This window comes from Cupressus sempervirens, chromosome 4 (genome assembly GCF_028749045.1).
Source record: "Cupressus sempervirens isolate cs-2001-9-10 chromosome 4, ASM2874904v1, whole genome shotgun sequence".
NCBI lineage: Eukaryota > Viridiplantae > Streptophyta > Pinopsida > Cupressales > Cupressaceae > Cupressus > Cupressus sempervirens.
In genome coordinates, this window is record NC_143121.1 from 124,502,793 (window position 1) to 124,791,150 (window position 288,358).

General features: G+C 35.2%; 1 protein-coding gene, 3 long non-coding RNA genes and 1 other non-coding gene across 7 annotated transcripts; 3 read left to right on the forward strand and 2 right to left on the reverse strand.

Annotated features, from left to right (window-relative positions):
- The first annotated feature begins 15,141 nt into the window (after nucleotides 1–15,141).
- On the forward strand, nucleotides 15,142–15,215 carry TRNAV-CAC (transfer RNA valine (anticodon CAC)). Its single transcript has one exon. It is a non-coding gene; the product is annotated as a tRNA-Val (tRNA).
- Nucleotides 15,216–35,868: 20,653 nt separating this feature from the next.
- On the forward strand, nucleotides 35,869–58,575 carry LOC149560247 (uncharacterized). Of its 3 annotated transcripts, none has more exons than XR_016363667.1 (5): nucleotides 35,869–36,051; nucleotides 37,531–37,614; nucleotides 42,068–42,144; nucleotides 42,267–42,342; nucleotides 58,016–58,575. It is a non-coding gene; the product is annotated as an uncharacterized LOC149560247 (long non-coding RNA). The 3 variants fall into 3 exon arrangements; XR_016363666.1 differs by lacking the exon at nucleotides 58,016–58,575 and adding an exon at nucleotides 49,111–49,376; XR_016363665.1 differs by lacking the exon at nucleotides 58,016–58,575 and having other exon boundaries at nucleotides 42,068–42,534.
- Nucleotides 51,246–214,808, reverse strand: LOC149560248 (uncharacterized). The gene is made up of 3 exons (XR_016363664.1): nucleotides 214,643–214,808; nucleotides 212,205–212,266; nucleotides 51,246–51,584 (listed from the first exon to the last, which is right to left on the reverse strand). It is a non-coding gene; the product is annotated as an uncharacterized LOC149560248 (long non-coding RNA).
- On the reverse strand, nucleotides 97,448–100,967 carry LOC149560249 (uncharacterized). Its single transcript, XR_016363339.1, has 3 exons — nucleotides 100,811–100,967; nucleotides 99,848–100,017; nucleotides 97,448–97,467 (listed from the first exon to the last, which is right to left on the reverse strand). It is a non-coding gene; the product is annotated as an uncharacterized LOC149560249 (long non-coding RNA).
- Nucleotides 191,939–197,784, forward strand: LOC149560250 (uncharacterized). Its single transcript, XM_089823583.1, has 4 exons — nucleotides 191,939–191,990; nucleotides 192,093–192,250; nucleotides 194,487–194,617; nucleotides 197,494–197,784. The coding sequence occupies exons 1-4, from the start codon at nucleotides 191,939–191,941 to the stop codon at nucleotides 197,627–197,629; spliced, it is 477 nt and encodes a 158-aa protein (XP_089679709.1). The 3' UTR covers nucleotides 197,630–197,784.
- Nucleotides 214,809–288,358: the final 73,550 nt, after the last annotated feature.

Genomic DNA, 288,358 nt, shown 5'->3' on the forward strand with positions numbered 1-288,358 from the left:
ATAAATCTAAGTGAGTATTCAGTGCATTCACTTATTATATATCATTTTATCTTCATACCTGGAATATGATGTTGGCCCATGGATGTGTGAATGTGTAGTTCGAGCTGAGATATCAAGATAGCTGAGGGTTTCTAAGTAATTTACAATGAGATTAGGTCTAAAACTGATTGACATTATCTTTATTTTCTGTAACCTAAGAAACATTTCGTTGATCCTAAGTGTCATGCCCTTTTATAATGAAGCGGGAATATGTTGAGTAATTATAACTTTCCCTCAGGTAAATTTATTTTCTTTACATGCAGATTCGTTCTCGATTTTCAACAAATACATTTCCAAGCTGGAATTGAGCTCAGCCTTTGCATATCTTAGGGCATAATGGGGAGATAAATACCCTGCATGGAAATGTTAACTAGAGAGGTTTTAATACAAACATTTGCATTGTAATGGCTTTTGCCCTATTTCCTGTGTAAAAATTGATGTACACAACCTCTCCTTTTGTAGTTATTGACCTGTTTTTTTTCCATGTGCCATTCACCTACGAATAGCTCGCAGTAAAAAGATTGGGCAGAAAAAAATCTTGAATTAGCTTCAAAATTCGCGTTGCTAATTGGTTTAGCGGTGGAAAAGAACAACAGTACAGAGAAGTTGTAAAATGCAGCCACCAATCCGTTGTAGTCTCTCACCCGAGAGACCCGGGTTCAAGTCCCGGCAACGGAATTCATTTGCTGTTCCCTCTAGGAGGATACGATTTTCCTTGACAAAATCATGGAGCTATTTACGACATCAACCGCCGGGAGTCGAACCCGGGTCTATTGCTTGTGCAGGAAGACTATAATCAGGCCCGTATTTCCTTTGGCTCAACCCAAAGTACATCCTCGGCCTCTACTCCTTCTAGACATCCTTTGTCTCGAAGTCAGTCCTCTTTAAGTTCGTCTCCTGTGACTAACATAGTTAGACAACCTTCTATGCCACCAATGAGAATTCCACCTACAATACCTGTCAACCCAACTGTTCCAGTTCCTAAGCATTCTCCAACAGCCGTTTCTAATCCTCTTGCTGCTCCATGTGAACATCCTCAGTTCATGGAGTTGGATAATGGAGAAATGCAATGTACCAATTGCTGGTTCATCCGTCCCTGCTATGTCCGAATGATACTCTCTGGTCAACACATTACCTTCGACCAGCCTCGACTGCAATCCCCTGAAGTCCCTACTTTCCATGACTTCATCCTGCAATCTGCCGACGACAAGTATAGCATCCCTTGCTGGCCCCAGCATGTCATCGCCTCTGGCCAACCAGACGCTCCAACACAAATTAAAATGCTCAACTATGCTAATTTGTGTATTCAGAAAGCTTTGCTCGTTCAACAAAATGCCTTTCAAAAGCTTGTTCAAATGGAACTTGCAGCCCAGCAAGCCTCTGCCAGTACCAATGCTAACTTTCACATTGTAATTGCTTCCTTGCAATCCCTTGAGTCGCGCCTCTCTAAGCAGTTTGCTGACACAATGTAGTCTGACATCAATAGTCTCAGGTCTAACTATCAGAGTTTTAGCACCAATCGTCTGTCTTCTTTGTCTGCAACGTCACATAGTATAGCCACTACATCACAAAGCATCACCACAACGACACAGACTATTGCTAAGAAGTTATCAGTCATAGAACAGACTACCACACAGGTATGCTCGCAACAACTTGCAGATGCACAAGGCATCCATGGTAGCATACAGTCTGTTAAGGATATTGTTACTGATAAGTTGAATGCTTTACCACAACCTCCACCTGCCAAGCCACCAAGTAGCTTTCCTAGCTCTCAGGCAGATCATCAAAGGTTAAAAGCCTTACACTCTGGTAAAGCCCTAGTGATCCATGTCCCTCAACCTAAGCCACAGGAATTTGATCCTAAGACTGGGACTTGGAAACAAGTTAACATGGTCTCTCAAGACCCCTATGATCAGCTGTATGCCTTCAATGAGAATGTACCTCCGTACATCAATCTTGACAGCTATGACCCTGTAAAAAACAAAGCAACATTGGATGCACTGCGCACCTGGATGGATAATGCCATCTACGCCGCCAACATGACACCAGATCAGGCGATCAGAAAAGGCCTGAATGCCCTTACAGGCATTGCAAGAAGTGCTTGGGACAGTCTCCCAACGGATTACAAAGATGATCTAATTAATGCCGGTGTCACCACTGTCAGCAGTGCCCTCTACAGAATGTTTGTGGGTCAACATGATAATGAGCAGCGTGCAGCGCTGAAGAAATTCACAGAGAATAGGATCTGTGACATGAGTAAGTTGGATCAGTACTGTAGCGATCAGTACACCAACTTCTATAGATCTGGCCAAACTAATAATAATGTTTGGATGTATAATACGTTCCTCAATGGTTTTCCCTTACAATTGCAATCTTTCTATAGGGAAAAGATTTTGTATAGTATAATGAATACTCCAGATATGAGTATAAATGATGTAACCTTTCCGCAGCTTTGCCAATTCATAAAAGAGATCAACAACGATCTTTGTAGCGAAAAACAGAATCGCAGAAAGAAGAAAGAGGTACTTCCCTACCTCAAAGCTGGACTCTGTCACTGTCAGTCTACCTCTTATGGCTGTGAAAAGCACAGATCAAAGTCCAAATCTTTCAAGAAATATAAAGCTCATAGGTCTTATGAAGATAAGCCTAAATTCAGGAAGAAAAGGAAAGTGTTCTTGAGAAGAAAAGGCAAGATAAAAAGAAAAGATTTCAAGCCTACCTGTTACATCTGCAAAGGTGAACACTTTGCAAATAAATGTCCAGACCGAGACAAGAAAGGTAAGCGCGTTCGCGCTTTACAATCTGCTAATCTATTTAATGAACCTGTCTCAATTGTTTCAGATGCCAGTGATTCTGAAGACTTCTGCATAGAAGAAAGCTCGTCAGACAGTGACGAAGATAATATGCAAGTCCGACACCTGCATATTGCATCAGAATCTACTGAAGAAGAAAGTGATCATTTCTTCTCACCAGAAGAAGACAATCAGTCGGAAATATCTTTCTACTGTAATATGTATCACCGAGCTGATCGTCTCACAGATCGACATCGATCCCTTAGTCAAATTAACCCTCAATGGTTGAAATTGACTCCTCAGCAAGAGCTTGACAGAATACAAGCTCGCAGCAATCAGTTGCTGAAAAGAAGAGAGGAGTTCATGACTCCCTACCAGTTTGAACAGATAAAGAAAGAGCTAGCCGCTTTAGAAGAGCAACGGAATAGACTCTTATTACGAGAGCAAGAAGAGATCTTACCTATATATGATCCTGATGCTCCAGGCCAAAGCTCCAGATCCAGTTCTCATGGTTACGTGTATAATGAACAAGGACAGCAAGCTTTTGCCAAAGCTTCACGAAAGGAATGGCTGTCTCAAAGATTGGCTTTTCTGTATCAAGCAAAAGCCGATATCTTCCGTGAGATCCATCAAATTCAAACTGAGCTAAAAGAATATGAAGCTAGCAGTAGTTCCTTGACTGCTTTTGACAAATTGCTTCTGGAAAGTGAACTAATTCAGGAACCAGTCCCTGAAGAAGCAATGAGTGAACCTGCAGATTCCAGCATTCATCTGCAGTCTACAGAGGAAGAACCGAAGCAAGTATTCGGTTACCAAAAAGGTATGAGAAATCCTTGCCCAGCATTTCTGTTAACTGTTAAACTATCAGGGTTAAAACCATACCAGCTATGTGCTTTATTAGACTCAGGCGCAGACTGTAATCTCGCCCAAAAGGAAGCCTTTCCCCTAGATTGTTGGGTTCCCACTTCTACCAGTATTCATTCTGTCACCCACTCAAACAATCCAATACGCTTCCAAGCACATATCCCTATCCAGTTTGCTTCGCAAACTTGTGTTGTTACTTTTCTCCAGTTTACTGTCGACCAATATGACTGCATCATTGGCAGCCACACTCTACAACAATGGTCGCCCTATACTGTCGGACACCAAGGTACCTTCATCGACTTTCAGTTTGGTCGAGTGTCCCAGATTAATGAGTTTCGCGCATATTCACCAAAATTGTCATTTCCTTCCATACCGAAACCCATTCCGCCACAATCGCGTGTCTGGTTAGCCACGCAATCTCTTGCCACCCAGGGGGAATTAGCCAACATACAGTCAGATTTTAGTGCCACTATCCTCACCAAAGATCTTAATAAGTATCAACGCAACATGACTTGTACACTCCCTCTCAAGATGGATGGAAATAATCAGCCAATGCTTCCTACCAGTAAAGCTAACTACTTTATCCTATCTCCAAAGGAACAGGCATTGTGTGATAAAGATATCACAGAGCTTCTAGCCAAATCCATCATAAGGCCAAGCAATAGCCCATTCTCCTGCCATGTAATGTATGTACCCAAGCAGGATGAAAATGGTAATGTAATCCCAGAAAAAAGATTGGTTGTAAACTACAAGCCACTCAATGTATGTCTCCAGAACAACCAGCATCCACTTCCTAGTAAGGATTACATTTGGCAGAGACTTCAAGGCTGCAATATCTTTAGTAAGTTCGATCTGACCAAAGGATTCTGGCAAGTCCAGATAAAAGAAGAAGATCGATACAAAACAGCCTTTTCCGTGCCTCAAGGTTTATACGAATGGAATGTGCTACCATTCGGTATCAAGACAGCACCATCAATATTTCAAAGTCACATTGACAGAATCTTTAGTCCATATGCCAAGTTCATCCAACCTTACATTGATGATATTCTGATCTTTAGCCAGGATTACCAGAGTCACATGACTCATCTGAATCAGTTCCTGAGCATATGCCAAAGTAATGGTTTATGTTTGAATCCAACTAAGCTACAGTGGTGTACTGAGAGTCTCATCTTTATTGGGACTAGAATCGAACCTAATGGTCGACTATATCCGCAGAACCATCTCCTGACGGCCATCTCCAAAGTAGAGGTAAAAGACAAGAAAACCCTACAACGGTTTCTTGAAATGGTTAACTATATAGCCGGATACTACCACAGGATAGCAGAAGCTAGAAGAGAGCTGAATAAGCTCTTACGCAAGAATGCGCCAGCCTGGACTCAACAACATGACCAGATCATCCAGAATATCAAGGATCAATGTCAGCAGCTTCCTCCTCTCAGAATTCCAGGAAATGGTAAGAAAATTGTTCAGACAGATGCTTCTAATGAAGCATGGGGAGCTGTCCTTCTCGAAGAAGTCCCACACGAAGGTAAGATTCGAGAAGAAGTAGTCAGGTATGAATCTGGCTCATTCAAAGGTGCAGAACTCAACTATCATAGCACACACAAGGAGTTACTTGCTGTTATTCATGCCTTCACTAAGTTTCAGTTATTTATTGGTGATAAGCCATTTGTTTTAAGAAGTGATTTACAACACTTAGCAAGTTTCTTCAAAAGGGAATCAAAGCACAAGGTAGCTCGTGGTCGCCTGTTGCGATGGGCACAATTCTTTGATACATTTGATTTCGAGACTGAGTATGTAGAAGGCGTCAAAAATGTTTTAGCAGACTTTCTCAGCAGAGAAGGTTACCATGTAAACGCCTTAAATGAAGAACAAGAGTACCAGGAGTATATCCGTCCTCGAGCGAATCCTATCGCTCAGACCTTGCCGGATATTGTATGTAATCTGTATAATAGTTCATACTTTGCCCCTGATTTGACTAATCAACAGATATATGATGATCAAGTTCGAATGAACCATGAAGAAGAACGAGGAAGGCTTGCAGAAGATCACAGGGATCAGACAATCCAACGACTGCAACAACTAGATAGGTATATTGCAATACCTTTAGTTCCTCCTGTTGCTCCACAACCAGAACCTGCACAACAAACAATTCATCAGCGATACGTTCGCATGATTTTGGAAAGAAAGTCCACCTACCCGATGGTATGTAACACAAGGTGGATGCCCGATACCAGGATGCTGACTAAGCAAATATATGATGAGCTCCGAGCTTATCATTTTGCAGCTAGCCGACAGCTTCTTACTGATGCCCTCATCATCAAATATCCATGTCAAGAAGCCGATCCAGAAATTGCCGTTGCCATAGGACCAATTCCTACTTATGCATCCAGTTATGAATGGCCAATTGCGTTTTCCACAAATACGCACATTCCAAATCAACATCAAAGCCAATACCAGTATCTTTTCCGGCTTGATGATTTCTTCTTTGGCCTGTACCCACACAGTCATCTGCAAAATCCCCTAACCATTAACTATGGGTATTTATTCCGCTTGCAGTTTCTTTCAGCAACGCCGACACCAATTTCCCTTGGTGCCTTTTCAAAGTTCGGACCTTTACCAGCACAAGAAGACACAATTGAATTGCGGACTCTCTCTTCCTTTGTCAATCAGAGAAAGCCACTTTGGTTGTTCAAGCAATATGAAACAGTACCTGAAGATCGAACTCCTGATATTTCAAATTCTACGGCTTTCATCCGCGTAACTCAACGGATATTCTGGAAGGAAGAATCAATAGAAGAACGCCTCATGCAACTAGATGATGAACACAGACCCATGTCTGAAGACGATGAAGAAATGAACTGGGAAGTCAGTTCACCACGTTCACATCAGTACTAGCACTCATCAAGTGGGGATGTCACTTGACGCAGGCATCTTAACCTGTGTTAGCAAAACTAAGACAAGGTCGTCAGCCTTGGTAAAATTGACGTCAGCCGAGTTACCGTTCTCGTCAAAAAGATGCTGTTGTAATAAAGTTGTCGGTGTGATCCTGTTCCACCGCCTTCAGTTAGTGGTGTCCCTGTAGCAGATTCCTTCTGTCTCCAAAAGACCTTTACGCGTGTCCGTTTCTTATGGTCGGATGTGAAGAAATTGTAAAATGAAGAATACTACTTCCATCTATAAAAGGAAGGTCGATCTTCATTCTTGGGCAGAGTCAGTTGAGTCGAAGAAGGAGTCTAAGAGTCTCTTAGGAGTTTAGAAGAAAGCTTTAAGCTTTCAAGTTCTTTAAGTTGTAAATCTCAGATCCATAAGTTTCTTATGCTCATATTCTGATATAGAGAGTATGCTCTTATCTCTTTCGAGATAATCAAAAATCAGACTATCAGTGCGTGATGTATATGTAAACATTTGTTCCGCTGCAGATCAATGAAATATCTATTGTCAGTTTACATTCACAGCTGTTTGGAAAAGTTGGTATCAGAGCCTTGTTTAGATCTTATTATTATGTTGTACCAAGATCTAATAATACATAATAATAAGATCTAAACAAGGCTCTGATACCAACTTTTCCAAACAGCTGTGAATGTAAACTGACAATAGATATTTCATTGATCTGCAGCGGAACAAATGTTTACATATACATCACGCGCTGATAGTCTGATTTCTGATTATCTCGAAAGAGATAAGAGCATACTCTCTATATCAGAATATGAGCATAAGAAACTTATGGATCTGAGATTTACAACTTAAAAAATTTGAAAGCTTAAAGCTTTCTTCTAAACTCCTAAGAGACTCTTAGACTCCTTCGACTCAACTGACTCTGCCCAAGAATGAAGATCGACCTTCCTTTTATAGATGGAAGTAGTATTCTTCATTTTACAATTTCTTCACATCCGACCATAAGAAACGGACACGCTTAAAGGTCTTTTGGAGACAGAAGGAATCTGCTACAGGGACACCACTAACTGAAGGCGGTGGAACAGGATCACACCGACAACTTTATTACAACAGCATCTTTTTGACGAGAAGGGTAACTCGGCTGACATCAATTTTACCAAGGCTGACGACCTTGTCTTAGTTTTGCTAACACAGGTTAAGATGCCTGCGTCAAGTGACATCCCCACTTGATGAGTGCTAGTATTGATGTGAACGTGGTGAACTGACTTCCCAGTTCATTTCTTCATCGTCTTCAGACATGGGTCTGTGTTCATCATCTAGTTGCATGAGGCGTTCTTCTATTGATTCTTCCTTCCAGAATATCCGTTGAGTTACGCGGATGAAAGCCGTAGAATTTGAAATATCAGGAGTTCGGTCTTCAGGTACTGTTTCATATTGCTTGAACAACCAAAGTGGCTTTCTCTGATTGACAAAGAAAGAGAGAGTCCACAATTCAATTGTGTCTTCTTGTGCTGGTAAAGGTCCGAACTTTGAAAAGGCACCAAGGGAAATTGGTGTCGGCGTTGCTGAAAGAAACTACAAGCGGAATAAATACCCATAGTTAATGGTTAGGGGATTTTGCAGATGACTGTGTGGGTACAGGCCAAAGAAGAAATCATCAAGCCGAGAAAGATACTGGTATTGGCTTTGATGTTGATTTGGAATGTGCGTATTTGTGGAAAACGCAATTGGCCATTCATAACTGGATGCATAAGTAGGAATTGGTCCTATGGCAGCGGCAATTTCTGGATCGGCTTCTTGACATGGATATTTGATGATGAGGGCATCAGTAAGAAGCTGTCGGCTAGCTGCAAAATGATAAGCTCGGAGCTCATCATATATTTGCTTAGTCAGCATCCTGGTATCGGGCATCCACCTTGTGTTACATACCATCGGGTAGGTGGACTTTCTTTCCAAAATCATGCGAACGTATCGCTGATGAATTGTTTGTTGTGCAGGTTCTGGTTGTGGAGCAACAGGAGGAACTAAAGGTATTGCAATATACCTATCTGGTTGTTGCAGTCGTTGGATTGTCTGATCCCTGTGATCTTCTGCAAGCCTTCCTCGTTCTTCTTCATGGTTCATTCGAACTTGATCATCATATATCTGTTGATTAGTCAAATCAGGGGCAAAGTATGAACTATTATACAGATTACATACAATATCCGGCAAGGTCTGAGCGATAGGATTCGCTCGAGGACGGATATACTCCTGGTACTCTTGTTCTTCATTTAAGGCGTTTACATGGTAACCTTCTCTGCTGAGAAAGTCTGCTAAAACATTTTTGACGCCTTCTACATACTCAGTCTCGAAATCAAATGTATCAAGGAATTGTGCCCATCGCAACAGGCAACCACGAGCTACCTTGTGCTTTGATTCCTTTTTGAAGAAACTTGCTAAGTGTTTTAAATCACTTCTTAAAACAAATGGCTTATCACCAATAAATAACTGAAACTTAGTGAAGGCATGAATAACAGCAAGTAACTCCTTGTGTGTGCTATGATAGTTGAGTTCTGCACCTTTGAATGAGCCAGATTCATACCTGACTACTTCTTCTCGAATCTTACCTTCGTGTGGGACTTCTTCGAGAAGGACAGCTCCCCATGCTTCATTAGAAGCATCTGTCTGAACAATTTTCTTACCATTTCCTGGAATTCTGAGAGGAGGAAGCTGCTGACATTGATCCTTGATATTCTGGATGATCTGGTCATGTTGTTGAGTCCAAGCTGGCGCATTCTTGCGTAAGAGCTTATTCAGCTCTCTTCTAGCTTCTGCTATCCTGTGGTAGTATCCGGCTATATAGTTAACCATTCCAAGAAACCGTTGTAGGGTTTTCTTGTCTTTTACCTCTACTTTGGAGATGGCCGTCAGGAGATGGTTCTGCGGATATAGTCGACCATTAGGTTCGATTCTAGTCCCAATAAAGATGAGACTCTCAGTACACCACTGTAGCTTAGTTGGATTCAAACATAAACCATTACTTTGGCATATGCTCAGGAACTGCTTCAGATGAGTCATGTGACTCTGGTAATCCTGGCTAAAGATCAGAATATCATCAATGTAAGGTTGGATGAACTTGGCATATGGACTAAAGATTCTGTCCATGTGACTTTGAAATATTGATGGTGCTGTCTTGATACCGAATGGTAGCACATTCCATTCGTATAAACCTTGAGGCACGGAAAAGGCTGTTTTGTATCGATCTTCTTCTTTTATCTGGACTTGCCAGAATCCTTTGGTCAGATCGAACTTACTAAAGATATTGCAGCCTTGAAGTCTCTGCCAAATGTAATCCTTACTAGGAAGTGGATGCTGGTTGTTCTGGAGACATACATTGAGTGGCTTGTAGTTTACAACCAATCTTTTTTCTGGGATTACATTACCATTTTCATCCTGCTTGGGTACATACATTACATGGCAGGAGAATGGGCTATTGCTTGGCCTTATGATGGATTTGGCTAGAAGCTCTGTGATATCTTTATCACACAATGCCTGTTCCTCTGGAGATAGGATAAAGTAGTTAGCTTTACTGGTAGGAAGCATTGGCTGATTATTTCCATCCATCTTGAGAGGGAGTGTACAAGTCATGTTGCGTTGATACTTATTAAGATCTTTGGTGAGGATAGTGGCGCTAAAATCTGACTGTATGTTGGCTAATTCCCCCCGGGCGGCAAGAGATTGCGTGGCTAACCAGACACGCGATTGTGGCGGAATGGGTTTCGGTATGGAAGGAAATGACAATTTTGGTGAATATGCGCGAAACTCATTAATCTGGGACACTCGACCAAACTGAAAGTCGATGAAGGTACCTTGGTGTCCGACAGTATAGGGCGACCATTGTTGTAGAGTGTGGCTGCCAATGATACAGTCATATTGGTCGACAGTAAACTGGAGAAAAGTAACAACACAAGTTTGCGAAGCAAACTGGATAGGGATATGTGCTTGGAAGCGTATTGGATTGTTTGAGTGGGTGACAGAATGAATACTGGTAGAAGTGGGAACCCAACAATCTAGGGGAAAGGCTTCCTTTCGGGCGAGATTACAGTCTGCGCCTGAGTCTAATAAAGCACATAGCTGGTATGGTTTTAACCCAGATAGTTTAACAGTTAACAGAAATGCTGGGCAAGGATTTCTCATACCTTTTTGGTAACCGAATACTTGCTTCGGTTCTTCCTCTGTAGATTGCAGATGAATGCTGGAATCTGCAGGTTCACTCATTGCTTCTTCAGGGACTGGTTCCTGAATTAGTTCACTTTCCAGAAGCAATTTCTCAAAAGCAGTCAAGGAACTGCTGCTAGCTTCATATTCTTTTAGCTCAGTTTGAATTTGATGGATCTCACGGAAGATATCGGCTTTTGCTTGATACAGAAAAGCCAATCTTTGAGACAGCCATTCCTTTCGTGAAGCTTTGGCAAAAGCTTGCTGTCCTTGTTCATTATGCACGTAACCATGAGAACTGGATCTGGAGCTTTGGCCTGGAGCATCAGGATCATATATAGGTAAGATCTCTTCTTGCTCTCGTAATAAGAGTCTATTCCGTTGCTCTTCTAAAGCGGCTAGCTCTTTCTTTATCTGTTCAAACTGGTAGGGAGTCATGAACTCCTCTCTTCTTTTCAGCAACTGATTGCTGCGAGCTTGTATTCTGTCAAACTCTTGCTGAGGAGTCAATTTCAACCATTGAGGGTTAATTTGACTGAGGGATCGATGTCGATCTATGAGACGATCAGCTCGGTGATACATATTACAGTAGAAAGATATTTCCGACTGATTGTCTTCTTCTGGTGAGAAGAAATGATCACTTTCTTCTTCAGTAGATTCTGATGCAATATGCAGGTGTCGGACTTGCATATTATCTTCGTCACTGTCTGACGAGCTTTCTTCTATGCAGAAGTCTTCAGAATCACTGGCATCTGAAACAATTGAGACAGGTTCATTAAATAGATTAGCAGATTGTAAAGCGCGAACGCGCTTACCTTTCTTGTCTCGGTCTGGACATTTATTTGCAAAGTGTTCGCCTTTGCAGATGTAACAGGTAGGCTTGAAATCTTTTCTTTTTATCTTGCCTTTTCTTCTCAAGAACACTTTCCTTTTCTTCCTGAATTTAGGCTTATCTTCATAAGACCTATGAGCTTTATATTTCTTGAAAGATTTGGACTTTGATCTGTGCTTTTCACAGCCATAAGAGGTAGACTGACAGTGACAGAGTCCAGCTTTGAGGTAGGGAAGTACCTCTTTCTTCTTTCTGCGATTTTGTTTTTCGCTACAAAGATCGCTGTTGATCTCTTTTATGAATTGGCAAAGCTACGGAAAGGTTACATCATTTATACTCATATCTGGAGTATTCATTATACTATACAAAATCTTTTCCCTATAGAAAGATTGCAATTGTAAGGAAAAACCATTGAGGAACGTATTATACATCCAAACATTATTATTAGTTTGGCCAGATCTATAGAAGTTGGTGTACTGATCGCTACAGTACTGATCCAACTTACTCATGTCACAGATCCTATTCTCTGTGAATTTCTTTAGCGCTGCACGCTGCTCATTATCATGTTGACCCACAAACATTCTGTAGAGGGCACTGTTGACAGTGGTGACACCGGCATTAATTAGATCATCTTTGTAATCTGTTGGGAGACTGTCCCAAGCACTTCTTGCAATGCCTGTAAGGGCATTCAGGCCTTTTCTGATCGCCTGATCTGGTGTCATGTTGGCGGCGTAGATGGCATTATCCATCCAGGTGCGCAGTGCATCCAATGTTGCTTTGTTTTTTACAGGGTCATAGCTGTCAAGATTGATGTACGGAGGTACATTCTCATTGAAGGCATACAGCTGATCATAGGGGTCTTGAGAGACCATGTTAACTTGTTTCCAAGTCCCAGTCTTAGGATCAAATTCCTGTGGCTTAGGTTGAGGGACATGGATCACTAGGGCTTTACCAGAGTGTAAGGCTTTTAACCTTTGATGATCTGCCTGAGAGCTAGGAAAGCTACTTGGTGGCTTGGCAGGTGGAGGTTGTGGTAAAGCATTCAACTTATCAGTAACAATATCCTTAACAGACTGTATGCTACCATGGATGCCTTGTGCATCTGCAAGTTGTTGCGAGCATACCTGTGTGGTAGTCTGTTCTATGACTGATAACTTCTTAGCAATAGTCTGTGTCGTTGTGGTGATGCTTTGTGTTGTAGTGGCTATACTATGTGACGTTGCAGACAAAGAAGACAGACGATTGGTGCTATTGGCCCACCACGCTTCGCTAGAGGCGCGAAAACTCTGATAGTTAGACCTGAGACTATTGATGTCAGACTGCATTGTGTCAGCAAACTGCTTAGAGAGGCGCGACTCAAGGGATTGCAAGGAAGCAATTACAGTGTGAAAGTTAGCATTGGTACTGGCAGAGGCTTGCTGGGCTGCAAGTTCCATTTGAACAAGCTTTTGAAAGGCATTTTGTTGAACGAGCAAAGCTTTCTGAATACACAAATTAGCATAGTTGAGCATTTTAATTTGTGTTGGAGCGTCTGGTTGGCCAGAGGCGATGACATGCTGGGGCCAGCAAGGGATGCTATACTTGTCGTCGACAGATTGCAGGATGAAGTCATGGAAAGTAGGGACTTCAGGGGATTGCAGTCGAGGCTGGTCGAAGGTAGTGTGTTGACCAGAGAGTATCATTCGGACATAGCGGGGACGGATGAACGAGCAATTGGTACATTGCATTTCTCCATTATCCAACTCCATGAACTGAGGATGTTCACATGGAGCAGCAAGGGGATTAGAAACGGTTGTTGGAGAATGCTTAGGAATTGGAACAGTTGGGTTGACAGGTATTGTAGGTGGAATTCTCATTGGTGGCATAGAAGGTTGTCTAACTATGTTAGTCACAGGAGACGAACTTAAAGAGGACTGACTTCGAGACAAAGGATGTCTAGAAGGAGTAGAGGCCGAGGATGTACTTTGGGTTGAGCCAAAGGAAATACGGGCCTGATTATAGTCTTCCTGCACATTGGTAATGGTAGTCATATTGCTAGTACCTTCTAATTGGCGTAAAGCTTTCATATCAATAATCCACTCTTTAGGAACTTGTATGTCTGTCAACTGCAGCATGCGAGGTGCAGTGATCTGCGCACCCTTCGCATCTGTCTGCCAGAGCAAAGAATATCTATTCTGGCTTTTATCTATTCTAGATAGAAGATTAATAAAGCTATGCGGTTGATCATTCTTAACTACAACTTGCAACTCTATCAATTTACATATGGTTTTAGACTTATAAGCTAATAAACCCAAATCACTGTAAATCTCATTCCATTTTTTGACTGGTAATTTAAATCTATCGGTAGGCATAGAGTATGCCTCAGACGTTGATGCTTCTTCATCCACATTGATATCTTGAATAGAATCAAAAACTGAACTTAGACTTACTAGTTCTGTTGTCTGATCTGCCATTTCTAATCCTCTTGCTGCTCCATGTGAACATCCTCAGTTCATGGAGTTGGATAATGGAGAAATGCAATGTACCAATTGCTCGTTCATCCGTCCCCGCTATATCCGAATGATACTCTCTGGTCAACACACTACCTTCGACCAGCCTCGACTGCAATCCCCTGAAGTCCCTACTTTCCATGACTTCATCCTGCAATCTGCCGACGACAAGTATAGCATCCCTTGCAGGCCCCAGCATGTCATCGCCTCTGGCCAACCAGACGCTCCAACACAAATTAAAATGCTCAACTATGCTAATTTGTGTATTCAGAAAGCTTTGCTCGTTCAACAAAATGCCTTTCAAAAGCTTGTTCAAATGGAACTTGCAGCCCAGCAAGCCTCTGCCAGTACCAATGCTAACTTTCACACTGTAATTGCTTCCTTGCAATCCCTTGAGTCGCGCCTCTCTAAGTAGTTTGCTGACACAATGCAGTCTGACATCAATAGTCTCAGGTCTAACTATCAGAGTTTTCGCGCCTCTAGCGAAGCGTGGTGGGCCGATAGCACCAATCGTCTGTCTTCTTTGTCTGCAACGTCACATAGGATGAACAGTAGTGTTAAACAAACGGTCATAGAGGGCAAACCATAAGGCATGTGTTCGTGAGCCCTTTTTCATATTCAAGTATTGTGTTCCAAACTGGAACATTAGCACTTTGTCTAGGTGGTCATCTAGCAGACTAACTGCAAAGTTAGGGATGACGTCGAAAGCAGTGGCTCCTGCGGCCATGGGTGCAGAGATGCCTCCCATGAGCATATCGCAATACCTATTGTGTCTCACATCAAGCAAAGTCATCATGACTGTTGTTGGTATTCCTTTGCGATATAAGGGTTCTATACCGGCCACAATACTACCTATGTTGGAAATCCAAATTATTTAGGTCTGAGTGGATCCGATGTGCAAGACAAGTGCGCTGAGATGTGCCCACTGTTTCGCGTGTAATTGGAGTATTGCATTCGCATTGACTCTCTATTTCTCTGTTGCGGAGAACGCAATTGGTAGTGGTGACTCAGAATGAAAAGCGAATAAGAGGTCTGGGTGGTGTAGTTGGTTATCACGTTAGTCTCACACACTAAAGGTCCCCAGTTCGAACCTGGGCTCAGACAATCCTTACTACTTGTCTTTTCTTTCTTTGCTCAATACTAAATAAACAGATTGCGCTCTCTTTGCTTAGGTGGCCAATTAGCACATTTCTGCACATCAGAGTGGCGCAGCGGAAGCGTGGTGGGCCCATAACCCACAGGTCCCAGGATCGAAACCTGGCTCTGATATACTCAGGTTGAAATCAGCAGAGGCTTCCGTTCATCCTCCCTATTTTTTTCTTGGGTGAGGCTCTGATACGTGGATTCACCTCAGGCTTCCGTTCGTTTGTTCTTGTACCTCTAGCACCTACAAGTATAGTGAAATCAGTAAAATTGTGAAGTTGGGGTGGTGGCGCAGTTGGCTAGCGCGTAGGTCTCAAAGCTGAGGTTAGAATAATCCTGAGGTCGAGATTTCGAGCCTCTCTCACACCAACACATTGACTTTTTCCTTGTTTTTTATTACTACCTCCCTCGTGGAATCTCTCCTCCATTTAAAATGCCTCCAATGGGTAAAGCCATATTTACATTGTATTCAACCGCGTTCATAAAGCTCTGTCTATTGGATTCCAAGTACAATTTACGGAAAGCTCTTCACGCTTGTAATATGATTTTAGTTGCCCATGTTTTCCAACCCCTCAAATGCTTGTAATATGGTTTTATCCTTACAATGTGCTTCAAATGCTTGTAATATGGTTTTATCCTTACAATGTGCTCCAAGTAGCCACAGCAAGTCTATACTTCCTTTCGTCATTTGCAAAAGAGGAACAGTTGCAAGATTTGCCACTCCCTTTGCAAACATTTAATACAAAAGACACTGACTTTCCACAACTTAGAAATGAGAATGACAAAGTTTGTGAAGACTTCAAGACAATACAACCTGAACATTGTTATAATATTCTGGTCCTAAATCTCCCTTGGCAAGCAGTTTTAATTCCTTACTGGTCCTACACAAGCAACAAAATGGTGACCCTGGAAATGTAGATCTAGCCTCACTTGAAAGTTGGGCTTATACGAAGGAGGAGATGAATCATGGACTGCAAGCATATGGTATTTCAAGTGAGTGCATATCTCAGTCCTAAGTCACAAGGTTCAAATTTAAATTCTAGTTCATCAAACATAAAATTTGGATAAAATTTGGCTAAAATTTGGCAAGGGTAAAAATTTGGAAAAAAATCAAGTAACTTATACAAGTTTACAAATTTTTAAATATCAGTAATATATCTACAAAATTGGAAAAAAATCAAGTAACTTATACAAGTTTACAAATTTTTAAATATCAGTAATATATCTACAAAATTGTCAAAATAGTTTGATATGTTAAATAATTAAACTAAATAACTCAATATTATTTTAAAATAAAATAATATTATTATATTTAACAATATTATATTAAATATCATAAAATTTCGATGTTGGCAGAAATTTGAACTACATGGATGAGATTCAGTGAATCCTAGTCTCAGTCCATTGTTGACCCTTTGAAATTACTATTTATGAAATAAAATACAAAATATCCTCCTTTTTTTGTGTAAACTAAAACAAGAAAGATACAAAGGCGAGATGAAAAATACTTTCTTGTATTGCAGCTATGTACAAACGAGTTCTTTATTTGTTCTTCCTATTTCATCATTGTAAATTGTATGGACCTTCAAACATATGGGATGGCCTTTGTAAGAAAGAGTGGTATACTTGGTGTTGAGTAGCATATATTAGTGTCAAATATTACACAAGCTGGAATATAATATAGATATGACTAGAACACTTGACAATTTAGAGTTCAAATCCCTCAATTCTCTTAGGCCTTTTCCTACACAACCTGTTGCTTTTTGTCATTCTATCCATTCATCTATAAGTAAAACTTTTCCCAGGACTGCCCAAAGTCTGTCCTTCTACTACCCCTGTTTCCCAACCTCCTACTGGTTTCTATCTACCTAATGCACCATCAAGCTCTCCATTGCCTTCAATTTTTCCTTATTCTTCTCCATCTCCCTTTCCACTCTACTCTGCACCTCCCTCTCCTACTATATAAAATTCTCCCCACCCTTTATGTCGTATCCTCCGAGTCCTCTTAACCCAGCAGCACCCAGTATTCCTCCCTCCACTACCCCAGTTATAACACCACCATCTCCACCATCTAATCCAATTACTCTATTCCCTCCAAATCTCCCATCAACATTTCTTGCATATACTCTCTGGTGTGGAGCAAAACTCACTGTCCCAAATTCAGTACTTCAGAAAGCAATGGACTATGCTTGTGGAGCTGGTGCTGATTGGCAATCTATCCAATCCAATGGACTATGCTACATGCCCAACACAGTGGTTCCCATGCTTCTTATTCTTACAATAACTACAGGCAGAAAAACAAAAGCATTGGCAGAACGTATGATTTTGGAGGAACCGCTAACCTCACCACTATAAATCTAAGTGAGTGTTCAGTGCATTCACTTATTATATATCATTTTATCTTCATACCTGGAATATGATGTTGGCCCATGGATGTGTGATTGTGTAGTTCGAGCTGAGATGTCATGATAGCTGAGGGTTTCTAAGTAATTTACAATGAGATTAAGTCTAAAACTGATTGACATTATCTTTATTTTCTGTAACCTAAGAAACATTTCGTCGATCTAAGTGTCATGCCCTTTTATAATGAAGCGGGAATATGTTGAATAATTATAACTTTCCCTCAGGTAAATTTATTTTCTTTACATGCAGATTCATTCTCGATTTTCAACAAATACATTTCCAAGCTGGGATTGAGCTCAGCCTATGCATATCTTAGGGCATAATGGGGAGATAAATACCCTGCATGGAAATGTTAACTCGCGAGGTTTTTCTCTTTATGATGGGCCTATTGGTATCCAAAATTGTGTTCATGATTCTTGGCAAGAGGATTAATTACATATTGCAATCAGAAGTTTTTAATCAATAAGGAAAACCCCTAGATTTACTAACCAATCTTGCAGCTTGACTTTTTAATTCAATTTTCAATTCCAACAGTAGTTTCTGAAGTCTTGTGCAGGATGGGAGCACGCGAAGGGTTGTCAAACGTCGGAACCTTGGTCTTTCTAATGATGAGATGGAGAAGCTTCTTCCTATTGTGGATGCAAGCTCTTTTGATTCATGACTTTTAATGCTTTAAAAGTTTCGATTACTTATAACCCTTTCAAAACTAAGATCTTCATTGTAGCATCATTCTGAATAGTATTGCACACTTTAAATTTGCATTTAGGCATCACTATTTTGTTGAATTGGTTTTTCTGTCATTGAATTTGTTTTTCTGTCATTTTCAAATGATGACTGGCATGTGCTAAATTAAAATATTGAAACTTCCTACTGATCTATATTGAAATTGGTTGGTTTTATTTTGTTTCTTTATAAAAACAAGTTAAACAAACCAAAAACAAAATTTGAATGGTTCTTCTATCTGTGACAGGAACTTAGCTGCCCTGCAGCTCTTGTTTCTTATCATAAGAATAACCTGTAAGAAGAATTACCTGATTCATCTTCTACGTCTTTTCTTCTATCTCTTTATTTTGCACTGCCTCTTCCACTGGTTGCTTCTTCCCTACTTCTTCCTCTGCCACCACATATAAATTTAGTTGTGCTTCAACCTTGCTGTCATTGTCATTGTTTCTCAATAGCTCAATGACCAAGTCTTTAATGGTAACAATTCAGATGATGCTAATTGTACTCAAAAATCATTTGTGAAAGTGATATTTGCATTGATTTTATCTAAGATACTTTTTAAAAAGCATTTTAATTCAGCTCATTAACTCTTACAAAACTCTTCCCATATGCATTACGTTTTCAGCTTAAATTCAAATTCGATCAATGATTATATCTATTTATACTTGATGCCCATATGTAGTTGATAGCTATTGGTTGGGCAAAACAACTTACGATCATAGCTAAAGTAACGAACATCACCAAAGGGGTGCAAGATCACCATTTGCATAGCATGGAAGCAATTTCCCCACTGTCTCATTTTCTATTTTAGTTTCAAAAATGTGAAATTGGGTCATGCTGTAGTCCAATAAATAGAACTCCAGTACGGAGTAATGACTTAATCTATCTTAGAGGAAGAGCTCATAGGAACAAAATTATCTTCATAGCCACTCATGTATATTGCTCTACTAGTTGGCTCCCCTCTTAATCCTACGACGAAGAGCTTACCAATTATATTAGCAGTTATAACTGGGATGACAATAAAGTTTTACCTTCCTCCTTGTGATACCACTTTATTCAACCGAAAAACAAAATTGAATTGAGCCTAATGGAGACTAGACACAGGGAATATATCTGATTTCTATAATGCTAAGTGGCAATCCTTATCATAAAAGAGTACAATAGGAATTCAAGCAGTCATTAGCATTATATCTATTCACTCTTCAATGAAGAGACTGAGATCAACTTCAATACTTCAATCTCTGGATTAAATATAGAGTAGAGATCTTAGAACTGGTTTCCCGTACTCTCCCAACCAAATTGGCCACACATTTCTTGCAACTTCTTCAAATACTAGGGATGATCATGGAGAAAGACTAAATCAACTCCCAAGCCTTTTCCCAAGCCTTCAATTAAGCATGTCTCCATTCAGAATGGAAATGCAGGATCACCAGCTCAAAGTGTTTAAAAAAACTACATACGGTTGCCATCACAAATGATTGGGCAGAAATTTCTTCAACACAAATTGCCAATGGGAAAGGAGATAATTGAGTTGAATTGGGGATTCAGTAGGCTAAAAACTGAATTATACCTGTGACTCGGTTACAGAAGACAATTGAGACACTTAGGAATTCAAAATGCTACAAAAGAAGATAATGTCAGTGGCTCAGTTACAGAAGATAGTTTAGTTGAGACACTTAGGAATCCAAAATGCTACAAAAGAAGATAATGTCAGTGGCTCAGTTACAGAAGATAGTTTAGTCGAATTGGGGACTCAAAACAGTAGAATACCAACTTGAACATTCGTCTTGGTAGGATTTCATTAATTGTAATGTATAATATCCCAAACTTCCATAACATTTTCAATCAAGTAGAAAAGGGAAATTTTTGATAGTGAAATTGAAATTGGAAAATCGATTTTAAATGCTAGAGAAATGATTTATTTTGGTAAAAAAATAAAATTGCATTGCAAAATTGAAAGTGGATTAAATTGCAAATTTTCATTAAATTGATTGAAGTATTGCTCAGGAGATTTTTTTAATGTTGAAAGAAATTGGTAAATTAAAATTGAAAATTGACTTTAGCTTACTAAATCTGATTTTAATGATATTTTAATTGCTAAAACATTTTTGCATAAAAAATTTGGCATCTCCTAAGCTTTCCTAATTTTATTTTGCAATTTTTGGTCACGACTAGCAATTAAATGGGCTAATTTCACTTTGAGCTAAGTAATTAAAGCATAGCATTTAAATCTGGGCCATTAATAAAGAGCTAATTTAATTTTACTTTCTTCTAGGGCAAGTCGGCCAGTTTGGATGGACAAGGAAATTTTGGTATAAGAGGGGCTCCCCCCTCTCTCATCTCCTCATTCCATCTTTCTCCTCATGTGTTGAGAGATTTTTCTCTAGAAGGGCAGCTTGCAGACTTGGGCAATTTTCTTAGGTAGATTTTCCCTTGTTTGGTGACAATTTTCTTCTTCCATTTTGGGCAAATTTCTGCCCTAGGCAATTTTGGAGCAATTCTGAATTTTTCTTGCTTGGACAATTTTTTGAGGTCTGATTTCAATTTCTAGATTTGGGCGATTTTGTTGGTGAGGAAGCCATGTGATCCAAGGATTTGATTTTGGCAAATGTGAGCAATTTCAAGAAAGTCAAATTTCTAATTTTTGCTAGGGCATCATTATTTGCAACGAGGCTTGAAATTTTTGAGATCTGATCCGAATTTGAAGAAGGCCCGATTATTGGTAAAGGCAGATTTAAGGTAAATTCTATTCATTTTTTAGAGGTGAAGATTAGTTTAAAGGCGAATTCTATTCCTTGTTCTTGCTTGGTTCATTTCCCTTATGTTCTTCTTGCATTCATCATCCACCACTTCATCATCTCACTAATAGGTTGAAGTTTGGAGAGATACATGTAGATTTCATGATAGGACACTTGGTGAGGTAGAAATAAGTTAGACCACCCTAGGTTGAAATTGGAAGATATAAGTGTAGTCCATCTTAAGGTGATGAGGAGGCAGAAATAAGTGGTAGTCTCACCCCTAAGTTGAAGGTTGGAGATTGATAAGTATAGAGATAGGACTTGGTGAGGCAGAAATAAGGTAATTTTCATCGATAGAAAGAAGGTTGGAGATTGATAAGGGTAGTCCATATGACTTAGAACAAAGGGGCAAAAATAAGTGTTTAGGATGGTAGATGTTAGTCTAAGCAAGAACCCAAAAGAAACGAACACCAAAAAAGACAAGGAAGACATGATGCCTAAGACCATCTTCTTCTCGAAAGTGAGATGAGTAAGTAACACCAATATCAGCACAGTGAACATTATCTAGTTAAAGGATAGATTGAAAGGACAATCCCCCATGAGAAAGAAAATCTACAAAAGCAAAATTGTACACACGACAACCTTCTCTCCTACCTTACCTTGTCTAGAATTGGTCATGGAATGTGCATCCCAATTTGATTTGGTTAGTAAGTCCATTTTTTATGAAGGGAAGAGAGTGTTGGCCAACATTGGCAGGCAAGTGGTCAAAGAAACATTTAATACCCCCCAGTACAAAAGCATAACAGTGGTAATGATGGATCAGGTGGCTAACTTATTTCAGGATAATTAGGAGGCTTACTTCATTCATCTAAAGTAGAATTGGTTACACAAAGGCAAAAAGGGAGTTACTAGATCATCAAGGCTCACCATGTCAGATTTCAAATCAAAGTATGGTGATCTCATTGTGTTTCTCAGCCAGATCATGGGCTTAGCTCAAGGTATGCAATTCAAGAATTGGATGTATTATTTTATTGATGGAATTGAAAATGGAAAAAGAAGATTTGATTGGGCTAGGATTATGAGCGAGAATTTAGAGTTGCAACTTAGGATATGCAAAATCAAAAGCAATTCTATATGGGGTCCTACCTCTTTTATTTGATTTAGAGGTGGTGAAAATTGAAAAGTGAATCTCAAGGAAGAGTGAATTTCAAGAAAGAGCAAATTTAGAGGAAGTGATTTGAAAATATTTGAGGCTAAAGACCAAAGGGATAATTCAAGTGGACAAGAGAAGAATGTCAATGAGATAGAATTTGGATCAAGATTGGATGAGTCGGAGAAGGTTGTCATCAAGAAGAAACATTTGAGCACCCTTGCCTTTCTCAATGCCTTTATTGAATATGCAAAAGAATATAATAAGGATCATGAGAAAACACTGCAAACAACGAGTAACATGATGAATTTAGCTGAGCTCAAGATGAAACATACACTTTGCTCTCCCATGAAGGAAGTCAATGATAAGCTAGCCAAATTAATCATTTTAGGTAAAAAGATGAAAGAAAAGGGTAGAACTATAATAGAAGATCATTTGATGTAATCCCAAGTAGCAAATTCTCCTTTTTCTTGGGTAGGATAGGTGTCTGATTCTAATTGGCTATCTGTTGATGTCAATTTTGTACCACTACATAACATATAGAAATTGAACACTTGCTATGGGATATCAACCACTCAATTCCTCTCTTGAAAAGCTAATACTCATGAAGGCATGAAAATAACTTCAATGTTCCTTACACCTATGGATACTAACTCAGTTATATTGATGTGATTTGTTGGTAGTCACGTAGGCGGCCTTATGTTGTTCATTCAAGGATAACTTGGACTTCTAGTGTGATGGTGATGATTTTGTATGAGTGCCAAATGATGTTGATGGCAATGGTGATGGTGGAGGGTGTAGCGCCAGATCATGTTGATTGTGCGAGGAGGTAATAATGCTTCTAATGACTTTTACCTTCCTAACTTTCTTAGAATGAAATCTAACTACTCAACTACTTGCTACTCTACTCTTACTCCTATGAATGGAAACATTAGCAAATGGATAGGGATCGAATTTGATGAAAGTTAACCAACGGCTCTACCTCCATAGATGCAATGATTTAAGGGAATAGACTAGTTTACCACACAAGGCTTCCCAACAAGCCACTAGGATGCTAGTGGCCTAGTTATAGATCCCTATCAAACATCCACTAATATCACCATGCAACTATCCATCTACTCTTACTTAAAACTTTTTAAAATAAAATCTACTTTAGCAACTTCCAAGGAAATCTAATTCTAACTATTGGAAGCAGAAACCATACAATAACACCAAATATTCTTAATCACCATGCAAGTTACAACAATGATAAAAAGAGGCAATTTTGGTATTATCTTAGCAACAATTTTCTTCAACCCTTTACAAATGAGAGAAAATGGCCTTATATAGAGGCTCAAAATTATAACTAATGATAGAGATAAAGAGGCAAAACCAACAATCCAAATTGGATGTAGAAACCCTAATTAGGGTTGCCACCCTATTGGCAAATGAGAAGATGCCACCTCATCAATGGACCAATGAGAAAAAGGAAAAGTGTCAACTAGTGAGAAGGCACCAAAATGGTAGCCAATCAAAATCAAACACCTATCTATTGATGTTAATTTTTGTACCAATACATAACATATTAGCAATTAAATATCTGATATGGAGTATCAAACACATAATTCCTCTCTTGAAAAGTTAATACTTATGAAGACATAAGCAAGAACTCTAATGTTCCTTACACTTGTGGATACTAACTCAGTATATCGATGTGATTTGCTGGTAATCACATAGGCAACCTTAAATTGTTTGTTTGAGGACGATTTGGACTTTGGTGGAATGATGGTGATGGTGATTCAGTGTGAATGCCAGATGGTGTTGATGAAGAAGGTGATGGTGATGGAGGATGAATGTTATTGTGACTTATGTCTTCTTAACTTTCCTCTTCAAAACTCCAACTCCTAACTACTTGCTATTCTGCTCCTACTCCTATGAATGGAAGATTAGCAAATGGATGGGGATCGAATCTAATGAAAGTTAACGAATGGCTCCATCTCCATAGATGCAATGGTTCAAAGAAAAATGAACTAATTTACCACACAAAGCTTTCCAACAAGCCGCTAGGATGCTAGTGGCCTAGTTAGATTCCTATCAAACATCTACTAATGTTACCATGCAACTATCCCTCTACTTTACTCTTACTTAACAACTTGAAATGAAACTTACTTTAACAACTTCAAAATGAAAATCTTATTCTAATTAGTAGAAGTAGAAACCATGCAACAACACCAAAAGCTCTTAATTACCATGCAAGTCACAATATTGAGAAAGAAAAGTGATTTTTGGGCATTATCTTTGCAACAATTTTCATTGACTATTACAAATGAGAGAAAATGACCTTATATAGAGGCCAAAATGTACAACCAATGGTAGAGAAAAAAAAGGCAAAATCAATGATCTAGATTGAATCCAAAAAAACCTAATTAGGGTTGCCACCCGATTGGCCAATGAGAAGACACCACCACGTCAATGGACCAATGAAAAAAGTGGAAAAGGAGCAACCAATGAGAAGGTGCCAAAATGGTGGCCAATCAAAATTAGACACTTGTCCTACCCTAGAAGAAAGAGAAATTGCTACTTGGGCTTACATCAAATGATCTTCTAATATAAATCTCCCTTTTTCCTTCATTTTTTTAGCTAAGGAAATGAACTTAGCTAGCCTTTCATTGACTTCTTCTGTGGGAGGGAAAGGTGTATGCTTTATCTTGAGCTCAGCCAATTTCATCATGCTAATTGTTGCCTGCAGTGTCCTATAAAGGCATTAAGGGAGGAAAGGGTGCCTAAATGCTTCTTCTTGATAGCAACCTTTCCTAACTTGTCCAATCTTGATCCAAGCCTTGTCTCATTGATGTCTTCTTCTCTGATGTCTTCGAAATCAAGTGTCGCCCCAACATCACTCATCATGGTTGAAATGAAAGTATTGATGCTTGGGCTATGTATGCAACTGCATTTTGTATCTCCTCGAGTGTTCTCAATCTAGTAGTCAAGACAACAAAACAAGACTCAATTGTACTCAATGCTCCTTCATCAATCAACTTGGCCCTTTCCAAATATTTCTCTAGTAGCCCAATGAACGCCTGTAGCATGGGAATAGCTAAATCATTGATGGATGAAAATCCTTCCACTCCTCTTCAATAATTCTGAATTTGTTTCTAATAGTCACTAATGACTGGAATGTTGAGATAAAGGAAAGCAAGAAATTTTTCCCATCTTGGATTGTATCATGGATCCCATCCTTGACTTTATGTAGCTTCCTTAATCTTTCACTGTACCATGACTCAGTATACAAATCTACTGTCCTTGTGACTGCTTCCAAGGAAGGATCCTGATGATCATCCCAATCTACTAGATTCAACTGTATTCTCTCTATTGTATCATAATCTTCTCTCAGTACATCTCCATCATCTTCTAGTTGATTGGAAATATCAAGGCCTCTCCATTTGATAGCTCTCATCATGTTCATTGACAATCTTAAGAAAGCTAGCTTTCTCACATGAAAGTCATCCTTGGCATTGGCCCAAAAGTCTTCTATAGTGGGAACATGTTTAAATGCATTTTTATGAGTCATCTTGATAAGACTATTAGGATCAAATCCTTGCCTTGCTCTATACCATCCTAGATGACACCATTCCAATTCCTTCTCTGTAGCTGCAAAGGAGACACGATTGGGGCAACTATCATTGTCAATTCTTAATGAGAAGGTAATCCCTGTCTTACCTTCGAGTCTCATTATTCTATCATAATACACAAGTTGCCTAGCCAATTCCATCAAAACTACCTTGTCGGGTGGGTATCTTGGAAGCCTCTTGGGACAAACTGTGCTTCTTGCTACTCTAATGTAGGTGAATTGCAAAAATTGGATGAACCAACTCCCATACTTCTTTATCTTTGCTTCTTCTTCTAATGAGAGTCTCCTAGCAGGTGTCCTGTGTAATACCCTTACTGTCTTCATGGCAAAGGTGTCACAAAACATTTTATAATCTTTGTTGTTGTGTAAATGAAGCTGTGGATAGCATTCATGCACCAAATATTACTGTGGCCCACTGCCAATTTCTCCTAAGGCCTTAAGTCCTAGACTTTTATACAATCTAGCAATTAGGTAAAATAGATAGGATCCCATGTAGAATTGCTTTTGGTTTTGTACAGTTCTAAGTTGCAACTCTAGATTCTCACTTATGATCCTAGCCCAATAAAATCTTCTTTTTCCTTTTCCAATTTCATCAACAAAGAAGTACATCCAATTTTCAAATTGCATACCTTGAGCTAGGCCCATGATCCGGCTAAGGAGCACAATGAGACCATCATATCCTAATTTGAAATATGCCACTATGAGCCTCGATGATCTGGTTACTCCTTTCTTTTCCTCATGTAGCCAATCTTGTTTTAGATGCATGAAATAAGCTTTCTGGTTATCCTAAAATGACTTGGCTGCCCGATCCATCATCACCACTATCATGCTCTTATACTGAGGAATGTTAAATGCTTCTTCAATTGCCTGTCTACCAATTTTGGTCAACACCCTCTTCCCTTCATCAAAAATATGGATTTACTAATCAAATCAAACCTAGATGTGCACTCCATAACCAATTCTAGACCAGGCAAGGTAGGAGAAAAAGCTGTTGCTTGTATAATTCCAATTTTGTATATCTTCTTTGCCATGGGGGATTGTACTTCCTTTAGTCTATCCTTTACCTATTTCATATTTACCATACCGACATTGGTATCGGTTATTCACCTCATTTTCGAGAAGAAATTTATTTTGGGCATCATATCCTCTTTGTCTTTCTTAGTGTTTGTTCCCTTAGGATTCTTTCTTAGTGTTTGTTCCCTTAAGACCCTAAACACATATTTTTGCCCCTTCATTCTAAGTGATATGGACTACCCTTATCAATCTCCAACCTTCTTTCTATCGATAGATTCTAACTTATTTCTACCTCACCAAGTCCTATCACTACACTTATTTTTGCCTCTTCATGCTTTAAGATGGACTATACTTATATCTCCCAACTTCAACCTAGGGTAGTCTAGCTTATTTCTTCCTTTTCAAATGTCCTATCATGGATTCTACCTTTATCAATCTCCAATCTTCAACCTATAGATGGGATGACGAAGTGGTGGATGATGAATGCAAGAAGAATCAAGAAAAATGAAACTAGACAAGAACAAAAGAAAGAAATCTACTTAAGGACCACTTTCAACTCTAAATGAATTGAATTTACCTTTACCAATGGCAGGGTCTTCTTTTGAATTTCAGATCAAACCTAAGAATTTCAAGCCCCTTGCAAATATTGATGCCCTAGCTGAATAAATCAGAATTTTATCCACTTGAAATTGCCCATGTGTGTGTCAAAAAATTAGATTTAATCACTTGTTTTCTTCACCATGCAAAATTGGGCAACCACTAGGAGAAAAATCGCAGCTCTCTAGCAAAAATTAGACCTAGTAAAAAATTGCCAAGCAATGAAAAGTTTTAGATCTGCCCCCCTCAAGTCATCTAGGGCACAAATCACAGCCCTAATGGAAGGAGAAAAATTTCTCAACGATGCAAAAAATTTGCCTCCACAAAAAATTACCAAGGTCTGAAAATGTCCACAATTGCAAGTAAAATCACCAAGCAATGAAATTCTACCCCTCAAGAGAAGTTGCCAAAGCACATAGAGCTGATCCAAAAAATTGCTAAGTCTGAAAATGTTATCCCTTCACCAAGAAAAATAACCAAGAATGGAAGAAGCTACTCCAAGAGCCAAAGACAAGAGAAAACTGCCCTTTGCCAAAATCGGAAAGGATAGAAGAGGAGGATGAAGTGAATGAGGAGATAAGTGGAAAGAGATCCCTCTTATACCAAATCCACATGCCTTCTCTAGCTGGCCGACCTGCACCTAGGAGAGAAAACAATATTAATTAGTGCACAATTTGGTCCCAATTAAATGATAAGTCAAAAATTAATTTTGCCACAATGAAATTTGCATTTTTAAATTGCCATTTAAACCAAAATTGCAAAAATAAAATTAATAAAGCCTTGGAGATGCTAAACATTTTCATTCAATGACGATTTAGTAATTAATATATAATTAAAAATTAGATTTGGCAAGCCAAGGTTGATTTTTTCAATTTTAAATTACTAATTTCTTTAAATATTTTAAAATCTTCAAGGCAAATCTAACCCATTTAATGTGACTTTGCAACTCAAATCCAAAATCGATTTTGCCAAAAAAAATTTGTAACAAAAATTAATCATTTCTCTAGAATCTAAAATCAATTTATCCAATTTGATTTCACCATTGCAAAATTAAATTTTTCACTAGGAAAAAAAATTCAAGATTTTCCAAAAAAAACCAGATTTAACAAAATTTCATATTTTAAAAATTACTCAAGTTTATACAATTATATCCAAATTTTCAAAAAAAATCATCTAAGTACAAAATTCACGATTTTATCTTGCCAAGGGTTGTTCTTTGAAATTTGTTTGGCCTAAGGATAAAATTAGTTAGTCCAGAAAATCAAGCTTAAAACTAGGTGAAAAATAAACCTAACCCTTTCTCCCTTCAGACTTGAAGGCATCCAAGAAGTAAAATTTTCTAAGATCAAAATATTTTGGACAACTTCAAAAATTATTGCCAAGGCGACCGAAAAAGGGGGTCCCCAAAATTTTGGGGCGATGGTGTGAGAACCTCACAACATCTAGCAACTCCACTAGTGAAATGTTCTCGAACCTTTCAAGAAATAAGTTACTTAGAACAAAAATCTCACAATGGCCTATCCACAAATCTACTTAAGAACAAGCATTCAACGAGGGAAAAGACTCTCAAATTGATCCTAAGTATCCTGACCATAAGTTACTCATGTGTGTGCAAATGATTTATTCCCTGCTCGACAAGAACTTGATAATCTCTCAGATTCATTAAACTTAGCTATTGTAAATATCCTTACTTCAAAAGCAACTTGGATAGAGCCCCGCTGCCAGTCAGGCGTCTATAGACTTGACGGAGTTATCGCTGTGGCACCACAATCATGGCTCTACCTTTAGTGATTATTTTTATAGCACCAGTAGAGATGATGGCACACCCTTGAATCAAATTTCATCTTTATTTTCACTTTGATATTGCCTTTTCTCTTTTCTCATGATATATTTATATATTTTCTCTTTTCCAATCTTTTGTTTGGCTTGCAGACAATAAAGCTTGCGAAGGGTTTGGAGAACTACAATGGCATTGAAGTAGGTGTATGATTTTTACTAAGTCTAATTTCACTTCAAAAGACTAAGAATTCAGAGTAATTAAGTGTGAGTAGAATGATGTAACCATGTTGAAGATAACTTAAGAACCTCTATCGAGTTTGACCCAAATTTAGTACAAGTTCTACCATATACCAACAATTAAGCACATCCTTTAATCTCTGAACCTTGTTAAATGTATTCAAGAAATGAACAAGACAGACTTTATTTTGTCACAAAAAATGTAAAATCTACACACTTTGCCCACGAGTGATAACATGGACCCCCTTTGCACTTGCAAAGGCCCAAAACCAAAACTACTCTCCAACTGAGGGAAGGTAAAAGATCCCAAGTCAAATGACTTGATGCGAATCAAACTCAAGCTCCCTCACAACACCTAAACTAAATAACTAAAAGAAAACTACTCTAACCAACTGAAAGGGAAACAACTCTAACCCTCAGACCAAATGGTCTAAAACAAACTCTATTCTAAAGAACCAAAAATAAACTAGCTACTAACCGAAAGAAAACCTATTCTATCTATGTACAAAAAGGGCTCCAGATGGAGTCCTAAGCTTGGAAATAATGCTTGAGGAATTTCCCATTGACAGGATGGGACATCCTCACCAGTGAGTGTCTTAAGTCTAAATGCATTATCCTTGATGATCTTTGAAATTTGGAGAGGACCCTTCCATAGTTTGTCAAATTTATCATGTTGTCCTTTCTTTTCATGGGCTTTGTCCCAATATAAGACCAAGTCAAAGATCCTGAAGGTCTTATTCTGTGCATTTCTGTCAAACCAATGCTTAGCTACCCCTTGATGTTTTACAAATTTTTCTAGGGTTTCATCTCTTTTTTCATCTAACTGCATCAGTTGAGCCAACCTAACTTGGACTCTATCTTTGTTCTCGTCATAATATTCCTGTACAAACCTCAAAGTTGGGATTTTTAATTGAATCGGGAATGCCAGGTCTTGTCCATAAAGCAAATGATAAGGAGTGATCCCTATGGACTCTTTAACTCTTGTTCTATTGGCCCACAAAGCATATCTCAGCTGTGTGTGCCAATCTCTTGGCTTCTTGTCTAAAAGATTTCCTATCATAGTCAAAAGATTCTTATTTGTAGATTCTACTAGGCCATTTCCTTGGGGATAGTATCCTAATGAAAACTTTAAATTAATCCCATGGTTGAACACCCATGTTTGAAATTTCAAAGAAGTGAAAGCAGAACCATTATCACATACAAAAGCAGGACACCCAAACCTGGTAGTGATCTTTTCCTCTAAGAATTTGAGGACAATCTCAGTTGTGCAATTCTTGAAAGCTTGAGCTTCTAACCACCATGTATAGTAGTCAATTGCAGTTAGAATATACCTGTGTTACACTGAGGAAGATGGATTGATAGGACCAATGAAGTTAAGTCCCCGCATCTTGAAAGGTCTCACTTCAATAATTGGCTGCAAAGGCATTGCTAGATTCCTTTCTCTCTTTGCCAATGTTTGACAAATATGACAAGTCTTTACATGCTCGTGAGTGTCTTTGAATAAAGTTGGCCAGTAGTATCTGGCTCTTAGTATCCAATGTGTTGTAGCCAAATCTAATCCATGTCATGTTCCCCATTTATCATGAAAATGTTTCAAAATATTTTTGGCTTCTTTCTTTCCAACACATCTCAAATATATCCCCTCATGCTTTTGCTTGTATAACACTGCTCCTTATAGCATTTATCTCCTACTCTTGAATCTCAACACTCACTTTTGTATTGGATTCAAATGTGAAAGGCATCGGTGATTTAACAAATAGTTGATTATGTCCTAATACCATTCGTTGGGATGTACATCCTCCAATTCATAAACTTGTTGCACAAGTCTAGGCCCCTCTGATGCCATGGTCTGCGCCAATTGTTGTCTTGTAACCAACTTCATTTGTCAAATTTCTATGTCATATTCTTGGATAGTGGTGACCCACTTGCCCCTTTCTTTCTCCAAGTTCATTTTGCATCAAAAGAGTCTTTACTACTATGTCAGGCACGATTGCATGTACCTTGCTTCTCAAGATTTAATGCCTGAACTTCTTCACCACCTTCACCAAGGCATAAGCTTGTTTTTCCACATTTGGGTAGTTTAATTCAGCTTCTTTGAAAGGTCAACTCATGAATGCAATTGGATGCTCTTCATCTACCTTATTCTTTTGTGTTAAAATGGCTGCACACACATGATCAAAGGCAAAAGAATATATATTGAATGGCCTCTCATAATTTGGGCTTACTATAACTGGTGCTTTGATGATAGCATGTTTGATTTCTTCAAATGTCCTCTTCACTGTTGGAGGCCAATCCATTTTTGCATCCTTCTTTAACATGTCATTCATTGGCTTTACAATCTTAGTGAATGCAGATATGAACTTTCTCACGAAGTTGATCTTTCCAAAGAATGATTTGAGCTCTTTCTTGTTAGCTAGTATGCCAAGTTTGGAAATTGCTTCCATTCTCTCTAGACCTATCATGATACCCTTTCCTGAAATCACATGTCCCAAAAGTTTTCCTTTAGTAACCCCAAACATGCATTTCTTCAGATTCAAAGAAACTTTGAACCTTCTACATGTCATGAAAACTTTCCTCAAATCTATAATGTGATCTTCTCTGTTCTTTGAAAATATTGTTATGCCATCCATGTAAATGATAATGCACTTGTCTTTTAAGTCCTTGAAAGTATAATCCATGGCCCTTTGAAATGTTGCACCTGCATTGATCAGACCAAAAGGTATCCTCTTGTATGCAAATGTTCCCCACTTTGTGGTGAAGGCCGTTTTCAATCTGTCTTCTTCTTCAACAATCACCTAATTGTATGATGCAGGAGCATCCAGAGGTATAAGGGCAATCCTGTGTCACCCAAAAAAAATGTACTTTGACTTAGTTTCTGTTTCATGTGTTTTCATTTTTGGATGCCCATTTGGGTCAAATAAAGGTTCCAACTCTCACAGTTCCACTATCAGTGTTCTGGGTTAGAGTTTTTGATCACCTTGGGATATGTGTAAATGCTAAAAAAATAGGAGTATGTAATTAAGCCATCATTTTGGTGAGCTAGAAGGTGTAAATTGGTCAGATGATTGTCATTGTAATTTAGAGCATTCCAGAAAAAGAATCAAGTCAAAAGGCCCTACGGTTTGAAAGTTATCACAGTTTTTCGATTTCTGGAGACATCTTAAGAATGCTTAAAAGTTAGGTTAGGGGCATTAAATGACCTCGAACAGGGCCAAAAAATGGGAGATGAGTGAAGCTGTCCATAGGGCTATAGAATGCTTTGAGAGCTTTTAGAAAATGTAAACGGTTCGTCAATCGGACCTACGGTTCAAAAGTTATGCCTCCCGAAAGTTCGGTTACCATTTTTGGATTCTTCTAATTTTGCGCCGACTTCTAATGCGACTTCTAGATCCTTCTATTTGGTCGGTGGATGCCTATTAGCACTTTCTAGAATGTATTCCTAATCCTTAACCCTCCGGGGTCTATTTAAGAACATTTCTGGCATTATAAAAGGCAGTTAGGAGTGGAGTTTGAGACAAGGTACTGGGAGAAGAATTTATCTCCAGATTTATGCTATTGTAAGCCCATAGGGCATGTTTTGAAGTCTATTTTCTCTATACTGAATGTATTAGCTTATTTAAAAAGTTAATAAAATTTTCCTTTCTTGTTGTGTCCATTCTGTGCTTGGGTTGTGTCTCCATCATTGTACCTCAAGTATCCATCCATAAAAGAAATCATTTGTGCTCCATTTACAATTTGCAAGACCTCATCTAGTGATGGTAATGGATAATTATCCTTTACAAATGCTTTGTTCAAATTCCTAAAATCGACACATAGCCTTATTTCTCTATTTTTCTTCCTGACGAAGACAAGGCTGGCGACCCACGTTGAATGCCTTATTGAGAAGATGATCCACACATCTAGCAACTTCTTTACTTCTTGAAATATCAATGGTTCTAACAAACGATTGACCAGCCTTTGTCACTGTCTGAATGGCTTACTCCCTTTCTTCAGTGGAATTGTGTGTGTAATGATGGCAGGATCATATGTTTTCAAATCTTCATATCCTCAAGCAATTATATCCAATAATTCCTTCATTAAACTTATTATATCTACCTTCTTCGATGTGCAACCTTTCCCAATGCAAACTATTTTAGGACAATCCTTTGTTCCCAAATTAACCTTTTCGCATTCATCACTACCTGTGGGTTGATATTGTACTTTGTTGAATTGGTCCATGTAGAATATTCTTTCCAACTCAATCATTCCCTTTGGAATAGCATTTGTCTTTAAGCTCATAACTCCTTCTATGTCGATCTCTGCTTCTTCATCCACTTCGCCATCGATGATTTGTGCTATGAATACATTTGAATTGGTCAAGAATTTGAGGATATGTCTATCATCTTCAAACACTTAGAAATTCTTGACATTATCTGGTATTGATGGGACTGATGCCAACTCAACTCTAAATTTCTTCAAGCCATCCAACTTAATTGGTGCTAGTGAGCTTGCAGTTTATGCGAGGGCATTAGCCACTTGATTGTTTGCTCTATAGCTAAACTTGATATTGAAGGCATCAAAGTCCTCTATCAAATCCCAAACTCTATTTCTATATCTCTTCAATCTCTTGTCATGGCAGGCAAACTTCTACTTCATCTTCTCAATTAATAAATATGAATCTCCAAGTACATGAAGTATCTTGGCACCTTTCTTGATAGCACACAACAAGCCTAAAATCAAAGCTTCATATTCTTCCATATTGTTGGTGCATGGGAATTGCAATTTATGTGCCTCCAAATATGTTGCCCCTGTTGGGCTGACTAACTCAAATCCAGCTCCAGCTCCTTGCTTAGTGTTGGATCCATCGAACCTTAGAGTCCATACTCCATTTCTTTCTTGATACTCCTATTATCTACCAAAATTGCACCTTGTTAAGTTTGCAGAAAACTTTACCTTTTGGAGAAACATGAAAACATTCCAAGATTGTGGGTAAACTATGGTTGGAATGAATCTCCTGATTCTAGGTCGACTTCCTATCTAGTAAATCACTCTATACTACCTAAAAATGATTCTTTTTGATGGAGGAAAAGGGGAAAAAGATAATAGAAAATAAAAATCTAAATCCTAAGGGTGATGCACCAAAAAAAGTATCTTTAAGATCTAACAGATAACCAGAATATAATAAAAACAGTAACAAGGAAGTTCCTTTGCACAACTCAATAATCAGAATCCTTGCATCAATAACTGATAAGAAGGCTAAAATAGCAGTATTTAAAAGGAGGATAAATTACTCACAATCCAAAACTGCTTAATAACACAACTTTCAACCTGCAAAAGACTGAAACAATCCTATAGAAGGCATCGACATGACACACAAACACAGGAAAAAGAGAAGGCACAAGTTGAAATTTCTGTCCAAAAGTGCTGCAAATTTGTATATCTCTCTAAATAATGGGTTACAAAAAGGTCTCTGCTTCTGTCAATAAGTCTAAAAAACTTACAAAAACAAGGCAAAGAAAAGAACCTCTCCAAAATGAGCCTTCAACTCATATACTTATGCACTCTCCATCCAATTGCATTTTGAAAGCCATAAATGCTGGGTCGGATTCAACCCTTAAAGCCAAATTTGAGCTTTTAAAAAAACTTCAAAAGGTGTACAAATTGGTCCAAAAGGCATGGCTTGATAATATCATCATAACTGCTCCTCATAAATGTAGTCCTAACCCTCAAAATATCTCAAAAAATTCTCAAAATCAATGCTCCAACGAGTATGCCTTCTTATCTCTGTCATAATGGCCACCCACTCTGAAAATATTTGCATAATATGAATGCCAATCCACCTTCTGCATTTTGTCCCATCTTGTTATTAAAAAATATCTACCAATTAAATATAAAGTAATAATAGATATATATTTTCCATATATTTTTATATCTATTTGAAAAAAAAAAAACTTAATAACAATAAATACTAATTACACAAATGTTATTTAAATGATTATGAAATCACTTAATAACATTAACATTTAGTTTTTATTGTTCTTAAATTTATTAATAATAAATATGAACTATATTAATATTATTCAATTGATTATAAAATCAATTTAATAATATTAAGATAGTAATATATTTATTATTAATATTAATGATTTATCAAATAGAAATTAAAATATATTTAAAATAAGAAATATTTTTATTTTATATTAACTAATAAATATTTTTTAACTTACATCAATCATTAATAAAAATGATTTATGAATATCATTTTATATTAATGTTGAATAAGATAAAGTGGAAACATTTACAAATTAAAAGCCAAAACATAAGCCTCTCCACTATATACGTTAGGTATATGGAATTGGCAAATTTATAAAATTAAAAAGCAAAGTCTTTTCTCATTCACGTGAATGAGAGAAGAAAGGAAAGAAATACTAGGGATTTCATTTCTTTCATTTCATTTGCTCTTGCAAGAGCTCTAGCCGGCTAGAAAAAATGAGGGTTTAGAGACTTTCAAATCTGCTGATCATTTTTTATAGCTGGGCATTTTTTCCTCTTCTCCTTGGCTCAAACGTAGGTGGTTATTCTCTGATCTACGGCTACCATTTGCATCATTTGCTGGGCATTTTTGCTGAGATAAAATGGTAGTTTTCTGAAGCTAAAAAAGGAGGAAATCTAGGCATATTCTTTGGGTATTAAAAAATAGATTTTCTCTGTGTTTTGGCTGGATATTTTGGGCATGAAAAATACAAAGATTTCTGAGAGTTTTTTTTATAGCTTTGTTACCTCTGCTACTCTGGTTTTCTGGGCATTTTGCTGAGATAAAATGACAGATTTCTCTTCTTTCCATAAGATTTGAAGCCTTCGAACTTTGTTGGCTGCCATGAGAGGTCATGCAAGGGTTATTTGTATTCAATGCTGCTACTGTTACATTTACTCTTTAAAAAAAAGACATATTTATCTCATGGACCTTGCTGCAACAACGGCTTTCTTGCATTTTAGATGGAAGTTTTTAAATTTATTTTTTATAAAGGTTCAGCATTAGAGGGCATTGAATCATATCCCATAACTTGGCATTCATTTCAGTATTCTTCCTGCAAGCCAATCAACTAAAACTTGAGTCTTGCCATGACAATTGTACGTCCACACCTCTGCTTATCCAACAAACATAGTAACAGCAACAGAATATTCACTTGTGATGGTTCTTGTACATAAGGGCCAAAAGCATTATCTATTGGATTCCTTTATTATGTTGATTTCTGAATTGATTGATCACTAGTTAACCCAAAGATGATTTTTGGTGTTTGAAATACTCCATTATATTTCTGTGCAAGGTTTATAAGCACACCACTTACTATGCTTGCTGTTGTGAGGCAGCCATGAAACATCATACCTATTATGTCACCATGAATTTTCTCTACTAAATTCTGAATATTTACCACCTTATTGTGGGAATGATTGATTCCAATAAACTCTCCTTTATCTTCCATAAGCATTGCAATTGTAGTTGTTTTTTTTTTTTTAAACATTTTTACTTCTGTTATTTTAGTAGGAATCATTCTGAAGTACATGGTTATAATGGTGAAAAACTTCATTTAAAAAAAAATGTATTGCAGTGCCACTGTTTCAATATTTCCACTGATTTGGACATTGCTTTTATATATGCAAATTTGACGCTTACTCTTTGTTTGATTTTCATGTTACTGCTGCATGCTAAAATAACAACTTCCTGACTGTTGTTACTCTGACTTTTCCATGATGTTTGAAATCATATTTCATGAGGTTCAAGCACGGGCTCATGATAGTCATGAACTATCCTTCTTGCACCTACTGCTTGTGAAATCAAAATGCTTATTATTGACTATAATGAAAGGTTTCATATCAGAATTAATATGTCCCTTTAACATTACAGTTTTCTGCTTTTTTGCATTAAACATTACTATTTTTTATATGTATTCGGAATAGGAAAGATATTGCATGTGTGGGTACATAGTTGTAGATAATCAATCATTGCTTAGATCTTAAGATCTAACCCTACCTTTTCTCATGCAGGAGAACAAAGACCACGAACTTCCTGGTCGAGAGCTAGACCAAGAACAACACCAAAGATCATATAACCAGTCAAACAGTGAAAAGGCAATGACTGGTTACCTCTAACTCTACCTTCCTGTGTTATGTTTTTCTTATTCTCAATATGTATAAAAGGTAGTAGTTAGACTCACAACTTGTGTGATATTTTTCATTTCTAGCACTTTCTATCCATTTCACTCTTTTGTAAAATATCAATTGTATATTCGAGGAATGATTAATACAAGGACTTTTTTATTCTCTTGGCACACAATGAATAACACTTATGCATTTTTGTCTTCATACTAAAATTATATAGGTGTACAAAATTTTAGTAACAACTCCTTTTGGGAATTCTTGGATTTTTCTGTTTCATCATTTTTCTTCATTTCTGTGTTGAGTGGTGTAATTTGGTTCTTTGTTTCACCCATCATGCTACTTTCTATTTCATCAACTTGTAAAGTTTCAACCTTTTGTTTTCCATGTTGATCATCTTGTTTTAGAGCCCCTAGGATTCTCTTTTCTACTTGTTCCAAGGCAACTCTGCATAAGGAGCAAGATAACTTCAAATGGAAAGCATTGTGAATTCTACACTAGTTGGGTATTAATAAGTCTCTTACTAATGTTTGGTTACCCAACTCTATTCCTTGTTGCATAATTCTAGTTACAAAGTTCTTAAAGTTCTCGAACATGCCTTCACCCTCCTCTGATGAAGCATCTGAATCCGACTCAATCAGGATCTCAATGGAATCCCTTCCTTCACTTATGATGTTCATTATTAATACTTATGTTCTCTTAGGTCTGTAGGTGTTCATAGTCGTTTCCAAAAATAGTATTTTGTTTTGTTCCCCATATTCTGTAATTGCCAATCTCAACCTTGGGGTGCTATCAATTTTGATTTGGTTGGCAAGTCCTTTCCATGCGAGCCACATGTGAGAGAAGTTAGTTACCATGTATCCATTTAACCTACTAGCCCAATCTCTACCTAGGATCAATCCATAGGTATCAGCCACATCTACCACTGAAATCTCTACCATGTTTTCCATTCTCGGATCAGATGCCAACTACATGTGTATGTTGTGTAGCTCACCTACCACTGACACTTCTGTCTTATCCAATTGAGTAACCTTTCTATTTGATCCCAAAGGCGTGATTCCTAAACTTCTGCAAATGTTCAAAGGCATGATGTTACTTGACGCTCCTGAATCTATCAAGCAATTATGGAGGAGCTTACCAAATATCCTTACTGATAGCAAGAATGGGGTTGGCTCATCTTTCCCTTGATAATACACCACGAATGTCTTATTTACTTGCTTTGGCTTCACTCCAAAATTTGTTGGTTGAACTACTTCTTTCTTCACAGTTTCCTTATTGTTTATCGGGTCTTGACTCCTTTAAGTTTGTTGTTTCTTTGGAATTGATCCTTGAGCCACATAAACTAGTTGAGGCCCTGGCTGTTTGTTGAATTCACTAATATCACCATATGCAATCTCTTGTGTAGAGCTCTCCATCTCTCTGTATGAAATGTCTTGTGGTGAGTTCGTCATGTTCCCTCCTAGACTGTCTTGGATCACATGCACTAAGTTAAGAGGAGGCCTCCCTTGAGTATGTGTTGTTAACCTTTGAATGTGAGATCCTTGTGATTTATTATCTTTCAAACTATCAAGGAACATATCTCTAATCTCTACTACCTTTGATCATCTCTTCTGTCACACTTTGTCCTAATCTTTTCAACTCACATTGTTCACGAAATTATTTCCAGTTCTTCCTCTATCTACTTCTTGCATTGATTAGAAACTCTAAGATTGTCGAGTATCTTGATTGTTCTATTGTTTGCTTTGTTGAAAACTTTATTGTCCACTTCCAATGTTATGATTCCCATGTTTGTATTCAAGTGCATCCCTTGAAGAATTTGGTATGTTTCTTACATTGGGGTGTGGAGGCATATTGAAATTGTTCTGAGGTATGGAGGACATGAAGGGTCCATCATTCCTCTTATTGTTCCTCTGATAAAACCTTGCATTGCTAGCTGGTTGTTGAAATGTTTGGTTCCCACCTGTCCCTTGAACTAGAACATTGTTGCTCAAGGGTGGGAAAGAATTCGACCCATTGTTATACCCATTTTGATCCATTACCTCATTAACTAGCCCATTAGCTGACTCAGGAGGAAATCTCCCTTGGTGTTCTTCATATGCTTCAAACTCTGGTGGAAATGAAATCTCCTCAAAAGTCAAACACTGATCATATCCCGAGGATGGGGCAATCTCATACCCCATGACCTTAACATCTTCCTGATTGATTGATTCATCCACTATGTTTTGAAATAGGTTAGATGCTCTCTTGAACTCCGCACATCCTAACCCCAAATGTTGGTCTATCTCATGGAATCTGCAATATTTAGACAGGGCGGATTCAGCTAAGAATATTCTATCAACTAGCCTATTATCCATTGAAGCTTGATTATCAAGTGGCAACACCACATTTCTATTGTTTGGGCCTGTGTTCCAAGTCCTCTTCTAGTTAGACTGATTGTTGTATCCTTCATCTTGTGGCTAGTTGTTACCTTGATAGTTATTGTTTTGATAGTTCCTCTGATAACGACCACCTTAGTTATTTCTTTGGTAGTCTCTGTTGTGATAGCTTCTTTGGTATCTACCTTGATAACTCCCACCTTGATTCTAATAATTATTTCCTTGATTATTTCTATGGGAACTTTGGAGTTGATTGTTTTGATTTTTTAGATAAGTAACTTCTGTTGACAGCTTCTTGACTTGCTCGATCAATTCATTCATTTCATCCTTTTCTTCTTGCATTCTTGTGGATGAAGTTGCAATTTGCAGATAAACTTGCATTGATGGTGGTGCCTGAGACAATGGAGGCCCCAGGTGCACCACTAACTGATTTACAGGCATTTGGTATGTAAGTTGTGGAATTGGGTTGTTCAGATACCTAGTACTTGGGGGTTCCATTCCTTGTTGGCCCAATTGCTTCCCTATTTCAATTGCTTTAGTATAAGCCTTAGTCAACATTGTGGGAGCAGGATTTTCCATCTTTGTAAACATAGCTATCTGACTATCTAGGGCACTGTAATATGCCTCCAATGCACTTGCCTCCATCATTGTGTAAGGGGCTTGCAATCTACTGAAGGCCTTATGGAGACGATTGTTGAAGGAACTTATTGATTCTTTATCATGTCTCCTAATGTCCACAAACATTCTATGTAACTCCAATGGTAAAAGTCAAACACTGATCATATCCCAAGGATGGGACAATCTCATACCCCACAACCTTAACATCTTCCTACTATGTTTTGGAAGAGGTTAGATGCCCTCTTGAACTCTGCACATCCTAACTCCAAATGTTGATCAATCTCATGGAATCTACAATATTTAGACATGGCGGATTCAGTTAAGAATATTCTATCCACTGACCTACTACAAATGTTGTGAGGTTCTCACACCATCACCCCAAAATTTTGGGGACCCCCTTTTTTAGTCGCCTTGGCAATAATTTTTGAAGTTCACTAGTGCATTTGACCCTATTTTTAGACCAAAATTTTTCGACATATTTTGAAAAATATCTTTTATTAAAAATCCATGTCTGTGTTGGTCAAAATTTTGACCAACACAGGCTTCATCATGTCAAAATGAAAAAGTCAATTTTGCCCTATTTCATTGTGCAATTTTACCGTGCATGGGAGCTGCATGCTAGTTGAATACACGAATCGAGAATTGTGGGTTACTACAGGAGTTGATGGGTTGAATGCAAATGAATGGAAATAAATCGGTAGTGTTCCTGATGGTCGTTCCTGGTAGTGTTCCAGGATGAGATTTTTTGTTCTGTTTCTAGGCCATGGTGGTCCTAGTGAATTCTCTAGGGTTTGTTGCTTTAAATTGGTTGTTTTTAGGCAACCAAAGATAAAGTTGAGCTTGCGGAGGAGTTAGTTAGGAGGAGAGCTGTTATTCAAAGGTTGCACAATCATGTTCACAATCTGCAACAATAGATATTTGATATTCAAGAACGACACGTTAAGATCACCTAGGTTTTAATTTTTAATTTTTTCACATCTTTTCCTTAAGCATTGTTAATCAGATGCAAAATAACTTTTTAATTTGATGAATCATTGTTTTCATGGTACTAAGATTTAGATGTTCACAAACTCTCATTCATGATAGCATTTTGGACTAAGTAGCTCCTGCATGGTGATTTTGTTATTTCCTAAATTATTGTATAGTGTTAATTTGAATTACTTATCCATTATTTTGAATGATATTCATATCTTTCGGATCGCAACTCTATCTATAAAAAGCATTCTGCATGGTGATAATATTAATAATTTTAACCATTGTATCTCTTATTTGGCAAATGCTTGAGTTTTTGTAACATTGTTTCTCTTATTTATCTATTAGTTTAGAAATAGTTGAAGTGTTACTAGGTTTGTTAGCATCTGAATGTTAATACCCTTGCAACTGTTCTTATTCTACTCTCTATGTTGTATTGACTGTGTAGTTAATTATTGTAGGCAGAATAAACTGAAAGAGAAAGGAGATTCAAATATGTCCAAGAAGATGCAGATGAAGCAAATTTAAAGACTGGAAGGTTGATTTTACTTGATCTTCATTAATCTATTGGTTATATGATAGAAATAGAAAGGACATAATAAAATCGCAAAGTCTTGTTTTATCTAGTTTGGCCTTAAAGAATTGACTCTAGCTTTTTAGGCTACACAATGAGGAACATTTGTTAGATGGAAGAGTAGCATCAGCCATGGAAAATGTCAAGACTATTGCTTCACAGGTAGACATGGCCCTATCTTTCAATATTACATTTTAATGATTCATGGTGTCTAAATCTACGAGAATAAAGAAGGTTACCTAAAAGAGTGTATACATTATACTAGAGGGTCTAATATTATGATTTATTGAATGGGCCATGTGCTCAAGTGATCAATTTTAACTTAGTATAGAGATCTGAAACATTTTGGAGAAAGGAGGCATTGTATATTTTCAACAATTTGTCACTGGTCAAAACTTAAGGCATGGATGCTTGCTGATATGTGGTTTTTAAGTGAATTGGTTTTGAGAGTTGGCATTCCCATTGTCAATAAAGTAAATATAGGTCAAATTTCCCTTCTTAGATAGTCTGCTGAAACCCAAAACTGATACCTAGAACTACATTGATAGAATGCAAAGGATCAGTTCTAACATTTAAGTGTGAGCTTGAGATGCACGAGTTTTGTTTTAGATACCCTTGCAAATATTATATTTTTTCATTGGCCAGTTCCTTAAATCTTTAACCATGACTCATATGAATATCCTAAATAACTAAGGCCAATGTTATGGGATATTACCAAGTTAAAAAGAAACGTTTTGAAGGATTACAATGTTCACCATTTTGTTGTTTGTTAACAATTGAGTGAAAATTTATTTTCTTTTCATATTGAGCTTGGTCATTGAAAAGTGTGGTCCATGTCTTATTGAACATATGGTTTTGTATTTTCCTTTTCTTCTTTTAACTTACAAATATTGTTCAAATTATTTGTCCATAGTTACTGTCTTCATGACCCTAGCCAAGGAAGAAACCATGCCTTGACATTTCATCTCCATCAGGTTTCTTTGTTGGAAAGGAGTTAGGACAAATATTGCTAGTCCTTTTCTTATGCATTAGATTTAAATAAATTTTTTTTTTGGACCTTCTACTCTAAAGGTGTTTTTATGGACCCAAGATATCATCAACCTTAGATGCCTGAAGAAACATTTTGTAAACTATTGTGGAATGACATTGCAAGAACAACTAATGTGTTTTGTGTTTTTCTTGCATTGATCTTTCCAATGATCATTGTTATTTATTATGCATTGTATTTTTTTTTCATTCATTGTAATTCACACTTCCTTCTTATGTCCATTTTTTGCATCTAGCCAATGATGTCCCAAATTGATATAGCATGCCATTTGTATTTGCTCTTACTCGCATTATATGGGCATGCGTGGTAGGTTTTCCTCTTATCCATTTGCTAAAAATCAATTAGAAAATTTCATCTGTACTGTTAGGAAATGGTTTTTTTTTTGACTTTTATGATTGGGTCTAATCCAAATATAACTAAGATGGTACATTGTGAGTACAACATTTCTCTTTGTGTTTTACTGGTGAATATTTTTTCTTACTAAAATCTTTGTGTTAGCTTCATGTCTAGCATTCTTTCCTGACAAGGTGTCACTTGGAATAAAAGATAATGGTTCCTTGTTGCCTCCTATCAAGGTAGTGAAAATGCTAATGCATGTAGATCACTTTTGCTTGCCTATAAAATTTGGAGCTGCAGGATAGACCAGATGCCAGAGAATGCCATGTGGGGTGCCTTCAAATAAGCATGACATGGAAGCAAGAATCTTGGTTTTCTTTTTAGAGATTTCGTTATTTCTTTGATGAGAATATATTAGATTGAATTAATCAGCCTAAAGTGAAGATTCTTTAAAAGATTTTTTCATGTAGTGTTTTAATAAGGTTCAAATTTTTAAAATTGACATTTCTTGCAAAGTATTGATTATATATCAAATGTAGAGGTTTGTCTTTTTAAGATTTTGTCTTTTATCTCTCTTCCTATTGGAGAAGCAATTTGAAAGGATAGAGTTTATTTGAAAATTAGATGAGAGAATGTTGCTACAGGATTATTGTTAAAGCAGTTTATCTGAAAGATTTTTAAGCTTGATCAATGTTTTTACGAACTTGACTTTTCAATGGGGTTTCCTATGCAGCACATGGAAATTGACTGCATAATAGGCTATATTTCTTTTCTTTCTAATAATAATATGCTTTGTCATATGCTTCTTTAACTTTAGAAGTAGTTTCTTTCAAAGGATTTATCATATATTTTTGTACATCCAAGAGCTCTGCACATTCACGCCCAAGTTCATTTAGCTTTTCTAATGTATTTTTCAATAGGCTGATTGAACATATGCTTACAAACTTAAGTTAGACCATTCTGAAACTTTCTTCACTCTTTTTTAGAATTGTGCCCATCACTCATCTGCTCATTTCATTTTTGATGATAGTTTGAGATCATGATTTCTTGGCAAATCAGGAGAGGATTTTTGTGAATAGCTTAAACAGATTTGGTTGTAGAGTTAATGTTGGCGATGGCAATTTAAGGAGACATAGATTTAAATTTGTTTTCAATTTTCACTTTGGTGATGGTTGTATATGCCATAGTAGGTTGCACTAAGTTCTTCAAGTACTCAGAGATTTGTGATTAAACAGTGTACGCTTCTTCCATTCCTTGTTGTACAATAGGAAGTGTGGGGCATATTTTATCCTCCTCATTTTTGGTTGTGGTGCTCATGGGTGAGTTTCATGGGGACCTTGGTTGAGTTGCAAGTTGAAGAGAATCAAAGCAAGCATTTGGATATCAAAAAACATATTAAAACTCTAAGAAGACAACAAAGTAGCAAGGTATCAGATGATCTTTATTTTCTGTGGATTTTAAAGTGAAGATGCTTTCAAGCCTCTTCAGAAATATTTATTTTCCTAGAAATAAGGTGACAACTTTTGGGGGTGATAGAGTTCTCTCTCTCTCTTGCGATCAATTGAGAATCGCCATCGTCAATTCACGAAATCTCCAATTAGACCAATTGGAACACATGTGGTATGAAAAACTTTGAAACAGTCATATTTTAATTGTTCATCCTATTTCATGTTTGTGATATGGGTGTAGAATGTTCAATCTATAATAATCAATTGCTCTAGGTAATGCAAAGTTCTTAGTCTGAGCAATATTGTTTCCTAACCATTCAAATGTGGAAGAATGACTATGTAGAGTTTTTATTTGAGTGCTATTGTCCATTTATATCTATGGTTGCAAATATGGCACAGTTGTTTATGTTAATCCGCTAAGCATATTTTTCCTACTAAAGACCATTATTGATGTTCATTTTTTGTGTACCAAAATGACCATACATTGTGTGAGTATGTGTAAAGCAATAAAAAAGCTATGAATGCAACTTCCATGTCTACAAGGAGTGCAAACTAGTGTGTGTGTGTGTGTGTGTGTGTGTGTGTGTGTGTGTGAGAGAGAGAGAGAGAGAGAGAGAGAGAGAGAGAGAGAGAGAGAGAGAGAGAGAGAGAGAGAGAGAGAGAGAGAATAATAGCGAGATAGAGATTCCAAGTATAGGATAAATGAAATCAAGAAATTGTAATAATAAAGGAAATTCAACTAATGAAAAGGCAAGAGCACAATAAAAAAAAACATATCTCTAGAAAGATGTTGAAGAAGCTATTAGCACCATAATTTGGACCCTAAAACTAAGCACCTAAATACTGAGAAATTCTGGTGAACATGGGAACAATCACAAGTTTGTGGGTAAACTATGTAGGTGACTAAACCTTCAGATTCTAGGCCGGTTCCTATTTGATGCTATGTGATACTCCACCTATACTATGCACTTTTGAGGAAAGGGGTTAGGAAGTACGAAAAAGAGGATTATTCAAACCGAAAAGGTGATGCACCAAAACAATGATGAAGGATTTGGTGTTTTAATAACACAATGATATGACATACAATCAACTATGAGATACAATTTTGATGAAAATCTCTGCATAAAAGTGTTTCAGAAGAAGGCTTTAAATGAATAATATCAAAAGATATAAACCATAACCAATATTATTTCATTAAACTACACAACTTATGACCTATGCATAACGATTTTACTAAGACAGATAGGTGCGAAAATGAGACATAAATTTAAAGGTTCTTGAGAAAACACAGAAAATAAACATTAATCACCAGCCTTGCACACAGAAAATGAGTCCCAAAGTAGATCCAGCTAATTGTATTATGCCTTCAAAGGTCAAAAAATATCAACTTCAGAGATACAACTCAAAAAAATGAGCATAGAAAGGACAATAGAATGTCACAATAGTCTTCTCTCTTTTCAAAACTAATCCATCCATCCCTCAGTATGACAGTTTCAAAATACTAAATACAAATCTCTTGGGGGTCGAAATTAGGAAACAAGGCTACAAAAAGGGAGTCAAATCTTATCAAAAAAGATGACTCACTACCTCATAAGCCTACTAAGTCAAAATAGAACCTATGACTCACTCTTAACTGTCCTCAAAAGACTCAAAATGTCAATAAATGGACTCAAACTGCCAAGACAAGGTCAAAATTCGACCCACAGTCTTGAAATGACTCAAAAGTCTTAAATATGACCTTAAATGATAGTACTAAGTCTTTGAAATTAATAACCTCTAAGACTTAGTATTTCAAACACATGTTAAATATATCAGTGCATAACTCTAACACCTCCACTTGGCATAAGATAACCAAATATTAAATGGTTTATAAATTACCATTAATATTTGTTTTTTTACAAAAGGACTTATTCAAAAAATAAAACTTGAAAATTATTAACATGGTTTAAAGACAATACCATGAATGTTTACTTCAAAAACCCAATGGCTCATTTTAAATTGGACTTGGCAAATTAAAATCAACCCATTTTTAAAATACCAGACTTCAAAACTTATGAAATGAAGGAAAGGGAAATATATTGCATTCGCAACCCTAAAGTTGCTCATTTGCATTTTCATTATGGTATTGGAGAGAATGGAAGACGAAGTTGGCTAGGGTTTTTTGAAGCCATTATTCTGCTCCATCTACAGTCGCCATGATTATTTTTGCATTTTTCCCTTGTTGTGCCATGACTAGAAACACATTTTACTGCTACTTTCATCATGTTGTAGCTGGAAGCCGCCATTCTTGAGATGCTGCTATGGATAAAAGGTAACATTTTGTTTGAATTTGCAAGGCACATTTTCCTTGAATGAAGAAAACAACTTGTCTTCTGTAGTCGCCATGTGAGCTTGCTGATCTGTTCTTTTTATTTCTTATACATGGTTGTGCATGGCTTTTCCTTACTTCTCTTGGTGCAAGCTTCGTCTAGGTTATCATAAACCCAATTTGGAGGTTACTGCTATTGTGAATGTGCATTATTGGTATGTTGTAGAAGCAAAAGAATTTCTAGGCATTTATTTTCTTTCTTTTGCTGCTTGGGTTGCCATTTTGTGCTAAGCTGGAAGCATGATTTTTTATAGGCAAGTTTTCATTTTTTAAATGCCACCAATTCATAAAATAAATTTGGTGTTTGTTGTTCTGGGTTTCTCTTTACAATCTTATAGCTTCTCATTGCGTTGTTTGCTGCTTGGAAGGGTTTTCAAAAATGTTCATTACCACTTTTAAAAAAAAAGGTTTGCTGATTGAATTATGTGTTCTTAGGAAAGTATACTATGATAACTCTCACCTTTCAAAATATTCAAATTTTAAGATCGGCTCTGATCCTCTTATGTGTAACATTGGAAAATGAGATTATCTAACTTTTTCATCTTTGGATATCTCATCAAAATGATAAGCAGCAGCTACATCATTCTGATTTAGCTGAAGCTTGTCTAGTAGGAGGTGTTATCAAGAACTCATAGTGAATTCTCCCAAAAGAAAAAATGAATGTAGCTTCTCTGATTATAACGGGCAACATTTGTCTTTTGTTCAGAAGGCTGCACCATGGAAAGAATTTCATATTTTCAGCTCTTGCTTGGATGGTAAAGAGTTGTAAGTCACTGAATGTCCCTGTCCAACATCCTAAAAGTCTTCATCATAACTCCAGTAGCCTAAGCTTTTTTTTCTTTACTGTTGTTGTAGTACAGTGACTTCTGCTTCTACTATCAAAGTGTTATGTATCAAATACTCTTTTGCTAATTTATATGAGCTCAGAAAATTTTGATAAAGGATGAATAGTTGGAACTTGTGGACACATTTCTTTATAGTGTGTTTCAACTCTGTATGTTAAACACTCGTACTTTGATACATGCATTTCTTGCTTTGTTTTAAGATAATGACTTTGCATCTACTTTTAGTGCCTATTTTCTGTCTATAAAACAACTATCCTTGCATTATAACATTGTTTTTGTCTTTTGATTCATGCTGCTGTTTTGTCCACATTCTTTATCTTTTACTGTTGAGTCATTGTTTGACAGTCAATGGTTTTTTACCATTCGTTTCCATTACTTTGATCTTTGCAGCAATAATAATTGATATTAGAGGATCTCGAATAATATCTTCAAGCAAATTCTGAGCTTGTTCAACATGTAATTACTTAAAACAAGATTTCATTGCCATTGCTACTCTCTTTGTATACTATTGCAACAACTGAAAACAAGAACTGTCATTCTAGATTCTTTTATAATCTACTTATCTAACTTTAGATGCTGAAGTTCATCTGAATAATTCACTGTCTTTGCATGCTAAAATAACTATTTCCTAACTGTTGGTACTCTATTTTTTTTATTTTTTAAAAATTCATTCCCTTCTTGAAATGGCATTTCACGAGGTTCAAGCACGGGCTCGTGACACTCATAAACTACCTTTCTGTGATTTGCATTGGAGGGCTTGATTATTGTTACTATTTTTTGTATGTATTCAGAATAAGAGAAATGTGACATGTGTGAGTATGTAGCTATAGATAACTAGTCATTGCTTAGATCATAAAGATCCAACTCCACTTGTTTCTTAAGCAGGAAAACGAGAACCAGGAGCTACCAAATTAAGGACCAGACCAGGAGCAGAAACAAAGGAGACTTAACCAGTCAAAAGCTCAAAAGGCAATGACTGGTTATCCTTGACTCTTCTCTCATATGTCATACATTTCTTTTATTGTCAATATGTATAAAAACAATAGTTAAACTCACAGCTTGTGTGAGATATTTTACTTTTAGCATTTCATTCTTTTGTAAAATATCAATTGTATATTCGAGAATTGAATAATACAAGGACATTTATATTCTTTCAAATATCAAATGAAAAGTACTTTCAGCAAATAAAATTTTTAGGACTGTATTTTAACATGTGTTAAAATTAAGTAACAGAAGCCAAGGGAGATAAGGCTGGTCCAAAATGCTAAAACCTTCAGGGAGATTGCTAAAATAATACTGGTGTGTTCACATGAGAGTAACGATATCCAAGAATGCTTTAGACTTTCTGGAAATTGTTGCTAGAGAGGTTGAGAGAACAAACTCTTGATAATTTGAATGAGAATGAGAGAGATATGTTCAAAATGAGATAATGGGAGGGAAATTGAGCCAGTCCAGGGGTTGGAGAGTTGTCTAGGTTCGTACCAGAGTGGTTGCCATGAACCTAAGCTAGCAGCAGGTGGTGAAATGCTTGAAAATAGCTGCTGAATGATAAACTATTGTAGGATGTTAGCAGAAAGACTAATAAGAATAGTGTATCCATACATTATTCATAATTAAGAAATAATAAATAGGACCATCATTTAGAAGCAAGAAATCATTAATAGGACCACTCTTATCTGTCTTGACATGGAAGAGACTAAAACTTCCTTGCAAGAGGTTCAAAATAGTATACTTGGGACTCACTCTAGTGGACTAACACTAGCTAAGAAGTTAATGAGAGTTAGGAGCTATTGGCCTACTATGGACCGTTATGCTATCCCTCTAAAGAAATGCCAACAATGTCAGATACATGTAGACCCAATACATGCCCCTACATAGGAATCCCAACCAGTTACTACTCCATGGCCCTTTTTCTCAATATGGATAGATTTAAGTGACATAGAGAGACTTTCCGTACACAATAGGATTCAACACAATTTTCTTCCCCTAATTATGAAATGATCACAATGAAGAATAATCACCCATGAAAATCTATGTAAATTAGTAATCAAACAATCTCATTCACTCTCCTAGATAGACTAGTATTCACTATTCCTTTTTATTAAAAATCCATTAAACAATATAGTTCACATTATAATGAATCTAGTGCATAATCTATAACATCTACTAATTTCGTTATGATATTGCACTTAGCACATACACTTGCATAATATATGATTCGATCATTTACATCATAAGATTTGATAATATGGGCCCCAATAACATTCCACGTGAACTCCAAGTTAACACCATAATATCCAAGAACCAAATGGAGTGATGGTCTCAAGGCCGTCCAAAGCCCCGTCCATACATTTCCATAGAATCCATTTCTCTTGTTTGTTCAAGGGGATCAGCCTCTAAGGGAAAGAATGGAGAGATCACACAATAGTTTAGAAGGGAATGAATTCGACTAGAAAAACAACAATTCTCTTTGCAATCTTTAAGTTCTCATGTCTTTTATCTATGCAAGAATTGCTATACTTGTCTTTGTGAAATCTTTATGTTCCTTATCACTATAATTTCTTGGCAAAAGTCACCTCTTAATCATGACTGAAACTCTTGATTCTTATTGTTACTGTGTTCTACACTATTTTTTCATCTCTCTTTTCTAATTACCATACTAATTCATACATCCTTGCATTTATCCCCTGTTAAGTTGCACTGGAAACCTTTAGGCAAGGATGACTTTACTCCTTCCAATGGCTTCCAAAGTGCAATTCTTCACATGACTGAGCTGTTGTTCCCTTTTTTATAGTATTTAGCCCTTTCTAAGCTTCTAGGATTATCATTGTCCAATGTCATGATATGTCATGGCTTTTGACCATCAGAATGACACTATTCTTTGGGCAAGTCTTGTTTGGTATTGTGGATTGTAATATATCAATGGACAGAATATGCAAGCAATCCATTATCATTCAAAACATCATCACACCATTGTCTCTTCATCATTATTCTAACGTGCCTATGAAAGAAATGCGGCCTTATATTGCATCTCATTCTTTGATCTTGGTACTCTTTTGTCCTTACCATTTACCCTTACGAAGTGCCTTTATGACTGCCATTTTAATGACTGACCCTGCATTTTATATGCTTTGCCATTCCTATTTCTCACTATCCTTACTGACCTCTGCTATCCTCCTCACATGCAATCCTTTATAGTCTTCATTACTTGAGACAACATGTTTTCAGGCTTAGTCCATCCAAAAAGTTCCTTCCATCCGCCAGATAAACTTTTCCACTACCACACATTTTGCTCTTGTGCTTCCCCCTCTAAAGCTATCAAGATATGCTTCTTCCCATTTGCGATCCTGGCATAGGTGCTATATGTCATAGGAAAGGCCATGTTAATACAATATGAAAGCAATTTATAGTTAGATTTGAACAGTTCGACAAAATATCATAAACCAATGCCACACTCATCAGAATTCACACAATCAAATATGGCATTTGTTAGAAAGGTTAATCTTCCCTTGGATGTATTTAATTGGGATATTCCAAGGATCCCTAAATGTAGTTTGTCCTATTGTACACATGTGGAGGACATGTCATTGTTTGTCCTTTATTCCACATGTAAGGACAACTCATTTTTATTCCTTTATTAAGGAATTTAGTTTATCCTCCTTAAGAGGATTGTGACACTTTGCACACACCTATTATGAATGTGGCATTCATAGAAATGGAAGTTACACATGCAACTACTTTCTCATCTCTTTATAAGAGATGCTCCTCCTTCTTTCTTCTTCACTCTTATCACTTTGATGTTATTGTATTGAGCTATTTTGCTCCAACTCTCTCTCTCTCTCTCTTCTCTAGGCATTTGCCTTCATTCATAATACTCACAAGGGGTTTTCTTTGCTTTCCCCTTATAAATCCTTGTCTCCATTATTGAACCATCTTGGTGTATGCTCTTGGATTTTGCTTATCTCATGGTAACATTGTTTCACACTTAACTTACTTGAATTGTTTCTCGTTCTTTGCTCTATCTTATCGTTTCTTACATGGTATCAGAGCTTGGCTATCTAATCCTTGTTTTAAGTTTTGTGTTGAAGGTTGCCATTCATTGGAGCACACCTTATTTGGAGACGTCATTGAGAGAAGAAGTTTGTGTTGCGATTTTCTACTCGTTCTAACATCCTTTGTGTGCAAATTTTATTGCATCATTTTTATCATTGTTTACTAACCCTCTTTGGAAGGCTTGCCGCCAAAGGGTTTTCCTATAAAAGTTTCAAATTTTTTTGTTTTGGAAGGCGTGCCGCCAAAACAAAAAATAAATAAATATTACTTCATATCATTTATTTATTATTATTGAAGGATATCATTATTTAAAGTGTGCTTTTAAAAAATTTAGGTCACTTCAATAGATTAGTTTTTAAAAAAAAATTTGAAATTTAAATCCTTCCTTATATTTCTATTTTAAATTTCATATCTCATTTGAGATATTTTAATTCTTTCATATTCATATTTGAAAAGAGAAAAAATATCTATGAGATTTTAAAAATATATATATTCTTTCCCTTCCTTCATTCAGTTTTTTTAGTATCTTTCCTGGTTTTTTCGAAACTTTCTCTTTTTTATAGCTAAAACTGTGTTATTCCCTGGGCATTCATACCCTCTACGCAAATTCTTAGAAGATAGAATAGGTTCATTGATAAGTTGAAGAAAATCAGCCTGGTGGTGTTGTATAAGCCTCATTAGCTAGGGATTTTGTTTGCTAAGTTCTTAAAGCTTTGGCTGTAAATTCAGGGATTCGCTTGGACCATTGAGCGCAGTTTTTTTGTTTCTTCGTTTTTTGAATCCGCCAATTTTTTTTTCTTCTTCTTCTTTTACTTTCAGCCCTTTGCACTGTGCTAGTTTTAGTGCATTCTCAAGTTAATTCTTATTGTTTCTTTCATTCTAACTCCTCCCCCTACTTTCAAGAAAGACAAAATACGCGGTTGTAAAGCAGCGATCTGCATTGCTGCTGGGATTTTTTTGGTAGGTCGATCCATTCTGAGCATCGTCGTTTGCCCTTTGGGCTTTGCATCACTTTGCTGCTGTTGCAGCGTTCTCGGCCCTTTGTGCCATCGACTTCGCATGCGTTTGCACGTCGCGGCACCTCGTACCCCCTTTTGGATCCCCACCTCGCACCGCTTCATCTTCGGCCTGTGGCAATTTTCTGTGGCTATAGGCGGCATGTGGGGGATCGTTTTCCTCGTATATGCGAAGCCCGGAGCCGCAGTGGCTTTGAACCCATGACCGGCTGAAACCAAGGCTGCTATGCAAAAGAAAGGCGCTGCGAACCATAAAGCCCGTGTACCCCGGCTTAACACTGCCCTCTCCATCGCCATATTCCCAGCCAGAGTATTAACTGATAAACATTTTTTTTATGAACCTTTGTTAAACGTATTGATGCACGCATTTTTTTTGTGTAACGTATGAACAGATCAGGCTCACCACCCAGGCATAAGCGGGAAAAGGCACAGCTAGTGTTGCCAATGCTATATAGATCTGAGTTCTAACTTTTGAAAGACCTTTGCAGAACTTTATGTGAAACGCCCATGCAGATTTGAAACGCCCTTTGAAAAAGATTCTTTGTGTTCAATCATTGCTTTTTTGTTTGCATGAAGTAACACGTTTACGTTTTTTACTCATACGTTTTCTTTCTTCAATCATTCTGTATCTTAATTATAGCAAATTAGATTCCTCTATCCTTTTTCAATACAAAACACTTAAATCCTATATTACATTTTTTTTCATTAGGAATCATTAATATCGTCATCCTAAATATAGAAAATTGGATTCATTTTTTTTAGGCTATAATCATTCTAATAACGCTTCTGCAGGATTCTTTTTCATTTTTATCCTTGTACTAACAGAATTATATCATTTTTTTGTTCAAAAACTTATTCATAGTTCCATCATCACGTTTTGTTTTCATTCAAGTTAATGTATAAGTCATATTTCTATTAGGGGGGACATTTTTTTATTCATAAAAATGTCAACCTTAATTCCAGAAATAAAACTTAGTTATTCTAATTATCATTCCTGGAAAACTCATATCTCATTCATTTTTCGTTTTAAACCTCTTCGAGATAGCCACTGATCCTTCTCTTGAACCTGGTTCAGCGGCTACCCAAGATGAAAAAGATACTTGGAAATCTAAAAATGAAGAAGCTTTAGGTTTAATCGGTATTTCCATTATTCTAGATTTATATGTGTTAATTGCTCACTGTTCTAAAGCTCATGATGCCTGGTCAATCTTGCAAACCAAGTATGACAATGGAGATGAATACCGCAAAATACAGTTGCAGGATCAAGTTGAAGATCTCAAGTATACAGATTTTAAGAGTATGGATGAATTTCTGTTAAAATTTGATTCTCTTAAAAGCCAAATTATTGCTTTAGGTGTTCAATTAGAGGACATTCGTTTAATTCACCTTATTCTTAAAAAGTGTCTTCCTAGACAGTTTCAATAGTTTATAACTAATATTCATGCACAACTTGCTATTCCTACTTTAACTACTCAGTTAACTTATGTTATTTTTCAAACCTTATTAAGACAGGAAGAAGCTAAGGTAATTCAGTTTGGTACCCTTAAATCAACTGAACATGCATTTATGTCTTGAAATTCAAATAATAATTTTCGTTCAAATAATAATAATAATAATAACAACAAACAATATAATACTAATTCTAATAATTCCAACAATAAATTTCATGTGAAATATAACAATAATAACAATCACCATAACAATCATCATAATAACAATCGTAATACTAATAATCAAAGGAATCATTCCAATTCCAAACCTCATTGTTCTTATTGTGGCAAAGATGGTCATGTTGTCAATAATTGTTTTAAAAAGCAAAATGATAAAAAACCTATGAATATCAATAACCATAATCAAAAATCAAATCATAAAAAAGGTAACTCTACTAGTTCTAATTCTCGTCATGCTTTTACTTGTAGCTTTAATCTTTGCAGACCTTTAGAATGGATTGTTGACAGTGGTGCATCACAACATGTAACTTCTCATAAAGAAATTTTTGATTCTCTGCAACTTGATATTGCTAACATTCCTATTCAGTTAGCTAATAATCAAACTTGTAAAGTTGAAGGTTTAGGTGATGTAACTATTCCTAATGGTAAATTGCATGATGTATTGTATGTACCTGATTTGAAAACTAATTTGCTTTCTGTTTCATAGTTATGTCAGGACTATAAAGTTGAATTCTATAAAGATACATGTTATGTCATAGATCCTCAAACTAAACAAGTGATTGCTCATGCTAAAATGGATAATGACAACTTATTTAAATTCCATGAATTTGCTAGTTCACGATATTTGTTACATACTTCTATTGATTTCAATATATGGCATGAAAGACTTGGCCATTTAAATTCGGATTATATTACTTTCATGCAAAAACACAATATGGTTGATGGCTTGCTTCACATTATTCCTTCTAAGATTGCCTGTATAGGTTGTATGAGTGGTAAGATGCATAGGGAGCCCTTTCCAAGTGGAAAATTATGGCGAGCAACTCATAGGTTGCATCTTGTCCATAGTGACCTATTGGGCCCCATGGAGAATAACTCCATCCAAGGTTCTCAGTATGCACTTACCTTTGTTGATGATTTTTTTAGACGAACTTGGATCTATTTTTTGCATAGCAAGGATCAAGTTCTTGATATATTCATTGAATTTCAGTTATATGTTGAAAGGCAATCTGGATTTAAACTTAAAATTCTCAGAACTGATAATGGAAAGGAATATGTGAATAATGCTTTTCACTCTTATTTGAAATCATGTGGAATTAAACACGAGCTTACTATTCCTTATACACCACAACAAAATGGTGTGGCAGAAAGAAAGCATCGGACCATTGTTGAAATGGCTAGAAGCATGTTGCATGCTAAGAATCTGCATTATAAATTTTGGGTTGAAGCCATGTTTTGTGCAACTTATATTATTACTAGGACTCCTACCAAAGCTCTCAAGGATATTACTCCAGAAGAGGCTTGGTCTGGTAGGAAACCTAATTTACATCATTTGCGGATTTTTGGATCTGTTGCTTATGTTCATACTCCTAAACAGAAAAGGCATAAATTAGATGCTAAGTCATCTCCTTATATGTTTGTTGGTTATGATGAAAACACTAGAGATGTTTGTATTGTAGAAAATGGAGTCCATGACTGTTCTACTACACATGATGCAGAATTCAGTGGCACTAAAATTGTGCTGGTGGAGGACCAACCTCCTTCTCTTAACCCTACTCCTCCTCTTAACCCTTCAACTCAAGTACCACCTATTATTTCTGCTCTTACAAGTAATGATATTCAAGTATCTACTGGTGATAATGATGCTTTTAGTGCTAATAATTCTTCCTCTAGTGATAATTCCATTGCAACTAAACGTAAACCTAAATGGGCTCAAAACTTAATCAATGAAGGTGATGAATACATTTCTAGATTTGGTGGAATTAAACATAGAAGGATTAATTATTGTAATTATGCTTTGATGACTACTATTATGAATTCTAACGATCCTAAGTCTTTTGATCAAGCTAACTCTCAACCTCAATGGCAAAAAGCCATGCAAGAAGAATATGACTCTTTAATTGCTAATCAAACTTGGGACTTAGTCAAATTACCTCATGGCAAGAATATAGTTTCATGTAAATGGTTATACAAAACAAAATTGAATACTAATAATGAAATTAGTAAATTTAAGGCTAGACTAGTTGCTAGAGGTTTTTCACAAATTGAAGGATTAGACTATAATGAAACTTTTTCTCCTGTTGCTAAAATGCCTACTATCAAATTAGTTCTTGCTTTAGCATCTAAAATGAATTCGCCAATTCATCAAATGGATGTTAAAAGTGCCTTCTTAAATGGTGATTTACATGAAGAAATCTGTATGGCTCAACCTCCCGGATTTGTTAAGAAAGGTAATGAAAATCTGGTTTGCAAATTGAAAAAATCTATTTATAGTCTTAAACAATCACCTAGAGAATGGTATTCTAAAATTAATTCTTTCTTTATTTCTCAAGGTTTTTCTAGAAGTAAGAATGATACTAATTTGTATATTAAACATACTAACGATGATATTATCATTGTTATTGTTTATGTAGATGATCTAATTCTCACTTCTAGTTCAGATGCTTTGATTTCTGATATCAAGTTCCAACTTAAACAGAAATTTCAGATGACTGATTTAGGTATCTTACATTATTTCTTAGGTATGCAAATTTGCCAAACTCCTAACGGTATCTTTCTTTCTCAAAGCAAGTATGCTCATGATCTTTTAAAAAAATTTAAGATGAATGATTCTAACCATGTTTCAATTCCATGTGAATTAGGAACTAAATTAATGGCTGATATGAATACTCCTTTTGTTGATGAAACTTTGTATAGACAATTGGTAGGAAGTTTAAATTATTTAACTCTTTAGACTTGATATTGCTTATAGTGTTGGTTTAGTTTCTCGATTTATGTCTAAACCTCAACAAACTCATTTTAAAGTGGCTAAACGAATCTTAAGGTACATTAAAGGAACTATTAATATGGGATTATTCTATGATGCAAATTTTGAATTTATTTTACATGGCTATACTGATTCCGATCTAGGTGGAGATCCCAATGATGGGAAATCCACTTGTGGCTATTGTTTCTTTGTTGGTTCAGGTGCAATTTTTTGGAAAAGTAAAAAAGAACACTCTATTTCCCTTTGCTCAACTGAAGCTGAATACAAAGGTTGTACCAATGCAGCTAAGGAAGCTTTATGGATTAGAAGACTTCTTGACGATTTGGGTCTACCTCCACAATCACCTACCCCTCTACATTGTGACAATCAAAGTGCTATTGCCTTGGCAAAGAATCCAGTTTTTCATGCAAGAACCAAACATATTTCACTTCAACATCACTTCATTCGAGAACAAGTTGAAGACAAGCAAATTACTCTTCTTTATTGTAAAGGTGAAGATCAAGTGGCTGATATTTTAACCAAACCACTTTCTAAAGAGAGATTTCAATTCCATTGTAAAAAATTGGGTTTACAACCCGTTGATGTAAACTCCCCAAGTAAAGATTAAGGGGGGGTGTTAGAAAGGTTAATCTTCCCTTGGATGTGTTTAATTGGGATATTCCAAGGATCCCTAAATGTAGTTTGTCCTATTGTACACATGTGGAGGACATGTCATTGTTTGTCCTTTATTCCACATGTGAGGACAACTCATTTTTATTCCTTTATTAAGGAATTTAGTTTATCCTCCTTAAGAGGATTGTGGCACTTTGCACACACCTATTATGAATGTGGCATTCATAGAAATGAGAGTTACACATGCAAGTCCTTTCTCATCTTTTTATAAGAGATGCTTCTCCTTCTTTCTTCTTCACTCTTATCACTTTGATGTTATTGTATTGAGCTATTTTGCTCCAACACACTCTCTCTCTCTTCTCTAGGCATTTGCCTTCATTCATAATACTCACAAGGGGTTTTCTTTGCTTTCCACTTATAAATCCTTGTCTCCATTGTTGAACCATCTTGGTGTATGCTCTTGGATTTTGCTTATCTCATGGTAACATTGTTTCACACTTAACTTACTTGGATTGTTTCTCGTTCCTTGCTCTATCTTATCGTTTCTTACAGCATTGATACAATTATCAAAGGAGAAAATGACTATTTAGATAATTCGAGTTCATCAAATCACATCTCCATTCAACATACACTACATTGAGAAAAAACCCTCTGCAAGAAAATTCAATTATTGGTTTTACTAATTTATTCAATTTAGATGGATAAAATGACAAATATCATTACAATGATCAAAATATCATTTGGATATAGATAGGCCTTATCCTTGTATTGATAATATAAAAAAACTTAAATGATATCCAAATGTTTAACAAATGATTTCTAACACTTAAAACTGCTGCTGACAGCAAAATAAATAGAGTTTTTGATTCCAATAATTGTAGATCTTGACAAAACTAAATCTCGATTGGGGTGATCAAAGGTAACTATAACTGACTACCTGTTCCAATCAACTTTTTTTCACAAATTAGATGATTTTCGTATTTTTCCGAATTCTAGAAACAAAATGAAACGAAAAACAACAAACTGAAATTAAATTGAATGTTGATCTCAATTTCAAGTAGCCAGATCAAACTCTCATGCTGATACGAACCCACCAATAAATTATAACAGTAGATCTAACATTTAGGTCAATTCCAACCGAAATTTTAACTGACTTGTGCACAAAAAGCAATTATGAAACCCTAGAACAAATTTAGGTATAAAGTGTGATACCTAATTTGTGCATGAACCATGGTATCAAACCATAGTACAACAATAGATCTCAAGTATGGTCAGTGATTTGTAAACTAACAATAGTAGAATACCTCAGAATTGCAATAAGTCTCAGATGAAATTGCTTATTTTTTAATGATCAGCAACATAAACCATTAGAATAGAAATAGAACATGAATTTAAATGCTGATCTACCTAAGAACAACAATATCAAACTCACATCAGATCTTTAAAAAATTCGCAAAACCTTCCAACAAACATGGTGCAATGGCAGTTATGGGTATCGGCAATGTTCAATGGTAGCAATGTTGGGACATATGGTGGAGGTGTATAGAAACAATATATGCCAATAGAAAACCTTGAATGAAGTCTAATTTTCATAGTAACAGAAACAAATAACAATTATCCTTACTTTGGCACTCCAAACAACAAATACTGATGATGAACAGCAAGAACATATGTTGATGTATATTCAAAATCAGCAATCACAATGATTTTGTTTCAAGTATAATCCAATAAAATCCTCTACAAGATGCAATCTTCAATTATTAATTACAGTGACGGTGTGCAAGCTGAACATGTCTTCATTTTTGTGAGCACACATGTGAATGTAGTTATAACAAGAAGTCACCATTAGAAAAGTGGGCAATGCTAGAATTTGGATATAAGAAGAAGGCGGAGAGGGTTTTTTGGTTAAAATCTTTAGAGCTGGGCATTTAGTTATTGTTTTAGATAATCATCATATTTCATTTCCTTGTGTGTAACCAAAACTACCAAAGAAAATACAAAACTAAGATAAGCATGCAAGTGATTCAAAGAGTCCAGCATAACAAGAAAGAGGGTACTGAAATGGCTGACTTGTCCATAATAATGCTGAAATGAGAATTTTATGAAAATCAATGTAGTTCCAAAATCATGGAAGACTTTGAATGACAATGAGATTTTATTATCTGAAAATGCATGGGATGAGAATAGGATGATGCTTCTTGTCCTTGGAGCAAGATGAGCATGTCTTCAAAACAGTGAAGTAGTTGTATTCAAATTCTGAAATATGTAGTAGAATTCAAGAATATGACATAAACTAGTTGTGGTAACGTTTGTTTTGTGTGCATAAACTACTGCACTTAGAAATGTTGGTCTAGGGAAGTTGTCAATGATTGAATTGTGCTAACATTTGTTTTGTGTGCATAAACATCTATTCTTAGAAATATTGGTCTAGGTAAATTTCTGAAGTATGATGCTTTTTTATTGGTCTAAATCTCCTGAATTTTAGTGACTCCTTAAATCTCTTTAGGTTTTTTGGTCCATGTATTTTTTTTAAAAGGTGGGGGGAGTGCTGAGTTTTACATAGGTCCTTGTGTTTTGTTGATCAACTTATATGGATGGTTGATTTAACATATGTGTTCACCTTGCTTCTTTGTTGATCAGTATTAGTTAGTGCTTTTGGTCTACATGTCCTGAATTAAATTTGGTTCTTAGCAATTTTCTTATTGCTTTTGGTCCATATATCTTTTTTTGAAAGGTTAGATTGAGCTTCTAAAATAATTGAAGTTTTTTTCCTTTTTATTTGCAATCAAGTAGAGAATAATGTGGAAGAGTTCATAATGTCTAATTTAATTTTTTCAATTGTACTTTTGGCCTAATTCAATTGTAGTTTTATAACCCAAAGCACATGCCCCCAGAGGAGTTCTTGAAACCTATCTCGTTTGTTTCATCGTAATCAGAAACTAGAAATTTTTTATTTATCTTTCATAATTTTATATTTTTTCATAAGTTAGCGATATGTTGTACCTCCTTTTGTTTGCAAAGCCTGTGAAATAAAACTTCATTGCTTCTTATAACTTGGTAGCGCAAGATGAAGGAGATGCTGGTCATGAGATTCTAGACATTTTTTTAAGAAAGGTAAATTAGTTCTTTTATCTTCCAGAGTTCCATAACTTGGTACGCTTGTTTTTTAACATTTTTTGGATTTACAAAGTGACACTTTTAATTGCAATCTGTTTTCTAGGCACCCGAGCTAAATATGAATGTAGATGCAAGTGTTGTTTAACGAATACTTCACAAATAAGTGATTTCATGACATGCGAAGATTGTATATATATGTGCACAAACTGAATTTGTTACATGGTAAAATCCCAAGGAAATGGAAGTGACAAATTTGGAACAAGTTTTGAAAAACCATAAAGGGCATGAAAAACCATCAAGCTCCACACCCAGCTGGTAATGATTTTGTGCGCTGGCTATAGCTGTACAATTTCCCTAGAGACTTTGGAGAAGTGATTTACCTTCATAAACCTTACTGCTCAGATGATCTGATGTATTATTTGTACCTTGGGTGTATGGCTGGTGAAGACACTAAAAACGCTCACAATCTCTCCAGTATGATGGCTGAAAATCAGTAGTTCACTAAATTTGCTGCCAAAAATCTTCAGATCTGCATTACTATTACATTTTGTTTTTAATGATCTGTAATTTTTCTTTCCAGTCTATAAATGGGAATTTAAGGATTTTCTGCAATGTTTGTTCTTGAACCTGACGTACTTTATAATTTCTCAAATTTTCATTACCTAATTTTCTCATAGACATGAGTTTAAGGGGTTTTCATTTTTAATGATGCTACAGGAATTTGGGTTTGGGGTACACCAACAGACATGGATATTGGCGGAGTGCGGGCATCTGTTCTATTTCTTGATACTGAGGGTTTTGAAAGTGTTGGAAAATCCAATGTCTATGATGACAGGCAAGTTTTAAAGAAATAATTTTAAGTAAGAAATGCATTTAGCCATCCGTTAAATAAGTTACATTATAACTATTTATGGGCTTTAATCTACAATGTGAGATGCTTATTTTGTTGGCAGGTAATTTAAATAGGAAGCGTTTTCTACTGTTAATGTCTGAGAGTTTGTCTTATAAATGATATCTAAGTTTATTTGTATTCATCGCAATCTCTAAACAAATTTTCTCTACTTTGTTGTCAAGACAATTTGTTAATACTGCTTTGGTAAAATATGAGAAACTTGCTATCAAAATAAAGGTCAAATTTTAAGTGCTTGATCTACTCTAATCAATCAGCCATACCCGGTTGCAATAAGAAAATTCACGAGAAATGCAACAAAATAGATTTGGGTTTTAAGCAAATTCTTGTTTGTGGCACTGAATTATGTTTTCTCATTTTGCTTGCAGTTTGTTGCCGACGAAGTGTTTTTTGCTGAGCTAAACGAGGTTCTCACATGTGAGCTTGCAAAGGATGGATATTCAGGTGGAGGTCTGCGTGACTCCTATGCGTACAGAGATCATCATTCGGGCTACTCGTACTTAGAATGTGCTTGGTAAGAGGTTTACTGAAAAATTTGAGGCAAGTCAAGTTTTATCTAATTGAATGGAAAAAAATTGGCATATTGATAATTGAGCATTCTGTTGAAGAATCAACAACCTATAATTTTTTCTCTATTTCTGGTAGCCTTCTCTAGTATCTAGCCAACTAACACAGAAGAAAATAGATCTGAATGATTGTTAGGCTACAGTTTGTATAACAAAAATGAGCAAAACAAAATCACAACACTACAAAAACCTCAAACTTTCACCAAACCCCAAGTTGAGAAGACATCAGAATCGTATGGCAAAAAAATAGAATGTAGGATAACACCTTCTCTGATATCAATCAATAATTATACTTTTAAGAAATCCATATTGATGCATAGTTGTCTGCATTTGCTTTTCTAAAGATAGTTTATGTCAGTGCAAGTGTCTGTGACTGTTGTAATAGGCATCCCATGTTTTTAGGCATCTCCTCATGCCAAGAAACATAATTCTTCCACTGGGAAACACCCATTTCTATTCCCCACAACATGCATTGGTGGAGATTTGCTGCATCCACCCTCATTTGTACCCACCTTCTCATCAAATAGTCTATACATCTCCATTCTTAAAAACAATATGTTACTGAGTCATGTTAGCTATTGATATAGTTACCAACAAAAGATGAAGGATCCATCTAAAGAGCAAAGTGATTCAAAAACAAAAAACTTACAAATTCTAGATGCCTTAGTGTAAACTATAGATGAGTTGTACTACTGTAAGAGGCTTTTAATGATGTCTCCCAGAATTTCAACCCAGAATACCAAGATGGGGATTCTGAGTAAATTAGTTTGATCTTTTTGGCCTGTTCAAAGTTTGTTGCAAATTGTAACAATCTTCTTTGTGCTGTTGTACCATTTTTGTTGTCGGATCTGAACCTGCACTCACAAAAAAGTGGAAAAATAGTTGTGTTGTATGGGGGCTTGCCTAAGTCAAATCCAATGTTGGCATTCCCACCTCCACAACAACTATTATGATGAAAATGTGTGTCCTAGGGAGGATGGCAACAAAGCAATAATGAAATATTGAAATGAAATGATTATACCATAGATATGAAACCCTCCCATGAAGTTTTGCCTAAAGTTGTGGATGTAATGCCCTTTATGGAAGTCCTACAAGTGTTAATGCAATAGCATGTCAAGCATGAGTTTTTACTTAAAATGGAGAATGCTTGTAGCTTGCTGCTCAATATGCTGATAACTCAGAATTTGAATGTTGTATTAGATTAATAAACTCCTTAGAGTTGCTTAGACATCATGAATAATAGAAGTTGTGCCTTTATATAGGGATGACAAGGTATTTTCAAATGTAGGTTGACAACCAACAATCTAATGCAAAGAGCAAGACAAGATACGAATGGTTTTTCCCAATTTGGGAATTTATATTTAACATTAGCTTTCCTAAATTTAGGTGTTGTCTGCTCTACTCTTTGACATTTATGAAATTGTTACATTTCCATCACCCAAGACATCCAAACCAGCAAACTGCTCAGTTTCTTCAGTAAACTTGCCATTATCATCTACAGGAGACAGTACTGGAAGCTTATATTTCATGCTAGTCAAAAAATCTTCTTGGCTATGGCCTAGAGTAGTATGAACCAGCCTTGTTCCGGATTCTATCATAGACAGTTTGTTGATTAGTTATTGTCGGTGTTTGATTAGTTATTGTAGGTGTTTTTAAGGCATTCTATAAAACGGTTCACATGCCTTGTGTATGATTTGACATTTTGCATGCATCCTGCACTCTCTCATCCGGCTGATGATGGATTATAGAGAGTGATCTAAAACGATGATACTAAAAATACACAATCAAATCCAAAATGAACTTGCATTACAAATGGATTGTGGAAATCTGATATTGTTAATTTATATGTTTAAGTTGTGATTGTCCTGGTAGACATGCATGCAAAATTAACAATATCAGATTTCCACAATCCACTTGTAATGCAAGTTTGTTTTGGATTTGATTGTGTTTTTTTTTTTAGCATCATCATTTCATATCACTCTCTGTAATCCATCATTAGCCAGATGAGAGTGTGCAGGATGCATGCAAAATGTCAAATCATACGCAAGGCATGTGAACTATTTTATAAAATTCCTGAAAAAAAAATTACACCCAAGTGTTGGTTGAAATTTTGACCAATGCACCATCATTGGTCGAAATTTACTTGCAGCATGGTCTGGAAGGTTTTTGACCAACCAGTATGTTGGTCAAAATTTCAACGCAAAAATTTTCAACCAATTGGTTGGTCCAAATTTCGACCAACCTAGGTCCAAATGTCAACCAATAATGGTCGAAAAATGGGCTCAAATGTACTAGTGGTTGTCCAAAAAATTTCAGTCTTAGAAAATTTTACTTCTTGGATGCCTTTAGGCCCGGAGGGAGAAAGGGTTAGGTTTATTTTTCACTTGGTTTTAAGCTTGATTTTCTAGAACGACTAATTTTATCCTTAGGCCGAACAAATCTCAAAGAATAACACTTGGCAAGATAAATTTGTGAATTTTGAACTTAGATGATTTTTTTGAAAATTTGGATATAATTGTATAAACTTGAGTAATTTTCAAAAAATGAAATTTTGTTAGATCTAGTTTTTCTAGCAAATCTTGAAAAAAAAATTCGGTGAAAAATTTAATTTTGTGATGGTGAAATCAAATTGGAAAAATCAATTTTAGATTCTAAACAAGTGATTTATTTTTGTCAAAAATTTTTTTGGCAAAATCGATTTTGGATTTGAATTGAAAATTTGGCATTAAATGGGTTAAATTTGCCTTGAAGATTTTAAAATATTTAAAGAAATTAGTAATTTAAAATTGAAAAAATTGACCTTGGCTTGCCAAATCTGATTTTTAATGATATATTAATTACTAAATCATCATTAAATGAAAATGTTTAGCATCTGAAAGGCTTTATTAATTTTATTTTTGCAATTTTGGTCTAACCGACAATTTAAAAATGCAAATTTCATTGTGGCAAAATTAATTTTTGGCTTATCATTTAATTAGGACCAGATTGTGCAATAATTAATTTTATTTTTTTCTCTCTTAGGTGCAGGTCAGCCAGCTAGAGAATGCATGTGGATTGGAAATAAGAGGGATCTCCTTCCCCTTATCTCCTCATTTACTCCATCCTCCTCTCCCATCCTTGGCGATTTTGGCAAAGGGCAATTTTCTCTTCTCTTTAGCGGATTATCTCTTGGAGCAACTTCTTCCATTCTTGGCAATTTTTCTTGGTGAAGGGAGAACATTTTCAGACTTAGCAACTTTTTGGAGCAGCTCTATGTGCTTTAGCAAATTCTCTTGAGGGGCAAATTTTCATTGCTTGGTGATTTTACTTGCAATTGTGGACATTTTCAGACCTTGGCGATTTTTTATGGAGGCAGATTTTTTGCATTGTTGGGAAATTTTTCTCCTTCCATTAGGGTTGTGATTTGTGCTCTAGGTGACTCGAGGGGGGCAGATCTGAAACTTTTCATTGTTTGGTGATTTTTTGCTAGGTCTGATTTTTGCTAGAGAGATGTGATTTTTCTCCTAGTGGTTGGCTGATTTTGGTTGGTGAAGAAAACAAGTGATTAAATCTGATTTTTTGACACATGCATGGGCAATTTCAAGTGGACAGAATTCTGATTTGTTTAGCTAGGGCATCAATATTTGCAAAGGGCTTGAAATTCTTAGATCTGATCCAAAATTCAAAAGGAGATCCGGCCATTGGTAAAAGTAAATTCAATTTATTTAGAGTTGAAAGTGGTCCTTGAGTGGATTTTGGTCTTTTGTTCTCGTCTAGTTTTGTTTCTCTTGGTTCTTCTTGCATTCATCATCCACCACTTCATCATCCTATCTGTAGCTTGAAGATTGGAGATTGATAAGGGTAGAATTCATGATAAGACATTTGAAGAGGCAAAAATAAGCTAGACCACCTTAGGTTGAAGTTGGGAGATATAAGTGTAGTCCATCCTAAGGCTCGAAGAGGTAGAAATAAGTGGTAGTCCCACCCCTAGGTTAAAGATTGGAGATTGATAAGTGTAGTGATAGGACTTGGCGAGGCAGAAATAAGTTAGAATCTATCGATAGAAAGAAGGTTGGAGATCGATAAGAGTAGTCCATCACTTAGAATGAAAGGGCAGAAATAAGTGCTTAGGATGGTAGATGTTAGTACAAGCAAGAACCCTAAGGGAACAAACACTAAGAAAGACAAAGAGGATATGATGCCCAAAACAACTTTCTTGTCTAAAATGAGGTGAATAACCAATACCAATGTTGGTACAGTAAATATGAAATAGGTAAAGGATAGACTAAAGGAAGGACAATCCCCCATGGCAAAGAAAATATACAGAAGTGGAATTGTACATGTAGTAGCTTTTCCTCCTATCTTGCCTTGTTCAGAATTAGTTATGAAGTGTGCATCTAAGTTTGATCTGATTAGTAAATCCATCATTTTTGATAAAGGGAATAGGGTGTTGGCCAACATTGGCAGACAGGCGATCAAAGAAGCATTTAACATTCCCTAGTACAAGAGCATGACAGTGGTGATGATGGATCAAGTAGCCAAGTCATTTCAGGATAACCAGGAAGCTTATTTCATCCATCTAAAACAAGATTGGCTACACGAGGGAAAGAAAGGAAAAACCAGATCATCAAGGTTCACACTGGCAGATTTTAAATCAGAATATGGCAATCTCATTGTGCTCCTATGCTAGATCATGGGCCTAACTCAAGGTATGCAATTTGAAAACTGGATGAATTTCTTTGTTGATGAAATTGAAAAAGAAAAAAGAAGATTTGATTAGGCTAGGATCATAAGTGAGAATCTAGAATTGCAACTTAGAACCGCACAAAACCAAATGCAATTCTACATGGGATCTTATCTGTTTTACCTAATTGCTAGATTATATAAAAGTCCCTGACTTAAGGCCTTAGGAGAAATTGGCAGTGGGTCGGGGCAACATTTAGTGCATGAATGCTATCCACAGCTTCATTTACACAACAACAAAGATTACAAAATGTTTTGTGATGCCTTTGCCATGAAGAAAATAAGGATGTTACATGGGACACTTGCTAGGAGACTCTCATCGGAAGTAGAAGCAAAGATAAAGAAGTATGGGAGTTGGTTCATCCAATTTCTACAATTCACCTATATTACAGTAGTAGGAAGTATAGTTTGTCCCAAGAGGCTTCCAAGATACCCACTCGACAAGGTAGTTTTGATGGAATTGGCTAGGCAACTTGAGCATTATGAAAGAATAATGAGACTCGAAGGTAAGATAGGAATTACCTTCTCATTCAGAATTGGCAATGATATTGGCTTTGCAGCTACGGAGAAGGAATTGGAATGTTATCATCTAGGATGGTACAAAAAAAGGCAAGGATTTGATCCTAATGGTCTTATCAAGGTATCTCACAGAAATGCATTTAAACATGTTCCCACTATAGAAGATTTTTGGGCCAATGCCAAGGATGACTTTCATGTGAGAAAGCTAGCCTTCTCAAGATTGTTGGTGAACATGATGAGAAATATCAAATGGAGAGGCCTTGATATTTTTGATCAACTAGAAGATGATGGAGATGTGCTAAGAAAAGATTATGATACAGTAGAGGGAACAAAGTTAAATCCAGTAGATTGGGATGATCATCAGGATCCTTCCTTGGAAGTAGTCACAAGGACAATAGATTTGCATACTGATTCGTGGTACAATGAAAGATTAAGGAAGCTACATGAATTCAAAGATTGGATCCATGATACAATCCAAGATGGGCAAAATTTCTTGCCTTCCTGTATCTCAACATTTTGGTCATTAGTGACTGTTAGAAACAAATTTAGAATATTTGAAGAGGAGTGGAAGGATTTCCTTTCAATCAAGGATTTAGCTATTCCTAAGCTATAGGCATTCATTGGGCTACTAGAGAAATATTTGGAAAGGGCCAAGTTGATTGATGGAGGATTGAGTATGGTTGAGTCTTGGTTTGTTGTCTTGACTACCAAATTGAGAACACTTGAGGAGATACAAAATGTAGTTGCACAACATAGCCCAATTGTCGACACTTCCATTTCAACCATGGTAGGCAACATTGGGGCGGCACTTGATTTTGAAGACATCAGAGAAGAGGACATTATTGTGATAGGGCTTGGATCGAGATTGGACGAGTTAGGAAAGGCTGCTATCAAGAAGAAACATTTGGGCACCATTTCCTCCCTCAATGCCTTTATCGGTTATCCAAAAGAGTATGAGAAAGACCATGAGAAGACACTACAGGTAGAAAGTAGCATGATGAAACCGGTTGAGCTCAAGATAAAGCATACACCTTGCCCTCCATGGAAGAAGTCAACAAAAGGCTAGCTAAGTTCATTGCATTAGCTAAAAGAATGAAGGAAAAAAAGAGATTTATATTAGAAGATCATTTGATGTAAGCCCAAGTGGCAATTTCTCTTTCTTCTAGGGTAGGACAAGTATCTAAATTTGATTGGCCACCATTTTGGTGCCTTCTCATTGGTTGCTACTTGTTGGTAAATAGATTTTTTCTTCTTTGATTATGACTCTTGAAAGCCCAAATTAGGAACAATATCTGATTACAACAGTTGAAAAGCCACTTATGAGTAAACTGGCTTCTCTCTGAATTGATAAGTACAGCTCCCTATGATAGATTTGCAATGAATTGTGTTTTGCTTCTTGTCCTAAGAACAAAAGAGTTGAACCAAGCCAGACCTAAACAAAATCTATCTCAAGTAAAAAGGAGTTTTGAAGAATTGATTAAGTTGATGAACTTGCAATTGATTAAGTTGATGAACTCGCACATCTTATGAACTCATAAAGCTTAATAGTGTGATTAACAATATTGAACTTAGTTAATTTTAATCTAAACTATAGTTAGCTTAATATGAAAAATGCTTTAAAGATCTCTCTTTGAACATGCAGTGATACTACCTATCACATCTATTCACTGTCTTGAAACAGAGAAGCAAAACTTCATTCTTCCTTTGCTTCAATTAGACAAAACAGAAAGCATAAAACTATAATTAATAGAAATGGAATAGAAAATAATTGATACAAAAATACCATTAATTGTCTCTGCAATATCAAGTATTTCACACCAAAAATTTGTTGACCTCCTATTGATCTTTTAATTTCATACATATATGATTTTGAGATGACTGTTACAATGGAAGTTCAATTGGTTCATCTTCTCAAAAATGACAAATGGCAAGACACCAATTTTTTGTATTAATATAATTACATAAGAAAGTAAATAAGTGGATGCAGAATATGAATCACTTTGACTTCTTCCCTTTTTCTGCTTTCACTCTATAGGCCTTGGTAGCAACTATGATTGGGATGAGTTCTTCATGCTTAGGCACATGTATGTTGGTGTATCTCAATAGCCATTTGGAATTTTCTTTGGCCAACTCCTTCACAACATTCAATTAACTTGGTAGCTCCTCTATTGTCACGTGTATGCATCCACTTAGCGTCTAGATTTTTGCAACTCTATTTTTACTACTAGAAGGTACACTAGACAAATTATCCAAGAATTTGGAGAAGTTCTCCTTCATGACATTTATCCTAATGAGTGCTTTTCCTTGGCCACTAGTCTGTGAATCTATATGTAGCCCCTTCATGAGTTTGAATCCTTTGTCTTGGGTCTTCTTTACTTTATCCTTTGTTTCTTTGAGTCCCTTTTCTGCTGACAGGATCATTTCTGTCTTGAATTGCATGCTCTGAAGCCACTTGAACAAATGTTCGTCTCCCTTTGGCAAGATTTTTGCTTCAACAACTTCTTTTGCCTTCATCTAAATGATCATCTTTAGAAGGGAGACGCAATCATCACACTTTGTCCTTTCTCTAGCAAGAGTATTGCTATTTGATAAGATGTTATCCTTCTTCGCTCCAATCTTAGGATAGCATTACCAATTTGTTCTATAATAGCAGCTCCCTCTGATTTGAGCTTCTCAATCCATTCTTTACCAATTTGACCAAAGTGCCTATCTTCTTGAAGTTGAGAGATGAGGGCCTGAACCTCAACAATAGTGGGATTTTTGGTTACTGATACTCCAGAGATAGTTGCTTATGGAGTAACCAACTATCTGATGAACCTATTTAATTCTTTTATCTCAGCCTTCATTCTGGTCTTTGACAACTTCAAACTTTCTAATTGTCCCTCAATCACCTCATTGGTTGACTTCCACAAGCCAACTTTGGTGTCATGCCTTGCCTCTCCAAGGTCCACTGAGTGCAGACTAAAATCATTAGCAGTCATATCTTCAATCCTTCCTCCTTTGTTGGGCTTGGCTATCTCCATTGTCAAGTGCCTTGTTTTTGGATCTTGCCCAAGTATAGACAAAGTTTTATGCTTCTTTATCTTGGTTAATGCAGATCCAAAATGAACTGCGAGGGATACAATGTCTTTGGTAGGGACACTTTCATCTTTCCTTTTCCTCTTTCTTTCTAGAGTATCTTCCAACCAAGAGTCAGTGCCTATCACTTTGGAGGCCATCCCAAGTGATTCTATAGTAAACATCTTCTTTCGAATTGGAGTGATTGTCACCACAGTTGAAGAGAAGGGATTCTTTAGATCTTGAGAAATGAGCTTTGAAGAGCTCTACCCTTTATCTACCTCTAGAGTCTTCTTTTTTGCCTCACTAGACTTAGTGGACTCACTACTATTGCTCTTTCCATCTCCTAAATCTACTATCTGTATTGGGGAGCCACTTGGTTGTAGAAGTGTAGCACTTACTAGCAGAACAGGGCTATGATGAGGAGAGAAAACTGCAGTAACATGGGGAGAAGGAACTGGAGAAACATGAGGGGATGGAACAGGTGTGACATGGGGGAATGGGACTGGAGTGGTAGTACTATCCTTTGGCTCCTTCGTCTTCTTTTCCTCAGCACTAGTTTGGGTTCTGATGACTGGGAGGGAGCCACCATGACAAGTCTTAGCTATGGGAATGCTCTTGTCTTGAGGTTGATCACCTCCTCCTAAAGGTTGAGCTAGTCCTTGAGTGGTAGCTATTGTTACACCTAGTGTAGCACTCTGGAAGGAAGAAGGCATTGCAACTACTGGAGAGGCTTGAGTGGCTATACCTTTACTTCGGCTCCTCTTGGTCATCCATTCAACCCACTTCCCTATTCTCTTGATGATTTTGGCCATCATAACATCTAAATCCTCCTCAGCGTCCTCATAAGGCTCTGAATTGATACGAATGCTCCTTATCTTAGTTAAATATGTATTGCTAAACATATTTTGTCCATCGTCCTCCAATCCTTCAACATTGAAATTGATACCATATGTCTTAATTTGCTCCACTATGAGCCGAATGAAAGCACAATCTTGGCTTTCAAGTTCATCTTTACAGTCCGCCCAATAGTCTTCAACAATGGTAATGTGTTTGATCACACTTCCAATCTGTAACACATCCCTTGCATATCCATTCCGATCAAACATAGGTCTCATGACCTCATATGCCTCCAATTTGTATTTCATCTCTGACACTTTGAGCATATTCTTTGTATCAGAGTGGCACTCACAACTGTAAGCTCCAACCTTCATAGGGAATTCATACCCTTTCTTCTTCAAGCACATTCACCTACACCACCTGCCTCATAATCTTTATCAGCACGATCATGTCATTTGGGTACCTGGGTAGCTTCAAGGGGAATCCATCGAAGGCTGCAAGACACAAATATGAGAAAGATGATAATTGGATAAAATAGCTCCTAAATTGACTAATAGCCATCATTGCCTCTGGGCTGAACCTCCTCTCTGGGCATCCTTGAAGTTCCCTATAAATTCTCATTGTAAACACGTCATTGACTTTGACATATTTTGCATAACTATTTTGCAATTGCAAACATTGATAGAACTCATAATATTTCACATCATCAGGAAAATTTTCCATTCTTGGAAGGCACAGCCACAACTATAGAGATGCTAGCATATAAATCAGAAAAGAAGACATATAAAAGGTGTTGTAAAACTTTGCAGCACTGAGAGCTTTGGACAGATTCTCACTTACCTCATAGGCCCAATCAATATATAGTGTATCTGAACAAATAATTTGTACCAAAAAGAAATACTATTCAAAAAAATTTAAAGCGTCTAGCTCACCTTTCAATCTGTGTAGGAAAACTAGAATATCTACAATCTCAGGCTTGAGATTAGTACCAAATAGGGTTTTGGGGACCTTACTCTTGGTGCCCTGTGGCTTTTGAAACCAGGATTGCATGATTTTTTTTTCTCCACACCATCTTTTTCAAGGAGAACTCAAAGACTGCTCCTCCTACTATCAATTCCAAAAACTCCTCTCATTTTGGGACTCGAAGGCAATTCACCACAGTTTGCCTATCAATGGAGATTAGTATTGTATGATCAGGTAGCAAAATTTGTCTGGTATCTAGATTATAGTGATTTATGCATTCATAAATCAATTCTGGAGCTTGGACTGCCACTAGGAAACTAGTTGCCTCTACTAGTCCACTTCCTTGGAGCTTCTCGATTATAGGATGAATCAATTTCCAACCTCAACCTCCTTTGGGAATCTTGTATATCATAAAAGTGGAGTGAAGTATCTGTTAAATTCTACAATGTGGACTTAATCCCATTTAGCCCATCAAACCTTGCAAATCTGGTTGCCATTCTATTTGAAAAAGAAGTAAATTGAAACTTTGAATTTAGATGAGCCATAGAGAATTGAATTCGCAAGCATAGAAGATTTAAAAGTGTTGTACAATTTAACAAAATTCAATAATTTGAAAAATTATTATGTTTCCCTCTATATAGAAATCCTAATTCATTTGTTAAACTTCAAGATCCATGCCACATGAATGAATTAAAGGATAAATCTGTTGAATCAGTAAATGTAGGAGCTTCTAATGGACATTTTGGTGTCTTTTCACTATTTTTGTTGGCCCAACAGTAACTTTCCTTTCTTTCATACTTAGCTTTCCATTTTCCATTCAGTTTCAAAGAATTAAGAATAAGGAAATATCTGCCTAGCTAGATTCTACTCAGTATACCTTTCCAACAGTGGTTAGATTATTTCCATTAACATCTTAAGATGCCTTGTGTGTAATTCATGACCCTAATTTGCTTATAGAGTTGATTTCTTTATGAATGTGGAAAATCACCCTCATGGGTTGAAAACCTGCCGAGGAGAAGGTGATTTTTGTTTTTCTACCTAGGTTTTATTTGCACTTTATCTTTTGGGTTAACATTTCCTCTAGGTTCAAAAAATCTAGAAAGGACTATGAAAGTCGAAGTTGGACTTCCTTGCCTCTTTCCTTCACAATTGCCTTTGGTGGAAAACAGACTTCATGGGTCGAAAGCCCACCGAGGAGAAGTCATTTTTGAGTTTTTTGCTAAGGATGATTCTGAGCATCATGATGAATCCCAAAAATGTGAATTTTCCATAAAGCAACTCATTATCTTCTTACCTCAATGCATAAGCCTCATTTGTTAATCTTTGTGGGGAATCACCTTCATGGGTTGGAAACCCACTGAGGAGAAGGTGATTCTTAATTTTCCGCAAACTTCATTCTTTCATAGGAAAAACATGATAAACCATGAACAAGTTCAGCTTTGTGAATAACTTTATGAATTGCAAGAATCTCCATCGAATTAGGTACTAAGCTACCCATGGACTCACGACATCAAGGAAAATCCACCCGACCATAAAATGTGGGAGAAGGGAAAGATGGAAAATTCGATGGAAATTCTTTTCACCTAAGGGGAAAATCTAGACCTAGATATACTTAGACCAAATTGAAACACAAAAAATCTCCACTTTTGCAAAAATGGATATAGGGTGAAAAGTGGGGCAACACTACTTTTCCACTTTTTTCATTGGTCCATTGATGTGGTGGCATCTTCTCATTGGCTGATGGGATGGCTAAGATTCAATCTAGATCATTGGTTTTGCCTCTTTATCTCTACCATTGGTTGTACATTTTGGTCTCTATATAAGACCATTTGCTCTCATTTGTAATGGTTGAAGAAAATTGTTGCAATGATAATGCCAAAAAATCACTTTTCTTTCTCATTTTTGTGACTTGCATGATGATTAAGAGCTTTTGGTGTTGTGGCATGGTTTCTACTTCCACTAATTTGAATAAGATTTTCATTTTGAAATTTTAAAAGTAAGTTTCATTTCAAGTTGTTAAGTAAGAGTAAAGTAGAGGGATAGTTGCATGGTAACATTAGTAGATGTTTGATAGGGATCTATAACTTGGCCACTAGCATCCTAGTAGCTTGTTGGGAAGCCTTGTGTGGTAAACTAGTTCATTTTTCTTTGAATCATTGCATCTATGGAGGTGGAGCTGTTGGCTAACTTTCATTAGATTTGATCCCTATCTATTTGCTAATCTTCCATTCATAGAAGCAGAAGCAGAATAGCAAGTAGTTAGGAGTTGGAGTTTTAAAGAGGAAAGTTAGGAAGTTGTAAGTCACAAGAACATTCATCACTGAATCACCATCACTAGCATTCCATCAAAGTCCAAATTGTCCTCAAACAAATAGCATAAGGCCACGTACATGATTACCAGCAAATCACATCAATATACTAAGTTAGTATCCATAGGTGTAAGGAACATTGGAGTTCTTGCTTATGTCTTCATATCTGTATCAGATATTCATTTGCTAATGTGTTATGTAGTGGTACAAAAACTAACATCAACACTATCCTACCCAAGAAGAAGAAGAATTTTCCACTTGGGCTTACATCAAATAATCTTCTAATATAGTTCTACCCCTTTCTTTCATCCTTTTAGCCAAAAGCAATGAACTTGGCTAGCTTGTCATTGACTTCCTTCATCGGAGGGCAAGGTGTATGTTTCATCTTGAGCTTAGTTGAGTTCATCATGTTGCTTGCTACTTGCAATGTCTTCTCATGATCTTTCTCATATTCTTTTACATATCCGATAAAAGCATTGAGGGATGCAAGGATGCCCAAATGTTTCTTCTTGATGGCAACCTTCCCCAACTCATCTAATCTTGATCTGAATTCCATCTCATTGACATTCTCCTCTTGTCCACTTGAATTATCCCTTTGGTCTTTAGCCTCAATTATGCTCTCTATTGACAGTGCCACATTTTGTATCTTTGTTGGAGGTTCCTGATGTTCTTTACTTTTCTCAACCTCCAAAAATTTCTTCTTGCTCTTAACTGTTCTTCGACTGGCTACTACCTTCACCTTTCAGTCCGATTGACTCTTCTGGACCTTCCTTTGGTTTCATCATCTCATAAATAAGGTGTACCCTTTGACTTTGTAATTTCCTTAGCTTCACATTGTACCATGAATTGGTGTGCAGATCAACTATCCTTGTAACTACTTCCAAGGATCTTGGTGATCATCCCAATCCACTAGATTCAAATCAAAGTCCCATCCACTGTATCATAATCTTCTCTTAGCACATTTTCATCATCTTCTAGTTGATCAGGAATATCAAAGCCTCTCCATCTGATTGCCCTCATCATGTTCACTGACAATCTTGAGAAAGCTAGCTTTCTCACGTGAAATCCATCCCATGCATTGGCCCAAAAATCCTCTATAGTAGGAGCATGTTTGAATGTATTCCCATGAGATGTCTTGATAAGACCATTAGGATTGAATCCTTGCTTTTCTCTATACCATCCTAGATGATAACATTCTAATTCTTTCTCCACAGTTGCAAAGGCAACAATATTGGGGCAACTATCATTGCCAATTCCAAATGATTAGGTAATCCTTGTCTCACCTTTAAGTTTCATCATTTTGTCATAATGCTCAAGTTGCCTAGCCAACTCCATCAAAACTACCTTGTTGGGTGGGTACCTTGGAAGTCTCTTGGGACAAACTATAATTCCTACTACTCTAATATAAGTATCATACTTTTAGATGAACCAACTCCCATACTTCTTGACTTTACTTCTATTTCCATTAAGAGTCTCTTAGCAGGTGTCTCTTGCAATATCCTTACTATTTTCATGGCAAAGGCATCACAAAACATCTTATAATTTTTGGTGTTGTGCAGATGAAGCTGTGGATAGCACTCATGCACCAAACATTATCCCAACCCATTTCCAATTACTCCTAAGGCATTAAGTCCAAGATTTTCATATAATCTTGCAATCAAATAAAAAAGATAGGACACCATGTAGAATTGCCTTTGATTTTGTATAGTCTTAAATTGCAATTCTAAATTTTTGCTTATAATCCTAGCCCAATCAAATCTTCTTTTTTCATTTTCAATTTTCATCAATAAAATAATACATCCAGTTCTCAAATTGCAAACCTTGAGCTAAACCCATGATCCGACTGAGAAGCACAATGAGATTGTCATACCCTGATTTGAAATCTGACATAGTGAGCCTTGATGATCTAGTAACTCCCTTCTTGACTTCATGCAACCAATTTTTCTTTAGGTGAATGAAGAAAGCCTCCTAATTATCTTGAAATGACTTGGCCACCTAATCCATCATTACCATGGTCATGCCTTTGTACTAAGGGATATTAAATGTTTCTTCAACCACTTATCTGCTGATGTTGGCCAACACTCTCTTCCCTTTATCAAAAATGATGGACTTAGTAACAATATCAAATTGGGATGCACACTCCATCACTAATTCTAGACAAGGCAAGGTAGGAGGGAAGGCTGTTGCATGTACAATTTTGCTTTTGCAGATTTTCTTTGCCATGGGGGATTGCCCTTTCTTCAATTTGTCTTTTAATTAGATCATGTTCACTGTACCAATATTGGTGTCACTTATTCACCTCACTTCTGAGAAGAAGGTGGTCTTAGGCATCAAAAATGATGGACTTGGTAATAATATCAAATTGAGATGCACACTCTATCACTAATTCTAGACAAGGCAAAGTAGGAGGGAAGGCTGCTGCATGTACAATTTTTTTTTTGTAGATTTTCTTTGCCATGGGAGATTTCCCTTCCTTCAATCTGTCTTTTAATTAGATCATGTTCACTGTACCAATATTGGTGTCACTTATTCACCTCACTTCCAAGAAGAAGGTAGTCTTAGGCATCATGTCTTTCTTGTCTTTTTTGGTATTCGTTCCTTTTGGATTCTTGCTTGCACTAACATCTACCATCCTAAACACTTATTTCCGCCCCTTCGTTCTAAGTGTTATGGACTACCCTTATCAATCTCCAACATTCTTTCTATCAATGGAATATAGCTTATTTCTACCTCGCTGAGTCTTATCTCTACATTTATCAATCTCCAACTTTCAATCTAGGGTGGGACTACCACTTATTTCTGCCTTTTCATTACCTTAGGATGGACTACATTTATATCTCCCAACTTCAACCTAGGGTGGTCTAGCTTATTTCTACTTCGCCAAGTGTCCTATTATGAAATCTACACTTATCTCTTCAAACTTCAACCTATCAATGACATGATGAAGTGGTGGATGATAAATGCAAGAAGAATATAAGGAAAATAAAACCAAGCAAGAACAAGAAGTTGAATTTACCTTTAACAATCTTCACCTCTAAAATGAGTAGAATTTTACTTTAATTTTGTCATTACCAATAATTGGGCCCTTTGAAATTCAGATCAGATTTCAAAAATGTCAAGCCTCCTTGCAAATAATGATGCGCTATCAAAAATCAGAATTTTGACCTTCTTGGAATCACCCAAATTTGCCAGAATCAAACTCTGGATCATGTATCTCCTTTACCACATAAAATCGCCCAAATCTAGGGCAAAAATTCACAGCCTCTAGTAAGAAAATTAGACTTTAAGAAATCACCCAAGGAAGAGAAAAATTCTAGATTTGCTCCCAAATCGCTTAGGGTAGAATTTCACCCAAGAGGAAGAAAGAAAATGCCACCAAGCAAGGAAAAAATCTGCCCAAGAATGGCTTAAATCTGCAAGTTACCCTTCTAGAGAAAAATCGCTCAACATATGAGGAGGAGGAAGATGGAATGAGGTGATGAGAGAGGGGGGGAGCCCCTCTTATACTTAAATTTTCACGTCCTTCCAAGCTAGTCGACTTGCCGTGGAGGAAAGAAAAAATTAAATTAGCTCTTTATTAATGGCCCAAATTTAAATGCCACATTAAAATTACTTAGCTTAAAGTGAAATTAGCCCATTTAATTGTTGGTCGTGATCAAAAGTTATAAAATAAAATAAAGAAAGCCTAGGAGATGTCAAAATTTTTATTTAAAAATGTTTTAGCAATTAAAATATCATTAAAATCAAATTTAGCAAGCTAGAATCGATTTTCAACTTTAATTTACCAATTTTTTTCAATATTTAAAAATCTTCAAGGCAATATTTAATGAAATTTTGTAATTTTAATCCACTTTCAATTTTGCAATGCAATTCTAATTTTTAACCAAAATAATTCATTTCTCTAGCATCCAAAATTGATTTTCCAATTTTAATTTCACTATCAAAACTTTCTCTCTTCATCAAGAAAAAATCAAGATTTTCCAAAACAATTAAATTTTTAAAAAAAAAAATTTGAAAATGCTCATGCTTATACAATTATATCAAATTTTCAAAATCTGTTTAAGTCCAAAAATTTGTAATTTTAGCTTGTCAAATATTGTTCTAACCATCAAAAAATGTTGTTCTTGAAATTTGTTTGGCCTAAGGATAAAATTACATGTTTCGGAAAATCAAGCTAAGACCAAATGAAAAAAAATCCAACTACATCCCTCTTGACCCAAAGGCTTCCAAAGTGTAAAATTTTCAAATCGAAAACTTTTGGACAACTCCAAAAAACTTGCCAAGGCAACCGAAAAAAGGGGGTCTCCAAAATTTTGGGGCAATGGTGTGAAAACCTCACAACACCCAAATTTGGTGCCTTCTCATTGCTTGCCACTTTTCCTATATTTCTTTTGTCCATTGATGAGGTGGCATCTTCTCATTGGTCGATGGGGTGGCAACCCTAATTAGGGTTTTTAAGATCCAATTTGGATCATCGGTTTTGCCTCTTAATCTCTACCATTGGTTGTAGTTTTGGCCTCTATATAAGCCCATTTCCTCTTATTTGTAAAGAGTCAGAGAAAATTGTTGCTAAGATAATACCAAAATCACTTCTCTTTATCATTGTTGCAACTTCCATGGTGATTAAGAACATTTGGTGTTATTGCATGGTTTCTACTTCTAATAGTTAGAATTAGATTTCCTTTCAAGTTGTTAAAGTAGATTTTATTTTGAGAAGGTTGCTAAGTATGAGTAAGAAGTAGATGGATAATTGTTTGGTGATATTAGTGGATGCTTGATAGGGATCTATAAGCTAGGCCACTAGCATCCTAGCGGCTAGTTAGGAAGCCTTGTGTGGTAATCTAGTCACTTTTCCTTGAATCATTGCATCTATGGAGGTAGAGCCACTAGTTAGCTTTCATTAGATTCAGTCCCCATCCATTTGTTAATTTTTCCATTCATAGGAGCAGGAGTAAAGTAGTGAGTAGCTTAGTATTTGGAGTTTTGAGGAAAGAAATTAGGAGAAGCATCGTCGGTAACCACCACCATCATCACCACCATCTACATTATCTAACATTCATATATTTTACAAACCCATTATCATCACCATCATCCCAAAACCCAAATTATCCTTGAATGAACAACGTAAGGCTGCCTATGTGATTACCAACAAATCACATCGATAACTGAGTTAGTATCCATAGGTGTAAGGAACATTGGAATTTTTCTCATGTCTTCATGAGCATTAACTTTTCAAGAGAGGAATTGAGTGTTTGATATCTCATATCAAGTGTTCAATTGCTATATGTTATGTAGTGGTACAAAACTGACATCAACATTATCTGGCACTAGAAGGAGCGCTAAATGACTTTCATTCTTGAATCAACTCAGAAATTCATAGTAGAGATTAATGAGGAATGAGCTTTCAAAGTTAGATTTTAGATGAAAGATCTCTTTTAAAGTGAAAATTTAAAAAAATTGAAAAATTGAGAAAAAGAAAGAAAGAAAGAAAGGTTTCTTAATGGGTAGCAAGTGGATGCTCTTCCCATTTGGTTTGATTTGAACAAAAGGTTACCTCCATGGGATTTGTCTCAACTTGCAAATATGGTACTACAAATCATGAGGAGCTAGATTGTTTGGTGTTTCTCTTGAGAGTGAACTTGACATTAAGAGGAAATTTTCCTTTTTCACAAATACATGAGCCTGTGGTCCTTGTCAATTTGGAGGAAGATTTTCTTGTTTTCAAAGAAGATATCAATAGGGAACCAAAAGAAAATATGGAAGAGGTTCTTGGTGCAGTGTACACAGTCTCTCACATTCAAAATCTACTTGCCCATCTTGTCAAGACACCATTGACTTGGTCAAGTTTCAATTGGGTTGGTATGAGGAAATATTAATGGGGGGTGGTAAGGATTTCTTTTAGCTTTTAAGTTGGACACCAAAGAATGAAGAGGGTAAGATTTATCAAGATGATATGGTTGAATCTAATGTTCAAGATAACCAAGTAGATGAACCTTCACACATTATATCACGAGGTGGAGAGGTTGACAAGAAAATAAATGAAACAATTGAATTTATCCAAGAGAGAGAAAGGATGGTAGGAAAAGGTCAACATGTGAGGGCACATGAAGAACTACAAATGGAACATCGAAAGGTGGAAAAAAAAGAAATTTTTGGTGATCCTTCATGCATAATTTAAGGGGTGACTCTTGAGGATGGTTTGCAAGAAATTTCAAATATCCTTAAAGAGGAAGATAATCAAGTGGGTGAGTTGAACAAGGAATTATAAGATATCACAAGAGAGTTCAAATATGAGGAAAATTTGGATAAACTGGAATACAAGGTGCTATCTTGACTACATTCTTTGGGGGGGATGCTTAAAGATCCTATAGAAGAAGTAGAGAAGGAGTCATTGCCCAAAACCTTTCAAGGTGATCAAGTTTTTGCAAATGACATGATTTGCCATCAACTTCGACCTCTAGAAAATTTTCCACTTGAAATGGAAGTTGATGGGCAACTCACAAAGATGTATGATGGTTTTCCTGTTAGTCTTGAAGGTGCTATGTTTGGTGAGAGTCCATATAAAGAATTGTAAGATGTTCCTAAAGATATTTCAAATGGGAATTACATGCTAGATGATGAAGCTCCTATTGGTGAGGATATGCAAGGATTTTTAAGTGGTGATCAAGTTGCTCCCATAGAAAGGGAAAACAAAGAACAATTTGGGTTGATGCTATAGTTGGATATTGTGTTCAAGCAATTTGGAGAGGTGTTTGATGGGGAGAATATCAAGGAATCCTTGATTTTTTAGGATACACTTAAGGAGATTCAAAGGGATGCATGATTCATGTTTCACAAGCACAAGCCCCCTAGAAGGATGTTTCAAGGCCTTGAATTCACGACTAACCCTACCTTGATCACTCACAAGTTTGGTGTTGATACTATTGGGATGGTCCACCACCAACTTTGACCTCCTAAGACTGTGGAGAGCTTGTAGGTTCCATTTGAATTTGAATCATGCCAAGTTGTTTCTTTCCTAGCTCTTAATGTTCAAAGTTGTAAAAGTTGTTATTTTGAATATGGAAATTTTGGAGAGAAAACTTGTTTGTGGTTGGATCATGGTCCTAATGAATTTCCTCAATTGTTGATCTTGCATGATAATTTTCTTTAGGTTGAGTTTGAGGAGACCAAATTTTTTTCAAAGTATAAGGATGAATTTATGAGATTGAGAACTATCACCCAAACCTTGTTACTTTTGAACATCTTAAGAAACCATGTTAGATCTAGTATATATATTAGATCGGTTAGTGTTGTTCCTTTAGGGTCTTGCACATAGTTAGGTAGGTTTGTCTTGGACCATTTGGTTTAGGAGAGTAGTCTAGTTTTCTTTCATGTGTGGTTTAGATTAAGTTTCTTTTTAGTTGGGTAAAATTAAAGTTTCCCTTTTAGTTGGTTAGAGTAGATTTCTTTTAGTTGTTTAGTTTAGGTGTTGTGAGGGAGCTCAATTTGATTTGCATCAAGTCATTTGACTTGGGATCTTTTAGCTTCCCTCAGTCAAAAGGCAGTTTTGGTTTTGGGCCTTTGCAAATGCAAAGGGGGTCCATGTTATCACTCGTGGGTGAGGTGTGCAGATTTTACATTTTTGGTGACAAAACGAAGTTCGTCTTGTTCATTTATTGAATGCATTTGATGAGGTTCAGAGATTAAAGGGTGTGCTTAGTCATTAGTCTATGGCAGGACTTCTACTAAATTTGGGGCAAACTCGATAGAGGTTCTTAAGCTATCTTTGACATGGTTACAACATTCTAATCACATTTAATTGCTCTAAGTTCTTGGTGTTTTGAAGTGAAGTTGGACTTCGTAAAAATCATACACCTACTTTAGTGCCACTGTGGTCTTCCAAACCCTCTGCAAGCCAAACAAAAGATTGAAAAAAAAAAAATCATGAGAAAAGAAACAAAATAATTTATGTAAAAGAAAAGGCGGTATCAAAGTGAACATAAAGAAGAAATTTAGTTCAAGGGTGTGCAATCATCTCTACCAGTGCTATAAGAATAATCACTAAAGGTAGAACAATGATTGTGGTGCCAAAGCGATAACTTTGTTAGGGCTATAGATGCTTGAGTGGTAGCGGGGCTCTATCCAGGTTGCTTTTGAAGTAAGGATATTATAGTAGCTAAGTTTAATGGATCTAAGAGATTATCAAGCTCTTGTCGAGCGAGGAATAAATCATTTGCATACATGTGAGTAACTCATGTTCAGGGTGCTTAGGTTTAACTTGAGAGTTCTTTCCCTTATTGAGTGCTTGTCCATAAGTAGATTTTTGAATAGGTCATCCTGAGATTCTTTGTTCTAAGTTACTTATTTCTTGAAATGTTTAGGAACATTTCTTTGGGTTGATGCTAGATGTTGTGAGGTTTTCACATCATTGCCCAAAAATTTTGGGGACCCCCTTTTTCGGGCAAGCCTTGGTAATTTTTACAGATTTTTTCAATTGCCTTTGCAAGTTTTTCAGGGTTGTCCAAAAATTTTTGATTTGAAAATTTTACACCTTGGATGCCTTTGGACCAAGAGGGATGTGGTTGGATTTATTTTTTCACCTAGTGTTAACTTGATTTTTTAGAAAATGTGCTTTTTATCTTTAGGCCAAACAAATTTCAAAAACAATATTTTTTCGATGGTTAGAACAATACTTGGCAGGATAAATTTGCAAATTTTTGGACTTAGACAGATTTTGGAAATTTGATATAATTGTGTAAGCTTGAGCATTTTCAAAATGAAATTTTTCAGATTTAATTGTTTTAGAATATCTTAAAATTTTTTAGTGAAAAAGAAAACTTTGGATAGCAAAATTGAAATTGAAATATCGATTTTGAATGCCAGAGAAATTATTTATTTTGGTAAAAAATTAAAATTTCTTTGCAAAATTGAAAGTGGATTAAATTGCAAAATTTCATTAAATTGGTTGAAATATTGCTTAGGAGATTTTTTAAATGTTGAAAGAAATTGGTAAATTAAAATTGAAAATCTATTTTAGCTTGTTAAATCTGATTTTAATGATATTTTAATTGCTAAAACATTTTTAAATGAAAAATTTGGCATCTCCTAGGCTTTCCTAATTTTATTTTGAAATTTTTGGTCACAACTAGCAATGGGCTAATTTCACTTTGAGCTAAGTAATTAAAGCATGACATTTTAATTTGAGCCATTAATAAAAAGCTAATTTAATTTTGCTTTCCTCTAGGGAAAGTTAGCCAACTTGGATGGACAAGGAAATTTTTCTACAAGAGGGGCTCCCCCCTCTCTCATCTCATTATTCCATCTTCCTCCTTCTCATGTGTTGAGTGATTTTTCTCTAGAAGGGCAGTTTGTAGACTTGGACGATTTTCTTAGGTAGATTTTTCTTTGCTTGGTGGCATTTTTCTTCTTCTATCTTGGGCAAATTTCTGCCCTAGGCGATTTTGGAGCATATTTGAATTTTTCTTGCTTGGATGATTAATTGAGGTCTAATTTCTTGCCAAAGGCTGCAATTTCAATTTCCAAATTTGGTCAATTTTGTTGGTGAGGAAGCCATGTGATCCAAGGATTTAATTTTGACAAATGTGGGTAATTTCAAAGGAGTCAAAATTTTGATTTTTGCTAGGGCATCATTATTTGTAAGGAGGCTTGAAATTTTTAAGATCTTATCTGAATTTGAAGAAGGCACCATTATTGGTAAATGCAGATTTAAGGTAAATTCTATTCATTTTTTAGAGGTGAAGATTGGTTTAAAGGTAGATTCTATTCCTTATTCTTACTTGGTTTGTTTCCCTTATGTTCTTCTTGCATTTATCATCCACCACTTCATCATTCCATTGATAGGTTGAAGTTTGGAGAGATAAGTGTAGATTTCATCATAGGACACTTGGCGAAGCAGAAATAAGCTAGACCACTCTAGGTTGAAGTTGGGAGATATAAGTGTAGTTCATCCTAAGGTAACAAAGAGGCAGAAATAAATGGTAGTCCCACCTTTAGGTTGAAGGTTGGAGATTGATAAGTGTAGAGATAGGACTTGGTGAAGTAGAAATAAGCTAGGTTCCATCAATAGAAAGAAGGTTGGAGATTGATAAGGGTAGTCCATATCACTTAGAATGAAGAGGCAAAAATAAGTGTTTAGGATGGTAGATGTTAGTGCAAGCAAGAACTCAAAGGGAATGAACACCAAAAAAGACAAAGAAGACATGATACTTAAGACCACCTTCTTCTCGAAAGTGAGGCGAATAAGTAACACCAATATCGGCACAGTGAACATAATCCAGTTAAAGGACAGATTGAAGGAAGGAAAATCTCCCATGGCAAAGAAAATCTACAAAAGTCAAATTGTACATGCAGTGGCCTTCCCTCCTACCTTGTCTTGTCCAGAATTGGTCATGGAGTGTGCATCCCAGTTTGATTTGGTTACTAAGTTCATCATTTTTGATGAAGGGAAGAGAGTATTCACCAACATCGATAGACAAGTGGTCGAAGAAACATTTAATATCCCATAGTACAAAAGCATGTCAGTGGTAATGATGGATTAGGTGACTAAGTTATTTTAGGATAATCAGGAGGCTTACTTCATTCATCTAAAGCAGAATCGATTACACAAAGGCAAGAAGGGAGTTATCAGATCATCAAGGCTCATTGTGTTAAATTTCAAATCAAAGTATGATGATCTCATTGTGCTTCTCAACTAGATCATGGGATTTGCTCAAGCTATGCAATTTGAGAACTGGATGTATTTTTTTATTGATGGAATTGAAATGGAAAAAGAAGTTTTGATTGGTCTAGGATTATAAGTGAGAATTTATAGTTGCAGCTTAGGACATGTAAAATCAAAAGCAATTCTATATGGGGTCCTACCTCTTTTATTTGATTTAGAGGCAGTGGAAATTGAAAAGTAAATCTCAAGGAAGAGTGAATTTTAAGGAAGAGCAAATTTGGAGGAAGTGGTTTGAAAATATATGAGGCTAGAGGCCATAGGGATAATTCAAGTGGACAAGAGGAAAACGTTAATGAGACAAAATTTGGATAAAGATTGGATGACTTGGAGAAGGTTGCCATCAAGAAGAAACATTTGGGCACCCTTGCCTCCCTCAATGCCTTTATCGGATACGCCAAAGAATATGAGAAGGATCATGAGAAAACACTGCAAGCAATGAGCAACACGATGAATTCAACTGAGCTCAAGATGAAACATACACTTTGCCCTCCCATGAAGTCAATGACAAGCTAGCCAAGTTCATCACTTTGGCTAAAATGATGAAAGAAAATGGTAGAACTATAATAGAAGATCATTTGATGTAAGCCCAAGTGGAAAATTCTCTTTTCTCTTGGGTAGGATAGGTGTCTGATTCTGATTGGCTACCATTTTGGTACCTTCTCATTGGTTGCCACTTTTCCTTTTTTTATCAATCTATTGATGAGGTGGTGTCTTCTCATTGGTCGATAGGGTGGCAACCCTAATTAGGATTTCTAGGATCCAATTTAGATCGTTAGTTTTGCCTCTTAATATCTACCATTGGTTGTAATTTTGGCCTCTATATAAGGCCATTTGCTCTCATTTGTAAAGAGTCAGAGAAAATTATTGCTAAGATAATACCAAAATTGCTTCTCTTTATTATTGTTGTGACTTGTTTGGTGATTAAGAACATTTGGTGTTATTGCATGGTTTCTACTTCCAATATTTAGAACTAGATTTCTTTTGAAGTTGTTAAAGTAGATTTTATTTTGAGAAGGTTGCTAAGTATGAGTAAGAAGTAGATGGATAATTGCATAGTGATATTAGTGGATGTTTGATAAGGATCTATAAACTAGGCCACTAGCATCTTAGCGGCTGGTTTGGAAGCCCTGTGTGGTAATCTAGTCACTTTTTCTTGAATCATTGCATCTATGGAGGTAGAGTCGCTGGTTAGCTTTCATTAGATTTGATCCCCATCCATTTGCTAATCTTTCCATTCATAGGAGTAGGAGTAGAGTAGTGAGTAGCTTAGTATTTGGAGTTTTGAGGAAAGAAGTTAGGAGAAGCATCATTGTTAAACACACCCCCATCATTACCACCATCTACATTATCTAACATTCATTTATTTTACAAACCTATTATCATCACCATCATCCCAAAACCCAAATTATCCTTGAATGAACAACGTAAGGCCGCCTACGTGATTACCAGCAAATCACATCAATAACTGAGTTAGCATCGACAAGTTTAAGGAGCACTGAAATTTTTCTCATGTCTTCATGAGTATTAACTTTTTAAGAGAGAAGCTAAGTGTTTGATATCCCATATCAAGTGTTCAATTGCTATATATTATGTAGTGGTACAAAAATGACATCAATAGGTAGTGGTCTACAACTCCATACGATTATAGCACATCAAATTTGTGTGGCAATGTTGGCTTGCCCTGTTTCATGAAGTTGTATGTCATGTCCTTTTTTTATTGTGATTTTTCGTGAATCTTTGGTCTTGTGTGCCTTTAACCCATTTTTTTCCATGTGCTCTTGCTAGTAAATTGTGTGTGGTTTTGCATTTTTTTTGCTAGTTTGAGTTGGTTGTTTGGCTTTGATGTTGGCTTGTGTATGTGACAAGGGCCGATGGAGGGTAATGATGTAGCTGCGGCAAGTGAACCGCCGAGTGAACTGGTGTGTGATAATGATGAAACTTTGAGGGAAGGAAAAATTTCAAACAATGATAAACTAGAGATCTCTGGTAATGCTGGAAAGGATGGTTTTAGTGAAGGTATCATTGGAAATGGTGGCTCAAAGAATAAGAGCAAAAGCCTTCGTATAAGGTAGTCCTTATAGATATTTCAGTGTCAGTTTGCCTTGAGATGGCTTGTTTCGAGATCAAGTTTGAAAGGATTACAGTTTTTGAGTGTTCAAATGGAATTGGGAGGACTATAACCCATATAGATAAACGAGATGCCAGAGATGGTGGAGGAGCTGTTCATGAACATGAAGATGGTAGGAGCCCTTCTAATGGTTTGAAAACCCTAACCTTGTCTCCCAATGACGATATGGTTAAAGTTGTTAAAGAGCAAAGTAGAGTAGGTTAATAAATGTTGTCATATTCTTTGTTTGTTTAGATGCTAATGCTTTGCCTTCATGTAAATTTCTTGATGATTGGTTAAATGCTTGTGGGGAAAAACTTTATATGTTAACTTTTGTAGAATGATTCAAAAAGGCCTCTTCATTATTTTTTAAAATCCTATAATATGCAGGAAAGAATATTAAAAAAGGGTTTTTGAAATGTTGATCATTTTTTATTTAGAGCATAGCCATGGTCATCTAATGGTAATGGTGATGGAGTTATAAAAAAATCCATGCCAAATTGGGTGGAAATTAAGAGTCTCCAAGTTGAATTTCGGCCATTTGTTTCTCATATTTTGAAACCCCTTGGATCGGTTTTCCAAATTGAATAGTCTAGGGTTACTCTTCTACATTTAAATGTGCGTGTTCTTGTGGCCCTGGACCCAGATGTGATTCTTCTTGATATTATCTCCTTAAATTTAGAAGAAGATAAACTCTCTTGGGAAGTTTCTCTATTAGGAAATTTGCACGCATGTTTTCATTGTAAACTTAATGGTCATATTAAGAAAAATTGTTCGACCTGTAATATGCATTTTGAGAAAGCTAAGGTGAATGTTGATAATACCAAAGAAATAATCCTAGAGAGGGTTAATGTTGTTGAAGTATTGAACAAGGATGGTTTACCATCTACTCCAAAGCAAAAATTGGATAGTGGTATGTCTAATTAGTCAATGCCATCAAAAGGCTCTTCTAAAGCTAACTCTTTGGAATGTGGTGGCTTTTTCACTTCAAATAATCCTTTATATGATAAAAAATTTGAGGTGATTCCGGCTATACAAGCCAGTCATATTCCTAGTGAAGTTCATCCCATGGCCCGTGTTATTTTAACCCCAGAGGTGGCTAAGGCTAGTCTTGGTGAGATCCCTACTAGATTGAATGCTCAGTAGCTTGCTATTAGATCCATTAAAGAGAAGGCAAAGGTTATTAATAGTAAGGTTGGTATCCCTAAAGAGATCAGTTCTCCCTCACTTGTGATTCAAAAAAATCTAGATGCAGAGTCAAGGGGGCCAATTCACTAACTTTGTTAAAAGGAAGAGGAAAACATATGAGAAAAGGTCAATTTCAAGTAGCTCTGGTGGTAAGAATGCCATCCCAAATTATTTCAATAGGCTCTATAAGGCTCCAATGACTCCCTCTATTCAACCCCCTTCATGATGTTAAATATTCATAGCTGGAATGTTAGAGGTCTGGAAAAGACTAATGGAAATATATTGTTAGAAAGTGGTGTAATAAGTTAAAAAATAAGGATATTATATGTTTGCAAGAAATTAAAGTTGTCAGTCTTCAAGCATCTTGTATTAATAAATTTTTATGGGATAAAGTTGTAGAGTTTCATTCTAAGCATGAGAAAGGAAAGGGTGGAGTGGCCATGTTAATTGGGCCCAATTGGGCTGAATCCATAATGCAGCATGTATGCTCAATATGTTAAAGGGCACTTTGTGTGACATTTAAATATGAGGAGGATATAATTGGGTTATGTAACATTTATGCCCCAAATGCTTATAGGGATAGAGTTGTGTTATGGGATTGGTGTTCATCTAACTTGCCTAAAGCATCTTGGATATTTATAGGAGATTTTAACATGGTGGAAGCTAGATGTGATAAACAAGGAGGTCTAAAACATCAATGGAAAGGAAATGAGCAATTTTTTTGGTGTAAATTTAGAAGATGTTTTAATTTGATTTATTCATTGGAGAATAATAGGGAGAACTTTAATAACATTTGGTTCACTTGGTGCAATAATCAAGGGGAGCATAACAGAGTATACTATAGATTGGATATGATTTACTATGATTCTTCCTTTTTCTCCTTCCAGACTGTAGAGGGTCATTCTCCTATTACTATGTCTCTCACTGTAATGTTAATAGAATGCTGATAAATAAGGTTGATAATGTTAATAGAATGAGTAACAAAGGAAAAAGTTTTAATTTAAATACCTCTTTGCTAAAAGACCTTGATAATAAAGAGGCTATTAGAATGGTGACTTTTTTATCCAAATTATGTAATCAGTTTGTAAGACCAGTTAAATAGTGGTGCCATCTAGTGGAATCTTGGAAAAAAACTTATCAGATTATTGGGAAAAAAGTAGCCAAAGATAAAAATGAATGACACTGAATTTGCTCTTCAAAATTGTCCAAATGACCTAGTGCTACTAAAGAATTTGGTTTTCATCAAGTATCAACTAGGATTTCTTCATAGATATAAGATCCAAGGGCAAAGGATTTGGGCAAGAATGAATTAACTTAGAGATGGTGATATAGGGTCCAAATATTTTTTTACATTATTAGGGAAAAACATAAGGCATAAAAGATTGAGAATATCCAGATCGAGGGTGGTAAAACTAATGGTCCAAAGGTTATTAAGGAAGCATTTTACAGTTTTTATTCTAAATTGTTCTCTCTGGAATTTGATCAAGATCAATAGAAGCAATCGGGAGAATGTTTGAAGATGATTCCTAAGAAGGTCTCTGATAGTGAAAGTGATGAGTTGAAAAATCTCTCTAGAAGAGATTCAAGAGGCTATCAAAGCTATGGCTAACGATAAATCTCTAGGAATTGATGGACTACCTATTGAATTCTATAAGGATAATCTAGATTGGATTGGGGAAGAGCTTCTATTATTCTATAATGATGCCTTTGATAATGGTTCTCTAGGCAGTAATGTGAATAGAGGAATCATTAAATTGCTTCCTAAAGCTGGGGATAGATCCTTAGTCGAGAATTGGAGACCCATCACCCTGCTTAATTTCTCTTATAAAATCATTGCTAAGTTGTTGGCAAGGAGGATTGCAGAAATTACTAAGAACATTGTTTCAGTCACTCAAACTAGTTTTATAAAAGGAAGATATATATTGGAGAATCTTATCACCAGTTGGGAAGCTATGAATTGGGCTAAGGCTAGTAGGCAGGATGTGGCTATGATCCTCCTTGATTTAAGAAGGCTTATGATAGGGTTGAGTGGCCTTTTGTTATTGGAATGTTGAAAGCTTTTGGCTTTCCCTATCATTTTTGCAAATAGATTGAAATTTTGTTTAAAGATTCATCCATAGTTATAGAGATAAATGGAGAATTTTCAAAACCTATTGTACCCTCCTTATTTGTAATAGCTATTGATGCTTTGTTTCACATTTTAAGAGTTTCTTATTTAGGGCATCTTGTTAAGGGCATCATCCTCCCTAATGCAGAAGATTTGATCAATGCTCAATTTGCCAATGACACTACTCTTTTTTTGGAACTATCTAAAGTTAACTTTTATATTGCTCTTAACAAACTTAATTTTTTTTGCTCTATTTCTAGAGCAAAGTGGCCCCCCATAAGTCATATGTTATGGATTGGAAGGATGTACCTCATAATTGGTTGTCAAAGATGGGTTGGAATTGGACTAGACCTAAAACTATTACTAGGTATTTGGTATTCCTTTCTCCCTGGATCATTCATTTGTTGACATGTGGGAGTGGATGTCCAACAAGATTAATAGAAAGCATATTAGATGGCAGACTCACTCCCTTTCATTGACTGGGAGAGTTCAAGTTGAACAGAAGGTCCTTTCTTCTCATCATATCTTTTTTGCTTCATCTTGGTTATTTACTAAAGCTCAGTTTGGTATGCTTGAAAAAATTCTCAAAGACTTTCTATGGTTAGATGGTTTGGGTTCAAAGAAGAGACATTGTGTTAAGTGGGAATGATGATGCCTGCCCAAAAAGTTGGGGAGATTGGAGATTAAATGTAGGATTTGAGCAAAAGCGCAAAACAAATCCACGAAGCCCAAGAAAACCTGCATGCAGAAAACTTGTCACGGAGAAGAAAAAGACAAGAAGAGGCAAGGGTTTGATCTAAAAAACTCAGACGAAGAAAATATTATTCAACGAATCTTCATAATGAAAAATACAAAGAGATCAATCCTTATAAAAGGATATCAAAACCCAAAAAGGGTAACCTAAAGCCTAAAAAAGCTAGGTTGCACAATATAATTAATAAAATATTAATTATATGCAGCTACAAAATAGCTTAAGCAAACTAGAGTAATAGAAAACTTATTTAATTAAATCAAAGTGATTTAATTAATAAGTGAAAACAACTAATTACTCTAACACCTCCCCTTAAGCAAAGCTTAGGAGGTAAGCTAACCTAGCACAGTTATGAAAGTAGAAAAGTGGGTCCCAGCAATAAGGCTTGATTAGATACCCAATACAACGAAATCTCTATAAAAAGGAGAAATAGAGAAAACCACATGGGAAAAACCCTACTCCAAAAAGAGATAGCAAAGAATGTTCCAGAAGAAGGAACAAAAAGATCAGAAGAGAATCACTGAAGCATGAAGAACTACAAAACTCTGTCAAAATGCTGATCTGTAGAACCTCCATGAAAATAGAAGGCACAAACCGAGCATGTCTATATGGTAGATGATCCATCTCATCAAAATGCATAGGTAGCCAGCCACTGCAATTGCCTAATATGTAGGATCAAGTACTAAATACATAGCTCACACCAATGAACCATTAATCAAAAAAGCATAGAACAACAATATAACCCCCCCTTAATGCAGGTGAGGTGACAGGAAGCTGAAAAGGTGGGCCAAAGAATCTCCTACAACATAGGAACCAGACACATCGAGAGTGAGGTACAGACACCAATAAAGGCACGTGTCATTGACACTGCATAAGGCAAACAAGAAAGAGGCCCTATAAGCGGCAAACAACTATCCCCTCCATGGCACTTTATAAAATAGTGCGAGTACAATGAATCACAATGATGAAAAGGATCCCGAAACGCAGGAGTGGCACTTTATCTCAGTGTGTTTGCATAAAGATGCTTATAATGAATATCAACAATGATAAAAAAAACCATAAGGCTGATACAACAGAAGGAAGAGCCCAAAACGAAGTATCTAAAGCAACAAAATCGATCCTCGGACCTTAAACAAACACGATATCCACCAGAATGCTAAAACACAAAATATTGAATAGGATGTGCCTGAAATAGAATTTGGAACAACAACCAACATCACTGGAAATAGCACAGAAAGAGCTTTCCAGTGATATAAAGAAGTCCAAAAATAGAGATCAGATGCTCAAGATACGCCTCTTGGAGTGCAAAATAGAACATCTAGCTTTGACTGCCAAAACAAGCAACCAAACTACATCAAAAACCAAAAAAATCTGTACCAGCATCTTCGTCTTGGAACCATTTTTGGCTCATTTTTCGGATTGAAAAAATACATCCGTATGCTCAAGTTACGGCAAAAAAACCTCCAGGGCCTCCAGAATGAAAGATTTTTTTTTTTTTTTAATTAAAAATAATAATAATAAAAAAAAAAAAACAAAACCACCCAACCACCCCCCCAGCCACTGGCAGAGCGGCGGCCGAGCAAGGCTGCGGCGATGCCATGGCAGAGCCGCTAGGCGGGCCGCCAGCGGTTACCACGTGGCGTCGCTAGCGGTTAGTTAACCGTTGTGGCCAAAAAATGCTACAAACTTATTTATTTTTTGTGATTTTTTTGAAATTTCTGCCTCAATCTGCATGCCAGGGGCTGTACGGCCCTGTCGGGAAAATTTTTTTGCCTCCTCAATCAACATTCTCCAAATCGGACAAATTTTATATCAAAACAAGGGTTTTGACACCTTCTAAATCCATCCGTGATGTCCGTTTGGCCTCAAACTGCTCCAAAAATTAGTGACCCCCTGTTTTCTCAGAAAAAACCCGATAAAACACCAGATTTGATCTGCCAAACCCTTGTTCTCCTTTTTTCTTGAAACACCAAACAAGCTACAGCAAATCTGGCTCTGATACCATGTAGGATTTGAGCAAAAGTGCACAATAAATCCACGAAGCCCAAGAAAACCTACATGCAGAAAACCTGTCATGGAGAAGAAAAAGACAAGAAGAGGCAAGGGTTTGCTCTGAAAAACTCAGACGAAGAAAATATTATTCAATGGATCTTCATAATGAAAAATACAAAGAGATCAATCCTTATAAAAGGAGATCAAAACTCGAAAAGGGTAACCTAAAGGCTAAAAAAGCTAGGTTGCACAATATAATTAATAAAATATTAATTATATGCACCTACAAGATAGCTTAAGCAAACTAGAGTAATAGGCAACTTATTTAATTAAACCAAAGTGATTTAATTAATAAGTGAAAACAACTAATTACTCTAACATTAAAGATACTAGAATTCAAGGTATTGCTCTTGCAACCAAGTGGATCTTCAAAGCATTTTGGGAGAATGAACCTTGGAAGGTTCTTGTGAGAAACGATGTTGAAAGGTCTATTATTAAAAAAGGTAAACATTGGGCCAACATTCCATTTTGGGATCTTACAATGGGAAACTTTAAGATGAAGGTGTTTGGATCTAAAGTATTCACCTCCTTGTGGTCTGCATGGTCACAAGTGAGGGAACTTATCTCTTGTAGGAATGCCAGTGGGGGTCCTTCTAATTACATTGTTATTGACAAATCAATCTAGTGGAGACTATATTTGAATGATAGCCTCTTGCTCTTACTCAAAGTTGTTCAACTAAAAAATGGAATGAGAAAGGTATTTATTTGATCAGTGACTTAATGGTTAAGAACAAGATTGGGTCATGGGATGAGATCTCTAGGAAGTTTGACATCCCCAATTCTCAAAGGAAGACATATACTCTTTTGACCAAAGTTTTATGCAAGGAGAAAGGTGGAAAGTTCATGGATAGCAATACCTTTATTAGAAATGTAAAATGGAATGATGGCACTGGTATTTGCAACACCTCTATTAAACATAATTATGATATGTTTAAAGCTAATCAATCTGTGTTACAATATATAGTTAATTGTTGGGGTCTTGATTTGTCCTTTCTCAAACTGACATTTTTTCTTTGATTATTTCTAGAAGGGTCTATTTGAGTCTAAGGTTATTCATTTTAGATGGTTGTTGTTGATCAAGAAGCTTGTTGTTGGGTCAATATTGTCATCTATTAATGTTGAGTCTGTGACCTGCAATCTATGTAATAGACCCGAGAGCTTTGAACATATTTTCTTTGAGTGTATTTATGCATCTAAAATTTGGGCCATTTTCTTTGGTTATCCTATTGATTGGAAAAATAATAATTGTTTTTCTTGGTGTGAAATTTTGGCTGGTTATGTGAGATATTTTGACTTATCTCTTAATAGATTTTGGTTTGCTCTTACTGGTGAAGTACTATGGTTTCTTTGGAAGGAAAGGAATAAGGAGATATTTCAAAATGTGAGAAGGTCCTCTACTGAGTTTAACCTTAAACTCACACATTTTTACATCATGTCATAGGTTTCTTTTTGCTTGGAGATTACAAAGTCCAGATTCATGAAGCTGATGCATGATGGAATGCCGCTGATTTACAAAGATGAAGTTAAAGTTGCACAGTACATTGAGAGATACCAAAGTTTCCTTACACAAGCAGAAATTGAGGAACTTAGCATTCTCCTAAAGAAATGTCATTTGGATGCTGATATGGAGACAAGTACATGTGTTGGATCCACTTGAGCACATATTGATGATACTGAATAGCCAAAACATGAATATCAGAAATTATAGTTCTCTAGTGCATGTATTGTCTATTGAGTAATTTTGTTATATTATATACAGTTCTGGATGTTCATATTAGAAACATTATATACAGTCTTATATTTGGTTTAACTCCTCTCTCCAATTTTGTATAGTATTGAGGGTTGGTTGTTTTTCAAATTGACAAGTTTTCTGTGTAATAGACCCGAGAGCTTTGAACATATTTTCTTTGAGTGTATTTATGCATCTAAAATTTGGGCCATTTTCTTTGGTTATCCTATTGATTGGAAAAATAATAATTGTTTTTCTTGGTGTGAAATTTTGGCTGGTTATGTGAGATATTTTGACTTATCTCTTAATAGATTTTGGTTTGCTCTTACTGGTGAAGTACTATGGTTTCTTTGGAAGGAAAGGAATAAGGAGATATTTCAAAATGTGAGAAGGTCCTCTACTGAGTTTAACCTTAAACTCACACATTTTTACATCATGTCATAGGTTTCTTTTTGCTTGGAGATTACAAAGTCCAGATTCATGAAGCTGATGCATGATGGAATGCCGCTGATTTACAAAGATGAAGTTAAAGTTGCACAGTACATTGAGAGATACCAAAGTTTCCTTACACAAGCAGAAATTGAGGAACTTAGCATTCTCCTAAAGAAATGTCATTTGGATGCTGATATGGAGACAAGTACATGTGTTGGATCCACTTGAGCACATATTGATGATACTGAATAGCCAAAACATGAATATCAGAAATTATAGTTCTCTAGTGCATGTATTGTCTATTGAGTAATTTTGTTATATTATATACAGTTCTGGATGTTCATATTAGAAACATTATATACAGTCTTATATTTGGTTTAACTCCTCTCTCCAATTTTGTATAGTATTGAGGGTTGGTTGTTTTTCAAATTGACAAGTTTTCTTAGATGTTTTTAAAACTTTTTCAATATAAAAATAATAATTTACAATAATATGAAAGAACATACATCCAAATCAAAAAAATACTTGCCTTCAACAATTCATTTTCACAATCTAAATCTATGAAAAAGATAATTTTAGAGTGTATGGCGCCAACCGGAAGCATATATAGCCAGGTAAAGGAGGATTCAATCTATCAAAATCTTTCAGGTGTCCAATCTTGGTGGAGAACTTTTTGTTATTATATATTATCATCTCCATCATCTTATTCGACTAATAGAATTAAACCCTTTAACTAAAACACATAAAATTTCATAGAAAAAAGATGTCCAATATATAGCGAACATAAATGTTTGAACTTGCATATGATGACCAGCAGGAGAACAATTTTTCAGGTTATAAAAACAAGAATTGCAAAATAGACAAGTTTCTGATAAATATGAAATTCATTTGAGCGTGATCCCGTCAATCAAATCCTAAGAATATAGACTAAAGGCTTACTTTACTTGGTTTTAAGAAAAGAAAGAGTCCTCACCTGAGCAATTTTGCATAGGATATAATGCCCATATTTTACCCAAGAGAGTGCAGGAGGAAGACCTGAAGCCATAGAAATCATTATACAACACAGTAGATGAGACTTAAATGTGCCCATCATGCAGATAAATGGTGATCCTTAGTAGTTTACTTCTAAAGCCTTCAGCAGCAAAATTAAGTTATTATCCTTTTATCAAATGTCAACACATGTCAAATTAGAAAACACACTCATCTTATTGAATATAGATATAAAAATTTATCAAAAGCTTTTTGATTCACTGATTGGAAACTGAAAATCACTCATTTGAAATTGAATTTACACAGAAATCTGTAAAGCAAAATCAACAATAGTCCTTAAGAATCTGACATAGTGGGTAGAATGCTTTGATACAGTACATGTTCAGATCAATCCCAAAGACCATGGAAAATTTCTCCTTCCAACGCCCCAAATTACTGCTTCAATGAAAGAATGGTTTTAATGTAATATATTTTCTTTAAGTTCTTTAAAAAAGTCATCATCACAAGGCAGACAGCCTATTGAAAATATGCATTTCATGCACAAATGGGTTTTGTTCATATCTTTATCATTGAGGTCATATTTAATCCTAACACAACTTCAATGAGTTCCAGTCAAGATCGGCCATTCCACATAAATCTCTAGCTTGGTATTATCATATTGCAAGGTGTTAAATGAAGGTAAATTTCTTCAAACAGCTTGTGTTTTTGTGTCTCTTGAATAGAACATAGAGGCAACAGTACTAAAATTGATTAAATTGACAGACGTGTCCTCCCTTTTTTAATGTCTACATCTTCATCACCAATACTGTCCTTTTATCATTCATGAAGTACTAATACTGTTTCAGATATAAAACTTTCCTTCAAACATATAATATTTTTGTTGAAGAATAATATTGGTATTTGATTATATCAGTGCTCCATAGATGCACATTGCAAGTGGCAAATGACATTGCAGATTTACAAGGCTGAAACTCCAGATCAAAACATTCATTGCTTCTTTTTTAAGTTATTTTAATAACAATTTCTTCATTGACCTCTAAAATTAAGTTTGATATTTTCTTTTATTTTAGCAGTTAGACAAATGACTAGTACTATTGATATAAGGTATTGCACTTCATTGGTGCTTTCTCTAACATCTTACTTGTATTAGGTGAGCTCTATGACTATTTCAGCTTTCTCAATTTTTTCTAATATGTAAGTATTTTTCTTTAAAAGATAGTATATGCAAGGTTGAATGGTCTTGATATAAAACTTGAATCCCTGAACATCTGTGAACTAGAACCGAAGGATCAGCTAGAATTGGTTTATTTTATGACAATAAGGCTCCTTGTAGTCCATGTTTTTACTCAACACTATCCTTACAAACTTACCCATCTCCGAGTCGTCACAAACAACAACAAAATGTCACGAGTGCATTCTAGATAGGTATAGTGAAAAATTCTCAATTTTATAGAAAAGAAAAAGATTTTAGTTTCTTCTGTCTATCATCATTATCTTCTCTCTTCTGCCCTCCTCTGACTATCATGGTGGCTGATTATGCACATAATCTTTTCTGCCCTCCTCTAACGATCATGGTGATTATGCACATAATTTTAGAGTCAATTTTGGCTCAAGGTTGCCTATCCACCACTAACACCATGATAAATTAACTCATGATTGCTCTAAAATAACAGGGGATGGCAGTACAAGTAACAGAACTATTTCAAAGGATCTTCGTGATGGAATTTAGTAATGTCACCAAAATTCATTTCCACCAGTGACACAGTTAAAAAAAAGAAATGTTTTGTTTAAAAATAGGGGAAAGTAACAACAGAAACACAACTATTTCTGGGGACCTCCCAGATGGAATTAGTGGAATAAAATATGGAAATAATTACCAAGAGTTTGAGCAAGTGAGAGTTTTTTTATAGCCAACAAAATTCCTCCCACGTGATACAGATGAAGGAAGAAGCAGCTGCTCTGGAAAGTAATCTTCCAAAGTTTGTAAATGCCACCCAAAATTCACCCCCACCATTGATACAGTTAAAAGAACAGTCAACTAGTAATAGAGGCCAGCAGATGATAGTATTTGGTTAATTAGTAATACTGATAAGAGAAAGCAGAGATAATTTGGTTAATTAATAATACTGATAGTATTTGGTTCTATTTATGCCCTTTAGCATTCATGAAGTGGGCTTTTCAAAGCATGCAATCACAAAGCCCTTAGAAAAGGCGAGATGCTAACAAGGGATAAATATTTAAATCCTATCTAAAACAAGTCAGCTAATTGCATGCAATTTGGAATTGATTAAAGAGGCTATGCAGTGTTGAAATTTGGCACTTAGAATGGTAATTATGTTTTTCTTAAACGAATTAGCAGACATCTAAAATTTCTATAAAAATGGAGAATAATCAGAAATAGAAGAAAGGGAAAGGAAAAACTGACATGGAATTTTGGTTCCTTGCATGCGATACATCTCAGCATATTTGAAAATTTTCAACCCCTGTTTCTCTTAATTCCTCCCTGGTGGTTTTGGCATTCAATCCAAAGTGGCGTTGATTACTGAGGAAGAAATAGAGTTTGCAATACAACTCCTCCATCCTCCTTCACTTCGTCTGCACAAGACAAAGACAGTGGCAATTAAAGGACAATCATGCTTCATGCCAAATTTCCTACATAAATCCATTCTCTCAGTTTACCATATTCTAAAAAGACGCTAGAGTTGAAGGAGAGCTCACATCTAATTTTAGTTCATTTATGTTCAAAGCGGCAATGCAATAAACAAGGGAATGTAGCCATAAAATCATGCTTAGCAAAGAAATCTAAACCATCGAATGCATATCCAAACCAGATCTCTTGCCAAACCCACCAAGCACACTTACTTCAATGATTTTAGACCACGGAAAATCCTGATAACTAAATTTCTTTAGTTATAGTCACATAATTTCTTAAAACTTGACCAAATTCTTTTAATTGTTAGTTAAACATATCACAACATGATAACCTAAAAATTCCCATTATTTCTTGTCATAAGAATAACCTATAAGAGGAAGTGCCTGCATAATTTTTCCCTTTTTCTTCCTCTTCTTTGTCTCTTCATCTTTCTCTACCTTTTCCTCTTTATTAAAACAATTAAACATCATATGCATACCCATATCATATCTCCATTTAAACATCAAATGCATGCTCATATCATATCTCCAATTTTTAATTTCTTGACAAACCCATTTCAATAATTTCAGGACACAGACAATCCTGGTAAGTACAAATTCCTCTAGTTATTAGCCACAACATTTTTAACCTTAAAAAATTCTTTCAATTGTTAGTTGAGAATATAAAATGATAATCTGAATATTATGTTGCTACCAACTATTTCTTCGCATAAGTATAACCTGGAAGAAGTATTACCTGAATTTTTCTACCCTCTTTATTCTTCTCCCCTACTTCTTCCTCTGCACGCTGTGGAAGCAGACAAAAAAATCCATACAAACACCATAAAGACTGAAAAAGCTGCCTAGGGAAAGACGGAAGAAAACTAGCGGTGCAAGAAAAAAACTTTAGATAAAGATTTCGAAGTGAAAGACATTCAACTGTCCATATATATCTTTACCTTATATGCTTTACCCCGCTCCGTGCAACGGCTATTTTGGTTTCTAAGTGTTAGATTTTAAATTTCTTTTTACCGTTGCATTTTAGTTTTTAGATAATTTGAAAATACTTCCTCCGAGCTATTCATTCTTTTATAAGTTTGGAATATGAATCAATATCAAATTTAAATGATTAATGCTTTTGATTAACATTTTTTTTTTTTTTTTTTGGTGACATGAGGTTTAGAATGTTTTATTATTTATATTATGAATTAATTACTATTTTTTAAATATTTAATCATAAGTATTATTAAAAATATATAAAAATTCTTTTGACAAGAAATGTTGTTTATAAGAAATTTTTATTATTCAATGAAGTATATAATATTATTGTTTTTTCTTATGAATAGATCTTTTTCATTAATTAAAATTTAAAAATACATATTCACAAAAAAAGGGGTCGGGAGATACAAGATCATTCTACGAGTTCAAACGGCACAAGGTCGAAAAAACAACTATTCTTCAAAAACTATATTGAGCAATAAATAGAAAGTGCTCAAGCTACAAGTGCAGTGCCAACCAAATGAGGGTCTTTATCATCAGAACCCTAGAAGAGCCCAACCGTCATCAGTAGCAGCATTAGTATCTTTATCTCCCTCTAACCTGGGTAGAGATATGGCTTAGTCCAGCCCAGGGAAATCCCACTTGGGGTCACAAGGAGCAGACGACCAACTCACGTTAGGGGCAGTAGGAGGAGCCACTGGGGACCAGCCTAAACCCAACCTCTGTAGAGGTGAGGTTGAGTGACGACGGCCACCAAAACCACCACTAGGAGAGTGATGATGAGGCTACAACCAGGGAATGTGTGAATGATGTGCAAACTAGCTCCAACCTTGCCTGTGACCACAAGGAGGTGTGCAGTCATCAAACAAAGCATCTAGACGCATGCGAGCAACTATACAAGGGGCATTTCCCCAATGAGCTAATAAGTCTTACAGGTGAGCCACCTCTAGCGCAACCTTGTTAGTTTGTACTTGAATCTACATCATGACATTATTACAAATATGTGCTTTAGAGTACATAGCAACATGTATATCAAGAAAGCTATGAAAGAATAAAATAGCAATTTGGTCCTTCCATATAGAAAACAAAATCTCCATTTTGAAAGCATGCCAAATCTAGGCATATCTAAAAGGAACTCTGGGCAGATCTCCCATAACAACCATATGCCAAGTAAAAGCCTCTGGATGGAAAGGTTTGAAAAAATCATGGATCCAAAGCCAATAATTCTAGGCTCGCCTACAGAACCAAAAAATATGTACGAAGCTTTTGGATTGACCACAGAAAGGGCATCTAGGATCCAGGACTCCCAGATGTCAAAGTTGAGGCCCAATGGCAAACCCTAGAAAAGGAGACACCAAAAAAAGTGAGCAATCTTGGGCTCCATAATGGTATGCTAGATAATACCAAACCTAAGACTCCAATCTTATGAGAGGAATGCAAATGCCAACGTTGATTGAGAGCATCAACCATCGAAAAATGGGGCACCAGCCACCAATACCCCAGCTTGGGTTTGTAACTGGTCATAGGAGTGGTAGGATACCACTTCTAATCTTTCCACCATTGGCAAGATGAATAAATACTAGGCTTCTGTAACAAATGGGGAGGCATCGCAGAAACTAGAAGATCAACACTCTGTTGATCTAGATGGATAAGCTTGAACTACACCTGTAGCTCCTCCCATGAGCTAAGGCTCATAGTAACCCTAGAGAACAAATCCTTGGGAGTCTTGATGCCTTTTTGAAATAAGCACAGAACATTGGCTCCTTGGATCTTAGCTAAAGGAACACCTTCAATAGAAAACAAGGGAGACCACCAAAGGTTTTGCTGGTTCATTGAGAGCTAGTCTTTGAATCCATTACCAGCCCAATGAAGCCATGGTTTGATGGCTTTTGAAGCTTTCCAAATGCTCTTTGCAACAAAAGTGGCTTGAATCTGAATAGGTTTAGGAGTCACTAGAAGGGTTTGAAAGCCAATCCCTTTATAGGTAGGCCAATTAACCAGAAAGCCTAAAGAAATGCAATGCTTTAATAAAATTTTCCAGGCCTCATCATCAATGAGAGCCTAAATGACCCATTTTGCATAGAGGGAAATCCTCTTCTTGCAAGTGGAAAGCAACCCAAGCCCACCAAAGTCTTTGGGAAAACAACAAAATTCTAGGCAACTCTATGAAAGCCATGATTCATAACATCAGAGGCCTAGAGAAATACTTGGAGGAGACACTCGAGCTTGAGGTATGAGGATTTGGAAGGGGCCCAATAGGAAGAGTAGTAGACATGCGTAGCAACAAGCACTTTAGAATAGATTTAAAATTTTCTTGCAAGGGAGAGGGGCTTGGTGATCCAATATTCTAGCTTCTTCTCAATCTGTGCGAGAACAACATTGCACAACTCCATGGGGCATGCTTGAAAAGAAAAAGGAATGCCCAAGAATTAAAAAAAATTCTCCATGTTGGACCCATTTCCACCCACACTACTACAACCATTAAGGGGCTGGCAAGAAGTAGTGTCTGTAACAAAGGGTTTTGTGCCATTGAATGGTAGACCCAGAGGCAAGGCAAAAAGTATCCAAGCATTGCTAGGCATTTGCAATGTTGTCCTCATTTTCCAACAAAGTAAGGAAGGAATCATCTACAAAATGACCATTAACAAGCTGTGTGGTGGAATCTGGAAGAGAAATGCCATGCACCAGACCCCAAGAGATGGCATTGGCAAGAAGATAGCCAAAACCTTTAGCCACTAGCACATAGAGAGAATGCAAGGCACAAGAGGGTAGCCTTGATGAATTATAGATCTGTAGAGCCCAAAAGCTTCAAACTAGCACCCATTAATGGTGATGCAAGTAGAGGCATCACCAAAAAGCATTTGCACAGACTGCAGAAAGACTGGACCAAAACCCAGAGCTTGAAGCATGGCCAAAAATGAAGGGCCATTCAATCCAGTCATAAGCTTTGGTAAAATCAATCTTGAGAATTAAGGCCTGCTATTTGGATTGTTGGGCCCATTCCATACCTTCCCAAACAACAATAATGTTGTCTAAGATATATCTAGACTTGATGAAACCAATTTGTTTAAGATGAACAATCTGAGGGAGAAAATGCCAAATTTTAAGGGAGAGGGATTTGACAATGATCTTCTAGGAGACATTCAACATAGTGATGGACCTCCAGTTGCAAATTTCCTTGGGATCACCAACTTTAGGTATGAATTTAGTGTTACCCTTATTAATGATGTTGCTTAGGGATTAGAATTGTAAGCTTCACGATACACTTGATGCAAATCAGGGCCAATATCATCCCATAAGATCTTGTAAAATTCACATGGCCTAGGAAGCCATCACAACCAGGGGCCTTGTCATCAACCATGGAAATAACATCTTCCTTCAGGTCCGCAAGCATAAGCTTTTGCTCATAGAAGACATACTGCTCAAGGGCAAGCCTATTGTAAGTAACAAGAAGGCAAGCTTGTAAAGCTTGGTCATGCATTGTAGAGGGCCCCTAAGCTATGAAGACCTACTCATAATGACACACAAAGGCCTGAAGAATGTTAGGCAGATAAAAAAGAACCTGTCGGTCTTCTTTGATGTGTTTGATGCCCACCACAAAATGGGGTGCTCGTACAACATTAAAAAATTCTTTCAAAGCCTGATCGCCAACCTCCAACCAATGGAAATGGGCTTTGATCTAAGCTCCTTGAGCCACATAATTGTCTGCAACTTGTTTTTAGTGTCGAAGATTGGCAACCCGAACCTAGAGATCTATATCAAATAGATTCATGGAGAGAGCATCTAAGGTCATACACAGATCTTTAGTTGTGGCTTCATGAGATCTTTTGTGGTACATAGCCAACTGTCTACCGTAAATGTGAAGAAATCTTGCAATATAGAGGATGGAATCATTCTACCATTGAATCCAACCAACCTGGGTGTGGGGTCTAGGCTCAAGACTCCAAACTCGAAGAATGTGGGAAACAATTAGTGGATGGGACAACAAGGAGGAGGTATTGAGATAAAAATAGGTTTTGCAAGGACAAGGTTGAACTATTTTCCAAGTGATAGAAAAGAGAATGGGGGAATGATCTGATAGAGTTACATCTATCAAAGGAATGACAGGTAGGGGATACTTGTGTGAAAAGAAAAAAAAAGATTGTGTGGAAATCATAGCCCTGTCAAGTCTTGTTAAGACAATGTCAGACCTAGCTTGAAAATTGGACCAAGTATGCCAAACCCCAGTAGGTCAATAGTGGCTAGCGTTGCGATCAAAAAGACCTAGCTTGTTCCACATGTAAAATCAAGCCTCTCTTTCACCAATTGCCCATTGAAAAGGCAAAAGTCCTTCCTTGTCATTGGCCAGCTCAACCATGTTGAAATCCCCACAAAAAATGCAGGTTGCAAGTGGCAAAAGATCCACCAACCAATGCCAAAAGTGTGAATGTTCAACAAGATCATTAGGGGCATAAATGTTAACATTACCAAAAGAATGATTTTGAAAAGTCAACAAAATCCAAACCACCCTATGCAAAGGGTCAGAACCATGTGAAATAACAGATGAAAGTAAATGATGGGAGAGTAAAGTAATAATGCCACCTCATCTAGCCTCATGTTGGGAAGCAAAATAGGCACTATCCAACCAAATAACATAGCAAGCTAAGGTAAGAAGAAACCCAACAACTTTAACTTCTTGAAGACAAAGCACATCAAGATTATCAAGCCGACGCTTGGTGTCATGAACAAAATATTTTCTAGGGAGGTCTCTTAGCCCCCACACATTCCATGAGAGGAAATTCATGTTAAACTAGCTTGCATGTCATCCTCCTCCCCAAGAGAGGGGAAGTTGTTGTGAAAAAATGTGAGAGCATCAAATGAGGAGTCATCAAGAGAGATGACCCTCTGAATCTTCTCCCTATTATCATGAAACTCATTGCGGTCGTCTGGGTTGCAAGACTGACGGAGGGTTTGATGTAAAATCATCGATGCCACTTGTGGCACTCAAATCCATAAGGGATGAGGATCAAGGGTATGAATGCCTATTGTCCCCTGAACTCCAAGGTTTGAAAGAGGAGGCGGTGGGAGTAATGGGACTAAAGGCTCTTCTGGTATCAGGCCTTACCTGGGTCTACTATTATGCAAAGGTAAAGAGTTTTCCTTAGCCATAGTCAAACCCTTTCTTTTTTTCACCACCATAATCCATTCATCTTTCTTGGTGGTCATAGCTAGCTTGGTTTCTAGAATGGGTGGGCAATTGTGGTCCAACAAAGGACAATCCCTAATCTTGTGTTTAGCAAAATTGCACCAATAATAGGTATTCAGAAGGTTTAGGTAAAGCACCTTCTTAACGAAGGTGGTACCACCTATATGGATGCCCATTGAATCTTTGAGTTCCCTAGATAGGTTGACCTCAACACAAACCCTACGTTGGGGTCGAGCATTGAAGAACTTGTCCAACTCGAGGAAAACAACCATGTCAATACTTTGCACAATGGCTCACAAAAAGGACCAGTATGAGATAGGTAGTCCAGGGAACTCCATCCAAATAGGTAGTCAAATTTCTAAATATTTTCTATCATGTAAATATTTTTCTTTAAAAGATAGTATATGCAAGGTTAAGTGGTCTTGATATAAAACTTGAATCCCTGAATATTTGTGAACTAGAACCAAAAGATCTGCTGGAATTGGTTTATTTTATGACAATAAGGCTCCTTGCAGCCTATGTTTTTACTCAACACTATCCTTGCAAACTTACACATCTTCGAGTCATCACAAACAACAACAAAATGTAACAAGTGCATTCTAGATAGGTATAGTGAAAAATTCTCAATTTTCTAGAAGAGAGAAATATTTTAGTTTGAGAAAAATTCTTCTGTCTATCATCATTATCTTCTCTTTTCTACCCTCCTCTAACGATTATGGTGATTAAGCACATAATTTTAGAGTCAATTTTGGCTCGAGGTTGCCTATCCACTACTAACACCGTGATAAATTAACTCATGATTGCTCTAAAATAACAGGGGATAGTAGTACAAGTAACAAAACTATTTCAAGGGATCTTCGTGATGGAATTTAGTAATGTCACCAAAATTCATTTCCACCAGTGACAGTTAAAAAAAGAAACTGTTTTGTTTAAAAACAGGGGAAAGTAACAACAGAAACACGACTATTTCTAGGGAGCTCCCAAATGGAATTAGTGGAATAAAATATGGAAATAATTACCAAGAGTTTGAGCAAGAGAGAGTTTTTTTATAGCCAACAAAATTCCTCCCACGTGATACAGATGAAGGAAGAAGCAGCTGCTCTAGAAAGTAATCTTCCAAAGTTTGTAAATGCCACCCAAAATTCACCCCCACCATTGATACAGTTAAAAGAACAGTTAATTAGTAATAGAGGCCAGCAGATGATAGTATTTGGTTAATTAGTAATACTGATAAGAGAAAGCAGAGATAATTTGGTTAATTAATAATACTGATAGTATTTGGTTCTATTTATGCCCTTTAGCATTCATGAAGTGGGCATTTCAAAGCATGAAATCACAAAGTCCTTAGAAGAGGCGAGATACTAACAAGGGGATAAATTTTGAAATCCTATGGAAAATAAGTCAGCTAATTGCATGCAATTTGGAATTGATTAAAGAGGCTATGCAGTATTGAAATTTGGCATTTAGAATTGTAATTATGTTTTACTCAAACGAATTAGCAAACATCTAAATTCTCTGTAAAAATGGGGAAAATCAGAAATCAAAGAAAGGGGAAGGAAAAACTGACATGGAATTTTGGTTCCTTGCATGCGATACATCTCAGCATATTTGAAAATTTTCAACCCCTATTTCTCTCAATTCCTCCTCGGTGGTTTTGGCATTCAATCCAAAGTGGCGTTGATTACTGAGGAAGAAATAGAGTTTGCAATACAACTCCTCCATCCTCCTTCACTTTGTCTACACAAGACAAAGACGGTGGCAATTAAAGGACAATCATGCTTCATGTCAAATTTCCTACATAAATACATTCTCTCAATTTACCATATTCTAAAAAGAGGCTATAGCTTACAATTGAAGGAGAGCTCACATCTAATCTTAGTTCATTTATATTCAAAGTGGCAATGAAATAAACAAGGGAATGTAGCCATAAAATCATACTTAGCAAAGAAATCTAAACCATCAAATGCATGTCCAAACCAGATCTCTTGCCAAACCCACCAAACCCACAAAGCACACTCACTTCAATGATTTTAGACCATGGAAAATCTTGATAACTACAAATTTCTTTAGTTATCAGTCACAAAATTTCTTAAAACTTGGCCAAATTCTTTTAATTGTTAGTTAAACATATCACAACATGATAACCTAAAAATTCCCATTATTTCTTGTCATAAGAATAACCTATAAGAGGAATTGCCTGCATAATTTTGCCCTCTTTCTTCCTCTTCTTTTTCTTCATCTTTCTCTGCCTTTTTCTCTTTATCAAAATAATTAAACATCAAATGCATGCCCATATCATATCTCCATTTTTTAATTTCTTGACAAACCCATTTCAATAATTTCAGGGCATAGACAATCCTGGTAAGTACAAATTCCTTTAGTTATTAGCCACAACATTTTTAACCTTACAAAATTCTTTCAATTGTTAGTTGAGAATATAAAATCATAATCTAAATATTATGTTGCTACCAACTATTTCTTCGCATAAGTATAACCTGGAAGAAGTATTACCTGAATTTTTCTATCATCTTTATTCCTCTCCCCTACTTCCCCTGCACGCTGTGGAGGTAAACAAAAAATCCATACAAACACCATAAAGACTAAAAAAACTGCCCAAGGAAAGATAGAAGAAAAACTAGCAGTGCCAAAAAAAAATGTTAGATAAAGAATTTGAAGTGAAAGACATTCAACTGTCCATATATATCTTTACCTTCTATGCTTTACCCCACTCCGTGCAACGGCTATTTTGGTTTCAAAGTGTTATATTTTTAATTTCTTTTTACCGTTGCATTTTAGTTTTAGATAATTTGAAAATACTTCCTCCAATCTATTCATTCTTTTATAAGTTTGGAATATGAAATAATATTAAATTTAAATGATTAATGCTTTTGATTAATATTTAAATTTTTTTGGTGAGATCTAATACATTTGTTTGGAGTTTTAAAATGTTTTATTATTGATGTTATCAATTAATTACTTTAAAAAAAATATTTAATCATAAGTATTATTAAAAATATACTTTGTGGGAGGTCACCCATCCCAGTACTATTCCAACCTAAGTGTGCTTACCATAGTTGAACCCAAAGCTTGCAACCCCATTTGCAAAACCTTCACCAAGTGTTGTGTCTTCCTAGTGCTTCACCCCTATGAGCATCACCTAGATCCAATGAGTGCTAAGTGTTCCATTTATTCTCATGAGAGATGGATTCATGTTTAGTCACTACTCGTGAAATATGGGTCAATGAGTTTGACTCAAAATCACACAGTTCATTCTTGATAGCAATATCACAATTTGACTTGTTGTGCAAATTATCTCCTACTTATCAATTGATGAGCTTAAGGGGCTTTCTAATGAATAGTTCATAAGGCACAACACTTGGTGAAGGTTTTGAAAATGGGGTTGCAAGCTTTGGGTTTAACTATGGAGGAAACTTTGTAGTTAAGCGCACTCAAGCTGTAGTAGTACTGGGATGGGTGACCTCCCAGGAAGTCCCGGTGCTTCACCCCTGTGAGCATCACCTAGATCCAATGAGTGTTAAGTGTTCCATTTATTCTCATGGAAGATGGATTCATGTTGAATTACTACTCATGAAACATGGGTCAATGAGTTTGACTCAAAATCACACCGTTAAATCCTGATAGCAATATCACAATTTGACTTGCTGTGGAAATTATCTCCTACTTATCAGTATATAATATTATTTTTTATTTTATTATGAATAGACCTTTTCCATTAATTAAAATTTATTCACAAAAAAAGGGGTCGAGGGATACAAGATCACCCTACGAGTTCAAATGGCACAAGGCTAGAAAAATAATTATTCATCAAAAAACATATTGAGCAATAAACAAAAAGCCCTCAATTTGTAAGAGCAATGCCAACTGAATGAGGGTCTTTATAATATCAAAACTCCAAAAGTCCTTAGGGTTAGTGGTTGGCTCAAGAGGAACCCAACCGTCATCAGTAATAGCATTAGTATCTTTATCTCCCTCCAACTTGGGCAGAGAGATGGCTAAGTCCAGCCCAAGGAAAGCCCACTTGGGGTCATGAGGAGTTGACGACCAACCTACGTTAGGGGTAGCAGGAGGAGCCACCAGAGACCAGACTAAAATCAACCTTTTTGGAGGTGAGGTCGAGCGACAACAACTACCAAAACCACCACTAGGAGAGTGATGATGAGTCTGCAACCAAGGAGTGTGTGAATGACATGCAGATCAACTTAAGCCTCACCAACAACCACGAGGAGGTGTGCAGTCATTGGAAAAAGCATCCAGAGGCACGCGAGCAACTATACAAGGGGTATTTCCCCAATGATCTAATAACTCCTATTGGTAAGCCACCACCAGTGCGACCTTGTCAGTTTGTACTTGAATTTGCATCATGACATTATTACAAATACATGTTTTAGAGTACATAGCAACATCTATATCAAGAAAGTTGTGAGAGAATAAAATAGCATTACAGTCCTTCCAAATAGAAAATAAAATCTTCATTATGAAAGCATGCCAAATCTAGGCATATCTAAAAGGAAGTCTGCGTGGATCTCCCAAAATAACCATATGCCATGTAAAAGCCTCTGGATGGAAAGGCTTGAGAAAATCATGGATCCAGAGCTAATAATTTTTGGCTCACTTGCAAAAGCAAAAAATATGTAGGAAGCTTCAAGCTGACCACAAAAAGGGCATCTAAGATTTGGGACTCCTAGATGCTGAAGTTGAGGGCCTGATGAAAAACCCTAGAAAAGGAGACACCAAGAAAAGTGAGCAATCTTGGGCTCCATAATATTATGTTAGACAGTACCAAATCTAAGACTCCAAGTCTTATAAGAGGAATGCAAATGCCAATGCTAATTGAGAGTATCAACCATCAGAAGATGGAGCACCAGCCACTAATACCCCAGCTTGGGTTTGTAACTAGTCATAAGAGTGGCAGGATACCACTTCCAATATTTCCATCATGGGGGAGATGAGTAAATACCAAGCTTCTGTAACAAATGGGGAGGCACCATAGAAACTAGAAGATCAATAGTTTGTTGATCTAGACAGATAAGCTTGAATTGTACCTACAAGTCCTCTCATAAGCGAAGGCTCATAGTAACCCTAGAGAAAAAATCCTTGGAAGTCTTGATGCCTCTTTGAAATAAGCATAGAGCATTGGCTCCTTGAATCTTAGATAAAGGAACACCTTGAATAGAAAACAAGGGAGTCCACCAAAGGTTTTGCTGGTTCATTGAGAGCTCATCTCTAAATCCATTAATAGCCCAACAAGGCCATGGTTTGATGGCTTCTGAGGCTTTCCAAATGCTCTTTGCAACAGAAGTGCCCTGAATTTGAATAGGTTCAAGAGTCACTAGAAGGGCTTGAAAGCCAATCCCCTTCTAGGTAGGTAGGTTAACCGAAAAGCCTAAAGAAATGCAATGTTGTAACAAAAATTTTCAGGCCTCATTGCCAGTGAGAGCCCGAATGGGCCATTTGGCACAAAGGGAAATCCCTTGCTTACAAGTGGAAAGTAGCCCAAGCCCACTAGTTTTTGGGAAAACAAAAAAAGAAAATCCCAGGCCACTCTATGAAAGTCATGATTCATAGCATCAGAGGCCTAGAAAAAGTCCCAGAGGAGATGCTCGAGCTTGAGGTATGAGGCTTTGGGAGGGGCCCAACAAGAAGAGTAGTAGACATCCGTAGCAACAAGCACATTAGAACAATTTGAAATTTCTCTGCAAGGGAGAGGGGCGTAGTGATCCAATATTTCAGCTTCTTCTCAATCCGTGCGAGAACAACATTCCACAACTCCATGGGGAGACTTGAAAAGAAAAAGGAATGCCCAAGAAATAAAAAATTTCTCCATGTTGGACCCATTTCCACCCCATACTGCTGCAACTATCGAGGGCCTGGCAAGAAGGATTGTCTATAACAAAGGGTTTTGTGCCATTGAATAGGTGAAAAATATCCAAGCATTGCAAGGCATTGGCAACGTTGTCCTCATCTTCGAACAAAGTAATCAGGGAATCTTCTACAAAATGACCATTAACAAGTTGCATGGTGATATCTAGAAGAGAAATGCTATGCACCAGACCTCGGGAGATGGCATTGGCAAGAAAATAGCCAAAACCTTCAGCGATTAACACATAGAGAGAAGGCACAAGAGGGTAGCCTTGATGAATTATATATCTGTAGAGCCCAAAAGCTTTAGACTGATGCCCATTAATGGTGATGCAAATAGAGGCATCACCAAGAAGCATTTGCAAAGACTATAGAAAGACTAGACCAAAACCTAGAGCTTGAAGCATGGCCAAAATGAAGAGCCATTCAATCCAGTCATAAGCTTTGGAAAAATCAATCTTGAGAAATAAGACCTATTGTTTGGATTGTCAAGCCCATTCCATACCTTCCCAAATAGCAATAATGTTGTCCAAGATATATCTAGACTTGATGAAATCAATTTGTTTGGACGAATAATTTGAGAGAGAAAATGTCAAATTTTAAGGGAGAGGGCTTTGACAATGATCTTGTAGGAGAAATTCAACAAAGTGATGGGCCTCTAGTTACAGATTTCCTCAAGATCACTAGCTTTAGGTAAGAATTTAATATTACCCTTATTAATGATGTTTCCTAGGGAATTAGAATTTTAAGCTTCATGTTACACTTGATGCAAATTAGGGCCAATATCATCCCATAGGATCTTGTAAAATTCAAACCTAGGAAGCCATCACAGCCAAGGGCCTTGTCATCAACCATGGAAATAATAGCTTCCTTCAGGTCTGCAAGCATAAGCTTTTGCTCATAGAAGGCATATTGCTCAGGAGCAAGCCTATTGGGAGTAACAACAAGGCAGACTTGCAAAGCTTGGTCATGCATTATAGAGGAGCCCTAAGCCATGAAGACCTGCTCATAATGACACACAAAGGCCTAAAGAATGCTAGGAAGATCAGAAAGAACCTATTGGTCTTCTCTAATGCATTTGATGCCCACCACAGAATGGCATACCTACACAACATTAAAAAATTCTTTCGAAGCTTGATCGCCAACCTCCAACCAATGGAGATGGGGTTTGATCTAAGCTCTTCAAGCCACATAAGTGTCTACAACTTGTTTCAAGTGCCAAAGATTGGCAAGCCAAACTTGGAGATCTGTATCAAATAGATTCATGGTGAGGGCATTTGAGGTCGTACACAAATTTTTAGTTGTGGCATCATGAGATTTGTTGTGGTACATAGCCAACTGTCTATGACAAATGTGAAGAAATCTCATAGTATGAAGGATGGCATCATTCCACCATTGAATCCACCCAACCTAGATTTGGAGCCTAGGCTCAAGTTTCTAGACTCAAAGAATGTGGGCAAAAGTTAGTGGAAGGGAAAACAAGGAAGTATCGAAATAAAATTGGGTTTTGCAAGGACAAGGTTGAGTTGTTTTCCAAGTGATAGAAAAGAGAATGGGGGAATGATCTGACAGAGTCACATATGTCAAAGGAATGACAGATAGAGCATACTTGTGTGAAAAGGAAAAAAATTGTGCAATAATCATAGCCCTATCAAGTCCTTTTAAGACTTTGTTAGACGTAGCTTAAAAATTGGACCAAGTATGCCAAACCCTAGTAGGTCGATGGCAGCTAGCATTAGGATAAAAAATACCTAGCTTGTTCTGCATGTAAACTAGGACTCTCTTTTGTTAGCTATCCATTGAAATGGAAAAAGTCCTTCCTCATCAATGGCCAGCTCAACCATGTTGAAATCCCCACAAAAAGCCTAGGTCGCAAGTGGCAAATGATCCACCAACCAATGTCATAGGTGTGAATGTTCAACAAGATCATTAGGGGCATAAATGTTAACCATAGCCAAAGAATGATTTTGAAAAGACAACAAAATCCAAACCACCCTGTGCAAAGGGTCAAAATCATGTGAAATAACAGATAAAAGTGAACAAGAGGAGAGTAAAGTAACAATGCCACCTTCTCTAGCCTCATGTTGGGAAGAAAAAGAGGCACTATCTGACCAAATAACATAGCAAGTTGAGGTAAGAAGAAACCCAAAAACTTTAACTTCTTGAAGACAAAGCACATCAAGATTACCAAGTCGATGCTTAGTGTCATGAACAAAATATTTTCTAGGGAGGTCTATTAGCCCCCACACATTCCATGAGAGGAAATTCATAGTAAACCAGCTTGCATGTCACCCTCATCCCCAAGAGATGAGAAGTTGTTGTTTAAAAAAGTGGGAGCATCAAACAAGGAGTCATCAAGAGAGATGACCCTCTAAATCTTCTTCCCATTGTCACAAAACTCATCACTATCGTCTGGGCTGCAAGACTAACAGAGGGTTTTTTGTGAAATCATCGACGCCGCTTGTGGCACTCGAATCCATAAGGGACAAGGATCAGGGATATGAACACCTGTTATCCCTTGAACTCCAGGGTTTGAAATAGGAGGTGGTGGGAGCAATGGGACTGAAGGTTCTTTTGGTATCAGGCTTGACCTGGGTCTACTATTATGCAAAGGAAAAGATTTTTCCTTAGCCACAATCAAACCCTTTCCCTTTTTTCACCACCGTAGTCCATTCATCTTTCTTGGTGGTCATAGCTGGCTTGGTTTTTAGAATGGGTGGGTAGTTGCAATCCAAAAAAGGACAATCCCTAATCTTGTGCTCAATAGACTAGCACCAATAATAGGTATTTGGAAGGTTTAGGTAGAGCACCTTCTGAGTGCAGGTGGTACCCCCTATCTAGATATCCACTAAATCTTTGAGGTCTCTAGATAGGTCAACCTCAACACAAACCCTATGTTGAGGCCAAGCATTGAAGAACTTGTCCAAATCGAGGAAAACAACCTTGCTAATAGTTTGTGCAATGGATGACAAAAAAGGACCAGTATGGGATAGGCATTCAAAGGAACTCCACCCAAATAGGAACCTTAAGCTTGCGATCATTAGAAGTAGCAAAATCATGTGACCAACACTGAAAAACTAGGAGGGAGGACCTAACAATCTAGGGACCTCAAAGGAAAACATGTTCAGCTTGGCCTGGGGTGCAAAAGTGAAAAAGGAAAAAGCCTTTGGTAAGGCTTTGAACGTCTTCAAGGTGGACACCCTAATGTGTCTAAACCTTGGAAACCCATCCCGCAACATGCTTTTAGGAGTGTGACCCACAAATACCTAATTTGGGTTTTTTGTTCTAGCCAAGTGCATTCACTATCAAAATCCTTGACATTCAAAATAATATTAGGAGAGGAATTATCTCGTGGAACACCTTGAGAATGAACTTGCACAATTCTTTGTTCAGTGGTGCCATTCTCTCCAACAATAGAAGCTCCAACACTAGCATCAACTACTGAGTCAAAAAGGTCAAGGCGATTATAAATGAAAACTAATCCCATTGTAAATGTAGTATAACAGGCGGAAAACTAATGAGGGCTCAGACAGAAGCCATACAAACCCTAGCAGAGTACATTTTATTCTTGATCAATATTATTGTACAATAGAATTCTTAAAATGTATTTTATATTTATTGTATATTTTTTATTTTACACTAGAATAATATAGAAATGTAATATTTTGTAATTTTGTAATTGTTATAAATTATCATTTTTTTTATGTTAAAATTTACAAAATAATATCAGTTCTCATTTGTTTCTGAGTTCAATTTGAAATTTAATATATCTTGCCCCTTCCAAATAATTATTTTGATCTAACATGACACATGTTTATATAATATGTGGCTTTGTCATGGTTTTTAAAGACATTTAAATTTTCATTAATTTAAATGGTTTGCATAACCTTAAATAATAAGAACATGTGGCAATTTTCAAATGGGCAAATAATCAAGTTGGACTTATCTAGATGCAAATCACATCCATGTTTTTGAATGTGTGTCATTACATCTATCCTCATTGTTTACTCACCCTAATGAGGGATTAACCTAGGATAACCTTTTCCCCATTGTTAAAACTATAATCGATCCTATAAAATAAAGTATGGATATTGTTAGAAAAGAAAGAAAAAAACTTGTAGATAAAAATACATAAAAAAAGATGTCAATAAAGTGACATTCTCATCATTCACAATTGCAAAAGGAAAGATTTATACAAAGAGAACAAACACACAACTATAATTAATGCATAAGATGTTGGAATGGAACTAAAAGAGACAAAGCGACTTAAACTAAAACTTTATTTTGTTTCCTTAAATGCAAACTACCATGATTAACATGCAACTAATTTAATAACCATAAATAATGGATAATCATGTCATGAATAATTGTAAGAATTTTTCTAAGGTACAAAATGAAATGTCAAGATCTAGAAGCTCATTTGATAAGATGAGAGTGATAGGCAAGATGGTGATCAATTAATTGATTCAATAATGATCAATAATACATGAATAAAATACTCATTCAATATTCATATATGTGCAATATAGATATGCTTGAATATATTAGCAAGGCATGATAATTAGGAGTGATGCAAGAGATAATCTATCAACTAGATAGGTGACATCACATGTCTACCAAAGGTAGATCATCCTCCCTTACACAATAAAGTATGTGCAACATGTCCATAAATGAGAGGATGACAATGTGATGGAGCACTAAAGGTGGATTTCACACACAAAGAGGTATGAGATGACAACTAACTCCACCTAAAGTGGATTTATACAACACAATGTGCTAAAATTAAATGCAAACTCCTATGTGTACTTTGAAAATTATGATTTATCCTAATCCAACTTAAGTATAATTAGTGAATATTTAGTTACACCAACACCCCTCATAAGTACAATTTAAGGGAATGCACTTAAGCTCACAAGGATATATGGGAATGCATGATGGGTCTTGGTTACTAGGTTATGTTAAGTACCCATGTACAATATGGAAGAAAAATAAAAATGTAATGCAATCTCTCATTAAGTAGAGAAAAAGGGAAAACCTCATGAGAGAAACCCTCCCCTAAAACTATAGATGAAAAGAAAGATGCATGGATGGATGGAATAATTAAGTCCACCCCATTATGAATTTCATCATGCAGATACAATCAAGTATCCCTCATAGGAAGGAAATAAGAAAAAATTATGGTATCACTACATAATTAATTATCTTTACAAAAATGGTGATTGGTTGAAGGCAAAACATAGTCCAATGCCTACAAATAATATTTCTCCCCTTACAAAGAAGATAGACCAAGTATAGGTGCAAGAATGCTTCCCATTGTTGATAGGAAGAAGGAAGGGGAACCCAAAAGAAGTATGATGCCTCTAAAGTCTTCTAATGTGTCTCCATGCCCCTTGGTTGATTAAAATGTCACTAAATAATCACGAATACTCCCAATAGAAGGTGTCAAGGAAGGAACCAATGGTAACTAATCCATTTAAGAATTTGGATCAAAATTAAAAGAAAAAAATATCTCAAAAGATGAAGTATGACGAAAAGAAAAATAATCCTCGTTAAATATAAAATGTACTCCAATTAAAGATGTTTCATCAAGATGTAGACTTTCTACTAATAAATAGAATATTCTTATCCCCTTTAGGAAGAAATTGTGACATATGTGTATCAATGAATCCTTCCCAATTCCTAAGAAGAATTCTCAAGATGTATGATGTCCCAAGAAATTCAAAAGGAATATTCAACACATGAGTATGATAAACCATGCAATATGACATCTCAAGTAAATATTGAGACTTGCGAATTAATGCAGGAGTGTCATTGGGTTGTTGGTTGAATACCCAAAAAGATATTTGTTTGTTTTATATTTTCTTGTTATTTGTCTAACAATTTGGTTGGACAAACACTTGTTTGTCCTTTCTATATTTTGTGGGATTCACTTCTTATTGTGGACCTATAATGGATTATTATCTTATGTGCGCAAAATTTTATGTTACAATTGGAGGAAGTTATGCTTCATCTTCTCAAGTGTTGATTTCCTATGTTTTTCTTCATGCAATGTGTGGTATTTATTTTGATGAGGTTTAATATTTAAGAGATAGTTTACATGCTCTTGGATGTAGATGGTTGGATAAGGCATGGACCTATATATATCTAGGAACTCCAAAGGTTTTATAATGTATTATGTATTTGGTCATTAATTCATAGAAATTCTATATTGTATAACACATTTCCTATTATTGGAGATTGTGAACTCAAAGATGACATGTGTGTCATGATGGCTATATATGTAATGTAATCGAGTCTTACAAGGCAACATGGTCAATAGAGAAAGATGATAGATCAAGAGTTAAGAGTTTGGTTTTTAATCACAAATGTACTAGTCATAATCGGGGAGGCCTTAAAACCCAACATGTATGGGGTTCATTTGATGTAATTCAAGATGTGTTGTTAATAAAAGAGTTTGTTTTCAATTGTATGCTATTATACTTTTTTTTGTGTTGTTATTTTCTAGTGGATTGATCATCTCCTTTGGGGATACATCTACCTGTTGGCATTAAGTCAAGTTTTTTATTAGTGACAACACTTATTTAGATTATGTATGGTTACCAAGCTCTTTGATTAGTCTCCAGTGTTTGTCATGTAATTTAGTGGTTACCAAGCTTCATAGTTCCTACCGAGCATTCCAGTGGTTACCAAGTGAATTCAGGCAGTATGAAGTCCAGCAGTTCTTACCAAGTAGTTCAGTGGTTATCTAGCTTTGTAGTGTCTATTGAGTCATTAGTTCTTGTGAAGAAAAGTTAATGTTAATCGAGTGATGAGATGATTAGTGTTTGCCAAGTGTAGGCATGGTAAACGTGGAATTTAGTTTCTACTGAGTGACATTGTATCTACCGAGTCACCAGTGTATACTGAGTTCAAAACTACGTTGGAATGATCAATATGGACCAAGCCTCTACTTCTACTGAGTGCATGACGATGCTGAGTAATGACAGTAGATGTTGTGTATTAGAAATTCACCAAGTCAGTTTCAGAATTTGAGTATCTACATTTGGGCTGACTTTGTAATATTGTTGTTAACTTGTGTATTGGTCGACCTTGCAATTATGTAAATTGGATTGGTATATATGTAATTGTATCATATCGAAAGGTGTAATGCAATAATATGAGATAATGTGAATGAAATACAAGCATGCGAATGTGAATCAATAGCAGAACAAAGTGTATTAGAAGGCCATATCAGGAGCTATCACATAGAGGTGATAAGTATTTCCAAGATCGCAATCAATAATTTAGTTGTTAGTAAGAGATCTATTGTTTCATCCTAACAGGTGAATCAACTTCAAATCCTTTAATAGGGTAGACTTAACAGTGTTTTCTTTAAATCTCTTTACCAAATGCATAATTCATTGTATGTTTGTAAAACCTCTAACAAGGTGAACCTAGCAGTCCTAATTGTTGCTAACAGGGTAGATCATCAGAAGTCATCATTATAAGCCTTAACAAGACAACTTTATGTTGTAGTATTGAAGTTTTGTGAGTATCATCCCCACCCCAGTTTTACTTTCTATTTGGAAGGTTTCTGGGTCACTAAATATTGTGTTTAAAGTAATATATGCTTTCAATTTCTCATGCATGCATTAGATTAGATCTATTAATGGTAATTGGATTATGTTATTAAGTTCTGAATTTGTTAAAAGTTTTTGAGGTTATTGATTCACCCCTCCCCTCTCAGTAACCTAGCTAGTCTTAAATATTTCCAACAATTGGTATTAGAGCTTTGTGGTTCTTAGGATAAAGTTTGAAAACTTGAGCAAAGATCAAGGAAAATGGAGATATTCAAACTTGACAAAGCTATTGACAATGAAAAGTTAGATCTAGAGATGGCCATAGCTCAACTCAAGAAAGAAAAAGAGCATCTTTCTCAATCCTTAAAAAGAAGGAAGGAACTTGCAACTTAGATGAATGACCACAAGTATGTTGAAGAAAAGATTGAAGATTTTTTCTCCTCAAGCAGTTCAGATGAAGCAAATGATGCAATCAAATAACTCCTAGAAAAGAATGGCTCCCTATAAGAAGAAGTAAGAAAATTGAAAAGAGAATAATAAATTCAGTCAATAAGATTGTGTGAAATTTTAGAACAGAGAAATAAGGCAAAAGAAAACTTGGAGGTAAGGAATAATGAAATTCAAAATCAATCCCTTCAAGAAGAAAATCTTATTAATCAACTCTCCAATGCAAATGAAGAAATCATGAGTCTGAGATCTAAAAATGAAAGGTTAAGGAATAACTTAAACTCTGAAAGGAAAATCAATGAAAGGTTGAAAGTTGATCTAAATTCTAAAAAGAAACTAATTGAAAGAATAATGAAATCTCAAGTATACATGGATCAATTGAATCAGCAAAATGAGAAAAATCTTTATAGGTAAAAGGGTAAAGCAGGACTTGGATAGAAAGAAGAAGGTGAATCCTCCAAACAAGGTACTCAAAGGAATCAAAGACCTACTTGCAATTACTGTGGTAAGATAGGTCATACATCAAATAAATGTTGGAGTAATGGAAAGGAAAAATTCAATGGAAAATGCTACAATTGCAATCAGCATGGTCATAAGGCTAATGAATGCAAAGAAAAACCAAAAGAGGGTAAGTGTCACAAATGCAAGAAACAAGGTCACAAGGCATCTGAATGTAGATCTAAGACATTCAATCTAGTTGAAAAATTTGTAAAGGAAATATTCAGTTGGGACTACAACACTTGGTGTAGATGTCATAACTGTGGAGAATATGGAAACATTGGCATAAATTGTGTTAGACATCACATGAGAAGAAAGGGTACCACCATAAGATGTTACACATGTACTGAACTGTTAGATTGTGGTGACTGATCAGGAAAGTACTGTACATACTTCATAAATAGTGGGGTTCGGTTATGGCCGACATATGGCCGACATGTTATAACCCTAAATCGGTTTAATACTTGTATAAAAAGGGCTTAGGGTTGGGTATTTTTTGATATGTGGTGATACGAAATTGGTTCTTGCGACGGTATTGAGCTGTAAGGGATTACAGATTGTAATCAGGTTGTAATCACTGGATTGTAATAAGATCAAACTTGCTGTTTGGTTGACGTAGCCCAGGGATTGGGTGAACCACGTTAAATCTTGGTGCCTTGTGTTCATTTCTGTGTGTTCTATTATTTTCTGTTATTGGTTATATTTGCATGTAGTTTTTATTTCTGTCCGTGGTTTTGTCCTAACAAGTGGTATCAGAGCCTAGTTGTTTTTCAGTTATCCTCTGCAAGAAAGTCTCACGGTTGAGTGGGAGCAATGGCAGATGAGGGTAAGCTGAGGGTTGATAGGTTTAATGGGCAGAACTTCCAGTTATGGAAGATGCAAATGGAAGACTATTTATATTAGAAGGATTTATGGAAGCCGTTGGAAGGAAAAGCCAAGAATCAGGGAACTATGTCAGAGGCTGAATGGGATCTTTTGGACAGAAAGGCACTCGAAAGCATTCGGTTATGCTTGGCACCATCGGTGGCATTTAATATTACAAAAGCAAAGACGACAGAAGATTTGATGAAAACCCTAGCGATACTGTATGAAAAGCCCTCCGCTTCAAATAAGGTATTTCTCATGAAGCGTTTATTTAATATGAAAATGGCAGAAGGTGGATCTGTTGCAGATCATTTAAATGAGTTTAATACTATTACTAGTCAATTATCTTCTGTGTGTATCAATTTTGATGAAGAAATTAGGGCTCTCTTGATTTTGTGTTCTTTGCCTGAAAGCTGGAATGGCTTGGTAATGGCGGTGAGTAATTCTGTTCCTGGATCAAGTACCCTAAAATATGATGATGTGATCGGTGTTATTTTAAGTGAGGAAACTCGTAGAAAATCCTTAGGTGGATCTACATCAGGAAGTGCTTTAAATGCACAAAGCAGGGGCAGAACGACTGAAAGAGGAAGTAACTCTGGAAATCGTGAAAAATCAAGAGGAAAGTCAAAGGGGAGGAGGTCTCAATCGAGAGGACCAAATGATTGCTGGTACTGTGGGAAACCAGGGCACAAAAAGAAAGATTGTTGGACTTGAAAGAAAAATGAAGGAGATAAATCAGATGGAGACAAAGAGGCAAATGTGGTAAGTAACAAATCCGAAGAGGATGCTTTGCTTCTGTCTTTAGAGAGTGTTGATGATTCATGGGTTTTAGATTATGGTGCTTCTTTTCATGCTACACCTCATAGAGGTTATTTCATTGATTATGTCCAAGGGGATTTTGGGCTTGTTTATTTGGGGGATAATGAACCCTGTCAGATTGTTGGAAAGGGAAAAATTATGATTACGTTGCAGAATGGGAATCATTGGCTACTACATGAGGTAAGACATGTTCCAAAGCTGAGTAGGAATTTAATTTCAGTAGGGCAACTCGGTGATGAGGGTTGTGTAGTTACTTTTAATGATAAAAATTGGAAGGTTTCAAAAGGTTCCCTTGTAGTAGCAAAAGGTGTGAAAGTAGGCACCTTATATCTTTGTACAGGTCATATTGTTCCTTCTACTTTGATTGTTTCAGAGAAAAATGAATATTCAGGAACAATTACTGCAGTTGAGCAGGGAGAACAAATAGCTGCTGTCGATTCTGATACAGCGCTGTGGCACAATAGACTTGGGCACATGAGTGAGAAAGGTATGAAAGTACTTCATTCAAGGAAAGTTTTACCAGGTCTAAAATGTGTGAATATGGATTTCTGTGAAAGTTGTGTGTATGGAAAACAAAAGAGAGTGAGTTTTGTAAAGACAGGGAAGGAAAACAAAAAGGAGAAATTAGAGCTTGTGCATACAGATGTATGGGGACCGGCTCAGGTATCTTCCCTTGGTGGCTCTCATTATTATGTTACATTTATTGATGATGCAACTAGAAAAGTATGAGTTTATTTCCTTAGACAGAAATCTGATGTATTTCAAACTTTTAAGAAATGGAAATGCTTGGTTGAAAATGAGACTGGTAAGAAATTAAAATGTCTCAGATCTGATAATGGTGGTGAGTATTGCAGTCATGAATTTGAAGATTATTGCTCCACTAATGGTATTCGTAGACAAAAAACTGTTCCAAGGACTCCACAGGAAAATGGAGTGGCTGAACACATGAACAGGACTATAATGGAGCGCGCAAGGAGCATGAGGTTGCATGCTGGGTTGCCCTTACACATGTGGGCGGAGGCTGTCAATACTGCAGTATATTTGATTAATAGAGGTCCCTCTACTCCTTTGGGCTGTGGTATTCCAGAGGAAGCATGGACTGGTAAGAAGGTGAGTTATTCTTTTCTCAAGACCTTCGGTTGTGAAGCTTTTGCTCATATAGACTCTGAAAATAGAACCAAGCTAGAAGCTAAATCAAAGAAATGTGTCTTTGTTGGATATGGCATTAATGAATTTGGCTATAGGCTTTGGGATATTGAAAATCATAAAATTATAAGAAGCCAGGATGTCATATTCAATGAAAAAGTGTTGTACAAAGATTTGTTGCAGCAACATGAGAAGAAAGAAGATGATTATGTAGTGTTGGATGATACTCCAAAAGCTGATGTTCCAGCCATTCCTCATGATGTGCAACAACTGCAACAACAAATACCACACACACCAGTAAATGTTAGACGGTCAACAAGGCCAATTAGACCTCCACAAAGGTTTTCTCCCTCTTTGTATTCTATTTTACTTACTGATGCTGGTGAACCTGAAAGTTATGATGAAGCTGTGCAGGTGGATACTAAGATTCAATGGGAGTCTGCAATGAAAGATGAAATGGACTCTTTGCTGAAAAATAAGACATGGGATTTGTGCAAGTTACCTGCAGGTAAAAAGGCTTTACAGAATAAATGGGTTTATAGGTTGAAAGAAGAGGAAGGAGGTAAGAAAAGATTTAAGGCCAGGTTAGTTGTAAAAGGATTTGCACAGAAAAAGGGAATTGATTTTAATGAGATATTTTCTCCTGTTGTTAAAATGACTTCTATTCGTACTATTTTAAGTCTTGTGGCTACTGAAGATTTGCATTTAGAGCAGATGGATGTTAAAACAACCTTTCTTCATGGTGATTTGGATGAAGAAATATATATGGCTCAGCCACAGGGTTTTGAGGTCAAAGGTAAGGAGAACTTAGTGTGCAAATTGAAGAAAAGTTTATATGGCCTGAAGCAAGCACCTCGGCAATGGTATCTGAAATTTGACAGTTTTATGCATGAGCATGGATATAACAGGTGTCATTCAGATTACTGTGTTTATTTTAAGAGGTTGGATGATGATAGCTACATTATTTTATGTCTATATGTTGATGATATGCTTATAGCTGGGTCTAACATGCATCATATTAAGGGGCTAAAATGCCAGTTAGCACATGCATTTGCTATGAAGGATTTGGGGGCAGAAAAACAAATCCTTGGTATGAAGATTTGCAGAGATAGGAAGAACAGAACATTGACACTATCTCAAGCTGATTATGTTGAGAAGGTGTTGCAACGTTTCTCTATGGATAATGCTAAAGCTGTCAGCACACCTTTACCTGGTCATTTGAAATTGACTAAGGAGATGTGTCCCAAGACATAGGAAGAGGAGGATAAGATGTCCAAGGTACCCTATGCTTCAGCTGTAGGAAGTTTGATGTATGCTATGGTCTGCACTAGGCCAGATATTGCACATGCAGTGGGAGTCGTTAGCAGGTATATGAGTCATCCAGGTTTTGAGCATTGGAATGCTGTCAAGTGGATTCTCAGATATTTGAGAGGAACATCCAATAAGTGTTTACACTTTGGGGGCTCTACTACTAATTTACAGGGCTATGTTGACTCATATTTGGCTGGGGATATTGATACCAGGCGGAGTACTACAGGTTATGTCTTTACTGTTGGTGGGGCAGCCGTGAGCTGGGTTTCTAGGCTACAGAAGATTAATGCTCTCTCCACTACAGAGGCAGAGTATGTTGCTGCTACAGAGGCAGCCAAAGAGATGATATGGCTTCAGTTCTTCTTGGAAGAATTGGGACATCCTCAGAAGGATAATTATTTGTTCACAGATAGTCAGAGTGCCATTCATCTTGCTAAGAATTCAGCTCTGCATTCTAAGACCAAACACGTACAGTTGCGGTACCATTTCATTCGGTCAGTTTTGGAGGATGGACAGTTAAAGCTGGAGAAGATACATACCAATGAAAATCCAGCAGATATGTTGACAAAGGTTGTCACAAGGGAGAAGCTGAACTCCTCTTCAGCTTTAGTTGGTCTTTTAGACTAAATGTGAATAAAAGAACAACAGAGTCCAGGGTGGTTTGATCCAGTGGGAGCCCCATGCGGTAGTTGTATTGCTACAAGATCAGTCTCCAAGTGGGAGATTGTTGTTTAGTGTGGAGCCTGATCAGTCGCCAAGTGGGAGATTGTTAGATTGTGGTGACTGATCAGGAAAGTACTGTACATACTTCATAAATAGAAATTTTTTTTTGGAAGTAGCCGACATGGTAGCCGACATATTATGGCCGACATATGGCCGACATGTTATAACCCTAAAGCGATTTAATACTTGTATAAAAAGGGCTTAGGGTTGGGTATTTTTTGATATGTGGTGATACGAAATTGGTTCTTGCGGCGGTATTGAGCTGTAAGGGATTACGAATTGTAATCAGGTTGTAATCACTGGATTGTAATAAGATCAAACTTGCTGTTTGGTGGACGTAGCCCAGGGATTGGGTGAACCACGTTAAATCTTGGTGCCTTGTGTTCATTTCTGTGTGTTCTATTATTTTCTGTTATTGGTTATATTTGCATGTAGTTTTTATTTTTGTCCGTGGTTTTTTCCTAACATGAACTTGGTCATATAGCTAAGAATTGGATGAATACAGGTATAATTAAAGATGAAAAGAAAGTAAAAGCTGATAGAATCAAGAAGTAGATGAGATAGCAGTGGATTCCTAAATCTACTGAGAAAGATAGTTCAAGCAATGATTTTCATGTCACTCAAGAAGTGGGTGACTCCACCATTTCCAATTAAGTTCTTAAGGAAGAACTGGAACTGTGTTTTCAAGGTCACATTTTAAATAGTTCCAATTGAAAGAAGCACAGATTCATATTGGTATTCAAGATACAAAAGAATCATCAGTAAGATCAATAATAGTTATCACCAAATTGACTTCTTTACCAAGCAAGGTTGGGTCATGGACTCTACCGAGCAAAGTTGGGAGAAGCATGGTTATGTTTAGTTGCCGAGTTACAAGCTGTCACTAAGCAATCAATACAGATAGTGGATGACAGGCTGCCATACACTATGTCATTATGGTTCTCATCATACTGAGCATTAATGGGAAGTTTTATCAAAAAGGCAAGAAATAAATTTCATTCTCATCGTGAATTTAGTATATTAAGAACGTAGCAATTTAAAGAGTGTCCCAACAATCTTGAGTAGAATTTGCAGCAAAAGTTTTTTGAAGAATTTTCTTAGCTTACCAAGTTATCATGGCATCCAGTAGTAGTAGCAAGGCAAAGAAAGGATCTAAAATGTTGGTGCGAGGTGTTGAATGGAAAGCCCTCAAACTAGTGCCAATGATTACCGAAACCCTTGACCCGAATGGAGCTCAGTCATAGATACCACCTAAGGTACTTCTCATAAATGACATTCAACTCATTTTAAATGTGTAGTTTAGGAGATAGGAACCCTTAAAATGGATAATGCCCTAAGTGAACTCTGTGGATGGAATTCTCAAACCTGAGCATAAACATTTGGAAGAAAAGGGTTTAACTCATATTCCTTACATGCCTCAAAACTTTCAAATCAAATGGATTAGATATATCTTAAGTTGAGTTCATAATGGTCAATTATGGTTAGAGCAAACGGTTTTAATTACAAAGAAAATGATTCATTGCATTACTGGTCTCCCTATGCTTACCAAAGCTAAAGTCACTAAAACCCTAGGTTGGGATGAGTTACAAAAGAAAACCCTAGCCAAGTGGGACAATAGAGGAATGAAAATTAGTAGTGTATCTAACACAGAACTAAAATTTGCCATTCATGTGATATCACATAAGATTTATAGTTCAAGTCAACTCAATAGTGTGTTGTGTGAAGTAGTTGACTTAGCTTATAAGGTTGTAAAGAAGAATTTGTCATATGACCTAGCAGATTTGTTGTTGAAGCAGTTGAACAAAATTATGGAAAGCATTAGAACATCAAAGAATAACCCATGCAAATTTGGTTCATTGTTGACATGTTTGTTCTTCTATGTTCAAAAGTTTTTCCCCTGTAAAGGCACTGCCATATGGAGAAAAGACACACCAATTTTATATTAGATCAATGAGTATATCGCTGAAATGGGTGAAAATTTTGATAGTATCATGGATAATTATTTTGATACCTTCAAAGAAAAGATGAATAACAGATTCAGGATACCAAAAAAGTTGGTTAAAGATTATAAGGATGATGTTTATTTTATGGTTGATGGTGACAGAGTATACATCCAAGTAGTAAAGCCCAGGATTGTGTGGGTAAAACCTCTTCCTTATGAGGTTAACATTGATGAGGTGAAGGAAATCATTAAAGCCTTGGTAAATGAGCCTATAGATCCAAAGGCACCTCTCTTTGGAACCTATGATGAGGCTAAAGCAAGAATTGAACTTGAGATCAAGCTTCCACAGGTGGTGAACAAAGGAAAGAGGAGGATATCAAAATTGAAAACAGCAAGCACCCCTCTTATGATTATCAAAGGAAAAGGAGAAGATGTGGAAGAATATGAAAATGAAGAGGAATCAAAAAAGGAAGAAAGGCAAGGTGATTATTACCAAGCCACCCAAGCCATCCACTGTAGTATTTACAAGAACATCCAAGAAGAAAGTAGGAAAAGGTGGTAGTGAAGTTGTGTTTAGTAAGCATCCTCTCACCTTCTAGGAAAGACTGAAACAAATGGAAGAAGGTGCAGGTATAACCAAATTCAAATCATTAAAGTATGAGACCAGGATAGAGGCTGGGAAGAAGCAGATTGAGGAATTGGTACTAACCAAGATGGGAAAATGGAAATATTCCCCTTATTAGATAGCACCTCAAATTTCTAATGATCTATTAGAAAGATTGAAACCAAGATGGGACTCAGCCATGTAGACAACAAAAGACATATATGAACAAACTCTAAGATAGTTGTTACTAAGCATTACTAATGCTGAGGTAAAAGAATCTATGAAGAAAAATTAAGACAAGATGACTATTATATTTCATACTTGTTTAATTTTGTTAAAAGACATAGAGCATGTAGTCAAGGATGCAACAACTATGTGGAAGAATATTTATCATGTGCATAAACCAAGTGAAAATCCTATTGAAATCAAAGATGATGATGATGGCAATGACAAGGATGAAGAAAATGATGAAGACAATACTCCATTTGTCACAATTAATGCTGAAGAATATCAGAAGTTGATGAAGGATGATGAAGAAGAAAAAGAGGAGGAAGCTAAAGAGGAAGCTAGGCAAGAAGAAGAAGAGATTGACCCAGTCAAGATAGCTATGGCTGTCATAGCCTCCCTTCCTCACTCTCTAGCAAAAATTGCAACATTGTCAAGCACGGAGACAACTTCAGCAACTTTGATTGTGACAACCATTGATACATCAAATGTCTAATCACTCCTTGCTACCTCTCAGCTCAACACATCACAAATAGAAGTGCCTACCACTTCATCCACCGATCTGTAGAATCCTTTAGTTACTGAGTCACTCTCAACAATGGATACAAAGTGTTCCACAATTTTAAGTTTTTTAGCAAAAAGTACAGTTTTGGATTCTTTAGTTTTGACTACTTCAGTTGTAAATACATTTTTTAGTACTTCACTTGTAAATACCTCAATTTTGGGAAGTTTGGATTCTATAAGTATTCTAGTAAGTATTCCTCCAGTAGGCACTATACAAGTCTTCATTGCTAGCCCTACTATTTCCACTATTGTTTCTATTCTAAAATCTAAAGCATTAATTTTAGAAGTTGAACCAAAGACTCAATCAAGACTTTTAATTAGTGGAAAGGAAATAGAGGAAGATATAGATCTGGATGAGGATATTCAAATTCCCAAATTGGATTTTGACAATACCATTGTAGATCAAATGAGATTAGTTAGTCAGATCCTCCAAAAGAAAGTCAAGCAGAAGCAATTAAGAGAAGAAAGAGAAAGAGAATATAGGATTATTGAGGATGCAAAGAATATTTTGATAGAAGCTATAGGTGTTGAAGTTGATTATTCTCAACACATTTTGTTGCAATTCGAAGAGGCAGTCAGCAAGTTCAATGAAGATTCTAGTGGCCAAGATAAGTTAATGGAGAAAGCAAAAAAGAAGTTTGATAACAAAGTGCTTGAGCACATTGCTCAACAAATAGCTATCCAGCAGGTAGAGCTTTCTTCAATTTTGTCAAATCTTGAAACATCGTACACAAATGTAACATCTCTTTTTACAAAGTTATGTGATGTTACTGAGCATAATAAGGAAATTAAGAGAAAATTGAATAAGATTGATGAAGATCTGAAGGCTAGTACACAACAATTGCAACTTGACCCCAGTTCAAGCTCTGCACATCATATGAAGATCATATTCCTATTAGATATGTAGGTAGAATTATTGAGAGAGGAAGCAAGGATCCGGTCTACACTCATAGACATATAGAACATGATCCTTCCCATCATGGATACAATGTAGAAGCACATTTCTTATTCCAAAACACTAATCCATGACAATAATTTTTCAATTGTAGATCATATGATTGAGCTGTCTGTAGATGTACAAGTTGCTCTTCAAACCTGCAAAGTTTTGCAAGAAAATTGGGACAAGACCTTAATTCTTATTCTTAAGGTACATTCTGAATTTCCCTCACATTTTGGTGTCTCTATATAAGTAGGTTGTGTATAAATCTTTAGTATTATTGTAAAAAAGGGGGAGAGACATGTATATATTTAAGGATGAGAGATATTTGTATAAGAGGAGAAATATTTGTATATTTCATGAGAGAAAGATACCATACCAAGAGATACACTTAGTATGTTATTATGCCTGATATGATATGTATATTGTATGGGGGAGATATATGCAAAAATAAAAATAAAAAAATGTATATATAACAGAGTAACAAAGTTTTTTTTTTTTTTAAATCTCAAAAATCAACATGCCATACCAAGCTAAGTATCACACTACACTGTATATAAGTCTTGGCTAATAAGTGTTTGTGTCACTAATGCCAAAGGGGGAGATTGTTGGCATTAAGCCAAGGTTTTTATTAGTGACAACACTTATTTAGATTCTGTATGATTACTGAGCTCTTTGATCAGTCTCCAATGTTTGCCATGTAATTCAGTGGTTACCAAGCATCACAGTTCCTACTGAGCATTCCAGTGGTTATTGTGTGAATTCAGGCAGTATGAAGTCTAGCAGTTCCTACTGAGTAGTTCAGTGGTTACCTAGCTTCATAGTGTCTACCGAGTCATCAGTTCTTGTGAAGCAAAGTTAATATTAGCCGATTGATGAGATGATTAGTGTTTATTAAATGTGGAATTCAATTTCTACTGAGTCACCAGTGTATACCAAGTTTGAAACTACGTTGGAGTGATCAGTATGGACCAAGCCTCTACTTCTACCGAGTACATGATGATGCCAAGTAATGATAGTAGATGCCATGTATTAGAAATTCACTAAGTTAGTTTTCAGAACCTAAGTATCCACATTTGGGTCAACTTTATAATATTGTTGTTAACTTATGTATTGGCTGACCTTGCAATTATGCAAATTGGATTGGTATATATGTTATTGTATCATATCCAAAGGTGTAATGCAATAATATAAGATAATGTGAATGAAATACAAGAATTAAAATGTGAATTAGCAGTAGAACAAAGTGTATTGGAAGGCCATATCAGGAGCAACTTAGTTGCATCTATCACATAGAGGTGATCAGTATTTCAAGGATCTCAATCAGCATTCAGTTGTAATTAAGAGATCTACTATTTCATCCTAACTTGTGAATCAACTTCAAATCCTTTAATAGGTTAGACTTAATAGTCTTTTCTTTAAATCTTTTTACCAAGTGCATACTTCATTTTATGTTTGTAAAACCTCTAACAAGGTGGACCTAGTAGTCCTAATTGCTCCTAACAGGGTAGATCATCAAAAGTGATCATTGTAAGCCTTAATAGGCCAACTTTATGTTGCAGTATTGAAGTTTTTTGGGTATCATCCCCACCCTAGTTTTACTTTCTATTTGGAAGGTTTTCAGGTCACCAAATATTGTGTTCAAAGTGTTACATGCTTTCAATTTCTCATGCATGCAGTAGATTAGATCTAATAATGGTAAATGGATTATGCTATTAAGTTCTAAATTTGTTAAAAGTTTTTGAGATTATTGATTCACCCCTCCCCTCTCAGTAACCTAGCTAGTGTTGAATATTTCCAACACCACCTTGTACTATATCATATGGTATCAAAGCCTAGTTGATCTAATTGTGAATCATTTGATCATCATTAACCTTGGTGAAATTTTCAAGACTTAGACTTCTTGATTGTAAGGTGGAAGGTCATGGTTCTAACTCATAATTGTAGAGGAATTGTTCAAGTTGTGTTGGTAACCTATTATAGACTTGTTAACTTTTTGTTGGTGGATATATCATCAAATATTGAGGCTTTTGCACATTCTTTTGATTTAGTATGTCACCTAGAAGGATGAATCCTAGGAGGTTGGAACATATGTTTTAAGAATTCAAGGAAGAGATGAGGAATGAGATTCATAATGTCTTGAATAGTTTGAGAAGGAACCCTGGGAAAGAGGATGAATATGTGAATTTTTTTAAAGATCTTGAAGTACTTGAAGTAATGATCCTTGCAAAAGAAGATATATTTTTGAGAGATATGGCATGAGTTGGTAAGAGTCATATAATGTAGGTATCAAATTATTTTGATTCTTTAGATCTTGAGGAATTGATAGATTAGATTAATGAACTTGAGAATTATTTTTAGATTAAGAATATTGTAGATCTATGGAGAATTAGGTTAGTACAAACTCAGTTGAAGTGTCATGTTGCTTTGTGGTGGAAGGAATTTCATAAAGACATAGAAGATAATGATGAACCTAGAATTAGTAATGGAAACCCATGGGTTGCATGTTGAAGGCTAAATTCATCTATAAAGATTATGAACTTGAATTATTTAAGAAGTTGTAGAACTTGAAATAGAAAGATATTTTTGTGAAATAATATACTGAGAATTTACAACATACATGTTAGATCTGGACATCAAGAATCTTCTAAGGAAAAGTTTGCAAGGTATGTTAATGGTTTGAAATTTAATGTTTAGGATTAATTGAGTATGTTGAAACTTTGGTTAGTTGAAGATGGTTATAAATATGCATTGAAGGCTGAAGGTAAGTTAGGAAGAAAGCAAGTTAAAAAATTGACAAAAGTGGATAAGGGTAAGCAAGTAGTTTATAATAAGAAATATGAATTCAAAGGTACTTGTTTTGAATGTGATAAAGATGGACACTAAGATTTTAAATGTCCTAGTATGAAGATTGACAAATACAACTTTGTATTATAGGAAGATTATAAATTACAAACTTCTAATGTTGATTTGGCTTCACCTACAATTGGAGAATCTATTTTGATGAGAAGAATCATGTTAGCTAAGCATGATGTGGAACTAGTAAAAATAACTTATTTTGATCTATTTGTAAGTCTTTAGGTAAATGTTGCAATGTTATTATGGATAGAGGTAGTATTGATAATCTTATTTCTAAAGAAATAGTTAGGAAACTTGGATTACATAGATTAAAAAATTCTACTTATTATGGTAGATCAGCTTGTTTCAAGATGGTTATTGGGTATAGGCTAGAGAAAAAATGCTTGGTTAATTCTAGTATTGGACCTTTAAAGGATGAAGTCTTATGTGATGTGGTTGACATGAGTTCTTGTCATGTTTTACTTGGAAGACCATGGAAATTTGGCATATGAGCTATACATGATTCTACAAAAGAATATTGTTAGAGTTGAGAAGAATGGAAGAATTTTTTTTGATTCCCTTGAAGGATGAATGATGTGGAGAAACCACAATAATGAAAATAAAATAATGGTAATATGAAACTAACTGTCCTTAACTTGGAACTCGAACTAAACTGTTATAACGTTCTTTCTATCAATGAGCCAATGAACTATAACCGAATGCTTCAAAGTACAAAAGATTGATAAGGAGAAGACTGAAACATTATTAAAACAAAAAAACACACACCATTATATGCTAATGACATATTACAAAGTATGGCTCTCTGGCTGCCGCCAGAGAGCCATGAGAATTTCTTCTCAATTCATTGTCTTCTTCAAACCTATTCTCTTTTTCACACTTTCGATTCTCCTCCCTTCTATTTACATCATGAGATGTCTTTTAAAAACTATCTTAATGGTTACAAACCATTTGCTGTCTAGTTTGGTTACATGTTTTACATTGGTTTTATTGCTTCATTACCCATTGATTTAAACTTGTACCTAAATGATAAGAAATTAACCCTTTTGGAGTCCTTCACCCATATCATATTTCATGCTTACATTTGTGCATAATATTAATGCATAATGATGGAAAATTAATTCTTGCATGGGTGCCACTACACCAATGAATAAGGAGGAAAAGAAAATAACCTAAGTGTTTTCAAGACTTTCAGTTTGAGAACATTAGAACCTATGGTTAAGGTTAGTACTATTAAGGAACACTCTAACTTGAATAAGTTTTCTAGTCCTATGATTTAGAATAGAGGTAAGGGAAAGAAAACTTCTAGTCATAAGAAGGCATGAAAATGGTATTATTCATTTGATCCTGGAAGTAGTTGCACTAGTAGATATGAGATTTTTGATGGAACAGTTGGTTGCAACAATAGGCTTGGGCAAACTTCTATGTTGATTGATAAAGAGGATAAATGGGTTAAGAATGAGCATGTGATTTATGTTCTAAATTCTTTTAGATGTTCATAAGTCCCTATGGAACATCTTTTGCCCTTTCCAGATTCCATGGGTTTGGATTCTTATTGTTGATCTATCATGGATTATCATCCTATGTGCATAGAATTTAATGTTACAATTGGTGGAAGTTACACTTCATCTTCTTGAGTGTTGATTTCCTATGGTGTTATTCATACAATGTGTGGTATCTATGTTGATGAGGTTCTATATTTAAGAGATAGCTTACATGCTCTTGGATCTAGAGGTTGGATGACATGTGGACCTACATCTAAGGTCACCAAAAGTTTTATAATGTATTATTTATTTGGTCATTAATTCATTGAGGGTTAGTCATATATTGTATAACATGTTTCCTATTATTGGAGATTGTGAACTCAAAATTAACATGTGTGTCTTGATGGTTATATATGTAATGTAATTGTGTCCTATGAGGTGGAAAGGTTAGTAGAAGAAGAGGATATCTTGAGAGTTAAGAGTTTGGTGACCTATAATATATACCATAAATTGGTTGTAACCAAGAAAGCCTTACAACCTGACATGTATGTGGTTCATTTTATGTAATTCAAAATCTATTGTTAGTAAAAGAGTTTATTTCCAATTGTATCTTCTTATAACTCTATTGTGTTGCTATTTTCTGGGGGCTTGGTCATCTCCTTTGGGGATACACCTGCCTTGTACTACATCATGAATGGTAATTTCCAAATACTCAAATGTATTTTCTAAAGATAAAGAGATGTCCTCAAAATGATGTATTAAAATCCACAATCATGTCAAACTTGAAAGAATGATCAAGTGAAGAACGATGAGGGTTAGAGTGTTCCCTCACAATAATTGAACAAGGATTGTCCTCTGAAAAAGAGAATATGAATGTCATCAATGATGTCTCCCAAATTTTTAATGTAGGAGTCTATAAACAAGCCTAAAATGTCTACCAAGAAGTCATCCCAAGAACACAACTAATAGACAAGGAATATCATGTTACATAGAATCAAAAGGAATATCCTTATACTACATTAAAATTTGCAAAGAATATCCCACTTCACTAAATCACAAGAATTTGGGGTTGAAGAAGAATAATAAACATTAGAAGAAACAATGTAAGTGATATCAATAGTAGAGCAAGAAGAAATTTTGGAAACCTTATTAGCTTTATATATTGAGCCTTCAACTCTTTACAAACATCAAGTGTTGCAATATATTCAAGCACCCATAAGGTATTTTGATCATGGGTATGTACAAGATCATGGTGTGCTAAAAAGAGACAATTTGTAAAAAGTGGAGTTTTAAAATGTCTAAAAGCTTTTCAAAATCTGCTCTAACTATTTTCTACCCATTATGATACCAAAGCAAGAAGGTGATACCAACCCTTTTTGGGTATCCAATATTATATCAAAAACCCAATCCCATATCAGATATCTAATATAATATTGGGTATCTGATATAATATCAGGTACCAAAAACCTACAACCACAAATAAAAAACCCAAGCACTTGTTTTTCATTGTTTCTTCTTTGATTTTGGTGTTTTCTTACCCCCATTTTGGATATAGGATTGCAAATTGGGTATATGTTTTAGGAAACCTCAAGCAAGTTATATTTATTTCTTTATTTGATTTTTTTCATTGAATTGTATTTGAAATTAGGTTTTTTTAAATAGAAATCACTGATTCTTTTATTTTAAATAAAAATTATTAATACAAGTAATAATTTTTGGATTCTTTGCAATTTAATACGCATGGCTGACCCGAATGATGTTGATAACACTAAGCCACAAAATAGAGTTCCTCAAAACCCTCGATTTTGGGTATACGATTGCAAATTGGGTATATGTTTTAGGAAACCTCAAGTAAGTTATATTTATTTGATTTTTTCATTGAATTGTATTTGAAATTAAATTTTTTTTTAATAGAAATCACTGATTCTTTTATTTTAAATAAAAATGATTAATACAAGTAATAATTTTTGGATTCTTTGCAATTTAATAGGCATGGCTAACTCGAATGATGTTGATAACACAAAGCTTAAAAATAGAGTTCCTCAAAACCCTCCACCAAATGATTTAGTACCCCCTCAAAACCCTCTACTAAATGATCCACTACCCCCTCAATCCCTCCTTGAATTGAAGATTTGATATAAGAAAATATTACTGAACTGAGGGGTTTTCAAGACACATATAGAAATATACCCGCACTGGCTCCCATGTTATCCACATAGACACCATAGTAGATAATATTGAGATACTTACCAAAGAGAAAAATGCTCATCTTCACTAGCATGAGAAAATGCATGCCATGTCTGATGATGAGTTGGACTATGATAAGGTTGTAACCCTAAATATAAGTAAAAATGATATAGTTAATCTTTTTGTGAACCCAAAATCTAGTAAAAAAGTGGAACGTAAAAATCCCAAATTATCAATTAAATGGTGCACAAATGAGGCTATGCATATGCACTTTTTGGATCATTGGTGGGTGGTTTTTGAAAAATCTCCACACAACAATTTAGAGGTCCCATTCTATTTCATTAGAAAATAGCATGCTAAATTTATGTTGGGCCTCTAGGTGAACTCCTTGAGCATGAGGCCTAACATGGGTGTAGGAGGAGGAGCTCCTTAGGATAGACCCTTTGCCTAGTGAAAGAAAGCTAACACATTGTCCCCCTACTGATGTCTCCCCCCTCCTCCAATGCAATATCTTGATATCATATTAGAGGCTAATTCTTAGACTATTAGAGTCATCCCTAAATTGAGTAGCCTATTGATATCCTAGATTAGGTCACTATTGCCTTCCCATGTTAATGATGATAGTGAGAGTTCATCATCAGCGAGCTCATCACATGTTTGCATGCCCCATACTTGCATAACATGCAAGAATATTTTTATGGGTCCCATTGGTGATCATTTTGAGTATCAGTTTCTATTTGAAGAGGATGATACAATAGACATGCCTATAGAGATTACACATCCTAATGTGAGAGAGGAGGGGTAGGCAAAGCCATGGAATCCTTTTGTGTCAGTATGTGTATACATTTTTTTTTACAACATATTTCTTCTATTTGATATTGGAACATATATAGTTTCTAGTCTTTCTTTTCTCTTGCAGGTGCCACTTGTTAGTGAGAGGTAGAGTGTGGGGAGTGAGGTACAACCTATTGACAAGGGAAAGGTAATTAGGTGCTTTTAAAGTGATTAAATATCAATGCATTATTGTAAAATGTTTGTGCTAATTAAATTAAATTATATTCTTTATTGTATAGGGTGTGGCTACTAGTGATGAGTCAAAGCATATTCAACATCGCAAACCCTATGGAATTTCCATTTGTAGTGAGAGCTCCATCATATGTATAAGTATCATTTATTTTTTATTTTCCTTATTTTTATAAAAATATTCAGAACTAATTTCCATGGTATTAACAACTAGGCTTTTGTATCTCATAGGAAACGCCTAGTGCACAGAAGGTTGGATGTCAAAGTTTTGTATCTTTGCTCACACAACCATTATATCCAGAGGAGGAGTTAATAGAGGTAAGTTTTAGTTTGAATTCTTCATTATATGTTATAAATTTAGTATGCTATCAATTATAATATTATAGTTTAAGTTATATATCCATATGAAAACCATACTTGAACATATACATGCCACAATCAACGAGGTTCAAGCATTGCTGAGGACATATGAGAGGACTCTTGATCATCATAGGAGGTCAATGAGAGAGATATTTATGATGAAAGTTTAAAACTATAAATCTTCATTAAAAAAGGATCATTATGCATTTGATTAATTCAATGTTAGATACATAGAATCATATAAATTTAGTAATGTAACTTTGGGTTTTCCTTTTTTGTTTATGTAGGAGGCATATGATCCACCTAGTTTAGCAAAGAGGTTGCATTTCGGTGATACACCAGGAGCATAGGTTAGTATAGTTTTAATAGGATTCTTCATGATATATTTTGAGATGGCATATGTCACATTGTATACAAAAACATTGATATTATACACATTTTGATGGCATGATCAACCACATTTTGTATACATGAATCTATGTATTTTGATATATATTTGCATAATTTGTCTATGAATACATGAACTTTATATTTGTGTCATTTTTCTAAGGATATATATATTCATTTTTGTGCACAAGGATATACATATTAATCTAGTATAGTATGGTTCAATGTATTGTGGATCATGTGTATTGTTCATGTTTATGGAATATCATTCATTTTGATCATGGTTGCTATATTTGATTCAAATGTTCTAATTTGTGAAGAATATTTCATCAAACTTTATTATCAAATTTTGATGCAATGTTTCATTTGAAATTATATCAAGAGCTAATGGAGTTGATGATTTGATGCTAGGATTAGTGCTTTCAAAGTTATGCAATGATGCACCAATGAACTGAGGCACACTGTAAGTTTTGTCATCAAGCAAGATTGTTGTGCCAAATACAAATAGAATGCGATCTCTTCAAAATGATATAGGTTATTGTAGACCTCAACATCACTATTTTGTAGCATTCAATGTTTCACTGATAGTCTCCATGAGCTTTGAGTTACGACCCTCAGAAGATTGATCTCCAAATGTACTTAGAGCATCTTAGAGACTCTTTGATATAGAGTGGTTGTGAATGTTGTAGACTCTCTATGGTTAGAACAAGATTTTCACTAGGGTTCACCCACCCATCATGAGCTAATGGAAATGACAATTTGATGCCACAATCAACGGTTTCAAAGTTGCACAATGATGCACCAATGAACTGAGACACACAACAAGTTTTGGCATTATGTGAGATCATTGTGCCAAATCCAAATGGAATGTGATCTCTCTAAAATGCTATAGGTTATTGTAGACCTCAAAATCACCATCTTGTATCATTCAATTTTTCACCAATAGCCCCCACAAGCTCCGAGTTGCAATTCTTGAAAGATAAATCTCCAAATGCACTTAGAGCATCTTAGAGACTCTTCAGTATGGGGTGGTCATGAACATTGTAGGCTCTCTACAGTTGGAACAAGGGTGTCACTAGGATTCACCCACCCATGTTGAGCTAATGGCACTAAAAATTCAATGCCACAATCACTGGTTTCAAAGTTACGTAGTAATGCACCAACGAATTGAGGCACGCTGGAAGTTTTGGCATCGGGTGACATTGTTGTGCCAAATCCAAACAAGATGTGATCTCTTCAAAATGAGATAGTTTTTTTAGATCTCAACATCAGCATCCTATATCATTTGACACTTCACTAATATCCACCACGAGCTTTGATTCACGACCCTCCAAAGATCGATCTCCAAATGCACTTAGAGCAACTTAGAGACTCTTCGATACAAGGTGGCCCCAAACATTGTAGGCTTACCATAGTTAGAACAAGGGTGTCACTAAGGTTAGTATTAAGTAAAAATATTATTTTTTAGCTCTCTCAAGTTTTTGGTATTAGGCATAGTGTAACTTTTGTGTTAGTACTAAATAAAAACATCATTTTTTAGCTCCCTCCACATTAATTACATTAAGTAAAAACATCCTTGTTGCTTACATTAAATCAACAAGTTCATATTTACAATATCTCAAGTGTTTTGTCACTATGACATCAATATACAACTACAAAAACTTTTTGTGTCAAAAATTATATTATAAAAAATACAATAGATTTTTCTTTATTCTTCTTGTTATTTGGTGTTTATCTTCACACATGACTACTCTTCATGATGTACCTACATTCCAATATCATAAAAGAAAATAAGTATTTGTTGGAAATATAAGAAGAGTAATTGAGAGGCGAGGGGTGAATCATTTATGATTAAAATAAATTCCAAATCCCTTAGATGTCAACACAGAACACAAACTTCACTAAAAATACTGATGCTCGGTAAACACATAGACACTCATTCTACACTAGAAAATGTTGTAACTCAACAAATGCTTAACATGAAAATCTTATGATACTTTATGTGATGAACCTTACTTAACTTAATTGCATGCACATAAAAGAAATAACATGAACACAAGTGACACAAAGATTTAATGTGGAAACCCAATTTGGGAAAAACTACCAATTACAACTAGTTACTGATTTTCACTCTTCTAAAGTGAGCCTTATTAGAAGCCAACCCTATTAAAGGTTACAAAACACATTGTTAGGTGTGACCCTATTAAAGGATTTAATCACCCTATTAGGAGTGGCCTTGTTAGAGGTCTTTAGACACTTCAATATAGAAATGGCATCTTGTTAGAGGATTTACAAATAGTTGTTAAGACAACTCTATTAAGAGATTTAGATCACTACTACAATGGTTAGAGAGTAACAATGAGGTGACTTGTTGCAACTAAATTTTTGATTATAGATCTCAATTTTGGCTTGTATACTTGATCATTTCTAATTGATTGTATCTTTGTAGCTCCATAACGATATTCTATCTATCCTTCTAATTGGCTTCCTCTAAGAATCTTCTATTATTCCATTAATTTGCACACTTTCAATCCTCAACTTGACCTTATATTTATACCTTACACATTTTCAAGTCAACTTGAATGTAACTTAGAATAATTAATATTCAACTCCTTAGTCAACTAAAACCAAAAAAAAAAAATTCTATTGAACTCAATATGCCAAAATAAGAAAATCCTTCATTAGTTGACCCTACTCAGTAGACACTAACTCATAAATGATTTTCCTATGTTAACGAAGTGAACTTAGTTAACACTGCATCTTCACAAAGTTCCTTTAGTAACCAAGTGAGATCAGTTAACACTCAACCATCTAAGAACTTCTCTTTGTCACCCAAGTGGACTCGATAGACACTGTCTTCTAAACTTGGCAAACTATGGAAAGCTCGACAGACATAGGAAACTATCTTCATCACATGAGTGAGATTGACATACAATGGTTGGCAGAGATATGACATTTTATGTAACATCAAAGATAATGCATAATTAACTAATTATTTTCAACAATCTCCCTCTTTGGCATTGATGGCAACACAACATGTCATAATACAATGAAATTTTTAGAGAAAAATAAATTAAGGGAAATATCCTTAGTTTGATTCTAATTCTCATCCATGAGAACTCCCTTGATCAATGTGAACTCCCTCTGCCTTCAATTTCTCTCTCTATCATCAAACTCTATCTTCAACATCTTCTTTTGATATAAAATTCTACCTCTTTAATATCAGACCAAGTTCATTCTCTCTCTTTTATAAAATTTCTATGAAATGTATACTCTCCCTCTTTAGAAATTTTTTGTGATGATATGATAGCAAACTCTCCCTCTTTGAAATCTTATGCCAAAGATAATATTCAGTGAATATCAATGTACCTTGTGTAATAATTTATATGCAATATGCCCTTTTCAATACTGCATCAACTAACTGATCTTCAACATGCTCTAGTTGATGCATCACTAATCTTTATTTTTGTGTGCTTTAGATAGGGGAATGACCCCTAACCTCTTAGATACAAAAATTCATCCTTAGGTAATGGCTTAGTGAATATATCTACAATTTCTTCTGTAATATTCACATATTCCAATCTTACCTCTTTATCTTACAACAATTCTCTCATAAAATGATATTTTATAGAAATGTTTTTGGTCTTTGTATGCATCACAAGATTATTTGATATATTAATTGCATTGGTGGTATCACAAAAGATAACCACTAGATCCTTGATTTCTATCTTCATACCTACCAATAGTTGCTTGAACCAAACAACATTGGAGAAATTAACTGTTGCTACCACATACTCTTCTTTTGCTGTAGACTGAGAAATACTATTATGCTTCTTACTTGTCCAAGAAACTAGTCTTTTACCAAGAAAGAATGCTCCACCACTGGTGCTCTTCCTGTCATCACACTTACTTCCCAATCAACATCTATGAAGGCTTTCAAATCTAGATTGCCTCCTTTCTTGTACTAGAATCCATAATCTTTAGTACCCTTTAGATGCCTCATGATTCTCTTGATTGCCATCATGTGATTTTATTTAGGATTTACTTTGAATCTTGCCACCATACTAACTTCTAATGCAATATCAGGCCTTGTATGCACCACACATTGTAATTTTGTAATTATTGATCTATATGTGGTCTAATCTACTTCCTTGGAATCATCATTCTTGGAAAGCTTATGTCCAGTAGACATAGGTGTTCCAACTGGGCTTCAATATTCTATTCCAAATTTCTTTATTATTTGATGTATTTGGATTGAGTAATGTAGATACCATCTTTCTTTTGTTGAGTCTACAATCCAACAAAGAATTTTCTCTCCAAACATGGACATCTCAAATTCTTTACTCATCTCTTCTGAAAAGACTTTGCACAAGCCATTATTTCTAGTAAACAATGTGTCATCTACAAAAATTTTTGCCAATACAATTTTCTTATCTGGTCCTTTGATATACAGGTTGTTTTTGTCATTTTTTCTCTGAAAACTAATCTTTATCAAGTAGTTATTAAGTCTTTCATACCAAGATCTAGGAGCTTTCTTGAGTCCATACGATGCCTTGTGGAGTTTACAAACCATATCCCTTTTGTTAGGATCTACAAAACCTTATGGTTGTTCTATGTAAACTTCCTCTTCAAGAATGTAGATTTCACATCCAATTAATAAACTTTAAATCCTTTATGTGTAGCATAAGAAAGTAAGGTTCTAATAGGTTCTAATATTGTAGAAAAATAAAAAGTTTCACCATAATCAATACCTTGTTCTTGAGAATAACCTTTGCATACTAACCTTGCTTTGTTTCTAGAAACTTCTCCATCTTCATTCAACTTATTTATGAAACCCCACTTTGTGGCAATTATATTCTTATCCTTGGGTCTAGGAACAAGAGCCCAAGTCTTATTCCTCTCTATCTTTTCTATCTCTTCATTCATAGCTATAATCAAACTTTCATTATCCAAAGCATCTTTAACTAATCTAGGTTCAAATTCAATAAGCAAACATGTACCTTTCAATTTGTTTCTTGTCATTGTTCCATCTGACTTGTCTATAATGATCTAATCAGGTGCATGGTGCCTTATAACATATCTTGCTAACATAGGTACTTTGGATTTAGAACTTGTTTCACTTTCCTTGCCATGATCTTCTACATCATTCTCGGGTCCCACTATTTGTGACTCAGGTTGTTCCAACTTAGTTTTCTCTAGCAACAGCTCAGTAACATCTATTTGTGACTTGAGTCCTTCAGACTATGACTTAGGTTGCACTAGTCACAACTCAGTAGCATTTGGAGATTTTTTGGACTCAAGAGGTGAAATCTATTGGCTTCCAATTGTACTTGGTACTATATTAGGTTCATAGTAGACAAACTTTATGTAATCCTTAGGTTCTTTGATACTCTCTTCTTCACTCTTTTCTGCAAACTCATCAATTCTAACATTTGCACTTTCTATAATCTTATGTGTTGATAAATTCAAATGTTTATATTCTTTACTTCTGTAGGAGTATCCTATGAGTATGCCTCCATCACCTTTAAAATTAAATTTACCTTTCCTAGATTCCTTCAATATATAAAAATTGTTTCTAAATACTTTCAAGTAACTTACTTTAGGTTTGTAGTCATACCATAATTCATAAAGAGTTTTATTTGAATCTTTCTTCAGATGTACTCTATTCAAGGTAACTACAATACTAATTACTTCCTTCTAGTATTTGATTGCAACATTCTTTTCTATCATCAAGGTTCTTGCACAATTCATGATGGATCTATTCCTTCTTTTAGCTATAACATTTTGTTATGATGTACTAGGGGTTGGTACTTGTCTTTTCATTCCTCTCTCAATGCAAAATTAATTGAAAATGAATTCACCAACTTTGTCTAACCTCAAACACTTCAGTTTCTTTCTCTACTCTTGCCAGATACCACTTAAACTTTTGAAATGCTTCAAACTTATCTTTTAGATACATTAAAATCATCGCTCTAGAGTAATCATCAACAAAAAGAATAAAATACTTATCTACATAGTAGCTCTATTTTTTAGTAGGTCCACACAAGTCTGTATGAACTAGCTCCAAGACTTCTGTAGAATGATAGTTTTTTCTTTTGAAACTTGTCTTGCACATCTTACCAATTTGACAATTTTTGCATAGGCCCATATCAGGTTTCCTCAAACTAGGAATACTTCTTACTTTTTTGTTTTTTCTCATCTTGATCATATTATCAAAGTTCACATGACATAGCCTTTTATACCATAACCAACTTTCTTCTATTTGAGCAATGAAACACGAACTTTCACTGAGATCTAGGTAGAATAGGTTACCTTTTGTTTGGTTACCAAACCCAACTAGATTTCCTTTTCCATCTTGTAGCTTGGCCTTCTCATTCATGAATTCTACCTTGAATCTAATATTATTCAACTGTGCTATACTCAATATATTATGTTTTATTCCTTCAACCCAATAAGCATTATCACATCTAAATTCATTGGTTAGTGAGATACAACCTTTTCCCTTTATGCAACATGGTTCATTGTTTCCAAATCTCACACTTCCACTATCATAGTGTTCCATATGTTCAAACTTTTTTTTGTCACTAGTCATATGATATGTTCAACCACTATCAATAATCCATGTATCATTTTCACTAACATTAGAGATAAGTGGCATTTTATCTCCTTCATCATCAGATTCATCTTTTATAGAAATACATACCATTTCATCATCTTCACTACTATTTGAATATTTAACCATAAAACAAGACTTCATACCTTTTTCCTTGTAGTCCTTGAAGTTCTTGAAATCCTTCTTGCCTTTATACTTTTTGTGCTTATTTTCATCTTTATCTTCTCTATTTGGACATCTTGCAACAATATGTCCAACTCCTTCACAAGAGAAATAGATCAAAGAAATTTCACCTTTGTACTTTCCTTTGTCTTTGGGATACCTTCTCACAATTAATGCCTCAATAGTTTCAAGATTACTATCAGAACAATCTTCCTCTTCACTTTTAGATTGTTTGGCTTTTAACTTTTTAGCTTTCTTCTTGTGTGATAACTTGGCTTTAAATGCTGACTTAAGATTTCTAGAACTAGGAAAATAATTATCATAGTTATCTAGCTCAAATGTTGTCAATCTTCCAACTATTGCATCTAATGTTATATCATTCTTTGGATTGCATCTTATTTCTTGAATTGTCGATACTTTGATTTCATATATAGGAAGAAGTAAACTAAAAAACTTACTTATCACTATTTCATCTTCAATATTTCCTCCTAAAGCTTTGATTTCACAAACATTGACTTTGATTTTATCACTTTACTTTGCAATGTTCTCATCTTCTCTCATTTTTATTTGATATAATTTTCCTTTGAGACTTTCAACTTTATCTCTTCTTACATTATCATCTCCATAGATGGATTTCATCTTGATCCACATCTCATGAGTAGTTCAACAATCTTTTACTTCTTCAAATTTGGCATAGTTGAGAGATGAAGCAATATCAATCATCATAATATCATAACTCTTCTTTTCTACAATTTTTTCAACAATCATAGTTCTAGTAGGTGTCATGTATTTGGTGTCTAGATACTTTATTCTTGAATCTCCAATAGTTGCCAAGTGTAGCTTCATGAGTTCCTACCATTCCTTGAAGTTATCTTTGTTCAACTTTGCGATCTCCCTTTTGTAAGACATCCTGATCTTTAGCTTAGGTTCTTGAAACCTTCTCTACAAGAAACACAAATCTTTGATACTAATTGTTGGAAATATAAGAGGAGTAACTGAGAGGGGAAGGGTAAATCAGTTACCACTAAAATAAATTCTAGATCCCTTAGATGTCAACATAGAACACAAACTTCACTAAAAATACTGATGCACGGTAAACACACATGCACTTGATTTACACTAGAAAATGTTGTAACTTGACAAATGCTTAAAATGAAAATCTTATGATACCTTCTATGATTAACCTTAACTTAGTTTCATACACATAAAAGAAATAGCATGAACACAAGTGACACCAAGATTTAACGCTGAAACCCAATTTGGGAAAAATCACCAATTGCAACTAGTTACTAATTTTCACTCTTCTGAAGTGACCCCTAGTAGGAGCCAACCCTATTAAAGGTTACAAAACACACTATTAGGTGTGACCATATTAGAAAATTTAATCACCCTATTAGGAGTGGCCTTTTTAGAGGTATTTAGACACTTCAATCTACAAATGCCACCTTGTTAGAGGATTTACAAATAGTTGTTAAGTCAACTCTGTTAAAATATTTTCATCACTACTACAATGGTTAGAGAGTAACAGTGAGATGACCTAATTTTTGATGCAGCTAAATTTCTGATTAGAGATCTCAATTCTGGCTTGTATGGTTGATCCTTTCTGATTGAATGTATCTTTACAGCTCCACAAGGATATTCTTCTTATCCTTCTAATTTGCTTCCTCTAAAAATCTTCTATTATTCCATTCACTTGCACTCTTTCAATCCTTAACTTTACCTTATATTTATACCTTACACATTGTCAAGCTAGCTTGAATATAACTTAGAATAATTATTCATCTCCTTAGTCAACTAGAAGAAAAAAAAATCTATTAAACTCATTATGCCAAAACAAGAAAATCTTTTGCTAGCCAAACCTGTTTGGTAGACACTAACTTAGAAATAATTTTCTTCTGTTAACTAAGTGAACTTAGTTAACGCTGCATCTTCACAAAGCTCCTTTGGTAATTGAGTGAGCTCAGTTATCACTAGTTCCGTCCAACTTTTCCTTCATTAACTGAGTGAGCTTAGTTAATACTCAATCATCTACAAACTTCTCTTTGTCACCTGAGTGGACTCAGTAGACACTATCTCCTAAACTTAGAAAACTTTGGAAAGCTCGATAGACACAAGAAACTTTCTTCATCACCCAAGTGAGCTACACATACACTGGCTAGCAAAGGTATGAGATTTTGTGTAAGATCAAAGACAATATATAATTAACTAATTATTTTCAATAGTATTATGACCACATAATAATAATTTAATTGAATTTAAACAAGATAATCATCAGTTCACATAATCATTATGAACAAAGTAACATAAGAAGTAAATATACTTATTTGAGTGTTTTTGTAGCATCCTCTCTCTTCTTTAGGGTCTCTAATAGGGCTTTATGATCAACATTACTCATGCAAGAGCACCTAAGGATCGCTTAAGCAGTGCAAGTGTTTCTTGTTTTAGTTGTGTGTGTGTGCCTTAGGGAAATTTTTATGTGATTTTCATAAGGTCATGTTGACCATGGAAGTAGTGCAATAGGGATTTTATTCATAGGGTTTTAGAACCTTTTGCTAGGTGCAATTAGGGGCTAGCAAGTTGTAAAGCCCTTTAATTGGCCCAAAGTATCATGATGATGTCATCATGAGGTCACTAGGTTCTAGGGTGGGTTAGCATGATCTTTTTACCTTAGTTGAGGTATGTGGTTAAGTTTGGTTCCAGTATTGGGGTTCATTTAGCTAAGTTGGAAAAATGTTGTCAAAAATATGTAAAAGTTGCATTGTGCAACTTTGAAAAGTTATTTGAGCAACATTGTCAAGAAATTTGGAATTTGATGGAGAAGATCCCTAAGGGGAAAATAGCCAAGCATACATGCTATATAAGGCATTCTCAGACTAGTGAACAAGGTTGGATTCCCATTGCATGGATTGAATATTTGAGCTATTAACATTTGGAGCAATTGAGTGAGCAATTTTCTTGTTTTCTATGATATTAGGTAGTTAGGAGTTAAAAGTTAGTTCTACAACTTGTGAATCCTATGAATAATTTCTTTATTTGATTCTATGTGGCATTAGGTAGGTGTTTTGATCAGTTTGTATTCCTTTTGTGAAATTGTTTTTGTTTTGCACTACCACTAGTTTTGTCAAGGCAGTTGGTAAAGATGGAGTTCTAACTCACTTTTCCACCATCTAATGTGTACATCATCTTAAGAATAGTGAGTAGACTCCATGTACATAATGTGTACAGAAGAAGGGGCCCTCTAATGTAGGGTAGAACTTTTTAAAGTCATTCCCTAGGCGAGCCTGTGGTGAGTTTGGCTAGGGAAGACCAAAGTAAAATCAACATAACTTGTAGAGATGGATATCTAGAGCCATGATTCCACTTAAGGATTGAAGATGGGAGTTTTGATAAGGATTGGTGAAGAAAGTGTGGTAATACCAATCCATTTGATGATCTTACATCTCAACTTGCAGAACAACGAGTTAGAGCTCTAAAACCCCTAAAATCACTCAAATTGAGTTAGGGTATTGTATAGAAGGTGGTGAAGGATTGGGAAAAAATCCCTATTTTCTTGCTTTGGGAGACCTAATAGGGGATAATATCCTTTTAGGCCTATTTTTGAAGAACTGGTGAAATAGGGTGGGAAGATTAATCAAATGGGACTTCTAGCATCCCTATTTAGTTGAGTTAAAGTGATTGACATTACCTCCACCCCTCTACAAGGGTTAGTTCAAGATTTGGGGGTCAAGAGCCTTGATGATGCTCTAAGGGCTATGGTGGATGAAATAAGAATACATCAAGTTTTGACTTGATTGATGAATATTTCATGGTAGTTGGATTGGCTAGAGAGACCAAGGGATCATTAGACAATTAAGGTCCTATATGTGGCAAGTGGTGTGAATAAGACACCTTGAAAGTATTACAAGAAGACTAAGAGCATGATCCAGTGATTGGTATCAAAGCCTCAAAAGATTAGGCTTATGGATATATGCTTCAAATTGAAGAATTAGTAAGACAAACTACAATGGTGACAAATGAAGAGTTAGAAAAGAAGGTGACTAAGCAAGAGGAAGAAAATAGATTGCTCAAAAATAAGTTAGACCAACTAGAAGAAAAGTTGGATCAAGTGGAAGAAACCGCCAAGGAATTCAATGACAAGGTTGAAGGAAAGAAGAAAGAGGTAGTTCTAGAGGATGAAGACCCTACCCCTGATCTTTTCCTAACATAGGAACCATTCTTGAGGGCATTGAAAGCCATGATTAGAAAGGTGCTAGAGGGAATACTACTATTTAGTGGGAAGATGGAGGTTGACCTAGTCATGGATTGGATAGAAGGGATGGAAACCTATTTTGAATGTGATGGAATCATAGAGGCACAAGAAGTGAGGGTAGAAAAATCAAGGCTGAGAGGTTCTACATTGACATTGTGGAAGTTCATCCAAGCAGAGAGAGAGAGAGAAGAAAAGTAAGAAAGCAATTTTCACTTGGAAGGGAATGGTTCACAAAGTAAGAGAGGTATACATTCCAGATGATTATGAAATCCAATTGCATCAAAAGAGAAAAAGTCTTAGAAAAAGGAATCTTGATGTGAATTCCTATACTGAGGAATCCCAAAAGCTATTCATGAGATCAAATGTAGCTGAACATGAAAGTCTTAAGGTGGCTAGATATCCAAATGGGTTGAAATGGAGTATACAAGAAGAGATGGCTCTTCTTAGTCCCAAGATAGTTTACCAATGCTATCAATTGGATATCATAGTTGAATACAAAAGAAGAAGGAAACATTATTAAACTTCCAAGGGAAGAGGTAGAGAAAGAGACCAAAGAGGTCATAGAGGTGGATACCAAGGTAGAGGGACTAATTCAATAAATCAAGAAGAGTCTAAACCTGTAGAGCACTGGAAGAGGTAGAGGCACTCAAGGGAGTTATAACATAGGAAGAGGTGCAGGTAGAAGTAACTCATACTTTTGTAGCATAAAGTTCTATAGCTATAGACAGTTGGGTCATCATACTTGTAGTTTCCCTAAGAAAGCACCTTCTTCAAATACTGAGAAGAGTGTGACATATGTTCAAGAGGACACATCAAGTGTCAAGTCACCTAAGATCAACCATATTGACTCAGAAATAGGGGGGAACCTAATTTAGAAATGTTTTCATCAGACAACTAGTTAAAGAGGAGCCATAGAAAATGAGAGCCTTATTTAGGATAAGGTGTAAAATCCTTGGCAATGTTTGCAAGGTTATTGTGGATTTAGGGTCTATAGATAACATAATCTGTAAAGAAGTAGTAAAGAAGCTCAAAGTTGACAAGATACCCCATACCAATCTATATAAGGTGGCATGGTTAAATAAGGGTCAAAATGTCCTTGTGAATGAACAAGCATGTGTATAAAGACAAGTTGATCTGTGATGTGTTTTCTATGGATGCATTCCATCTCCTATCACCCAGGCCATGGAAATATGAAAAAGGAGCCATCTATGATGGGAAGGAGAATATCATTTCTTTCAAGAAGGATGGAAGGAACTTCAAGATAGATTCATTGATGGAGGAAGAGGATACACAACCAAAGACTCCTAGAGTCCTATTAAGAAGTGGCAATGAATTTGTTAGCACTCTTCAACAAGGAGGTGAAGGACATGCTATAATGGTGAAACCTAAAGAAGAGGGAAAGAATATGTAAGAACCTATACCTAAAGAAGTACAAGACATTTTGGGAAAGTTTACACATATAATCAGTGATGGGACACCTACAAAATTACCTCCTAAAAGGTGTATTAGTCATCAAATAGACTTCATTCCAGTGGCTTCTTTACCAAATAAGGAATCTCACAAGCTCACCCCAGAGTAGAACCAAGAAGTGGCTAGACAAGTGCAAGAGTTTCTAGACCAAGGATTGATAAAGAATATAATCAATCCTTATGCAGTACCAGTAGTATTGGCATCCAAGAAAGGTGGTAAGTACAAACTTTGTACTAGTTCTAGGGCAATAAATAGGATTGCAATTAAGTAAAGGTTTCCTATATCTACGATTGATGATTTGATGGATTGTATAGGAGGATCTATGTATTTCTCTAAGTTGGAAGTAAAGAGTGGCTACCATTAGATTAGGATCCAAGAGGGAGATGAATGGGAAACAACATTCAAGACCATTGAAGGGTTGTATGAGTGTAGTGTTCTGCCATTTGGGCTTAGAAATGCTCCTAGCACATTCATGAGGCTAATGACTGAAGTTCTTAAGGATTACATTGGCACTTTTGTGGTAGTATATCTAGATGACATACACATATTTAGTAAAACTAAGAAACATATGAAACACTTGGATCTTGTGCTCAAAAGGTTGTAGGAGGAGAAATTATCTATCAACTTGGAAAAGTGTGAGTTTCTCAAGCAAGAACTTGTGTATCTAGGATTTGTAGTATCACAGGTTTATTAAAGATGGACCCAAGAAAGTTTGAGGTTATCTTGTATTAGCCAACACCAACCATGGGGACAAAGGTAAGGAGTTTTCATGGGTTAGCTCAATTCTATAAAAAAATTATAAGGAACTTTAGTGGTATATGTGCACCAGTATTAGATACCATCAAGGGTGGATTAAAGACCAAGTTCCAATGGAACTTGAAGTAGGGATATCTTTTCATAAATGAAACAACAAGTTGCTACCCAACCTATCCTCTTATTACCTAGCTTTGATGAGTTATTCCTAGTGGAGTGTGATGCAAGTGGGATTGCACTAGGAGGAGTACTAAGCCAAGAAGGTAGGCCCATAGCTTTGTTTAGTGAGAATCTTAATGAAGTCAAGAAAAAGTACTTGCTAATGACTTGGAGTTATATGCTCTAGTGTAATCACTTAGAAAGTGGAGATATTGTCTCCTACTTAAAGAATTTGTAGTGTTTATAGATAATCAAGCTCTTAGCTATATTAACACATAAGAAAAGTTGAGCAATAGGCACTTGAAGTGGATGGAATATTTGCAAGCTTTCACATTCACTATCAAGAACAAAAAGGATAGTTGAGAAAAGTGTTAAATGCACTATGTAGGAGGATGTTGATAGTCCAAGAGGTACAACTCCAAAGCATTGGCATAGAGAGTTTCAAAGACCTCTATAGAGATGATGAAAACTTCTCTGAAGCATATAAGGCATGTTCTAATTTCCAAAACCATTTTCATAGTAAATTCTTAGAATATAAACTACAAAGTGGGCTTTTATTCAAGGGGAATCAATTGTGTGCTCAAGTTTCCATAAGAGAGAATCTGATTCAAGAGAAGAACAATGGTAGTCTTAGTGGCCATTTTGGCATCAATAAGACCATAGAGTTGGTACAAAGGTGTTATTATTGGCCCAAGTTTCCAAGAGATGTCATAAGGTATGTGTGATGCAATGAGAATTTGAAGATACCCCAAATGGAAGTAATTTGGATCCCTATAAACAACCACACAGTGGAAACACAATAAGAACATACACAAATGCAAGATCTAATACCAAAACCATAATACATGATTCATAAAATATAATTGTTTACATGCAATATACCCTACTATAAGGCCTTCTAGGTTATGGCCAAGTACAAGAGCTACTACAAAATAGTTCTGCAAGATCCCTCAAGATCCAACTCCACACTAATCCCAACTAGTCTAGATCCACACTTTAGAAGAAAACCCTAAGGAAATCTCAACTTATGCTTGTAAACCCACCAAGAAATATCCTAATTTTTCCAAGCCACAGTTACTAGCCTTCTCAAAATTTTATCCTACCCTTCATCCTCTTCTCCAAGCTAGATGATCTCTCTCCTTGACTTAAGACTCCACAAAACCCCCTTTTTATACCCAACTAAGCCATAAGTCATCCTAGTCCATTATAAATTAAACTAAATCCTTACATTAAATATATGTTGAGCCACAAGTTGGCCTCCAATAGATATTAAATACCAAACACGTTAAAGGGCTTATAACACTTAGTAAATACATCAAAAAAATTAATCAAGAACCAAAAAAAGGTCCACACAAACTCCCACGATCATTCCATGTCATGATCTCATACAACATGCATTAAATACTCTACCTCAATCGAGAAAATCTACAAGAACTCCATCTCAAAAGTCACACTGTCAAGCATGACCAAAACCACAAGCACTATTGAGCTCCCACAAGCATTGTCAATTACTATAGGTGTCAAGCAACCAACACATGTCGAGCACTATAGTGGATACTGAGAAACCATATCTACCAAGCTCTTTTAGCAACTAAGTTCCTTCAATTATTGAGCTCCTCGACCAAAACTATACCCAATAATAACTTAGCACAACTCCTTTGGTGACTGAGTCCACAACTCCAAGACAAAATCCCTCCAACATGTAGGGAAGCCTAGGATACTCTTGCATCAATATGGAATAATGTATGGTATGAATGAAAGCCAAAGGAGGAGATAGAAATGGAGGTTTGTACCAACCATTTCCTATTCCCAATAGACCATGTGAATGCATCAACATGGATTTTGTAGTAGGTCTTCCTAAGACTAAGAAAAGGATGGATAGTGTCTATGTGGTGGTGGATAGGTTTAGTGAAATGGTTCATTTTGTCCCTTGCAAGACCACTCATGATGCTAGTTATATTGCTCAATTGTTATTTAAGGAGGTTGTGAGAATCCATAGATTACCCCTAAGCATAGTATTTTATAGATGTGAAGTTCATGAGTCATTTTTGGAAGACTCTATGGAATACATTGGGTACTAATTTGTCTTTTGTTTCAACTTGGCATCCTCAAACTAATGGTCAAACTGAGTTGATCAATAGAGTATTAGGTAATCTTTTTAGATGCCTAACCAAGGAGTATGAATGGACATGAGAATTGATCATTCGTAAAGCTGAATATGCATAAAATAATGGTGTGAATAAGACCACAAGGAGAATTCCTTTTGAGATAATCTATGGGATGCACCCAAGAAGAGTGTGTGAACTCAGAGATCTAGGAGCTATGGAGTATAGAAGTGGACATGCTGAAGATTTCTCTCAGACCTTAAAAGAGATACAAGAGCAAGTGAAGAAGACTATAAAAGAGGCTACTCACAAGTTGAAGGACAAGGTAGACATGTCAAGAAGGGACATACAATTTGAAGTGGGAGGCTATGTTACGAACAACCTTAAAAATTCTAGACTATAGAAAGGAGTACCAACAAGGTTGCAGATGAAGAGAGTATGTCCATGTAAGGTGTTTGGAAAATATGGATATAATGCCTACAAGTTGGAGCTTCCTATAGATCTAAACATTTGACCAGTGTTCAATGTGATTAATTTGGTCAAATAAAAGGGACCGCTATCATAGGTAAGACATGATAGAAATGAATCACTAGAAGATTTTAGTATTGAGATCTTACCTCCCAAGACTAAGAAACAAGCTAAAAGGATATTGGAGTCTAGGGTAAAGAAGGCTGTTAGGCACAAGACCTGTATGGAGCATCTAATCCAATGGAAAGGGAAACTAGAGGCTAAAGCCACATGGGTAGAGGAAGATAACTTCAAATGGTTGGGCATTGATGTGTCTTTAATTTCTTGTCTATTCCTTGAAAGTTGTGCAGAGGGGGAGAATGGTGCAGGAGCACCTAGGAATTGCTTAGGTAGTCTAAGTGTTTCTTATTTAATTTGTTTGTCTATGTGCCTTAGATAAATTTATATATGATTTTAATAAGGTCATGTTGACCATGGTAGTAGCACAATAGGCATTTTGTTCATAAGGTCTTAGAACCTTTTGCTAGGTGCAATTAGAGTTGTAAAGCCCTCTGATTGGCCCAAAGCATGATGATGACATCATCATCATGAGGTTAGTGGGTCTAGGATGGGTTAGGATGACATTTTTACCTTATTTGAGGTTTGTGGTTAAGTTTGGGAATCATTCAAGTTCATTTAGTGAAGTTGGAAAAAAGTTGCCAAAAAGGTGTAAAAGTTGCATTGTGTAACTTTATAACTTTGAAAAGTTGCTTGAGCAACATTGTCAAGAAAGTTGCAATTCGATGGAGAAGAACCCCAAGGGGAAAATAACCACCCAACCATGCTATATAAGGCATTCCAAGACTAGTGAACAAGGTTGGCTACCCACTGTAGTGATTGATTATTTGAGCAATTAAAAGAGCAATTTTCTATGATAGTAGGTAGTTGGGAGTTAAAAGTTAGTTCTACAACTTGTACATTCTATGAATACTTTGTTTACTTGATTTTGTGTGGCATTAGGTAGGTGGTTTGATCAATTTGTATTCCTTTGTGAAATTGTTTTAGTTTTGTACTGCCACTAGTTTTGTCCAGGTAGTTGGTAAAGATGGAGTTCCAACTCACTTTCCCACTATCCAATCTATATGACCTCTTGGGAATAGTGATTAGAATCCATGTAAAAAATGTGTGGATCTCAAATGCAGGGGAGAAATCTTAAAATTCTTTCCCTAGGCGATCCTATGGTGAGTCTGGCTAGGGAACACCAAGGTGAAATAAACATAACTTGCAGAGGTAGATAGCTAGAGCCATGATTCCTATTGGGGATTGAAGATGGGAGTCTTGCCAAAGTTTGGTGAAGAGGATTTGGTCATACTAATCTTGTTGATGGTCTTACACCTCTCAACTTGTAGAATAACTAGTTAGAGCCCTAAAACCCCTAAAACCACTCAAATTGAGTTAGGGTACTATAGGGAAGGTGGTGACCCCAAGACCCCAAAAATCTTTAAGAGGGTGGCACATGATCCAAGAATCCTAATATTATTTTTAGGATTACTTTTGAAGGATTGGGATAAAATCCCTATTTTCTCACTATAGGAGACCTAATTGGGGCTAATAGCCTTTTAGGCCTATTTGTGAAGAAATGATGAAATGGGGTGGGAAGATGAATAAAATGGGACTTCTAGAACCCCTAGTTGGTTGAGTTAAATCATTGGACAATACATCCACACCTATGCAAGGCTTAGTTCAAGATTTGGAGGTTGAGAGCCTTTATGATGCTCCATAGGCTATGGTGGATGAAGAAAAAATGCATCAAATTTATACTTGATTGTTGAATCTTTCTTGGTAGTTGAGTTGGCTAGAGAGACCAGGGGATCCTTAGACAATCAAGGTCCTATAGGTGTCTAGTGGTGTGGATAAGACACCCTAAAAGTCTTACAAGAAGACTAAGAGAATGAACCAGTGATTGGTTCACCCGATCTCCTTATCAGTTACTAATAGTAAAAAGTTCTTTTACTTTTGGTCTTCCTTGATGCTTCAACAACTTCATATTTGCTACTATAATAAGATGTGAATATATGAAAAGACATTTGTGTTTATGATCATCTTCAAATGCAGGAATTCCATTCCTTCTAAGCATGTATGTCCATAGCCATGTTCTAGCAACAACAACTGAACATGTAGGATATGTGAATCCATCATCATATATAATTGGTTGAGCAAGATTTTGTTTGCCTCTTACATAATGTGCTAACCAATAATCTAATTTCTCATCATTCTCCTATGGTGTAACCAATGCAAAGACATGTCCTAGTTGAAGAAGATCTAATAAATTGTTATTCTCAATAAAACTTTCCATGTCGTCATTTATTATAGAAGGTATTATAGACAATGGAGTAAGATAATGTTGATCCCATGTGTCCACCCACTCACTTGACTCACAGTGATCCCATTCACACTGAAAACAACTAGGACAAAAGAAAGCTAGTTGACATATCCAAATGGTCCATGTACTAGAATCAAAGCTTTGGAATAAATGCATTTATGATGAGTCTCTAATAGTAGCACAGTATGATCTATCACCTATGGACACCTCCTCAACCAACCAAAAGAACTTATGCACTGCTGAATCTAGAGTCCCCCCCTATGATAATGTTGAACTACACCATTCAACAATGTTACTAGCTTCAAGAAGCTCTACTCCTGAAATCTTCAATTGCTCCTTAACTAGAGCTCTCTTAACACATGCCCCCACTCCATCATGTTCCCCTTTCTCATGGCTGGACTAAAAAAAACACCAAATATGAGACACCCCCTCTCTACATGCATCCTATACAACACAACCAATAAAACACGTGAGCATTCTTGAATTGACCTATGCAATTATCTGACCAAAATATATGTCTATTTATAGCAATGTCATGCTCCTATAAGAAATCAAAATTATTCTCAAAACAATGTTGCACAAACTCATCAGAGTGAGATCTATCATCACTCATTTAAAAAATGGCACTCTCTAATAATCTTCTAATTATCTTCCAAACTATTAGGAGCATGTCTATATATTATGTTGATAAAAATAACAATCTAAATGGAGTTGTAATAATGAGACTATGTCTCATTTTGGGGCTACAATATATACTTCTCTACAAATTCAACAATTGATATAATAGAACCAATGGGAAAAGTCTCCTTACAAATTCTAAATTGCTGATCCAACCACTAAGGCCTATGACTATGCCTTGCATACTTGTAGAAAATATTTGTCTTGAAATCTAAATTAAAATTAGCCACACTAATTTATTTTGCAAACAATTCACATCGAGAGCCCTCACCTCCACTCTTAAATGTGTATTTTACTATTTTATATACCTTTTTTTTTACTGTTGTCCTCCCAAGATCTTGTTCACACCCCTCATGGAAATATATGTCAAACTTGGATAAGCCACCACATTTTGAACATTTCTTATTTAAGAAAGCATGTCTATAAAAGAAAAAACAATCACCTCTAGGACATACAAATTGATCTAGCAAGTCTCTTGATGATCTTGGAAGCCCACTAGCACCACAATTCTCCAACATTTTATTACTATGAAAAGAAAAAATGGATGAAGCATAATAGTTTGTGGTGCATAGAAAACTCCACATAATATTTGCAACAACATCTATTTCAAATCTTAAGTGGAATACAATAAAATGGTTTCAAGGATTCAACAACCCTTTTTGATACATGCAATCTTGGATGACTCTCTCTAAATTCTTTGAACAACATAGTTTGACTTACCTCCAAATAATGTTTAGGATGTGGTGCATGGTCTCTAATGCCAATCCTCAACTTCAAAATGTCTTTAGCATTTGTGAGAGTCCTTAGCTAGAGTGTCAAAAGTATGTAATTTCTTGATACACATCATAGGTTAGCTTCTTATCAAAATATGGAAGTCTCCCACCAAAATCCCATGTATCATTTTGAAGAGGATCATCAATTCTCTCTCATTTAGTAAGTTCTCTTCTCAAAGTAGTATGATTTAGGTTCAAGTCAATACAATTTTGTCTCATATATCTACCCTTTCTCGAATGACAACTTACCAAAGAGGTTGTAATAACCCTTTGAGCAAATCTCTTATCCTTCTCCCTACTATTTTTCTCAATTCTATTGAGAGCACTGAAAATATTCTTCAAAATAATGTCATTTATTTCCATTTTTTATTAACATGAATCTTCAATTAGGAAAGCATGGGTCTCATATTTTGCATCTTTAATAAGTGCATAAAATGTTGGCATTGCTTCACCACTGTCTTGTTGTTGAAAAACATGTTATATAATCTTGAAGCCCATAATTGAATGGTTCTTTGTGATTTTTTCCCTTCCAAATTACTAATAATCATTTTGTCAATTTCAATTAACCATTTTGGTGTTCTTGGACCTTCATTTTAGTTATAATTAAGAGATATGTGATGTTCCTGTGCATCTTCATTTTTGACATGGTCAATCATGGCATTCATATTATGAACTGGTAAATTTTCATTCTTTGAATTTTTAGTCACCGCATTGTCATTATCAATTGGTACGTTTTTCATTCCCCAACTAAATATATTCATTTTTTGACTCAATAATTTCACCTTTGATCAATACATTGTCGACTTGATTGACATTTAACATACCTTATGTCTTCCTTTGGTGATTTATCCTATGTCTTTCCCTATATGTTTCAATGTCTTCATTTGATACCTTCCTTTTGAGTTTACTCTTTCAATGACTAGTGCTCCCCATTGAGACAACAATATGAACACCTTATCAAATTTGGTAGCCACCTTTTCAAATAATGGGCCCCAAATAAAGTTTTTTCTACAAAAATACCGTCAAACCCCATGAAAAAAGCCAAAAAAACATGATTATCAAGTCTCCAATGACAAAAAATATTTTGGTAAAAGTCTACCAGTAAACTAATTTGAGTATCCAATCCCATATCAAGTATCCAATCTCAAACTGAATACCTGATATGATATCAAGTACTCAAAAACTACACCCAAATTTTGGAGGAAAATTAAGCAAGTACAATTACATTTAGTATTTATGATCCTATATTTTATTTACTTGAGAATAATTATATAAATATATAGAATTTACTTATTATATATTATTAAATGATATAGCTATAATATATTATATTATTATAGGGACATATCCTAATCGATCATATGGGTCGAAGAGGGTCATAGGTCACCTTTGACCCATTTCATCATGACATGTGTCCCTAGGGGTCCTAGGATCCCTAGTGACATATCATAATCTATCATATGGGTCAAATGGATTTGTGGGCTAATCGACAAACCCCTTCAACCCATTTCATCATGACATGTGTCCCTAAGGGTCCTAAGACCCCTAGGAACATTTTGTAATCAATTGTATGGGTCAAATGGGGTTGTGAGCTAACCCACGACCCCCTTTGACCTATTTCATCACAACATGTGTCCTTAGGGGTCCTAGGACCCCTAGGGACATATCATAATCAATTTTATGTGTCAAATGGGTTCGTGGGCTAATGTACAAACCCCTTCAACCCATTTGATCATGACATGTGTCCCTAGGAGTCCTAGGACCCCTAGGTACTATCATAATTGATTATATGGGTTGAATGGGGTCATAGGTTAATCTATGACCTCTTTCAACCCATTTGATCAAGACATGTTTCCCTAGGGATCCTAGGAACCCTAAGGACATATAGTAATCAATTGTATGGGTCAAAGAGGGTCGTAGGCTAGCCTACAACCCCCTTCAACCCATTTGATCATAACATGTGTCCCTAGGGGTCCTAGGACCCATAGGGAGATATTGTAATTGATAATATGGGTTGAATGAGGATGTAGGCTAACCTACGACCCTCTTCAAGCTATTTCATCATGACATGTGTCCCTAGGGAAATATTGTAATTGATCATATGGATCAAATGAGATCATGGGCCAACCCACAACCTTCTTTGACCCATTTGATAAGGACATATGCCCCTGGGGGTCCTAGCACCCATAGGGACATTTCATAATTGATCATATGGATTAGAGGATCCTATGACCTCCTTCGACCCATTTCAACATGACATTTGTCTCTGGGGTCCTAGAACCCCTAGTGACATATCGTAATCAATCATATGGGTTGAGGGGGTTGTAAGCTAACCTATGACCCATTTCACCATGACATATTTCTCTTGGGATCTTAGGACCCCTAACGATATTTTGGACATTTCATAATCAATCGTATGCATCAAAGGGGTTCGTAGGATAACCTATGATCCCCTTCAACCCATTTCATCACGACATGTATCCTTGGGGTCCTACAACCCCTAGGAACTTTTATTTATTGATCATATGGAATGGGGTTAGACCTACTATCTCCTTCAACCCATGTCATCATGATATGTCTCCCTAAGGGGTTGATCCCTCAAGGACACATGTTGTGATGAAATGGGTTGAAGGGGGTTGTAGGCTAACCTACAACCCCCTTGAACCCATTTTATCATGACATGCATCCCTAGGGGTTCTTGGACCACTAGGGACATATCATAATTGGTTGCATGGGTTAAATGGGGTTGTAGGCTAACCTATGACCCTCTTCAACCCATTTGATCACAACATGTGTCACTAGGGATCCTAGGAACCCTAGGGACATATCACAATGGATCGTATGGGATGAATGGGGTTGTAGGGTAACCTACAACCCCCTTCAACCCATTTGATCATGATATATGTCCTTTGGGGTCCTAGGACCCCTAGGGGCATATCATAATTGGTTGTATGGGTTGAAGAGGGTCGTAGGATAATCTATGATCCCCTTCAACCCATTTCATCATAACATGTGCCCCTAGGGATCCTAGGACCCCTAGGGACATTATGTTACCAATTGTATAGGTCGAAAGGGGCATAAGATAACCTATGACCCATTCATCATGACATGTGCCCCTAGGGGTCCTAGGAACCCTAGTGACATTTTGTAACTAATTATATGGGTCCAATGGGGTCATAAGCTAACTTACAACCCCCTTTGACCCATGTCATCGTGAGATGTGTCATTGGGGGTCCTAAAACTACTAGGGACATATTGTAATCAATTGTATGGGTTGGATGGGGCTGTAGGCTAACCTATGAACCCCTTTGACCCATTTGATCATGACATATTTCCCTTGACATCTTAGGACCCCTAGGGACATATCATAATTGATCGTATGGATCAAATGGGGTTGTAGGATAACCTATAGCTCCCTTCAACTCATTTGATCATGACACATGTCCCTGGGTGTCCTAGGACCCCGAGGGACATATCATAATCAATCATATGGGTTGAAGGGGGGGTAGGCTAACCTACAACCCCCTTCAACCCATTTCATCATGACATGTTCCCCTTGGGGTCCTAGGAACCTTAGGGACATTTTTTAATTGATCATATGGGTCAACTAGGGCATAAGCTAACTTATGACCCCCTTTAACCTTTTTCATCATGACATGTATCCTTGGGGTCTTAGGACCCCTAGGGACATTTTTTAATTGATCTTATGGGTCAAATGGGGTCATAGGCTAACCTACAACTCTTGTCGACCTATTTGATCATGACATGTGTCCCTGGGGTTCCTAGGACCCCTAGGGACATATCATAATTGATTGTATGGGTTGAAGGGGGTCATAGGATAACCTATGACCCCCTTTAACCCATTTCATCATGACATGTGTCCCTCAGGTTCCTAGGACCTCAAGGGACATTTTGTAATCAATTTTATGGGTTGAATGGGGTCGTAGGATAACCTGCAGACCCCTCTTCCCTAGTTCATCATGACATGTGTCCCTAGGGGCCATAGGAACCCTAGGGACATATCATAATCGATCGTATAGGTCAAAGGGGGTTGTATTCTAACCTACAACTTCTTTCAAAATATTTCATCATTACATGTGTCCTTGGGGTTCCTAAGACCCCAAGGGACATGTTGTAATCGATCATATGGGTCTAGTGGGGTCGTAGGCTAACCTACGATCCCCTTCAACCCATTTCATCATGACATGTGTCCCTAGCAATCTTAGGACCCCTAAGGATATTATCGTAATCAATCATATGGTTTGAAAGGGTATGTAGGCTAACCTACCACCCCCTTCAACCCATTTCATCATGACATGTGTCCCTTGAGGTCCTAGGATGCATATAGACATATCATAATTGATCATATAGATCGAAGGGGGTTGTAGGTTAGCCTACGACACTCTTCAACCCAATTTATCATGACGTGTGTCCCTAGGGGTCCTAGGACCCCTAGGGAAATATCATAATTGATTGTATGGGGTTGTAGGCTAATATATGACCCCCTTCAACCCATTTCTTCATGACATGTGTCCTTAGGGGTCCTAGGACTCGTAGGGACATATTGTAATCAATCATATGGTTCGAATGGGGTCGTAGGCTAACCTACAACCCCCTTTTACCCATTTGAGCATGACATGTGTCCCTAGGGTCCTACGACCCCTAGGGACATATCATAATCAATCATATGGGTCGAAGTAGGTCGTAGGCCAAGCTATAACCCCCTTTGACCCATTTCATCACAACATGTGTCCTTGGGGGTGCTAGGACACCTAGGGACATTTTGTAATCGATTGTATGGGTTGAATGGGTTTTTAGGCTAACCTACGAGCCCCTTTGACTCATTTTATCACAACATGTTTCCCTTCCTAGGACCCCTACAAACATATCATAATTGATCGTATGGGTAGAATAGGGTTGTAGGATAACCTACGACCCTCTTCAACCCATGTCATCATGGCATGTGTCCCTAGGGGTCTTAGAACTACTAAGGACATATCATAATCAATCGTATGATTCAAATGGGGTTGTAGGATAACCTATGACCCCCTTCAACCCATTTCATCATGACATGTGTCCCTAGGGGTCTTAGGCATATATCATAATCATTCGTATGGATCGAAGGGGTTCATAGGATAACCTATGATCCCCTTCAACCTATTTGTCTACAACATTTGTCCTTATGGGTCCTAGGACCCCTAGGGACATTTTGTAATCGATTGTATGGGTTGAAGGGGGTTTGAGGCTAACCTACAACCCCCTTTGACCCATTTCATCACAAGATGTGTCCTTGGTGGTCGTAGGTCCCTTAGGGGCATATTATAATCGATCATATGGGTCGAAGGTAACCTACAACCCCCTTCAACCCATATCATCACAACATATTAAGATAGCTTGGGACATATTCTAATTTAATAAACTATATAATAAGTTACGTAATAATTTCTAATAGTATGTTAAAATATATATTATAGTAGTATATTTAATAATATGTTTTTAATATTATATATATAATATTAATAATATATAGACAATATTTATAATATTATTTATAATACTATAGATAATATAGAACACTATATAATAATATATAGTACTATGATCCTAATATACTATCTAATCATATTTAATACCATATAAATATTATAACAATAAAATTTATTATATAATATATAATAATAAAAAAATTAACAATATTCAACTATCATATATCTTAAATGTAAAACATATTTAAATATGTTTGTAAGCCTTTTGGTTTAAAATGTACAATTGGTCCTCACTATCTTAAATTTGAAATTTTGTATTTTGCCACCAAATTTTTGATACCCAAGCTTGGCTCGGGTACCCAATTAGACTTGGTATTTACCAAACTTGATTGGTTAACTCAAAAAATGCATTTGAGCCATCTTCTCCTAACATTTAGACTTCGACTAGTCATCTAATAGTAATTTTTCCATCCAAATTCAATGAAATGAAAAGGTTTTTTTAGAACACTCTCAAGATTCCATTGATATAATTGTTGTCAAATTATTAGTTCAATAAATATTTATTAGTTAATTTCTAATGAAGATGTCTCTTAAGTGTTGATTGACATACTAATTGAAAAATAAATATAACTTTCAAACAGTATAACATTTTTGAAATCCAAAAGGTGTATCACATTCTATGTTTCACCTAGTTGTTAGTGTAGTTTTTTATTTTTCCTTTTTTGCTAGGTTTTTCCTACACTTTTAATAATCTCGCTTAGGTTAATAAAGCATGTCTTATTAGGTGAATGGTTGTGAGGTGTCACCTTCCTACATGTGAGCATCCATTAGCTATCTTGGGAAGATACTTTGCTATCTTTAGTCCGATAGATGGTTGCTCCTCATTGGTTGGTGTTGCCACCTCCTCCCTCTTCCTAGCCTATATAAGCATGCTACCTGGCTTGTATTTGTATCTCTTGTTTTTGCATCCTCTTAATGCTATTTTGCTTCCAGCATTTGCATTACTCTCTTGGAGACTAACTCTATGATGCTATTTTGATTTTGTATCATTTGCATTCATAGTTTAGATATTTACTCTTTGCACTAGTTTTCTGGGTTATTAATCTTTTCAGATTCTAACATGGTATCAGAGCTTTTCTATGTGCAAGAGTAGATTTTAGTTTCCTTATTTGAGAGATTCGGGGGGGGCAAATAAACTTTATTTTAGTTTTTTGAAAAACGAAGTATGCTCTTCTCTTGCATCTTTGGATGATCTTGAGAATCAGAAAAGTTTTGACAAAAACAGTTTTTCTCTGGGGTTTCAATCTCAAATCTGACAACCAACTTGCATATTTGGAGTTTTCAATCAGTTTTGCAGGTTCCAGCATGCCATTGATGGACTTGAGAAGTTGATCCAGCATTTGCATGTCAAATTTTGGTTGCTGGGGTCGTTTTCTGATTTTTGGAGCCATTTTTTTTCTGTTAAAGGCGTCTGATTTACACTACAGCAACATCTTCTGTTCATTAGGAAGAAAAACGCTTTCTGGGTTTTGTTCACAGCCCCGAAAAACCATCTGGGTATCTTTTAGATTTTGCATGCAAGCTGTATATTTTTTAGAATCGAGCATGCAAAGCTACAGCCATACCCCTCTCCGTTGGCAGCCGCAAATTTGAATGCAGTTTTCAAATGTCTCGTTCTTGCTCATACGGACTCCGATTTTGATGATTCTTGTTATGAACTTGGCTATTTTTTTGTGCTCTATCCACTATTGGAGTTATTTTTTGATTTTCATGCATGAATTCTTCAGAAATTGCAGATTCTCAGCCGTGACTGTGCACAGTTCTTGTTTTGGAAACTTCAGAGGATCATAACTTTCTCATACGACCTCATATCGAGGCGATTCTTTTTTTGAAAGTGCATGATTTTTCGAGTAGATCGCAGTGGTGCTATTCGTTTCCTTGATTATTGTGCCCAAGTTTCACTTTTAACATATGCTCTTCATGAGGGTTTGTAATGCATTGAAATCAAGACCTACTTGTGGTATTTTGGCCATAACTTTTTCATATGGAGGTATTTTTCCAATCCGAAAGAAGCGTCGAAAAGCTGGTTCTGAGACAGAGATACTGGTATAGGTTTTTTTGAGTTTTGGTACAGTTTGGTTGCCTATTATGGCAATCAAAGTTAGATGTTCTATTTTGCACTCTGAGAGGCGTATCTTGAGCTTCCGATCTCCAATTTTGGACTTCTTTATATCGCTGGAAAGCTCTTTCTGTGCTCTTTCCAGTGATGTTGGTTGTTGTTCCAGATTCTGTTCCAGACACATCCTATTCAGTCTTTTGCATTTTAGCATTCTGGTGGATATTCTATTTATTTCAGGTCCGGAGATCAATTTTGTTGCTTCAGTTGCTTCATTTTGGGCTTTACCTTCTGTTGTTTCAGCCTTATATTTTTTTTGATCATTGTTGATATTCACTGTAAGCATCTTTATGCAACGCACTGAGATAAAGTGCCACTCTTGCGATTCAGGATCCTTTTCATCATTGTGATTCATTGTACTCGCACTATTATATAAAGTGCCATGGGGGGGATAGTTGTTTTCCGCTTATAGGCCCTCTTTCTCTAATTCCTCATGCAGTGTCAACGACACATGCCTTTATTTGTGTTTGTACCTCAGTCTCGATGTGTTTGGCTCCTGTGTTGTAGGAGATTTTTGGCCCATCTTTTCAGCTGCCTGTCACCTCACCTACCTTAAGGGGAGGATATATTTTTGTTCTATGCTTCTTTGGTTGATGGTTCGTGCCTTCTATTTCCATGGAGGTTCCTTTGGTTGATGGTTCGTGCCTTCTATTTCCATGGGGGTTTTACAGATCAGCAATTTGATAGAGTTTTGCGGTTCTTCATGCTTCAGTGATGCTGCTTCTTCATGATCACTCCTTGTTCCTATTTTAGGGGACAATTTCCCTAGTGGGAGGCTTCTTCAGTTCTTCACTAAGTTCTTACCTCTTTTTGGGGGAGGGTTTTTCCCTTGTGGTTTTCTCTCTTTTCCCACTTTCAGAGGTTGCATCTTCTTGCATTGTACTTGGGTATCTAACATGGCCTCGTTGCCGGGACCCATTTCTACATCCACCTAAGCTTCGCTTATGGGGGGGTGTTAGTGTAGTTTTTTATTTTTCCTTTTTTGCTAGGTTTTTCCTACACTTTTAATAATCTCGCTTAGGTTAATAAAGCATGTCTTATTAGGTGAATGGTTGTGAGGTGTCACCTTCCTACATGTGAGCATCCATTAGCTATCTTGGGAAGATACTTTGCTATCTTTAGTCCGATAGATGGTTGCTCCTCATTGGTTGGTGTTGCCACCTCCTCCCTCTTCCTAGCCTATATAAGCATGCTACCTGGCTTGTATTTGTATCTCTTGTTTTTGCATCCTCTTAATGCTATTTTGCTTCCAGCATTTGCATTACTCTCTTGGAGACTAACTCTATGATGCTATTTTGATTTTGTATCATTTGCATTCATAGTTTAGATATTTACTCTTTGCACTAGTTTTCTGGGTTATTAATCTTTTCAGATTCTAACACTAGTATAAGATTTTTTTAAAAAAAATTGTAAAGTTTTCAATTAGTTAAGGTGGTTAGACCTAGGAGTTCTTTTGTTCTTAAAAAGTTATAGTAGAAAATTCATATTTAATTATTTATTTGGAATAAAATTACCCAAAAATATGCATCACATCTAGGAATGAGTCTACCTTTTAAATCTATAATTATATTAAAAAAATATTTGTTGGTGTAAATAAGTATTTACTATTTACACTTTACTTTAGTTTACTTAGGTCAATGCATTATTTTATTATATTGCATTATTTTATTATTTATTTAGGTGAGACACTTAGGAGTTTGTGTACTCTCATGAGTTGTCATATTGACAAAATAGAATTACACCACTCACATGGTGTCTACAACACTGGAGTTTGCATCATTCGCTAAGTTGTCATGTAGACAACATAGTTATTCGTACTTCCTTTTTAGTACATGTTGTCTACAACACTAATTTGCATTCTACACCATTGTAGGCTTATCCTCTCATCATCGTGCTTACTTCCGTGCATAATGAAGGATAACTCATATCTGGTGGATATGTTCCTAGTTGTATGACTTATCATGTTGCTGACTTCTATGCATTCTAAAAGCTCTCCAGAGCCCTTTATATACAAGCACTCCTAGTGTACTTTCATATGGCATATTGAATGAATATATTGTCATTCTGATCATACTTTCTCTTTGGTGTACTATTTTTCTTGTGATTAAGTTCCTTGGTCTTTGGTAAATTCTGCTCTAAGGAAAATTCTTTCATGGTATCAGAGCTTGGGGAGATTCTCTATACATAGCCATTCAAGACAGTTCATGCTTCAACACATCAACTCGAATCTAGAGAATCTATAGAAATTGGGAGCATCTAGAGCAAGATCTAGCCTTGCCATTATGTCCAGAATGTCGATTCAATGAAGATCAAATATAAATTTTCCAATGCTAGGCTAAAGTTGATCGTGAGGCAAAATTTTTTGCAAACCGACACCTGAAGGAACCAATTTGCAAACTAGGTATGGTCATTTAATCAATCTAATTATTTGTTTTTCAGATCTAAATTTTATTTAATCTCTTCATTTTTTCAAAATTTTATTTTTGGAAAATTTCATGCCTAGTCGGGCTAGTAGAGAAATGTTTTTTGTAGAACTGGGCACACCTTGGCTTTGCAATTTTGATGGAATATTTCTTATTTGGCAGGGAATCAACATTTAAATTAGCGGGTCATACCGCATCCACGGACTGCATTAATTTCCAGCAATCACATCTAGAAACCTACAGTTCAATCAAAATCTAGTAGCCATCAATCAACTTCTGACCACATATACTGGCAGGCATACAACATCGAAGACCAGTGGTCGTGTTCACATCACCTGGTAGTTTGTGTTTTCTTATGCATTGGGTGAGATTTCTTTTAAATGTGCACCGACCTCCTATTCCCATCAATGTGGGACAAATGAATTAGAATCTGGTGTCTCTATATCAAATTTGGCCCCTGCAAACATTTCCAATGGTTTTATCTAAATCCCATGACAACACTGTAACCTGCAAGGGACACGCATTGCCCTCCCTTCCATTCACACACCATGCTGACTACCTCTTTTTCAATGACATAAACTCTAGTAGCATCCAACACGAATAGTCTAATGATGGAATAATTTTTGGTAGCTATAGTAGAACCCACCACATAGCAAGCACCATGACCACGTCTTCGACATGCAAGCCCACTTCAATCCTACCACATGGTGATGCACCACAGAGACACATCACCATTTGACATGTCAGCATCTAAATCTGCAACCATCATACCTGTATAGTCAATGCTTATTTGGTTGACACGTCAACATACATGCAACCAAAGACACACTGATTTTTTTGTCATACCTATTCATATAGTATGATCGTTCAAATCTATACCACTAACATCATCATGACATCATGCTGATGTCATCACTAGTTGATTTTTTGCTGACATCATCAAGTTTATGTGCCTAAATTTGATGGTTGTTTGATTATCATTCTAGGGAAAGTTTGAACTACTACGATAGCTATATGACCATCAAATTTAACCCCATCTTTTGTTAATACAACCCCTCTCCAGATTGATTTTTTATTTTGTAGTCTAACTTTGGGAGGCCATAATTCAATCATCTGGACTCCAAATTAGGTGCAATTTTTTTTAATTGGGTAGAATTTCCTAAAGTTTTTAGTAGTGTAGCTCTTTTTTGGTTTTGGTGCACGGATTTTTCATAAATTGCATCTTTTGGTGACTATCCTTGTCTAATCCTACATTTTACAAATTCAAATGCTTTGTACGGGCACATCTGGACTTGAAAACAGGTTCCATTTTTTTGAAAGTGCATTATTTTTGGCCTACTTTCTAGATCTGTAGTCAAATTGTAGGGTTGTTTAGACAAAAGTGTCACTTTTAGAAAGAGGGTCTTTCTTTACTTTGTATTACTTCAAATTGTTGTACATTGTAAAGTTCCAAATTTCTAATCTTTCAAGAGGCTATAACAAGCAAAATTAGAAGTCCACAATGGCCAAAATTTGCAAGTGGCCATTATAATCACACTACTTATAAACTACCAATAGTATCTATTTTGGGGGGGTTTCTTGATTTAGTGAAAAAGGGGGGGGGGGGGGTTGTGTTGTTCTTGGTGTTGTGTTCCTTCTTTTTTGCAATTTTCTTTCATTTTCTACATTATGGAAAATTTTAAGTTTCCAAAATTAACTCCTTATAAGTATGCTACATGGTCCATCAAAATGTGGTATCATTTAATACACAATGGAGTTTCTCAATATGTAGATGGTACCCTTCCTAAACCAGTAGGTGATAATGTATCAGCAAGTGATATTTTAGCTTGGGTGGCAATGGATAGGAAAGCCCTAGGTGATATATGTTTGGGGGTTGATGACAAGAGCATGTATCAAATTAAGAAATCTTCTACATTTGAGGCTCGAAAACCTATATGGTAAAGTGTCTAAAGAGAATGTTTTCAAAATTGAAGATGAGGTTGTCTCCTTCAATCCTAAGTCATTTGATTCTATATAGGATTTCATCATCAAGGTGAATGAACTAAGGAAAAAGCTTACTGATTGTGGGAGTCCTATCAAAGATGACAGATTGATCTTTCTTATTCATAATAAACTTCCATTAGAGTATTCCACATTTGTTTCTTCTTATAACACCTCAAAGACTACATTAGGGTCTTCCTATAAGAAAGTCTCTTTTGATGACTATGTTGATATGTTGGATACAAAAGAAAAGAAGTTGATATCAATGAGGATTCTCAATTCACCTAAGTCTAAAGCATCAGTGGCCAATAATGAGGGTTCTCAAAATTTAGTTGGACAATCTTCAAATAAAGGAAAGGGTAAGAATAAGAAGTGGAAGAAGAACAAATTAAAGGATGCAGAAAAGATAGCACCACAATCCAATCAACAAGGCAAGTCTTCCTCAAATTCCAACAAGAAGGGGGACAACAATAAGGAGAAGAAAAAGTGTGCCTATTGCAAGAAAATGGGTCATGAAGAACATGGGTGTTATCATAAGAAGATTGATGAGTTGACCAACATCATGAAGAAACATAATGTTCTACTGCCTAATGCTTACAAGGATAAAGGGTCTTCTTCAGATTCAAAGGACAAAGGGTAAGCACTCAAGGAAAATTCAAATTCTTCAAAGGAATGGATACTTGACTCAGGTGCCTCCTATCACATGGGTTCTTCAAAGGAGGATCTTTCTTCAATGAAGTAGTCAAAGGTACCGCACATCTTTGTGGGAGATGATACTAAAATGGAAGTTGAAGGGAAAGGAAATATGGAAATGGAAAATAAAGAGTTTCAAGATTTTCTCTATGTTCGAAACCTAAGTTCAAATCTCCTATCAATCTACCAAATCACTCACCTCAAAGATGGACATAAAGTTGAGTTCCTTCCTGACTCAATACAGGTGCATAGTCTGAAAGATGACTCATTGGCTACAGTAGGGAAAGTGAATCATGGCAAACAATTATACTCTTTCTCCCATTTTGTGCCCAAGTCTCCTTCATAGGCCTTGTTATCACAATTTAATTCTCAAATGCAATTATGGCATGAGTGGTTTGGTCATCCTGCCATCCACTATCTTCAACAACTTTGAACAAATAGAATGGTCAAAGGTCTACCTCAAATCACCTTTTCCCATAGTGAATGCTCAATAGATTCAATGGATATGCATCCAAAGGGGAAGTTATAGAAAGGGAAGTCTTCAAGAGCACCAATTTTTCTACAGACAGTTCACATGGTATTAGCAGGATCTTTTATAGTGACATCAATTAGACAAGGTCGCTATATACTTACTTTTGTTGATGACTTTTCAAGATACACTTGGGTCTACTTTCCTTGTCATAAGAATAAGCTGTTGGACAAGTTTCTAGCCTTCAAGACTCATGTTGAACAACAATCAAGAAAAGCCATCAAATTTTTAAGAATGGACAATGGAAGCATGTATGTGAATAGAAGACTTAAAGACTTTTTCAGACTTGAGGGAATTGATCTTCAGAATCTGCCAACATTCAGTTTGCATAAGAAAAATGTTGCAACATTGAGGATTTGAACTCTTAAGTCTATGGCTAGTTGCATAATACAAGCCAAGTCTCTTGATCCATCACTTGAAGTCGAAGCAATTAGTAGTGCCACTCACATTCTTAATTAGTTTCCTCATCCAGCCTTAGATGGCAAGACTCCTTTTGAGGCATGGTGCAGGAGAAAACCTATTGTGACACACTTCAAAGTCTTTGGTTGTCCTGCATGGGCAAGATATCTTCTAGAGGATGCAAGGCACAATTACCTTGGCTTTGTACTTTCATTGGTTTGAAGATGGTGTGAAGGCATACAGACTATTGGATCTAGAGACACATTAGATCTTTGTGGAGAAGGATGTACACTTTGAGGAAAGTTCACCAAGTTTGTCCTCTAATCCTCTCCACACATCAAATTGTGTGGAAACTGATAATGACACCAGTGATCGTGCTTCAACAGATTCAAACACATGGGGTTCTATCAAAAATTGTAGCAAGAGGTCACTACATCAGTCCAATCCACATGTATATATCACCATAGTGATAGGTCCAGCACAACAGGGTACATCTAGTCTTCCAGGTCCACAATTAGTGATAGATTTGGGGGATAGTGTTGATGATTTGCCTCTTCTTCTTGATGCAGTAGTACCTTCTTTAGTTATCATGAGAGCTCCATCTAACCCTCTTGTTCATTCTACATGATCAATCATTACAGGTTGAAGTGATTATGGATACTTATGATCAATAGTTGCAGAGGGGTTCTTCATTAGCCAAGGAGATAGACAATTCTTTGAGACAGGTTCTTCAACTAGTTGAGCAAGTTTCAGAGAAATCACTTACCTATGGGATTCTTTCCATGCACAGTGGAAGTGTCTCATTTGTACCCATAGCCTTGTTTCTTTTGAAGGGAAGGAACACCATATACTAGATTTATGTCGTAATGGGGGGGGTCTTGATTACTCCATCCATCCATAAATCATATTTGTTTTTTCATCTCTCTTTTTAAGGGAGGTTTTTTCCATGAGGTTTTCCCTTTTTCTCTGCTTTATGAGAGATTGCATTTCATTATGTACATGGGTACCTTACATGGCCTAGTAGCCAAGACTCGTCATGCACTTCATCCTAGTTTTCATAAGCTTAAGGGAATTCCCCTAAGTTGCACTTAAGGGGGGTGTTGGTGTAAATAAGTATTTACTATTAAACTTTACTTAAGTTTACTTAAGTTAATGAATTATTTTATTATATTACATTATTTTGTTATTTATTTAGGTGAGACACTTAGGAGTTTGTATACTCTCATGAGTTGTCATGTTGACAACATAGAAATACACAACTCTATTTCATCACATGGTGTCTACAACACTAGAGTTTGCATCATTCACTAAGTTGTCATGTAGATAGCATAGTTATTCACACTCCCTTTTTAGCACATGTTGTCTACAATACTTATTTGCGTGCTACACCATTGTAAGCTTATCCTCTCATCATTGCACTTACTTTCATGCTAAGGATAACCCATATCTGGTGGACATGAGCCTAGTTGTATGACTTATCATGTTGCTAACTTCTATGCATTCTAGAAGTTCTCTAGAGGCCTTTATATATAGGCACTCCTAGTGTACTTTCATATGGCATATTGAATGAATATATCGTCATTCTAATCATACTCTCTCTTTGGTCTACTATTGTGCTTGTGTTTGAGTTCCTTGGTCTTGGGTGAATTCTACCGTAAGGAAAATTCTTACAATATTATTATTTGATTTTGATTAATGTGGTTACACATAAACCTACTTTTTATTTTTGCCATGAAATTTTTGTAGTACTACATTAAAATCCAAATTTTTGACCAATTATTAATTTATTCTCTAGATAAGACCTCATAGTTTAGAAACTACATTCAATTTTTTACATATTATTTTCTTATAACTTCTTTATATAAAGTCCATAACTACTTTCAAATTATGTGTCAAGTTGACAAAGCCCTAATTTGTTGGTTTTTCACTACCACTTAAGGCCATAGTTTGATTGACCATGATCTTGCACATATCCTCATAAGAAATATTATATGTATCATTAAAAGTGGAAAGAGGAAATTCATAGTTAGATCTTTTATGAATGGAGGAAAATGGGAATCTTCAAAATAAACATAAACAATGGTAAGACATGTTTGTGGGAACTTTATATCCTAAAGCTTAGATTTGACTACAAAAAGAAAGAGATGATATAGTACATCAATCCTTTGATATCTCTATTATTTTCATACCAAGCAATTTTTTCCACTACTTAGTTGGCATAGGAATGATTCTACAAAGAAGATTCAAAATATTCAATCATCTACAATATTTGATAGTACCTTTTTCCCATCACTCATAATTATCCCTACTTAAATGCAAAATTATAAGATGGATTTATTTCCTTGATTTTGGTCATGATGTACTTGTCTCATGAAATAAAATGAGATCAATAAATCAATGCACCTCCCAAAATTTAATCAATCAAAGAACACACCAAAATAGATGATTTTTGAACTTTATATGTAATGTGTGTATAATTTTTACTTGCTAGAGTTGGCCAAAGTGAAATTACAACTTTGATTAGTACAATAGTAAATATAAAGCAATAAAAAACTCACACAATCATGACATAAGATCATTAATGGATCCAATTAATTACAAGTGCCAAAATAGGTCAATGAGACCATATTCTAAAAGTGAAATATTGATCCAAATAACTCTACAAGTTTATAGAAAATTTGGATTTTTCTCAAAAAATTAAGCACTTTAAAAAATATTGTACCTAAAACTGTGTCTATATAAAACCCCAAAAAAGTTTTTGAAGTTACAAAATCAAGGATTAGATAGGAATGGTTTCCAAAATATTCACTTTCTAGGATACTAAATGGTCATAGAGGTGTCTAGTTGTCTTTAGATCTAATGTGTATGTTTATTTCGATTTGGATCTTAGAAGGCCATTATTTATGCTTGGGTATCAAGTTGTAGATCATATGTTGTGTCAATCTATGAGTTCTTGATGAGGTTTAAGATTGATGTAAATGATCCATTATCAATCTTGGTGGTTTGGCACTAGAATTTGGATCACCAAGCTAATGGATCTAATCTTGGCATGTACATGTGGGATGAGAGTGGATTGGAAGTTTCTGAATGGGTTCAATCTAGGAATTGTGTGTGAGATGAGATATGATTTCAAAAATCTATTTTTTTATCAAAAAATTGAACAATTTCTCAAATATTTCATTACCCAATACATCTTCTTCCATTGCTTCTCTTTACAATCCAACAATGTTTTCACCAATGAACATGATTTTTTTGGTAATTCAATCAGCAAATTAAAAAATTTCATCTAAGTTAGTTTGATGTTTAAGGATGTAGTGGATCTAGAGAAGGTCACTGATGTATTGTGGACTTGCTTCTCTTTTTAGTGGGAGTGCACTCAAACATCCTCTAATTGTATTGACATTAAAAGAAGCTACAAGGATGGAACACAACTATGATAACCAACTTATCAAGATTTGTCATGCTAATATCATAAATCTCCCAAAAACAAATATGCAAAAATAACATTTAAAATATAAAAGTATTTAACAAAGGTTTAGAACTTAAAACTATCATATTGATTTGTAAGGTCTAGGTTTTACCTTATATTATCTTGAGACATCTAGAAGAGAATTACCAATCTTCTTATAGTGCCAAAAAACAAAAATTAACTTTTTCTTAAATATTCCCTTACCTTTAGGTTCTCTCCTTGCAATGAAAGCTTCAAATTCAATAATCTTTATTTATTCTTCTTATACATCTATCCAATTACTTGCATAATCTTCGAGGCTTCTGAAGGCTTCTACTAATGGAGCTTGCACTCTTGGTTAGTACCCTCTTATTGGTATGTTCACTATCTCTAAAAGAAGTCTCAATTCTAGGCAAATAATCTTTTACTCTTCTAGGTTCAAAAGATCACAATTTACTAATCAATGTTTCCCTATTAAAACCTTTAATAAGAGGAAGAACTTCTTCAGTTGAATTTAAAGCTTGTGCTCACTGTATATGAGCAATGTTAGTATGCTAATAGAAACCAAATTTAAATAAAGCTTCTACAAACTAAACAAAATTCATAAACTTCAAGATAGACTAAGATGAACTCTCAATTGAGAATATGAGCCATTAATGGACTCTCTCAATGAGAAGCTCTCTTGTTGAGTGGCTTTGTCTAAATAGATAGGATGTATGCTCAAGCTTATGCTTCAAAAAGGGCTTCAAATGGAGTTGGAATTTGGGTGTGAGTGTATGGTTTTGATGTAAAATGGCTTCTTAAAATGACATTATGACTTTACTTCATGAATTGTGTTAAAATGTCTTGGGAGAGGATTCCTTAAATAGGCAAAGGGCTTGAGGGATCAAGGGCTGGGATGCAAGGATGGGAAAAAGCTTATGGAAGGCTCAAATTGCATGAGAGGAGAGCACATGGATTGTGCTTCCTTACAGCCAATCAGGGAGTGACACATGTCACAAGGTGAGAGGATGGAGGAAATGGGAAGGATGAGTCAACAAAGAAGGCTCAAGGGATAAAATCTTCATAAAGACCCTCATAATGGCTTGTAAGAGCAATAAAAGGGCTTGGAAGAGTCATTTATGGCCTAGTGGGCTTCATAAAGTTTTATGGTTGGGATATTTTGAAGGAGATGAGAGGAATTTCGACTTGGGCTTGATTAGGAAGGTTTTAAGCTTGCTTAGGATTGTGCAAATGATTAGAGGATGGATTAGGATGGTTTAGGATTAGCTTAGGGATAGGCAAGTGGATGGCATTTAATGAGGGTGGGTGAAGGAGGAGATATTTGTTAACTTTGGCTTGGGTTAGTAAGTCTTAACCCATTTTTAGGGAATGTGAGAAGGTTAGGAGGGGATTAGGATTAGGTTTAAAGACATCTTCTAGAAGAGTCTAGACTTTGGATGAGGATAAAGACTTTCTAGAATAGTCTAGAATTTCCTAGGATGAGGATGAAGACTTTCTAAAAGAGTCTAGAACTTCTTAGGATGAGGATAAATTAGATTTTTAGGAAATAAATAAAGTTTTATTTATTTCAAGGGTTTGGGTTGAGGAGATATTTATTAAAACTTTTTTAATAAATATGAGGATTAATATTTAATCTTAATTAAATATTTTGAGTTGGGATTAGGGGTAGGAAATGATGGGATTAGCCTTTAATCAAAATTAAAGAAGGATTAGAAGATTTTGGAAGAGGTTAGTGGTCTTAAGGAAATTGGCCAAGTTTTGGGCAAAAATTTTTTTAAATTTTTTTTTTGGGTTTTTTGGTCAGTTTATTAATTAAATAATTAATAAATAAGGAAATAATGTTTAAATAAGATTTAAACATTTTTGGGAGGGATTCCTTAATTAAATATTTTTAATTAAGATAAAGGGATTTAATGGCATAAAAATAAATTAATTAATTAAATAATTAATTAATTAATAAATGATGATGTCATCAGGAATTTTTCAGAAAATAAAAATACTTTATTTTCTAAAGGTTTTTAGGTGTCTGCACTCACAAGCTATTGCTAAGGATCTAAGGATCTTCTAAACAACTTTTCCTTCTATTAAATGGGTCCTCGTGAAATTTTTATCCATGCAGTAATTTCAGTATTCCTTTGTACATATGCTCTAACACTCTCATTTTCTTGCATGCTTTGACATTTTCTAGCTTAGTTTTATAATTTTGCAACTTTTCTTTCTTTGCATAATCATCTCCTTCATATATCTCTTATAATTCAATCCAGTATGATGTGCTTGACCAAGTTCCTTTAGCTCAATAAATTCTGAGAGGATCTCAATTAGTGATTCCTTTGTAATCGAATGTTGTACACTAAAATATCTTTTTCTCATCATCTGTACTTGAAGATAGCTCATTCTTGATTTTGACCTGAACTTCACACTTTATAACCAACCAAAAGTAAATTCACACGCATATCAAATGTGTTTATCTTTTTGTTTCAACTATCATAATTATCACCATCAAATTTAGGACTCTTCTTCTTGTAAGCCATAGATATCCTCAAGTTGTTAAGCTTTCTTCTCAAAGAGGACCTAATTCTCTAATGCCAATTTTTAAGAAGTAAAGTCCATGTATAATTGGGAGCTGAACAAATATAATTAAAATCAAACATATAAATTTGATCTCTAGCAATTAAAATAATGATGAACAATAATAAGAAACCATACACCATAACACAATGGTTTGCTAACTAGGGGAACCCTTGAATAGAGGGAAAACCTTGTTGGGGATGTTATCCACAAAATAAGGTACCAATATGTGTGTTCCTTATGAAAGAATATGACCTTATTAGGTTACAATTACAATGCATTTAGTATAATTATCCTTGTTAGAGGATATATCTCCTTTAGGGGACCTTGAACTTTTGTTAGAAGGTTCCTTGAATCATGTTATAGGCTAATAGGAAGCATAGAGACCCAATGACTATATGCTTCAGCAAGTGTAAAAGACAATCTTTCAGGATAACATATCCAAAATCATGAATTAAAGGATTTACATCTTGCCAAAATAGTTCCTTTGTTCAAGATTTCCTTAATTGTTCAACATTATTACTGATTTTCTATGATCATCCCTCATAATATCTCACATCCACATCAATTAATTCCATACATAACATACATGGTGATTTCCAACCAAGGAAAACATATTTCCTTTATATATCTTACAAATAATTAATTAGGTTGACTTGTTAGAGCTTTCCAAAACAAAATTTAATTAAATAGGTCCATGCTAAGGCAAACACAACTTTATAAGAATTGTTACACATATTAATATATGGCTCTTACATGTTATAATAGAGATATTATATTTTATAATTATAAATAACATACTTCCTCAATATAGTTTGTTGCTTGTAAAATATATCACATATTACACAATGGAAACCTCTCCAAAATAACCCAAATGAATTCCAATCTTGAAAATAGGTGCACAAACAAGTCTTCTACCATATCCAAAGCTTTCTGGCATTACTTCTTTCTTGATATTAAAGATGCAGGAGCATACTAGGGTAGTCAACAATCCTATATGCAAGAGCATCAAGCTCATATTTTTGGACCTATGGTTCACACAGTTGGGGAGGTGTTCAAGGAACATTGGGGAAACTTTTCCTATGTGCACATAAATATTGGTGTAATCATGTTGGAGTCACAACTATTTTGGTGATTGTTAGTAGTGTGTTCCTATTTCCTAGGCAGACCTTGGAGATTGTTTCCCCAAGATTTTATCCATGGAATTGGCTTATGTGCTCTTGGATTTGGATCATTGGATGGCATGTGGACCTAAGTCTAAGGGTGTGTACTTTTATGTTGTCCTATGTGTTAGTACTACCCTAGTATGCTCCTGCATCTTTAATGTCAAGAAAGAAGTAATGTCATCAAGCTTGGGATAGGGTAGAAGACTTATTTGTGCACATATGTTCAAGATTGGAATTCATTTGGGTTATTCTGGAGAGGTTTCTATTGTGTAATATATGATATATTTTACTGAAAACAAACTATATTGAGGAAATAATTAATTAGGTTGACTTGTTAGAGCTTTCCAAAAAAATTTTTATTTAAATAGGTCCATGCTAAGGAAAAAACAACTTTATAAGAATCATTACACATATTAATATATGGTTCTTGCATGTTATAATAGAGATATTATATTTTATAATTATAAATAACATACTTCCTTAATATAGCTCTTTGTTAGTAAAATATATCGCATATTACACAATAGAAACCTTTCCAAAATAACCCAAATGAATTCCAATCTTGAACATAGGTGCACAAAGAAGTCTTCTACCCTATCCCAAGCTTGTTGACGTTACTTATTTCTTGACATTAAAGATGTAGGACCATACTAAGGTAGTAAACAATCCTATATGTAAGAGCATCAAACTCATATTCATGGACCTATGGTTCACACAGTTGGGGAGGTGTTTGAGGAATATTGGGGAACCTTTTCCTATGTCCACATAAATATTGGTGTGATCATGTTGGAGTCACAACTATTTTGGTGACTATTGGTAGTGTGTTCCTATTTCCTAGTCAGACCTTGGAGATTGTTTCCACAAGATTTGATCCATGGGAATTGGCATACGTGCTCTTGGATTTGGATCATTGGATGGCATGTGGATCTAAGTCTAAGGTCTTACAAATAATTAATTAGGTTGACTTGTTATAGCTTTCCAAAAAAATAAAAAAATAAATTGGTCCATGCTAAGGAAAACACAACTTTATAAGAATCAGTACACATATTAATATATGGTTCTTACATGTTATAATAGAGATATTATATTTTATAATTATGAATATCATACTTCCTTAATATAGTTTGTTGTTAGTAAAATATATCACATATTACACAATAGAAACCTCCCCAGAATAACCCAAATAAATTCAAATCTTGAACATAGGTGCACAAACAAGTCTTCTACCCTATCCCAAGCTTGCTGACATTACTTCTTTCTTGACATTAAAGATGAATGAGCATACTAGTGTAGTCAACAATCCTGTATGCAAGAGCATCGAGCTCATATTTGTGGACCTATGGTTCACGCAGTTGGGGAGGTGTTTGAGGAGCATTGGGGAACTATTTCCTATGTGCACATAAATATTGGTGCGATCATATTGGAGTCACAACTATTTTGGTGATTGTTGGTAGTGTGTTCCTATTTCCTAGGCATACCTTGGAGATTGTTCCACAAGATTTGATCCATGGGAATTGGCTTATGCTTTCTTAGATTTGGATTGTTGGATGGAACGTGGACCTAAGTCTAAGGGCATGTACTTTTATGTTGCCTTATGTGTTAGTTATGCATTGTAAAATTGAAGCTTGCCCTAAGTATTTAGCTATTTCATGTATTTAATGGTTGTTGCCAAGTCGACTTGTGGCTTGAGGGCTTATTTAATGTAACATGTTAGGTTGACTTGTGGATTGGTTTAGTATAAGTAGAGGGTCTTGTGATGTCTAGAATCATTATTCATTTTAATATGGAGTAGTTGAGAGGAGTGAGTTTAGTAGTACTAGTAGCTAAGTGTGGGCTTGGGAAACCAAAATGTTTCTTGTTGGCTTCTGAGCACAAGTTTAGATTATTCTTGGGGTTTTCTACTAGATTGTGGGTCTGGACTAGCTAGGGTTTGGATCTTGCAAGGTCTTATAGAAATGTTATTGTAATTTCTTATGTATTTGGTCATAACCCACTAGGTCTTACAGTTGGGCATGTTGGATGTAAATATGATTATCCTATTATGAGAATACGTGTTGCAATTGATCTAAATATCCAACTAATTATTATTCTTATACTATGTGGTTATTTTTTGGGGCTAGATCATCTCCTTTGGAGGTACACCTTCCTTGCACTATATCAAGTGGTATCGAAGCTGGTTAATCATGTGGATTTATTTCTTATGCCTTCAAGAAGATTGGACCTTAGGGCAAGTGTAGATCTTTGTGATGCCATGGAGACTAAGGTTATAGAGAAAGTTATATTAGATTTTAGATCTAAGATGGAGCTAATGAAGAATGGTATGGTCACTTAGATCATGAGAGCTATAGCTAGTGTAATGAGGAGTGTGGGTACAGAAGATGGTTATGAGGAAGCTACAAAAGACTTTGAGGTTGTTGGATCTAGTGACGAGGATAGATTTGATTAGGTGGCAAGACATAAGGAAGAAAAATCTAGTCAGTTGGATAGACTTGGAGCTCAATTGAAGCTAAAGCATAAGATGGATGTTTCTAATTTCTTAGGTACTTTGAATCCTAAAGACCCAATTAATTGAATTGGTGAACTAGAAGACTACTTTGAGTGAGAGGATTTTGAAGATTCACTCAAGGTGAGGTTGGTGCAAACTAAGTTAAAAGGACATGTTTCTTTATGGTGGAAAGAATTACAAAGAGATAGAGAAGAAGAAGGTTAAGAGATTGAAGAATTTGAAGCAAAAGGATATGACAATGAAATATTATACTAAGGGTTTCTTCAAGTTAAAAATTTAGTTTGAACATAGAGAAATTTCTAAAGAAAAGGTAGCTAGATATATTAATGGTTTGAGATTCAATTTTTAGGATAAGATTGATATGTTGAAGATTGATTCTATGGAGGATGATTATTTATCAATATGCTCTAAGGGTAGAAGATGTGTTGAAGAGAAGACATCAAGGTAATTCCCAAGGGAAGAAGAAGTAGGTGAAGGATAAGAAGATTGTTGAAGATGAACCAAAACATGTTGAATAGAGGAAGAGAACAAATAGAAGTGTATTTAAGAGTACTTGTTTCAAATGTGGTAAAGAAGGACATATATCTTTTGAATGTCAAATTGCTAACAATAAAGTCAATGATAGAAGAGTTTTTGTTGTTAATGAGAATGTAGATTCAATAAGTGAGCCCGAGGTGAAAGATAATTTTTTGATTCAACGTGTATTCTTGGGTAAGAAGATGTTAGAACCTTTTCAAAGAAGAAATTTATTCAAAACTCAATGCAGTTCTGAAAGTAAATGTTGGAATGTAATTGTGGATGGTGGTAAAATTTTTAACCCATTTTCTAAGGAGATGGTTTAGAATCTTGGTTTGAAGAGAGTGAGACATCCTTGTCCAGATAGGATCAGTTGGTTGCAAGATGAAAACATGTTAGATGTAATGGAGCAATGCCTTGTTAATTTGCATATAAGATAGTATGTTGATCGGGTGTTGTGTCATATTGTGTTCACATGAGTAGCTATCACATATTACTTGGTAGACCTTGGTAGTATGATTGCAAGATAGTGCATGAGCATGTCAAGAGTGTGTTTACTATTGAGAAGGGTGGCAGTAATTTTTCATTGATTCCTTTGCAAAATGTAGAACTCAGTAGGAGGAACCTAAGTTTTGGTACACAAGTTGAGTTGAAGGATTCTCAAGGGGTTAGAGATCAACTTGGAAAACTGAATTTTGGTACACCAAGGAAAGATGTGAAGAAGTAGAGTAAATAATTTTTTTTTGAAGGAAAGGATTTGCAATAGTGGAAGAAAGGCAAAAGTATACAAGTTGATAACTTAGAAGACATGTATGCCAAGAACCAATTCGAGGTTTATGTGCTAAGCCTTGCAATATGTTCTTCCGACTATTGAAAACATCTTTTCTTCACACCTTGTGTGTTTGATATAGGTGCATACTAGGATAGTCAAAAATCTTGTATGCTAGAGTATCAAGATTGGATTTGTGGACCTACAGTTTTCATAGTTGGGGATGTGTTCGAGGTACAATGGAGAACCTTTTCATATGTACACATAAATATTGGAGTGATTTTTTTGGAGTTAGAGCCATTTTTGTGGTTAATGGTAGTGTGTTCCTATTTCTTGGACAAACCTTGGACATTGTTTTCGTGAGCTTCAATCTATGGGAGTTCGCTTATGTGCTCTTAGATTTGGATTGTTGGATGGAACATGGACCTATGCTTAAGGGTGCATACTTTTATGTTTTCATATGAGTTAGTTATGCATTGTAAACTTGGGGCTTTTCCTAAGTATTTAGTTATTTCATGCATTTAATGTTTATTTCTTGAAGGTTTATTTAATGTAAGGGTTTATTTAATGTAACTTGATAGGATGACTTGTGGATTGGTTTAATATAAGTGAAGGGTCTTGTGATGTCTAAAATCATTATTTAGTTTAGCATGGAGTAGCTAAGAGGAGCGAGTTTAGCAGTGCTAGTAGCTAAGTGTGGGCTTAGGAAACAAGAAAATTTCTTGGTGGCTTGTAAGCACAATTTTAGATTCTTCTTGGGATTTTCTACTAGATTGTGGGTCTAGACTAGCTAGGGTTTGAATCTTGCAAGGTCTTGTAGAATTATTGTAATTTCTTATGTATTTGGTTGTTACCTGAAAGGCCTTATAGCTGGGCATGTTACATGTAAATATAATTAGTCTATTATGATCTAATATGTGTTGCAATTGATCTAAATCTTTGAGTAATTTTTATTCTTCTATTGTATGGTTATTTTATGGGGGTCAGGTCATCTCCTTTGGAGGTACACTTTCCTTGCACCGCATCAAGTGGTATTAGAGTTGGTTGATCTTGTGGATTTTTTGATTGGGGTTTACAAAGATCTTGGAAGATGCCTCCAAGAAGATTGGACTTGAAGGAAATTGCAAATCTCTTTGACACTATGGAGATTAGAGGGTTTCAGAGAAAGTTAGATCAAATTTCCAATCTGAGATGGAGTTGATGAAGAATGATATAGTCACTAAGATCGTGGGAGCTATAGGTGGTGTACCAAGAAATGTGGATACAGAAGATGGCTATGAGGAAGATGCAGAAGACTTTGAGGTTGTTGGATCTAGTGGTGAAGATAGAACTGATCGAACGGAGAGACCTATAGAAGACAAAACTAGTTGGTTGGATAGATCTAGAGCTTAATTGAAGCTAAAGCATAAGATGGATGTATCCAATTTCTCAAGTACTTTTAATCCTAAAGACTTAATTGATTGGATTGGTGAGTTGGAAGACTACTTTCAGTTAGAGGATATTAGAGATCTTCTCAGAGTGAGGTTGGCACAAACTAAGTTGTGGAAAGAATTACAAAGAGATAAATAAGAAGGTGAAATGAAGATCACTAGATGGATATTGATGTTGACAAAATTGAAGGCTAAGTTCATCCCTTCTCATGATGAACTTGAAATGTTTAATAGAATGTATAATTTGAAGCAAAAGGATATGACTATGGAAGATTATACTGAGGAGTTCTACAAGTTAACAATTTGGTTTGAGCATAGAGAAATTTTTAAAGAAAAAGTGGCTAGATATATTAATGATTTGAAATTCAATATTTAGGATGATATCGACATGTTGAAGATTGATTCTATGGAGGATGCTTATCAATATACTTTGAGGGAAGAAGATAAGTTGAAACAAAGACATAAATGTAATTCCTAAGGGAGGTAGAAGTATATGAAGGATAAGAAAATTGCTGAAGATGAACCAAAACATGTTGAACAGAGGAAGAGAACATATAGAGGTGTATTTAAGGGTACTTCTCTCAAATATGCTAAAGAAGTACATAGATCTTTTGAATGTCTCATTGGTGATAAGAAGATCAGTAATAGAAGAGTTGATATTGTGAATGAGAATGTGGATTCAATAAATGAGCCTGAGGTCGAAGATAATTTTTTGATTCAATGAGTATTCTTGGGTAAGAAGATATTGGAGCCTTGTTAGAGAAGAAATTTTTTTAGAACTCAATGTAGATCTAGAGGTAAATGTTGGAATGTAATTGTGGATAGTAGTAGTACCAATAACCTACTAGTTGAGGAGATTTTTCAAAAACTTGGTTTGAAGAGAGTGAGATATCCTTGTCCCTATAGGTTCAATTGGTTGCAAGATGAAAATGCTCTGGAAGTGAGGGGGAAATGACTTGCTAATTTTTAGATTGAACAGTATGTTGATCGGGTGTTGTGTGATATTGTGAACATAAGTAGTTATCACATATTACTTGGTAGACCTTGGCAGTATAATTACAAGGTAGTGCATGATTCTATCAAGAATGTGTTTACCATTGAGAAGGGTGGCAAGAAGTTTTCATTGAATCCTTTGGTACACAAGTTTTGTTGAAGGATTATCAAGGGGTTATAGATCAACGTGGAAAATAGACTTGTGGTGCACCAAGGAAATATGTGAAGAGACTAAGTAAATAGTTGTTTATTGAGGAAAAGGTTTGTAGAAGTGGAGAAAAGGAAAGAGTTTACAATTTGATAACTTGGAGGACATGTATGAGAAGAACCAGTTTGGTGGTTATATGTTTTAAACCCTTGAAGATGTTCTTCCAACTATTGAGAACATCTTTTCTTCAGACCTAGGGTGTTTGATGTAGGAGCATCTTAGGGTATTCAACAATCTTGTATACAGGAGCATTGAGCTTAGATTTTTGGACCTATGGTTTGTACAATTGGGGATATGTTCAAGGCACATTGGAGAACCTTGTCCCATGTGCATATTGTTGGAGTGATCATGTTGGAATTGGAGCCATTTTGGTGGCTGTTGGTAGCATGTTCTTTTTTCCTGGGTAGACCTTGGAGATTGTTTCTATGAGCTTCTATATGTGGTAATTGGCTTATGTGGTCTTGAATTTTGATCATTGGATGAAACATAGACCTATGCCTAAGGGCACATACTTTTATGTTGTCATATTCAATTTAGTTATGCACTATAAACTTGGGGTTTTTTCTAAGTATTTAGTTTTTTTTTAAAATTTAATATTTGTTTCCAAGTTGACTTGTGGCTTGAGGGTTTATTTAATGTAACCTAATAGGCCAACTTATGGCTTGGTTGAGTATAAGTAGAGGGCCTTGTTATGTCTAGAATCACTATTAAGTTCAACATGGAGTAGCTGAGAGGAGTGAGTTTAGCAGTGCTAATAGCTAACTATGGGCTTGGGAAACCCAAAGGTTTCCTAGTGGCTTGTGAGTACAAGTTTAGATTCCTCTTAGGGTTTTCTACCAAATTGTAGGTATGGATTAGCTAGGGTTTGGATCTTGTAAGGTCTTACAAAACTATTATTGTAATTACTTATGTATTTGGCCATTACCCAAAAGGCCTTACAACTTAGCATGTTGGACGTAAATCTGATTAGTCTATTTTGATAATATGTATTGCAATTGATCTAAATTTCTTAGTAATTGTTTATTCTTCTATTGTTTAGTTATTTTCTGGGGGCTAGGTCATCTCCTTTGGAGGTACACCTACCTTGCACTGCATCAATTAAGATATAGGAAAAATACTACCAATTGTCTCTGTCATTATTCCCTATACATTGATATGCTACCATTTTCACCAAGAAAGTTGTAACTCATCCAAACCATAGCATAAAACCCATCGAACATAGACATGATGCCTACACTCATTCTACTACACAAATCTAAATTCACTTACATAATTATGTTACATACCAATTTTGTTTCATATTGATAATCAACCTCCGATATACAAAATTTGTGTATGTCAAGAACATACAAACATATATGTTGTCATCAATAAAAATACTAGACTCATCAATAAAACACATCAACTAATCATCCAAGTGCCAACAAAGACCTCAATTCCTATCAAGAATGAAAACTAATTGATCCTTGATGAGAAAAAAGAAATATTGTGCTATAGTCATGGCATGATCAACCCTCTTGAAAATTTTGTCAAAGATGACTCTAAAATTAGACAAAGTGTTCCAAAACCCACCAAGATGATGATTATTGACATTGGGATAAAAATGACCAATTTATTACTCATGTACTTCATGCCTTCTCTCTCTTGACCAACCCACCAAAAAGGAAAAATATATCCTTATCTAAAGTCGCTTCAATCATATAGAATTCCTCATACATGACCCAAGTTGTAGCTGGAAATGAATCCACATTCCAATGACATATGTATGATCTTTCAACGACATCATTTGGGAAATAAACATTAACTATCCCAAAAGAATGATTGTTGATCAACATCAAAATCCATTCAATTTTCTACATGGGGTTAGAAACTTGATCAATAATAGAAGAATGCCAATGAAAGGAAATGCGAGTAGTTACTCCACCTTAATCAACTTCATTTTGGTAGGAAAAAATAAGGGTATCTAGCCAAATATAATTGCATGCAACGTTGAGCATGAAACCAACAATTCTAACCTCATGGAGGCAAAGAAAATCTAGGTTACCAATACTTTGTCTAGAATCTCAAACATAATACTTAAAGGGAAGGTCTCTTAGACCTCAAATATTCCAAGATAAAAAGTTCATGCCATCCTCATCCTTGAGGGAGGAGAAGCTATTTTGCAAGAAATTTGAATTGGGTTTGAAGTGAGGAGGAGAATCTCCCCAAGAGATAGCTCACTATTTTTCTAAGCTACTGTCTGCTTTCTCAGCAATGTCCAAAAGAGTTATTAGAGTGGTGCAAAGAATCAAGAACAACAATGACATATGATGCTTGTAGAGTGCAGACCCAAAGGGATTGAGAAGCTCTCATAGACACATATGTCCCTCACAATAAAGGAAGATGATGTAGAAGCTTTCTAGGTAGAGGTATCTTGGGTGGTAACCTCCATCATTAGCTTAGAAGAAGAACCAATAGGTTTCTTCTAAGCTTAAGCTAAAACATTCTTGCCTTTTTGAACCGCATTGACCATCCATCCTTCTTCACCTAGTCAATAGTTGACCTCCTTGGGAGGGGATTTTGTTTAGGACATAACCAAAAGGCAATCCTTAATCTTGTGCTCTATGAATTGCTACATATAGAAAGTGTTGGGGAGATTCACATATAACAGCTTCTAAGTGATGGTATGGCCATTCACTTTAATGTCAACAATTTATGTAAGGTCTTGTGAAAGTTCAACCTCAACACAAACCATCTTTTGGGGGCAAGCATTGAAAAAATGGTCAATTTCAAGATAAAACACCTTGACAAGGGTCTTCACAATGGTTTGTGTGAAAGGATAACATGACAAAGGAAGACCAAGGAACTCAACCCACATGAGATCCCTTAATTTTTTATAGTCTAATACGATAAAGTCTTGAGACCAACATTAAAATACCAACAAGGAAGACCAAACAAACCATGGCCCATTATTAAGGATAGCCTCAATTTGGGAGGAATGTGAAAAATGAAATAGAAAAAAGCCCTTGGTGAGGCTCTTGACACCACTAAGTCAAACTTTGTGAGGAGTCCAGGCTTTGGCCACCCATTCGTGCAGTATGCTTTCAGGAGGAATCACGCCCACAAAATAACCTATCGAAGTATTATTCTCTATCTGTTGACCTATGCATTGTCAAAATCCTGAACATGAAGCACAATGTCAGGTGAGGGTATACCTCTTGAAACACTTCCGACACAAATTTGCGAAGGCATTTTTTTGAGGGCAACACCATGAGCATTTGTCACAGCAACTCCAATACCAAAATCAATTGTTGGGCCAAAGTGGGTTGGAACCATATGTAATAAACCCCTATGAAATCCTGCAATAAATACAGTAGTATACACACATATACACAAGGATTACTTAAAATGAAAGTGCCCAAGTCATCTCTTTTCATACTATTGATTATTTGACTATCAAAAAAGTATCATATTTTAATTGACACTTAAAATCTTAAAATAGTCATTAAAATTTGAAATTAAATTATAAAAATCTTGTGTGTGTGTGTATATATAATCACACTTACATGTAAGGTATTTCATCTCCACCCTTTTCATCTCAGATAAATATTTTAGATCACTACCATTCGTAATTTTTTTTAGTATAGATGGTGTTAATCGGTGGCCATTAGATTACCGTTTTGAAAGTTCAATTTTAGTAACCGTTTTCGAAACTTCCTTTTCATATTTATTGCAAAGAAAAACAAGATAATTTTACTGCAAGCACATCATATCTGTACTATATTCTGCAACAAAGGTATTCTCTTTTTGTTTTTTCCTTAATTTATTTGCTGCTTCAATATTATTGCTTATTTTGGTTCCAATGCATGCGCTGTCTGTTGATCTGGTTTAACCTTAAATACATTGCTGCTGTTTCACAGAGTTGATGTAATCAGATTTCTACATTTACTTAACTTTGCCGATATGATCTTCAAAATCCATTCAGTATTTCTTACATTTGTGAATGTTTTTCTTATTAGATGGAAGTTTTGTTATGTTTGATTTGAAATTAAGTTTTGAAGATATTATAGTGATATGAACAATTGTTATCAGATAGTCTTAAATAGTAATATAATAAAATTTTATAATTTCCTCTTTAATCGATTTAGTTTTAAAAGAAAAAACATAATGAAGAGGTTATTTTTATATGTAAAATTTAGGTTTCAATTTATTTTTAAATTATAATATTTCATTTATTTTTTAATGAATGTGTATGTTCTAGTCATAAGACTTCATTCCAATTCTTGAACTTTAGAAGATCAAACCTTCTATTTTAGAAGAAGTATAAAAAAAAGAGGAATTAAAAAAGAATAATTTAAAGTAGTCATCTTTTTTTATCTGATTAGAATTCTTTTTTCAGATGAAGATATAATTTATTTGAATTACCATGTTGAAACTTCGGCCTATGGTTGTTTTTGACTCTCTCAGTTTTTTCTTTGCAAAAGATTGACCATGCTTTTTTTTGGTGCCTAATGTAGGCACCTATATATTATTGTTGTGTTAATTCTCTCCTAAGTCACATTGGTGTAGGAAGATATTTTTCTTACCTTAGAGCCAATAGCAATAGTGCAAAGTTTGAAATGCTTATATTTGAACAAAGTCAAATATGAGTTTTTTTAGCATATTGTATTTTTTACTAAACAATGACAATTTAGGGAAAAGAAAAGTTCAAGATAATAAATTCATATAAGAACAACTTAGATAAGATACATCATGTATCAATTATTACTAATAGCTATAAGAGGGATGAAATAATAACATTTAATGATATCTATAGATTAATTATTTGTTAATCATGGAAGGAATAGAACACTTAAGTATTTATTAGGCATAAAGTGACATGGCTCATAGTTAACTAGGGCATTCTTTACAACATAAACGAAAAATATGATACAATAAGGTACAATATTTTCTTTAAAACATATCAACATGTATATGATGACCATGGAAATGATTGGTGAATGGATGGAAGAGAAATGTTGATGGATTGAACATGGGTAAACTAAAACTTCATAAAAAATTTAAGGAAAAAAAGATAAACCTTATAATCAATTGTAACAATGAAGGTACATAGGAATAAATTTAAGAAAATGTAAGAAATCTACACACTTTGTTAAATTAGCATTTTCTTAATTTGAATTCTTTACTAAAACATCATAAAAGGGAAAACATTAATGTTTAAAAGGACAACTTCACATTAAAATGGCCCATGTGGGATGCCTCAAGTTGTTTATTATTGATGAGATATAAGGTGGGTATGAAATCAAAAACTATAATATTGTACCATGAAAATGAGTGATGAATGGATGGAAGATAAACAACATTTCAAACATTTTGACAAAATTATATTTGGTAAAATTTTGAGAGAAAACAAATAAAACTTATGTTCAATAGTGATAATGAAGGTATGTAGGTATAAAAGTAAGCTAAAGTTGAAAGGCTAGACATTTAAAAACTTTACAAAATTTTAACTTTTTGCAACATGGGTTTTATACTAAAGACATAGGCTAAAGAGAAAAATGACACAAGAATGGCTCAAGTTGGATACCTCAAGATCTCCCTCAAATGGGAAAACAAATGAAAACTTAAGTTTCAAAATATATATGATGACAATGTCTGATGATTTTAAAAATATTTTTATTGTATGTAGGTACAACTATGTGATTATCTAAGGGTTGTTTACTACAATGCATAATAGTATTCTGATATTGATATTGTGATTCAGATGTATACTTTTGAGTGAAATTGTCTGAGGTTCCTATTGTATGAGTAGTGATTCAAGAGAAACTATCTCTATGAAAATGAAAGAAATATTTAGCACTCATTTCATCTAGGCCATGCTCATAGAAGTGAAGCATTGTCATCCATCTCATATAATTTTTAAGTTTGATTATATAATTGAATTATGATAGCACTATAAAATTTAATTTGCTATGGAAAATATCTCCCATATAACATCTTAATATATAGGAAAAATATATATATTATTAATAAGAAACATATTATTATATAAATAGATGTGAAACTATCGGATCATTTTATTGATACCAAGAAGCATTATATAATGACAATGACAATAAGGAAGGAACAAAGGATAATGGTGTTAATGTATGAACAAAACTCTTATCATAAATAGAGAAATTCAGTTGGATGCATACAATTTTAGGCTGTGAAACACACGTCAATTCACACTTGGATAAAATCACAACAACCAAATGAACTAGCCAGGGAATACTTGATCATACTAATCTCGTTTGCTTAATAAAATATACGTGTCTCCAAGCTTAAAAGACCATAATTGAACAAGATAAAGATTACAGTCGTGAAAATAGGATGACAAGTTGGCAACTCTATAAACTAAATGCTGATCAGCAACAATGGAAGATAAAAGCAAAGGAAGTGATTTGAATAAAAGCAGGCCTTTATTTTGCAATATTTTGAGGAAGTTGGCTCCACATTTTTCTTGCAAAATAATTCTGCTTTCTTCTGCTTCAAGTCTCTGGTAAATCTTCTTACAACATTTGGATATTATTAATTTGGATATTACTATGGAGTGAAAGAAATGTTTGATACATCTTATTTCAGAGGACAAATTTACTCTTTTTAGAGCTTTCTAAGTTTTATAGATCTTGTAGCCACTTTGATTTATCAAAGCCTGAAGATAACTTGGGAAATTCTTTATACTGAAATGATCAATAAAATAAGAAAGTTGTATAGTTTTAGCATGAATTTTGGGATTGATTTGAAGTTTTATGTATACTAGGTTGTTATTGAAAATCCAGATGGGCTCTTTAATGGCAGGCTGGAACTCTGACAAAACCAAATCTACTAAGGGTATTACACAAACTAGAAAGTTACCGCAATACCATTATGCTTGATAGAAGAATTTTTTTTTAAAAAATTCTTCCAATCATGGAATAAGGCTTATCATGGAAGGTTATTTGGAGACAGGTTTGGTTAGGCACAATTCTCTAACTAATGGAGAAATTGAGAGTTTTTGGAAGATAAAGCGTCAAATTGAAGATGAACATCTAAAAGAAGTTGCTGAGGCTGCATCAAAATCTCAGGAAGAGATTCCTGTATCTCCAGTTGAGGTAGGATGTTTATATGGTTCAATTTGTCAATTTAATTTTTTAGAAGACAATGAAAGGCAATGCAGTTTTTTCATATAGCATCCAAATAAGTCAATTTGAAAATTACTAATTATAGCTAATTTAAATGTAAATAATAGTTCTTTTTCTTTTTGTAAGAGATGTAGGTTTGGCATGTAGAATGTTTATATGGTTCAATTTGTTTTGTCAATTTAATCTTATAAAAGACAATGAAATGTAATGCAGTTTGTTCATATAGTATTCAAATAAATGAAATTGTAGTCAATCTAAATATTACTAATTATAGTTAATTTAAATGTAATAATGATTCTTTTTCTGTTTGTAAGAAACATAGGTTTGGCATTTCAATGTAAGAGACTCACAAATTACCCATGTGTTATAGGTTCTTGCCTTGCCATATAATTTTATTAATTTTGAAAAATATTACGTAAGTTAGTTTTCTTTCTAAATATATTGAATACATTTTCTCATTGGAAATCATACCTTTTTTATATATAAAAGTTAATTAAAATTAATTCTTTTAATGTTTAAAGTTATATTTGTTCATTTTTTTATATGAGGTCTTTGAGAAAGCATACATTCTCTTACATTTTCATCTAATTTTCAATCTGTTTAATCGATTTCCTTGTCTTGCTATCTTTTTGACATTAATGTTGTTTTTTCTACACCTAAGACTAATATCAATATTAACTATCTTTATAGTACATATGTTTACATAGAATTGTATCAAATAAAACAATATCCTCAAGTCTAAAAGGATAACAGCTTCATATCTTACTGTATCCAATATTAAGAAAATATAAACATGTGATTATACCTTCCTTTGGGGTCTTATATTCTTGTTAGGTTTGTAGGGAGATTATAATGGTTATGGTATCTCATTAAAACGATTTGATATCATTACAACTTTAAGGGTTTTTGTACTTTGTGAATAAATTACATAAAAATAAATAAAGGAGTGCTTCATTCTGAGATCCAGAAAACGTGCACTTTTTAAACAGACATGATCCCAGTGAAGATGATAATAATATTTGTAATATACAAGGAAAAAATATAACCATCTGGTTGATGTAAAGTCTCCAGGCATTGATTGAAAAAGGAAAATAAGCATTAGAGTTGCAAATATGTCAGGGTTACCACACATTAAAGCATATCTTAATGTCCATTCGGGGATACTAACTTATTACATGTCCAAATATTAAATGCACACTTAGTGCCGAAGATGTCATTCTGATCATTTCCATTAGTTATGACAATTGAAGGGGTACTTGATTAATAGTATATGGTAATTATTTCTCTATTCAAGATTTTTTCACTACCTTATTTTGCATCATAACATGTTTAACAATTAAACATAACTTACAAATACTACAAAGTGTATTAAAACCAAAAAAATATTGAAAAACAACTCACTAAACTTATATTTTCTCATGTATTTTATGGAGTCAATATTATGGGTAAACTTATATCTTGTTATAAGTTGATAGTTCATCATCCAAAAATTAAACTTACTAAATTAATTATGGTTAATAGTGTCCAAGGACATTTGGTTCAATGGCAAAGTCCATGTTGTAAGCATCTAAATGGTGCTGAGTTCAAATCTTCTTCAATACAAAAAAAATAATTTTTTTTTTTATGGCTAATAGTGTAATTTGTTTTCTAATTCTTTACTTTCTTCAAAAAAAATTTAACTTGGTCATATTTTCTAGAATTTCTGATAAAATCAGAAAAATGAAAATTATTAGCCTTCATTTTCCTTTCTAGAAAATATATCTTTTAAATTGATCATTTCATCTATTTTTAAAATATTGTTAGCTTCATTTCCTTTCAAATTTAGAATGTTTATTTTCAAACTGCTCTTCACATGATATAAAGTGCTTCTTTAAGGTAAACAAGCTTCTTGATGATTGATTTTTATTTTTATTTTTAATTTTCTTTGATTGAATGTTAAAACAATACTGATTTTTAAGTTCAAATGTTAATTAGATGCAAATTTTAATGGTCTATAACTGCTTAAATCTAATTGGATTTTTTCTTAAAGATCTATATATATATATATATATATATATATATATATATATATATATATATATATATATATATATATATATATATATTGATTTGAAAAAAAATGGTTGTAATTCATAATTCTACTATATATTAGTCTAATTATAAATTTCCTCATTTTAAGCTATTTATTTTTTATTGATAAATACAGGAAACTGGAAGCACAAGTTACCAAAAATTGGCTAATAGTCATCCTTCTCGTTTTACAACTAGTAAGAGTTTTACAGGACGAGAAAATACATACAACAACAGTCTTTATGTGCCTGACATACAAAAAGGATGGTATGTTTTAAATCTGAATTATTTGATCTAATTAAATGATTTGTGTTAATACATATTAGTTTTTTTTTATAAATAAGGGCCAAGGCAAATAATTGATATTACCAAAAAAAAGAAAAAAGATTAAATTTTTTTTTTACAAACTACTATCTAGCAAGAGATTTAAATACATCCAACATGGAGGTCAAATGATCATAAATACACCTATGAGATTATCTATGTTTAGACTATCTAATGAACACTTAAAAGACGTAGGTAATGGGCGGAAGCTTAGAGATAATTTTTATTAGTATGTATTTATTATAATTATTTGATGAGATTAATTTTTATTGTGTTAAGCTTACCCTAACAATAAGTGAATTATGTCAAGCAACTTCTTCTAACCTTTGACTTATTAAAGTGACACAACTTAATAAATGAATTATGCCTAACACATTCTTCTAACCTTTTGATTACCTACTAAAGATCCAATACATAAATATATTTTATTATTGCATATCAAGAATCAAAAAGAGGTTACACGGTAAGTTTTAAATATCGGTCCAGCCCCAGCCCATCATGTTGTTCATCTAATAAAACATTAAAATTACTCTTCCTCCTCTTCACTTGATTGTCATATTGTTCATATAATAAAACATATAGAGAAGGTGTAAATCTATTGCTTGTGCCCTCCAATTACCTTCCCTTCGCATCTGCACCATCTGCATCAAAGGCACATTGAACTCGTCCTCCAATGCATTGCTTTATTTCTCCTTCATAGCATAGTAGTAAACCCATACCTGAGATCCTTCTTAGTTAGTAGTCATTTACCTTTCTACATGAATTTCCTGAATTGCTCCTCCCTCAACTTGAAGATGGCAACACAACAATGTCAACCCTTAGAGACTCGGTAAGAATTTTTTCTTTACCCTCAAATATGTTATTTTTCCTAAATTTCCATAGATACTAGAGTATAAATGAAGAGAGAATAGACAAGAACACATTCATATTATATTACTTTTTGTGCGCTAGTCCCATCTGTCAGCATGAGTCTTACCAGTAGCCTTCCCATCAGACCAAAGAAAAGTCTCAAATAATTTTTTGTAGATATTCAAATATTTTAACATTAAAAAGCCAAGCTGGCGAGAAATAAATAGAATAAGAGGAGAGGATGTTCTAACAAACCTGTACTCTACCTACCAAAGATACATACATAGTGGTCCATTTGTGAAGTTTTCCACTCATTTTCTCTCTGACCCATATCCACATATGATTAATAATGGGGTTGATTGTGAAGGGAATTCCAAGGTATTTCACTACCTAGTTAGGGCCTCCCCAACATATACCATATTTCTTGCACCACGAAGGAGGATTAGGGCCTCATCCCAGAAGAATGGATTTCGAAATTGATATCTTGCTTCCTAAGGCTATACAAATTAGATCCAATTCAGCCATCAAGTGTTTCATATTAGCCTCATCAAGTTTGAATAAGATTGTTTTGTCATTTGCAAATTGGATATTTGCTATCTCACTCTTATTTGGAAGGAGAGGGCCTAAAACCTTAGGAGATGGAATATTATCCCTTAGTAAGTAGTGCAAGGCTTCTTCAGTGATTACAAAAAGTGTGCATCCCTTCCTAATAGACTTTGATAATTCAAAGCATTTTGATCTCATACCATTCACTTCTATTGATGCATTAGCATCTTTCAAGAGAATTTCCATCATATGAATATATGTTACTAGCAAAGTTGCATGGATACGGATACGGATACAAATACAGATACGGTATTGGGTACGAATACAGCCATTTTTTAAGACCCCCAATATGGATACGGCTGGACACGACATTAATAAATAACACATATACATATATTTAACATAATTTTCAAAGTTAATTTCAAAAGTAATATTGACAAATAAATGCTACATATATATTTATAAGTTAATTTAACACTTTGCAATATGTAAACATAGTAGAGTTGCATTAGAAGATAACCCGAACATTTTATTTGTCTTTCTCATTCGGTGAGGGCTTTGTTTATACTATGTGTTTAAAAAAGAAACTGCTTTAATATAGTTTTTTTAAACATTAAAGGGAAGATCTATGTCAAATCTTACCAAAAAACAAATCCCATAGTATTTAGTATGGTTCAATAATGAATTTTATTAGGCAGACATGGGTACAATATTCGATGTGTATCCGAGGAGTATTGGATACGTTCTCAAATCGGATACGTGGATACGCGCACCCAAGGAGGGACAGAGGAGTTTCCGGCAACTCTGGTTACTAGAAAGTCTAAAGCTTCCAGCATCATAAAAATGAATCTCCATTCCACCATGTCATAGGCTTTCTAGTAGTCTATCAATAGCATCCCAATATCTTGTCCTAAATATTTGGCTCAGTCCATAGTTTCCCAATAGATGATAAGATTCTCCAAAATATATCTACCCTTGACAAAGTCTGCCTGTATCTGACTTATGATCTTAGGAAGGATAAGGACTAGTCTATAAGCCAATATCTTAGCTAGAGTTTTATAAGTTACAATTAGGAGTGTGATGGGTCTCCAGTTTTTTATCAAGATTTTGTTACCTCCTTTATAGATTAGTTTGATGAGACCTGAATTAATAGTCGGACCCATAGAACCCTCTTTACATGCCCCAAAAAAATACAACTCTAACAAAATGGGCTAATCCAATCTAAATTGACTTTGAAAAATTCAACAGTAATCCCATCCGGCCCAGGAGCTCTTTCTCTTTACTCGGGGTGGAGATGGCATCTTTAATCTCTGTGAGAGAATTAGGTATTCGTACTTTTTAAAAAAAAATTAAATGCCTAAGTACAATTTAAAACAATTGTTAATATATGTCGAAGTAAACTATTATTTTTCTTGCTCATTTAGGTGGAGAAGAAGCAATTATGCACATTTAAATGAACCACCAGTAATAGAAGCAGAGACTCGTGCAAATAATTATGAAGCACAATTCCAAATTGCAAGCCCTGGATCACGTAAAGGCCTAATGATGGGAGGAGTCTAACACACTCTTTGAAACAATGGAAATTAGAGACTTCTGCAAGGTTTATTATACATCAATACCCCTATTTTAATGAAGTTATCTATGCTGTTTCAGGAATTTTTAGCTTCCGTAGGAGTCATTTATCACTGAGATTATGTATTTTGATCCATGGACTATGCCATGTACATTGATTTTGATAAGCCTGAGTTGAAGGCTGACTTTTATAAGTGTGAGATCTTATTTGTATATATATTGATATATGAAAAATAGTTTGAAATATGGCATTGTTTGCTTATTTGATGAAATATTTATATTTGGAAAGTGTTTTCTATAAAAATATGTTTTCGATTAGGTAGGTGCAGTTTTGAAAGATTAGAATATGATGTGTAATAAGATTTTAACAAATTATAGACAAGAGTCAACACATAATAAAAATAATAAATAATCAAATCAATAGCTTAAACAATCTTTAACAACCTTATACCTCATTTACATTGAAAAATAACATATATTAATTTTATTTTACAGATGAAAAATCAAATTAGATATCTAAGGGGTTGAACTTAAATAGTTAGAATGCTAGATTTTCATTATGATTAATACCGAATATAACTGATCTCAAAAATATAACTGATTAATATCGAATATAGAATTCGTACTGAAGGCTGCATAGAAAGATGGTCAAATTTTTATTACATTACAATTTATTGCCCCAAAATTTTGGGGACCCCCTTTTTGGGGTAAGCCTTGGCAATTTTTACAGATTTTTTCGATTGCCTTTGCAAGTTTCTTAGGGTTGTCCAAAAGCTTTTGATTTGAAAATTTTACACCTTGGATGCCTTCAGACCAAGAGGGATGTGGTTGGATTTATTTTTTCACCTAGTGTTAACTTGATTTTTTAGAAAATGTGCTTTTATCCTTAGGCCAAACAAATTTCAAAAACGATATTTTTTTGATGGTTAGAACAATACTCAGTAGGATAAATTTGGAAATTTGATATAATTGTGTAAGCTTGAGCATTTTCAAAATGAATTTTTTTAGATTTAATTGTTTTGGAATATCTTAAATTTTTTTGGTTAAAAGGAAAATTTTGGATAGCAAAATTGAAATTGAAATATCGATTTTGAATGCAGAGAAATGATTTATTTTGGTAAAAAATTAAAATTGTTTTGCAAAATTGAAAGTGGATTAAATTGCAAAATTTCATTAAATTGGTTGAAATATTGCTTAGGAGATTTTTTAAATGTTGAAAGAAATTGGTAAATTAAAATTGAAAATCTATTTTAGCTTGCTAAATTTGATTTTAATGATATTTTAATTGCTAAAACATTTTTAAATGAAAAATTTGGCATCTCCTAGGCTTTCCTAATTTTATTTTGCAATTTTTGGTCACAACTAGCAATGGGCTAATTTCACTTCGAGCTAAGTAATTAAAGCATGACATTTTAACCTGGGCCATTAGTAAAGAGCTAATTTAATTTTGCTTTCCTCTAGGGCAAGTCAGCCAACTTGGATGGACAAAAAAAATTTTGTATAAGAGGGGCTCCCCCCTCTCTCATCTCATCATTCCATGTTCCTCCTCCTCATATGTTGAGTGATTTTTCTCTAGAAGGGCAGTTTGTAGACTTGGGCGATTTTCTTAGGTAGAATTTCTCTTGCTTGGTGGCATTTTTCTTCTTCCATCTTGGGCAAATTTTTGCCCTAGGCAATTTTGGAGCATATTTGAATTTTTCTTGCTTGGATGATTTTTTGAGGTCTGATTTCTTGCCAAAGGCTGCAATTTCAATTTCCAGATTTGGGCAATTTTGTTGGTGAGGAAGCCATGTGATCCAAGGATTTAATTTTGGCAAATGTGGGTAATTTGAAAATGCTCAAGCTTACACAATTATATCAAATTTTCAAAATCTGTCTAAGTCCAAAAATTTGCAAATTTATCCTACTGAGTATTGTTCTAACCATCGAAAAAATATTTTTTTTGAAATTTGTTTGGTCTAAGGATAAAAGCACATTTTCTAAAAAATCAAGCTAACACTAGGTGAAAAAATAAATCCAACCACATCCCTCTTGGTCTGAAGGCATCCAAGGTGTAAAATTTTGACTTGCTGTGGAAATTATCTCCTACTTATCCATTTCAAAGGAGTCAAAATTCTAATTTTTGCTAGGGCATCATTATTTGCAAGGAGGCTTGAAATTTCTGAGATCTTATCTGAATTTGAAGAAGGCCCCATTATTGTAAATGCAAATTTAAGGTAAATTCTATTAATGTTTTAGAGGTGAAGATTGGTTTAAAGGTGGATTCTATTCCTTATTCTTGCTTGATTTTATTCCCTTATGTTCTTCTTGCATTTATCATCCACCACTTCATCATCCCATTAATAAGTTGAAGTTTGGAGAGATAAGTGTAGATTTCATGATAGGACACTTGGCGAAGCGGAAATAAGCTAGACCACTCTAAGTTGTAGTTGGGAGATATAAGTGTAGTTCATCCTAAGGTAACGAAGAGGCAGAAATAAGTGGTAGTCCCACCCTTAGGTTGAAGGTTGGAGATTGATAAGTGTAGAGATAGGACTTGGTGAGGTAGAAATAAGCTAGGTTCCATCAATAGAAAGAAGGTTGGAGATTGATAAGGGTAGTCCATATCACTTAGAATGAAAGGGAAAAAATAAGTGCTTAGGATGGTAGATGTTAGTGCAAGCAAGAACTCAAAGGGAATGAGCACCAAAAAAGACAAAGAAGACATGATGCTTAAGACCACCTTCTTCTCAAAAGTGAGGTCAATAAGTAACACCAATATCAGCACAATGAACATGATCTAGTTAAAGGACAGATTAAAGGAAGGACAATCCCCCATGGCAAAGAAAATATAAAAAAGTCAAATTGTACATGCAACGGCCTTCCCTCCTACCTTGTCTTGTCCAGAATTGGTCATGGAGTGTGCATCCCAGTTTGATTTGGTTAGTAAGTTTATCATTTTTTATGAAGGGAAGAGAGTGTTCACCAACATCGACAAACAAGTGGTCGAAAAAATATTTAATATCCCATAGTACAAAAGCATGTCAGTGGTAATGATGGATTAGGTGGCTAAGTTATTTTAAGATAATCAGGAGGCTTACTTCATTCATCTAAAGTAGAATCGGTTACACGAAGGGAAGAAGGGAGTTATCATATCATCAAGGCTCACCATGTCAAATTTCAAATCAAAGTATGATGATCTCATTGTGCTTCTCAGTCAGATCATGGGATTTGCTCAAGCTATGCAATTTGAGAACTAGATGTATTATTTTATTGATGGAATTGAAATGGAAAAAGAAGTTTTGATTGGTCTAGGATTATAAGTGAGAATTTATAGTTCCAACTTAGGACATGCAAAATCAAAAGAAATTCTATATGGGGTACTACCTCTTTTATTTGATTTAGAGGCAGTGGAAATTGAAAAGTAAATCTCAAGGAAGAGTGAATTTTAAGGAAGAGCAAATTTGGAGGAAGTGGTTTGAAAATATATGAGGCTAGAGGCCATAGGGATAATTCAAGTGGACAAGAGGAAAATGTTAATGAGACAAAATTTGGGTCAAGATTGGATGAGTTGGAGAAGGTTTCCATCAAGAAGAAATATTTGGGCACCCTTGCCTCCCTCAATGCCTTTATCGGATACGCCAAAGAATATGAGAAAGATCATGAGAAAACACTGCAAGCAATGAGCAACATGATGAATTCAGTTGAGCTCAAGATGAAACATACACTTTGCCCTCCCATGAAGTCAATGACAAGCTAGTCAAGTTCATCACTTTGGCTAAAAAAATGAAAGAAAATGGTAGAACTGTAATAGATCATTTGATGTAAGCCCAAGTGGCAAATTCTCTTTTCTCTTGGGTAGGATAGGTGTCTAATTCTGATTGGCTACCATTTTGGTATCTTCTCGTTGGTTGCCACTTTTCCTTTTTTTCATCAGTCCATTGATGAGGTGGTGTCTTCTCATTGGCCAATGGGGTGGCAACCCTAATTAGGATTTCTAGGATCCAATCTGGATTGCTAGTTTTCCCTCTTAATCTCTACCATTGGTTGTAATTTTGGCCTCTATATAAGGCCATTTGCTCTCATTTGTAAAGGGTCAAAGAAAATTATTGCTAAGATAATACCAAAATTGCTTCTCTTTATCATTGTTATGACTTGAATGGTGATTAAGAACATTTGTTGTTATTGCATGGTTTCTACTTCCAATATTTAGAACTAGATTTCCTTTGAAGTTGTTAAAGTAGATTTTATTTTGAGAAGGTTGCTAAGTATGAGTAAGAATTAGATGGATAATTGCATAGTGAAATTAGTGGATGTTTGATAGGGATCTATAAACTAGGCCACTAGCATCCTAGCGGCTGGTTTGGAAGCCTTGTGTGGTAATCTAGTCACTTTCTCTTGAATCATTACATCTATGGAGGTAGAGTAGCTAGTTAGCTTTCATTAGATTTGATCCCCATCCATTTGCTAATCTTTCCATTCATAGGAGTAGGAGTAGAGTAGTGAGTAGCTTAGTATTTGGAGTTTTGAGGAAAGAAGTTAGGAGAAGTGTCATTCATAAACACACCCCCATCATTACCACCATCTACATTATCTAGCATTCATTTATTTTACAAACCTATTATCATCACCATCATCCCAAAACCCAAATTATCCTTCAATGAACAACGTAAGGCTGCCTATGTGATTACCAAAAAATCACATCAATAACTGAGTTAGCATCCACAGGTGTAAGGAGCACTCGAGTTTTTCTCATGTCGTCATGAGTATTAACTTTTTAAGAGAGGAACTGAGTGTTTGATATCTCATATCAAGTGTTCAATTGCTATATGTTATGTAGTGGTACAAAAATGACATCAATAGGTAGCAGTCTGCAACTCTGTACAATTATAGCACATCAGATTCGTGTGGCATTGTTGGCTTGCCCCGTTTCATGAAGTTGTATGTCGTGTCCTTTTTTATTGTGGTTTTTCGTGAATCTTAGGTCTTGTTTTCTTTTAACCCATTTTTTTTCCATGTGCCCTTGCTAGTAAATTGTGTGTGGTTTTGCATTTTTTTTTGCTAGTTTGAGTTGGTTGTTTGGCTTCAATGTTGGCTTGTGTATGTGACAACGGCTGATGGAGGGTAATGATGTGGTTGCAACAAGTGAGTTGCCGAGTGAACCAATGTGTGATAATGATGAAACTTTGAGGGAAGGAAACATTTCAAGAAATGATAAACTAGAGATCTCTGGTAATGATGGAAAGGATGGTTTTAGTGAAGGTATCATAGGAAATGGTGGCTTAAAGAATAAGAGCAAAAGCCTTCATATAAGGTAGTCCTTATAGATATTTCAGTGTTAGTTTTCCTTGAGATGGCTTGTTTCGAGGGAAAGTTTGAAAGGATTATAGTTTCTGAGTGTTCAAATGGAATTGGGAGGACTACAACCCATATAGATAAATGAGATGCCAGAGATGGTGGAGGAGCTATTCATGAACATGAAGATGGTAGGAGCCCTTCTAATGGTTTGAAAACCCCTAACCTTGTCTCCCAATGAAGCTATGGTTAAAGTTGTTAAAGAACAAAGAAGAGTAAGTTAATAAATGTTGTCATATTCTTTGTTTGTTTAGATGCTAATGCTTTGCCTTCGTGTAAATTTCTTGATGATTGGTTAAATGCTGTGTGGGGAAAAAATTTAGTTTATATGTTAACTTTTGTAGAATGATTCAAAAAAGCCTCTTCATTATTTTTTAAAAATCCTATAATATGCAGGAAAGAATATTAAAAAAGGGTTTTTGAAATGTTGATCATTTTTTATTTAGAGCATAGCCATGGTCATCTAATGGTAATGTTGATGAAGCTATAAAAAAATCCATGCCAAATTGGGTGGAAATTAAGAGTCTCCAAGTTGAATTTTGGCCATTTGTTTCTCATATTTTGAAACCTCTTGGATCGGTTTTCCAAATTGAATAGTCTAGGGTCACTCTTCTACATTTAAATGTGTGTTCTTGTGGCCCTAGACCGAGATGTGATCTTCCCTGATATTATCTCCTTAAATTTAGAAGAAGATAAACTCTCTTGGGAAGTTTCTCTATTAGGCAATTTGCATACCTGTTTTCATTGTAAACTTAATGGTCATATTAAGAAAAATTGTTCGACTTGTAATATGCATTTTGAGAAAGCTAAGTTGAATGTTGATAATACCAAAGAAACAATCCTAGAGAGGGTTAATGTTGTTGAAGTATTGAACAAGGATTGTTTACCATCTACTCCAAAGAAAAAATTGGATAGTGGTATGTCTAACCAGTCCATGCCATCAAAAGGCTCTTCTAAAGCTAACTCTTTGGAATGTGGTGGCTTTTTCACTTTAGATAATCCTTTATATGATAAAGAATTTGAGGTGATTCTGGCTATACAAGCCGGTCATATTGCTAGTGAAGTCCATCCCATGGCTCGTGTTATTTTAACCCCAGAGGTGGTTGAGGCTAGTCTTGGTGAGATCCCTACCAGATTGAATGCTCAGTAGCTTGCTATCAAATCCATTAAAGAGAAGAAAAAAGTTATTAATAGTAAGGTTGGTATCCCTAAAAAGATCAGTTCTCCCTCACTTGTGATTCAAAAAACTCTAGATGCAGAGTCAAGGGGGCCAATTCACTAATGTTGTTAAAAGGAAGAGGAAAACATATGTGAAAAGGTCAATTTTAGGTAGCTCTGGCGGTAAGAATGCCATCCCGAATTATTTCAATAGGCTCTATAAGGCTCCATTGACTCCCTCTATTCAAACCCCTTCATGATGTTAAATATTCATAGTTGGAATGTTAGAGGTTTGGAAATGACTAATGGAAATATATTGTTAGAAAGTGGTGTAATAAGTTAAAAAATAAGGATATTATATGTTTGCAAGAAATTAAAGTTGTCAGTCTTCAAGCATCTTGTATTAATAAATTTGTATGGGACAAAGTTGTAGGGTTTCATTCTATGCATGAGAAAGGAAAAGGTGGAGTGGCCATGTTAATTGGGCCCAATTGGGCTGAATCCATAATGCAACATGTATGCTTAATATGTTAAAGGGCACTTTGGGTGACATTTAAATATGAGGAGGATATAATTGGGTTATGTAACATTTATGCCCCAAATGCTTATAGGGATAGAGTTGTGTTATGGGATTGGTGTTCATCTAACTTTCCTAAAGCATCTTGGATATTTATAGGAGATTTTAACATGGTGGAAGCTGGATTTTATAAACAAGGAGGTCTGAAACATCAATAGAAAGGAAATGAGCAATTTTTTTGGTGTAAATTCAAAAGATGTTTTAATTTGATTTATCCATTGGAGAAAAATAGGGAGAACTTTAATAACATTTGGTTCACTTGGTGCAATAATCAAGGGGATAATAACAGAGTATACTATAGATTGGATAGGATTTACTGTAATTCTTCCTTTTTCTCCTTCTAGACTATAGAGGGTCATTCTCCTATTACTATGTCTCCCACTGTAATGTTAGATCATTCTCCTATTTCTACAAAGATGTTGATAAATAAGGTTGATAATGTTAATAGAATGAGTAACAAAGGAAAAAGTTTTAATTTAAATACCTCTTTGCTAAAAGACCTTGATAATAAAGAGGCTATTAGAATGGTGACTTTTTTATCCAAATTATGTAATCAATTTGTAAGACTAGTTAAACAGTGGTGCCATCTAGTGGAATCTTGGAAAAAAACTTATCAGATTATTGGGAAAAAGGTAGCCAAAGATAAAAATGAATGAAGCTGAATTTGCTCTTCAAAATTGTCTAGATGACCTAGTGCTCCTGAAGAATTTGGTTTTCATCAAGTATCAACTAGGATTTCTTCATAGATATAAGATCCAAGGGCAAAGGATTTGGGAAAGAATGAATTAACTTAGAGATGGTGATATAGGGTCCAAATATTTTTTTACATTATTAAGGCAAAACATAAGGCATAAAAGATTGAGAATATTCAGATTGAGGGTGGTAAAACTAATGGTCCAAAGGTTATTAAGGAAGCATTTTTAAATTTTTATTCTAAATTGTTCTCTCTGGAATTTGATCAAGATCAATATAAGCAATTGGGAGAATGTTTGAAGATGATTCCTAAGAAGGTCTCTGATAGTGAAAGTGATAAGTTGAGTTGAAAAATCTCTCTAGAAGAGATTCAAGAGGCTATCAAAGCTATGGCTAATGATAAATCTCTAGGAATTGATGGACTGCCTATTGAATTCTATAAGGATAATCTAGATTGGATTGGGGAAGAGCTTCTGTTATTCTATAATGATGCCTTTGATAATGGTTCTCTAGGCAGTAATGTGAATAAAGGAATCATTAAATTGCTTCCTAAAGCCGGGGATAGATCCTTAGTCAAGAATTGGAGACCCATCACCCTGCTTAATTTCTCTTATAAAATCATTGCTAAGTTGTTGGCGAGGAGGATTACAGAAATTACTAAGAACATTGTTTCAATCACTCAAACTAGTTTTATAAAAGGAAGATATATATTGGAGAATCTTATCATCAGTTGGGAAGCTATGAATTGGGCTAAGGCTAGTAGGCAAGATGTGGCTATGATCCTCCTTGATTTTAAGAAGGCTTATGACAGGGTTGAGTGGCCTTTTGTTATTGGAATGTTGAAAGCTTTTGGCTTTCCCTATCATTTTTGCAAATGGATTGAAATTTTGTTTAAAGATTCATCCACAGTTATAGAGATAAATGGAGGATTTTCAAAACCTATTGCAACTTCCTTATTTGTGATAGCTATTGATGCTTTGTTTCACATTTTAAGGGTTTCTTATTTAGGGCATCACCCTCCCTAATGCAAAAGAGTTGATCAATGCTCAATTTGTCAGTGACACTTGTTGTGAGGTTTTCACACCATGCCCCCCCCCCCCCCCCCCCCCTCCCCCCCCCCCACTTTTTTTTGATCACCTCGGCAAATTTTTGGATTGTCCAACAATTTTGAGAATTTTGAGCCTTGGACACTTTTGGGCCAGTGAGGAGAGGGTTAGATTTATTTTCACCCAGTTTCAACTTGATTTTCCAGAGCCACCAATTTTATCCTTAGGTCAAACAAATTTCAAAGTTAATTCCAACTTGGTAGGATAAAATTGTAAATTTTGCACTTAGACATTTTCTTTTGAAAATTTGGATATTGTATAAATTTGGTCTTTTGGAAAATCTTAATTATTTTTTTTGGTGAAGAAAATTAATTTTTGTGATGGTGAAATAAAATTGCAAAATTAATTTTTGGCTCTAGAAGAAATTTTATTTTATTTTTGCCAAAAAATAAATAAAATTTGGCATAGCAAAATCGATTTGGGTAAAAATTGCGAAAAAATGGCTTTAATAGATTAAAATTGCCTTGAAAACTTTTTGCCTTTAATGAAATTGGTAATTTAATATTGAAAAAATGGCTTTTGGTTAGCCAAAATTCAAATTTAATGACGTATTAATTACTAAACCCCCATTAAATGGAAATATTTAACACCCTCAAGGCATTATTTAATTTCTTTTTGCAATTTAGAACTAATTGGCAATTTAGAAAGTTAATTTTCATCATGGCAAAACTAATTTTGGTTAAGTATTTAATTGTGGTCCATAATTTTGCATTAATTATTTGTTTTTCTTTCTCCCAGGGTCCAAGAAGAAAGTTGGGTATAAGAGGAGGCCTCTCTCCCATTTCTTCCTCACTTCTCACTTCTCCTTCTCAAGGCATTGGTGATTTTGCAAGAGCAGATCTATACTCTTCTTGCTTGGTGAATTTTGTGGAGGGTGAAATTTGTGGAGGCCGAATTTTGTGGGAGCCAAAATTTGTGGAAGATAAAATTCTGATTTTTTCAAGAGGCTGCGATTTTTGCCCTAGGTTGGGTAATTTTATTTGGAGATGAATTGCATGATAAATTTCTAATTTGCAAAGGGATTTGAAATTCTTGAAAGTCATATCCTAGGTTCCGAAAAGTCGCTGTAAGATTATTGGTTAAGGTGAATTTTCATCATCTAGAGTTGCAAGGGGTGCTTAAGCTGACATCCATCTTTCATTCTAGTCTAAGGATTGCTTTGCTTGGTTCTTCTTACCTTCTGGTCCACCACTCTACCATCTCGTAATAGGGCGATGAGCATGGAGGATGGTAGTGCAAGTAAGAATCCCAAGCGGGTGAACACTAAGAAAGACAAAGAGGATATGATGCCCAAAACTTCCTTCTCGAAAATGAAGAGAATAACTGACACCAATATAGCTATAGTGGACATGATACAGATGAAGGAAAAACTAAAGGAAGGACAATCCCCCTTGGCGATAGGTAGAGGTAATTTCAAATCATTTAGAGTTGTAAGGGGTCCTTAAGCTGACATCCATCTTTTGGTCTAGTCTAAGGATTTCTCCTCTTGGTTCTTCTTGCCTTCTGGTCCACCACTCTACCATCCCATAATAGGGCGACGAGCATGGAGGATGGTAGTGCAAGTAAGAATCCCAAGCGGACAAGACTAAGAAAGACAAAGAGAATATGATGCCCAAAACTCCCTTCTTCTTGAAAATGAGGCAAATAACCGATACCAATGGTGGTACAATAAAAAGATATACAAAAGGCAGTTGCACATCACAACCCAATTGTTGACACTTCCATTTCAACCATGATGAGCAACGTTGAGGTGGCACTTGATTTTGAGGATATCAAAGAAGAGGATGTAAATGAAACAGATTTTGGATCGAGGTTGGATGAGTTTGGGAAGGTTGCTATCAAGAAGAAGCATTTGGGCACCCTTTTCTCTCTCAATGCTTTTATTGGATTTGAGAAAGAATATGAGAAGGATCACAAAAGGATACTACAAGCAGCAAGTGGTGTGGCAAAGTCAGCGGAACTCAGGGCGAAGCACACACCTTGTCCTCCTATGGGAGAAGTTAATGAAAGGCTAGCTAAGTTCATTGCCTTAGCTAAGAAGATGAAAGAAAAGGGAAGATTTATATGAGAAGATCATTTGATGTAAGCCCAAGTGGCAATTTCCCTTTCTTCTAGAATAGGACAAGTGTCTATTTTTGATTGGCCACCATTTTGGTGTCTTCTCATTGGTTGCCACTTTTTGCACCTTTTTCATTGGTCCATTGATGAGGTGGCAACCCTAATTAGATTTTTGAGGATCCAATCTGGATCGTTGATCTTGTTTTGATCTCCACCATCCATTGTATTTTTGGCCCCTATAAAAGGCCATTTGCTCTCATTTGTAAAAGGGTTGGAGAAATTGTTGCAAAGATAATACCAAAATTGCTCTCTTTTTCATTGTTGCAATTTGCGTGTTGATTAAGAACATTGGGTATTATTGCATGTTTTCTACTACCACTTAGTTAGATTTCTTTCAAATTATTGAAGTAAATTTAATTTCAAGTTGTTTAAGTGAAAGTAAAGTAGATGGGTAGTTGTATGGTTGCATTGGTAAATGTTTGATAGGGATCAATACTAGGCCACTAGCATCCTAGCGGCTGGTTGGGAAGTTTTGTGTGGTAAACTAGTTTACTTTTCCTTCGAATCATTGCACCTGTGGAAGTGAGGCCACTGGTTAGCTTTCATTAGGTTCGATCCCCATCCATTTGCTAACCTTCCATTCATAGGAGTAGGAGTAGAATAGTGAGTAGTTAAGTACTTGAAGTTTAGAGAGAAGGAAGTTAGAGTAGGTCGAGTATTAGAACACATCCACTCACCTTCCACCACCATCACTTTACCATCAACATCACCATTGGCAGACACTTCCATCACCATCACTACCATCAACATTATCTACCATTTGCATATTTCACAAACCCATCATCATCTCCATCATTCCACCAAAGTTCAAGTCATCCTCGAATGAATAGCGTAAGGCCGCCTATGTGATTACCAGCAAATCACATCGATAAAACTGAGCAAGCATCCAACGGTGTAAGGAACATTGGAGCTATTGCTTATGTCTCCATGAGTCATAACTTTTCAAGAGAGGAGTTGCATGTTTGATATCCCATATTGAATATTCAAATCCTAATATGTTATGTAAGTGATACAAAACTCGCATTGACAACACTACTCTTTTTTTGGAACTATCTGAAGTTAACTTTTATATGGCTCTTAACAAACTTAATTTTTTTTTGCTCTATTTCTAGAGTAAAGTGGCCCCACATAAGTCATATGTTATGGATTGGAAGGATGTACCTCCTAATTGGTTGTCAAAGATGGGTTGGAATTGGACTAGACCTAAAACTATTACTAGGTATTTGGATATTCCTTTCTCTGTGGATCCTTCATTTGCTGACATGTGGGAGTGGATGTCCAACAAGATTAATAGAAAGCATATTAGATAGTAGACTCACTCCCTTTCATTGGCTAGGAGAGTTCAAGTTGTACAGAAGGTCCTTTCTTCTCATCATATCTTTTTTGCTTCATCTTGGTTGTTTACTAAAGCTCAGTTTGGTATGCTTGAAAAAATTCTCAAAGACTTTCTATGGTTAGATGGCTTGGGTTCCAAGAAGAGACATTGTGTTAAGTAGGAATGGTGCTGCCTGCCCAAAAAGTTGGGGAGATTGGGGATTAAAGATACTATAATTCAAGGTATTGCTCTAGCAGCCAAGTGGATCTTCAAAGAATTTTGGGGGAATGAACCTTGGAAGGTTCTTGTGAGAAATGATGTTGAAAGGTCTATTATTAAAAAAGGTAAACATTGGGCCAACATTCCATTTTGGGATCTTACAATGGGAGACTTTAAGATGAAGGTGTTTGGATCTAAAGTATTCACCTCCTTGTGGTCTGCATGGTCACAGGTGAGGGAACTTATCTCTTGTAGGAATGCCACTGGGGGTCCTCCTAATTACATTGTTACTAACAAATCAATCTAGTAGAGACTATATTTGAATGATAGCCTCTTGCTCTTACTCAAAGTTGTTCAGCTAAAAAATGGAATGAGAAAGGTATTTCTTTGATTAGTGACTTAATGGTTAATAACAAGATTGGGTCATGGGATGAGATCTCTAGGAAGTTTGACATCCCCAATTCTCAAAGGAAGACGTATACTCTTTTGACCAAAGTTTTATGCAAGGAGAAAGGTGGAAAGTTCATGGATAGCAATACCTTTATCAGAAATGTAAAATGGAATGATGGCACTGGTATTTGCAACACCTCTATTAAACAAAATTATGATATGTTTAAAGCTAATCAATCTGTGTTACAACATATAGTTAATTGTTGGGGTCTTGACTATCCTTTCTCAAACTGACATTTTTTCTTTGATTATTTCTAGAAGGGTCCATGTGAGTCTAAGGTTATTCATTTTAGATGGTTGTTGTTGATCAAGAAGCTTGTTGTTGGGTCAATATTGTCATCTATTAATGTTGAGTCTGTGACCTACAATGTATGTAATAGACCCGAGAGCTTTGAACATATTTTCTTTGAGTGTATTTATGCATCTAAAATTTGGGCCATTTTCTTTGGTTATCCTATTGATTGGAAAAATAATAATTGTTTTTCTTGGTGTGAAATTTTGGTTGGTTATGTGAGATATTTTGACTTATCTCATAATAGATTTTGGTTTGGCTCTTACTGGTGAAGTACTATGGTTTCTTTGGAAGGAAAGGAATAAAGAGATATTTCAAAATGTGAGAAGGTCCTCTACTAAGTTTAACCTTAAACTCACGCATTTTTACATCATGTCAGAGGTTTCTTTTTGCTTGGAGATTACAAAGTCCAGATTCATGAAGCTGATGCATGATGGAATGCCATTGATTTACAAAGATGAAGTTAAAGTTGCACAGTACATTGAGAGATACCAAAGTTTCCTTACACAAGCAGAAATTGAGGAGCTTAGCAATCTCCTAAAGAAATGTCATTTGGATGCTGATATGGAGACAAGTACATGTGGATCCACTTGAGCACATATTGATGATACTGAACAGCCAGAACATGAATATCAGAAATTATAGTTCTCTAGTGCATGTATTGTCTATTGAGTAATTTTGTTATATCATATACAGTTCTGGATGTTCATATTAGAAACATTATATACAGTATTATATTTGGTTTAACTCCTCCCTCCAATTTTGTACAGTATTGAGGGTTGGTTGTTTTTCAAATTGACAAGTTTTCTTAAATGTTTTAAAAACTTTTTCAATATAAAAATAATAATTTACAATAATATGAAAGAACATACATCCAAATCAAAAAAATACTTGCCTTCAACAATTCATTTTCACAATCTAAATCTATGAAAAAGATAATTTTTAGAGTGTATGGCGCCAACCGGAAGCATATATAGTCAGGTAAAGGAGGATTCAATCTATCAAAATCTTTGAGGTGTCCAATCTTAGTGGAGAACTTTTTGTTATTATATATTATCGTCTCCATCATCTTATTCAACTAATAGAATTAAACCCTTTAACTAAAATACATAAAATTTCATAGAAAAAAGATGTCCAATATATAGTGAACATAAATGTTTGAACTTGCATATGATGACCAGCAGGAGAACAATTTTTCAGCTTATAAAAACAAAAATTGGAAAATAGACAAGTTTCTGACAAATATGAAATACATATGAAGGCTTACTTTACTTGGTTTTAAGAAAAGAAAGAGTCCTCACCTGAGCAATTTTGCATATGATATAATGCCCATATTTTCCCCAAGAGAGTGCAAGAGGAAGACCTGAAGCCATAGAAATCATTATACAACACATTAGATGAGACTTAAATCTACCCATCATGCAGATAAATGGTGATCCTTAGTAGTTTACTTCTAAAGCCTTCAGCAGCAAAATTAAGTTATTATCCTTTTGTCAAATGTCAACACATGTCAAATTAGAAAACACACTCATCTTACCGAATATAGATATAAAAATTTATCAAAAGCTTTTTGATTCACTGATTAGAAACTGAAAATCACTGATTTGAAACTGAATTTACACAAAAATCTGTAAAACAAAATCAACAATAAAATTTTGTTCCTTAAGAATCTGACATAGTGGGTAGAATACTTTGATACAGTACATGTTCAAATCAATCCCAAAGACCATGGAAAATTTCTCCTTCCAACGCCCCAAATTACTGCTTCAATGAAATAATGGTTTTAACGTAATATATTTTCTTTAAGTTCTTTAAAAAATTCATCATCACAAGGTAGACAGCCTATTGAAAATATGCATTTCAGGCACAAATGGGTTTTGTACATATCTTTATCATTGAGGTCATATTTAATCCTAACACAACTTCAATGAGTTCCAGTCAAGATCGGATTCCACATAAATCTCTAGCTTGGTATTATCATATTGCAAGGTGTTAAATGAAGGTCAATTTCTTCAAACAACTTATGTTTTTGTGTCTCTTGAATAGAACATAGAGGCAACAATGCTAAAATTGATTAAATTGACAGACGTGTCCTCCCTATTTTAATGTCTATATCTTCATCACCAATACTGTCCTTTTATCATTCATGAAGTACTATTACTGTTTTAGATATAAAACTTTCCTTCAAACATATAATATTTTTGTTGAAGAATAATATTGGTATTTGATTATATCAGTGCTCCATAGATGCACATTGCAAGTGGCAAATGACATTGCAAATTTACAAGGCTGAAACTCCAGATCAAAACATTCATTGTTTATTTTTAAAGTTATTTTAATAACAATTTCTTCATTGACCTCTAAAATTAAGTTTGATATTTTCTTTAATTTTAGCAGTTAGACAAATGACTAGTACTATTGATATAAGGTATTGTACTTCATTGGTGCTTTCTCTAACATCTTACTTGTATTAGGTGAGCTCTATGACTATTTCAGCTTTCTCAATTTTTTCTATCATGTAAGTATTTTTCTTTAAAAGATAGTATATGCAAAGTTGAATGGCCTTGATATAAAACTTGAATCCCTGAACATTCGTGAACTAGAACCGAAGGATCTACTGGAATTGGTTTATTTTATGACAATAAGGCTCCTTGCAGTCCATGTTTTTACTCAACACTATCCTTGCAAACTTACCCATCTCTGAGTCGTCAAAAACAACAAAAAAATGTCACAAGTGCATTCTAGATTGGTATAGTGAAAAATTCTCAATTTTATAGAAAAGAGAAAGACTTTAGTTTCTTCTATCTATCGTCATTATCTTCTCTTTTCTGTCCTCCTCTGATTATCATGGTGGGTGATTATGCACATAATCTTTTCTGCCTTCCTCTGACGATCATGGTGATTATGCACATAATTTTAAAGTCAATTTTGGCTCGAGGTTGCCTGTCCACTACTAACACCATGATAAATTGACTCATAATTGCTCTAAAATAACAGGGGATAGCAATACAAGTAACAAAACTATTTCAAGGGATCTTCGTGATGGAATTTAGTAATGTCACCAAAATTCATTTCCACCAGTGACACAGTTACAAAAAGAAACTGTTTTGTTTAAAAACAGGTGAAAGTAACAACAGAAACACGGCTATTTCTGGGGAGCTCCCAGATGGAATTAGTGGAATAAAATATGGAAATAATTACCAAGAGTTTGAACGAGAGTTTTTTAATAGAATTCCTCCCACGTGATACAGATGAAGGAAGAAGCAACTGCTCTGGAAAGTAATCTTCCAAAGTTTGTAAATGCCACCCAAAATTCACCCCCACCATTGATACAGTTAAAAGAACAGTCAACTAGTAATAGAGGCCAGCAGATGATAGTATTTGGTTAATTAGTAATACTGATAAGAGAAAGCAGAGATAATTTGGTTAATTAATAATACTGATAGTATTTGGTTCTATTTATGCCCTTTAGCATTCATGAAGTGGGCTTTTCAAAGCATGCAATCACAAAGCCCTTAGAAAAGACGAGATGCTAACAAGGGGATAAATATTTAAATCCTATCTAAAACAAGTCAGCTAATTGCATGCAATTTGGAATTGATTAAAGAGGCTATGTAGTGTTGAAATTTGGCACTTAGAACGGTAATTATGTTTTGCTTAAACAAATTAGAAGACATCTAAAGTTTCTATAAAAATGGAGAATAATCAGAAATAGAAGAAAGGGGAAGGAAAAACTGACATGGAATTTTGGTTCCTTGCATGCGATACATCTCAGCATATTTGAAAATTTTCAACCCCTATTTCTCTTAATTCCTCCCCCGTGGTTTTGGCATTCAATCCAAAGTGGCGTTGATTACTGAGGAAGAAATAGAGTTTGCAATACAACTCCTCCATCCTCCTTCACTTCGTCTTCACAAGACAAAGACAGTGGAAATTAAAGGACAATCATGCTTCATGCCAAATTTCCTACATAAATCCATTCTCTCAGTTTACCATATTCTAAAAAGACGCTATAGCTTGAAGGAGAGCTCACATCTAATTTTAGTTCATTTATGTTCAAAGTGTCAATGCAATAAACAAGGGAATGTAGCCATAAAATCATACTTAGCAAAGAAATCTAAACCATCAAATGCATATCCAAACCAGATCTCTTGCCAAACCCACCAAGCACACTCACTTCAATGATTTTAAACCACGGAAAATCCTGATAACTAAATTTCTTTAGTTATAGTCACAGAATTTCTTAAAACTTGACCAAATTCTTTTAATTGTTAGTTAAACATATCACAACATGATAACCTAAAAATTCCCATTATTTCTTGTCATAAGAATAACCTATAAGAGGAAGTACCTGCATAATTTTGCCTTTTTTCTTACTCTTCTTTGTCTCTTCATCTTTCTCTCCCTTTTTCTCTTTATTAAAACAATTAAACATCAAATGCATACCCATATCATATCTCCATTTAAACATCAAATGCTTGCTCATATCATATCTCCAATTTTTAATTTCTTGACAAACCCATTTCAATAATTTCAGGACACAGACAATCCTAGTAAGTACAAATTCCTTTAGTTATTAGCCACAACATTTTTAACCTTACAAAATTCTTTCAATTGTTAGTCGAGAATATAAAATGATAATCTGAATATTATGTTGCTACCAACTATTTCTTCGCATAAGTATAACCTGGAAGAAGTATTACCTGAATTTTTCTGCCCTCTTTATTCTTCTCCCCTACTTCTTCCTCTGAATTTCAAAGTGAAAGACATTCAACGGCTATTTTGGTTTCTAAGTGTTAGATTTTTAATTTCTTTTTACCGTTGCATTTTAGTTTTAGATAATTTGAAAATACTTCCTCCGAGCTATTCATTCTTTTATAAGTTTGGAATATCAATCAATATTAAATTTAAATGATTAATGCTTTTGATTAATATATTTTTTTTTTTTTGGTGACATGAGGTTTAGAATGTTTTATTATTTATATTATGAATTAATTACTATTTTTTAAATATTTAATCATAAGTATTATTAAAAATATATAAAAATTCTTTTGACAAGAAATGTTGTTTATAAGAAATTTTTATTATTCAATGAAGTATATAATTTTTATTTTTTTTCTTATGAATAGATCTTTTCTATTAATTAAAATTTAAAAATACATATTCACAAAAAAAGGGGTCAGGAGATACAAGATCATCCTACGAGTTCAAACGGCACAAGGTCGAAAAAACAACTATTCATCAAAAACTATATTGAGCAATAAATAGAAAGTGCTCAAGCTACAAGTGCAGTGCCAGCCAAATGAGGGTCTTTATCATCAAAACCCTAGAAGTCCTGAAGGTTGGTGGTTGGCTCAGGTGGAGCCCAACCATCATCAACAGCAGCATTAGTATCTTTATCTGCCTCTAGCTTGGGTAGAGATATGGCTTAGTCTAGCCCAGGGAAATCTCACTTGGGGTCACGAGGAGCAGACAACCAACCTGCATTAGGGGCAATAGGAGGAGCCATCAGGGACCAGCCTAAACCCAACCTTTGTAGAGGTGAGGTTGAGTGACGACGGCCACCAAAACTACCACTAGGAGAGTGATGATGAGGCTGCAACTAGGGAATGTGCAAATGATGTGCAAACTAGCTCCAGCCTTGCCGGTGACCACAAGGAGGTGTGTAGTCATCGGACATAGCATCTAGACGCATGCGGGCAACTGTACAAGGGGCATTTCCCCAATGAGCTAATAACTCTTACAGGTGAGCCACCTCTAGTGCGACCTTGTCAGTTTGTACTTGAATCTACATCATGACATTATTACAGATATGTGCTTTAGAGTACATAGCAACATGTATATCAAGAAAGCTATGAAAGAATAAAATAGCAATGTGGTCCTTCCATATAGAAAACAAAATCTCCATTCTGGACGCATGCCAAATCTAGGCATATCTAAAAGGAAGTTTGGACAGATCTCCCATAACAACCATATGTCAAGTAAAACCCTTTGGATGGAAAGGCTTGAAAAAATCATGGATCTAGAGCCAATAATTCTAGGCTCGCCTACAGAACCAAAAAATATGTAAGAAACTTTCAGATTGACCACAAAAAGGGCATCTAGGATCCGAGACTCCTAGATGTCAGAGTCGAGGGCCCAATGGCAAACCCTGGAAAAGGAGACACAAGGCAAAGTGAGCAATCTTGGGCTCCATAATGGTATGCTAGACAATACCATACCTAAGACTCCAAGTCCTATGAGAGGAATGCAAATGCCAACGCTGATTGAGAGCATCAACCATTGGAAAATGGGGCACTAGCCACCAATACCCTAGCTTGGGCTTGTAACTGGTCATAGGAGTGGTAGGATATCACTTCCAATCTTTCCACCATTGGCGTGATGAATAAATACCAGGCTTCTGTAACAAATGGGGAGCCATCACTGAAACTAGAAGATCAACAGTCTATCAATCTAGATGGATAAGCTTGAACTACACCTGCAACTCCTCCCATGAGCTAAGGCTCATAGTAACCCTGGAGAAAAAATCCTTGGGAGTCTTGATGCCTTTTTGAAATAAACACAGAGCATTGGCTCCTTGGATCTTAGCTAAAGGAACACCTTGAATAGAAAACAAGGGAGACCACCAAAGGTTTTGCTAGTTCATTAAGAGCTAGTCTCTGAATCCATTACCAACCCAATGAAGCCATGGTTTGATGGCTTCTGAGGCTTTCCAAATGCTCTTTGCAACAAAAGTGCCTTGAATCTGAATAGGTTTAGGAGTCACTAGAAGGGTCTAAAAGCTAATCCCCTTCTAGGTAGGCCAATTAACCAAAAAGAATAAAGAAATGCAATACTTTAACAAAATTTTCCAAGCCTCGTCATCAATGAGAGCCTAAATGACCCATTTGGCATAGAGGGAAATCCCCTTCTTGCAAGTGGAAAGCAGCCCAAGCCCACCAAATTCTTTGGGAAAACAACAAAAATTCTAAGCAACTCTATGAAAGCCATGATTCATAGCATCAGAGGCCTAGAGAAATACCTGGAGGAGATGCTCGAGCTTGAGGTATGAGGATTTGGAAGGGGCCCAATAGGAAGAGTAGTAGACATGCATAGCAAAAAGCGCTTTAGAAAAAATTAAAATTTCTCTGCAAGGGAGAGGGGCTTGGTGATCCAATATTCTAGCTTCTTCTCAATCCGTGCAAGAAAACATTGCACAACTCCATGGGGGAGGCTTGAAAAGAAAAAGGAATGCCCAAGAATTAAAAAAATTCTTCACGTTGAACCCATTTCCACCCACACTATTGCAACCATTAAGGGGTTGGCAAGAAGTAGTGTTTGTAACAAAGGGTTTTGTGCCATTGAATAGTAGACCCAAAGGCAAGGTAAAAAGTATCCAAGCATTGCTAAGCATTGGCAATGTTGTCCTCATTTTCCAACAAAGTAAGGAAGGAATCATTTGTAAAATGACCATTAACAAGCTACATGGTGGAATCTGCAAGAGAAATGACAAGCACCAAACCCCAAGAGATGGTGTTGGCAAGAAGATAGCCAAAACCTTCAGCCACTAGGACATAGAGAGAAGGCACAAGAGGGTAGCCTTGATGCATTATAGATCTGTAGAGCCTAAAAGCTTCAAACTGGCACCCATTAATGGTGATGCAAGAAGAGGCATCACCAAAAAGAATTTTCATAAACTACAGAAAGACTGGACCAAAACCCAAAGCTTGAAGCATGGCCAAAACAAAGTGCCAATCAATCCAGTCATAAGCTTTGGCAAAATCAATCTTGAGAATTAAGGCCTACTATTTGGATTGTTGGGCCCATTCTAGACCTTCCCAAACAACAATAATGTTTTCTAAGATATATCTAGACTTGATGAAACCAATTTGTTTAGGATGAACAATCTGAGGGAGAAAGTGCTAAATTTTAAGGGAGAGGGATTTGACAATGATATTGTAGGAGACATTCAACAAAGTGATGGGCCTCCAGTTGCAAATTTTCTCTAGATCACCAACTTAGAATTGTAAGCTTCATGAATTTAGTGTTACCCTTGTTAATGATGTTGCCTAGGGATTAGAATTGTAAGCTTCATGATACACTTGATGCAAATCAGGGCCACTATCATCCCATAAGATCTTGTAAAATTCACATGGCCCAGGAAGCCATCACAGTGAGGGGCCTTGTCATCAGCCATGGAAATAACATCTTCCTTTAGGTCCACAAGCATAAGATTTTGCTCATAGAAGGCATATTGCTCAAGGGAAAGCCTATTGTAAGTAACAACAAGGCAGGCTTGTAAAGCTTGGTCACATGTTATAGAGAGCCTCTAAGCCATGAAGACCTACTCATAATGACACACAAAGGCCTGAAGAATGTTAGGCAGATCAAAAAGAACCTATTGGTCTTCTCTAATGTGTTTGATGCCCACCACAGAATGGGGTGCCCATACAACATTAAAAAATTCTTTCAAAGTCTGATTGCCAACCTCCAACTAATGGAAATGGACTTTGATCTGAGCTCCTCGAGCCACATAATTGTTTGCAACTTATTTTTAGTGTTGAAGATTGGCAAGCCGAACCTAGAGATTTGTATCAAACGGATTCATGGAGAGAGCATCTAAGGTCATACACAGATCTTTAGTTGTGGCTTCATGAGATTTGTTGTGGTACATAGCCAACTATCTACCATAAATGTGAAGAAATCTTGTAGTATAGAGGATGGCATCATTCCACCATTGAATCCACCCAACCTAGGTGTGGGGTCTAGGCTCAAGACTCCAAACTCAAAGAATGTGGGCAACAGTTAGTGGATGGGACAACAAGGAGGAGGTATTGAGATAAAAATGGGTTTTGCAAGGACAAGGTTGAACTATTTTCCAAGTGATAGAAAAGAGAATGGGGGAATGATCTGACAGAGTTACACCTGTCAAAGGAATGACAGGTAGGGCATACTTGTGTGAAAAGGAAAAAAAGGATTGTGCAAAAATCATAGCCCTGTCAAGTCTTTTTAAGACAATGTCAGACCAAGCTTGAAAATTGGACCAAGTATGCCAAACTCCAGCAGGTCGAAGGTGGCTAGCATTGGGATTAAAAATACCTAGCTTATTCCACATGTAAAACTAGGCCTCTCTTTCACCAGTTGCCCATTGAAAAGGAAAAAGTCCTTCCCTATTATTGGCTAGCTCAACCATGTTGAAATCCCCACAAAAAACCTAGGTCGCAAGTGGCAAATGATCCGCCAACCAATGCCAAAGGTGTGAATGTTCAACAAGATCATTAGGGGCATAAATGTTAACATTACCAAATGAATGATTTTGAAAAGTCAACAAAATCCAAACCACCCTATGCAAAGGGTCAGAACCATGTGAAATAACAGATGAAAGTAAATGATGGGAGAGTAAAGTAACAATGCCACCTCATCTAGCCTCATGTTGGGAAGCAAAATAGGCACTGTCTGACCAAATAACATAGCAAGCTAAGGTAAGAAGAAACCCAACAACTTTAACTTCTTGAAGACAAAGCACATCAAGATTATCATGTCGATGCTTGATATCATGAAAAAAATATTTTCTATGGAGGTATCTTAGCCCCCACACATTCCATGAGAGACAATTCATGTTAAACTAGCTTGCATGTCATCCTCATCCCTGAGAGAGGGGAAGTTGTTGTGAAAAAATGTGAGAGCATCAAACAAGGAGTCATCAAGAGAGATGACCCTTTGAATCTTCTCCCCATTGTCATGAAACTCATTGCGGTCATCTGGGTTGCAAGACCGACAGAGGGTTTGATGTAAAATCATCGATGCCACTTGTGGCACTCAAATCCATAAGGGATGAGGATCAGGGGCATGAATGCCCATTGTCCCCTGAACTCCAGGGTTTGAAATAGGAAGCGGTGGGAGTAATGGGACTGAAGGCTCTTCTGGTATTAGGCCTTACTTGGGTCTACTATTATGCAAAGGTAAAGAGTTTCCCTTAGCCGCAGTCGAACCCTTTCCTTTTTTCACCACCATAATCCATTCATCTTTCTTGGTGGTCATAGCTAGCTTGGTTTCTAGAATGGTGGGCAGTTGTGGTCCAACAAAGGACAATCCCTAATCTTATGCTCAGCAAAATTGCACCAATAACAGGTATTCAGATGGTTTAGGTAAAGCACCTTCTGAGTGAAGGTGGTACCACCTATATGGATACCCACTAAATCTTTGAAGTCCCTAGATAGGTTGACCTCAACACAAACCCTACATTAGGGCTGAGCATTGAAGAACTTGTCCAAGTCGAGGCAAACAACCTTGTCAATACTTTGCACAATGGCTCACAAAAAGGACTAGTATGGGATAAGTAGTCCAGGGAACTCCACCCAAATAGGTAGTCATCCTTCTAAATATTTTCTATCATGTAAATATTTTTCTTTAAAAGATAGTATATGCAAGGTTGAGTGGTCTTGATATAAAACTTAATCCCTGAACATTTGTGAACTAGAACCGAAGGATCTACTGGAATTGGTTTATTTTATGACAATAAGGCTCCTTGCAGTCCATGTTTTTACTCAATACTATCCTTGCAAACTTACACATCTCCGAGTCATCACAAACAACAACAAAATGTCACAAGTGCATTCTAGATAGGTATAGTGAAAAATTCTCAATTTTATAGAGGAGAGAAAGATTTTAGTTTGAGAAAAATTCTTCTATCTATCATCATTATCTTCTCTTTTCTGCCCTCCTCTGACAATTATGATGATTATGCACATAATTTTAGAGTTAATTTTGGCTTGAGGTTGCCTGTCCACTACTAACACCATGATAAATTGACTCATAATTGCTCTAAAATAACAGGGGATAGTAGTACAAGTAACAAAACTATTTCAAGGGATCTTCATGATGGAATATAGTAATGTCACCAAAATTCATTTCCACCAGTGATACAGTTAAAAAGGAAGAAACTATTTTGTTTAAAAATAAGGGAGAGCAACAACAGAAACATGACTATTTCTGGGGAGCTCCCAGATGGAATTAGTGGAATAAAATATGGAAATAATTACCAAGAGTCTGAGCAAGTGATAGAGTTTTTATATAGCCAACAAAATTCCTCCCACGTGATATAGATGAAGGAAGAAGCAGCTGCTCTGGAAAGTAATCTTCCAAAGTTTGTAAATGCCACCCAAAATTCACCCCCACCATTGATATAGTTAAAAGAATAGTTAATTAGTAGTAGAGGCCAGCAGATGATAGTATATGGTTAATTAGTAATACTGATAAGAGAAAGTAGAGATAATTTGGTTAATTAATAATACTAATAATATTGGGTTCTATTTATGCCCTTTAGCATTCATGAAGTGGGCATTTCAAAGCATGCAATCACAAAGTCCTTAGAAGAGGCGAGATACTAACAAGGGGATAAATATTGAAATCCTATGGAAAACAAGTCAGCTAATTGCATGCAATTTGGAATTGATTAAAGAGGCTATGTAGTATTGAAATTTGGCATTTAGAACTATAATTATGTTTTGCTCAAATGAATTAGCAGACATCTAAATTCTCTGTAAAAATGGTGAAAATCAGAAATAGAAGAAAAGAGAAGGAAAAATTGACATGGAATTTTGGTTCCTTGCATGCGATACATCTCAGCATATTTGAAAATTTTCAACCCCTATTTCTCTCAATTCCTCCCCAGTGGTTTTGGCATTCAATCCAAAGTGGCATTGATTACTGAGGAAGAAATAGAGTTTGCAATACAACTCCTCCATCCTCCTTCACTTTGTCTACACAAGACAAAGATGGTGGCAATTAAAGGACAATCATGCTTCATGCCAAATTTCCTACATAAATCCATTCTCTCAATTTACGATATTCTAAAAAGAGGCTATAGCTTACAGTTGAAGGAGAGCTCACAACTAATCTTAGTTCATTTATATTCAAAGTGGAAATGCAATAAACAAGGGAATGTAGCCATAAAATCATACTTAGCAAAGAAATCTAAACCATCAAATGCATGTCTAAACTAGATCTCTTGCCAAATCCACCAAACCCACAAAGCACACTCACTTCAATGATTTTAGACCATAGAAAATCTTGATAACTACAAATTTCTTCAATTATCAGTCACATAATTTCTTAAAACTTGACCAAATTCTTTTAATTGTTAGTTAAACATATCACAACATGATAACCTGAAAATTCCCATTATTTCTTGTCATAAGAATAACCCATATCATATCTCCATTTAAACATCAAATGCATGCTCATATCATATCTCCATTTTTTAATTTCTTGACAAACCCATTTCAATAATTTCAAGCCACAAACAATCCTGGTAAGTACAAATTCCTTTAGTTATTAGCCACGACATTTTAAACCTTACAAAATTCTTTCAATTGTTAGTTGAGAATATAAAATGATAATCTGAATATTATGTTTCTACCAACTATTTCTTCACATAAGTATAACCTCGAAGAAGTATTACCTAAATTTTTCTGCCCTCTTTTTCCTCTCCCCTACTTCCCCTACACACTATGGAAGTAGACAAAAAATCCATATAAACACCATAAAACCTGAAAAAACTGCCCAGGGAAAGATAGAAGAAAAACTAGCAATGCCAATAAAAATGTTAGATAAAGAATTTGAAGTGAAAGACATCCAACTATCCATATATATCTTTACCCCATTCCGTGCAATTGCTATTTTGGTTTCAAAGTGTTAGATTTTTAATTTCTTTTTACCATTGCATTTTAGTTTTAGATAATTTGAAAATACTTCCTCTGAGTTATTCATTCTTTTATAAGTTTGGAATATGAATCAATATTAAATTTAAATGATTAATGCTTTTGATTAATATTTAAATTTTTTTGGTGAGATCTAATATATTTGTTTGGAGTTTTAAAATGTTTTATTATTTATGTTATCAATTAATTACTTTTTCAAAAATATTTAATCATAACTATTATTAAAAATATACTTTGTGGGAGGTCACCCATCCTAGTACTATTCCAACCTAAGTGTGCTTACCATAGTTGAACCCAAAGCTTGCAACCCCATTTGCAAAACCTTCACCAAGTGTTCTAACTTCTCGGTGCTTCACCCCTATGAGCATCACCTAGATCTAGTGAGTGCTAAGTGTTCCATTTTTTCCCATGAGAGATGGATTCATGTTTAGTCACTACTCATGAAATATGGGTCAATGAGTTTGACTCAAAATCACATAGTTCAATCTTGATAGCAATACCACAATTTGACTTCTTGTGAAAATTATCTCCTACTTATCAATTGATGAGCTTAAGGGGCTTTCTAATGAATAGTTCATAAGGTGCATCACTTGGTGAAGGTTTTGGAAATGGGGTTGCAAGCTTTGGGTTTAACTATGGAGGAAACTTTGTAGTTAAGCGCGCTCAAGCTATAGTAGTACTAGGATGAGTGACCTCTCATAAAGTCCCGATGCTTCACCCCTATGAGCATCACCTAGATCCAATGAGTGAAAAGTGTTCCATTTATTCTCATGGAAGATGGATTCATTTTTAATTACTACTCATGAAACATGGGTCAATGAGTTTGACTCAAAATCACAGAGTTAAATCCTGATAGCAATATCACAATTTGACTTGTTGTGGAAATTATCTCCTACTTATCAATTGATGAGCTTAAGTGGATTTCTAATGAATGATTCATAAGGCACAACACTTGGTGAAGGTTTTGCAAATGGGGTTGCAAGTTTTGGGTTTAACTATGGAGGAAACTCTATAGTTAAGCGCACTTAGGCTGGAGTAGTACTAGGATAGGTGACCTCCCAAGGAAGTCCTGGTGCTTCACCCTTGTGACCATCACCTAGATCCAATGAGTGCTAAGTGTTCCATTTATTCTCATGAGATATGGATTCATGTTGAATTACTACTCATGAAACATGGGTCAATGAGTTTGACTCAAAATCACATAGTTAAATCTTGATAGCAATATCACAATTTGACTTGCTGTGGAAATTATCTCCTACTTATCAATAAATTTTATATATATATATATATATATATATATATATATATATATATATATATATATAGACCTTTTCCATTAATTAAAATTTATTCATAGAAATAGGGGTCAAGGGATACAAGATCACCCTGCAAGTTCAAATGGCACAAAGCTAGAAAAATAACTATTCATCAAAACACATATTGAGCAATAAGCAAAAATCCCTCAAGTTGTAAGTGCAATGTCAACCGAATGAGGGTCTTTATAATATCAAAACCCCAAAAGTCCTTAGGGTTAGTGGTTGGCTCAAGAGGAACCCAATCATCATTAGTAATAGCATTAGTGTCTTTATCTCCCTCCAACTTGGGTAGAGAGATGGCTAAGTCCAACTCAGGGAAAGCCCACATGGGGTCATGAGGAGTTGACGACCAACCTGCATTAGGGGTAATAGGAGGATCCATCGGAGACCAGCCTAAACTCAACCTTTGTGGAGGTGAGGCTAAGCAACAACGACCACCAAAACCACCACTAGGAGAGTGATGATGAGTCTGCAACCAGGGAGTGTGTGAATGACATGCAGATCAACTTTAGCCTCACCAGCAACCACAAGGAGGTGTGCAGTCACTAGACAAAGCATCCAGAGGCACACAGGAAACTATACAAGGGGTATTTCCCCAATGATCTAATAACTCCTGTAGGTGAGCCACCTCTAGTGTGACCTTGTCAATTTGTACTTGAATCTGCATCATGACATTATTACAGATATGTGTTTTAGAGTACATAGCAACATATTTATCAAGAAAGTTGTGAGAGAATAAAATAACATTATAGTCCTTCCATATAGAAAATAAAATCTTCATTCTAAAAGCATGTCAAATCTAGGCATATTTAAAAAGAAGTCTGCACAGATCTCCCAAAACAACCATATGCCATGTAAAAGCCTCTGGATGGAAAGTCTTGAAAAAATCATGGACCCAAAGCTAATAATTTTGGGCTCACCTAAAAAACCAAAAAAATATATAGGAAGCTTCAAGCTGAGCACAAAAAGGGCATCTATGATTCGGGACTCCTAGATGCCGAAGTCGAGGGCCCAATGAAAAACCCTAAAAAAGGAGACACCAAGAAAACTGAGAAATCTTGGGCTCCATAATGGTATGTCAGACAGTACCAAATCTAAGACTCCAAGTCTTATGAGAGGAATGCAAATGCCAATGCTGATTGAGAGTATCAACCATCAAAAGATGGAGCACTAGCCACTGATACCCTAGCTTGGGTTTGTAACTAGTCATAAAGGTGGTAGGATACCACTTCCAATATTTCCATCATGGGTGAGATAAGTAAATACCAAGCTTCTGTAACAAATGGGGAGGCACCACAGAAACTAGAAGATCAATAGTTTGTCGATCTAGATGGATAAGCTTGAATTGTGCCTGCAACTCATGTCATAAGTGAAGGCTCATAGTAACCCTAGAGAACAAATCCTTGGAAGTCTTGATGCCTCTTTGAAATAAGCATAGAGCATTGGCTCCTTGAATCTTAGCTAAATGAACATTGTGAATAGAAAATGAGGGAGTCCACCAAAGGTTTTGTTGGTTCATTGAGAGCTCATCTCTAAATCCATTAATAGCCCAACAAAGCCATGGTTTGATGGCTTCTGAGGCTTTGCAAATGCTCTTTGCAACAAAAGTGCCCTGAATCTAAATAGGTTCAAGAGTCACTAGAAGGGTCTGAAAACCAATCCCCTTCTAGACAGGTTGGTTAACTGGAAAGCCTAAAGAAATGCAATGTTGTAACAAAAAAATTTAGGCCTCATTGCCAGTGAGAGCCTGAATGGGCCATTTGGCACAAAGGGAAATCCCCTGCTTGCAAGTGGAAAGTAGCCCAAGCCCACTAGTTTTTGGGCAAACAAAAAAAACATCCTAGGCCACTCTATGAAAGCCATGATTCATAGCATTAAAGGCCTAGAAAAAGTCTCGGAGGAGATGCTTGAGCTTGAGGTATGAGGCTTTGGAAGGGGCCCAACAAGAAGAGTAGTAGACATGCGTAGCAACAATCACATTAGAAAAAATTTGAAATTTCTCTGCAAGGGAGAGGGGCTTAGTGATCCAATATTTCAACTTCTTCTCAATCTGTGTGAGAACAACATTCCACAACTCCATGGGGAGACTTGAAAAGAAAAAGAAATGCCCAAGAAATAAAAAATTTCTCCATGTTGGACCCATTTCCACCCATACTATTGCAACCATCGAGGGCCTGGCAAGAAGGATTGTCTATAACAAAGGGTTTTGTGCCATTGAATAGCAAACCTAGAAGCAAGGAAAAAAGTATCCTAGCATTGCAAGGCATTGGCAAAATTGTCCTCATCTTCCAACAAAGTAATGAAGGAATCATCTACAAAATGACCATTAACAAGTTGCATGGTGGAATTTGGAAGAGAAATGCTACACACTAGACCCTGGGAGATGGCGTTGGCAAGAAAATAGCCAAAACCTTCAGCCATTAACACATAGAGAGAAGGCACAAGAGGGTAGCCTTGATGAATTATAGATTTGGAGAGCCCAAAAGCTTTAGACTGATGCCCATTAATGGTGATGCAAATAGATGCATCACCAAAAAGCATTTGCAAAGACTATAGAAAGACTAGACCAAAACCTAGAGCTTGAAGCATGGCCAAAATGAAGAGCCATTCAATCCAGTCATAAGCTTTGGAAAAATCAATCTTGAGAAATAAGACCTATTGTTTAGATTGTTAGGCTCATTCCATACCTTCCCAAATAGCAATAATGTTGTCCAAGATATATCTAGACTTGATGAAACCAATTTTTTTAGGACGAATAATTTGGGAGAGAAATTTTCAAATTTTAAGGGAGAGGGCTTTGCCAATGATCTTGTAGGAGATATTCAACAAAGTGATGGGCCTCTAGTTGTAGATTTCCTCGGGATCACTAGCTTTAGGTAAGAATTTAATATTACCCTTATTAATGATGTTGCCTAGGGAATTATAATTTTAAGCTTCATGATACACTTGATGCAAATCAGGGCCAATATCATCCCATAGGATCTTGTAAAATTCACACTTGGGAAGCCATCATAGCCAAGGGCCTTGTCATCAGCCATGGAAATAATAGCTTTCTTCAGGTCCGCAAGCATAAGCTTTTTCTCATAGAAGGCATACTGCTTAGGAGCAAGCCTATTGGGAGTAACAACAAGGAAGGCTTGCAAAGCTTGGTCATGCATTGTAGAGGGGCCCTAAGCAATGAAGACCTACTCATAATGACACACAAAGGCCTAAAGAATGCTAGGTAGATCAAAAAGAACCTATTGGTCTTCTCTAATGGATTTGATGCCCACTATAGAATGGCATACCTACACAACATTAAAAAATTCTTTCGAAGCTTGATCACCAACCTCCAACCAATGGAGATGGGCTTTGATCTAAGCTCTTCAAGCCACATAATTGTCTACAACTTGTTTCAAGTGCCAAATATTGGCAAGCTAAACTTGGAGATCTGTATCAAATAGATTCATGGCAAGGGCATTTGAGGCTGTACGCAGATTTTTAGTTATGGCTTCATGAGATCTGTTGTGGTACATAGCCAACTGTCTATGAAAAATATGAAGAAATCTCATAGTACAAAGGATGACATCATTCCACCATTGAATCCACCCAACCTAGGTTTGGGGCCTAGGCTCAAGTTTATAGACTCAAAGAATGTGGGCAACAGTTAGTGGAAGGGACAACAAGGAAGTATTGTGATAAAATTAGGTTTTGCAAGGATAAGGTTGAGTTGTGTTCCAAGTGATAGAAAAGAGAATGGGGGAATGATCTGATAGAGTCACATATGTCAAAGGAATGACAGATAGGATATACTTGTGTGAAAAGGAAAAAAATATTGTGCAATAATCATAGCCCTATCAAGTCCTTTTAAGACTTTGTCAAACCTAGCTTAAAAATTGGACCAAGTATGCCAAACCCTAGTAGGTCGATGGTAGCTAGCATTGAGATCAAAAAGACCTAGCTTGTTCTGCATGTAAACTAGGACTCTCTTTTGTTAGCTATCCATTGAAATGGAAAAAGTCCTTCCTTGTCAATGGCCAACACAATCATGTTGAAATCCTCACAAAAATCCTAGGTTGCAAGTGGAAAATGATTTACCAAGGAATGTCATAGGTGTGAACATTCAACAAGATCATTAGGGGCATAAATGTTAACGATACCCAAAGAATGATTTTGAAAAGACAAAAAAATACAAACCACCCTATGCAAAGGGTCAAAATCATGTGAAATAATAGATAAAAGTGAAGGAGAGTAGAGTAAAGTAACAATGCCACCTTGTCTAGACTCATGTTGGGAACAAAAAGAGGCACTATCTGACAAAATAACATAGCAAGTTGAGGTAAGAAGTGCAGGGCCCATTTTTCGTTGCACCAAAAGCCATGACTGTTAGTGAACATGGAACACCACATAATTAACCACCTGTGGGCAGGGGAGCGCGTTGCATCACCCAACAATCTCCCCCTCGATGCGCATACCAGGTGCTTACGCGGGTCGGGATGGCACCGAGGAGATTTGAACCCATGACCAAGCCAAAACCAGGCTTTGATACCAATTGTGGGGCCCATTTGCCATTGCACCAAAAGCCATGACTGTTAGTGAACATGGAACACCACATAATTAACCACCTGTGGGCAGGGGAACGTGTCGCATCACCCAACAAGAAGAAACCCAACAACTTTAACTTCTTGAAGATAAAGCACATCAAGATTACCAAGCCGATGCTTGGTGTCATGAACAAAATATTTTCTAGGGAGGTCTATTAGCCCCCACACATTCCATGAGAGGAAATTCATAGTAAACCAGCTTGCATGTCATCGTCGTCCCCAAGAAAGGAGAAGTTGTTGTACAAAAATGTGGGAGCATCAAATGAGGAGTCATCAAGAGAGAGGACCTTCTGAATCTTCTTCCCATTGTAATAAAACTCATCACTATCATTTGGGCTACAAGACTGATAGAGGGCTTTTTGTGAAATCATCGATGTTGCATGTGGCACTCAAATCCATAAGGGACAAGGATCAGGGGTATGAACACGTGTTATCCCCTGAAATCCAGGGTTTGAAATAGGAGGTGGTGGGAGCAATGGGATTGAAGGCTCTTTTGGTATCAGGCTTGACCTGGGTCTACTATTATGCAAAGGAAAAGAGTTTTCCTTAGCCACAATCGAACCCTTTCCCTTTTTTCACCATCATAGTCCATTCATCTTTCTTGGTGGTCATAGCTGGCTTGGTTTTCAAAATGGGTGGGTAGTTGTAATCCATAAAAGGACAATACTTAATCTTGTGCTCAATAAAATAGCACCAAATATAGGTATTCGGAAGGTTTAGGTAAAGTACCTTTTGAGTGAAGTTGGTAATCCCTATCTAGATATCCACTAAATCTTTGAGGTCGCTAGATAAGTCAACCTCAACAAAAACCCTATGTTGAGGCCAAGCATTGAAGAACTTGTCCAACTTGAGGAAAATAACCTTGTTGATGGTTTGTGCAATGGCTGACAAAAAAGGACTAGTATGGGATAGGCATTCCAAGGAACTCCACCCAAATAGGAACTTTAAGCCTGCAATCATCAAAAGTAGCAAAATCATTCGACCAACATTGAAAAACTAGAAGGGAGGACCTAAAAATCTAGGGACCTCAAAGGAAAACATGTTCAGCTTGGCCTGGGGTGCAAAAGTGAAAAAGGAAAAAGACTTTGGTAAGGCTTTGAACATCTTCAAGGTGGACACCCTAATGTGTCTAAACCTTGGAAACCCATCCCAAAACATGCTTTAGAAGGAGTGTGACCCACAAAATACCCAATTAGGGTTTTTTGTTCTAGCCAAGTGCATTCACTATCAAAATCCTTGACATTCAAAATAATATCAAGAGAGGAATTATCGCGTGGAACACCTTGGGAATGAACTTGTAGAGTTCTTTGCTTGGTGGTGCCATTCTCTCCAATAGCAGTAGATCCAACACTAGCATCAACTACTGATTCATAAAGGTTGAGGCCATTATAAATGAAAACTAATCCCATAGTAAATGCAGTATAACAGGCGAAAAACTAATGAGGGCTCAGACAGAAGCCATACAAACCCTAGCAGAGTACATTTTCTTCCTGGTCAATATTATTGTTCAATAGAATTCTTAAAATGTATTTATATTTATTGCATATTTTTTATTTTACACTAGAATAATATAGAAATGTAATATTTTGTAATTTTGTAATTGTTATAAATCATAATATTTTTTATGTTAAAATTTGCAAAATAATATCAGTTCTCATTTGTTTTTGAGTTCAATTTGAAATTTAATATATCTTGCCCGTTCCAAATAATTATTTTGATCTAACATGACACATGTTTATATAATATGTGGCTTTGTCATGGTTTTAAAGACATTTAAATTTTCATTAATTTAAATGTAGTTTTCATAACCTTAAATAATAAGAACATGTGGCAATTTTCAAAGGGGCAAATAATCAAGTCAGACTTATCTAGATACAAATCACATCCATGTTTTTGAATGTGTGTCATTACATCTATCCTCATTGTTTACTCACCCTAATGAGGGATTAACCTAGGATAACCGTTTCCCCATTGTTAAAACTATAATTGATCTTATAAAATAAAGTATGGATATTGTTAGAAAAGAAAGAAAGAAAACTTCTAGATAAAAATACATAAAAAAAGATGTCAATAAAGTGGCATTCTCATCATTCACAATTGCAAAAGGAAAGATTTATACAAAGAGAACAAACACACAACTATAATTAATGCATAAGATGTTGGAATGGAACTAAAAGAGACAAAGCAACTTAAACTAAAACTCTATTTTGTTTCCTTAAATGCAAACTACCATTATTAACATGCAACTAATTTAATAACCATAAATAATGGATAATCATATCATGAATAATTGTAAGAATTTTTCTAAGGTAGAGAATGAAATGTCAAGATCTAGAAGCTCATTTGATAACACAAGAGTGATAGGCAAGATGGTGATCAATTAATAGATTCAATAACGATCAATAATACATGAATAAAATACTCATTCAATATTCATATATGTTCAATATAGATATGCTTGAATATATTAGCAAGGCATGATAATTAGGAGTGATGCAAGAGATAATCTATCAACTAGATAGGTGACATCACATGTCTACCAAAGGTGGATCATCCTTTCTACACAATAAAGTATGTGCAACATGTCCATAAATGAGAGGATGACAGTGTAATGGAGCACTAAAGGTGGATTTCACGCACAAAGAGGTATGAGATGACAACTAACTCCACCTAAAGTGGATTTCTCCAACACAATGTACTAAAATTAAATGCAAACTCCTATGTGTACTATGAAAATTATGGTTTATCCTAATCCAACTTAAGTAAAGTATAATTAGTGAATATTTAGTTACACTAACACCCCTCATAAGTACAATTTAAGGGAATGCACTTAAGCTCACAAGGATACATGGGAATGCATGATGGGTCTTGGTTACTAGGTTATGTTAAGTACCCATGTACAATATGGAAAAAAAAATCTAATGCAATCTCTCATTAAGTAGAGAAAAAGGGAAAACCTCATGAGAGAAACCCTCCCCTAAAACTATAGATGAAAAGAAAGATGCATGGATGGATAGAATAATTAAGTCCATCCCATTATGAATTTCATCATGCATATACAATCAAGTATCCCTCATAGGAAGGAAATAAGAAAACATTATGGTATCACTACATAATTAATTATCTTTACAAAAATGGTGATTGGTTGAAGGAAAAACATAGTCCAATGCTTACAAATAATATTTCTCCCCTTACAAAGAAGATAGACCAAGTATAGGTGCAAGAATGCTTCCCATTGTGGATAGGAAGAAGGAAGGGGAACCCAAAACAAGTATGATGCCTCTAAAGTCTTCTAATGTGTATCCATGCCCCTTGTTTGTTTAAAATGTCACTAAATAATCAAGAATACTCCCAATAGAAGGTGTTAAGGAAGGAACCAATGGTAACTAATCCATGTAAGAATTTGGATCAAAATTAAAAGAAAAAAAAAGTCTCAAAAGATGAAGTATGACAAGAAGAAAAATAATCCTCCTTAAATATAAAATGTACTCCAATTGTAGATGTTTCATCAAGATGTAGAATTTCTACTAATAAATAGAATATTCTTATCCCCTTTAGGAAGAAATTGTGACATATGTGTATCAATGAATCTTTCCCAATTCCTAGGAAGAATTCTCAAGATGTATGATGTCCCAAGAAATTCAAAAGGAATATTCAACACATGTGTATGATCAACCATACAATATGACATCTCAAGTAAAGATTGAGACTCGCAAATTGATGTAGGAGCGTCATTGGGTTGTTGGTAATCTTGCATACCCAAAAAGATATTTGTTTGTTTTATATTTTCTAGTTATCTATCTAACAATTTGGTTGGACGAACACTTGTTTATCCTTTCTAGATTTTGTGAGATTCACTTCTTATTGTGGACCTATCATGGATTATTATCTTATGTGCACAAAATTTTATGTTACAATTGGAGGAAATTATGCTTCATCTTCTCAAGTGTTGATTTCCTATGTTTTTCTTCAGGCAATGTGTGGTATTTATTTTGATGAGGTTTAATATTTAAGAGATAGCTTACATACATGCTCTTGGATGTAGATGGTTGGATAAGGCATGAACCTCTATATCTAGGAACTCCAAAGGTTTTATAATGTATTATGTATTTGGTCATTAATAAATTGAAATCCTATATTGTATAACACATTTCCTATTATTGGAGATTGGGAACTCAAAGATGAATGTGTGTCATGATGGCTATATATGTAATGTAATCGAGTCTTACAAGGTAGCATGATCAGTAGAGAAAGATGATAGATCAAGAGTTAAGAGTTTGGTGTTTAATCGGAAATGTACTGGTCATAATTGGGGATGCCTTAAAACCCAACATGTATGGGGTTCATTTGATGTAATTCAAGATGTGTTGTTAATAAAAGAGTTTGTTTTCAATTGTATGCTATTATACTTTTTTTTGTGTTGTTATGTTCTAGTAGATTGGTCATCTCCTTGGGGGATACATCTACCTATTGGCATTAAGTCAAGTTTGTTATTAGTGACAACACTTATTTAGATTCTATATGGTTACCAAGCTCTTTGATTAGTCTCTAGTTTTTTTCATGTAATTTAGTGGTTACCAAGATTCATAGTTCCTACCGAGCATTCCAGTGGTTACCAAGTGAATTCAGGCAGTATGAAGTCCAGCAACTCTTACCAAGTAGTTTAGTGGTTACCTAGCTTTGTAGTGTCTACCGAGTCATTAGTTCTTGTGAAGAAAAGTTAATGTTAACCAAATGATGAGATGATTAGTGTTTATTGACTGTAGGCATGGTAAATGTGGAATTTAGTTTCTACTAAGTGACATTGTATCTACCAAGTCACCAGTGTATATTGAGTTCAAAACTATGTTGGAGTGATCAATATGGACTAAGCCTCTACTTCTACCAAGTGCATGACGATGCTGAGTAATGACAGTAGACACTGTGTATTAGAAATTCATCAAGTCAATTTTCAAAATTTGAGTATCTACATTTGGGCTGACTTTGTAATATTGTTGTTAGCTTGTGTATTGGCTGACCTTGGAATTATGTAAATTGGATTGGTATATATGTAATTGTATCATATCAAAAGGTGTAATGAAATAATATGAGATAATGTGAATGAAATGCAAGCATGCAAATGTGAATTAGCAGCAAAACAAAGTGTATTAGAATGCCATATCAGGGGCAACAGAGTTACATCTATCAAATAGAGGTGATCAGTATTTCTAGAATCACAATCAGCAATTTAGTTGTAAGTAAGAGATCTATTGTCTCATCCTAACAGGTGAATCAACTTCAAATCCTTTAATAGGGTAGACTTAATAGTGTTTTCTTTAAATCTCTTTACCGAATTCATAACTCATTGTATGTTTGTAAAACCTCTAACAAGGTGAACCTAGCAGTCCTAATTGCTCCTAATAGGGTAGATCATCAAAAGTGATCATTGTAAGCCTTAACAAAACAACTTTATGTTGTAGTATTGAAGTTTTTTGGGTATCATCTCCACCCCAGTTTTATTTCCTGTTTGGAAGGTTTCTGGGTCACCACATATTGTGTTCAAAGTATTATATGCTTTCAGTTTCTCATGCATGCAATAGATTAGATCTATTAATGGTAATTGGATTATGTTATTAAGTTTTGAATTTGTTAAAAAAAAATTGAGGTTATTGATTTACCCCTCCCCTCTTAGTAACCTAGATAGTCTTGAATATTTCCAAAAATTGGTATCAGAGCATTATGGTTCTTAGGATAAAGTTTGACAACTTGAGCAAAGATCAAGGACAATGGAGATATTCAGACTTGAACAAGCTATTGACAATGAAAAGTTAGATCTAGAGATGGTCATAGCTCAACTCAAGAAAGCAAAAGAGCATCTTTCTCAATCCCTAAAAAGAAGGAAGGAACTTCCAAATTAGATGAATGACCACTAGTATGTTGAAGAGAAGATTGAAGATTTTTTCCCCTCAAGCAGTTCAGATGAAGCAAATGGTGCAATCAAAGAACTCCTAGAAAAGAATGGCTCCCTAAAAGAAGAAGTAAGAAAATTGAAAAGAGAACAAGAAATTTAGTCAATAAGATTGTGTGAAATTTCATAATAGAGAAATAAGGAAAAAGAAGACTAGGAGGTAAGAAACAATGAAATTCAAAAATCAATCCCTTCAACAAGAAAATCTTATTAATCAACTCTCCAATGCAAATGAAGAAATCATGAGTCTGAGATCTGAAAATGAAAGGTTAAGGAATAACTTAAACTCTGAAAGGAAAATCAATGAATGGTTGAAAGTTGATCTAAATTCTAAAAAGAAACTCAATTAAAGAATAATGAAATCTCAAGTAGACATGGATCAATTGAATCAACAAAATGAGAAAAATCTTTATAGGCAAAAGGGTAAAGTAGGACTTGGATAGAAAGAAGAAGGTGAATCCTCCAAACAAGGTACTCAAAGGAATTAAAGACCTACTTACAATTACTATGGTAAGATAGGTCATACATAAAATAAATGTTGGAGTAATGGAAAGGAAAAATTCAATAGAAAATGCTACAATTGTAGTCAGTATGGTCATAAGGCTAATTAATGCAAAGAAAAACCAAAGTTTGAGGGTAAGTGTCACAAATGCAAGAAACAAGGTCACACAGCATCTAAATGTAGATCTAAGACATTCAATCTAGTTGAACAATTTGTAAAGAAAATATTTGGTTGGGACTACAACACTTGGTGTAGATGTCATAACTGTGGAGAATATTGAAACATTGGCATAAATTGTGTTAGACATCACATGAGAAGAAAGGGCACCACCATAAGATGTTACACATGTACTAAACTTGGTCATATAGCTAAGAATTGCATGAATATAGGTATAATTAAAGATGAAAAGAAAGAAAAATCTGATAGCATCAGGAAGTACATGAGATAGCAGTGGATTCCTAAATCTATCGAGAAAGCTAGTTCAAGTGATGATTGTCATTTCACTGAAGAAGTGGGTGACTCCACCATTTCCAATTAAGTTCTTAAGGAAGAACTAGAACTATGTTTTCAAGGTCACATCTTAAATAGTTCCAATTGAAAGGAAGAAAAGATTCATATTGGTATTCAAGATACAAAAGAATCATTAGTAAGATTGACAATAGTTATCACCAAATTGACTTCTTTGCCAAGAAAGGTTGGGTCATGGACTCTACCGAGCGAAGTTGGGAGAAGCATGGTTATGTTTAGTTGTCGAGTTACAAGCTTTCAATGAGTAATCAATATAGATGGTGGATGATAAGCTATCATGCACTATTTCATTATGGCTCTCATCATACTGAGCATTAATGGGAAGTTTTATCAAAAAGGAAATAAATCAATTTCATTCTCATCGTGAATTTAGTATATTGAGAACAGAGCGATTTAAAGAGTGTCCCAGTGATCTTGAGCAAAATTTGTAGCAAAAGATTTTTGATTAATTTTCTTAGCTTAGCGAGTTATCATGGCATCTAGCAGTAGTAGCAAGGTGAAGAAAGGATCTTAAATGTTGGTGTGAGGTGGTGAATGGAAAGTCCTTAACTTCAAACTGGTGCCAGCGATAGCTGAAACCCTCGACCCGAATGGAGCTCAATCACAGATACCACCTAAGGTACTTCTCATAAATGCCATTCAAACTCATTTTAAACATGTAGTTTAGGAGATAGGAACCCTTGAAATGGATAATGCCCTAAGTGAGCTCTATATGGATCAAATTCTCAAACCTAAGCATAAACATTTGGAAGAAAAGGGTTTAACTCATATTCCTCACCTGCCTTGAAACTTTCAAATCAAATGGATTAGATATATCTAAAGTTGAGTTCATAATGGTCAATTATGGTTAGAGCAACCAGTTTGAATTACAAAGAAAATGATTCATCGCATTACTAGTCTCCCTATGGTTACCAAAGCTAAAGTCACTAAAACCCTAGGTTGGGATGAGTTACAGAAGAAAACCCTAGCCAAGTGGGACAAAAGAGGAATGAAAATTAGTAGTGTATCTGACACAAAACTAAAATTTGGCATTCATGTGATATCACATAAGATTTATAGCTCAAGTCAAATCAATAGTGTGTTGTGTGAAGTAGTTGACTTAGCTTATAAGGTTGTAAAGAAGAATTTGTCATATGACCTAGCAGATTTGTTGTTGAAGTAGTTGAACAAAATAATGGAAAGCATTAGAAGATCAAAGAATAACCCATGAATATTTGGTTCATTATTGACATGTTTTTTCTTCTATGTTCAAAAGTTTTTCCCCTCTAAAGGCACAGTCATATGGAGAAAAGACACACCAATTTTATATCAGATCAATGAGTATATCGTTGAAATGGGTGAAAATTTTGATAATATCATGGATAATTATTTTGATACCTTCAAAGAAAATATGAATAATAGATTCAAGATACCAAAAAAGTTGGTTGAAGATTATAAGGATGATGTTTGTTTTATGGTTGATAGTGACAGAGTATACATCTAGGCAGTAAAGCCCAAAATTGTGTGGGTAAAACCTCTTCCTTATGAGGTTAACATTGATGAGGTGAAGGCATTGAAGCCTTGGTAAATGAGCCTATAGATCCAAAGGCACCTCTCTTTGGAACCTATGATGAGGCTAAAGAAAGAATTGAACTTGAGATCAAGCTTCTATAGGCGGTGAACAAAGGAAAGAGGAGGATATCAAAATTGAAAACAACAAGCTTCCCTCTTATGATTATCGAAGGAAAAGGAGAAGATGTGGAAGAATCTGAAAATGAAGAGGAATCAAAAAGGGAAGAAGAGCTTGCGAGGAAGAAAGGTAAGGTGATTATCACCAAGCCACCCAAGCCATCCACTGCAGTATTTACAAGAAGATCCAAGAAGAAAGTAGGAAAAGGTGGTAGTGAAGTTGTGTTTAGTAAGCATCCTCTCACCTTCAAGGAAAGACTAAAAAAAATGGAAGAAGGTGTAGGTATAACCAATTTCAAATCGTTGAAGTATGAGACCAGGATAGAGGCTGAGAAGAAGCAGATTGAGGAATTGGTACTAACCAAGATGGGAAAATGGAAATATTCCCCTAATTAGATAGCACCTCAAATTTATAATGATCTATTATAAATATTGAAACCAAGATGGAACTCAGCCATGTAGACAAAAAAAGACATATATGAACAATCTCTGAGATAGTTGTTACCAAGCATTACCAATGCTAAGGTAAAAGAATCTATGAAGAAAAATGAAGACAAGATGACTATTATATTTCATACTTGTTTAATTTTGTTAAAAGACATAGAGCATGTAGTCAAGGATGTGACAACTATGTGGAAGAATATTTATCACCTACATAAACCAAGTGAAAATCCTATTGAAATCAAAGATGATGATGATGACAGACAAGGATGAAGAAAATGATGAAGATAATACTCCATTTGTCACAATTGATGCTGAAGAATATCGGGAGTTGATGAAGGATGATGAAGAAGAAAAAGAGGAGGAAGCTAAAGAGGAAGCCAGGCAAGAAGAAGAAGAGATTGACCTAGTCAAGATAGCTGTAGTTGTCATAGCCTCCCTTCCTCACTCTCTAGCAAAAACTGCAACATCATTAAGCATGGAGACAGCTTTAGCAGCTTTGATTTTGACAACCATTGATACATCAAATATCCAATCACTCCCTGCTACCTCTCATCTCAACACATCACAAATAGAAGTGCCTACCACTTCATCCACCAAGCTATAGAATCCTTTAGTTACTGAGTCAATCTCAGCAATGGATACAAAGTGTTCCACAATTTTAAGTTTTTTAGTAGAAAGTACAGTTTTGGATTCTTCAATTTTGACTACTTCAATTGTAAATATTTCTGTCAGTACTTCAGTTGTAAATACCTCAATTTTGGTAAGTTTAGCAAATACATTAGTTTTGGATTCTATAAGTATTCTAGTAAGTATTCCTCCAATAGGCACTATACAAGTCTTCATTGCTAGCCCTACTATTTCCACTATTGTTTCTATTCCAAAATCTAAAGCATTAATTTCAGAAGTTGAACCAAAGACTCAATCAAGACTTTTGATTAGTGGAAAGGAAATAGAGGAAGATATAGATCTGGATGAGGATATTGAAATTCCCAAATTGGATTTTGATAATACCACTATAGATCAAATGAGATTAGTTAGTCAGCTCCTCCAAAAGAAAGTCAAGCAGAAGCAATTAAGAGAAGAAAGAGACAGAGAATATAGGATTATTGAGGATGCAAAGAATATTTTGATAGAAGCTATAGGTGTTGAAGTTGATTCTTCTCAACACATTTTTTTGCAATTAGAAGAGGCAGCCAACAAGTTCAATGAAGATTCTAGTGGTGAAGATAAGTTAATGGAGAAAGTAGAAAAGAAGTTTGATAACAAAGTGCTTGAGCACATTGCTCAACAAATAGCTATCCAGTAGGTAGAGCTTTCTTCAATTTTGTCAAATCTTGAAGCTTCTTACACAAATGTAACATCTCTTTTTGCAAAGTTATTTGATGTTACTGAGCATACTAAGGAAATTAAGAGAAAATTGAATAAGATTGATGAAGATTTGAAGGCTAGTGCACAATAGTTGCAACTTCACCCCAGTTCAAGCTCTGCACATCATATGAAGATCATATTCCTATCAGATATGCAGGCAAAATTATTGAGAGAGGAAGCAAGGATCCAGTCTACACTCATAGACATCCAAAACACGATCCTTCCCATCATGGATACAATGTAGAAGCACATTGCTTATTCCAAAACACTAATCCATAACAATAATTTTTCAATTGCAAATCATATGATTGAGCTCTTTGTAGATGTACAAGTTTCTCTTCAAACCAGCAAAGTTTTGCAAGAAAATTGGGACAAGACCTTAACTTTTATTCTTAAGGTACATTCTGAATTTATCTCACATTTTGGTGTCTCTATATAAGTAGGTTGTGTATAAATCTTTGGTATTATTTTCAAAAAGGGGGAGAGACATGTATATACATATATAACAGAGTAACAAAGACAAATTTTTAAAAATATCAAAAATCAACATGCCATACCAAGCTAAGTATCACACTACACTGTATATAAGTCTTGGCTGATAAGTGTTTGTGTCACTAATGCCAAAGGGGGAGATTGTTGGCATTAAGTCAAGTTTTTTATTAGTGACAACACTTATTTAGATTATGTATGGTTACTGAGCTCTTTGATCAGTCTCCAATGTTTTCCATGTAATTCAGTGGTTACCAAGCATCACAGTTCCTATCGAGCATTCCAGGGGTTACCATGTGAATTTAGGTAGTATGAAGTCTAGTAGTTCTTATTGAGTAGTTCAATGGTTACCTAGCTTCATAGTGTCTACCAAGTCATTAGTTCTTGTGAAGCAAAGTTAGTGTTAGCCGAGTGATGAGATGATTAGTGTTTATTGAGTGCAAGTATGGTAAATGTGGAATTCAATTTCTACAGAGTCACCAGTGTATACCAAGTTTGAAACTACATTGGAGTGATCAGTATGGACCAAGCCTCTACTTCTACTAAGTGCATGACAATGCCAAGTAATGACAATAGATTCCATGTATTAGAAATTCACTAAGTTAGTTTTCAGAACCTAAGTATCCACATTTGGGTTGACTTTATAATATTGTTGTTAACTTGTGTATTGGCTAACCTTGCAATTATGCAAATTGGATTGGTATATATGTTATTGTATCATATCCAAAGGTGTAATGCAATAATATGAGATAATGTGAATGAAATTCAAACATGCAAATGTGAATTAGTAGTAGAACAAAGGTTATTGGAAGGCCATAGTAGGAGCAACAGAGTTGCATCTATCACATAGAGGTGATTAGTATTTCAAGGATCTCAATCAGCAATTTAGTTGTAAGTAAGAGATCTACTGTTTCATCCTAATAGGTGAATCAACTTCAAATCGTTTAATAGGGTAGATTTAATAGTCTTTTCTTTAAATCTCTTCACTGAGTGCATACTTCATTGTATGTTTGTAAAACCTCTAACAAGGTGGACCTAGTAGTCCTAATTGCTCCTAATAGGGTAGATCATCAAAAGTGATCATTGTAAGCCTTAATAGGCCAACTTTATGCTATAGTATTGAATTTTTGTGGGTATCATCCCCACCCCAATTTTACTTTCTATTTGGAAGGTTTTTGGGTCACCAAATATTGTGTTCAAAGTGTTATATGCTTTTAATTTCTCATGCATGCAGTAGATTAGAGCTATTAATGGTAAATGGATTATGCTATTAAGTTCTAAAATTTTTAAATTTTTTTGAGATTACTGATTCACCCCTCCCCTCTCAGTAACCTAGCTAGTCTTAAATATTTCCAACACCACCTTGTACTATATCATATGGTATCAAAGCCTAGTTGATCTAATCGTGACTCATCTGATCATCATTAACCTTGGTGAAATTTTCAAGACTCATGTTAGGATAAACCACGGACAGAAATAAAAACTACATGCAAATATAACCAATAACAGAAAATAATAGAACACACAGAAATGAACACAAGGCACCAAGATTTAACATGGTTCACCCAATCCCTGGGCTACGTCCACCAAACAGCAAGTCTGATCTTATTACAATCCAGTGATTACAACCTGATTACAATCCGTAATCCCTTACAGCTCAATATCGCCGCAAGAACCAATTTCGTATCACCACACATAAAAAATACCCAACCCTAAGCCCTTTTTATACAAATATTAAACTGCTTTAGGGTTATAACATGTCGGCCATATGTCGGCCATAATATAAAAACTCAGACTTCTTGATTGTAAGGTGGAAGGTCATGGTTCTGACTCATAATTGTAGAGGAATTTTTCAATTTGTGTTCGTAACCTATTATAGACTTGTTAACTTCATGTTGGTGGATAGATCATCGACTATTGAGGCTTTTGCACCTTCTTTTGATTTAGTATGTCACCCAAAAGGATGAATCCTAGGAGCTTGGAACATACGTTTTAAGAATTCAAGGTAGAGATAAGGAATGAGATCATAATGTCTTGAATAGCTTGAGAAGGAACCCTAGGAAAGAGGATGAATATGTGGATTTTTTTGAAGATCTTGAAGTACTTGAAGTAAAGATCTTTGTAAAAGAAGATTTTTTTTGAGAGATATGGCATGAGTTGGTAAGAGTCATATAATGAAGGTATCAAATTATTTTGATTCTTTAGATCTGAGGAATTGATAGATTAGATTAATGAACTTGAGAATTATTTTGAGATTAAGAATATTGTAGATCTATGGAGAATTAGGTTAGTAGAAACTATGTTTAAGTGTCATGTTGCCTTGTGGTGGAAGGAATTTCATAAAGATAGAGAAGATAATGATAAACCTAGGATTAGTAATGGAAACCCATGGGTTGTATATTGAAGGCTCAATTCATCTATAAAGATTATGAACTTGAATTATTTAAGAAGTTGTAGAACTTGAAATAGAAAGATATTTTTGTGAAATAATATAATGAGAATTTACAAAATAGATGTCAGATTTGGACATCAAGAATCTACTAAGGAAAAGGTTGCAAGGTATGTTAATGGTTTGAAATTTAATGTTTAGGATTAATTGAGTATGTTTAAACCTGGGTTAGTTGAAGATGGTAATCAATATGCATTGAAGACTGAAGGCAAGTTAGGAAGAAAGCAAGTTAAAAATTTGACAAAAGTGGATAAGGGTAAGCAAGTAGTTTCTAATAAGAAATATGCATTCAAAGGTACTTGTTTTGAATGTGATAAAGATGGACACTAAGATTTTAAATGTCCTAGTATGAAGATTGACAAATAAAACTTTGTATTATAGGAAGATTATAAATTGGAAACTTCTAATGTTGATTTGGCTTCACCTAAAGTTGGAGAATCTATTTTGATGAGAAGAATCATGTTAGCTAAGCATGATGTGGAACTAGTACAAAGAACTTATTTTGATTTGTTTGTAAGTCTTGAGGTAAATTTTGCAATGTTATTACTGATAGAGGTAGTATTGATAATCTTATTTCTAAAGAAATAGTTAGGAAACTTGGATTATAGAGATTAAAAAATTCTACTTCTTATGGTAGATCAGTTGGTTTCAAGATGGTTATTGCGTATAGGCTAGAGAATCAATGCTTGGTTAATTCTAGTATTGGACCTTTAAAGGATGAAGTCTTATGTGATGTGGTTGACATGAGTGCTTGTCATGTTTTACTTGGAAGACCATGGAAATTTGGAATATGAGCTATACATGATTCTACAAAAGAATATTGTTAGAGTTGAGAAGAATGGAAGAATTTTTTTTTATTCTATTGAAGGATGAATAAGGAGGAAAAGAAAACAACCTGAGTGTTTCCAAGACTTTTAGTTTGAGAACATTAGAACCTATGGTTAAGGTTAGTACTATTAAGGAACACTCTAACTTGAATAAGTTATCTAGTCCTATGATTTAGAATAGAGGTAAGGGAAAGAAAACTTCTAATCATATGAAGGCATGAAAATGGTATTATTCATTTGATCCTGGAAGTAGTTGCACTAGTAGATATGAGATTTCTAATCGAACAGTTGGTTGCAACAATAGGCTTGGGCAGACTTCTCTGTTGATTGATAAAGAGGATATATGGGTTAAGAATGAGCATGTGATTTATGTTCTAAATTCCTTTAGATTTTCATAAGTCCTTATGGAACAACTTTCACCCTTTCTAGATTCCATGGGTTTGGATTCTTATTGTTGATCTATCATGGATTATCATCCTATGTGCATAGAATTTAATGTTACAATTGGTGGAAGTTACACTTCATATTCTTGAGTGTTGATTTCCTATGGTGTTATTCATACGATGTGTGGTATTTATTTTGATGAGGTTCTATATTTAAGAGATAGCTTACATGCTCTTGGATCTAGAGGTTGGATAACATGTGGACCTACATCTAAGGTCACCAAAAAATTTATAATGTATTATGTATTTGGTCATTAATTTATTGAGGGTTAGTCATATATTGTATAATATGTTTCCTATTATTGGAGATTATGAACTCAAAATTAACATGTGCATCTTGATGGTTATATATGTAATGTAATTGTGTCTTACGAGGTGGAAAGGTTAGTAGAAGAAGAGGATATCTTGAGAGTTAAGAGTTTGGTGACCTATAATATAGACTATAAATTGGTTGTAACCAAGAAGGCCTTACAACCTGACATGTATGTGGTTCATTTGATGTAATTCAAAATATATTGTTAGTAAAAGATTTTATTTCCAACTGTATCTTCTTATAACTCTATTGTATTGCTATTTTTTGGGGGCTTGGTCATTTCTTTCGGGGATACACCTACCTTGTACTGCATCATGAATGGTAATTTCACAATACTCAAATGTATTTTCTAAAGATAAAGAGATGTCCTCAAAATGATGTATTAAAATCCACAATCATGTCAAACTTGAAAGAGTGATCAAGTGAAGAATGATGAGGGTTAGAGTGCTCCCTCACAATAATTGAACAAGGATTGTCCTCTTAAAAAGAGAATATGAATGTCATCAATGATGTCTCCCAAATATCATGTACCCAAAACCTACAACCACAAATTAAAAACCCAAGAGCTTGCTTTTCATTGTTTCTACTTTGATTTTGGTGTTTGCTTACCCCCATTTTGGGTATAGGATTGCAAATTTGGTATACGTTTTAAGAAACCTCGAGTAAGTTATATTTATTTATTTATTTGATTTTTTTCATCGAAATGTATTTGAAATTAGGTTTTTTTAATAGAAATCATTGATTCTTTTATTTTAAATAAAAATTAATAATACAAGTAATAATTTTTGGATTCTTTGCAATTTAACAAGCATGGTTGACTCGAATGATGTTGATCGAAACCCTCCATTTCGGGTATACGATTGCAAATTGGGTATATGTTTTAGGAAACCTCAAGTAAGTTACATTTATTTATTTATTTGATTTTTTTCATTGAATTGTATTTGAAATTAGGTTTTTTTTTAATAGAAATCACGGATTCTTTTATTTTAAATAAAAAATATTAATACAAATAATAATTTTTGGATTCTTTGCAATTTAACAAGAATGACTAACTCGAATGATGTTGATAACACTAAGCCGCAAAATAGAGTTCCTCGAAACTCTCGACCAAATGATTTAGTACACCCTCAAAACCCTCTACTAAATGATCCACTATCCCCTCAATCCCTCCTTGAATTGAAGATTTGATATAAGAAAATATTACCGAACTAAGGGGTTTTCAAGACACATATAGAAATATACCTGCATTGGCTCCCATGTTATCCACATAAACACCATAGTGGATAACATTGAGATACTTACCAATGAGAAAAATGCTCCTCTTCACTAGCATGAGAAAATGCATGCCATGTCTGATGATGAGTTGGACTATGATAAGGTTGTAACCCTAAATATAAGTAAAAATGATATAATTAATCTTTTTGTGAACCCAAAATCTAGTAAAAAAGTGGAACATAAAAATTCCAAATTATCAATTAAATGGTGCACAAATGAGGCTATTCATATGCACTTTTTAGATCATTGGTGGGTGGTTTTTGACAAATCTCCACACAACAATTTAGAGATCCCATTCTATTTCATTAGAAAATAGCATGATAAATTTATGTTGGGCCCCAACATAGGTGTAGGAGGAGGAGCTCCTTAGGATAGACCCTTTTCCTAGTGAAAGAAAGATGACACATTTGTCCCCCTACTGATGTCTCCCCCCTCCTCCAATGCAATATCTTGATATCATATCCAAGGCTAGTTCTCAGACTATTAGAGTCATCCCTAAATTGAGTAGCCTATTGATATCCTAGATTAGGTCACTATTTCCTTCCCATGTTAACGATGATAGTGAGAGTTCATCATCAGCGAGTTCATCACATGTTTTCATTCCCCATACTTGATGGGTCCCATTGGTGATCATTTTGAGTATCAGTTTCTATTTGAAGAGGATGATACAATAGACATGCCAATAGAGACTACATGTCCTAATGTGAGAGAGGAGGGGCATGCAAAGCCATGGAATCATTTTGTGTCAGTATGTGTATACATTTTTTTTACAACATAGTTCTTCTATTTGATATTGGAACATATATAGTTTCTAATCTTTGTTTTCTCTTGCAGGTACCACCTATCAGTGGGAGACAGAGTGTGGGGAGTGAGGTACAACCCATTGACAAGGGAAAGGTAATTAGGTTCTTTTAAAGTGATTAAATATCAATGCATTATTGTAAAATGTTTGTGCTAATTAAATTTAATTATATTCTTTATTGTATAGGGTGTGGCTACTAGTGATGAGTCAAAGCATATTTAGCATCGCAATCCCTATGGAATTTCCATTTGCAATTAGAGCTCCATCATATGTATAAGTATCATTTATTTTTTATTTTCCTTATTTTCATAAAAATATTCAAAACTAATTTCCATGATATTAACAACTAGGCTTTTGTATCTCATAGGAAACACCTAGTGCACATGAGGTTGGATGTCAAAGTTTTGTATCTTTGCTCACACAGCCATTATATCTAGAGGAGGAGTCAATATAGGTAAGTTTTAGTTTGAATTCTTCATTATATTTTATAAATTTAGTATGCTATCAATTATAATATTATAGTTTAAGTTGTAGATCCATATGACAACCATACTTGAACATATACATGCCACAATCAATGAGGTTCAAGCATTGCCGAGGACATATGAGAGGACTCTTGATCATCGTAGGAGGTCAATGAGAGAGGTATTTATGATGAAAATTTAAAACTATAAATCTTAATTAAAAAAGGATCATTATACATTTGAGTAGTAATTCAATGTTAGATACATAGAATCATATAAATTTAGTAATGTAACTTTGGGTTTTCCTTTTTTGTTTATGTAGGAGGCATCCGATCCGCCTAGTTTAGCAAATAGGTTGCATTTTGGTGATACACCAGGAGCATAGGTTAGTATAGTTTTCATAGGATTTGTCATGAGATATTTTGAGATGGAATATGCCACATTGTATACAAAAACATTGATATTATACATATTTTGATGGCATGATCAACCACATTTTGTATACATGAATCAATGTATTTTTATATATATTTGCATAATTTTTCTATGAATACATGAACTTTATATTTGTGTCATTTGTCTATATATATATATATATATATATATATATATATATATATATATATATATATATATATATATATATATATATATATATATATATATATATATATATATATATATAGTTCTAATTTGTGAAGAATATTTTACCAAACTTTATTATCAAATTTTGATGCAATGTTTCATTTTAAATTATATCAAGAGCTAATGGAGTTGATGATTTGATGCTAGGATCAGTGCTTTCAAAGTTATGCAATGATGCACCAATGAACTGAGGCACACTACAAGTTTTGTCATCAAGCAAGATTTTTGTGCCAAATCCAAATAGAATATGATCTCTTAAAAATGATATAGGTTATTGTAGACCTCAACATCACTATCTTGTAGCATTCAATGTTTCACCGATAGTCTCCACGAGCTCTGAGTTATGACCCTCAGAAGATTGATCTCCAAATGTACTTAGAACATCTTAGAGACTCTTTGATATGGAGTGGTTATGAATGTTGTAGACTCTCTGTGGTTAGAAAAATGTTTTCACTAGGGTTCACCCACCCATCATGAGCTAATGGAAATGACAATTCAATGCCATGATCAATGGTTTCAAAGTTGCACAATGATGCACCAATGAACTGAGACACACAACAAGTTTTGGCATAAGGTGAGATCATTGTGCCAAATCCAAATGGAATTTGATCTCTCTAAAATGGTATAGGTTATTATAGACCTCAACATCACTATCTTGTATCATTCAATTTTTCACCAATACCCCACACAAGCTTCGAGTTACAATTCTTGAAAGATAAATCTCCAAATGCACTTAGAGAATCTTAGACACTCTTTAGTATGGGGTGATCATGAACATTGTAGGCTCTCTATAGTTGGAACAAGGGTGTCACTAGGATTCACTCACCCATGTTGAGCTAATGGCACTAAAAATTCAATGCCACAATCACTGGTTTCAAAGTTACACAGTAATGCACCAATGAACTGAGGCACGTTGCAAGTTTTGGCATCGAGCGAGATTGTTGTGACAAATCCAAGCAAGATGTGATCTCTTCAAAATGAGATAGTTTTTGTAGATCTCAACATCAACATCCTATAGCATTTGACATTTCACTGATATCCACCACAAGCTTCAAGTCATGACCCTTTGAAGATCAATCTCCAAATGCACTTAGAGCAACTTAGAGACTCTTCGGTATAGGATGGCCCCAAACATTATAGGCTTACCATAGTTAGAACAAGGGTGTCACTAAGGTTAATATTACGTAAAAATATTATTTTTTAGCTCTCTCAAGTTTTTGGCATCAGGCACAGTGTAACTTTTGTGTTAGTACTAAATAAAAACATCATTTTTTAGCTTCGTCCACATTAATTACATTAAGTAAAAACATCATTGTTGCTTACATTAAATCAACAAGTTCATATTTACAATATCTCAAGTGTTTTATCACTATTACATCAATACACAACTACCAAAACTTGTTGTGTCAAAAATTATATTATAAAAAATAGAATAGATTTTTCTTTATTCTTCTTGTTATTTGGTTTTTATCTTCATGCATGACTACTCTTCATGATGTACCTACATTCCAATATCATAAAAGAATATAAGTATTTGTTGAAAATATAAGAGGATTAATTGAGAGGGGAGGGGTGAATCATTTATGTCTAAAATAAATTCTAGATCCCTTAGATATCAACACAGAACACAAACTTCACTAAAAATATCAATGCTCGATAAACACATAAGCACTCATTCTACACTAGAAATTGTTATAACTCGACAAACGCTTAACATGAAAATATTATGATACTTTCTATGATGAACCTTACTTAACTTAATTGCATACACATAAAATAAATAACATGAACACAAGTGACACAAAGATTTAATATTGAAACCCAATTTGGGAAAAACTACCAATTGCAACTAGTTACTGATTTTCACTCTTCTGAAGTGAGCCTTATTAGAAGCCAACCCTATTAAAGGTTGCAAAAAATTTTTTTAGGTGTGACCCTATTAAAGGATTTAATCACCCTATTAGGAGTGGCCTTGTTAGAGGTCTTTAGACACTTCAATATAGAAGTATCATCTTGTTAGAGGATTTACAAATAGTTGTTAAGACAACTCTATTAAGAGATTTAGATCATTGCTACAATGGTTAGAGAGTAACAATGAGGTGACTCGATTTTTGATGCAACTAAATTTTTTATTATAGATATCAATTTTGTCTTGTATACTTGATCATTTCTAATTGAATGTATCTTTGTAGCTCCATAAGGATATTCTACTTATCCTTCTAATTGGTTTCCTCTAAGAATCTTCTATTATTCCATTAATTTCCACACTTTCAATCCTCAACTTGATATTATATTTATACTTTACACATTGTCAAGTCAACTTGAATGTAACTTAGAATAATTAATATTCATCTCCTTAGTCAACTAGAACCCAAAAAAAATTTCTATTGAACTCAATATGTCAAAATAAGAAAATTCTTCATTAGTTGACCATACTCGGTAGACACTAACTCATAAATGATTTTCCTATGTTAACCAAGTGAACTTGGTTAACACTGCATCTTCACAAAGTTCCTTTAGTAACCGAGTGAGATCAGTTAACACTTAACCATCTAAGAACTTCTCTTTGTCACCCAAGTGGACTCGGTAGACACTGTCTTCTAAACTTGGCAAACTATGGAAAGCTCGACAGACATAGGAAATTGTCTTCATCACATGAGTGATATTGACATACATTGGTTGGAAAAGATATGACATTTTATGTAACATCAAAGATAATGCATAATTAACTAATTATTTTCAACAATTTCCCTCTTTGGCATTGATGGCAACACAACGTGTCATAACAATGAAATTTTTAGAGTAAAATAAATTAAGGTAAATATCCTTAGTTTCATTCTAATTCTCATCCATGAGAACTCCCTTGATCAATGTGAACTCCCTCTACCTTCAGTTTCTCTCTCTATTAGAAAACTCTATCTTCAACATCTTCTTCTGATAGAAAATTCTACCTCTTTAATATCAGAGCAAGTTCATTCTCTCTCTTTTATAAAATTTCTATGAAATGTATACTCTCCCTCTTTAGAAAATTTTTGTGATGATATGATAGCAAACTCTCCCTCTTTGACATCTTTTGCCAAAGATAATATTCAATGGATATCAATGTACCTTGTGTACTAATTTATATGCAATATGCCCTTTTCAATACTGCATCAACTAACTAATCTTCAACATGCTCTAGTTGATGCATCACTAATCTTTATTTTTGTGTGATTTAGATAGGGGAATGAACCCTAACCTCTTAGATACAAAATTTCATCCTTAGGTAATGGCTTAGTGAATATATCTATAATTTCTTCTTTAGTATTCACATATTTCAATCTTACCTCTTTATCTTGCACCAATTCTCTCAAAAAATGATATTTTATAGAAATATTTTTGGTCTTAGTATGCATCACAAGATTATTTGATATATTAATTGCATTGATGGTATCACAAAAGATAACCACTAGATCCTTGATTTCTATCTTCATACCTACCAACAGTTGCTTGAACCAAACAACATTGGAGAAATTAACTATTGCTACCACATCCTCTTCTTCTGGTGTAGACTAAGAAATACTATTATGCTTCTTACTTGTCCAAGACACTAGTCTTTTACCAAGAAAGAAGGCTCCACCACTGGTGCTCTTCCTGTCATCAACACTTACTTCCCAATCAATATCTATGAAGGATTTCAAATCTAGATTGCCTCCTTTCTTGTACCAGTCATGATTCTCTTGATTGCCATCATGTGATTTTCTTTATGATTTACTTAGAATCTTGCCACCATACTAACTTCTAATGCAATATCGGGCCTCGTATGCACTACAAATTGCAATTTTATAATTATTAATCTATATGTGGTCTAATCTACTTCCTTGGAATCATCATTCTTGGAAAACTTATGTCCAGTAGACATAGGTTTTCCAATTGGGCTTAAATATTCTATTCCAAATTTCTTTAGTATTTGTTGTATTTGGATTGAGTAATGTAGATACCATTTTTCTTTTGTTGAATCTACAATCCAATAAAGAATTTTATCTCCAAACATGGACATCTCAAATTCTTTACTCATCTCTTTTCAAAAGGCTTTGCACAAGCCATTATTTCTAGTAAACGATGTGTCATCTACAAAGATTTCTGCCAATACAATTTTCTTATCTGTTTCTTTGATATACAAGTTGTTGTTATCATTTGTTCTTTGAAAACTAATCTTTATCAAGTAGTTATTAAGTCTTTCATACCAAGCTCTAGGAGCTTTCTTGAGTCCATACGATGCCTTGTGGAGTTTACAAACCATATCTCTTTTGTTAGGATCTACAAAACTTTATGGTTGTTCTATGTAAACTTCCTCTTCAAGAATTTCATTCAAGAATGTATATTTTACATCCAATTGATAAAATTTAAATCCTTTATGTGTAGAATAAGAAATTAAGGTTCTAATAGCTTCTAATATTGTAGCAAAATCAAAAGTTTCACCATAATCAATACCTTCTTCTTGAGAATAACCTTTGCATACTAATGTTTATTTGTTTCTAGAAACTTCTCCATCTTCATCCAACTTATTTATGAAAACCCACTTTGTGGAAATTATATTCTTATCCTTGGGTGTAGGAACAAGAGTCCAAGTCTTATTCCTCTCTATCTTTTATATCTCTTCATTCATAGCTGCAATCAAACTTTCATTATCCAAATCATCTTTAAATGATCTAGGTTCAAATTCAATAAGCAAACATGTACCTTTCAATTTGTTTCTTGTCATTGTTCCATCTGACTTGTCTATAATGATGTGATTAGGTGCATAGTGCCTTATAATATATCTTGCTAACATAGGTACTTTGGATTTGAACTTGTTCCACTTTCCTTGCCATTACTTCTACATCATTCTCGGGTCCCACTATTTGTGACTCAGGTCGTTCAAACTTAGTTTTCTCTAGCAACAACTCAATAACATCTATTTGTGACTCGAGTCCTTTAGACTATGACTTAGGTTGCACTGGTCACAACTCAGTAGCATTTGGAGATTTTTTGGACTCAAGAGGTGAAATCTAATGGCTTCCAATTTTGCTTGGCACTATATTAGGTTCATAGTAGACAAAATTTATGTAATCCTCAGGTTCTTTCATACTCTCTTCTTCACTCTTTTCTGCAAACTCATCAATTCTAACATGTGCACTTTCTATAATCTTATGTGTTGATAAATTCAAACATATATATTCTTTACTTCTATAGGAGTATCCTACAAATATTCCTTCATCACCTTTAAAATTAAATTTACCTTTCCTGGATTCCTTCAATATATAACAATTGTTTCGAAATACTTTCAAGTAACTTACTTTAGGTTTGTAGTCATACCATAATTTATAAAGAGTTTGTAATGCCCCGCCAAGGGATCCAAATAATTTCACTAAGTTTACCAAACAATTTTTTTTTAAAACATGAAAGTAAAATCATTCATAACATTCACGAAAGCGATAGAAGCAATTCAAATGACAGTAAACATAACATAACATAATAGATTACATTCTTTAAAGATCCCTTAACATTGAATTACTTCTATTCATAACTTATTCATCTAACATTACATCCTTAACAATGAAATAACAAGGATACATCCAATGTTCTTAAACAATATACAAGTGTCCTTTTAGTAACTACATTTTAGATTGCTCAATCATCCACCATACATGTTACAAGGTATGAAAAGCTTAAAATAATAAACATCCATGTAAATAAAGTACATCATCATCCAATATTAATCCATGATGCAATAACATAATGAGACCATAAATCATACATGATACATCATCACAAAAGACATAAACATCCATCATAAAAGATAACCATATATCACAAACATAACTAACTAAGTGCACGGTTCCTCCCAACCGTAAATAGCATTATTAGACCATCATGGATCCTAGCCATCCCTCTGTGCGTAACATTCTAAAGCATCGAAGAGATCATCGATATTAACATAGTAGGAATGTCACTCCTAAAACATCCTACTAACATGCAAAGCAAGCATAGGATACCATCATCTAACATATGCAAACCATCAATATAAGAAACATACCAATAAATACATCCATCATAGGGTATATCATCTACCATAATGATCCAAGAACATAATGAAGATAAATATCAACTAAGAATGCTCCAGCCATGGTGTCTCAGACGGATCTCAAATGATAAGAGTGGAAAATACACTACCACCCGACCATGTGGAACCTAAGTGGTCCACTCCCACCATGCTGAGGAGATAATCTCAAGTCCCAAACAGGCTATCAAAATCACATAACACAAATCTCTATAAATCCAGGAATCTTAAAAGTATACTAACTCAAAGGTTCCAACACACACAAAATCAACATCTAATTCCCAGAGGCACACAATGACATGTAGGAAACCTACTCTACAAGCGGGAAAGTTTCATCGCATTTATCTCGTACAAGTTACCCTGGTAGTTAGCTAAACTCCACGGGTCCATACAGATCTCATGCGGCCACTAGTATCCTCTCATACTGACGAGGCATACTACGGAATGCAAGGTCACAACCATGCATCTCACTACTACCATCCTAGCCTATACAAGCGCTCAAGGCATGGGCGAGAACCAAAACAATTATCTTTTTAGGTTCATTTAATCCCCATTTAGTGTGTAAACATTATCACTTATTAACCAAACTTACAATGAGTTACCCTGGCAGCCACTTCTCGACACTACAAAAAGATTACCTACCCTAATGCTCATGGAATCATAAATCACCATAGTCCTGTACAAGCGACTATAAAGAAAATCCAAAAGATAATCCATAAAAAGAATCATCAAATATCCGCAAAATAAGCATCAAATATCCATAATAAGAATCATCAAATCTCCAAGATCAGAATCATCAAATCTCCATGAGCATCCAAAAAGAATCCATAGAAAATCATGACCACAACAGTTCTCTATTGGCAACTGAAGGCATCACTGATAATCATAAGTATCCATTGGTTCTCAATAACCAAAATATATCATCACATCTGTTGGTTCTCAACAAGCAACCAATAATATCTCAAAATCATACTGATCGATGACTCAAAAATGATTAGCTTAGGGTATCTCATACACATACATCTCAGCTTCACACATGAAGACTGATGAACAAAAACATACAATAAATACAAAAATTTCATAGAGCATACGATCACATTACCATGGTTGGGCTTATAAAGATTGAGACCAAATAAGATCAACATGCCAACACATCTCATGACCCCCAAGCCTCTGGTAACAACCTAGGACTAGTCAACACTAGTCAACCCAAAACTCAAAACAAGAAGCATATAGAATACACGATGCAAACACATGTTTTGGTTTTGCTATAATCTCATAGTTGAATAATGTGTAGAGTTTCAGTTTTCCATTTGCAAGTATACCTCAAGTGTCTAAGTTTCATCATTTGACCTACAAGTCAACCCATTTTTTCCCCCCGATAGCATTATTCTTCCATTATCAAGAATTTACGTTCTAAGAATAACTTAAGAATAACTATTTACTCATTAAACTGATCAGCATTGACCTTTGATTAACTTGTTCTCTTAATTTGACCAAGATCCATATTATTAATTGAATAATTCTTCTTATCGTTACTTCAACTTTTCACATAAAACAAGGATCATTAATCGTTAAATTATAAGAGAACCAATTATCATTCTTCGAATAAGATATCTTAACTTAATTAGAATGATCAATTAAATCCATCAATTAACATAGGCACATCATCTATGACCTATTATCATTCTGATAGTTCTTAATTAAGACTAAATTAAATATTATCAAAATTTAAGCCTTTAATTCAATCGTTATCATCATTGACAATCATATAATATCTAAAGTCATAATTCAAGTCATAAGACTTATCAACCTCAATATAGATGATTTACAATCTCGTCAAAAGATTTATATTAATTAAATCTCCATTACATAACTTAAGTATTAAATCCAATTAACTCTAATTAATTGATTTAATAAATAATTTCAAACCATCAACCCAATGAATATTAATTAACTAATAAGTTCAATAATAATAACTTGTTAATATTTAATGACAAGCTATAATGGGAATCTTATTAAAGATCACATTCATCATTCCTTATGAATACTAATGTTTCCTTAATTAATCCACATTATCAATAATCATTTAGATCATTAAACTATTATTTACTAATAATTTGCTAAAACTCATTAATAAGTAATAAACTCATCAAAACTATTATTACTCATTCTAGAGATCCTTACATAAACTTCATTAGTTAATATTTAACTAACTCTTAACACTATTAAGACGTACCAATAATCTGTTTAATAACTCAAATTATAACGATGCTATCCACTTTCATTAAAGTCTCATAGTATAAATCACCATTTCTAAATTAGATATTAAGAGTCAACTATATCATTAGCTAAATGAATTATTTCAAGCGAGAACACCCTTTTTGAGGTATTATTAATCCAAATGTTCACTCAAAATTATTATCCAATATCCAAGGTTGAGAGATCCAATTACATCATATAATTTGATATGTCAACCCCTAATCTTCATCTATTAGTGAACCTAAATTTAAAATTAACGTCTCTTAATTTAATGTCAACTTCATTAAATCACTATATTCCAATTCATTTGAATTAATAATTTAATTATAACTTGATAATATCTATTAACGAATTTTCCAATAACTTCATTTTCAATTTCAAGAACCCAACAATAATTCAAATAATCTTTATTTGAACTCATTCCGATTACACAAATTTGTCAAATCTGAATATCAAACAATATAGTTAATTAACTCGAACATTGAAATTACATTAATATTATATTATAAATTTCATTAATATTATATATATATATATACATATTTATATATATACATATATATAATATATAAATATTTAATAATTTCATCATATTTAAAATTGAATTCGCTATATTATATATATATATATATATATATATAAAACAAAAACTTTAATAAAACTTAAAACGATTTTATAAATAATACCAAACGCTTACATAAAAGCGTTTATAAAGGCTCGTCGGCCTGTCCGCTTACGCGGCATCGCGGTAGCACTGCTGCCGCAGCAGCAAAGTACTACCGCGTCAGCAACAGTACCTGCTGCCGTAGCAGCAGTGTCTACTGCGGATGACAGCAAAGGCAGTGACAATTAAAGTGGGGTGGGGTGGGGTAAAACCCCTCGCCCTCCCATATTTTATGTTAAATTTATTTTAAATAACATTTTCAATAAACGTTTCTTCAATGCGAATTTATACCATGCGATTCGGATTTAATAATAAGGTTTCTCATTACAAATATATACATATATGTATATATGTATATATATGTATATACGTATATGTATGTATATGTATGTATGTATATATATATATATACACAAAATTTGTTATCAACCATCACTATATTTTAAAATACAGATATATGTATTTATTTATATGCAAATTTACAAGAGAAAATGCATACTTAGATTTAAAGGACTTTTCTAAATAAATATTTTTCCTTTTAAATAATTTTTTTCTAAACATATCCATTAATTCATTCCAATAGGTTTAACTATAAATTTGAAATCACCTTTCTCAATTTAATTCTAATTCGAACCCAAACCCGTTTAGATCTAATGTCTCTTTAATTGGATCTAGGGTTTTCTAATGTTTTCTTCTCAACCAAATAGCATAACTAGATTCTGATTCAAATTGCAATTTCATTCATGGAATATAATCAGATACATATAACAGACATGATGAAGACAGGAAGAGAAATAGTGCAAAGAGAATATGCGATTATCACGAGTGCACCTGGACACTAATGCTAATTTTTCCATGCCTCAAAAGTCCATAGAAAATCCTTTCCTTCTCCATCATTCGCAATCCTTCCAAGATCCAAGCTAACCGAGAATCCCCAAATGACTAAAAATGCTAGAAGGAGCATAGAAAATATACGAGCATATGAACCTTCTCCAATGAATGTAAGCTTTGAAGCTTCCTTTAAGCTTGTAGCTTCCATTTAGCTTTCATTTAAGCTTTCATTTTTTCTTGTCCAAACACACTAGGGGAGCCTCTATTTAAAGGCCTCTAAGATGCATCTAGAGTGTCTCTAGAAACCACTAGAAGATAAGTATGACAACCAAGCATGGATCTTCTCCAACCTTCTAGATAAGTCCTAAGGTTGTAGACACCATGTGCTCAAATAAAAATGCTAACTCTTAAGTGTAGACAACTTGTGCATTCTTAGAGTGCAAACTCCAATGTTGTCTACATGACATCTCCCGAGAATTTGCCAACTTCTATGTGAGAAAATAATAAAATAATACACATTAATTAATATAATAATTAATTTACTCTTCCCAATTTAATTTATTTATTTATTAAATCTCTTTAATAATTCCACTTTGCAATCTTAATATATTTATATTTTAATCACATGAGATTTAGAATCTTTTATTAATTTAAATATATCTTCCACTTTTCAATTTCATTTCCAAAACTAAATTGCTAAAATATTTATTAGCTTTAATAATAATATTATTTAGTCATTTATTTAAAAATGAACTCCAAATATATTATTATTAAAATAAATATTGTCACATTCCAAATTTAAACTTTTAACTTTTTATTTTCAAATTTAATTATTTTATTTAATTAATTTCCCAATTAATTAAATTAAATAAATATTAAAATACCATATTAATTTTTCCATTTAATTAAACTATTAATTAAATCTTTTAATTAGGCTTAATTAATAGAAAATACATCAAAGACTCTCAAGGTAAAAATATGAAAACCCATCATAGCCAAAATACATACAAAATCAAACCAAGGGTTTATATCACGAATTATGTCATTCGACATATTCGGAGGGTACTCAACTCAGATACTTGTCCTAATTTTCCAATTAGAAAAAATGGCTTAAAAAGGGTTTGGATTTGGACTTGAGAATTTATCTCCCTTCTCTTATCATTGAGATAATATGATAGGGTATGCTCATCTTGACAAATTCAGGGAAGTCGATACCCGGTACCTGCAACCTGCATAAAAACCACGCATGTACAAGCACAATATATACTAAGCTAAACAGGCAATGGCAGGAAGTGGTGCATCGTGTAGATCTTGACTAGCAGGTGACTACGACTCCCTTCCTTAACCACATCAGACACGCCATACAAAAGTAAACACGCAAAGAAAACACTCACACCATACACATGCAAGTATGGGGTAAGTATCCATAAGAAAACACATATGATAATAAATCATCTTACTAATCATCATTAATAAATGAAAGCAATGTAATGATCATCATGCATATATGAAATGTAGAGTCTTAAGTGATCTCATCACGTAATAAATTGAATCCATAGCACAATATCTGATAATCTCATAACAATGTTGCTAACCAACAACATGAAACTAGCTCTAAAAGAGTTCAACAATGATAACAAAATGCGAACTAGGGGCAGGCACTACAAAGTTTTATTTGAATCTTTCTTCAGATGTACTGTATTCAAGGTATACACTACAATATTGATTACTTCTTTCTAGTATTTGATTGCAACATTCTTTTCTATCATCAAGGTTCTTGCACAATTCATGATGGATCTATTCCTTCTTTCAGCTATACCATTTTGTTGTGATGTACTAGGGGTTGGTACTTGTCTTTTGATTCCTTTTTCAATGCAAAATGCATTGAAAATGAATTCACCAACTCTATCTGACCTCAAACACTTCAGTTTCTTTCTCTACTCTTGCCAAATACCACTTAAACTTTTGAAATGCTTCAAACTTATCATTTAGATACATTACAACCATCACTCTAGAGTAATCATCAACAAAAAGAATAAAATACTTATCTACATAGTAGCTCTCTTTTCCAGTAGGTCCACACAAGTCTGTATGAACTAGCTCCAAGACTTCTGCATAATGATAGTTTTTCCTTTTGAAACTTGTCTTGCACGTCTTACCAATTTGACAATTTTTGCATAGGCCCATATCAAGTTTCCTCAAACTAGGAATACTTCTTACTCTTTTGTTTTTTCTCATCTTTATTATATTATCAAAGTTCACATGACATAGCCTTTTATACCATAACCAACTTTTTTCTATTTGAGAAATGAAACATGAACTTTCACTGAGATCTAGGTAGAATAGGTTACCTTTTGTTTGGTTACCAAACCCAACTAGATTTCCTTTTCCATCTTGTAGCTTGGTCTTCTCGTTCATGAATTCTACCTTGAATCCAATATTATTCAATTATGCTATACTCAATATATTATGTTTTATTCCTTCAACCCAATAAACATTATCACATCTAAATTCATTGGTTAGTGAAATACAACCTTTTCCCTTTATGCAACATGGTTTATTGTTTCCAAATCTCACACTTCCACTATCATAGTGTTCCATATGTTCAAACTTTTCTTTTTCACTAGTCATATGATATGTTCAACCACTATCAATAATCCATGTATCATTTTTGCTAACATTAGAGATAAGTGCCATTTTATCACCTTCATCATCAGATTCGTCTTTTATAGAAATACATATCATTTCATCATCTTCACTACTATTTGAATATTTAACCATAAAACAAGACTTCTTACCTTTGTCCTTTTAGTCCTTGAAGTTCTTGAAATTCTTCTTTCCTTTGTACTTGTTGTGCTTATTTTCATCTTTTTCTTCTTTGTTTGGACATCTTGCAACAATATGTCCAACTTCTTCACAAGAGAAATAGATCAAATGAATTTCACCTTTGTACTTTCCTTTGTCTTTGGGATACCTTCTCACAAGTAATGCCTCAATAGTTTCAAGATTACTACCAAAACTATCTTCCTCTTCACTTTTAGATTGTTTTGATTTTAACTTTTTAGCTTTCTTCTTGTGTGATAACTTGGCTTTAAATGCTAACTTAAGATTGGTAGAACTAGGAAAATAATTATCATAGTTATCTAGCTCAAATGTTGTCAATCTTCCAACTATTACATCTAATGTTATATCATTCTTTGGATTGCATCTCATTTCTTGAATTGTCGATACTCTAATTTCATATATAGGAAGAAGTAAACTAAGAAACTTACTTATCACTGTTTCATCTTCAATCTTTCCTCCTAAAGCTTTGATTTCACAAACATTGACTTTGATTCTATCACTTTACTTTGCAATATTGTCATCTTCTCTCATTTTTATTTGATATTATTGTCCTTTGAGAGTTTCAACTTTATCTCTTCTTACATTATCATCTCCTCCATAGATGGATTTCAGCTTTATCCACATCTCATGAGTAGTTCAATAGTCTTTTACTTCTTGAAATTTGGAATAGTTGAGAGATGAAGCAATATCAATCATCATAATATCATGACTCTTCTTTTCTACAATTTCTTCAACAATCATAGTTGTAGTAGGTGTCATGTATTTAGTATTGAGATACTTTAGTCTTGAATCTCCAATAGTTTCCAAGTGTAGCTTCATGAGTTCCTACCATTAGTTGAAGTTATCTTTGTTCAACTTTGTGATCTCCCTTTTGTAAGACAACTTGATCTTTAGCTTAGGTTCTTGAAACCCTCTCTACAAGAAACAAAAATCTTTGATACTAATTGTTGGAAATATAAGAGGAGTAATTGAGAGGGGAGAGGTGAATTAGTTACCACTAAAATAAATTCTAGATCCCTTACATGCCAACATACAACACAAACTTCACTAAAAATACTAATGCTTGGTAAACACACATGCACTCAGTTTACACTAGAAAATGTTGTAACTTGACAAATGCTTAAAATGCAAATCTTATGATACTTTCTATGATTAACTTTAACTTAGTTTTATACACATAAAAGAAATAGCATGAACACAAGTGAAACCAAGATTTAACGTTGAAACCCAATTCGGGAAAAAACACCAATTGCAACTAGTTACTAATTTTCACTCTTCTGAAGTGAGCCCTATTAGGAGCCAACCCTATTAAAGTTTACAAAACACACTATTAGGTGTGACCCTATTAGAGAATTTAATCACCCTATTAGGAGTGGTCTTGTTAGAGGTATTTAGACACTTCAATCTACAAATGCTACCTTGTTAGAGGATTTACAAATAGTTGTTAAGTCAACTATGTTAAGAGATTTTCATCACTACTAGAATGGTTAGAGAGTAATAGTGAGATGACCTAATTTTTGATGAAACTAAATTGCTGATTAGAGATCTCAATTCTGGCTTGTATGGTTGACCCTTTCTGATTGAATATATCTTTGTAGCTCCACAAGGATATTCTTCTTATCCTTCTAATTTTCTTCCACTAAGAATCTTCTATTATTCCATTCACTTGCACTCTTTTAATCCTCAACTTGACCTTATATTTATACCTTACACATTGTCAAGCTAGCTTGAATATAACTTAGAATAATTATTCATCTCCCCAGTCAACTAGAACAAAAAAATCTATTAAACTTAGTATGCCAAAACAAGAAAATCCTTCGCTAGCCAAACCTACTCGGTAGACACTAACTCAAAAATAATTTTCTTATGTTAACTAAGTGAACTTAGTTAACATTTCATCTTCACAAAGTTCTTTTGGTAAAAGAGTGAGCTCAGTTATCACTGGTTCCATCCAACTTTTCCTTCATTAATAGAGTGAGCTTAGTTAATACTCAATCATCTGTAAACTTCTCTTTGTCACCTGAGTGGACTCAGTAGACACTATCTCCTAAACTTGGAAACCTCTAGAAAGCTTGATAGACATAGGAAACTTTCTTCATCACCCAAGTGAGCTGCACATACACTGGCTTGGAAAGGTATGACATTTTGTGTAACATTAAAGACAATAAATAATTAACTAATTATTTTCAACAGTATTATGACCACATAATAATAATTTAATTAAATTTAAACAAAATAATCATCAATTCACATAATCATTTTGAACAAAATAACATAAGAAGTAAATATACTTAGTCGAGTGTTTTTGTAGCATCCTCTCTCTTCTTTAGGGTCTCCAATAGGGCTTCATGATCAACATTACTCATGCAAGAGCACCTAAGGATCGCTTAAGCAGTGCAAGTGTTTCTTGTTTTAGTTGTGTTTGTGTGCCTTAGGAAATTTTTTATGTGATTTTCATAAGGTCATGTTGACCATGGAAGTAGTACAATAGGTATTTTTTTCGTAGGGCCTTAGAACCTTTTGCTAGGTGTAATTAGCAGCTAGCAAGTTGTAAAGCCCTCTAATTGGCCCAAAGCATCATGATGATATCATCATGAGGTCACTAGGTTCTAGGATAGGTTAGCATGATATTTTTAAGTTAATTGAGGTATGTGGTTAAGTTTGGTTCCAGTATTGGGGTTTATTTAGTTAAGTTGGAAAAATGTTGTTAAAAAGATGTAAAAGTTGCATTGTGCAACTTTGCAACTTTGAAAAGTTATTTGAGCAACATTGTCAAGAAATTTGGAATTCAATGGAGAATATCCCTAAGGGGACCATGCTATATAAGGCATGCTCAGACTAGTGAACAAGGTTGGATGCCCATTGTATGGATTGAGTATTTGAGCAATCAACATTTGGAGCAATTAAGTGAGCAGTTTTCTTTTTTTCTATGATATTAGGTAGTTATGAGTTAAAAGTTAGTTCTAAAACTTTTGAATCCTATGAATACTTTGTTTATTTGATTCTATGTGGCATTAGGTAGGTGTTTTGATAAGTTTGTATTCCTTTTGTGAAATTGTTTTTGTTTTGCACTACAACTAGTTTTGTCAAGGCAGTTGGTAAAGATGGAGTTCTAACTCACTTTCCCACCATCTAATATGTACATCATCTTAAGAATAGTGAGTAGACTCCATGTACATAATGTGTATAGAAGAAGGGGACCTCCAATGTAGGGTATAAATTTTTAAAATCATTCCCTAAGCGAGCCTGTGGTGAGTTTGGCTATGGAAGACCAAGGTAAAATCAACATAACTTGTAGAGGTGGATATCTAGAGCCATGATTCAACTTACGGATTGAAGATGGGAGTTTTGATAAGGATTGGTGAAGAGAGTGTGGTAATACCAATCCATTTGATGATCTTACACCTCTCAACTTGCAGAACAACGAGTTAGAGCCCTAAAACCCCTAAAATCACTCAAATTGAGTTAGGGTATTGTATAGAAGGTGGTGAAGGATTGGGAGAAAATCCCTATTTTCTTGCTTTAGGAGACCTAATTGCATCAGAAGAGACAGTCTTAGAAAAAGGAATCTTGATGTGAATTCCTATACCGAGGAATCCCAAAAGCTATTCATGAGATCAAATGTAGCTAAACATGAGAGTCTTAAGGTGGCTAGATATTTGAATGGGTTGAAATGAAGTATACAAGAAGAGATGGCTCTTCTTAGTCCCAAGATAGTATACCAATGCCATCAATTGGATATCACAGTTGAATACAAAAGAAGAAGGAAACATTATTAAAATTCCAAGGGAAGAGGTAGAGAAAGAGACCAAAGAGGTCATAGAGGTGGATACCAAGGTAGAGACAGACTAATTCAAGAAATCAAGGAGAGTCTAAACCTCTAGAGCACTAGAAGAGGTAGAGGCACTCAAGGGATTTATAACATAGGAGGAGGTGTAGGTAGAAGTAACTCATACTTTTGTAGCATGAAGTTCTATAGCTATAGATAGTTGGGTCATCCTACTTATAGGTTCCCTAAGAAAGCACCTTCTTCAAATACTAAGAAGAGTGTGACATATGTTCAAGAGGACACATCAAGTGTCAAGTCACCTAAGATCAACCATATTGACTCAGAAATAGGGGGAAACCTAATTTAGAAATGTTTTCATTAGACAACTAGTTAAAGAGGAGCCATAGAAAAGGAGAGCCTTATTTAGGATAAGGTGTAAAATACTTGGAAATATTTGCAAGGTTATTGTGGATTTATTGTCTACAGATAACATAATCTCTAAAGAATTAGTAAAGAAGCTCAAACTTGAGAAGATACCCCATACCGATCTATATAAGGTGACATGGTTGAATAAGGGTCAAAGTGTCCTTGTGAATGAACAAGCATGTGTAGAGTTTTCCATTCGAGGGTATAAAAAAAAGTTGATCTGTGATGTGTTTCCCATGGATGCATTCCATCTCCTATCGCCTAGGCCATGGAAATATGACAAAGGAGCCATCTATGATGGGAAGGAGAATATCATTTCTTTCAAGAAGGATAGAAGGAACTTCAAGATAAATTCATTGATAGAGGAAGAGGAAACACAACCAAAGACTCCTAGAGTCCTATTAAGAAGTGTCAATGAATTTGTTAGCACTCTTCAACAAGGAGGTGAAGGATATTATATAATGGTGCAACCTAAAGAATAGGGAAAGAATATTTAAGAACCTATACCTAAAGAAGTACAAGACAATTTGGGAAAGTTTACACATATAATCAGTGATGGGACACCTACATCATTACCTCCTAAAAGGTTTATTAGTCATCAAATAGACTTCATTCCAGTGGCTTCTTTACCAAATAAGGAATCCTACAAGCTCACCCCAGAGTAGAACCAAGAAGTGGCCAGGCAAGTGTAGGATTTTCTAGACCAAGGATTGATCAAGAATATAATCAATCCTTGTGTAGTACTAGTAGTGTAGGCATCCAAGAAAGGTGGTAAGTGCAAACTTTGTATTGGTTCTAGGGAAATAAATAGGATTGCAATTAAGTAAAAGTTTCATATATCTACAATTGATGATTTGATGGATTGTATAGGAGGATCTATGCATTTATCTAAGTTGGAAGTAAAGAGTGGCTACCATCGTATTAGGATCCAAGAGGGAGATGAATGGGAAACAACATTCAAGACCATTGAAGGGTTGTATGAGTGCAGTGTTCTTTCATTTGGGCTTAGAAATGCTCCTAGCACATTCATGAGGCTAATGAGTGAAGTTCTCAAGGATTACATTGGCACTTTTGTGGTAGTATATCTAGATGACATACATATATTTACTAAAACTAAGGAACATATGAAACAGTTGGATCTTGTGCTCAAAAGGTTGTAGGAGGAGAAATTATCTATCAACTTGGAAAAGTGAGAGTTTCTCAAGCAAGAACTTGTATATCTAGGATTTGTAGTATCATAGGTTTATTAAAGATGGACCCAAGAAAGGTTGAGGTTATCTTGAATTAGCCAACACCAACCATGGGGACAAAGGTAAGGAGTTTTCATGGGTTAGCTCAATTATATAAAAAAATTATAAGGAACTTTAGTGTTATATGTGCACTACTATTAGATATCATCAAGGGTGGATTAAAGACCAAGTTGCAATGGAACTTGAAGTAGGGAGAGCTTTTCATAAATGAAACAAGAAGTTTCTACCCAACCTATCCTCTTATTACCTAGCTTTGATAAGTTATTCCTAGTAGAGTGTGATGCTAGTGGGATTGCACTAGGAGGAGCACTAAGCTAAGAAGGTAGGCCCATAGCTTTGTTTAGTGAGAATCTTAATGAGGTCAAGAAAAAGTACTTGCTAATGACTTGGAGTTATATGCTCTAGTGTAATCACTTAGAAAATGGAGATATTTTCTCCTACTTAAGGAATTTGTATTGTTTATAGATAATCAAGCTCTTAGCTATATTAAAACATAAGAAAAGTTGAGCAATAGGCAATTGAGGTGGATGGAATATCTGCAAGCTTTCACATTAACTATCAAGCACAAAAAGGATAGTTGAACAAAGTGGTAAATGCACTATGCAGGAGGATGTTGAAAGTCCAAGAGGTACAACTCCAAAGCATTGGCATAGAGAGTTTCAAATACCTCTATAGAGATGGTGAAGACTTCTTTGAAGAATATAAGACATGTTCTGATTTCCAAAACCATTTTCATAGTAAATTCTTAGAATATACACTACAGAGTGGGCTCTTGTTCAAGGGGAATCAATTGTGTGCTCAAGTTTCCATAAGAGAGAATCTCATTCAAGAGAAGAAAAATGGTAGTTTTAGTGGCAATTTTGGCATTAATAAGACCATGGATTTGGTAAAAAGGTGTTATTATTGGCCCAAGTTTCCAAGAGATGTCAGAAGGCATGTGTGATGCAATGAGAATCTGAAGATACCCCAAATGGAAGTAATCTAGGTCCCTATAAACAACCACACAGTGGAAACACAATAAGAACATACACAAATGCAAGATCTAATACCAAATCATAATACTTGATTCATAAAATATAATTGTTCACATGCAATATGCCCTACTATAAGGCCTTCCAAGTTATGGCCAAGTACAATAGCTATTACAAAATAGTTCTACAAGATCCCTCAAGATTGAACTCCACACTAATCCTAGCTAGTCTAGATTCACACTTTGGAAGAAAACCCCAAGGAAATCTCAACTTATGCTTGTAAGCTCACCAAGAAATATCCTAGTTTTTCCAAGCCATAGTTACTAGCCTTCTCAAAATTTTCTCCTACACTTCATCCTCTTCCCCAAGCTAGATGATCTCCCTCCTTGACTTAAGACTCCACAAAACCCCCTTTTTATACCCAACTAAGCCAAAAGTCATCCTAGTTCATTATAAATTAAATTAAATCCTTACATTAAATACATGTTGAGCCATAAGTTGGCCTCCAATAGATATTAAATACCAAACATGTTAAAGGGCTTATAGCACTTAGTAAATACATCAAAAAAATCAATCAAGAACCAAAAAAAGGTCCACACAAACTCCCACGATCGTTTCACATCATGATCTCATACAACATGCATTAAATACTCTAACTCAATTGAGAAAATCTACAAGAACTCCATCTCAAAAGTCACACTATCAAGCATGACCAAAACCACAAGCACTATTGAGCTCCCACAAGCATTGTCAATTACTATAGGTGTCAAGCAACCAACACATGTTGAGCACTATAGTGGATACTGAGCAACCATATCTACCAAGCTCTTTTAGCAACTAAGTTTCTTCAATTATTGAGCTCCTCAACCAAAACTATACCCAATAATAACTTATCACAACTCCTTTGGTGATTGAGTCCACAACTCCAAGACAAAATCCCTCCAACATGCAAGAAAGCCTAGGATGCTCCTGCATCAATGTGGAACAATGTATGGTATGAATGAAAGCCAAAGGAGGAGATAGAAATGGAGGTTTGTACCAACCATTTCCTATTCCCAATAGACCATGTGAATGCATCAACATGGATTTTGTAGTAGGTCTTCCTAAGACTAAGACAAGGATGGATAGTGTCTATGTGGTGGTGGACAGGTTTAGCAAAATGGTTCATTTTGTCCCTCACAAGACCACCCATGATGCTAGTTATATTGCTCAATTGTTCTTTAAGGAGGTTTTGAGAATCCACGAATTACCCTTAAGCATAGTATTTTATAGATGTGAAGTTCATGAGTCATTTTTGGAAGACTCTATGGAATACATTGGGTACTAATTTGTCTTTTGTTTCATCTTAGCATCCTCAAACTAATGGTCAAACTGAGTTGATCAATAGAGTATTAGGTAATCTTTTTAGATGCCTAACCAAGGAGTATGGATAGACATGAGACTTGATCATTCATAAAGCTGAATATGCATACAATAATGGTGTGAATAGGACCACAAGGAGAATTCCTTTTGAGATAGTCTATGGGATGCACCCAAGAGGAGTGTGTGAACTCAGAGATCTAGGAGCTATGGAGTATAGAAGTGGACATGGTAAAAATTTCTCTCAGACCATAAAAGAGATACAAGAGCAAGTGAAGAAGACTATAATAGAGGTTACTCACAAGTTGAAGGACAAGGTAGACATGTCAAGAAGGGACATACAATTTGAAGTGGAAAACTATGTTATGAACCACCTTAAAAATTCTAGACTATAGAAAGGAGTACCAAAAAAGTTGCAGATGAAGAGAGTATGTCCATGTAAGGTCTTAGAAAAATATGGATATAATGCCTACAAGTTGGAGCTTCCTACAAATCTAAACATTTGACTAGTGTTCAATGTAATTAATTTGGTCAAATAAAAGGGACCACTATCAGAGGTAAGACATGATAGAAATGAATCACTAGAAGATTTTAGTATTGAGATCTTACCTCCCAAGACTAAGAAACAAGTTGGAAGGATCTTGGAGTCTAGGGTAAAGAAGACGGTTAGGCACAAGACCTATATCGAGCATCTGATCCAATGGAAAGGGAAACTAGAGGCTAAAGCCACATGGGTAGAGGAAGATAACTTCAAAAGGTTGGGCATTGATGTGTCTTTGATTTCTCATCTATTCCTTGAAAGTTGTGCAGAGGGGGAGAATGGTGCAAGAGCACCTAGGAATCGCTTAGGTAGTCTAAGTGTTTCTTATTTTAGTTGTTTCTCATCATTCTCCTATTGTGTAACCAATGCAAAGACATGTCCTAGTTGAAGAAGATCTGATAAATTGTTATTCTCAACTAAACTTTCCATGTCATCATTTCTTATAGAAGGTATTATAGACAATGGAGTAAGATAATGTTGATCCCATGTGTCCACCCACTCACTTGAATCATATTGATCCCATTCACACTGAAAACAACTAGGACAAAAGAAAGTTAGTTGACATATCCAAATGGTCCATGTACTAGAATCAAAGCTTTGGAATAAATGCATTTATGATGAGTTTCTAATAGTAGCATAGTATGATCTATCACCTATGGACACCTCCTCAACCAACCAAAAGAACTTATGCACTGCTGAATCTAGAGTTCCCCCCTATGATAATGTTGAACTGCACCATTCAACAATGTTACCAGCTTCAAGAAGCTCTACTCCGAAAATCTTCAATTGCTCCTTAACTAGAGCTCTCTTAACACATCCCCCCACTCCATCATGTTCCCCTTTCTCATGTTTGGACTCAAAAAAACACCAAATATGAGACACCCCCTCTTTACATGCATCCTACTCAACACAACCAATAAAACATGTGAGAATTATTGAATTGACCTATGCAATTATCTGACCAAAATATATGTCTATCCATAGCAATTTCATGCTCCTATAAGAAATCAAAATAATTCTCAAAACAATGTTGCACAAACTCATCAGAGTGAGATCTATCATCACTCATGTAAAAAATGGTACTCTCTAATAATCTTCTAATTATCTTCCACACTATTAGGGGCATGTCTATATATTATGTTGACAAAAATAGCAATCTAAATGGAGTTGTAATAATGATATTGTGTCTCATTTTGGGGCTACAATATATACTTCTCTACAAATTCAACCATTGATATAATAGCACCAATGGGAAAAATCTCCTTACACATTCTAAATTGCTGATCCAACCACTAAGGCCTATGACTATGCCTTGCATACTTGTAGGAAATATTTGTCTTGAAATCTAAATTAAAATTAGCCACACTAATTTATTTTGCAAACAATTCAAATCTAAAGCCCTCACCTCCACTCTTTAGTGTGAATTTTACTATTTTATATACCTTTTTTTTACTATTTTCCTCCCAAGATCTTGTTCACACCCCTCATGGAAATATGTGTCAAACTTGGATAAGCCACCACATTTTGAACACTTCTCATTTAAGCAAGCATGTCTATAAAAGAAAAAACAATCAACTCCAGGACATAAAAATTGATCTAGCAAGTCTCTTGATGATCTTGGAAGCCCACTAGCACCGCAATTCTCCAACATTTTATTACTATGAAAATAAAAATGGATGAAGCATAATAGTTAATCATCCATAGAAAACTCCACATAATATTTGCAACAGCATCTATTTCAAATCTTAAGTGGAATAAAATAAAATGGCTTCAAGGATTCAACAACCCTTTGTGATACATGCAATCTTAGATGACTCTCTCTAAATTATTTGAACAACATAGTTTGACTTACCTCCAAATAATGTTTAGGATGTCATGTGTGGTCTCTAATGCCAATCCTCAACTTCAACATGTCTTTAGCATTGGGTGAGACTCTTTAGCTAGAGTGTCAAAACTATGTAATTTCTTGATACACATCATAGGTTAGCTTCTTATCAAAATATGGAAGTCTCCAACCAAAATTCCATGTATAATTTTGAAGAGGATCATCAATTCTCTCTCATTTATTAAGTTCTCTTCTCAAAGTAGTATGACTTAGGTTCAAGTCAATACAATTTTTTCTCATATATCTACCCTTTCTCAAATGACAACTTACCAAAGAGGTTGTAATAACTCTTTGAGCAACTCTCTTATCCTTCTCCCTACTATTTTTCTCAATTGTATTGAGAAAACTGAAAATATTCTTCACAATAATGTCATTTCTTTCCATTTTTTATTAACATGAATCTTCAATTAGGAAAGCATGGGTATCATCTTTTGCATCTTTAATAAGTGCATAAAATGTTGGCATTGCTTTACCACTATCTTGTTGTCGAAAAACATCTTATATAGTCTTGAAGCCCATAATCGAATGGTTCTTTGTCATTTTTTTCCTTCCAAATTACTAATAATCGTTTTGTCAATTTCAATCAACCATTTTGGTGTTCTTGGACCTTCATTTCAGTTATAATTAGGAGATATGTGATGTTCCTTATCATTTTTATTTTTGACATGGTCAATCATGGCATTCATATTATGAACTGGTAAATTTTCATTCTTTGAATTTTTAGTCACCGCATTGTCATTATCAATTGGTACATTTTTCATTCCCCAACAGAATATATTCATTTTTTGACTCGATAATTTCACCTTTGATCAATACATTGTCAACTTGATTGACATTTAACATAGCTTATCTCTTCCTTTGGTGATTTATCCTGTGTCTTTCCCTATATGTTTCAATGTCTTCATTTGATACCTTCCTTTTGAGTTTACTCTTTCAATGACTACTACTCCCCATTAAGACAACAATATGAACACCTTATCAAATTTTGTAGCCACCTTTTCAAATAATGGGCCCCAAATAAATTTTTTCTGCAAAAATACTATCAAACCCCATGAAAAAAGCCAAAAAAACGTGATTATCAAGTCTCCAATGACAAAAAATATTTTGGTAAAAGTCTACCAATAAATTGATTTGAGTACCTGATTCCATATCAAGTATCCGATCTCAAACTAAATGCCTGATATGATATCAAGTACTCAAAAGCTGCACCCACATTTTGGAGGAAAATCAAGCAAGCACAATTACATTTAGTATTTATGATCATATATATTATTTACTTGAGAATAATCATATAAATATATAGAATTTACTTATTATATATTATTAAATGATATAACTATAATCTAGTATATTATTAAAGGGACATATCATAATCGATCATATGGGTCGAAGAGGGTCGTAGGTCCCCTTTGACCCATTTCATCATGACATGTGTCCCTAGGGGTTCTAGGACCCCTAGTGACATATCATAATCTATCATATGGGTCAAATGGATTTGTGGGCTAACCGATGAACCCCTTCGACCCATTTCATCATGGCATGTGTCCCTAAGGGTCCTAGGACCCCTAGGAACATTTTGTAATCAATTGTATGGGTCAAATGGGGTTGTGAGCTAACCCACGACCCCCTTCAACCTGTTTCATCACAACATGTGTCCTTGGGGGTCCTAGGATCCCTAGGGACATATCATAATCAATTGTATGTGTCAAATGGGTTCATGGGCTAATGTACAAACCCCTTCAACCCATTTGATCATGACATGTGTACCTCGGGGTCCTAGGACCCCTAGGTACATATCATAATTGATTATATGGGTTAATGGGGTCATAGGTTAATCTATGACCTCTTTCAACCCATTTGATCAAGACATGTGTCCCTAGGGATCCTAGGAACCCTAGGGACATATAGTAATCGATTTTATGGGTCAAAGAGGGTTGTAGGCTAACCTACGACCTCCTTCAACCCATTTGATTATAACATGTGTCTCTAGGGGTCATAGGACCCATAGGGACATATTGTAATTGATAATATGGGTTGAATGAGGATGTAGGCTAACCTACGACACTCTTCAACCTATTTCATCATGACATGTGTCATTAGGGAAATATTGTAATTGATCATATGGATCAAATGAGATCATAGACCAACCCACAACCTGCTTTGACCCATTTGATAAGGACATATGTCCTTGGGGGTCCTAGCACCCACAGGGACATTTCATAATTGATCATATGGATCGAAGGATCGTATGACCCCCTTTGACCCATTTGAACATGACATGTGTCCCTAGGGTCCTAGAACCCCTAGTGACATATCGTAATCAATCATATGGGTTGAGGGGGTCATAAGCTAACCTATGACCCCTTTTAACCCATTTCACTACGACATATCTCCCTCGTGATCCTAGGACCCCTAACGATATTTTGGACATTTCATAATCAATCATATGCATCAAAGGGGTTTGTAGGATAACCTATGATCCCCTTTGACCCATTTCATCACGACATGTATCCTTGGGGTCCTACAACCACTAGGAACTTTTTGTAATTGATCATATGGAATGGGGTCATAGGATAACCTACTATCCCCTTCAACCCATTTCATCATGATATGTCTCCCTAAGGGGTCGATCCATCAGGGACACATGCATCCTTAGGGGTTCTTGGACCACTAGGGATATATCATAATTGATTGCATGGGTTGAATGGGGTTGTAGGCTAACCTATGACCCCCTTCAACCCATTTGATCACAACATGTGTCACTAGGGATCCTAGGAACCCTAGGGACATATCAAAATGGATCGTATGGGTCGAATGGGGTCGTAGGGTAACCCACAACCCCTTTCAACCCATTTGATCATGATATATGTCCTTGAGGGTCCTAGAACCCCCAGGGACATATCATAATTGATCGTATGGGTTGAAGGGGGTCGTAGGATAATCTATGATCCCCTTTGACCCATTTTATCATAACATGTGCCCCTAGGGATCCTAGGACCCCTAGGGACATTATGTTATCAATTTTATAGGTCGAAAGGGGCATAAGATAACCTATGACCCATTTCATCATGACATGTGCCCCTAGGGGTCCTAGGAACCCTAGTGACGTTTTGTAATTAATCATATGGGTCCAATGGGTTCATAAGCAAACCTACAACCCCCTTTGACCCATTTTATCATGAGATGTGTCCTTGGGTGTCCTAGAACTACTAGGGACATATTGTATTCAATTGTATGGGTTGGATGGGGTTGTAGGCTAACCTATGTACCCCTTCGACCCATTTGATCATGACATGTTTCCCTTGACATCCTAGGACCCCCAGGGACATATCATAATTGATCGTATGGGTCAAATGGGGTTGTAGGATAACCTATAATTCCCTTCAACTCATTTGATCATGACACAAGTCCCTGGGGGTCCTAAGACCCTGATCATGACACATGTCCCTGGGGGTCCTAAGACCCTGATGGGACATATCATAATCAATCATATGGGTTGAAGGGGGGGTAGGCTAACCTACAACCCCCTTCAAGCCATTTCATCATGACATGTTCCCCTTGGGGTCCTAGGAACCTTAGTGACATTTTGTAATCTATCATATGGCTCAACTAGGGCATAGGCTAACTTATGATCCCCTTTAACCTTTTTCATCATGACATGTATCCCTAGGGTCCTAGGACCCCTAGGGACATTTTGTAATTGATCCTATGGGTTGAATGGGGTCCTAGGCTAACCTACAACCCCCTTCGACCTATTTGATCATGACATGTGTCCCTAGGGTTCCTAGGACCCCTAGGGACATATCATAATTGATTGTATGGGTTGAAGTGGGTCATACAATAACCTATGACCCCCTTCAACCCATCTCATTATGACATGTGTCCCTCAAGTTCCTAAGACCTTAAGGGACATTTTGTAATCAATTGTATGGGTTGAACAGGGTCGTGAGATAACCTATAGACCCCCTCTTCCCCAATTCATCATGACATGTCTCTCTAGGGCCCGTAGGAACCCTAGGGACATATCATAATTGATCGTATGGGTCAAAGGGGGTTGTATGCTAACCTACAACTTCCTTCAAACCATTTCATCATTAAATGTGTCCCTAGGGGTCATAGGACCCCAAGGGACATGTTGTAAATGATCATATGGGTCTAGTGGGGTTGTAGGCTAAGCTACAATCCCCTTCAACCCATTTCATCATGACATGTGTCCCTAGCAATCTTAGGACCCCTAAGGATATTGTCGTAATCAATCGTATGGGGAAAAAGGGTACATAGGCTAACCTACCACCCCCTTCGACCCATTTCATCATGACATGTGCCCCTTGATGTCCTAGGATGCATAGAGACATATTTTAATTGATCATATGGGTCGAAGGGGGTTGTAGGTTACCGTACGACCCTCTTTGACCCAATTTATCATGACATGTGTCCCTAGGGGTTCTAGGACCCCTAGGAAAATATCATAATTGATTATATGGGTTGAATGGGGTTGTAGGCTAATATATGACCCCCTTCGACCCATTTATTCATGACATGTGTCCCTAGGGGTCCTAGGACTCCTAAGGACATATTGTAATCGATCATATGGTTCAAATGGGGTTGTAGGCTAACCTGCAACCCCCTTTTACCCATTTGAGAATGACATGTCCCTAGGGTTCTATGACCCCTATGCACATATCATAATCAATCATATGGGTTGAAGTAGGTCATAGGGTAACCTATAACCCCCTTCGACCCATTTCATCATGATATGTGTCCCTAGGGGTGCTAGGACACCTAGGGACATTTTGTAATTGATTGTATGGGTTGAATGGTTTTGTAGGCTAATCTACGAGCCCCTTTGACTCATTTTATCACAACATGTTTCCCTTCCTAGGACCCCTACCAACATATCATAATTGATTGTATGGGTTGAATAGGGTTGTGGGATAACCTATGACCCCCTTCAACTCATGTCATCATGGCATGTGTCCCCAAGGGTCTTAGGACTACTAAGGACATATTGTAATCAATCATATGAGTCAAATGGGGTTGTAGGATAACCTATGACCCCCTTCAACCTATTTCATCATGACATGTGTTCCTAGGGGTCCTAGGCACATATCATAATCAGTTGTATGGGTCGAAAGGGTTGATAGGATAACCTATGATCTCCTTCAACCTATCTGTCTACGAAATTTGTCCTTAGGGGTCCTAGGACCCATAGGGACATTTTGTAATCGATTGTATGGGTTGAAGGGGGTTCGAGGCTAACCTACAACCCCCTTTACCCATTTCATCACAAGATGTGTCCTTGGTGGTCGTAGGTCCCTTAGGGGCACATTATAATCGATCATATGGGTCAAAGGTAACTTGCAACCCCCTTCAACCCATATCATCACAAAATATTAAGACAGCTAGGGACATATTCTAATTTAATAAATTATATAATAAGTTATGTAATAATTTCTAATACTATCTCAAAATATATATTATAGTAGTATATTTAATAATATGTTTTTAATATTATATATATAATATTAATAATATATAGATAATATTTATAATATTATTTATAATACTATAGATAATATAGAACACTATATAATAATATATAGTACTATGATCCTAATATACTATCTAACCATATTTAATACCATATGAATATTATAACAATAAAATTTATTATATAATATATAATACTAAAAAAATTAACAATATTCAACTATCATTATATCTTAAATGTAAAACATATTTAAATATGTTTGTAAGCCTTTTGGTTTAAAATGTACAATTGGTCTCACTATCTTAAATTTGAAATTTTGTATTTTGCCACCAAATTTTTGATACCCAATCTTGGATCGGGTACCCAATTAGACTTGGTATTTACCAAACCTGATTGGTTAACTCAAAAAATGCATTTGAGCCATCTTCTCCTAACATTCAAACTTCAACTAGTCATCTAACATTAATTTTTCCATCCAAATTCAATGAAATGAAAAGGTTTTTTTGAAAACACTCTAAAGATTCCATTGATATAATTGTTGTCAAATTATGAGTTCGATTAATATTTATTAGTTAATTTCTAATGAAGATGTCTCTTAAGTGTTGATTGACATACTGATTGAAAAATAAATATAACTTTCAAATAGTATAACATTTTTGAAATCCAAAAGTTGTGTCACATTCTATGTTTCACCTAGTATAAGATTTTTTTAAAAAAATTTGTAAAGTTTTCAATTAGTTAAGGTGGTTAGACCTGGGAGTTCTTCTGTTCTTAAAAAGTTATAGTAGAAAATTCATATTTAATTATTTATTTGGAATAAAATTACCCAAAAATATGCATCACATCCAAGAATGAGTCTACTTTTTAAATATATAATTATATTAAAAAAATATTTGTTGATGTAAATAAGTATTTACTATTTACACTTTACTTAAGTTTACTTAGGTTAATGCATTATTTTATTATTTATTTGGGTGAGACACTTAGGAGTTTGTGTACTCTCATGAGTTGTCATATTGACAACATAGAAGTACACAACTCTATTTCAGCACATGGTGTCTACAACACTGGAGTTTACATCATTCACTAAGTTTTCATGTAGACAACATAGTTATTCACACTCCCTTTTTAGTACATGTTGTCTACAACACTAATTTGCATGCTACACCATTATAGGCTTATCCTCTCATCATCACGCTTACTTTCGTGCTTAATGGAGGATAACCCATATCTGCTGGATATGTGCCTAGTTGTATGACTTATCATGTTGCGGACTTCTATGCATTCTAGAAGCTCTCCAGAGGCATTTATATATAGGCACTCCTACTATACTTTCATATGGCATATTGAATGAATATATCATTATTCTGATCATACTCTCTCTTTGGTCTACTATTGTGCTTGTAATTAAGTTCCTTGGTCTTAAGTAAATTCTACTCTAAGGAAAAAAATTTCATGATATCAAAGCTTGGGGAGATTCTCTACACATAGCCATTCAAGACCGTTCATGCTTCAACACATCAAATCAAATCTAGAGAATCTATAGAAATTGGGAGCATCTAGAGCTAGATCTGGCCTTGCCATTGCATCCAAAATTTCAATTCAATGAAGATCAAATATAAATTTTCCTATGCTAGGCTAAAGTTGATCGTGAGGCAAACAAATTTGCAAACCAACACCTAAAGGCACCAATTTGCAAACCGGGTATGGTCATTTAATCAATCTGATTATTTTTTTTTTAGATCTAAATTTTATTTAATCTCTATATTTTTTCAAAAAATTATTTTTGGAAAATTTTCATGCCCAGTCGAGCTAGTAGAGAAATTTTTTTTGTAGAACTGGGCACACCCTGGCTCTGCAATTTCGGTGGAATATTTCTTTTTTGGTAGGGAATCAACATTTAAATTAACAGGTCATACCACATCCACTAACAACATTAATTTCCAGCAATCACATCCAGAAACCTACAGTTCAATTAAAATCTAGTAGCCATCAATCAACTTCTGACCACATATACTGGCAGTCATACAACACCAAAGATCGACGATCATGTTCACATCACCTGGCAGCTTATGCTTGCTTATGCATTGGGTGAGATTTCTTTTAAATGTGCACTGACCTCCTATTCCCATCAATGTGGGACAAATGAATTAGAATCTAGTGCTACTGTATCAAATCTAGCCCCCGCAAACATTTCAAGTGGTATTATCTAAATCCCATGAAAACACTGTAACCTGCAAGGGACACACATTGCCCTCCCTTCCATTCACACACCACACTGACTGCCTCTTTTTTGGTGACATAAACTCTCGCAACATCCAACACGAACAATCTAAATATGGAATAATTTTTGGTAGTTGCAGTAGAACCCACCACATAGCAAGCACTGTGACCACGTCTTTGACATGCAAGCCCACTTCAATCTTGCCACATGGTGATGCACCATAGAGACACATCACCATTTGACACATCAGCATCTAAATCTACAACCATCATACCTGTACAATCAATGCTTATTTGGCTAACACATCAGCATACATGCAACCAAAGACACACTAATTTTTTTGTCATACCTATCCCTACAGTATGATCATACAAATCTATACCACTAACATCATCATGACATCATGCTAATGTCATCACTAGCTGAGTTTTTGCTAACATCATCAGGTTTATGTGCCTAAATTTGACAATTGTTTGATTGTCATTCTAGGGAAAGTTTGAACTACTATGATGGCTATATGACCATCAAATTTAACCTCATCTTTTGATAATGCAACCCCTCTCTAGATTAATTTTTGATTTTGTAGTCTAACTTTGGGAGGCCATAATTCAGTCATCTGGACTCCAAATCAGGTGTAATTTTTTTTTAATTGGGTAGAATTTCTTAAAGTTTTTAGTAGTGTAGCTCTTTTCTAGTTTTGTTGTACAGATTTGTCATAAATTGCATCTTATGGTGACTATCCTTGTCTAATCCTACACTTTGCAACTTCAAATGCTTTGTACGGGCACATCTGGACTCGAAAATAGATTCCATTTTTTTGAAAGTGCATTATTTTTTGTCTACTTTCCAAATCTATAGTCAAATTGTAGGGTTGTTTGGACAAAAGTGCCACTTTCAGAAAGAGGGCCTTTCTTTACTTTGTTTTACTTCAAATTGTTTTACATTGTAAAGTTCCAGATTTTTAATCTTTCAAGAGGTTGTAACAAGCAAAATTAGAAGTCCATGATGGCCAAAATTGGCAAGTGGCCATTATAATCACACTACTTATAAATTTCCAAAAGTATCTATTTTGGGGGGGTTTCTTGATTTAGTGAAGGGGGGGGGGGGGGTTCTTGGTGTTGTGTTCCTTCTTTTCTGCAATTTTGTTTCATTTTCTACATTATGGGAAATTTTAAGTTTCCAAAATTAACTCCACATAAGTATGCTACATGGTCCATCAAAATGTGGTATCATTTAATGCACAATGGAGTTTCTCAATATGTAGATGGTACCCTTCCTAAACTAGTAGGTGATAATGTATCAACAAGTGATATTTCAGCTTGGGTGGCAATGGATAGGAAATCCCTAGGTGATATATGTTTGGAGGTTGATGACAAGATCATGTATCAAATTAAGAAATCTTCTACATCTGAGGAAGCTTGGGATACCCTCAAAAACCTATATGGTAAAGTGTCTGAAGAGAATGTTTTCAAAATTGAAGATGAGGTTGTCTCCTTCAATCCTAAGTCATTTGATTCTATATAGGATTTCATCATCAAGGTGAATGAACTAAGGACAAAGCTTATTGATTGTGGGAGTCCTATCAAAGATGACAAATTGATCTTTCTTATTCATAATAAACTACCATCAGAGTATTCCACATTTGTTTCTTCTTATAACATCTCAAAGACTACATTAGGGTCTGCCAATAAGAAAGTCTCTTTTGATGAATATGTTGATCTATTGGATACAGAAGCAAAGAAGTTGATATCAATGATGATTCTCAATTCACCTAAGTCTAAAGCATTGGTGGCCAATAATGAGGGTTCTCAAAATTCAACTAGACAATCTTCAACTAAAGGAAAGGGTAAGAATAAGAAGTGGAAGAAGAAAAAATTAAAGGATGCAGAAAAGATAGCACCACAATCCAATCAACAAGGCAAGTCTTCCTCAAATTCCAACAAGAAGGGGGACAACAATAAGGAGAAGAAAAAGTGTGCCTATTGCAAGAAAATGGGTCATCAAGAACATGGGTGTTATCATAAGAAGATTGATGAGTTGACCAACATCATGAAGAAACATAATGTTCCACTACCTAATGCTTATAAGGATAAAGGGCCTTCTTCAAATTCAAAGGGCAAAGGGCAAGCACTCGTGGAAAATTCAAATTCTTCAAAGGAATGGATATTTGACTCAGGTGCCTCTATCACATGGGTTATTCAAAGGAGGATCTTTCTTCAATGAATTAGTCAAAGGTATTGCACATCTTTGTGGGAGATGATACTAAAATGTAAGTTGAAGGGAAAGGAAACATGGAAATGGAAAATAGAGAGTTTCAAGATGTTCTCTATGTTCCAAACCTAAGTTCAAACCTCCTATCAATCTACCAAATCACTCACCTCAGAGATGGACATAAAGTTGAGTTCCTTCCTGACTCAGTACAAGTGCATAGTTTGAAAGATGACTCATTGGCTGTAGTAGGGAAAGTGAATCATGGCAAACAATTATACTCTTTCTCCCATTTTGTGTCCAAGTCTCCTTCATAGGCCTTGTTATCACGATTTAATTCTAAAATGCAATTATGGCATGAGTGGTTTGGTCATCCTGCCTTCCATTATCTTCAACAACTTATTACAAATAGAATGTTCAAAGGTCTATCTCAAATCACCTTTTCCCATAGTGAATGCTCAATAGATTCAATGGATATGCATCCAAAGGGGAAGTTACAGAAAGGGAAGTCTTCAAGAGCACCAATTTTTCTATAGATGGTTCACATGGTATTAGCAGGACCTTTTACAATGACATCAGTTAGACAGGGTCGCTATATACTTACTTTCATTGATGACTTTACTTTTTTTGTCACAAGAATGAGGTGTTGGACAAGTTTCTAGCCTTCAAGACTCATGTTGAACAACAATCAAGAAAATCCATCAAATTTCTAAGAATGGACAATGGGAGCATGCATGTGAATAGAAGACTAAAAGACTTTTTTAGACTTGAGGGAATTGATCTTTAGAATCTGCCAGCATTTAGACCGCATAAGAAAAATATTGCAGCATTGAGGATCTGAACTCTTAAGTCTATGGAAAGTTTCATGATACAAGCCAAGTCTCTTGATCCATCACTTGAAGTTGAAGCAATCAGTAATGCCACTCACATTCTTAATCAGTCTCCTCATCCAACCTTAGATGGCAAGACTCCTTTTGAGGCATGGTGTGGGAGAAAACCTATTGTGACATACTTCAAAGTCTTTGGTTGTCCTACATGGGCAAAGATATCTTCTAGAGGATGCACAATTACCTTGGCTTCATACTTTCATTGGTTATGAAGATGGTGTGAAGGCATACAAACTATTGGATCCAAAGACACATTGGATCTTTGTGGAGAAGGATGTACACTTTGAGGAAAGTTCACCAAGCTTGTCCTCTAATCCTCTTTGCACATCATATTGTGTGAAAACTAATAGCGACACCAGTGATCATGCTTCAATACATTCATACACATGGGGTTCTATCATCAATTGTAGTGAGAGGTCACTACATTAGTCCAATCCACATGTATATATCGCCACAGTGATAGGTCCAGAACAACAGGGTACATCTAGTCTTCCAGGTCCACAATTAGTGATAGATTTGGGGGATAGTATTGATGATCTGCCTCTTCTTCTTGATGCAGTAGTACCTTCTTCAATTATCATGAGAGCTCCATCTAACCCTCTTTTTCATTCTCTACATGATCAATCATTACAGGTTGAAGTGATTATGGATACTTATGATCAATAGTTACAGAGGAGTTCTTCATCAGTTGAGGAGATAGATAATTCTTTGAGACAAGTTCTTTAACCAGTTGAGTAGGTTTCAAAGACATCACTTACCTATAGGATTTTTTACATGCACAGCGGAAGCATCTCATTTGTACCCATGGCCTTCTTTCTTTCTAAGGGAAGGAACACCATTCTACAGTCATGGATCAACTTCTTCATTGGAACAGTCATTGGTTAGCATTCTTCTTAGGGCGGGGGGGGAGCCTATCCTGTCTCTCTTCCTCTTCTCATTTTTCTCTTATGTCTATACTAGATGTATGTTGTAATGGGGGGTCTTGATTACTCCATCCATCCATAAATCATATTTGTTTTTTCATCTCTCTTTTTGAGGGAGGTTTTTTCCATGAAGTTTTCCCTCTTTCTCTGCTTTATGAGAGATTGTATTTCATTATTTACATGTGTACCTTACATGGCCTAGTAGCTAGGACCCATCATGCACTTCGTCCTAGTTTTCATAAGCTTAAGGGCATTCCCCTAAGTCACACTTAAGGGGGGTGTTGGTGTAAATAAGTATTTACTATTTACACTTTACTTAAGTTTACTTAGGTTAATGATTTATTTTATTATATTGCATTATTTTGTTATTTATTTAGGTGAGACACTTAGGAGTTTGTGTACTCTCATGAGTTGTCATGTTGACAATATAGAAATACACAACTCTATTTCAGCACATGGTGTCTACAACACTGGAGTTTACATCATTGACTGAGTTGTCATGTAGACAACACATTTATTCACACTCCCTTATTAGCACATGTTGCCTAAAATACTGATTTGCATGCTACACCATTGTAGGCTTATCCTCTCATCATCGCACTTACTTTTATGCTTAATGGAGATAACCCATATCTAGTGGACATGAGTCTGGTTGTATTTCTTATCATGTTGCTAACTTCTATGCATTCTAGAAGCTCTCCAGAGGCCTTTATATATAGGCACTCCTAGTGTACTTTCATATGGCATATTGAATGAATATATCATCATTCTAATCATACTCTCTCTTTGGTCTACTGTTGTGCTTTTGTTTGAGTTCCTTGGTCTTGGGTGAATTCCCCTAAGGCAAATTATTACAATATTATCATTTGATTTTGATTAATGTGGTTACACATACACCTACTTTTTATTTTTTCCATGAAATTTTTGTAGTACTGCATTAAAATCCAAATTTTTGACCAATCATTAATTTATTCTCTAGATAAGACCTCGTAGTTTAGAAACTACATTCAATTTTTTACATATTATTTTCTTATAACTTCTTTATATAAAGTCCATAACTACTTTCAAATTATGTGTCAAGTTGACAAAGCCCTAATTTGTTGGTTTTTCACTACCACGTAAGGCCATAGTTTGACTGACCATGATCTTGCACATATCCTCATAAGAAATATTATATGTATCATTAAAAGTGGAAAGAGGGAATTCATAGTTAGATCTTTTATGAATGGAGAAAAATGGGAATCTCCAAAATAAACATAAACAATGGTAACACATGTTTGTGGGAACTTTATATCCTCAAGCTTAGATTTGACTACAAAAAGAAAGAGATGATATAGTACATCAATCCTTTGATATCTCTATTATTTTCATACCAAGCAATTTTTTCCACTACTTAGTTGGCATAGGAATGATTCTACAAATATGATTCAAAATATTCAATCATCTACAATATTTGATAGTACCTTTTTCCCATCACTCATAATTATCCCTACTTAAATGCAAAATTATAAGATGGATTTATTTCCTTGATTTTGGTCATGATGTACTTGTCTCATGAAATAAAATGAGATCAATAAATCAATGCACCTCCCAAAATTCAATCAATCAAATAACACACCAAAATAGATGATTTTGGCACTTTATATGTAGTGTGTGTATAATTTTTACTTGATAGAGTTGGCCAAACTGAAATTACAACTTTGATTAGTACAATAGTAAATATAAAGCAATACAAACCTCACACAATCATGACATAAGATCATTACTAGATCCAATTAATTACAAGTGCCAAAATAGGTCAAATGAGACCATATTCTAAAAGTGAAATATTGATCCAAATAACTCTACAAGTTTATAGAAAATTTGAATTTTTCTCAAAAAATTAAGCACTTTAAAAAATATTGTACCTAAAATTATGTCTATATAAAACCCAAAAAAAGTTTTTGAAGTTACAAAATCAAGCATTAGATAGGTATGGTTTCCAAAATATTCACTTTCTAGGATACTAAATCCTCATAGAGGTGTCTAGTTGTCTTTAGATCTAATGTGTATATTTATGTCGATTTGGATCTTAGAAGGCCATTATTTATGCTTGGGTGTCAAGTTGTAGATCATATGTTGTGTCGATCTATGAGTTCTTGATGAGGTTTAAGATTGATGTAAATGATCCATTATCAATCTTGGTGGTTTGGCACTAGAATTTGGATCACCGAGCTAATGGATCTAATCTTGGCATGTACATGTGGGATGAGAGTGGATTGGTAGTTGGTGAATGGGTTCAATCTAGGAATTGTGTGTGAGATGAGAGATGATTTCAAAAATCTATTTTGTTATCAAAAAAGTGAACAATTTCTCAAATATTTTGTTACCCAATACACCTTCTTCCATTGCTTCTCTTTACAATCCAATAATGTTTTCACCAATGAACATGATTTTTTTGGTAATTCAATCAACAAATTAAATAATGTCATCTAAGTTAGTTTGATGTTTAAGGATGTAGTGGATGTAGAGAAGGTCATTGATGTATTGTGGACTTGCTTCTCTTTTTAGTGGGAGTGCACTCAAACATCCTCTAATTGTATTGACATTAAAAGAAACTACAAGGATAGAACACAACTAAGATAACCAACTTATCAAGATTTGTCATACTAATATCATAAATCTCCCAAAAAAAAAAATGCAAAAATAACATTTAAAATATAAAATTATTTAACAAAGATTTAGAACTTAAAACTATCATATTGATTTGTAAGGTCTAGGTTTTACCTTATATTATCTTGAGACATCTAGAAGAGAATTACCAATCTTATTATAGTGCCAAAAAACAAAAAATTAACTTTTTCTTAAACATTCCCTTAAGTTTAGGTTCTCTCCTTGCAATCAAAGCTTCAAATTCAATAATCTTTATTTCTTCTTCTTATACATCTATCACATTACTTGCATAATCTCTGAGGCTTCTGAAGGCTTCTACTAATGGAGATTGCACTCTTGGTTAGTACACTCTTATTGGTATGTTCACTATCTCTAAAAGAAGTCTCAATTCTAGGCAAATAATCTTTTACTCTTCTAGTTTCAAAAGATCACAATTTACCAATCAATGTTTCCCTATTAAAACCTTTAATAAGAGGAAGAACTTCTTCAGTTGCATTTAAATCTTGTGCTCACAAGCTATTGCTAAGGATCTAAGGATCTTCTAAAAAACTTTTCCTTCTATTAAATGGGTCCTCGTGAAATTTTTATCCATGTAGTAATTTTAGTATTCCTTTGTACATATGCTCTAACACTCTCATTTTCTTGCATGCTCTGACATTTTCTAGCTTAGTTTTATAATTTTACAACTTTTCTTTCTTTGCATAATCATCTCCTTCATATATTTTTTATAATTTAATCCATATATGTTGTGCTTGATCAAGTTCCTTTAGCTCAATAAATTTTGAGAGGATGCCAATTAGTAATTCCTTTGTAATCAAATGTTGTACACTGAAATATCTTTTTCTCATCATTTGTACTTGTAGATAGCTCATTCTTGATTTTGACTTGAACTTCACACTTTATAACCAATCAAAAGTAAATTCACATGCATATCAAATGTGTTTATCTTTTTCTTTCAACTATCATAATTATCACCATCAAATTTAGGACTCTTCTTCTTGTAAGCCATAGATATCCTCAAGTTGTTAAGCTTTCTTCTCAAAGAGGACATGATTCTCTAATGCCAATTTTTAAGAAGTAAAGTCCATGTATAATTGGGAGGTGACCAAATATAATTAAAATAAAACATATAAATTTGATCTCTAGCAATTAAAACAATGATGAACAATAATAAGAAACCATACACCATAACACAATGGTAGCTAACTAGGGGAACCCTTGAATAGAGGAAAAACCTTGTTGGGGATGTTATCCACAAAATAAGGTACTAATATGCGAATATGACCTTATTAGGTTTCAATTACAATGCATTTAGTATAATTATCCTTGTTAGAGGATATATCTCTTTTAGGGGACCTTGAACTCTTGTTAGGAGGTTCCTTGAATCATGTTATAGGCTGATAGGAAGCATCGAGACCCAATGACTATATGCTTCAGCAAGTGTAAAAGATAATCTTTCAAGATAACATATCCAAAATCATGAATTGAAGGATTTACAACTTGTCAAAGTAGTTCCTTTGTTCAAGATTGCATTAATTGTTCAACATTATTACTGATTTTCTATGATCATCCATCATAATATCTCACATCCACATCAATTAATTCCATACATAACATCCATGATGATTTCCAACCAAGGAAAGCATATTTCCTTTATATGTCTTACAAATAATTAATTAGGTTGACTTGTTAGAGCTTTCCAAAAAAAAAATTCATTAAATAGATCCATGCTAAGGCAAACACAACTTTATAAGAATCGCTACACATATTGATATGTGGCTCTTACATGTTATAATAGAGATATTATATTTTATAATTATAAATAACATACTTCCTTAATATAGTTTTTTGCTTGTAAAATATGTCACATATTACACAATAGAAACATCTCAAGAATGACCCAAATGAATTCCAATCTTGAAAATAGGTGCACAAACAAGTCTTCTACCATATCCCAAGCTTGCTGGCATTACTTCTTTCTTGACATTAAAGATGTAGGAGCATACTAGGGTAGTCAACAATCCTATATGCAAGAGCATCAAGCTCATATTTGTGGACCTATGGTTCAGACAGTTGGGGAGGTGTTTGAGGAACATTGGGGAACCTTTTCCTATGTGCACATAAATATTGGTGTAATCATGTTGGAGTCACAACTATTTTGGTGATTGTTAGTAGTGTGTTCCTATTTCCTAGGCAGACCTTGGAGATTGTTTCCACAATATTTGATCCATGGGAATTGGCTTATGTGCTCTTGGATTTGGATCGTTGGATGGCATGTGGACATAAGTCTAAGGGCATGTACTTTTATGTTGTCCTATGTGTTAGTACTACCCTAGTATGCTCCTGCACCTTTAATGTCAAGAAAGAAGTAATGTCATCAAGCTTGGGATATGGTAGAAGACTTGTTTGTGCACATATGTTCAAGATTGGAATTCATTTGGGTTATTCTGGAGAGGTTTCTATTGTGTAATATGTTACATATTTTACTAACAAAAAACTATATTGAGGAAGTAATTAATTAGGCTGACTTATTAGAACTTTCCAAAAAAATATTTAATTAAATAGGTCCATGCTAAGGAAAAAACAACTTTATAAGAATCATTACACATATTAATATATGGTTCTTACATGTTATAATAGAGATATTATATTTTATAATTATAAATAACATACTTCCTTAATATAGCTTGTTGTTAGTAAAATATATTGCATATTACACAATAGAAACCTCTCCAAAATAACCCAAATGAATTCCAATCTTGAACATAGGTGAACAAACAAGTCTTCTACCCTATCCCAAGCTTGTTGACATTACTTCTTTCTTGACAGTAAAGATGCAGGACCATACTAAGGTAGTAAACAATCCTGTATGCAAGAGCATCGAACTCATATTCGTGGACCTATGGTTCACACAGTTGGGGAGGCGTTTGAGGAATTTTGGGGAACCTTTTCCTATGTACACATAAATATTGGTGTGATCATGTTGGAGTCACAACTATTTTGGTGACTGTTGGTAGTCTGTTCCTATTTCCTAGTCAGACCTTGGAGATTGTTTCCACAAGATTTGATCCATGGGAATTGGCATATGTGCTCTTGGATTTGGATCATTGGATGGCATGTGGATCTAAGTCTAAGGTCTTACAAATAATTAATTAGGTTGACTTGTTATAGCTTTCCAAAAAAATAAAAAAATAAATAGGTCCATGCTAAGGAAAACACAACTTTATAAGAATCATTAAACATATTAATATATGGTTCTTACATGTTATAATAGAGACATTATATTTTATAATTATGAATATCATACTTCCTCAATATAGTTTGTTGTTAGTAAAATATATCACATATTACACAATAGAAACCTCCCTAGAATAACCCAAATGAATTCAAATCTTGAACATAGGTGCACAAACAAGTCTTCT

What these genes read in the sequence shown, in the direction of transcription:
- LOC149560250 (XM_089823583.1), top strand. Translation starts at nt 191,939, where the DNA reads ATGGGCTCTTTAATGGCAGGCTGGAACTCTGACAAAACCAAATCTACT. An exon ending in TTCCTGTATCTCCAGTTGAG is followed by an intron (nt 192,251 to 194,486) that starts GTAGGATGTTTA and finishes TGATAAATACAG; the next exon opens with GAAACTGGAAGCACAAGTTA. An exon ending in CCTGACATACAAAAAGGATG is followed by an intron (nt 194,618 to 197,493) that starts GTATGTTTTAAA and finishes TTGCTCATTTAG; the next exon opens with GTGGAGAAGAAGCAATTATG.